General features: G+C 43.2%; 6 protein-coding genes and 2 pseudogenes across 21 annotated transcripts; 5 read left to right on the top strand and 3 right to left on the bottom strand.

Moving 5' to 3' along the window:
• Positions 1-2625: 2625 nt before the first annotated feature.
• Positions 2626-16352, bottom strand: RGS14 (regulator of G protein signaling 14). Of its 2 annotated transcripts, XR_013998661.1 has the most exons (16): positions 16138-16352; positions 8939-8960; positions 8573-8760; positions 8141-8233; positions 7914-8057; positions 7395-7535; positions 7168-7279; positions 6723-6835; positions 6064-6267; positions 4588-4664; positions 4233-4359; positions 3931-4012; positions 3776-3822; positions 3583-3697; positions 2978-3358; positions 2628-2745 (listed from the first exon to the last, which is right to left on the bottom strand). XR_013998661.1 is itself a non-coding variant. In XM_081135015.1 (15 exons), exons 1-15 carry the CDS (start codon positions 16180-16182, stop codon positions 3168-3170), a joined length of 1701 nt encoding a protein of 566 aa, XP_080991141.1. In that variant the 5' UTR covers positions 16183-16349; the 3' UTR covers positions 2626-3167. The 2 variants fall into 2 exon arrangements, 1 of the variants encoding a protein (XP_080991141.1); XM_081135015.1 differs by having other exon boundaries at positions 2626-3358; positions 16138-16349.
• LMAN2 (lectin, mannose binding 2) lies at positions 7912-35444 on the top strand. Of its 2 annotated transcripts, XM_081135016.1 has the most exons (9): positions 7912-8280; positions 19835-20765; positions 20928-21046; positions 29996-30113; positions 30766-30845; positions 31018-31179; positions 31288-31402; positions 32856-32975; positions 34759-35444. In XM_081135016.1, the coding sequence occupies exons 2-9, from the start codon at positions 20570-20572 to the stop codon at positions 34917-34919; spliced, it is 1071 nt and encodes a 356-aa protein (XP_080991142.1). In that variant the 5' UTR covers positions 7912-8280; positions 19835-20569; the 3' UTR covers positions 34920-35444. The 2 variants fall into 2 exon arrangements, with proteins under 2 accessions (XP_080991142.1, XP_080991143.1); XM_081135017.1 differs by lacking the exon at positions 7912-8280 and having other exon boundaries at positions 19816-20765.
• Positions 35445-63000: 27556 nt separating this feature from the next.
• MXD3 (MAX dimerization protein 3) lies at positions 63001-70407 on the top strand. 3 transcript variants are annotated; one of them, XM_081135012.1, is made up of 6 exons: positions 63011-63178; positions 63457-63562; positions 64206-64235; positions 64364-64478; positions 66484-66667; positions 70230-70407. In XM_081135012.1, exons 1-6 carry the CDS (start codon positions 63109-63111, stop codon positions 70337-70339), a joined length of 615 nt encoding a protein of 204 aa, XP_080991138.1. In that variant the 5' UTR covers positions 63011-63108; the 3' UTR covers positions 70340-70407. The 3 variants fall into 3 exon arrangements, with proteins under 3 accessions (XP_080991139.1, XP_080991138.1, XP_080991137.1); XM_081135011.1 differs by lacking the exon at positions 70230-70407 and adding an exon at positions 66740-67245; XM_081135013.1 differs by lacking the exon at positions 70230-70407 and having other exon boundaries at positions 63001-63178; positions 66484-66940.
• On the bottom strand, positions 67501-70989 carry PRELID1 (PRELI domain containing 1). Of its 2 annotated transcripts, XM_081135009.1 has the most exons (5): positions 70639-70989; positions 69836-70061; positions 68444-68557; positions 68252-68330; positions 67501-68029 (listed from the first exon to the last, which is right to left on the bottom strand). In XM_081135009.1, exons 1-5 carry the CDS (start codon positions 70728-70730, stop codon positions 67881-67883), a joined length of 660 nt encoding a protein of 219 aa, XP_080991135.1. In that variant the 5' UTR covers positions 70731-70989; the 3' UTR covers positions 67501-67880. The 2 variants fall into 2 exon arrangements, with proteins under 2 accessions (XP_080991135.1, XP_080991136.1); XM_081135010.1 differs by lacking the exon at positions 68444-68557 and having other exon boundaries at positions 70639-70919.
• Positions 70990-71320: 331 nt separating this feature from the next.
• Positions 71321-73158, top strand: RAB24 (RAB24, member RAS oncogene family; the record flags this gene model as incomplete). The annotated part of the gene is made up of 8 exons (XM_081135014.1): positions 71321-71437; positions 71521-71589; positions 71773-71851; positions 71958-72025; positions 72112-72211; positions 72435-72485; positions 72625-72687; positions 72806-73158. 8 exons carry the CDS (start codon positions 71321-71323, stop codon positions 72868-72870), a joined length of 612 nt encoding a protein of 203 aa, XP_080991140.1. The 3' UTR covers positions 72871-73158.
• Positions 73159-76878: 3720 nt separating this feature from the next.
• On the bottom strand, positions 76879-227879 carry NSD1 (nuclear receptor binding SET domain protein 1). 9 transcript variants are annotated; one of them, XM_081135007.1, is made up of 24 exons: positions 227569-227879; positions 225427-225540; positions 224597-224686; positions 166141-166276; positions 153653-153825; positions 148926-151494; positions 139935-140059; positions 136504-136774; positions 135191-135300; positions 130666-130741; positions 127597-127715; positions 126515-126658; positions 123738-123861; positions 115563-115763; positions 113599-113778; positions 105452-105608; positions 100796-101001; positions 97744-97856; positions 92031-92300; positions 90090-90206; positions 89001-89142; positions 85179-85285; positions 82843-83047; positions 76879-80732 (listed from the first exon to the last, which is right to left on the bottom strand). In XM_081135007.1, exons 2-24 carry the CDS (start codon positions 225454-225456, stop codon positions 79105-79107), a joined length of 7293 nt encoding a protein of 2430 aa, XP_080991133.1. In that variant the 5' UTR covers positions 225457-225540; positions 227569-227879; the 3' UTR covers positions 76879-79104. The 9 variants fall into 9 exon arrangements, with proteins under 9 accessions (XP_080991133.1, XP_080991132.1, XP_080991134.1 ...); XM_081135006.1 differs by lacking the exon at positions 227569-227879 and adding an exon at positions 226689-226919; XM_081135008.1 differs by lacking the exon at positions 227569-227879 and adding an exon at positions 226386-226464.
• Positions 198932-199248, top strand: LOC308556944 (transcription initiation factor IIA subunit 2 pseudogene; annotated as a pseudogene). The gene has a single exon. The product of its transcript is annotated as a transcription initiation factor IIA subunit 2 pseudogene (transcript).
• LOC308555583 (ferritin light chain pseudogene) lies at positions 214225-218580 on the top strand (annotated as a pseudogene). The gene is made up of 2 exons: positions 214225-214235; positions 218016-218580. The product of its transcript is annotated as a ferritin light chain pseudogene (transcript).
• Positions 227880-254662: the final 26783 nt, after the last annotated feature.

Raw genomic sequence — 254662 nt, 5'->3', positions numbered from 1 at the left:
GCTGGTCAAGTTCCTTGCAGAATCCTGGGCTGGTCACTTCCCCGCCTGCAGAGGTGGTTTCATACCCACCTGGCTGTTTCGTTATGAGAACTAAAATGAGAGAAAGAATGGAAAGTGCCTAACTTGGGGACCCTGGTAGATGTGAATTTCTCTCCCTGCAGGGGTCAACCTTTAGGGAGGCTCATCCACCTGACTCATGACCCCCTTTCTCATGAGGCAATCTCATTGGTTCCTAAGTGTGACAGGCATCATCACTCGCAGTTGGGAGGTCTGCAGAGGGTAGCCTTGCCTGCAGGACCTGCCAACTTTGAGAAGATACCCCATCTCTTACCTGGTGTTCCAACCTCTCTACCCTGGGGCACGAAGGGTGTCTCCTGCCACAGGGAGAAGCCTAGGGCTCAGGAAGTGTGAGGCGGTTCTATAGTTGATCAGGGAAGGAACATGGGCTGTCTCCCTACCCATATCTTCGGCCACAGACTGTGACCATGGTGCTAGGCAGCCCCCTTTCCAGGATCCCCACTGCACTGCTGTTCCTGCATCCTTTGCTGGGACTATCTGAGGCTGTGGCATCATTTGTCAGCCCACTAGGTCAAGGGGATACAGAGGTGACTAAGAGGGATGAGGTCCCTATATCATATTGTCAGCAAATGAGTATAAATAAGTGAGATTTACAGAGTGGGCTAAGTGCTGTGAAAGAAAAAAATGGTAGAATGGCAGAGAAGAACACTGGGGAGCACTTGGTGTACAATGTCTTCATCCATTTGGGCTGCTGGAACCAATATGCCAGAGGCTGGGTGGCTTGAAAACAACAGAAATGTATTTCTCACAGTTCTAAAGGCTGGAAGTCTGAGATCAGAGTGCCAGCGTAATTGGGGTCTGGTGAGAGCTCTCTTCAGGTTGCAGACAGCTGTCTTCTCGATGTGCCCCTCACGTGGTGGGAGAGGTGAAGCAGCTCTCTGTGGTCTCTTATAAGGGCACTGATCCACCCTCACATTAATCACCCCCCAACGGCCCCACCTCCAAGCACCATCACACTGGGGGGTTGGGACTTGAACATGTGAATGTGGGGGTACACACACATTTAGATCATAGTATGAGGTGACCAGGAAAGGCTCCTCTGAGGTGTTTAAGGCAAGATCTTCAACGAAGCAGGACTTTGTGGTTGCAGACCTTAGAAGCCTCATGCAGAATAAAAAGTATACATATACATGGAATCTAAAGAACTCAATAAACTGATGAACAGAAGAGATTCAGTGACATGGAGGCATGGATCAGACTGACGAATCTCAGAGGGATAGAGGAGGGCAGGTCGGTGGAGGGGAAGAGAGTAACCAAAGAATTTATATGCACATATGCACAACCCAAGGACACGGACAATGGTGGGGAGAGGGACTAGGAAGGGGGATGGGACAGGGTGGAATGGGTCATTGGGGAGAAAAGAGGACATCTGTAATATTTTAAACAAAAATAAACAACAACAACAACAAAAACAAGTATACATGAAAGAATGCATGGGCTCGCCTAAGGAGGAAGTCTAGAAGTGCATGCATGCATGAATTTAGGCGTTTAGATAATTTTATCAGGAATCTCCTTCCATCTCTCAGTCCTGGTCTCCTGTGTTGCCTTCATTCACAGGCAGGTTCTCTCTCTGCAGGTCCTTTCTGCAAATCCCCAGGAGATGATAGAAAATGACTAGGATTCGTATTCTGATTGGGTGAGAGAATCATCCCTGAACTAAACTGATTGGTCAGGCCTGAGTCATGAGCTCATGCCAACAGCTAGGGGTCAACACAGCCAAACAACATGGACTGAGGGGGCAAAGTGCTGAAGCCCCCTAAACAGGAAGGGTTGGTTTTGACTTCTGGAGAAAGGCACAGTGGCCAGTAATGCACACCCCTCCCCATCTCTTGCAGTTACATGATGGGGGGTGTGGTGGTGCTGGAGCTACTGGTGGAGGTGACAGCAGGTGCAAAGAGCTGGAGAGGTGATGAGAGTTCAACCTGTTGAGGTGGTCAGGAGGGCCCCTCACTCCCCAGATATCTTCTTGAGGCTCCTGTGTCCCCTTGCTTCCTGTGTCCCCTAGCTTCCTCTGTCACAGCACCAGGACTGAGTCTGGCTTCTCTGTCTACAAGCCAGGGCCCTCCTGGGAGGTCTTCCCTGCTCCCCTTCTCTGTATGGGGTTTCCCTGGCTGCCTGAGGATAAGGGAAGACCACCCAGCCAAAGCAGGCAAGGGGCAGAACCTGCCCCTGCAACAATTCCTAGTGTCCCCTATAAGGCCTTCAGTGCATCCAAAGAAATCACAGCCATGTCTGCAGGGACACACTCAGTCCCCTAAAGAAGTAGAGAATGACTAGACACTGTACTGAGATCAGAAGCCAAGGAATAGTAGTGTAACAGCTGGCAGAGACACAGCTGCCCAGAGGGGTCTTCCCCTCCCCCTTCCTCCCTCCTGTGTTCTCTCTCTCCTCTCTCTCACCCCCATACTCTGTGCAGTCAGGAAGAGTTCGGATAACAGGAAGTCAGGGGGTACATCCTAAGGTCTCCAAGAGCTTCCAGGCACTGTGACCTTGATGATGGATGCCAGGGGGGGGGGGCAGTGTACACAGTAAACAAGGAACACACCTCAAGACAGAATAATAATAATTATTATAATAACAATATTATACATTTAGGACAAACCCAGCTGCCCCAAGCCAAATGCAAAATCCATATGTCTAGTAGAGTCCAGTGGGTAGAGGGAGGGGCTGCCCACCTGTACCCCTCCCCCAGGCATTACTCATACCAGTTCCCTGAGGAGGGGCCTGCCCTTCCTCTTGATCCCGGATGAAGCTTGGCACAGGGTGGGGAGGCTGGCACTGCCAACACCACCCCTCTGTGGTGGGCATGCCTGCACGGGGTGGGGAAAGGAAGAAGGGGAGCCCCACCTCCCCCCAGTGGCCTGGCTACAAGGAATGGGTGGGCAAGCCTGTGAGGGACCAAGTGGTGGCAGCTGTGGGGTGTGGCTACTCTGAGCCCGTCTCCACCCCCTCCTGGCTCTTCCTTCAGGCCTGCCCATGGCAGGAAGGGGCCAGGGACACTCACAGCACAGACAGGGCATGCAGTGTGGGACCATGGCATGCTTGGCCCGCCAGTTGCCATGCAGCCAGCCTGGAGTGTTGGACAGCTGTCAGAGGGCAGAGTGGTCAGTAGAGTCCTTGGGCTGAGCTGATGATTCAGTCTGTTGTGGGGCTTCCTGGGATTTGGGCCCTTGGGCAGGCAGCTGCAGAAATTCTGGAAGCACCAGGTCCTCTTTGCGCAGAAGGCCCCTTTGGTCATGGGCCCCACTGCTTTGTATCCGGTTTAGCATATCCACCAGGCCTGAGGGTCACCACAGAGTCAGGGGGTCCACTCCCACATGCTATTCCACCATACTGTGACCACAGCACCAACGCCCCCTCCTGCCCCCTATCCCAGCCCTAATGGTCCTCCAACCCCAATGGCCCCCAGCCCTCCTGTTCCAGCTCCAATGACATCTCGCCCCCCAATGCGACTTCAATGGCCCCAACTCCTCTGGTCCCTAGCCCCCACCATCCCCAATGTACCTTCAATGTCACAGGTCTGTCGCTTCTCACAGACACTCCTGGGCGCCTCGGCCAGGGAGTTGAGCGGCAGTGGAGGGGGATGGGTGGCCCTGTCCTGGGTTCCAGGTGGAGCGCACTGTGAGGACGTGGAGTCAGAACCACAACCAGGAGGGAGGTGTGGTGGGCAAAAGAGGGCTGCCCACCTCTTGCTCACCTGGCTGTGGCAGGGAGATGTGTCACCAGTTTCAGAAATCTTCACACCTGCGGCAGAGAGCGCCACCTTTTGTATTTGTCTCACGCCTGGACCCCCTTACACCTGGATCGGAGTTGGCCAGCCCCGGGACCACGCCCGGGGCCAACATCGCCTACCTGGGAGAGTGTCCAAAACCAGTCTCTGGGCCGCCACCGAGCTCACTAGCTTCCCCAGATCCAGCGGCTGCTTCTCCCCTGGCTGAGGGGTCAGGTCAGCAGCCGCAAGACAAGCAGCCGGCTTCCCGCCGCCCCGCCCCGCCCCGCCCCGCCCCGCCCCGCCCCGCCCCGCCCCGCCCCTGCCCCAGCCCCGCCCCGCCCCTGCCCAGCCCCTGCCCAGCCCCGCCCCTGCCCCGCCCCTGCCCCAGCCCCGCCCCAGCCCCGCCCCGCCCCTGCCCCAGCCCCGCGGCCCCGCGGCTCACCCGGCGGAGCTCGACCTGCTGTGGGCTCAGGCGGTGCTTCGTTAGGATGGGCAGCAGCGCCTCCTGCAGCCGCTTGGTGGGTTTGGCCGACACCCGCACCACGCGCTGCAGCGCAGCCAGCTCGAGCCTGCGGGGGAACCTGCGGCTGCGGGAGGGCGGAGAGCGCGCCCCGCCCCGCCTCTCCTCCCAACCCACACCCGCCAGCCCGGGGAGGAGGCGGGGCCTGAACCCCGAGACCCGCCAGCTTGGGGGTGGGGACTTAGTCCAGGGGGAGGGGTTAGCACAAGGGGCGGGACCCGCAGGGAAGAACTGGAGCTTGAGCGCGGCCCCCGACCCCATCCTCGCGGGCACTCACTCGAAGATGATCCTGTTTTCCAGCCTCACTTCCTGGTCCGCCAGCACGGCGCAGTCCTGATCCAAGACCAGGGCTTTCTGCAGACGTCAGGCAGGGTCTGAGTCCCTCCCCCCCACCCCTAGTTATCCCCGCTGTCCGAGGGAACCACCTTTGCTTGTTCAGTGGCTGCTCTAAAGTTTAGAGGGAAGGGCGGATGGGCAGGTGAGCGATACAGATGCGGATGCATTAGAGACCAGGCTGGAGGAGGAGCCTGGCGTCGCCAAGGCCAGGGAGAAGGGTGGCAAGAATGCTGTACAGGCTTCCAAAAGGAGGGGGTTATGGGAAACCGGGGTTGGGGTGGACACAAAATGATAATAGGGTTGCTTGTGTAAGGGGCAGGCTTAGGTCCTGGATCATAGGGTACCTCTTCCTGGGCCAGACAGGATCTGCCTCATGGACGGCTGTCCCGTGTCCCTCAGGCATGTGAAACCCACCCAGACCAGCTGGATGCACTTCCCCCTTCACCACCCACCTTTGGGCAGCCACCCAGGTCTTGTCCCTTTTTGGACATTTGTCCACTTCTCTCCATCCCCACCTATTAAGGACACTTCTTGTCTCTTCACTGCAAAAAGGGCTCTTCCCCCAAGTCCACTGTGAGGACTGGAGGATGTGAAATGTCTGGGACAGTAGGTACATAAACAGCAGCTGTAGTAATTACTGCCCCCAGGGGCTCTGCTACCTGCACCAGCCCAGGGCAAGGAGGCAGCCTCTCCCCCACCATAGGCCTATGCTGTGCTGCAGAGACAGGTGGAGTGTGGGTGGTGAAGTTATATTTAGCAGACATAAAAGTCCATCTAGGCTGTGGAGGCTGATCAGGAGGCTTGAGAGAATGGACAGAGCTCTTCCTACTCCTGCCCTCACACTCCCACACTCTGGGCCCCTGAACATGCCCTGAATTTCTTACCACCTCCAGGCCTTTGCTCCCCCCCACAGCTCCTTCTCATCTTCATCAACTGTTGCCTCTTCCAGGAAGCCTTCCTGGGGCCAACCAGAATTGCCTACCTCACCCCCAGAAACCCTCTGGAGGTTCTACTCCTCCTCCCTGATCACATCCTGTCTGGCTCACCTCCAGCATAGAGGTTAGGCTCAGGTCCCTATGAAAATGTTCCTTTAGGTGCAAACTATCATAGCTTTAAAGAGGAGCCTAGGGGAAAACTCACTTTAAACTAAGCTATCCAATAAAGGGAATCTAAAGGAAGAACGCTGCATCACAGAAAACCTGTCAGGACTTCATTTACGCAGCAGATAAGCCTTAGGCCCTGCGGGGGGAGCGGGGTGGGGGGTGGGGGCTGGAGTTAGGAAGGGGGTGAGGATAGGAGATGGGATTGGAATTAGGGTTGTTCCAGGGGATTAGAAATGGAATTGGGGTTGAGGTCATAGCTGAGCAGACAGGAATGGGGTTGGGATCAGGATCAAAAAGGGAGTTAGAGTTTGCACCTGTTCATTGCCCACCAGGTAGACCTTAATGTCAGGTAGAGAGAGGCCTCGTTTCTCACAGATGCCTGCCAGCATGGCACGAATGGTGAGGCCAGGTCGGGCCAGGGCCAAGGAGGCTGTGCCATCAGGCAGGTACACACAGCAGTACTTCCCTGGCCGGCTTTCACTCTCACCTTCTGAGCTCCCAAGGCTCTTCCGATGGCTCTAATTCAGGGCAGGAGTGGTGGGGAGGTCATGTGTACACATTCAAGGACATGCAGACAGGTACACAGACAGATAAGCTCACTGGGGCACATACGTGCACACATGCACACACACCCAAGAGCACAGCTGTCCCCTTACAGGAACACATGTAATATATGCTCAACTAGGCATATAGGCACCCAGAGGCAGGTCCACCCACTGTCCCCCCACAAACACTGTGTACACCTGGACACTCACACGTGCACAAACATTGGCTGAAGAGGATGTGCACCCATGATATGCATGGGGCCTAATGGGGTGAGGGTAGGTAGAAAGTAAGAAGGTGGAGGGACTGGCTATGGGAAACAAGCAGGAAGATGGAAGTGGGGATGGTGACTGGGAATTATGGTGGCCACACAAAGGAACCTAAGTAGTGGCCCTACCCTGTACTTTGTCTCCCCCAGCAGTGGGCTCACCTCAGATTTGCTGCTGAGGAAGGCAAGGAAGCCGAGGTCCAGACTGGCGGAGGAGTTGAGAGAGCCCTGGGACTCTCGTCGCAAGGCCGAATTTGCAGTCGTGCCAGCCAGTTCTAGGGGAGATGGGAAAATGAGCAGGGCAGCCCCCTCCCCACCTCACCCCTCTGCTGAGGCCTCTCCCCAGGCGGTGGACCCCGTTGGAGCTCTCTTGCATGTGTCTAAGGTGGTTTGGATTCCTGCAAGCATCGCTACTGAGGGCGCTTCCCAGACTTCTGGGGTCTAGCCTGGGAACCAACCCACCAGGGGGAAGTGGTGGCCACAGGGACCTGCATTTATTTCGGTTTTCACAGACGTACAGACTGGGACAAGTAGGAGGAAGGGGGCGTTCTCAAGGCTTGCCTAAACTCCCGCCCCCACTCTTTTCCAAGGCTCCCTCCTGCCTCACCCCTGCGGAAGGACTTGCGGAGCGGACGGCCCCCAGGGCCCTCAGAGGGTGGCAGCTGCCCCAACTCCTCCACACCCACAGGCAGCGACTTCCCGGGCTTCAGTTTCGGCTTCTGTGGGTACAAGGAAGATGCTCGCACCGGGCCGGGCCCTAGCCCGCATGCAAACCCCGGGCAACCCCTCAGATCCGCACCGGGTCCCGGGTCCCCCATAGCTCCTCCTCCGCACCTTCCTGGTGGCGTCGGGGCTGCCGAGAGAGGAGCCAGGTTCCCGTAGGGGGCGCCCCTGGGCCTCCGCCAGGAGGCACTCGCGGTACAGCGGGGACTTCACGAAGCGCGCGTAGCTGTCGAACTTCATCAGGTTGAAGATCTACAGGGCGGGCGCGGCGACGGTGACCCGGGGGAGTCCCAGGCCGGGGCCCCGAGTTGGCCTGGTCCCTAACCAGGGGAGAGCCCCTAGCCCTTCCCACTACCCCCAGGGCCAGACCCTGCCCCTACTCTTCGCCCCACTCACCTCTCAACTAGGCTCCGCCCCTACCTTTGCTAGGTCCCGCCCCGGGCCCCTCCTTCACGGCAGCCTCTGGTACCTACCTCTGAGCAGCGCCCCGCCCCCGCGTTTATTTGTCCCCAAGCCCACAATCAAATTTGCCCCTTCCCCACTCCTCCCCACCCCACTGCTGCTCGGGCTCCGCCCCCGGATCTGGCCCCGCCTCCGCTCCACGTGCTCCCCCAGGCCACGCCCCCGCACCTGAAGCTGCTGTTCCCGGAACATGTCCGGTCGGGGCTCCGCCAGCACCTCCTCACCGAGCCAGGCCTGCCGGTCGATGTTCACCGGGCTCAGCGCCTGGCTGGACAGGAACTCCTGGTAGATGCTGCGGGCCTCCTGAGCTAGCTGGGGCAGGAGAGACCGAGGAAGGTCAGGGCCACCGCCCAGGCCCGGTCCCACCTCTCCGCCTCAGCTCCCCCTTCCCCCACCTGCTGGGTGTCGCTGGCGGGGATCTGTTGGAAGCGCTCGCAGGCCTTCCAGAAAGTCACGTTCTCCGCACTGAATTCCTTCTTCAGGAACTCCTGGGGCGGCACGGAGAAGAAGGCAGTCAAGAGTCACGGAGACCCAGGTAGGGGGTGTGGTCAAGAGACTGGGATAGAGACTCAGGGCTGGGAGGCCCAGCCAGACAGACAGTGCCAGACAAACAAATGGGGCCAGATCCAGAGGCACAGGGAGAAAATGAGAGGCAGAGACAAGGACAGAGAGAAGCAAAGTTCCCAGCTGGGAGAAGAGGAAAGGGTGCCAAAGAAAAGCTGTGGAAAAGGCAGCTGACAGAGGAGTCCCGCTGGCCAGCCTGAAGCTCTTATCCATGCTCCCACCCCCACCTGCCATTCGCCCTCCCTACCCTACCCAGGGCTTACAGTGAAGTAAGCCAGGCCCAGCGGGTCCTGTAACAATCGCTCAAAGGACACGCCCCAGCTGGCCACAGGCTGTTCCTCAGTGGGGAAGGAGCTGCTGGGGCCACTGGGGAGGCTGTGGACGCTGAGAGAACTGCCTCGGCCCTCGCCCTGGTCCTGGGGCTCTGCTGCTGCGGCGGTGCTGCTCAGCTCTGCAGGGGGATAGACAAGTGGAAGTGAGCTTTGCAGCCCTCCCCATCCCTAGGCCCAGCCCCATCTGCAGATACTTTCCTGGAAAAGAGAGCAAGTGGCAGGGGTATCCCCACCCTAATTTCACATACACCCCACCCCACCCCCATCCAGGCTTCCTCCACACGCCCTGTCACTTACCTCCATCTGAGACAGCCAAAACCTACAAGAGAACCGAGGTAGAAAATCAGAGTAGAGCCCAGGATGGGTTCTCAAAGGTCAGTTCTGGGCCCAGCCGCCTCTCCCCGCCCCCCCCCCCCGCCCCCCAAGATTGGAGCTGTGTTTTCCTCTCCCTGGAGGACCATGCTGGGCATTCCCAGCCAGGCCACTGCTTGTTCAAGGTTTTGCTTAGGTTGTCCTAGGCTCCCCTTCCATCATGTCCCAACCCCTGTGTACTGGAACTTCTGCCTGGTATCTTCCAGTCACCCCTGGCTCCCTCCTCCAGCACCTACTGGGTAAGCCCAGATATATAGCATGGTGGGTAGGAGCACAGACTTTGAATCCTGTCTCTGCCACTTACTAGCTGTATGACTCTGGACAAGTTGTTTGTCTCCATCTTTTAATAGGGAATGATGATAATAGTAACTTACTTTCTGGGGCTGTTGTGAGGACCAAGTCAGTTTAAAGTATTTGCAGTATCTGGAACAGTGGCCAGCATGTGGTAAGCACTATATCAATGTTTGCTGTTGTCTTTGAGGAAAGAGGGGTGCCTCTGTAGCTGATGATCTCCTTATAGCAACTGTTTCCTTTTGGGACCCAGGGTCTCTCTTGGGTCCCACCCCCTTGGGCAGGGCACAGGATGCTATTTTATAGTACAGAATAGTGGTTCGCCAACTTCAGTGTGCATTAGAAAAACTGAGAGGGGCCCACCTCTAGTAATTCAGGTTCAGTAGGCCCAGGATGGGGCCTGAGACTGTTGCTAACAAGCTCCTGGGTGATGCTGACACTGCTGGTCCATGGGCCACACTGTGAGCGATATTGCTTTCGAGGCTGTTTCCATTCTCCCTCCCCTCCACACACAGCTCTGACCTCTCTGGGAATCCCAACTATTAATGAAACAGAAAAGCCCTCCTTTCAAAATGACTCTTGCTTGGTCTTCCTACCTTCCTAGCAGCTCCTCCAGCATCCTTGTCATCTCCTACCCACGCAAAGTGTCCTCTCCCTCTCCCTGAATCTGTCCTGGGCCCTTTCTCCCACTCACATCTCCCCAGCTCCAAACACATAGCCAGCTTCCTGCTAACATCTCCACCCAAATGTCCCACACGCCCTTCAAATTCATCCAGTCCCCAATGGAAGCCACCTCTGCCACCACCACAGCGGGGCACCCAACCAGCTTCCCTGTATCCTGTCTTTCTTCTCATCACCTGAGCTCCCAACACCAGGGCTTGAGTCATCCCCAATTCCTCCCTCCCTCTCACCTCCTACATTTTCACTAGGCCCTGAAATGGGGACTTCCACCACCTGTCCCTTCTTTCCATCCCCACTGGAAACAGGTCTGCAAGCACCCTCCCCCCAGGAAGCCTCTCCTGCCCTCCTGGCAGCAGCCTCCCTCTCTGCTCCCCACTTGCAGCTGGGGCACTCAAGTCACATACAGGTGGGCTGGAGCTGGCCTGCAGATATATAGGATATTACTAACATCTTGGCCCTGAGAATGTTGTGTGTTTTTTTCTTTTTAAGTTTAAAGAGGTTTCCCATATTTAAAAATCAGTTTTACAGAAAACCCCAGCTTTCTGTCTCCCCTTTAAGACTGTAATGCCCCAGCTATCCTGAGCTTCTTGCAGCATGGCAACCTTGGCCGGCACTGAGCAGCAACCAGTGTCTAGAAGGGGCTCAGGCGCTCCTCAGAGGTCCCTGGGTCCAGTTTGATGCATTTGTGTTACTTATGGAAGCAGGTGCTGCCCCAGACTGTGTGAGATTAAATCTGTGCTGTGTGACCTTGGACAGGGTACTTCACCTCTCTGTGCCTCAGTTTCTTCCTCTATACAAATGAAGCAAATAATGGTCCTGACTTCAAAGGGTTGCTGTGGTTAAATAAATTAAATATATATAAAGAACTCAGGACACTACCTGGCATGTGCATATATTCAACAATATTATCATTGTGGTTGTATTAGTATTGGTGTCTGAACCTGCTCCCACTTTTGAGTTTGTGAGCCCTGCCATAGAGGAGAGAGAGCACAGGTATCAGGGTCTGTCAGACCAGGATTCAAATCCCAGCCCTGCCCTTTTCTAGTTTCAAACCGTGTTTTTTTTTTCCCTGAGTCTCCTTTCCCACCTGGAGCACAGGGATAAGACGTTGCCGAGGAAGAAGGAAAGTTTTCGCAGGGCATGGCTGGGCCTGGAATCGCTTCCCAGAGCATCCCACCCCAGCCCTCCCAGCCCTCACCCTCCTGCCTTTGCTCTCCCCCAGTTGCAGGAGAAAGTCCCAACTGCTGGGATGTGTGGGATGACAAGTCCCTTCCAGTCTGCTTTTTCCCTTCCTGGCACCTGCCTGCCCAGACTGCTCTGCAGCTGTTCCCAACCTCATTGCCACTGTCAGAGCCTTCCCTCCAGGTCTCTGGGAACCATCCTGACTCCCTTCCCCCCTCCCCGCTCCCTCTCCCTCCCCCTCTGAGGGTGCCAGTTAGTCCTGCCTCCTCCTGTACCCACCAGCCTCCCTCTGGCCTGCCTCCACCCTGGGCAGAGTCCCCATGACTGCTGGGGCAGGCCAGGACCCCAAAGAGGGCAAAGGTTCCCACACTGGAGGCAGCCCTCACTCCTATTTTGTTTTATTCTTCGCATCAGGTCGGATTGACTTTCTGTGTCTTTAGGTGGGGCCAGCTCCCAGATCCTCCCCAGACCCCACTCCCTGCCCTGGGAGGCCGAGCCAGTGCTGGGTTATAGTTGAAGCTCTGCCTGGCTCTAACTAACAAACCCTTCAGCCTCCCTCTTTCCCTCCTCCTCACCTCCACCCTACACTTTATCAAACTTTTCTGTTTTCCTTTCACCCCTGCATACTCCTGTTTCCTGCCTTGCTATTTCCTCTGCCTGGTATCTGCTCCTGCTCCCCTACCCAACAGCTCTCCAATCTCTGCCCATTGAGATCAGTCTTCCCTAAATACCAGCTGCCCGAATCCCCTGCCCACCAAGCTTCTACCCACCCATATCTGGGCCTCTCTCCCTTGTCAGTCTAGTAGTAGCTCCCGGAGGGCAGGCCTGGGTTGCAGGAGGGAACCAACCTGAACTCCATTCCAGGAAGCACCCTCTCCTTGCCCCAGCGCTCCCAAGTAGCCATCAGGGCCTTAAGCAGCCCTTCTCTGCCCTCCTAGATGGCCCCAGGACCCCCACCCCCACCAGGGATGCTCTACCTATGAACACCTCATCTCTGCAGCCTGCAGTTCACCTTCCTGAACCCCTATTGCCCCCATGGTTGTTGATCTGTGTGGTTGAAGTTGAGACAAGATAGGGACCAAGATCCAGATGTGGGAGGGGGCGGAGATGGAGTCCAGTTCCTGTTCCACTATTCTGGGACAAGTAACTTCCCTTCTCTGGGACTCAGTTTCCCCCTGGGTAGCACATCACTGAGCATTCCCAACCTGCTGGGGCTGCTGGGAAGGGCAAACAAGGCCCATATGTGAAAGCAGCAGGCATGTAGTGGTCAGGGGCTCTGCTGACCTCATGCTGACTGCTGGCCTGGCTCCAACCTGCCCACGCTCCCAGGCCTGGGGGCATTGTGCTGAGCAGGGCTTGCCTTGCCCCACCCGGCCTGTGTGAAGAGAAGTGGTGAGTGAATTGGGAGAAAAGGGGAAGAGAGGCTGAGGAAGGGCGTGGTGGCCAGTGGCATCCCAAACCATGGTTAGGCCTCAGTTTGCCACACTTTTTCTTAGGAGCTAGACCCTGGTGGAGCCGCTGTTCTCTGAGAATACTAAGGAGAGGGTGGCCCAGCATTTCCTGAACTCCAGTTGTGTGACAGGCACTCTCTGACAATACATATCCTTGTTCTCACTCCATTCTCACATCCTGATACTGTGCGGCAGCTATTATTACTCCCATCTCACCAGTGAGGAAACCTCGGCCCAAAGATGGCACGTAGCTGCCAAGCAGCCAAGCTGAAACTGGAACCCAAGTGTGCCTAACTCTGAAGCCTGAGGTCTTCCCTCCACTAAGCCACCTCCCAGGGTGGAAAGGAGACATCCCAGGGGAGCTGGGAGGCCCAGGGCCTCAGCCCTTGGGCCACAGGTGGGCAAGGTCATTGGGGGTAAAGGGTCCAGTGGATCCTCATGAACCCTGACCCCGGGAGGGGTCAGACCTCAAAAAGAGCGCCAATTTACTGAGTGTTTTCCATGCTGGGTGCTCTGCACCATCATATCATTTCATTCTAGCTTGGGGAAAGAGAGGCCCAGAAATACCCACAGAGAACCCTAGGAGCCTGGCCCCTTCAGTCTGAGCCAGCCCTGTGGAGCTGACCCCAGACTTGGCTCCTCTGTAAGGCCACCTCTCTCTCAGGGTCTGTCCCTGAGATGGATGGCACAGAGGTACAGTGGGATCTGCCTTGCAGGTCTCCTTGTGGGGTGGGGAAGATTAACCAGGCCTCTCGAGAGTGCCAGAACACAATAACCACCCCTCCTCAGTGTTTCCCACATCTGGGCCTTTCCCCATGCCATGCCCTCCTCCAGCTGGCACATCCTTTTAGGATATCTCCTGTGCCACAGTGCACCAAGTGAAAGAAAAGGTTACTTCTCCTTCCCCAGGCCCCCCTCAAGCTTTCTCTATACCTGACCAGTGGCTCTTATCCAAACACAAATTTTATTCTGGCATTTGTGCCCGTCTTTTGTGTCTTGCTGGGCTGGGAGCTACTTGAGGGCAGGGGACAGGATGATGGGCCCGGGTCTTGAGTGCCTGGGACAGGGCTGGCACAGAGCAGACGCTAAGGAGGGGTTGTTGAATGAATGAGTGAACAAGTAGCAGTTGGAGCTATGTGAAGCCATCCCTGGGAGGAGGGCTGGGAGTCATCTCTAAGTGACAGATTTCATTGCAACTGCATGACATGCTGAGTGGTAGAAAGACAAGGCTGACAAATAAAATTGCCTCTGCAGGGAATAACGGCGGGTGGGGTGGCAGCTGGAGGAGGTGGGGGAGGGCAGAGCCAGGCAGTTTGGGGAGGTGGAGGAGCTCTGGCATTGAGTCAGACTAGCCGGGTTCAAATGCAGGCCCCTCTATTCACTTGCAGCCCTCAGCAAGTTATTTATTCCTCTGAGCCTCTATCGCAGGGGTGGGGAATCTTTTTTCTGCCAAGAGCCCTTTGGATATTTATAACATCATTTGCGGGCCATAAAAAATAATCAACTTAAAAATTAGCTATGGCCCAGCCGGGCCTGGCTCAGCGGTTGAGCATCGACCTAGGATCTTGGAGATCGGGGTTTGATTCCCGGTCAGGGCCCGGTTGCGGGCTGCAGCCCATCCGTGACTCTCTCATCATCATTGATGTTTCTATCTTTCTCTCCCTCTCCCTTCCTCTCTCTGAAATCAATAAAGATATATTAAAAAGAAAATTAGTTATGAAAAAAGCTAGGTTTATTGAATTTCGAGTCCCGCTTGCAGTTGCCTTGGCAGGTCCAGACCAAATGATTCCCCACCCCTGCTCTGCCGGGAGGTAATTCATGGAAGGAGCCAGACACCTAGCTCACAGGTGCCTCCCTATGTTCATCCCTGCTGCAGAAGCCAATGCCTGTCTGTCTCTCCCCGCTTTAGCCGAGCATGGCCTCAGAAAGCTCTCAATGACCAGCAGGTGGCCGGCCTCGGGATTCCCAGAGGTAGCACAGAACATTCAGAACAGGCCCAGGAAGGGCAAAGATAAAGCTGTGTGTGCAGGTTGCTGAGAGGAAAGCCCATGGGCTTGCCGAGACCAGGGGCATAGCTTCAGTGCCCTTCATGATCTCAGTGACTTTGGGCAGAGCAGAGTTGTCTCTGGGCCCCTCAGCTGCCATCTGGGGTGGGCATGGTAGTGGACATGATCCCCCTTGGCCTGGACACCCAAGTGTCATGCCTCTGGGGTAGGAGTTTGAGGCCCATGGGTTCCTGAACTTTCAGTTAGGTTGATGGTAGAAACAGTGAGGTGGGTGACTGGGCTAACTTGGAAGGGTCTGCCTCTCTCCCACCCAGCTATCCTGAAGCTGGGCAATAAAAAGATGCTGGAAGGAGGAGAGGTGGAAACAGATCTTGAGAATTAGGAGGCAGGAGTGGGGCTGGGGGTGGCTCAGTTTCTTGGTGAGTCAGGGGATCCTTGAAGAGGGGGTGATAATGAAGCTAGGGATTGGGCTGACATCATGGAGCCCTCATAATGGGTCAGGGGCCTCATATTCATCATTCCACTTAATCATCTCAACAAGCCCTCTCCTCGTTTTACAGATGAAGAAACTGAGGGTCAGAGAGGAACCCCTAGTAAGGGAGAAGAGAGCTGAGACTGGAACCCAGGTCTCCCTAGACCCGTTGGCTTTACTCCACAATACCAGACTGGGGCATGATGGGAACTAGGACACAGTCTGGCCTTTCTGGAGTTGTTAGGAGGGACTAGGGACCTACCAAGTGGGCTGGTATTCTAGGGAGAGAAGGGAGGCCCAGCACAGCCTGCCCCATCTGTTGCATGAATAAAGAAGCTGGCCCTTCCAAGGGCAGCTCTGACCCAGAGGACAAGCAGCCAGGGAGAGGGTTTAGGGGGTGGGGCATCAGTAGCAACCAGGGACATCCTAGAGTCCAGCTACCCTTACCCTTCCTGGTAACCCAGAATAGAACACACAAGCTGCACCAACCTGGCCTAACCCTGCTGACCCATCCCGGGCTGCCCAAGGACTGCCAATTCCAGCAGGAAGCCTCTGGAGCAGCTGCAGGGCAGTGACCCAGTGAGGGCTGCCCCTTACTTGACTTTGGGCATCAGAACTTGGGGTGAGTAGGGGAGGGCTGAGGCTAAATGTGTGGGGGCTTGGGCTACCATGGGGGTATGCAAGGGGCAAGGGGCATGCCAGATATCCCTGCTACCCTAGGATGCAGGCAGCCCAGATGGTGCCGAAGTAGCAGGGGAGGGAGCAGTGAGGACTGGACCAGAAACCTGTGCCCACTGTGCTCTGGTCTGATCCCCAGGGTCACCCCAGGTCCCTAGCAGGCCAATCTGGAAGGTCCCAGGGTGAGGGCACCAGGTCCCACTGCCTGCTGTCTGTACCCAACTTCTTCCGCCCAGGAGCAGCCTGCAGGCTCTTCTAGCCCAGCCCAGCCCAGCCCAGCCCAGCTCTGCCTGGTGTGCTCCTGAGCTCCACCCTGGGTGTGCCCACCCCTCCCTATGGGCCTGGCCTGGAGCCTACACTCACCATGCGCCCGTTGGGGACGCCCAGGTGCTTGGGCTTCCCTGGCATGCCTCCGCTGTTCACCGGTCCCGGCCCCGGGGGATGCCCACCATGGGGACTGTGGGCAGTGCCGCAGGCCAGAGCTTGCAGGGAGGCAGGCAGGCAGCGGAGAGAGCCCAGCTCCACTCCTGTGGGCCCTCACATCCTGAAACACCAGCTCACTACCTCTTTTCTCTGCCACAGGAAGTGTCTCTATAGAAACGGAACCACAGAAAAAAGCAAGGTCTAAGAAAGCGAACGCCTCTTCCTACACACACACACACACACACACATTCACACACACACACACACACACACACACACGCCACCAACACAACCTTGCAGCGCCCCACACAGGCACCAGCACACAATAGAGGCCTGTGTGTGCCCAGAGAAGAGCTCAGCCTGGTCTGGTCTGGCCCTGCCCAGGGAGCTCCAAGGTCATGTCTAGGCACACAGAAGTGCACGTTCACACACCTAGGCAACTTTGGACACCCTGGCAGGGGCTTATGTGGACATGTGCACTGAGTATCCACATGTGGACTTTACTCAGCACACACCTATCTCACACCTGCTATGTGTTGGGCAGGTGCACACAAAGCACACCTCCTCCAGGCAGTTGTGCCCATGGAGTTACTACCTCTATTCCCAGACACTTCTCAGGCATGTGCCCAGGTGTGCAGACAGATGGACACCTTACATGCATGGCCATGCACATACCATTCAGGTGTGCATGTCATAAACTCACAGGCTCTCCCTCATAAGGACGACCTGATGTTCAGTTATATGGATGCGCAGTCCTGTGGATGGGTACATGTGACAGGAACACCTGCACACAGGCACATGTGTATGCCCACACTCGCCCATCTGGGCAGGGGCATGGATCAGGTGCATCTGTGCCCAAAGATACATGTGCATTCACACTCCCCTCACTTACATACAAATCCCACCTTGGTATAGCCCTGTCAACTGAAGAGTGCCACTCTACCCTCTCAGCCTGGCCCAGTTCCAGATGAACTTGGACCCTTTAGCCAGAGTCCTCAGTTTGCCTCTTTCTTAAACATGCACGTACTCACTACTTTAAGTATGGACTTAGAGCCCTTAAGTCACCCATCACTCCAGTTTGGGCCCCTTTCCACAGGGAAAGGTGACACTCCCTTTTCCATATTCTACCCTCAACACCCTGCCCCTTTTAGGGCTGCTACCTGAAACCTTCGGTGGCAGAAACTAAGTGATTCTTCACCACAAATTCATGTTCTTTTCTTCCTGGGCACATGGCTAATCTTTAATTTCCCAGGCTCCCTTGCAATCAGGTGTGGCCATGTGACTATCTCCCACCAATTGAATATGAGTGGAATGATGTGTGCTGTTTCTGGACCAAGGTTTTGAAGTAGTATGTCTCTCCACATTCTCTTTTCCCTTTAGCTGGCTGGGTGCAGATGATGAGGCTCTAGGGGATTGTGGAGCCATGAGAAGGAAGCCTGGGTCTCTGCATTAGTGCTCAAAGACAAGCCACTCATCAACTAGAAACAGCAGCCTTGGACTATTACATATGAGTGAGAAATAAACTTCAAGCCATTACACACATTAGGGTCTATTTGTTTCAGCAGCTAGCATTAACCTAGTTAAATCACCTCTTCATCCAGCCCTTACTCACCTCCTTTCCGACACCTTGCTCCAGGCCACCAAGACAGAGGGATTCACTCAGACTTGGTGTATGTATGGGGGGTTGTTTTTGGCCCTGGAACATTGCTCATGGTGGTTTTAATAAGGTGCATGACAGTGTGAATGTACCTGCGAGGGGGGTGTAGAGTGTGTGATGTAAGTGGAGACTGCCTGCCTGTCTGCTGTGCCATGGATCTGGGCCTGGGCTTCAAGAGGGGCTTTTACAATTTACAGGGTTTTCTCCCAACCTGATCTCATTTGATCCTCACAACCTCTTTGTGAGTGGTTCTCATTCTTCCCATTTTACAGATCAGGGAACTGAGACTCAGAGAGATGCAAGTTGCCCAAGGGTGCACATCAAGTTAGAGATCTGCTAAGCTGTGAATATGTGTGCTTGGGGTCCCAGGAGTTGGGCCTGGGCCATCATCAGCCCAAATGCCAACTGTTCATCTTCCTCCCCACAAAAGCCCAATCATAGGCTCTGCCTGTGACCCCTTCCTGAGGTCTTCCTCTCCTGCTACTGAAAGGTACCTCTCCCTACCTCTTCACCATGGATGCCAGTTGTAGCTCTGAGCACACCTTTATCCCAGAGACCCAGGCAACCCTGGGACTTCCCATCTCTTAGCCCTTATCTACCTTTCTCCACTCCATGGGTGTGGTGGGACACCTCCACTCCGCAGCATAGTGTTCTCAACTTCTCTCTCCCTGGCGCTCTAAAGGGGATCAGTTACTCATGTCCAGTTTTCTGTGGGAATTCTGATCCCTTTCCCTGTGGAGACCTCCCTAGTTCAGGCCTTGACCTCTCGCACCTGGCTCTAATGACCTCCTGTTTGATCTTCCTACCTGTTACCTGGCTCACTTCTTTTCCTCACCATAGCAAGAGAAATCCACACTGGCCACTACCATACTTAAAACCATCCCACTGCCTTCTGGAAAAAGTTCATGTTCCTTAGCTGGGAGTTAAAGGCCCTTTGAGTTCTGACCTCAGTCAAACTCTTGCCCACCACTCTTCAGCTGTTCCAAACTGCTTGCACTCCTTATACTTTCAGGCATCTCTCCCTGACTTTACATTTCCTGTTCCCTCTGCTGAAGATGCATTTCCCTTCTGGTAAACTACTTATTCTTCATGATCACCTCCTATATGCCAAGTACTGTTCTAGATGCTGGGGATTCAGCAGTGACCGTAGCTGACAAAAAATCCCTGCCCTCATGGAGGTCTAGTGGAATGCACATGTCCTTGTTTGTATGGATATAAATAAATCTCTGGAAGGGTATGCCCCTTGGGAGAGGAGTGGCAGAGGACCCTTGTTGTACACGTCTGTTTATATATATATATATATATAAAACTTTTTTTAAAATATATCTTTATTGATTTCAGAGAGAGAGGAAAGGAGAGGGAGAGAGAGATAGAAACATCAGTGATGAGAGAGTCACTGATCGAGCCCGCAACCCGGGCATGTGCCCCGACCAGGAATCGAACCCCAATAGCTCGACGCTCAACCACTGAGCCACGCCTGGCCGGGCTATATATGAAACTTTAATAATAAAAATCTCATTAAAAATACATACCCAGAAAAGATGTCTCATCACTTAATCCTGAACAAGTTCATTCATTCAAAAGGGAAGCTTCTTAAAATGAAATAAAGGAGCAACCAACCAAGGTCCCACATTGTAATCTATAACAGGGGTCATTAATTCAAATGTCTAGAGGGACCACACAGGTGGGGTAAATTAGTGGCCAGGGTGTAGACATGCTTAGAAGTGGAAAGCATTTGCAGGGGGGTAGTCCATGGGCTTAGCTTGGTTGGATTTCCCAATTTTTCCCGAGAAACCGGAAATTTGGATTTCTAATGTGAATTTAAGACTCCTGATTTAAATACATCGTAGTTAAATCATTTATTGGACTAACATTAGCAGGTTAAAACAAAGAGTTCTATTTGGCTGAGGGCCACCAGTTTTTGACCTTTGGTCCACTGCCAGTTTTCCTGCACCTTTCACGGACACTTCTCTGCACTAGGAAGGCACCACGACCGACCGTTTGGATCTGGATGTGTCCCATCCATCACTGGGGTCCCGGGCAGGGTCCATGTCTGCCGTCCCGCTTAAAGCCGACAGGGCCGAGGAGCTGGGCGTAGTGGATGCCTTCAAATCACTGGGAATTCTAAGTCTCCAAAGGCGTGAAGCTGGAGCAGGTGAAGCCAGGGCCAGCTAAGGCTCACCGGAGGTCACCCAGGGAGTCCCTGGCGGCACAGGAGTTGGAGTTTAGGCCTCCGTCTTCAAATTAGAGATCCTTTACCCTCGGAATGGGAAAGATTACTCCAGGGAAGCAATCAGTGGCCAGAGGCCGAGGGCGTTGTAGTCTTCGTTTGTCCAGCTCGCGCGGGGGGCCAACCAAAACTACAAGTTCCAGCATGCCGTGCTTCGCGGACGACCCTCGTTCTGCCCCGACTCAAACCATTCCTCTGCTCCCTATTTGCTCACAATCCTAACGTGCTGTTCCATGATTGGTTGTGACTCGTAAGAACTCGCTGCTGAGGCTGGGCGACAGGTGCGTTTGAGCGGCCAAGGATATGGAACTCCACTCGATCAGGATGGAGGCTGCTCAGCAAATAAAGCCGCTGCCCCTTTGGCTGAGAGGCTTTGCTTTTAACTCCTGGTGACACTAAGTTGAAAGGTTTCCGGCAGGAAGCCATTAGATGAGACACCCGGAAGGCGGAAGTCCTCGAACGGAAGTGGCGGCGAGAAACGGAGAATGGCGGCGGAAGGTTGGATTTGGCGCTGGGGCTGGGGCCGGCGATGCCCGGGGAGGCCTGGGCTTCCCGGCCCCGGCCCTGGCCCCACGACACCTTTATTTCTTCTTCTGCTGCTGGGGCCGGTGGCTGCGGATATAACTGACGGCAACAGCGAACACCTCAAACGGGAGCATTCGCTTATCAAACCCTACCAAGGTGAGGCCTGGGGCGGGAAATGAGTGCAGGGTGAGGGCCAGGCTGCACAAGGTTGGGAAATGGGGTGCCCTTTCTCCCGAGCAGGGCAGTTCTGTGGATTTCCTGCCTCTGTCCTGGCATGGCCTTTTACGCACCTGTCTGTGCCCGTCACTCTACCCACAGGTGTCGGTTCCAGCTCCATGCCCCTCTGGGACTTCCAAGGCAGCACTATACTCACGAGCCAGTACGTGCGTCTGACCCCTGATGAGCGCAGCAAGGAGGGCTCTATCTGGAACCACCAGGTGAGTGGTTCCCTAGAGACCAGGCATACCCTTAAGTAAGCCACTACTCCCAGCCTCCGCTGCAGCTCGGACGTCAGTTTGGTTTGAAGGCTTGCCCGCCCCTTCCTCACCTTGGTCACACCCACCAGTAATAACAGGTAATGGCTGTTGAAGTTGCTGTGTTGTCAGGAGCTGTGCTTGGCACTTTACACCCTTCTCACTTAATTCCTTCAAAACCCATGTGAAATAAGTGATGTTATTTCCATTTTACTGACGAAGAAGCTAAGACTCAATTAAGTTGGAGCTGTCAGGCTGTCTGGATTGAACCCTCTCAAATAGTGGGATAAATAGAAGGAATGGGATCTTTATTGGGTATTTTGCCGTGTGTTGTGCACTGATTTTAACATGCCTTATTGCATTTAATTCTCAAACAGGCTGCTTGAAATAGGTGGGCTATTGCGACTTTATGCAGAGCTAACACAGACAGTGAATAATTCAGCATAAACAGAGTTTAAGCTCTGATCTATCTGATCTCCAAGCTCAGCAATTCATTCACTACACTTGATTCCCTCCCTCCCCCTCGACCGTGAAGGAACCCCTTAGAAATACTTGCAGACTCAGTCCCTTTCCCCAGTGCTTGATTGAGGGTCTTGCCATTAGTGGTATGGAAGAGCAGTTTTATTTTCTGTGACTTTTGCTCCAGAGGTCAGGGAGCCTCAGATATCACTGGAATGTCATACATGAGCAGTGGCCAAGATCAGTTGCTATAAAGACTCCACACTGAGGAAATCTCGGTCAGGAAAGGGGTATAAGCTGAGTAATTTGGGGCTGGGTCACAGCCTGGGGCAGAACCTGCTCCTGCCTCAGCCTGTCTGACCCCAACCTTTCCTATGCCTCAGGTGTTGGTCATTGTCCTAGTTTTCTCCATCACCCTCCTCTTTGGTCCATTCTGGTTGACATCCCCATTTAGTTCTGGGAGCCCATACTGTCTTCATGTTGCCTCATCTGCCTATCCCCTCAGCTTCTCCTCTCCTTACTGCTAGGAGCATGTGGGGTAACTTTCCTCAGCTTTCAGCCTGATCCTTAGAGCCTAGGGTCTCCTGTGAAGGGACAAATATGCATTATGTGTACACATTTTGGCCTCTGGTGCCTGGCATCACCAGTCATTTGCTTTGTTAATTTTGTTCTAGCCTCTCTGGCTGCCTTCTTACCTCAGGACCTTTGCACTTGTTCCCTCTGTCTGGAACACTGCCTCCTGGCTGTCATGCCTGATTGGTTCCTTCTCATCCGTTAAGTCTTAGCTGAGTGCCACCCACTCAGAGAGTGTTTCAGTAACTTCCCTGAGTCACATTCTGTCACATAATTTTAAAAAATGATAATGTAGCCTTATATTTTCTATGGAAATGAGTTCAATATAGCATTCAGTTTTTTTTGTTTTTTTTTTAAGTAAGGTACAAATAGTGCTGGAACTGTTGGAAATTCAGTTCAGTCATAAGTAACTTAATTAAGCTTGTAGTAGCTTGGTGGTTGGTGGTGTCAACAGTGTGGCAATGTCACAGGGCTAATTGGATCCTGCACTTGCCTTCATCGAATTTTCAGTCTTCCTTTCCCCACCTTCCCATTCGGCTCCAGGGACCTCTGCTGTTTGGCCCTACAGATATTCCCAAAGGGTTGGAATGTTTTCTATAGTTTCTGAAAGAAATTACTTAGAAGTCTTAGAATTTTCTGCCCAGTGTTTCTCAAGAGCCAACTCTTCCTTTACTGGAGAGATGCTTTCTGGACTTTTCTCTTTTTTGTCCCCAGTTACTCCCTTTGGGAGGGGCAGCAAATTAGCAAACAGTACTGAGTACCTGCTGTCTTCTGAGAAAAGATAAGACAGAGTGCCTGCTGTGGTGTGGGGTGGACCGGTCTGGATGAAGGAGTGGCCCAGCAGTGGCTAGAACTGCACAAGTGCCTGATGGCTGGAGCACAAGACACAGGGAAGCCTGAGGGATTGGTCAGGACCATATTGAGGGGATCTTGTATGAAGGCTGCAGCATGGTCTTTAAGCTATTTTTGCTGTATATAGCCACCTTCACTTTTAAAAAGTTGATGTGGGTTTAAATATTTGCAAAGGCTCTAGTTTCCAGCATATTTTAACTAATGCCATTTTTAAGATAAAACTGTTCAGTACTCTTAAGTGTATTCAGTGGATTCTAAATATTGCAATTTGATATCTTTTTTAAAATATGCTTTTATTGATTTTAGAGAGAGAGGGAGGGGGAGAGAGAAACATCAATTGGTTGCCTCCCGCAAAAACCCCAACTGGGGATCAAACCTGCATCTTGGGCATATGCCCTGACCGGGAATCGAACTGGCGACCTTTCAGTGCACATCACAATGCTCAGTCGACTGAGCCACACCAGCCAGGGTGCCCTTTTTTTAAACACTACGAATAAGCCCAAGTTGTATGTCAGTTCTTTACTGAACTTGTGTTTTAATTTCATTTTCCAACACAGAATTTTATCCTAGTGTAGTATATTTAATGCTTGAAAATCTCTTATTGATTAGCCTAATATACTCTGTGACTAAAATAAGTGTACTAATTTAAACTTTTTAACTTTCTTGGGACCTTGAAATTAAGTTTTAATATTTTCTTTGGGATTATTATGCTACACAGCTCATTAAAATGAATGCATTACACGTTACACAATTTTTAAATACTTATTATAGAAAAGTGAAAATTTATTGAAATGCATCTCAATGAGCTATTTTCCCCCCACCCTGTCTGGATAAATATTATTGTCAGTATACAACGGCCCTCAGCCCCACTTCTGCTTTTTGTTTTTATAAATATGAATGCTGAGTCAGAGAGTTTTATTGTAGCAGGTCATTCAATACTTTGAACTTCTTTTGGTTTATAAACCCAAAATCCTGTGGTGATCTTTCATCAAAAATTTTAATAATATCAGCTGACTGTTGTATTAGCTCTTTTTTCCACTTTGTTGCAGGAAAGGCATGGAAACCACCTAAGTTTAAGATGCTCTGTGACTGCCAGGTGATTCAGATTTAGTTGGCCTAGGTAAGGGCCGAAATTAAGGTTTCTGAGCTCCCCAGTGGCTTGGTTGTGCAGCCAGGTGGAGAACCATGGCCACATCATGTTCTGCCCCCAAAAGCAGCTTCTGAATCAGTTCCAGCCTGTACTTAACTTGCTTAAAATCTTTCAGGAGCTTTATATTGTCTATATCATAATATTTCTATCTGCTGATCTGCAGTCTTCAATCTGCAGTATGAGGAGACTTTCTAAGACCTGGTTAGTCTTGAAGGAATCAGTTTCCAGGTCCTCAACTTCAGGGTGTACTCTTTCATGTAACTGATCTCCCTGCAAACATGCCAGGGACAGGAGGGTAGGTTTTCTTTCTCCACCTCCCCAGTCACAGTTGCCCTTCTGCTCAGAGGCAAGAGGCACACCTTGCACCAGCTTGAGGTCTTATATCAGTGTGCTGTTCTCAGGTGCGGAGAACTCCTGAGCACTAAAGAGACCATTTGAAATCTGGTTTCTGGGCTGACTTTTGCATATGTGAGAAATGTTTTCAACTTTTTAAATAATATATGAAGGATTTTCTAATAATCTTTTTTAAAGTTATTATTGTTTGTATCAAGTTTAATTTCATTATGGTCAAGGAACATACTTTATGATTTCAGTCCTTGGAGGCCTGTTGAGACTTGCAAATGGTCCCTCAAATGGTCAGGTTTTGTGAAAATGTTCTGTAAAGCATGTAGATGGTTTTTCAAATGGTCAGAATTTGTGAGAATGTCCTGTTTGTGCCTGTGAAGCATGTAGATTCTTGGCTGGTTGAGTCAGTGTGCTGTTTAAGTCCTTAGGTCAAATCTGCTGGTTGGGTTCAACTCTATAGCCTTCCTGACAATTTTGCTTGTTTTTTTCAGTTACTGAGAGAAATGTGTTAATATTTCTGTGTGTGGATTTGTCTTTTTTGTAGTTCTGGCAGTTTCTGCTTTATATATTTTGAGGCCAAAATTTTCCTGGTAAAAGGAATCTTTTGTCATTAAGAAGAGTCCCCTTGTAAACTTTGTTTTGGTATAGCTGCACAGAGTTTGCTTTTGGTTAGCGTTTGCATGCTGTATCTTTTTCTATCTTTTTTTACTTTCTTTTTTTCATTTCTTTATATTTTAGAGTTGTCTCTTGTAATCAGCATATAATTAGATTTTGGAGGGTGCTGTTTATTTTTATTGTGGTAAAATACATATAACAGAATTTACCATTTCAGCCTTTACTTTTATTGTTTTTTACTTTTTAAATTATTTAATTTATGAAGCCATTCTCTTCAGTAGAATACTCATTGGCATTGAAACAGTTTTTTGTTTTTGTTTTTTTAAATATATCTTTATTGATTTCAGAGAGAGGAAAGGAGAGGGAGAGAGAGAGAGAAACATCAATGATGAGAGAGTCATTGATCGGCTGCAGCCCACAACCCGGGCATGCGCCCTGACCGGGAATCGAACCCCGATCGCCTGGATCCTAGGTCGATGCTCAACTGCTGAGCCATGCCCGGCTGGGCAACATTGAAACAGTTTTTTAAAATATAATAGCCATCAATAAAAAATTAGTTTTGATTATTGTGTTTATGTTTCTACACATGAAAAAAATTCCTCAAACTTTTTTTTATTGTGGTAAAATATGTGCAACATAAAATTTACCATCTTAACCATTTTCGAGTGTACAGGTCAGGGGCATTAAGTGCATCATATTGTTGTGCAACCATCGCCACCATCCATCTCCAGAACTTTTTCATCCAAACTGAAACTCTGTGCCCATTAAACTTAACTTACCTATCTCCACAGCCCCTGGCAACTAGTATTCTACTTTCTGTCTCTGACTCTACTAGGTACCTCATATAAATGGAATCATACAGTACTTGTCTGAGTCCGGCTTATTTCATTTTGCATAATATCTTCAAGGTTCATCTGTGTTATAGCATGTGTCAGTATTCATTCCTTTTTATGGCGTGCGCGTGTGTGTGTGTGTGTGTATGTGTGTGTACGTACTAAATTTTGTTTAACCATTCATCTGTTGATGGATACTTGGGTTGTTTCCACCTTTTGTCTATTGTGAATAGTGCTGCTATCAACATGGGTGTACATGAGTGTCTGAGTTTCTGCTATCATTTCTTTTGGGTATCTACCTAGGAAGTAGAATTGTCTGGTCATATGGTAGTTCTGTGTTTAACGTTGAGGACCACCAAACTGTTTTCTATGGCTGCACCATTTTACATTCCTACCAGCCATGTATGAGGGTTCCAGTTTCTCCACATCCTCTCCAACACATTATTGTCTGTTTTTTATAGTAGCCATTCTAATGGGTGTGACATGATATCTTATGGTTGCAATTTGTATTTCTCTAATGACTAATGATGTTGAGCATCTTTTCATGTGCTTATTAGCCATTTGTATTTCTTCTTCAGAGAAATGTCTAGTCAAGTCCTTTTCCATTTAAAAATTTTTTTGTTGTTGTTGTTAATCCTCACCCGAGGATATTTTCCTCTGATTTTTAGAGAGAGTGGGAGGGAAGGAGGGAGAAGGAGAGAGTGGTGGGAAGGGAGGGAAAGAAACATTGATGTGAGAGAAACATGTTGATTGGTTGCCACGTGCACGTGCCCTGACCGAGCTGGGGATTGAATTTGCAACCCAGGCACACTCCCTTGACTGGGAATCAAACCTGTGACCCTTCTGTGTGGGCCAGTGCTCTAACCACAGAGCCACACTGGCCAGGGCGAGATCCTATATACACTTCACCAACATTTAGTTCATCTACATTTAGTAAAATTACTGATACATTTGGGTTTAATCTACTTACTACCTTACTATTTATCTTGTATTTATATCGCCTGTTCTCTGTCATTTTTCCCTTTTGGGTTGGTTAATTTTTATTCCATTTTTACTCTCTGTTAGCTTGAAAGTTTGTGTGCTTGTTTCCCAGTTTTTTAGTGGTTACTCTGGAGTTTAAAACATGTATCCATGTTTTAACAAAGTCTAGTAATAATATGTACTTTTACCTCCTTCCTGGACAATGCAAGGATCTTAGAACTTTAACTTCATTTACCTCATTGTTGTTATTTATTTTGATACTTTGCATTTTAAATCACACAAAACATTGTTTTATACAGTCAAATATTTATTTAGATTTTACCCTCAAATTTATTGTATTCATCGCTCTTCCTTTCTTCCTGAATCTCTGACTTTACATCTGGATCTTTTTCCTTCTTTCTAAAGAATGAAAGACAGTTTTAATATTTTTGTTTATCTGAAAATGTCTTAATTTCACATTCTTCATGAAGGATACATTTGCTAAGTATAGAATCTTATGTTGATTGTTACTTTCTTTCAACTCCAAATATATCAGTCTGTCATCTTCTTGCTCTTAGTGTTTCTGTTGAGAAGTCCGATTTTAGGCTAATTATAGCTCCTTTGATGGTAGTCTGTCTTTTCTTCCTTCTGGTTGCTTTCTTTGTTTTCTCCCTCCTTTTTTTCCTCCTCTCCTTTTTAATGTATCTAAATGTAGTTGTTTTTTATTGTCTCTTTTGGTTTGTAAGACTTAAGATTTGCAGCACAGTGTCTTGGAGTCGGTTTTAGTAGTTGTTTAGACATCTCTTTACATTTTCCTTTGCTCCACTGTTTTGCTCATCATTCTGAAACTCCAGTTTTACGTCTTATACTTTCTTACTCTTTCTTTTGCCTCTTGCCCAGTGTTTTGTATCTGCCATGCTTTTGTTCTCTCGGCTTTATTCTGGATATTTTTATCTGACTGGAATGGAATTTACTAATTCTCTATTCATCTGTTTTAAATCTCTTGTAAAACTTATCCTTTACATTGTTAATTTCAGTTATTGTATTTTTTCTGGAATTTTTTATAGTATGATTTTTAAAAATTTTAGTTATATACTAAAATTCTCAATCTTGTCTTTTATCTCCTTGAAAATAGTAGACTAGTTACTTTAAAGGCCAATATCTGGAATTCCTGTCAGCCTCCTTCCTCCCTCCCTTTCATCCTCCCTTTGGTTTTTGTTCATATCTTGTTTTTTCATGTGCCTGGTATTTTTTATTGTGTACCAGATATTGTATTTGTAAGATTTTTTGTTAAAAGAAATGTGAGGCGTAGATGTCTCTTTAGTCTAATTTCAGAGATTGAGGAGACTCAGCTGAGTTACAGTCCCTGGGAGGGCCTTTCTCATTAATTCTTATTTTTGGCTTACTGTCTTTGTGGTCCCAACCCAAAGCAAGGTTAGTTCACCAGAACTTCCACTCCCTCAGCAGGCTGTGGACTCAGATTCCTTGTCTGTCTGTCCTTGAGAGTTGGTTCTCATCACCTCTCATTTGCCTCTCCGGAATCTGCAGGTTTTCCCAGAGCCAGTGAACTGTCAGGAACAGGGAAGGCTGATTTCACATGAAGACTTTCGGTGCCTGCTGGCTCTGTGTCCTCAGGGGCCAGGGCTGGGTCCCATCTCCTGGGATTCTGGTGCCCAGAGCTGAAATACTGAGTTTGATGAATTTATGAATGTATAACCAGTTCACCCATGATGGGACGTAAAGGTCTTTATTTTTTATTTGAGGTTTTTTTCTGATTACATAGCTAATATATTCATTATACAAAATTCAAACATAGAAAGTAAGTGTTCTCTGTAGTTCCCCTCCCAAAGTCAACTGTTGCTAATGTTGGTTCATATTCCTTTCATTTTTTTCTTTCTTTACACATATACTAATTCCTTTCTTTTCCAAAAATGAGAACATAGCATTGATACTGTTTTGCAGCAGTACCTTTGATATCTTTAAATGTAAGTGCCATGGCTCTGCCGCATCCTGTTAAAAGACTGCAGCAGCCACATTGTGCCAGGCAGACGGGAGGAAGTGTTCACTTTCCCGGCTGAGTGTTTCTTTCTGTCCTCGGCCACGGGGTGTTAATGATCTTTTCAATAGTTGCCAATCTGATAGGTCAACAATACCTTGTTTTCATTTGCCTGTCTGATGGGTCTTTGTTTAATCACTTGCTCACACACCCATCTGCAGACTTCCCTTAAGTGGATTCTTGTCAAAGTATGTGCCACACTGTAGTTTTCATGAGCAACTTCCTAGTGTGTAAGGTCAGGCTGTTTCCCCTGCTGCAGCAGTAGCCAGCTCTGCACTTGGTATTGCTGGATGCCAGGGAGCATCTACCTTCCCTCAGATCACAGTAGCCCAGAGGCTCCAGGGCATGACCCTTCCAGCTTCCAGCCCTGCTGCTGTCACCACGCTAGTGCTGGGCTGGGCTGTAAGGGCCAGGAGGTATGCTGGCCAACAGGGGTTTGGAGGCAGCCAGACCTGGATTTGAGTCCCTCAGTTTGGAAGATCAGTTAGAAGGGAAGATAGTGGAGGTGGGAGGCTGGAAAGGACCTGATGCAGTTTGTGTTAAAGACCTGAAGGCCATGGGAGGTATAGATGACAGAGCACAGTCTCTGCATCAGACAGACCTGGATGTGATTCAAGACCATCCACTTTCCTGTTGTGGACAAGTTATTTTGTCTTTGAATGTGTTTTCTGTTTTGTAAAATGTGTGGCTCAAATAGAGATACTAATCATTTCATGAGATCCCAGGGCAAGAGCAGTGGGGATAGAGAGAAAACAGGGCTGACGGGTTTGGCTGGTTTTGAGGAAAGTGAATTAAAGTGGAGAAGACTGGTGCTGGGCTGGGTAGGGTCTGGGCCTCAGGCAGCCTTGGGACACTGTGGCTTTCCCCTTCTTACCTGGAAAGCCCAACAGCCCCCTTTCTTTCTGCTGAGAAAGCTGGAGGGTCTGTTGGTCAGTGGTACTTCTGACAGTGCTACCTGGCCCTGTGCCAAGGAGTGTCTAGTCTCAGTTGGGACATGGTCTGTGCCGGGTCACCTCCAGCTGGCAGGAAGGCCCAGATAACTAGAGCAACCCTCTCTACTCTCCCTCCAGCCTTGCTTCCTCAAAGACTGGGAGATGCACGTCCACTTCAAAGTCCATGGTTCTGGGAAGAAGAATCTCCATGGAGATGGCATTGCCTTGTGGTACACTCGGGATCGCCTGGTGCAAGGTAAGGCTGCACTCATGTTGTAGGGGCATCTGTGGCTTAGGACCCTCCACTCTGTATTCTGTTAGGGTGCTGCTGCTCTTCTTCAAGTAACCCTGGGACATTAGGTTGGCTCAGGGGGTGTCCCTTTGGGAAGAGGGGGGGCAGGATCCTGCAGCTCAGCTGTATATGCCATGGTGACCTGGTGTTGTACACCAGCTAAGAATGTTGTGGGTTTTTTTGTTTTGTTTTTTACCATTTTAAAAGGTTGTGTTTTTAAAAGCAAAAGCAAGGAAGACTGACCAAGACTGCATGTGGCCTGCAAAGCCCAAAATGTTTCCCCTCTGGACCTGGACAGAAAGTTGCTGACCCCTGGTTAGAGGATAGGGCTTCCTGCATAGCCATCGGTTTTTCACAGGCTGGGTACCTTCTTGTCACTTGACACCACAGAGCACATGGCCATGTGCTGTCCCCTCACAGTTCAGGCTTCCAACTTGAGTCCTGTCTGCCACATCCTTGAGACCACCCTCAGGACTTTTCTTTAGAAATCTCTTTTCTTAAATCCTGGGTGAATGACCAACAGGTTGCCACCTCTTGCCCCCACCCCCACTGGCACTGCTTTGTTCTTTAGGTTACGCAATATCCCCATGACTACAGCATCTCTTTCTCATTCCAGGGCCTGTGTTTGGAAGCAAAGACAAGTTCCACGGCTTAGCCATCTTCCTGGACACATATCCCAACGACGAGACCACGGAGGTAGGCCCCTAATCCCTCACAGAGCAGGACAGGAAGGGCTGGGAAGTTGGCTGGGGGCTGGAACTTCTCCCTGGTCCCTGCACAGAGGAGCCCCCAGGGATTGGGGTGGTGGGAGCCCCTGCTGCTTCCAAAGGCTGGGCTGGCTATAGAGTAATCAGTATCTTGGTCTTAGCGCGTGTTCCCGTACATCTCGGTGATGGTGAACAATGGCTCCCTGTCCTACGACCATAGCAAGGATGGCCGCTGGACTGAGCTGGCCGGCTGCACGGCCGACTTCCGCAACCGTGATCATGACACCTTTCTGGCTGTGCGCTACTCCCGGGGCCGTCTGACGGTGAGCAGGGCGTCCTGGTGGTGGGGTTGTCCTCTGCTTGTGCTGGCTCTGCAGGGGTAGGTGGGCAGTGTGAGCCTAGGGCGTGCTTCACCTGCTGGTTGGCCACAGGTGATGACTGACTTGGAGGACAAGAACGAGTGGAAGAATTGCATCGACATCACAGGAGTGCGTCTCCCCACCGGCTACTACTTTGGAGCCTCTGCTGGCACTGGTGACCTGTCTGGTGAGTGGGCTGCGAAGGGTGTTAAGACTTAGTTTTGACCTTCCCTGGTCTGTCAGGAGCTTGTGACACAGCTGATCACTTTCCTTCTTGAACTTCCTGCATTGGTTCCACACTCCCCTGGTTTCTTCCTCCTCTTTGCATCATCTCTCAGTTTTGGCATGCACAGGGCTTAGTCTGTGAGCGGTCCTCAGTGATCTTCCCCTCTCTTTAGGAGGATTTGTATCTGCAGCCCAGTGTTGCTCAACATCTCCACCCCGATGCCCAATAGGTGTCTCAGCCTTTACATGCCCACAACTGAAAACACATCTTGCTACCAAGACATAAATGACACCTCTGTTCTTCTAGTTGCTCAGACTAAAATCCTTATTGTCATTCTGAACATTCCTTTTCTTTCACATGCCACCTGTCATCCATCTGCAAGTCTTGCCAGCTTCATCTTCACAGTGCAGCAGATCACCTCTTGACCCTCCTTTACTACTTGGGGGCCCAGGCCACCATCATACCTCACTTGGACGACTGTAGCTGCCCCCAAATGGTCCTCTCCCTCTATGCCAGCCTCCGACAGTCTCTCCCAGCTCTGCAGCCAAAGTGATCACATTAAAGTTCACGCGAGATGTCACTGCTTCTCTGCTCAGAGCTCTCCAGTGGCTCCTGGCTCTCTGAGAGTCAAGGCCACCATTCATCCCAGCAGTGGCCTGCCAGGCCTTAGTGCTGGCACCTCCTCTGCCCCATCACCTCTCTGGTCTTTGTACTTGTGTCTCACTCTTATCTTCAAGTCTTGCTCAGATGTCACTTCCTCAGTGGGGCCTTCCCTGATTCCCTTGCTTAAAATTGTGTACACACACACCCCAGACACCTGTACACTCTGTAAAGTCATGCAATGTATGCTTAGGTAGCGGGTGGTTTCTTTCCCTTTTCACACAGCAGAGACCTTTGGAAATGTGAGCATTGAAGGAATTTCCCTACGTTTATACCCAGGAGATGAGAGCTCAGATGGGAACTGCAGTCTGACTTCAGAGTCAGTGTGTGTCGCTGGGCCTCTAGGGGTTGCACACACTGGCCTGTCGAGTGCCGCTTGGCTCTGCCCACCTGGCCACCAGGTCCTTGCTCTTTAGGCTCTCCCTTTTCCAGGCCTTTCCTTAGATTCCATTTGGTTAGCAGAGCTGATAGCTGGGACCCTCATCTTGGCTCTGAGCCTTAACCTTCCAATCTCAGAAATGGGGCAATCAGTTACTGTCGAGCAGAGGTTCTTTCCTGCCTGGACTGTTTGGATTGGGCCTTTCCCAAGTCTCCTCAGGTACAGTTGCTGACCGTGTATCAGGGTGAGTGCTCAGCCAGGCAGGAGCAGGGTTCTTTCCAGGGGACGTGGCCACTTTGTGTGGCTGGGAGAGGCATGGGCCATGGGCCCCACGATGGGCTCAGGCCCCTTACAAGCTAATATTTGGTCCTGCAGACAATCACGACATCATCTCCATGAAGCTGTTCCAGCTGATGGTAGAGCACACCCCTGATGAGGAGAACATCGACTGGACCAAGATCGAACCCAGCGTCAATTTCCTTAAGTCGCCCAAAGGTATGTGTTCGCGGCCCCTCCCATTCTGGGCCTGCACAGGGCTGGGGCTGGGCCAAAGCCAGCATTGGTGCCTGCCTGTGGTCCCTGTGCCTTTGCCGGGTCTGGCTGTGGTTGTGGCCTGGGCTCTTGGATCAGCAAGCCATGCTAATGAGCAGTGTGTGAGCACCTGGAGTCTGATCCCTCCTACACTTGGTGCTGGGATAATGGCAGATAAAGCCACAGGGGTCAGTTTGTTGGTGTAGGTGATGTGCTGGCACTGATAGTGCACGTGCATGACCTCAGTGAATGGCCTGCAAAGTAGTTCCTACCACTAACTGAAGGAACTGATCCTTCAGTTTTCCTCAGCTAGAAGGGGATAAAGGCAGGATTTGAACTTGAAGTTTTTTTTGGTTTTTTTTGAACTTGAGTTTTTGCAAAACCCTGAAGCCTGGGCCCTTCCTGTGGGGCTAATTAGCCATGACTTTGTCCTCACAGAATGAGGGTTCTGGTTGAAGAATCAAGGCCTCCGTGTGTGGAGAAATCCACCCCAAGAATCCTGAAGTCATGCCTGTGGGCCCAGCGGGGGATGGTGCACAGGCTGTGCCAGGGCCAGAGCACTGAGGGGCCTCTCAGGCTAGCCCAAGGTCACCATGCAGAATGTGAGCTGGAGTAGAACCAAGCATTTTTTTTTTTTTAAGGTGGTGAAAAAATGGTTTTTTAAAAGGTACAAAGGTTGTTTTTTTAAACATTGATTCTTTTTTGGGAGAGGGGACCAGCATTTATGTGACATCTCACTTTTTTAAGATTCAGGTTAAATTTAAATATTTTGAATCACATGAACCCTGCCATAGACCACTGTCTTACCACTTTGGTCAAAGGGTTTCTGGCTGCTGAGGGCTCAGAGAACTTGTCTGCTGTGACCCACCCAGTAACCCCATGTGGTTTGCCAGAAGGGGCTTAACTCATTTTCAGTCTTGTTGATCCATTTGTTTCTTCAGCAGATGATTCCAAAGCTTCTACTCTATCTAGCTGTGTGCTGGGCGCTGCCCCAGGGTTCAGTCTAGTGACTGAAGCGGGGGGTGGGATGGGGGTGTGTGTAGGATAGGGGGTGGGTTAGGGAGCCCTAGGAGTCCTGAGGCAGAGCCAACTGCAGGAAGTGCCCCTGCTTGGGAGCTCCTGGTTCAGTCAACAGCCATTACTGTCACTGTGCAGGGGTGGAAAGGGGCTGATGGTGGGACAGCAGGCCTGTCGGGTCTGGTCTTCCAGGAAGGGAGAATGTCAGTGGGCTCATGGCTGACATTCCAGGCCTGGCTAGGAGGAGCCATATCCCACGGTGGTGGGGAATCACAGGCCTGGCACTCATCAGAGTCATTGACAGGGTTACTGGGCAGGGGAGTGATGTGACCAGAGCAGAAGGACAGGATGGGGGCCTAGGACCCCCTAGGAGCCACCAAATGTATCCAGGTGTGAGTCAGGGCAGCGTTTGGCCAGGGTTGTGTTTCCGCAGTTGGGGACGTCAGACCACTGTACCGGGGGTGGGGGGGGTGGGGTTGTGATCCTGGGCAGACCGAGCTCCTGGGGAGTCCAGGAATCCAGTGTCCACCAGCTAAAAGGCACCCCAGGCCTCGATCTCTGGGGTCCTCGAGGTTGCCCCTCTGTCCACTCCGCTGCCCCTCACTGGTGCAGCTGTGTGCAGCCACCTAGGGGTGGGTATGGGGGCCTCACAGGGCCGCCCTGCTCCGTCCTGTTGGGAGCTGCCGGCCTCCCCAGTTTGCCATTTCAACTCCCCTTTCTTCTCCCTCAGACAACGTGGATGACCCGACGGGGAACTTCCGCAGCGGGCCCCTGACTGGGTGGCGGGTGTTCCTGCTGCTGCTGTGTGCGCTCCTGGGCATCATCGTGTGCGCCGTGGTGGGGGCCGTGGTGTTTCAGAAGCGGCAGGAGCGCAACAAGCGTTTCTACTGAGTGGCTGGCGCTCGGCTCGGGGAGGGCCTGGTATTGGCCCCCTGCACTAATGTGAACTTTTTTTTTACTGGGATTGTAAAAGAAAAACGACGACCTTATTTCTTAACAGTTTAAAAGAAATAATTAAAGTATTTTCATACATTTTGCTTCTTGCCCAGCAGGGACAGGCTGCAGGGCTGGGGAATAAGGATTTAGTGTCCCCACAGCTGGGGACAGAGGCCCTTGCCCATGACCAGCATCTCAGGAGCAGGGGCCTGTGTGCCTGGAGCTGGGTTGAGGCCCCAATAGGTGGCCGTTGAACACTGGAGGCCCCCCAACCACACGGGTGGGTGCCTGAGGACATGGACAGTGACTTGTTCTGCGTTGTGCTGCGTGTGTGGCAGAAGAGGAGGCCGAGTGTGGAACCTGGGCCTTCGTGTTTACCTCTGAAGCTTCCCAAGGCAGACCCTTGAGGGAGGCCAGAGGAGTAGTTTGGTGGGGCCCAGGGGGAGACTGTGTGCTAAATAAAGTGAAATAACAACCCTGTGTGACTGCCCTGAGGGGCTTTTCCTTTTCTTCGAATACCTTCCAGGTAGTGAGGCTTACTAGCTCTCAGCCTCATCCCCTCGGCTGGTGCTGTGCTCCCTGTTCCTGGGGGGAGACATGGCTCTCCGGTCAAGCAAAGCTTGCCCAATGTCGCATAGCATGGGGTCATGGGAGCAGGTGCTCTGTGTTCCTGTACCATCTCTCATGTGCTCTGGGCCTCTAGGTGAAAGGTTCTGGTGGGTGGAGGATTTGGGGTACCATGTAGAGGGTGTGACCTCAGCCCAAGGAAACCCAGGGGGCTCCAGGATGATCTGGAAGGAATTGGGTGCAGGGGGACAGGCTGGGGTCAGTAGTGGTATTCCGTTTGGGGTGTCTTGAGACAGAGATGGCACAGGGAATGGAAGAAAGCCAGCAGCTGACCAGCGCTGCCATCTGGCAGCTTCCATGGTTCTTTCCACCCAGGCCATGGCCTGCTGCTGTCCATCCTTCCCTACTTGCCTTGACCACCCCGACCTTGCCTTGGACCAGTGTCCCCGTCTAGTCTTCACATTCACGGTTCAATAGTATCTGAGTCTCCATCTTAAAAGTAAGAGCAACCCTAATTTCCTGTTGCAACCAGGCTTTTTGTAATTAACAGTCAATTTGATTCTCATTGTAAAAAATAGATAATATAGGAGTGGATGAAGAGTAAAAACTTATTTTTCCCTCTTTCAGTCTCACTCTCTAGAACTCTTCACTAGTTACTATTAACCGTCTCTTGTCCCTCTTCAGTGTTTCACAAATTAGATGTCCAGAGATTGTTCACAAGCTCATGGTGACTGAGAGGTCTGAGCTGTTTCCCTCACGGGTCTGGGCGCCTTTTCAGGAAGCCATGAGAGTAAACATGATCCTCATTATTGAAATATTTTATTGAGTACTTTCCCCAAAATGGTTTCTTTCCTTGAAAAGTAGCTAACTTTGAGTGCTTGCATATGCCAACCATGGTTCTGCGCGGTTGACGTGTATTAACTCATTTTGTTCCATGTGGACACTGGAAATCCACTAGGTCAGGCGGCTCTTGCCTCATTGACCTATCCTGGGGGAACGAGGTGTCCGCACTGACATGCACAGCAACTCCATGGCTGCTACAACTATGTCATTAGCACCACACTTGCTGTATTTGGCCTTTAATTTTTGGCTCTAGCTTGGCCTTCCTGAATTTCTGAATTATTAGGCAATCTGGCCACCTGTATGGCTCTCACATTCCCCACATATTCGAGTCACCTGGAGAATGAAAGCAAGCCTGCTTCATTCTATAAGTCTGGTATAAGATGCTGGTGGGGCCTGGGTAAGGGTGGTTTTGGCCAGTATACAGGCTTGAGAGCCACCAGCTGTTAGGCCAGTGACCATGGTCTGTGCTTGGCTGTCGGGGTCTTGTTTGCATCCCTTTCAAAGTTTATACCTAGCGGTGCTTCCCCAGAAGATCAGATGTTTTATTACATCTGCCTTTTCACACACGGATTGTGATGACATCATCTACGCTTTGCCATGTACATTTAAAAGGCTTTTTCTTGCTGTGGCCAGTGTGGCTCAGGTGGACGTTGTCTGTGCACTGAAAGGTTGCCTGTTTGCCCCTCAGTCAGGGCACATGCCTTGGTTGTGGGCTTGATCCCCGGTAGGGGGTGCAGAGGCAGCTGATTGATGTTTCACTTTCATATCAATGTTTCTCCCTCTCTTTAAAAAGCAATAAGATATATTAAAAAAAGAAAATAATAAAGAAAAAGTTATTTTCTCATATAAAAGTGAAATATAAATCTATCTTCCTGGATCTCAGTCTGAGAAATAAGCATTGACACACTTGCATCCCTCTGTCCTCTGCCCTAAATGGGTGCCCCTCCCTTTGGAGGTGATGGCTGCTGATTCTTTTTGTCTCTTAAAAATGTTAGCATGGAGGTATGTATCCCTCAATACATGCTATTGTTTTGCATCTTTAAAAATGATAAATGCTACACAGTATTCCTCAACTTTTAAAATTTGACATTGTGAGTCTGGTTACATGCAGCTCAAGATGTGGCGTGAGCGGACTCCAGTTTATCCATTCTGCATGGCCGGACATCAAGATGGCTTCTAGGCTTTTGATTTTAGACCCAGAGTTGCTCTAAACATTTGAGCACATCTTCATGCACAATGTATAGGAAATGCTGTTTCGTAGCTTACATGCATTCAGTTTTATTCAATGTCATATTGTTCTCCAAGGTGAGTTGTATCCAGTCTGCTTCCACCTTGGCTACTGAGATCCCCTCTGCCCACTTAGCATTTGATATTCTTGGAGTGCTTAAATTTTGACAGTCTGATGGGTGCCAGAGTTTTAATTTGTATTTCTCTGCTAGCAGGTCGAGGGCCCTTGGTATCCTCAAGGGTGCATTTGTATTTCCTGCATGGGGGGGTCATTTTGCCCCTTTTTCTTGTGTCAGATCCTCAGATTGTTGCTTTGCATCCCTCCTCCCAGCGTGCTTGTCTTTTTGCTTTTCTAACAGTGTGATATACAGTCTACGTTTTAATGCCACTCATATTTTCCAAAGATTTTCCCCCCAAAAGTTTAAATTTTGCTTTTCAAATTTAGCATTTAATTTTTTTGGAGTTAGTTTTTGTGTGGGGAGTGATGTTGGGGTCAGGTTGTCCCCTCCATGTCTAGCCCATTATGCCAGTATCTTTACTCACTCATTTCTCTGCACGAGCTGCAGAGCCACCTTGACGGGCTCAGCCCGTGTCAGCCCCATCCTGATACTGTTCCCTCACCTACCTTCTCTTCCATGGCCTGTCCTCAGCTGAACCTCCCAGGTCCTCCTCAGTGAGGACGGCCCTGTGAAAGCAGTGCCAGAGGAGATGCTAGAGGCAGTCAGCTGAGAAGGTTCTCAGGAACAGCATTAGACAGCAGCTGGTGTGGCTGGCTACCTGCCCCCCTCTTCCTGCTGGAATGTGACTGGAGGTGCAGAGGCCCCCTGTGACAACAGGGGCAGTAGCGAACATGGGAGCAGGATGGAGTACAGGTCCTTATGATGTGGCTGAGGTGCTGCTGCAGCCTGGACTGCCAACCACATGGCTTTTATGTGAAAAATCTGTATTTGTTCAAAACTACTGTGAGTCATGTTTTCTGTTGTTTGGGGCTAAAAACAGCTAGCCCTGTGCCTGTCCCCATGTCAAGTTTTCTAACACGTACATGTCTGCTCTGGACTGCAGCTAAGATTCACATGCCCACTGGGTGCCATGCACTGTTTTGGCCACTAGGACACAACAGTAACCAAAAGGGGCAGAAGTCTTTGGCCCCATGAAGCTTATAGTCTCGTGGAGGAATCGGGAAATAAGTAAGTAAAATATATGCTCTGTTAGTGTCTGTATTCATTTTGTTGAGTTGCCACAGCAAAGAACCACAAGCTGGCTGGCTTTAAACAAATTTATTGTCTCCCAGTTCTGGAGCTGGAAGTCTGAAATCACGGTGTTGCAGGGCTGTGGGAAGGAATCCTTCCTCGCTTCTTCTGAAATTCTGGTGATACTTGGAAATCCTTGGCGCTCCTTGGCTTATACACACATCACTTTAATCTCTGGCTCCATCATCGCGCACTGTCTTTATATCATCTGTCTGTCCAAATTTCCCATTTGTAAGGACAACACTCATATTGGATTATCCCCCCCTCCCCCCATGGCCTCACCTTAACTTGGTTGGATCTACATAGATCCTATTTACAAATAAAATCATTTCCTGAGGTATTGGGGATTGGGACTTCAACAGAGCTTCTTTGGGCAACACAGCTCAACCCACAACAGTGGTTAAGGAGAAGATTAAGGTCAAAGGAAATAAGAACAGTTGAGCTAATGGAGAAAGACCTGTGACTAACAATGGGCTAACCTGAAGGAAATGAGATGAAAATCAGAGCCATTCACCTAAGATTTGTGCACTTTTCTGTATGTGATATTTCAGTATATGTTAACTTAAAAATATATGCATTTTAGAAAGGCAGCTTTCTTGTAAGAATCTCATGATATTTAGCATTTCTTGATTTCTATCAACAATGTTCACAATGCATATTTGCGCTGAAATAATCTTCCCCATGGTTTTGTCATGATTCATTTAGTCTTCAATTTTCCAAGGCTAATTAATTCAGGAAATCTTTATCAGTGAACTCCCAGTATGAACTAGGCAGTAGGCAAGGGCTGCAGAGGTACCATACCGTTCCTGCCTCATGGAGGGCAAAGACTGGCTGAGAAGACATCATATAATTCAGGATCTAAGTCTGGAAAACACATTCCATCAAGTATTTCAAGCAGAGGGGGTTTAATATAGGGTGTTGATTACAGGGGTGCGAGAAGGCTGAATGAGCAAAAAGGGGCCCTGAGGTATCCCAGACATTCAGTGTAGGAAGCAGATACCTCCCAGAGGGAACAAAAGGAAGAGATGATATTACCAGAACCCCAGAGCTCCCGGTGCCCTGTGGTCAGTGCTCAGACCATTGGGAAGATGAAACTGAGCAGGAACTTGGACTTCCAAGGGAAGCGCAGCCCAGTGGGGAGGGAGCGTCGTACAGCTGGTGCTTATGCTGATGGGCAGGGCAGGGTCTGTGCCTCTGCCAGCTGGCTGCTGCTGCTGGCTTTGGACTTTTTCCAAGTCAATCTCTTTTCCCTTCTCCTTCCAATCTCCACCTAGTACCCGCCAGCAACAAGACCAAGATAGAGGCTGGCGGGCTAAGGAGCCTGGGAAACAGTTCTGAGTTCCAGACAACAGTAACGAAAGGTGGGTTTGCGACTGAGACGAGGGTGAATAATCTGTAGGCACACTGCCATCTGGAGGGTGGCAGCCAAGGTCCCTGGACAGGCCAGCACTGCAGAAGTGAGGGATAATGATGGGAGGGAGATTCCTTTATGTAGAAGGAAGGAAAGACATTAAATGGTTAAGTTGGTAAATTTAAGAGAAACTTCACAGGTCAGTGAGAATTAGGAGAGTCAGACTTTGAACCCTGCAAACCCTGGACTGACTTGCGTGAAGTCATGTGGTGGAGGTGACAGCGGGGGGGAGTCGTGGGCCATGCCATGGCACATCTTCACTTTCTCAGTTGACCCATTCCTCGGGCAACACTGCTCGGTTCAAAACCTGGAGCCCAGAACTGGGATTCTGTCAGGAATCTGTTGGGATTCGGTTTGGAGCCATCCTGGAAGGGGCAGAAAGTAAACAGAAATAATGTGGGACTTTGGTTTCCAAATTCTATTAACTTTAAAAATATGCAGTTATTTGCTTTCCTGATCTCTGCTTTCTGATTCCGTGTCCCATCCCTCCCTTTTGCATTTTTGGCTTTGTTTTGTGGTGCATTCCCTTTAGAAACTCTGATGGTTTGTGGATGTGATCATTCTGAATTCTCCGCCTGAGAATAGGTTTCACTTGCTCTTATCGTGTTTGTGTTGCCAACCATCTTCTGATTCTTGTTGCTTTTGGATAAATTGTTTTGTTTTTTTCCCCTGGAAGTTTTTAGGAATAGTTCTCTTTGCTGATCTGAAACATCATCAGGATGGGTCCAGGTCTGAATCTCTTCTCTTTTTTCTCCTCCATGGCACTGGGGGTCCTCTTTCAACTTGAAACTCATGTCTTCAGCTCTGGGAAATTTTCTTCTGTCATTACCGTTTTATCACTACTCTTTTGATAACCTACTGTGATGGCTTTATAACACTGCCCCAAATTCTTTGACGTTTCTCCCATCGAGAGGTAGAGTCCATGTCTCCTTCCCTCTCCCTGAGTTTGGGCGGGTTTGTGATTGCTTCCATCGGAGCAATGTGGCAGAAGTGACCTGCTGTGATTTCCGAGGTTAGGCCATAAAGGTCAGGCAGCTTTGCCTGGTTGGCTGGGACACTGGTCCTTGGAGTCTTGAGCCACTGTGTAAGAAGGCATGCCACCGAAGCCCCATGCTGGGGACCCCTGTGCAGGCCTCCATCTGGTGTCAATCCTCAGCCATCGTGGCCCAGACACCAGACATGCGAGGGAAGAAGCCACCTGGGCTCCTGCGTGAGATGTTCAGGTCATCCCAACAGAAGCCCAGGCATCACGGAGAAGAGCTCACCAAGCTCCTGTGCCCTTTTTTTTTTCTTTTAATTTATCTTAATTGTTGGAAGTATTACAGATGTCCACCCTTTTCCCCCATTGAGTCCCAACCCACAGAATCCATGTGCATAAGAAGTGGTGGTTGTTTTACCCACTAGGCTTAGGATGGGCTCTTATACAGCAATAGAGAATTGGACCAGCCCCTCCCCCCCTTCTTACTGTGTCCTGTTTCTGGCCTTCCGAGGGCCTGTTGATGTTGGAGGAGGGGAAAGGGCACTGAAGTGGTCTTGGCCTTGGTTATCCTGTGGGCTTGTGCTTTGGGTTATCTGATTGTTGGAAAACTGGTTTCACACTGCAGATGGGAGCCTATAGCCAACATCTCATGTTGACTCTGCAGTCCACATTCGGGACATTTGTACTAAGGGCACACTGCCCCCCCATTAACTAACCCTTGCAGACATGGCACCCACTCGCCTGCTTCCCCTTCTTACTGTGGCAGGCGGGGAAGGGCACTTCCTGCACATACAAGGCCAAAGGTTTGCAAAGTCAGGATAAGTGGCTACTGACCTATTTCACCTACTTTAATATACAGTTGACCCTTGAACAACACAGGCTTGAACTGTGCATGTCCACTTCTATGCAGATTTTTTTCAATAAATACCAGTACTGTTTTGTTTTGTTAATCTTCACTTGAGGATATTTTTTCCATTGATTTTTAGAGAGAGTGTAAGGGGCAGTGGGGGGGGGGGGGACATCGATGTGAGAGACACATCTAATGGTTGCCTCTTGCATGCACCTGATGGGGGTCAGACATGAACCTGCAACTCAGGTACGTGCCCTTGACTGGGAATCAAATTTGTGGCCTTTTGGTGTGCAGGCTGACGCTTTAACCACTGAACAACACCAGCCGGGCTTGGTACTGTTTTTTGATCCATGATTGGGAGTCTGCAGATGTGGAGGGCCAATTGTTTTATGCCACTTTATACAGAGGACTTGAGCATCCACAGATTTTGGTATCCTCAGGGGATCCTGGAACCAATCCCCAACAGATTCTCAGAGACATCTAAGGTTTTGGGGATTCAGAGTTATACTGGCAGCAGTGTTGGGGGCTGTGGGTGGGAAATGGCGGAGTACTTGGCCTCCACCTTGGGCAACCAGAAAGACAAATAAGTTAGAGCACGGAGGCTCCAGGTGGTGGGAGGGAGGGGCGCTTGGTTAAAAAAAAAAAGTTATACTCAATTTTCAACTGTGTAGGGGGAGGGGTCAGCACCCCAACCCCCATATTCAAGGGTCCACTGTGCAATAAACATGATGTGCAACTAATTAGCAGAGTTCTTCAGAGCATTGGCCGCCGAAGATCTGAAACAGAGTGGTCCCTGTTTCAGTCTTGGGAAGGTTAGATGCAGACATCCACATGATTGGCAGAAGTTGGACCACGGTTCGCAGGGTGGGCTCTGCGAGGCACCAGGCCTACTGAACCTAAGTGTTGGGGGTGGAGCCTGGAGCCTGCATTTTTAATAAGCCAGTTGAGGGGAGTGCTGCACACACCACAGGTTGGACCACCCTGGATCAGACGCTTTGTGTTCGTGTTAGCACTCTGTGGTGGCTTAGACAAACCACCACAAAGTGTAGTTGAAAACCTATGATAAAAATAAAACCACCCAATAAAAATGTTTTATCTGTTCTAAAATGAAACGGGAAATTTTAGTATTCATTCATCTTGGACACAAAAACTAGTCAGTAATGGTATTCCCTACTCTCCCAGAAAGCAGACAAGCACAGGATTGAAACTCCAGAGCGCCAAGCATTCACCTCCTCTGCCAGTCGCCCCTTCAAGCTGGGTGCTTGTGGCAAAGTGGGCAGAAACCCCAACAAGCGCCTCCTGGGAGCTCGTTTCTGCTGACTCTGCAGAGTCAAATTGGAATTATTTAATAAGAAAATTCCCGCCCCGCTGGGTGTGGCTCAGCGGTTGAGTGTCAACCTAGGATCCAGGCGATCTGGGTTCGATTCCCAGTCAGGGCACATGCCCGGGTTGCGGGCTCGATCAATGACTCTCTCATCATTGATGTTTCAGTCTCTTTGTCCCTCTCCCTTCCTCTCTCTGAAATCAATAAAGGCATATTTAAAAAAAAAAGAAAATTCCCAAACTTAGGATGGAATCCAGTTACAATTTTAATCTCATATTCTCTGTCTCAGAGACACTGTCATTTGGTTTCTAAGAGCATGGCCACCCTCAAAGGAAACCTCATCTGAGGGGCAGATTGCTGATTTTTCCTTGGCTGGTTTTTGAAGCCCCAAAGTTGTGGGTTAGAGCTAAATTTTAAACCAAGCCCTAGATCATTTTACCCCACTGTAGCTCTGAGCTATCTGATTCTAGATTTTGATAAGGAGCCCCTCCCTTAAATCTACTTATAGAAATTTAAATCTGGAATATAAAATTAAACATGTAGGTACAGTCTAATTCTCTTTTTTAATGACTTTTTAAAAAATTGATTTTAGAGGAGGAAAGAGAGAGAGAAACATCAACATGAGAGAGAAATACCGATTGGTTGCCTCCCACATGCACTCTAACTGGGGATTGAATCTGAAACCTGGGTCTGTGCCCTGATGGGAATCGAACCCGCCACCTTTTGTTGCACAGGACAACTCTCCAACCAACGGAGCCACACCAGCAAGGGCTGCAATCTAATTCTTAACATAATTACTTGAATGGGTTACGTTTCTGTGCATCCCTGCACATCACTTGAGATAAAATTTAATATCATGCAGAGTACACATGAATACAAGCTCCCCTCAGTAAGCCAGCTCCCCATTTAAGTGAGAGGGTTAGCCCCCAACAAACACGAATCATACCCTAGAAATGTTTATGACTCTGAGAAGGGATGAGATTCTCAAAGGAGAAACTTGTCATTACACAGGAATTGAATTTTCCACCAAGGAAAGACAAGAATTTGCTAAAAACAAATAATTGTATGGGTTAACTGAAATAATTTACAGGTAGTATCAATTTAGTTTCCTTTTTATTTAAAAACACATCAAATAATATATGCAATAATATAAAAGTCAAATATACCAAAAGCCCATAGCAATGAAAATGACCACGCTCCCTTGACCACTCTCCCTTGATCCAGGAGTGATGATTTCAACTCTTTTAGGTCTTTCTCATAGTAGTCACTTTTGTGTTTCTAAATCATATGCCTGTGTGGCTTTTGTCTTAAGTTTTCAGCATTATGTGTTTATTTCCTTGTATACTTTTACATCTCGCCTTCTTTCCAACCTCAGAATATATCTCTATTTTCATATCTCTATTTTTAGCTAAATAAATGATCGTTATCATTATGCAAATGTATTTCTCAGCCAGGTGGTGCGCCCCCATTACAGCTCCCTGGTTGTCCCTTTGAATGTTTCTTTGAGTTGACACCTGCCTCATTTTTTTTTAAATCCTCACCTGAGGACATGCTTAGAGAGAGGAAGGTTGGGGGGTGGGGGAAAAACATCGATGTGAGACAGAAGCATTGATCAGTTGCCCTCTGTACATGCCCTGACTGGGGATCAAACCTGACACCTGGGTATGTGCCCTGACCGGGAATCGAACCAGCAGCCCCTCGCTGCACAGGACGGTGCTCAACCACAGAGCCACTCCAGCCGGATGACACCCGCATCATAGATTTTCTTTTTGGTTAATCCTCACCTGAGGAATTTTTTCTTCCCATTTTTAGAGAGTGAAAGTGGGGGCGGGGGTGGAGAGAGAGAGAGAGACATCAATGTGAGAGACACATCGATTGATTGCCTCCCACATGTGCCCCAACCAGGGCCAGGGATTGACCTGCAGCCCAGGTACGTGCCCTTGACTGGGAATCAAACCTGCGAAACCTCTCTCCCTCTCTCCATCCCTGCCTCTGCTCTCTCTAAGGAAAAAAAAAATCAATGGAAAAAAATATCCTTGGGTGAGGATTAAATAAATAAATAAATAAATAAATAAATAAAGTTTAATTTCTGCCCCAGACAGAGCACTCACTGAGTGTTAGTTGTTACCTTTATTACAAATTTTTGTCATGATAATCCTTTCCATTTAGTAACACAGACCTTCCATATGTGTAAATTATTTTTGGTCCCTCACTAAAGTTTGCCATTTTCTGTCAAAAAATTTCTGAGTATGTGGAGGTCTAATGAACAAAATAAACCGATGAACAAAATAGATGCAGAGACACAGAAGCATGGAACAGACCGAGGGATCTCAGAGGGAAGGGAGGGGTGGGTGGGTGTGGAGAGATTAACCTAAAAACATATATATATAACCCATGGACACAGACAATAGTGTGGTGAAGGCCTTGGGGGAGGGTTGCAGGGTGGAGAGGATCAATGGGGGAAAAGGGGGGACATTTGTAATACTTTCAACAATAAAGATAAATTTAAAAAAAATTTTCTGAGTATTTCTCAGGACTTTATTCTAACTTTATTGTATGGTTAACTAAATCTAGTTTATTAAATCTCTGTTATATGTTCTGATTCCTCTTTTTTTTTTTTTTTTTTTTTACCACTAAAGATATTTATTATTTTACAAAACTATTAATGCATTGTTTTCAGGTATAAAATTTTTGTTTGGTCAACATGATTGAATACATATTTACAGTCTCTTAGAAAACTTGGTCTGTCTCTTTACCAATTTAAATATGCTCACAATATATCATAAACAAAACCTGCTCTAGTTCAAAGAATGTTCCATTATAAACATGTTCATGAAATAAGCAAATAAATCCCTTAGTGAAATCAAATTGTACAGCTGGGCTTTTTGCTCTAAACAAGGAAAGGTGTCACCTTAAGGAAAGAAATAAGATTCAGTCACCTCAACAAATCCCTGTGGCCTTAGCCACAGGCAGACAAGAAACACATACCAACATCTGAAGATAATCTAAATAATATATATTACCTAAAATATTATCAGACAAATGAAACTTCAGATTGTATACTCTAAACTAGATAGAGGGGAGGATAGATGCTATGTGATTAGTTATAATTTAAAATAGACAAGTACTATTTTAGAAAAAGACAAATTTGTACACTAAGACTGACAGTTGCTATAGTCAATGCTCTGGTTTGCAATCTTGGATGAATGTGGCATGGTTTTTTGTTAGCACATTTATTTGGTTTCTTTTTAATTTAATACTGCATTTGCTACATTAATTCAGATTCTGAATTTGAAAATGCCTTGAGAAACTAACTACATCTAAGACCCTTTAAATTTATGGTCTAGCCATGACTCTACCCAGCAAAGCTATCATTTAGAATCGAAGGACAGAGAAAGAGTTTCCCAGACAAGAAAAGCTAGAGGAATTCATCACCACCACACCAGTACTACACAAAATGTTAAAGGGTCTTCTTTAGAAAGAAGAAAAAATATGAATAATATGAAAATAAATAATAAAATGACAATAAATACAAATCTATCAATAATTACTTTAAATGCAAATGGATTAAATATCCCAATCCAAAGACATGCAGCAGCTGAAGAAATAACAAATAACAGTATCTCTGTTGACAAGATACTCGCTTCAGATTGAAAGTCACACACAGACTGAAAATAAAAGGGTGGAAAAATATACTTAATTAAAATGTAAACAAACAAAAAAGTTGGGGTAACAATACTTATACCAGATAAAATAGGCTTTAAAACAAAGGCTATATAACAAGAAACAAAGAAGGACCCAGCAATTCCACTTCTAGGTATTTGTCTGACAAAAGCCAGAATATTAAATTGAAAAGGTGTAATACATACACATGTTCATTGCAGCATTATTTACAATAGCCAAAATATGAAGCAACCTAAGTGTCTATCAGTAGATGAATGGATAAAAATTAGGAAAATTTATTTTGAATTAGTTGGAATTCAATGGCTTCCTTATTTTCTTATTTTTTTAAAAAATTGATTTTTTAAGAGAGAGAAAGGGGGAGGGAGGGAGAGAGAGAGAGAGAGGGAGAGAGAGAGAGAAACGTTAATGTAAGAAAGAAACATTGATCAGCTGCCTCCTGCACGCTCCTGACCAGGATCAAGCCCACAACCTGGACATGTGCCCCAACCAGGAATTGAACCAGCTACCTCTCAGTGCATGGGACAGTGCCCAACCAACTGAGCCAAGCTGGCCAGGGCCAGCTTCTTTACTTTCTAATAAGAGAAAATATATGAGCAATTGTAGCTGTAAGATTTTTTTTTAAAAAAAATTCACAGCACCTGCAAACAACAAAAGATTTTATCAAGGAAGGAAGGAAGGGAGGGAGGGAGGGAGGGAGGGAGGGAGGGAGGGAGGTAGGGAGGAAGGAAGGAAGGAAGGAAGGAAGGAAGGAAGGAAGGAAGGAAGGAAGGAAGGAAGGAAGGAAGGAAGGAGAGAAGAAAGAAAGAAAGAGAAAGAAGAAAGAAAGAAAGAAAGAAAGAAAGAAAGAAAGAAAGAAAGAAAGAAAGAAAGAAAGAAAGGAAAGAAAGAAAGAAAGAAAGAAAGAAAGAAAGAAAAGAAAGAAAGAAAGAAAGAAAGAAAGAAGAAAGAAAAAGAAAGAAAGAAAGAAAGAAAGAAAGAAAGAAAGAAAGAAAGAAAGGAGGGAGGGAGGGAGGGAGGGAGGGAGGGAGGGAGGGAGGGAGGGAGGGAGGGAGGGAGGGAGGAAGAAAAAATACAAGTCTCATATGTTCCCAATTGGGGAACTGCTAATTGTCTCCCTGATATGTAATAGCTCCCTCTTCCCTCCTATCAAAATCCAGATTTAATTTGAGGTGGCCTTTTCCAGCTTTCTTGCTGGTGATCGTTAGGAAGAAGTTAGTGGGATGCATCAGCAGAGTTTCTAGAATGTTCTTGAAGGAGCTGGCTCAACCAGATCACCCTTCTGCCCTGCCCCTTGTCCTTCCTAGGATGTCCAGCTGAGGTTTGGCAATGCAGTGGCCATCTCAGACCATGAGCTGAACTTCTGGACAGACATCCCATGCTAAGGATCCCACCTATGGCCTAGCAGAAGGGCAGATGGAGCTGCCAGGCTGTGCCATTGTACCAGCCCGCACACCTGATGTGAACATTCCCTTTAAGGGGAAGAAAAACCCCTGCTTGGTCAAGCCACAGGGTAGCCTTGTCTAACTGACTCATGGGAGACTAAAGTTATTCCATGAAAAGACCGCTTTCCCTAAATGCTGATTCTAGAGTCCCACTTAACTATGAAGCGTGGACCCTGAGAAAAAAATATACCTGGCCAGCATAGCCCAGTAGGTGAGCACCGACCCATAAACCAGGAGGTCAGTGTTCGATCCCCAGTGCAGGAAGCAGCCAATCAATGACTCTCATCATTGATATTTCTCTCTCTTCCTCTCCCTGAAATCAATAAAAACATATTTTAAAAAATACTCAGAAGGGCTCCTGGTGGCTAACTTGGCTCAAATTTTATTTTATTTTATTTTATTTTATTTTTAATTTTTATTTTTCATAAAATTTTTACTTGGAAAAAAAAAGTTTTACAAAATTCCATTCTTCCAACAAAGAAACTTTCGCACAGGCTACATGGGGCTTCCTGCTGTCAAGGTGACACAGCGGCAGTCACAGGGAGGGTTTTAAATAGCCACCTAGCTGCAAAACCTACAAGAAGTAGATTTTTTTAAAGTTTGGCTCAAATTTTAAAAAACAGAGCCTACCAACCATTCCTACACTGGGACCTCTCATACAAACTGCACTTCAGGGAGAAGCCTACATGGAACCATCTTCCTCTGCACTGTTTCTGCCACCTGAGCCAGCCCTTATAAAGAAGTTTCTGGAATCCTATTTCAACCAAAAGGGTGGAAGTTTCCCCATCCAATTGGAAATGTGCAGCTATTTCTACCCCCCCCCCCAATCAGCTTTTTCACAGACCAGTCAGAGTGGCTCTATTCTGACCAATCAGGACAGTGCCTTTTGGACCAAACTTTGAAGATTTGGCTGTCATATTTGCATGAGAATGGACCAATCAGGGACCAGAGGTGGGGACCTCGGTCTATATAGGTCAGTTCCTCTCTGGCTCCGGGAGCCAACTTGCCCTTTCCACCAAAGGTTGAGGATGGGGTGCCCCGCTGGGGCAGAGTGGCAAGGAGCAGAGCGGAGCTGCCAGCCAGAGAGGGGCCTGGCCTCAGGGCCCCCTCCCAGCCATGGTGTTTTCACAATGGAGCTGTTTTGCACTGAATAAAGTTTCTTCTTCACTGCACCCCAAATTGGGGATTCTTGTTGGAGTTCAATTGGCGCCAACTGACCTGCGGTTGACAGAAGTAATTTACATTCACCCAAGAATGTTCCTGGGACAGAATTCCTCTCAGAACTAAGCTCAAGCCGTATTTGAAAGAAGAAAAGGAATGGCTGATTTTCATGGAAAACATTTATAATCCTGCTGCTCTCTCTAGTGCACCTTGATTCTCTCCTAAACCCCACAGTGTGTTACTCAGCTGCTATGCTCGTCCTGTCTTCAGGACACCTGGGGGAGACAGGGCCCATCCCACAGGTCTGGGTGGTATTTTGGCAAAGGTTTTTGATGTTCTGACCTTTACTCCCCCCACCCCCTACCCCTAATGTTTGAGACCCAACTTACTCTGGTCTGTCCCAGGATCGGCTCACTATTTGTAGAGCAAGTGCCATGGCCACCTCCCCTGACGACAGAGATGAAAAGCAGCGTCTTGGTTATTTCTCCTTTTCTTGAGTGCTGTCTAGTGGAGTCACTTCCCATTTATTCTCCTGGGCTTTGTCCTTAACCTCTGAACAGTCTCATCCTGTGGGTTTTGGGGTTTGGGGTTTTTTTTCTGCTTAAGTTTTTCTTTCAATATGTACTCAGCATTTAGACATTTCTATCAAAATTGTGAGGGCTGGCAATACAATTTCTAGAAACCTCTCTCCAAACTGAGGGGGTGAACATCCCTATAGAAGCAAGAGAAAATAAATATAAAGAACCAACTAGCTGTCTCTGACGCATTATTGAAATCATGTAGTGTGTTACTAATAATAATGCGCCAAGCGGGTAAACTAAAGGAGAGACTTTACTTTTTCTTCTTTGGTTACAGAAAAAAGTTTTAATTTTTTTAAGCAAGCAAACAACAAAAGGAAAGGAGGAGACTTTCCTTAAGGTTACAAAGGCTATGTGAAAAAAACCTACAGTAAACATCATGCTTAACAAAGCCAGAATTCTCCTTTGTAGGCTGGAAATGAAAAAGGAGGCAGGTGTATCAGTGTTCAACCTGGTAACAGGAGTTCTGGCAACATGAGAAGACAAGAAAAATAAATAGTAAAAAACCGTATGGAAAGGGGAAGGACATAACTGTCATTATTTGCAAATGATATGATCAACAATATAGAGAACACAAAACAGTCATAGAATTGAGAGTTGCCAGATACAAGATGGATTTCTACAAATCAAAAGCATTTCTCCACACAAGCAATACTCGACTAGAAAAGACAACACAATAATAACAAAAAAATCAAAGCATCTAACAAAGAAAATGCACAAGAGCTTTGGAGCAAAATGTGTCACAACTTTTAAACTTTAAAAAAAAAAAAATCTTTATTGATTTCAGAGAGAGGAAGGGAGAGAGAGAGAGAGAGAGAAACATCGAGGATGAGAGAGAGTCATTGATCAGCTGCCTCCTGCACACCCCTGGCTGGGGATCGAGCCCAACCCGGGCATGTGCCCTGACCAGGAATCAAACCGCAGTCTCCTGGATCCTAGGTCGATGCTCAACTGCTGAGCCACACCCAGCTGGGCTAAACTTCTTTTAACCCTTTGCGGTCGTTTGTCTACTCTCAGCCACCAAAGCTTTTTTACCGTTCTGGGCGTATGTCTGCTCTCAGCCACCACAGCAAGGAACCGTACGAATCTTAACTCTATTCATTCATGTATTAGTTCATAATTTCTCTGAAAGCTCTTAATTCTGACCAGTACGACACCCATGTCCAAATTTAATACGACCGCAAAGGGTTAATATTGTTGAGGTTGGAGAGTCCAGTAAGTAATGCCCCTTTACACTGAGTTTGGAATCAATTGTGAGGTGGCCTCAAAACCAAAGAAATGGAGCTTAGTCCACAGAAGAGGCCAAAATATGGACTAAGCAAGGCTCAGAAGGAAAAGGGGACGTGGTTCATCGAGTGTCCTGGGAGAGTACCCCAGACACTAGGTGCTTTCTATAAGTCACTCAGCTGGCCCCACTGCTGGTCAGCGCTGCCTGAATCAGACTCGTGGGATGGCACCAGGACGGTACCCCTGGTCCTGGTGGTGAGGTGGTGAGGGTGTGGGCTCTTCATTGGTCGGGTTGAGTATGAAAGGTATGCTCAGGAAGACGGTTCACTGTCTCTAGGATTTGGATGAGAGGATGGGTTATGAGGCAGCACGGATTCCCGGAGGGCCGTGAGTTCACCACCCTATTGAATTACAGCTGTGCTGCCATCAGTTACTGGAGGCAAAATAATGGAATTTAGAGCCCTCGCCAGATTGGCTCAGTGGTTAGAGTGTCAGTCCCTGGACTGAAGGGTCCCGGATTCGATTCCAGCCAAGGGAATGTATCTCGGTTGCAGGCTTGATCCCTGGCCCCAGTCGGGGTGTGTGCAGGAGGAAACCAATCGACGTGTGTCTCTCACATCGATGTTTCTCTGTCTCTCTCCCTTCCACTCTCTGAAAATCAATGGGAAAAATATCCTCGAGTGAGGATTTAAAAAAAAAAAAAAAAAGAATGGAATTTAGGGATGACAGATTCAACTCCCGAGGAGGTGGTTCACTGATGCTCGTGGAAATGCAAAGTCATAAGAAGCCAGCAAAATGCACCATCCTGTGATGTCTGCTATTAGTAATAGCTCAAACAAAAGCAAAAGAGAGTGTTGGAGCAGACCCTGAGGTTGGGCCAAGCTTGGGCTATGGCTGGTCTGAGCTGCAGCCGCTAGTCGCTGGGCTGCTTGCATGGGAAAAGTGATGCTGAAACAACAAGCAGGGAAGACGAGGGAATGAGTCACAGGAGAACGGGGGAAACACAGGGAGGGTCCTGGGACTCCTTCCAGCAGCATGGAAATCTTTAAATAATTATTAAGAAATAGATGAATAAGGTGAACATTTATGAGGTTAAAGAGAGGTCATTATCCAGCACTCTCGGAAGTTCTGTGGACTGAGGGGAGCCCTCAGTGTTGAATGTCTCTAAGCAAGTCCACCTTATTCACCCTTCTTTGGAGGAACTTAAAAAACTGGAAGGCCCAGGTGGCTGCAAGAAATCGAGCCTCAATCACCTGGGACAGTGACCCTGCAGGACAAGGACGGACCCCCACTGGGGACCCACAGTCATATGAACTTGGTGGGTAAAATGGTCAGAGAATGAGAAAGAGACTTTCTGGGACTCCTGGATATGGGACCCCATGCACTGTGATTTGAAAACCTGTTTGTGAAGTCCTGCTGGGTGCCACAGGTGGATTGGGAGGGTGCAGGAATTCAGTGGTTGACAGAATTAAAGGCTAAAGTGTAGAAGGAAATTAGAAGGTTTGAACAGACTTTGTGACGTGGTTGTGTCTCTTTGATCTGAATGTTATCTTGGAGATGGACATTGTGTCTGATTGGGGGAAGCTTCATTGTAAAACAGAAAGCATGGAAATCGCCCACCAGTATCGACTGGGCATGCTCAATGAGAGCCAGTAACATTGCCCAAGCCCGAACAGCATGTTAATTTGCTGTGGTACAGCCTGGTGTGCAGCACAGACTGGAGCTTATGACAATTGCCTCTGAGTGTCACCTAGTGGCAAATGCTAGAATTTTGGACCAGAAAATTTCCATACGAGAGACAATTAACAACTAGTTTGCTTTGGACTTTCATTGAGATTGCCCCTATGACTGAAGGACATAAATAACCTTGAAACCTGAAATATCCACAATGCCTTGGGTGATGGAGAAATACTCTACTGGGAGGGCAATTCCCAGAAGTGTTCCATCACAAAACAGAAATGGATTCTTACAGGAACATGCCATCAGGGGAACGCTAGGAGAAACTCAGGAGCAGGGAACTTCTTTTCCCCTGCAACCATCTGAGGAGCTGCTAGATCCCATGGCCAGTGGGCCACCCGGGCAGTGCCCTATGAACAGCTCTCCCTAGTGACCAACAAAGAGCCGCATGGTTTGTGGACAAAAGTTCCATGGTGGATGCACAGCTCCAGTTTGGAAGGCCGCCACTTTGGTGGAAGAACAAGTCAACTCAGTGGGCCGAATTGTGTGCTGTTCGCCCCAGTGCTTGGGTTTTTACCAGCTCATGGGCAGTGACCAATGGCCTGGCCATGTGGTCAGGCAGAGAGCAGTGGAAAACTGGCCTGTTGATGGGATGCCCTGTGGGAATCACTGTGGGAATCTGAGGGGTGCTTAAAGCAGTGTAACAGTGAAATGCTTGAACTCTCTGAGGCCACCTTGTTCAAGCCTGCTTTGTTTGCATCGCCTTTAGGCTAATAGCTTCTTCTTAGTCTTACAGATAGACATGTCAATCATTAGAAAAACTCAGCTTGCAGCTTTACAGAAACAGCCCCTTACCACAGAGTGCCTCTCCTGAGGAGATAAGGAAAATATGTACAAAAATAATGATTGTTTATCAAAGATTTGCAGGAACCTCATGACCAGACTCACATCAATTCGAGTCAACAGCCTAAGAACAAAGAAGTTTCACAATCTTGCCCCTCAGTTACCTTTCATCCCTCCCATTTCTCCCTTCCTTTGACATAAAAAAAGACTGAATTCTATACTTTCTTAAGATGGTTCTGAGGGAGAAACAAGATGGCGGGTAGGTAACAGCTGCACCCGCCGCCTCCCGCAACCACATCAAAATTACAACTAAAACACAAAACCACCATCACTCAGAGATCTGGCTGCACAGAAGCCCCACAACCAGGGAACTGAGGAAGCACCGAGACCGGTAGGAGGGGCGGAGACGCGGGCGGATTGGGGCTGAATTGCGGAGACACGGCCGCAGGCCCACACCCGGTGCCGCGGTTTAAACCCAGGAGAACATCTCGGCAGCGGAGGTTTCCTGGAGGAGTGAGGGGTCCCAGCCCCACAGCAGGCGCCCAGCCCTGGGCTCCAGGGCCGGGAAGAGACGTCCCCACAGCTTCGGGCTGTGGAAACCAGCGGGGACTGTGGCTGAGGGTCGCGGAGGCTGCGGGAGCCCCAGCAGCTCCTCTAAAGGGCCCGCGCAGGACTCACTCGGACGCTCCCTCTGAGCCCAGCGCCGGGCGGCAGCCTGAAAGGACCTGGGACACTCGGGGAGGAACTAACCTGCCTGAAATCAGGGCGAGAGCTGGAGGGGCGGCTTCCTCCCAGGCAGAAAGGCTGGCAGAGGCCATGGCTCCTTTGGCGAGTCCTCCCCGCACACAGCCGGAAGGCAGGTGCCATATTTGAATCGCCAGCACCTGACTCTCACCTTTGGCCCCGCCCCGTGATTCCCGGAGGCCCCGCCCCTCCCCACCTGCAGCTCATCCAGGCCATTTCCAGGGGCTTTTCTATGCAAGTGGCCTCTCGAGCCTCATGCTTAGGACTTTCCTAAAATCTCTCAAACAAGCAGCAGCATCCCCCATACAGCTTGATAAGCGGCCCTAGGCCTGGCGCTAGCGGCAGCCTGCACTGGCTCATAGCTTGGCCTCTCCTGGACACCGCCGAGCCCAGCAAAAGTAGCAGCCAACTACGGTTTGCTGTGTAGCTCATGCTGGGTGGCCCTGGGCAAGGCACTGGCAGAGGCTGACTTTGCACCTCCCAGGAGGCGCCAGAGACAGTGCACCTGGGGTCAGACTTGACCACGCTGGATTACAACCCTACCACATCCATGAGTGACACACTCAAGGGGCACACTTGGTGAACACCAAAGCTCCACTGAAGTAAATCCTGCTCCATAGGGGTGTCTCCAGCACAGCAGCTCTTTGGCTGTAGTTGCAGCTGGTCCTCACAGCTGATTGGCCAGGGGGTCAATTCCTCCCAGTGACGCCAACAGCAACCAAGGATCAACTACAACAGGACAGAGCACACAACCCACACAGGGGAGCACCTAGAAGGCCCAGCTCAGGTGACTGGGGAGGCTGAGCCACTGGACCCTACAGGACACCTACTACACAAAGCCACTCTACAAATTCCAGGAGACATAGGAGCTCTACCTAATACATAGAAACAAACACCTGGAAGCAGCCAAAATGTGGAGGCAAAGAAACATGTCACAAAGGAGAGAACAGAAGAAATTTCTAGAAGAGGAACTAAACGAAATAGATCCAAGCAAGCTAACAGATACAGAGTTCAGAATTTTGTTTATAAGGACGTTTAAGCAGACTATTAGGGAAATAACTGAGAAAATTGATAACATAATAAAGTACCAATTTGAAATGAAGGCTACACAAACTGAAATGAAGAATAATTTACAGGAAGTCAACAGTAGAGTAGAGGACGCTGAGAATCAAATCAGCAATTTGGAACATGAGGAAACAAAAAACACCCAACCAGAAGAGCAAAAAGAAAAAAGAATCCAGAAATATGAAGATAGTATAAGGAGCCTCTGGGACAACTTCAAGAGGCCCAACATTCGTATTATTGGGGTGCCAGAAGGGGAACAAAGAGACCAAGAAATTGAAAACCTATTTGAAAAAATAATTACAGAAAACTTCCCCTACCTGGGAAAAGAAATAGACTCACAAGCCCAGGAATCACAGAGAGTCCCAAACAAGAGGAACCCAAAGAGGCCCACAGCAGGACACATCATAATTAAAATGCCAAAGGTTAAAGACAAAGAGAGAATCTTAAAAGCAGCAAGAGAAAAGCAGTTAGTTACCTACAAGGGAGCACCCAAACGACTGTCAGCTGATTTCTCAACAGAAACCTTGCAGGCCAGAAGGGAGTGGCAAGAAATATTCAAAGTGATGAAAAACAAGAACCTACAACCAAGATTGCTCTACCCAGCAAAGCTATCATTTAGAATTGAAGGTCAGATAAAGAGCTTCACAGATAAGAAAAAGCTAAAGGAGTTCATCACCACCAGACCAGCACTACAAGAAAAGTTGAAGGGTCTTCTTTAAGAAGCTAATGAACAGAAGAATCTGACAAACTAAATAGATCCAGAGACATTGATGCATGCAACAGACGATCATATTTCAGAGGAAAGAGGGAAGGAGGGGTGGAGGGTGGGAAGAGATTAACCAAGGAAGTTATATGCATAACCCATGGACACAGTCAATAACGGGGTGAAGGCTTGGGGAGGGGGTGGGAGCAAAGTGGAGGGGGTCAATTGGGGGGGAAAAATGAGACACCTGTGATACTCTCAACAATAAAGATTAAAAAAAAAAAAAAGATGGTTCTTTAGGACTTTAGTCTGCCGTCTTCTCGGCTTGCTGGCTTTTTGAATAAAGTTGTTTTCCTTGCCCCAACACCTTGTTGCACAACTTGTTGCTCAGTTGTGCGGTGAGTGGTATGAGCTTGAACTCAGTTACAGGAGGACATGATGCCCATCAGAAGAACCCCTTCCAGGAGTGGGAGGTGATTGGAGCCAGTGAGTGAATATTCTGGTATGTTCATTTGAGGTAGTAGTTGGGCCCATGAAATAAGTGGACATGGGGTTGGGGGGCTGTAGCAGTGTGGAGATGGGCTAGACATAGTCCTCTTGTATCCTCTGATGCACAAGATGCCAACAAGAACTGTCTGCCAGCAAGAGAGACAGAGACTGCGAATGGCTGCAGGAAGACTACTGGGGAAGGCCTCACACAGAGCTAGCAAGTCAGACTGACTCTGGTAGCCCTGGGGTGGGGGTGGGGGGGTACAAATGGATCCTGACAAGAACAGGCACTGACTCTGTGCTGGACTGAGTTTACCCTGTGGTAGATGCAAATGCTCAGGATACAATAAAAGGACTGGCACAAAAGATACTAGGTTGATTTGGATTGCCCAGTCACATATTTTCAGCCCAAGAACACATTTTACAGCCCATAGTGTTCATCCTCAGAGTGATGGTTTGATGGAGAGTTTAAACAGGCAATCAAAACTTTTTTTTTCGAAAATGGGGAGGTAAAGGCATGAAAGGCTGGCTTACACACTTTCATGAGTGTGTGTTAATGCATTCAACACGAGGGGGTCAAGGGAGGGTTCTTATTAGATAGATTCTTATGCTTTGGGGGTGGGATTTGGGGATGGGAGGGGGTGGGAAGGATGCTGGTACAACTCTACATTTTTTCTTTTCCCTCTACATCACCTCAACTTCTTTTGTCCTACCCAGTGCAGTGGTCCCAGGACCAGGGCTACAACTGCAGGTGCCGGAAGCAGCCGTGACCCCTCAGTAAGAAATTGTAACTGTACCTTCTTTACGCCATAATACCTGAGTCTGGCAAAACTGGGGCTGACAGTGAATGCAGCCCTACTGCTGAATGGTTGGGACAGCCTACTAGTTCTACAATTGAGTAACCTGGGTAACCCTACCCATGGGAATGGGAGTGGCCTGAGGGGGGGAGCACAGTCCAGACCCGCACAGTGGCCAAACCTGATACCAGTGGAAAGTCAGGGTATAAATGGAGAGAAGGATAAAGGAATGAATGAAAGGTTTATGCAATGAGAGAAATCCAGTACTACATTGGTGCCTTGAGAGAGACTCAGAGCAAGATGTTGCTGAAACCACTCCTGCTTTTGGAACCTAAAAAAACTGAATGAAAGTCTGCAAACCTGAATGGCATCACTCTGGAAGGCATTTTACTCATGCAGTGTGCTGATGGGCTGGACTGTCAGTGGCTGAATGGGACTCTGGTAAAGTGCCATAGCTCTTCAGGACACATCGACTGCCACACTGCAATAGGGTGTAACACTAGCCTTGTTATAATACTGAAATTGAGAGTCAAATGTACTGGGAATTTGAGCTAAAGCCTCCTCAGGAAGTAAAACAAACAGAAAATAACTGGCCTGAATAAGAACTAGATTTACCTAACCATCAGCTTCTTATTTATTTATTCAATATGAAGCTTTTATTGCATCTGTAAAATATTGCAAATAAGTGTGACAAATCATTCAGTGTCTTGCTATTTCTATAGCTGATCAACTCGTCTTTCTGAGCTTGAGACACTGAACAAGCAACACCTGACCTCATCCGAACTCTGAGGATGTATTTTTTTTGCCCAAGAAATTTCTGATTTCAACAAGAGAACCATTCTCCTGACTAATGACATTGGTGGGGAAGTGAGCATACACAGGCCTCCTCTTGTAACGGAAGCCCAGTGTAACACCCTTGATCATGTTCTGTACGTGACTGCAGATAGTGCGAACCGTGGCCAGTTCCTTTCTAATTCCCCAGCATTTGTCAACCCGGAGCCTCTTCTTTTTCTTTCCAAGGAGACTGAGTTCTACACTGATGTGGTTGAAGTCACTCCACAGGGTGCTTCTGGGGCCCTTCACAATAACTGTGTGTCCCTTCAGAGTGATGCCCACATGTTCTGGGATGTCGACAGTCTGATTGCTGAGAATGGTCTTCATCCTCACAGTAGGTGCAGCAAAGAGCCCATCAGCTAATTTCTATGCTAAACAGCTTTGCACACATTTATTAGAAGTGTGGGAAATGAATAATTAGTGGTATCAGTAGGCTGGTGTAAGATGAACTATGTGAGTGATCACAGTGCATTGGTTCTTTGGAAAGATTAATAAAGCTGATGAAATCCTAGTAAGATTTAGCAAGGAGAGAGAGGGAGAGGGGGAGGGGGAGGGGAGGGGGAGAGGGGGAGGGAGAGGGGGAGGGGGAGGGGAGGGGAGGGGAGGGGAGGGGAGGGGAGGGGAGGGGAGGGGAGGGGGAGAGAGGGAGGGAGAGAGAAACTACCTACATCAGGAATCAATAAGTGGCATAATTACAGGTCCTACAGAGGCCTTTCCCTGGTGGTCCCGCCTCCATCCCCAAGATAACTGGGACTGTCAGCCACTTCTGAGACGTAGACTAGCCAGGCCTCATGGTCTAGTCCCTTGCAATTTCAAGTGAGGTACTCCCTGGCTCTCCCTGACTCGGTTCATCGTTCTGCTGCACTGCCCCAGACAGCCTGGGGGTGGCATTCCAGCAGTGGCCTCCAAGTTGGGGGTCTGCTGACTGCTGCACCAGCAGTCTCCTGTGGGCATGGAGACCCAGGCCCATCCAGGTCCCCCATAACCTTTCTCAGCACTGGTTTCCTCTGTCACTGTGGTCGTAGTCAGGTGGAAGAGGCTGACCCTGAGGGACACAGGAACACTGCTGTTTTCCAAAAGATGTCTTGTTGAGGGAGGTCTGGGAACTTCCTGGAAGTGACACTTAAGCCAAGCAGGCAGAAGCAGGGAGATGGGCAAGGGCATGGTATGCCACCTGACATGGCAGGAGGAGGGGCGCAGCTTAGTTTGAACTTTGTCCTGAGGGCCAGGGGAGCCTGTGGGCTTTCAGCAGGGCCTGGCCTAGCTGGCTCCACGACTAAGGAATGCTACTCTTTGGGAAAAGGGGACGAGTGAGTGAAGTGGGAGAGACTGGGGCAGGGAGCCCAGGGAGGGGGCTGGGCAGGGGCACGGGGTCTGAACCAGGCTCCAGAGCCAATAATGCCAACCTCTGCCCTCCCCTCCCACCACTACTCTCACCTGCAGGGAAGAGGTAAAAGGCTTCTGTGGGGACAGCAGGACCCATCTCCTCAGACATCCTGTCCATAGGGTGGGAGAGGATGGTGAGCCTGGGGCTGAGGCTCCTGCAAGCTGCCCTCTTCAGGTGGTCCTGACTAGAGCAAAGCAGCAAGGTAGGCGACCCCTTCTCCCCTCCTCCCAGGGCACAGATGTAGGCTTTGTCCTTTAGCACCCAGACTGTGGGCAGGCAAAGCCAAGGGATGGGGAGCTGGCAGGGGGGCTACAGGGCTGCATTGTTCAGGCTAGACCCTGTCGGACCTGGGAGTCTGGGACAGAGATTCTAAGTCACTGCTGGTGGAGCAAGAGCACCAGAGGTCCTTTGCTCAGTCTTGTACCCAGAAGGCACTAGCACTAGCATTTTTCAGAGGGGCCCAGAAGGACATCCAAGGGCGTGGGGCAGGAGCTCCATCGTGCCCACCTGCCCTTCTGCCTGGGAGGTATTACTTCCTGCCCCCCTGACTCGCAGCCCTGAGCTATATTCATGGGAGGCCTGAGGCCAGGCTCCATGTTGCTCCCGAGCTCGAATCCTACCCACGGCTCCTAGGATGAAGCCCAGACCACTTAGTGTGGTCACTCCAGCCCCATGCAGCCCATCTCACTCCACAGCGTCCTGTGGGAGCAACTCCAGCTGTGGAAGCTGCCTCGCTCTTCCTCTGCCGGAGACTCCCCTCCTTCAGAATTCCTCCCTTTATCCTACCCCCACACCAGGCCATATGGGTCCCAGATGTCTGACCAGTGGGTTTGTGTCTACACTATGTGGGTGCTGACTTTAGTGAAAAAAAATTGGAAATTCATTTACAAGCCTTGTGACTCCTTTTATCAGACATAACTAATTGTGGGTGGAGATCTGGGGAAGCCATCAGCCTGTTCTGGGCCCTGTACCTGTTCTTTGCTCTCTCTATGCCAGCTAGCCACAGTGGTTGCCTTTCAGTGGGCATACATTCCTTTCAGCCTCAGGGCCCTTGCATCTGCTGTTCCTGTGTCTGAAATTTTCCTACATCCCTCCTATACATAGATAACTGTTCATCCATTTCCCCAGAAAAACCTTCTCTGACCTCCCTGTTTAGGTCAAATGCTCCTTAGGACATGCCCTCTCATTGTGTCTTTTCCCACGAGGATCTGTCAAAACTGTAACTCATGTGTGTTTACTATGTCCATTTCTCTCCCCCTCGCCCGTGAGCTCTGCAAAGGCAGGAACCCTGTCTGGTTTGGTCAATCATTCTATTCTCTGCCCCCCAGCACAGTGCCTGGGGTCCAGTAAGTGCTCAGCAAACTTTTGGTGAGTGAATGGATGGGTGAATGGCTCAGTTCTTGGCTGAGCATGTCACTGATTCCTCTGCGAGTGACTCGTAGAGAAATTCCAAGGAACTGAGGACTGACTTCCACGTGGTATGTGTTTACCTAGTGCCATGTCTTTATGAAGAATCTGGTCCCGCCCTAGCCAGTTTGGCTCAGTGGTTAGAGTGTGGGCACCTGACTGAAGGGTCCTGGGTTTGATTCCAGCCAAGGGCATGTACTTCAGTTGCAGGCTCAATCCCCTGTCCCCTGTCAGAGCTTGCAGGAAGCAACCAATTGCTGTGTCTCTATCACATCAACGTTTCTCTCTCTCCCTTCCGCTCTCTCTGAAAAGCAATGGAAAAAATATCCTTGGGTGAGGATTAAAAAAAGAAAAAAGAATCTGGTCCCTCTTCACCCCCTTCTCTATTGCCAAGTCACACACTGCCCCTCAGCAATGCTACACCCTGTAACGCCAGCTTTCATCTTCCTGCCTCCAGCCTTAGGCTTCACTGTGCCGGCAGGTGCAGCCACACCTGCTGGTGCTGCGGTTTAAGTCACTGTAGCTACTCCTTCGGGAGGCTAGGAAGTCACCAGGGGCTCGAGGAGAGCAAGAAGCCTGCACCTGGTGGCCCCTGCAGTAGAAATCAGCAGCTCCTACCTACTGGGCAAGGCACAGGCACGGGCTCTGGTCCTTCTACAACGCTGTTGCAGGGCTTCCCGAGCTTACAGGAGGGAGGTCACTGGCCGAGTCACAGAGCTGAGAAGCAGCGGTGACAGGAGAGGAACTCAACTCCGTCGCTCCAGGACCCAGGGCTGTCTAGCAAGCCAGTTCGCCCTACTTATGTTTTGTAGCGACAGTAGCTTCCCCGTAGGTGAGTGAGGACAAGTCGGGAGACTATTCCCATTTGCCACAGTAGGAAGCTGAAGCTCAGCGGGGCCCACGGGGACAGGGGGCGGGCAGCCCAGGGAACAGACCCCGGAGCGCAGAGCGGGGTTCCCAACCCCCTCCACTAGCGCCTGCGCACTGCGCTCCGTTCCCCTCTCAGTCCCGCCCCCACCGCCTGGGTTTTCAAATTTGAAACCTGCTCCTTTTCCCGCCCGAATGTGTTGACCAGCAGCGAGAGAGGGCGGGGTCGCGCGCAGCCAATCGTGCCTCAGAAGCTCCCTGGCCCCGCCCCGAAGGTGACGAACCCGAGCCGCCCGAGACGACCCACCAATGGGCGCAGGCACTCACCCGCCCTCCTCCGCGGCGCCCACGTGCAGTTGCTGGGCAGGGGGCTCCGGCGACTACAGGCCCCTAGAGGGCTGTTCTCTGTGCCCGGCCCTCGCCACCAGCACGTGCTGGAAACTGAGGCCCAGAGACGCCAAGTAGCCAGCGCTGGGTCGCTGAGCAAAGCGGGCAAGAGACCTCACCTCACAGCCTGGGGGTTTGCCCAAGGGCTGGGCCTGGAGGTGGCGCCCCTATGGGCACCTCAGGAGTCCAAGGGGGCGGACAACTCGCCGGGCGTGGGCTAGAGACTCGGGCGCGTTCCAGAGGGGCGGGGCCAATGGCTGGGCCGTCCCGCGGGCGGGGCGTCCAGGGGGCGGGCCGGGCGCCTGTGTTTGTTGCACCGTGTCAGTTACATTGTAACAAAAGTGGTCCTGCTGCTCCTCCGGCCTGCACCTCAGGCCCGCCCGCCGCCAGCTGTCGCCGACATGGAATCCGTGGCCAGCAACATCCAGGTCCTGCTGCAGGCGGCCGAGTTCCTGGAACGCCGCGAGAGAGGTGAGGCAGGACCCTTGGCCGGACTCCAGGCGGCGACCTTGCTGACACGGGCCTGGGCTGGACTTGGCTCCCAACTTGAAGGATGCATACACGGCTTTAAGGCAGTAGCCCCGGGGCTCCCCCATCTTCAACTGGAGAGGATTCCGCGGTCGGTCGGGCTGGTGGGACGTGTTGGGGACATGGCCCTGGCGCCAAAATCCTCTCCCTGACCGTGCAGTGCCAGGGACGCCCGCTGGGACCAGCTCCAGTCTAACGCGCACGGGGGCTCTCTCTGGCAGAGGCTGAGCACGGATACGCGTCCCTGTTCCCGCACCGAAGTCCGGGCCCCGCCTACAGAAAGAGGAAGGGATCCCTCCAAGCTCTTGGCGCGTTGGACAGTGGGCGGTGAGGAGGGCGAGGGGCGACGGGGAGGGGGGATGGGCGCTGTCCCTCTTCGGGCCCCTTCTCGGCCCACTCATTGTTGCTTGCATCTTCTGGGCCAGGTACCCTACTCTGGAGACATTCAGACCCCTCCTGCCATCTCCTCATCCCCCAAGCACACACCCTGTAGTCATTCAAAGACTATTTCTTGAGCACCCCTGACGTGAACAAGGCAGTTCTGGGTCTCGCTTCCACTCACACTCCTACCCTCCACATATCACATCACTTACTTTCCCCCACAGGCTTCCTCCTTTTCTCTCATCTCCACCCTTTCCACAAGCTGTTTCCTCCAGTTTGAGTGTCTCTCCCTCCACTACCTGCTTTGGGTAACCTGTGTTTCTGGCTCAGCTCAACTGTCACCTCTGTTTGGACTCCACAGCTACCCGCTCAGGCCTCTCTCAGCATTTGCCCCCTCTCTCCCCACCTCTCCATGAGTCTCTGCCTCCACCTGGCAATTAAGGTGCCCGAGGCCAGCACAAGGTCACCATACTGAGCTAGTTTGGGGGCAGAGATCTGCAGTGGATTTTGAGCCCCTGGGAGCCTGGGACTAAGGGTGTGGGCAGCAACTGATGGACGCCCCCTCACCCATCCTCCCTGGCATTGGCAGGTCTGTGCACAACGAGCTGGAGAAGCGCAGGTGAGTCCCAGCCATGCCCTGACAGCACTGGGTCCCAGAAACTGTCTCCCTCTGGCCTTCCCTCCCCTGTCAGCCCTCTGGCTAGCAAGGCTGGGCTGGCACTGCCCTCCAGACCCCTTCCCCTGCAGGAGGGCCCAGCTGAAGCGGTGCCTGGAGCAGCTGAAGCAGCAGATGCCCCTGGGTGCTGACTGTGCCCGATACACCACACTGAGCCTTCTGCGCCGGGCCAGGATGCACATCCAGGTAAGGCCCACCCCTGAGCCCTGGAGCCAGCTTACCAGGACATGTAGAGAGGTATAGGAGAGAAGGGCTGGGTGAAACTGGGGAGAGAGGCCCACTGTGCTTTTAGTTTCCAAATTTGTTAAATGAGAAGAAAAACAAAAAATAACTCAGGATTGTTCTGAGGCTTAAGCTTCAGCATTTGCCCAATAAATGTTCATTGTTGTTATTACAGATATTATTACTTCTATTTCAACTGTGAGGCCCTGAACCAGACACTTAACCTCTCTGGACTTCCTTCCCTCCTCTTATGGGAGGCATGACTGTTGAAGATAATGTAAGGGCCCTTAGACTGTAGAGGGCTGGTTCTTGCTCTTCCTCTCCCCCATCCTTCAAGGCCTCCTGTTCTGGGCAATCTGTCCTGAAGCCACTTTGGGAGGCAGCTCCAGAGGCCAGGAAATGCAAAGGACTGGGAGGATGGTGGTCACCATATTCCCAGGACCTTTTACTGCCCCCTGGTGGACATGAGTGAGGTGTGCTGACTCAAAGCCCCAGGCAGCCCTAGAGAGGGGATTAGGAGCGGCCATGGAAATAATAGAGGCCTTCCCTGTCCTGGTTCTTTTGACAGAGGAAGAAATGGAGACATAGCCAGGCTCATGAGAGGCAGACTTAGAACCCAGGCCCAGGTCCTCTGACTTGCATTCCTGCCTTCAAGAAATATTTGAGCACCTGCTCTGCCAGGCCATTCTAGGCACAGGGGGCTGTGACAGAGACAGATGGATATGCAAATAAATCACAGTGTGGGAACTGTTGCCCACACTGTCCCATAGGTGCCTGCATTCCCCTCATAATGGCTGAATAACAGGCCCCAGTTTCTCCCATGGGGCTTGCCTGGCCTGGGTCTTGGAGGGCTGGTATGCCCCTCAAGTGCTGACTGGCCTGTAGGCAGGAACCTGCAGATGGCTCCTTCACCCCTTTCCTGTACTCCCTGCTTCCTGTTTTGCTTCCACGAGGGTGTCCTCTGCCTTGCCTTGGGATGGTTTTTTGCAGCACATAGATCTGTCCAGGTCTCTCATGAAAACCTTCCATGGCTCCTGATAGGACAGTCTCAGTCCTTACTTCCTGTGAACTCAAGGCCCTTCACAACTCAGGCTTTGCCACTGGCCTGCTTTTTAAATCTAATCTCTTTCCTCTTCCCCACCAAAAAGCCGAATTATTGGTGCTCTTCCAGGTCTCCCTCTGCCTGGGTGCATCTCCTCCCCATCTTCCCCTAGGCAGCTGTCACTCATCCTTCTATACCCAGTCCCAATGTCCCTCCCTGTGCTTCCCTTCTTATTGACTACAGGCTCCTGCCCACCAAGGGCTCTGATGGGAGCACTCTTGGTCTTCTGGTCCCTGGTACTCAGGGCTGGCAGAGCTCTAGTGGGGGTAAGGGGAGCAGATTAATGCTGAAAAAGCCTTAGGGTTCCTAGGAGGGTCTTGACTATGAGTTACAAACTGGTTGCCTTTGTTTAGTCTGTAGTTTTCTAAAAGTTTAAGTTAGTTGGCAGCACATAAGAGGACATTTGATATGAAAAATCTGACTTTCCAGCTCTCTTAAAGACATTAAGAGATCTGGCTGCACTGGAGCTCTTTCCACGTGTCAGTGATTGGCTGAACGTGGAGGTGGCTGCCTCCTTCACTGGAGTTCACACTTGCCCACCATGGCACAGTCCACTCCCCCCATCCCTGTTGCTTGATACCAGTACTCAGCACTCCTTCACATCACCTGACTAAACCCTGAAGGTCTTTGAGACTGTGCTGCCCTCCCTCCCCCAGCCAGCTAAACAGAACTTACAGGCCATTTACACGGGACAGGAGGGCCCAGCTCCCTAGAGGATGTGGAGGCAACCCTTTGGAGCGGATTTAGTGAGCTCCTTTCTGGAGCAGGCAGTCACCAAGTGGCCATGGCCTGCTGCTGAGTTGTGTTAGAGTGAGGTCCGGCCCTCAGGCAGCTGACCACAGCCCTTTGTTCCCTTGGGATCTGCAGAAGCTGGAGGAGCAGGAGCAGCGGGCCCAGAGGCTAAAGGAGAAGCTGCGCAGCAAGCAGCAGAGCCTGCAGCAGCAGCTGGAGCAGCTCCGGGGGCCGGCAGGGGCAGGCGAGCGGGAGCGGCTGCGGGCAGACAGCCTGGACTCCTCAGGCCTCTCCTCTGAGCGATCCGACTCAGACCAAGGTGAGTGCCCTGAAGTGGAGGGGTGGGGTGGGCTAGTGGGCCAGTGTCCTGACTGGACCTGTCCCTGTGCAGAAGAGCTGGAGGTGGACGTGGAGAGCGTGGTGTTCGGGGGTGAGGCCGAGCTGCTACGGGGCTTCAGTGCAGGCCAGGAACACAGCTACTCACACAGCGGCGCCTGGTTATGACCCTCACCACCCCAGAGCGTGCCTCTGCCCTCAGACCATCCTCCGCTCCACTCTGCCAAGCAGGAGTCCTCCCCAAGCCTCAAGGGCTGCTCAGTCACCTCCTGTTGAAATGGACTAAAAGGACCTTGGTGTGGGAGCAGGTGCTCCCCCTGACCCACTGCTGCAGCCCCTCCTAGAGGAGGGGGCCTGGCTTCCCCTGAGCCCAGTAGGGCAGGCAGCTTGGGCCTGGGCCACCCTTCCAGGCATTTTTTTTTTGTAGCACTTGGCTCTGTTGTCCCATGGGGACAGTAAGCCTCTTGGGCCCACCCCCATGTTCCTTCCTAGACAAAGGCCCTCTGGCCTTTGCCCCATAGATACTGTACAGTGTTTTCATTAAAAGGCTTTCTTAACTTCCTGTCCTTGCTCTTGCCTGATGAAAATGGGGAAACTCCTAGCCACAAAATGGGAAAGAGGAAATGAGATCAGTAGTCACCACTAACATTGTTGACTGTGCCTGGAGATACTCCTTTAATCCTCACAGCTCAGAAGCTTTCCCTACTTTGCAGGTGGGACTGAGTCTGAGTGATAGGACTTGCCTGAGGCCCAAAGCCAGGATACAGTGGAGTTAAGATTCAAACCAAAGCTTTCTAACTCCACAGCTGGGGCTGATTGAATTCAACAAATATTTATTGAGTGCCTATTATGCGTTAGATATTGTTCCAGGTACTTGGGACACAGCAAAGAACAAAACAAAGGTCCCTGCCCTCATGGAGCTTACAGTCTAGTATTTATGACCACTTTGCCTGCACGCTGATTGTGACCCTGGGCAAATCTCTCCTTAGTTATTCGACGTGGGAAGAAGCAGGCCTGGCTCAGACATGGGTAACATGTCTGGTGCACTGTAGATGCCAAACAGATACCACCTCCAACCCACTATCCAGAAAGTAGAACAGGCTGGAAGTTGACTTTTAATAATAAAATACAAGGGGGGAGGGTAGAGGGAGTGCAGCTGGGTGTCTGGTGTGCTGTTGCACCAGGGTCTGGGCTGGCTACACAAACTGCTGCTGCTGCTGCTGCTTCTTGGTAGCTGCCTTGCTGGCAAGGTCCTTGGCCTTCTCTGTAGCTGCCAGTGCTGTCTCCTTTGCCTTCTCCTTGGCTTCCTTGGCTGTCTCAACAAGGGTTTTGGAAGGGGCCTCACCTGCAGCAAAGGGCAGGAGGCTGGCTTCAGAGGATGCAAAGAAGACGCACCTAATTGCTCCCCACAACATTCACCTCCTGGAAGCCAGGCCCCATTGGAAAGGTGGTATTTGCCCATGGTAGAGATAAGGAGTCCCAGGCTTAGAGAGGTGCAGTGACAGCCCCAGGCTCCACACCAGTCAAGCTAGGACTTGACCCCAGCCTGTGCCTGGGAGGTTCTCACCTTGCAGCTTGGCCAAGATGTATTCAAAACCCTTCATCGTCTTGGTCACATTGCTTTTGAACCTGGCGAGACCAAATTCCTGACAAAAGATGAGAAGAGGAAGGATTCTGAGCTGCCCACTGACCCCCAGCCCAGTCTCTAAGTCAAATGCCCTGGGCAATAGAGCCTCAGCACCCTGATTACACTGCTCACCTGGACAGCTCTGGAGACACCAAATAAGCTAGAGGAGACCCAAGCTTCCCGGTGGATTTCGGTCCAGCCGCTGTTATCAGAGTTCACACAGTAAACACATCGTTCCTCCACCACCTGTGCAGGGAGTCAGGCCAACTACAATTGTGTGGGAGTCTTTCATTTTGCCAACTTCACATAAATTTGATCTCCTGCCTCTTTTCACGAGGGAGAGCAATAAAATGAAAATCCATTTATTTTCCCTTACTGCATCCCAAGCTGCATTTACAGAAGAACAAGAATATAAGGTCATTTTGCTCTCTACAGTCTCTCCTCTGACTCTTTCAGCTAGAAGGCATATGTACTCTTGAGATCGACAGGACCTTCCAGCTCCACCCTGGCCCTGAATTTGGTTTTGTACCTTTATGTCTAGACCTTTTTATTTTTTAAAATATGTCTTTACTGATTTCAGAGAGAGGAAGGGAGAAGGAGAGAGATAGATAGATAGAAACATCAATGATGAGAGAGTCACTATCGGCTGCCTCCTGCAGGCCCCTTATTGGGGATCAAGCCCGAAACCTGGGCATGTGTCCTGACCGGGAATTGAGCCATGATCTCCTGGATCATACATAGGTCGATGCTCAACTACTGAGCCAAGCCGGCCGGGCTGTCTAGATGTTTTTAGCCTGTCTTCCATCTGTTGCAGCTCTTGAGCTCACTGGGAGTCCAAATAAAAACGGAAATCTGGCAATCATCACAGCTCTCATTATCAGAGAGGAAAAAGTGGACCAGTATTTCCAATAGCAACCCTTCAAAGACCTGTCTTATAGCTCGACTGAAAGACATTTCTCACAGCAGGATCGTTATCTTGGTTATATAGAAAACACAGAGGTAGTGCCCTCAGTATAGTCTGTTGTGAGGCCTTCAGATAACTCTGGGGCAGTGTATTTAGTTGCCAACTCATTCTGTGACCTTGTAGAACACTTCCTCTCTTTGAACCTAACTTTTCTCTTTGCACAAGAGAGAGTAATATCCCACTGCCAGGGTTATTGTGAAGATTAAGTGAGAAAGACAATAAAAGTTCTCTGAAAGCTTCAGGGTATTCATATGTGAGTAGCTATGAATGTTCTTTAAACCATAGGTTTTCAAGTTTTAAAGACAAGTGATCAAAGGTATATGAAACCCCCTTTCCCTAAACTCTTAGGCATAAATCCATTATGTAAGACACATAAGAGTGTTACTCTTCTAGTTCACATGGGATATGGGGCTCAGATCCTCTCTCTTCTGAGGCACACCCAAGGCACCCTCATGGCTTGATGGTTCCTGTTTGAAAACCACCACCTCCCTGTCTCGGCATCACTGGCTCCCTAGCCACATGTATCTGGAGCTCTACTGGGGAGGCCAAGGGAGTCTCACCATCAGCCGGGCGTGGTTGATGTTCCAGGTGAAGGTTGTCATGGTCTGGTTCTGTGGGTCCACAATAGAATCCTCCAGGATGTACACCGAGTGAGCAACATTGGCAGGAAATAGTCGCTCGGCCCAGCGGGGCATCCTGTTGGTCTTGGTCAGGAGTCTCCGGGACAGGAGCTTCTGGTCAGGAGTCACTTCCCGGTGCACTATGTCTTCCGTCAAGACATGTTTGCTGCAGGTGTCAGAGTGAAGGTGACCCTCAGGAGCCTGCCCCTGAGAGACTGCCTGTTGGGGCTCCCATCTGGAGCCTCCTGACCCAGAAAGGCCAGCCTTCCCCCAAACTTGCAGTGTTGTGTATTGCGGCTCAGGCCTGAAGTGGAGTCCCTTGAACCTATTCCAGGGCAAATTCCAACTCCCGCCCCTTCCCTGATCTGGATTCCTGCGCCTTCCAGTATGGCCGGCCTTCACGATTCATTGCACCAATGGACAGCGCCACAGGCAGAGGAGTAGGAGCGCCAGGAATTCCACCCCCAGGATCCCTCCCCATACCTGTGCTGCTGCCTCTTCCTGTCTGGCCACCCCGAGATGACAGAACCTTAGATTAGGGCCTCAAGTAAACCACCGCTCAGGCCTAACCTCCTTCCAGCACCTTGCAGGCCTGGCTACTTCCTTGATAGGGTCCTCTTGTACTAAAACGGCCACGGTTCCGGCAATCCCCTACCTCGGACTCGATGTCGAGTCCTTCCCGGCCCCACACTTCGATCTCCAAACAGCGAGGGGAGAGGGTTGCTCTTTCCCGGGCTACGTACCTATAGGGATTCGGGTACCGCTGCCAGAAGGCAGCGAACACTTGGTCCCAGGAACTCCGGAGCACGCTCTGGCCCAGGAAATACTTCACCATTGTCCCGGCCGGGGCGGGATCAGCACCCGCGCAGCATCAGGGGTGCAGAGCCCGGGGGGAGGGGCACGCGGAGGCCAGGCCGGGGCTCGGCGCCCGCCCGCCAGGCACGTAGATCAGTCTCCACTCCGCTGCGCCCCACCAGCTGCAGCCGCCATGAGGAGTTGTCGGGCCGCCCGCCACTTCCGGCGCAGACTCTGCACCCACCACTTCCGGCGCCTGTGCACGTGACCCGCGGTCCCTCCCTCTCGCCCTCTACCAGCTCCCCCTGCGGGAGTCGCCGAGCTGCGAGCGGAGCGGGGTTGGCGTGGACTCCGAGCTCGGTGAGGGATCCGAGCCGCGCGGCGGCGTGCGGCGCCGTTGAGGGCGCTGCCCCGCGCGCTCCCAGGCTGCCCGGGGCCCTGGGCTCTTGGGAGGAGGATCAGCGCCCGGGGCCGACGAGCGGGGGCAGGCGGGCGCTGCCGTAGCTCGAGCCCGACGTGGTGTATCGAGTCGCAGAGACTGAGGCTTGGGCGCTGCCTGCGCGAGCGGAGATCCGGTTTACCGAGCGCGGGGGCTCAGGACCCTGACGCGGGTGAGGCGGCCCCGAGAGCATGAGCGGGCAGCGCGTGGACGTCAAGGTGGTGATGTTGGGCAAGGAGTACGTGGGCAAGACGAGCCTTGTGGAGCGATACGTGCACGACCGCTTCCTGGTGGGGCCCTATCAGAACGTGAGTGCGCCTCGCGGGGCCGGGCACGGGTGGGAGAGGACTAGCCCGCCCCCGCGGTCCTCATCACAACCCCCTGGTTGCAGACCATCGGGGCCGCCTTCGTGGCCAAGGTGATGTCTGTTGGAGACCGGACGGTGACTTTGGGTATTTGGGTAAGTCCTCTGGGCAGTAGTCTTAGCCGTGCCTATTCGTGTCTGACTTGTGGCCTTATAGAGGCCATTTCTCTTCTCCAGATCCCCGTTTAAAAATGGGGGTCTGGAGGACGTATTAGTTTTCAGTCTTGGAGGAGTAGCTCAGTAACTCAGGCCAGGGCTGAGCCTCCCCCTGCCCTTCAGGACACAGCAGGCTCTGAGCGCTACGAGGCTATGAGCCGAATCTACTATCGGGGCGCCAAGGCTGCCATCGTCTGCTATGGTAAGGGAGGTTTTGGCCTGTTCCTCAAACAAGGAGTGGGTACCAGGCTGGTATTAGAGAATAGCCCCTGACCCTTGGTTGTGTTTCCTGGATGCCCGAAAACAAGACCTCACGGACAGCAGCAGCTTTGAGAGGGCAAAATTCTGGGTGAAGGAACTTCGCAACCTAGAGGAGGTAGGTGGTCAGACCTCGCCAGAGGACCAGGGGTTTGGGGCTCCAGTGATCTGTATGGGTTACTCTGACCATGTCTTCTGCTTCAGGGCTGTCAGATCTACCTGTGTGGCACCAAGAGTGACCTGCTGGAGGAGGACAGGCGGCGTCGACGTGTGGACTTCCACGATGTCCAGGACTACGCAGACAGTAGCTGCTCCTCAGCTCCCTGGGGATGGGGGAGGGAAGTGGCTGCTTGGGTGGGTCACAGAAAGTAGGGACTCCCTTGGCTGCCATGGAGAGATGCCCTGGGAAAGTTTTCTGGCCTCCCTAAACCTGTGGGGTCCAGAAGAGTCCCTAAACTGCTAGACTTTCCCTTTGTTTGTGATCACCTGATTCTCAGATATGAGGCTTTAGTCACTTTTCTTTACAGATATCAAAGCTCAGCTCTTTGAAACATCCAGCAAGACAGGCCAGAGCGTGGGTGAGTGCTGTCCTGGGCCTCACAGCAGGAATGGGCAGGGGCATCAGAGGAAGCAGAGAAGAGCCTAGAGGGCTGTGTCACTGGGTGATCCCAGGGCTACTGGCACTGGGCCTTTACTGATCGTCCTTTTTCTTGCCAGACGAGCTCTTCCAGAAAGTGGCAGAGGATTACGTCAGTGTGGCCGCCTTCCAGGTGATGACAGGTGTGTACTTCCCTAGCCTCTCTGGATTTCCTCTAGGCCCTCAGTATCTAACCCCCTTCATGTTTGTTACCTGATCCCCCAACTGATGGTGCTGAGCTGCCACCTCTCTTTTTGACAGAGGACAAGGGCGTGGACCTGGGCCAGAAGGCAAACCCCTACTTCTACAGCTGTTGTCATCACTGAAATCAGCACTCATTTGGCTTGGGGAATTAAAGGAATTCCCCAAGGGGCTGGACCTAGCTCTTGTCTGGGCTTGGGTGGTCAAATGTGTAAGCTACCCCAAGTCCCCATGGCAGCAGAGGTGGCACCTGCCTGTGCTGGCCCATGGAACAAACACAGCATTGAGCTGACTGATGGGCATCAGGAGGGTAAGGGCTGATCTGGACTCCAGGCTTCTGCCCTGGACAGCACTTGTGTCTGCAGACTACTTAAGTGGCTTCTGATTTGTAAATAAAATCAATGCACTGTGAATCACACTCAGCCCCTTTCTCAGGTCACCTGGCTGGCCTCACTTCCTATATTATGGCTCCTCCCAGTCCTAAGTTAACCTCACCCCAGGGTTGTAGCTGAGATAATGGAAAAACAAAAGGGCCCTTTCCTGTACTTTAGTAGGGTGAGAGGCTTGGGTTGGGACAGTGCAAAGCTCACAGTTCCTTCTTGGTGCTGAGAAGAGCAAGGCAGGTACTTAAGTGGTGTCCAGAGATCAAGGATCAAACACTTTTTCCTCAGCCTGACTGGTTCTACCACATCTGTCCCTGAGTCATGCCTGTAGCTCATATTCCTAAGCTTCCCATCAGTACCCTACAATGTTAATGGTAGAAAAGTCACAGGTTCTGCAAGACAGTTCTTTTGGGTCCAGATTGGGATCCAATTCAGATACTTAGAAAAGGGACTTACACTTGGCCTGAATTTATTTGTAAAATGAGGTAACCACTACCCAGTTCAGGACTGAAGATCGTGAATGAAAAGTAACTCTAGGACTAAAGGCTTATCTTCCCTGGAGGGCTTTTTGCTGAAGGCGCAGAAGTTCAGGACTAGGTCAGAAGGAGAGGCAGACTCCCAAACTTGCCTCAAAGTGTATTTTTGACCCTTGGAGGTCCAAATATTTCTGAAGGACCAGGTGTTAACTGTAAAACAGGGCTGACACTTCCTGTTTAACCAAAAGGAAGTATATGGCAGCCCTTTCCTGTATGGAGGCTTGGCCCCTTTGCCTCTGCTTTCCTGCCTAGACTGAGTCCTCTGAAGTGCCCACCACCTGCCTCTGAAGAACTGAAAACTTGGCCAAGATGGTCAGACTCATACTCAGGAAGTCATCTGGTTCTACTTCCTTTTTAAAAACCAATTCCTCAAAATACCCTTACTTCATGGGTGATGAAGGCTTCCTGTATGGGGACTGAAACTAACACCAGCCACTCCCAAAAGAAAGGCATTCTGGCACCTAATGACTACTGAGTGGACACACGACTCCCATGAGATGCTTGGAGGAAGGGCTCAGCTCCACTGTGTCCCACATGGGAACTAGTGCAGGGGCTGGCTTCTGCTCTCAACCCAAACCCATCCTCCCTCCTGTTGGGCTACATCTCCCCATGGACAACAAAACACAACACAGGGCAAGGGCCATAAGAGTAAAGTTAAACTTTACTTTACAGTAATTTTTTTCTATATACAAAGAATTACAGTACATGTTTATGGGGACTCCTAGCACAGGGCTCCCCTCTTTTCCACTGGGAGTTTCACTTACAGCTGACAATCTATGGGGGGGAAGGAGGAGCAAAAAAGGTGACGGACCTCAGCTGTTACCCCCACGCCCCTTTTCTTAAAAATATAAAGATAGATCTCTATTGTCAGCTTGTTTCTTTTCCAAGACTTTGAAATCTGCTCTTCCATGAGCTCCTGTGTGCTGCACTCACCCATTTCTACACACTCTCACCTACATGCACACATAGGCAGCACCCACCCCAGACCTGGAGACCACGTGTTCTCTGCCCCTACCCTGGAAGTCTAAAGTACCAGAACCATTCATTTCTGCTCCTACTCCCTGGGCTCTCCTCCTGTCCACAAAGCTTTGCTAGAATTCCATAGTGTTATACCTGAAGCCCCTCAATAGCTTGATGTTTGGAAAGTCATGGGAAAGCAGCTCTAGAGAAGGAACCACTTAAGAATTTAATGTGTGCTGTTTTTTGCTTATGTTGGTAGGAAACATTTCTTCCCAGGCTGTGGATTTCTAATTAAAATAAGCTTTCCACTTCCTTAAGAAATATTACCTTTAATCTTCATAAGCAATAGAGGTGTTCCCACAAGAGTGAAAGAGGTAGAGAGGGGTGGAAGGTAACCAAGGGAGACCCCGCACGTGGAGCTCTCTACCAACCTATTCTAGGCAGTGTGGAAGGAGGCTATGGACAAGGTGACTGACATCAGCCCTGAGAAACTCAATGGTCACCCTCACCTGGACACGGCATCTCTTCCATCTCTGGATTGTGCTGGACCACTCCAGGATCAGGTACAGGCTTCACTGAGGCTCTGCCCTCTCCTCTTAACAGAGCCTCAAAGAAACTGTTCTACATAAAATCTCTTCCTCCCAAATAGGAACTTGGGTTTCTCAAGTTGCCAGTTCCTCAACCCTTGGCAGTGCTTATTTATACCAGGAAATTAGCACCATCATTACATTTTTTGTGTGTGTACAAAGCAATTATCTATTTTTACTTCAATTTATACTACAGTAACCTCTGGCCCTAGGAAGCTCAGCTGAGAGCTAACTGGCCACAGCCAAGGAAAGTCTCATGCAGTAGCTACCTAGCTCTAAATGATCTGGAATGTCCAACACATGGAACAGCCCAAACATTATTCAGTAGGAAAGGGGCTTGTGGCAGCTCTTTCCTGCCACAATCTCAGAGAGGTTACAACACTGGGCCACTCTGACCTCCTGGTTGACAAACCCCAAGATGACAATATTCCCCAAAAAGCCTTAGGAGAAAAACTGCTTTGTAGGAGCTGAGGCCAAAATCTGTCCACGATTAGTGCTCTCCTAATTCCTCTCCACAGGGGAAGCTACCCGGACCAGACTTCCTTCCTGCCACTGTGCTTTCACAAGGCAACCTGGGAGTCCAGCACCAGCGAGTAGATGCTGCCAAACCTGTGAAAAAAATCACTGATGCACTTCATGCCCAGACCGTGGTGTGGGGTAGAAGATATGAAGAATACAATTATTTCCTTCAATGCCAAAGATGGAGATTTGGTAGTTGTTCAGAAGACGATCAACATAGTGATTTAAATCACCTCAAACTCAGTAACTTTAGGGGGAAGCAGACATTTAAAAACCTGGATACTTTTACAGCAGTGAGAACTATTTTGCTATTACAATGGGTTGGCTTCAGTAGAAGCAAATGAGGCTTTGAATTTAACAGTTACCATAATTTTTTTTTTTTTTCCTGACTTAACAGGGCTAGGAGAGGTATTTGTTTTCTAGCTACCTATGGAAGCTATGGCTTCCCCCTGGGAAAGGCTTCCTGGGGGAGTGGCTTAGAGGCCGACTCTCCTGAGATCCTGATTTCCAAGCACTTAGCTAAATATCAAAATACCATCTTGCATAAAGATCAAGAATTTCTAAGAGAAAAGATTACCTTTTAATTGCCAACTCACACTCCCTGGAGAAAAGGTCTTAGTATAGGCTCCAGGACAGTCCTCAAGGGCTGGCAAGGTCATTCTCTTCCCAGCATCACACAATTTCAGTTCTCAACAGTCCTGATTGTGCTTCTAATTGTACAGTGACTGCTTTCATGATGTTAAGATGTTAACAATCTAAAATCAGATGCTGCGATCAAGTGGGACTGACAGTTGAATTTCTAGGATCTGTTCAACCTGAGAGTCTTTCAGTGACCCCCAGGAAAGCCTGGTGCTCCATCCATTTAGATAAAGAACTGCCTCCTACCTCCTAAACCAAGAATAGCTCAGAAGTTGTTTCCCCAGGCAGGTCTGGAAGGAAGTTTTCAGTGAGTGGTAGAAAATGGAAAGGACCAAAACAAAACCATACAGTGGCCAATCATGGCCCACTTTTCCCTCCTTCCGGTCCTGTGAGACATATCTAGAGTGGCTGTCAAGTCAATTACCTACCAAAGCCTACTTCAGAGAAGCTACTTCAGGATCAAACTTCCCCACTTACAAATTTTTACATAGCCTGCACACACCCCCACCACGAAAAAAATTCACAGTTTATTTCATGAAACAAAGAACTACGGTAATTTAACACACAACATAGTGAAAGGAGATTCTGACAGTGCAGTGTGGATATTTTTTCTGATCGCAACTACAGATGACAGGAGAGAAAAGGGCATAGGACTGGCACCAAGCAAACCCTACTCATACAACCTAAGAGATTAGGGAAAAAGACCTACTAGCTGCAGTTATATACTTATTTTCACACATGATAAATACTTAATATAATGAACTTTAACGTTCTGGGTGGATTTCTTTAAAAATATCTTTTCCATGGTTTAAAATTTTTTTAAAAGAAAATAAGATGCTTTGTTTTCTCTTCCTTTTCAACAAAGAGCTTTTCCTCTCTGATGTGGGAAGAGAGATAGGATGAAAGTGGAGAACTAGGCAGGTGGAATTTACAGAGGAGATTCCGAGGTCTAAGTGAGATGCAAGGATAGGCCCCTAAACTCGGGGCAGCTCTGCCCAGTCATGTGCCTCTGCCTGAGTTCAAGTGTCTCAACCCCAGAGACCGACTTTGGGAAATAAAAGCAAATTCTTTTTAATCTTTATATAAAGCGCAAATGCTTCTATAACAACTATTGTTCCCTCCTTAAGAGTGACTGGAGTAACCTCTACAGGAACTTAGGAGGAAATTGGGACAAAATACAGACTCCTGTTCAGGGTGTAAAAGCCATTATTGAGACAGAATGGTCAGGAGACATTTGGGCCAGATGGCCTGGTTGGCTAAAGCTGCTGGCTAAGTTGGCAAAGCAGAGAGGTAAACACATTTGGTCTAGGGACAAAAGAGGCATGGGTAAATGGGAAGAAACTGGCCAAACAGCACTTCCTGTTGGCAGTCAAGTGAGCTGGGTGAATGGTAGGGCAGGGTAGCACCAACAGATTTCCCAGCCCTTGAGCCCCAGCTCAGGGCAGCAGTAACAGATAATCAGCAGTTATGAGGAGGCAACTCTTAAGACTGGACGTTTCTTTAAATGCCACATCTTGCCAGTCATAAAGGGTTATGGCTGCCTTTGAACTGAGTGAGCAGGCAGGTGCTCTCAACACAGAGCAAATTCTCAAGGAGAGGGTGGTAGAATCCACTAGTGAAGAAGAGGACTCCCTTCATTCAGGTAGGAGATCAAAGGATCAGTAGAGAATTAGTAATTTTGTGTCAGGATCTGGCACCCTCCCTGAGCTGGTGGTGGATCTAGCTCAGAGCTTGCCAGAGATTTCCTCAGTCCACTGCCTAAGACTCTGAAATCTGAAAGCACCTGAGTGTTTGGGGGGTGGGCATGGGGTGGGTTGATGTAAAAGGAGGAGAATTGGTAAAAAAAAAGAAAGGTAAGCTTGCCAATTGCCCTTTTACACCGTGGGAAAGCTATGTCCTTATAGAGCCCAGCCTCCCAACCAGCTGTTCTGCCAAGTATAGTTCTTCAGACTGCACAACCCAGACAGAAGTAGCAGCGGCTGCCCAGGCAACAGCCCTACTTGGCCTCTACAGCCCAACCCTGCCTATAGACATCTGAATGAGCATACATGCATGCACATGCACACATGCACACCTAGCCAGAAGAGCCTTACTCAACACAACCATTTCTGGGGCCACAAAGGACATTACAAAAAGAGTCTGGAGCCTCAGGGCCCCTCAGAACTTCATGTTATTTCCTGGTCAAAGGTTCTTGAAAACAGCCTGGAAACCCAGGCAGGCATGTTAGGCTCACAGGGATCAGGTCTTATTATCTCTGTATTTCCTATCAGTGACCAGCACCTGGCCTAGCACACATGAATGCTCAAGAAATCACCACTGATTTGAAAGGATATCAGTTCCTCCCAAGGGTTCATCAGGTGCCCTCAGTGGGGCTCTGTAGAGCTAGAGAAATAGCGTTGAAAGCCCCTCTACCTTCCAACTTGACCAGTGGAATTGAATCCCATGCTTGACTCCAGAGTGGACTTTTTATTTCAAGTTGACCATGTGTAAAGGTTGAGGGAAAGAGACCCAAGTCTGTCTGTCTCCTTGGCTGAGGCCCACTTGGATTTCCATACATGGTTCACACAACCACAAACCCCCACTGGCTAATGTCACAAGAGTTCTGAGTGTTGGGATATAAAGAAAGAATAACAGTGGAAAAGTATTGGGGTCTGTTTTATAAGGGGGGAAATAATGTTTCCCTCTCCCAAAAACCCTGGGGGGTAGCTGGTCTGGTCATGTGACATTTACTGGTATTATTTCTGTTCTGACTCTGCATACTTGTGACTGGAAGGAGCCTGGTTAAGAGCTGGAAATGTATTTTGCTCTGGTTTAGGGTCTTGGCCTCTTCCAAGAGACCAGCAAGTCTGTGCCAATGTCTGTGTGCTCCCAGAGGACCAGCAAGACTGCGCCAGTGTCTGTCCAGCCAGCATGGGCCAGAGCCCTGGCCCTGGTGAGGTCTTTCCCAGGGCCCAGGGACTCTGCTCTATGGTTGCCAACTTCTTCTCTTCAGTGGAGAAGGAGGATGTGGCCTTCCCAAGAGGCCTGAAGGACTGCCCACTCTTGGCACCAAGTCCAGGTAGTTGCTGGCCTCCAGACATCTGCTTCACCTGCTTTACCAGGCCCAGTGCTTGGCTGGGAGGCCCAGGGATCTGCTCAGCTCCTGCAGGTGCTCTTCCTGAGGCCTGAGTTGCTGGCTCATATAAAAAAGCCTTGGCAGGGGACTGAGAAAGAAGTCTGGCTTGGGTGAGTGATTTAACAGCTTGCCAGGGGTGCTCCAAGGGGGCCACGGCTTTTCCAGAAGGCTGAAGGATAGGATCTGACACACTGCCTCTCTCAACAGCTCGCGACATCTGCCCCAGACCTTTGCTGGCAGGCCATGAGCTGGACTCCAGCACTGGCATCTTCTCATCAGCTTGCGGTGTGGCCTCATGAGGAGAAGCTGCCTGCTCCTTCTGGCGGGAGGTCAGGTCTATGAGGTCCATCACCAACGTGGTTCTGTTTTTTGACTGAGTATTCTGGTCCACGGGCCTCAGTGCTTTTTCTTTAGCTACCAGGGTCTGGACCACAGCTGAGAGCACTTTGTCAGGAGGTGGGAATCTCTGGGACAAAGAAGCATGGGATTTGTCTGGAGACCTGTCTGAAGTCTGGGGTTTGGGGCTGCTGGTGACTAGCAGTCTGTCTGATGGTGGAAGTCTCAGGACAGTAGGGACTGGGGTTTTCTCCAGTGACTGGGGCCTTGGGCTGGCAGCACCTATGGATTTATCCAGCCTTGGGTCAGCTGTCCCTAGAGGTCTTTCCAGTGGTTGGGACCTGACTGAGGGTGAGGAGCTTGGGCCAGTCACTGGAGAGGGTTTGTCAGATAGTTGGGGTCTTGGTCCTCCCACTGCAGGTGGCTTGTCCAATAGCTTCTGGCTGGATACCAAGGATTGAGGTTTGGTCCCTGACCCAGCAAGGGCCCTGACCCTATCTATAGGCTGGGGCCTGGAGTCAGTTCTGTCAGGCCTTTCAGATAGTGGTAGCCTCTGACAAGTCCCTGTCAGAGCTTTTTTGGACAGCGACAACGTCTGGTTGGCTTCAGCAGGTGGCTTGTCCGAAATCTTGGGCCCCTGAGCAGTTATTCCTGATGATTGCTCTGCCAGGTGAGTGCTTGGGCCTGGAGTCAGTGCTACTGGGGGAGGCACATACTCACGGATCTCCCCAGGTTCCAGAGGGTTGGGCCCACAGGGGTCATGCTCAGTACAAGACAGACGCCCATCCAGTTTGGAGATGAAGAGCATCCCTTCCCGATGCTGCTTGCAAAAGGAGCTAGGACACATCTCACAGAAGGAGGCTGCTTCCTTCCCACAGATGTCACACTGATGCCAAGGACACTCCCATTTCCCTGAAAACACAGATGTGAAACAAGAGCTTAAGAAAACAAGAGGTACATATGAGCTGGGCCATGGCTCTGGAACCAGGTCAAAGGAAGATTTCAAACTGCCGTGTTCTGCAGAGAGCTCATGCTTCCCTAGCCCCAGGATCTCAGCTTCCTCTTCTACACAACCGCATATAAAAATAAAAACCAGTATCAAGTAGCAACTAAGAATCAACTAAATATACAGGCAGGAGTAATTCCTTATTTCTATTTCTAGCAAGGAAAAAAACCCCAAAGCTGCCCTTAGATAGACTATGAGGATATTACTTTCATATTTTTGCAAACTCCTTTGTCCTATACAGCCTTTAAGTATTCAACTCTAAGGGGGAAATCTCAGCTATTTAAACTCCCGCTTGTTTTGTTATAAGTAGGAAGAGGGAGCAAATATACAAATGCGGGGGAGGGGGGGAGGAAACAGATTTACCTTTGTTAAATTTTAAGTCTTGAAAGTAGCACACACTTGACCTGTGTTATCTACATAGAATCAGTGGAAAAGACCCAAAGCTAACTTCAGGTGCTATTTGACTCCATTTCATGATAGCTGAGATAGATAATGTTTCCACCCAGTTCCTTCCAAATAAACTATGCTAGACCTCACTCCTGGCTCATAGGCAAGATCAGTTCTACCACAGCCCATGCCAGCTATGGCCCTGAGTAACTGATTCCAAAACAATTTCCCATTTCCACCTCCTGGCACTGTTAGGTCAATGTTATGGCCTTGCCCTCACACTACCCAGTTTCTATTATTTCATTACCCTAGCAATCATATACTGAAGGAAAGCTAATTCAAGGAAAAATTCTTCTCACTCTCACCCCAAACCTGTTCTCTTTCTGTAATTCCAAGAAGCAGGCCACTAGTGATGTATAATATCCCTACCCAGAATGGCTTCCTACTGGTTTCTCACCTTTGTAATTACAAATAGATGGCAGGTGAAACACCAATCACAAAGAACTTATGCACCACTATGTTCATAGCAGCGCAATTTACAATAGCTAAGATCTGGAAACAGCTCAAGTGCCCATCAGTAGATGAGTGGATAAAACTGTGGGTCATTTACACTGTGGAATACTGTGCAGCTGTAAAAAAGGATCTTTTATCCTTTGGCACAGCATGGAAGGAACTAGAAAGTATTATGCTAAGTGAAATAAGCCAGTCAGAGAAAGACAAGTACCACATGATCTCGCTTACATGTGGAATGTAATAAACAAAATAAACTGATGAACAAAATGGATCCAGAGACATGGGAGCATGGAACAGACTGAGGGATCTCAGAGGAAAGATGGGTATGGGGGGGGGGGATTAATCAAACAACTTATATGTTTACAAGCATAACCCACGGACACAGACATTGGTCTGGGGAAGGCCTGGGGGTGGGGTGGATGAGGGGTGGAGGGGATCAATGGAGGTAAAAAGGGGACACCTGTAATATTTTCAACAATAAAAATAAAGAAACTTAAAAAGATAAAGAAACTTAAAAAAAAAAAAAAAAAAAAAAAAAAGGAAAAAAAGATGTCAGGTCCAAATCCCTAAAATCTTCTAACTCCAAATCACCACCCAAAGGTTACTGACTTTTCCAACCACAAATTCCTGGGTACCACATCTGCCTAAGCAGCTTTCTCATGTGTTAACTGAAACAGCTGGATCTCCTTCAGAGGGGAGTGTGCTGAAGGGGGTCTAAAAGGGTATAAGTCCATACCTCACTGACTAGAATGGCCTAAAGCTCCACTCTGTCTCAACTGCTCTTTCTTTAGAAAGGGAACATGATTTAGTGGCCTTGAGGTCAGAAAACCTGGCTTTCAATCCAGCTCCTCCATCAATATGCTCTAATGAGACAAATCATCTCACCAAACTCTATTCTCAGTTTCCTTATCTACATCATGGGAAGGTGAAGAGGCCTCATCTTTATGGGTTGCTAGGAGGATACAATAACATAACAGGAATGTAAATAAAATACTTGACACATAGCAAGTGAGTTTATGTTAAGGTTTTCACTTACTTCCAGAATGAGAACATGGGCCCACATCCCTTCAACACTCTGTGTGGGAAGACCAAAGGGCTCTGAGAATTGGCACCAACCTGCTGGTCGCTTGGTTAGATTGAGACAATCTGCATGGTAAACTTTTGGGCAGCCTGGCTTCTTACAGGAGACGAGCTGGCCAGCATCTCCACAGCTGAAACACTCATCCTCTCGCTCTTTTGTAATTTCACCCTGGCTCCTGCGCTTCCCCTGTTGCTTCTTCTTGAATTTCTTTGACTTTTCTTCCGTGGCAATGGGTTGATTCTAGAGGTCAGATATTGAGCAATCAGCATTCTGTTGACACATAAGTTGTATGATCTTGACCAGGTTAACTATTCACTCTGAGCCTCAGTCTCTCCTCTGGGAAGAGACAGTCCTCATAGAATGTTGTAAAGATAAGAGAAAATGTAGCCTGGCCAGTGTGGCTCAGCGGTTGAGCATTGACCCATGAACCTGGAAGTCACAGTTCTATTCCTGGTCAGGGCACATAACCGGGTTGGGGGCTCAAACCCCAGCAGCGAGCATACAGGAGGTAGCTGATCGAAGATTCTCTCTCATACTGGTGTTTCTATCTCTTTCTCCCTCTCCCAGAAATCAATAAAAACATGTTTAAAAAAAAGAGAGACAATGCATAGAAAGGCACCTAGCACATCACAGGTACCCAATAAATGGTTGTATTAATTGTTAACTTTTGTATCAACTACTGCCAACTGAATGAAATAAAAATGTTCTTTTTGTTGACACACAAGGCTGGTGTTAAAGGTCACCCCTTTCGTAAGTTTTATTAATTAATTAATTGATTTATTGTTAATCCTCACCTAAGGATATTTTTTCCATTGATTTTTTTAGAGGCTGGAGGAGGGGGGGGAGAGACAGAGAGACAAAAACATCGATGTGAGAGAGACACATAGATTGGTTGCCTCCCATATGCGCCCCAACTGGGGCCAGGGATGGAATCTGCAACCAAGATACTTGCCTTTGGCCGCAATTGAACATGCAACCCTTCTGCACATGGGCTGACATTCTAACCACTGAGCCAAACCGGCTAGGGGTCTTAAGTTTTATTTTTACCTTAATTTCATAACTAAGAAAGACTTCTCTGTGTGTTAGTGTGTACATACACATTTCTTAGCTTATTCAACAAACCTTCACTGAGCACTTAGTATGAGCCATGTGCTAGGAAGACACACAAAAACTAGTTCATGGTCTTTGACCTCAACAAGCTTTATCTCAGTCAAATTAGATTTGTGTCCACCACTCAAGAAAGACTCTGGTGCAACCAGTAGATCTCCTCTGTGCTACCAAACCCAGTGGTTTTCATAAGCTTCTGCTCTTGAATTTCTCTATCACTGATTCATATGTGAAATGCTACACAGACCCTAAAGATGCAGAAATGGACATCCCCAGGGCATGTAACACCATTAAACTCAGGTTAAACCCAGTTACTATTTTAATTTATAGGGAATTAGTCAATTGGACATCTGAAGGAACAAGACCACTTAACCAACCAACAAAACAAAAAACAAACAAAATCCAATATACTATAAAGATAAGTTTCCTTACTTAATAAGATAAAATTAGTGAGTACACTACATCTTCATGCATTACTGCTCAAAATGATTACCCTCTTTAGTTATGGGTTTCTATACTAATTTGCATTTTTCAGTTATTAATGTTGACTTCATAATCAAAAAACCATTATGGAAATATCCAACTAGTATCACTACATAATCTACTATGCATCAAAATTAAACTTCAATTTTCAGTCTGCTGGTAGTTATGAGAGAGATACCTGGAAGTAACCAGGTGTTCCTATATTATGGTCCATCCATTATATAACAGTCACTAAAAATAATGATTAAGAAGACTATGTAACAGCAAGAAAAGTTCTTCTATAACATTTAAGAAAAGCAGGATACAGACTTGTAGACAATTCTTAAGTTATAGATTATAATTCAGTTAACGAGCACACATAAAATACCAGGAAGACACAAAAATATTTATACTTTGTTACAATGATAAGATTAAGGATCCCATGGTTATTAACAGTGTTTATACTAAGTAGCTTATTAGGAATTATGAGTGAGATCAGCTGAGATCAATAGAAATGTGGTAAGTAAGCCACTTTACAGATTCCTACTTTACAGGTTTTTCGGCTAGAAAGGTATATCACCAGTTAGAGGTCAGATTGCTCAAAACACCCCAACAGCACTCAAAGATACTCTTTTGTGTCACCAAACTGATCATCAGAATGCTTACTTAGTAAATTGCTAGTGGCTCTGATAACTATTCAATGTCACTATTTCAAAGAGACATCTTCTTAAAGACTCAGCCCTGCATTCGTTAGGGCAGGAGGACCACCCCGCTATTCCCGATGCAAATATTTAGAAGGTACCTTTGGCCTTACACCCAAAAAGCCGCTGCAGTTTGGGGCTCCACATTTGCAAACGGTCTTTCCGTTTCCAAGACATTCTAAATTGTAGTTGAAAGTAAGTTCAGTGCCTGCATAAGAGACCGTGAAAATATTAATATCTGTGGTTTTACTTACATCATTTCTGTATTAATTACAAAGTATATTGACTTCTAAGAGAAAATATTAATTTTTAAAAGAATAAAACATCTGTTAATGCCAAATCCTACCATATTAATAAATTCTAATCCTGTAACATTATTAATCAGCTAATACAACTTAATAAGAGAAAAACTTAAATGGCTTAACAAGTAATATTTAAACTAACTTTTACTAATATCCCAAGTTGTTTTTTTGTTTTCTAAACATTCAGACCCAAAATATATTAATTCATTACCAAAAGCAAACGAATAACAATTTACAATGATGTGCCAGTCATTAGGAATGCAGGTATGAAGAAAACCTGTTTGTGCCAAGGTGAGCACCTGGCAGCACTTAAGGGAGAGACATCTTAATACAGAGTAATACTAGAGAACTCTAGATGACAGACCTAAAGCCCTGGCTTTACATTCCACTTACACCACAATCTGAGTGATTTGAGCCCTGAGTCCATCTGTTAAATGGAGAAATAACAATATCACATGTTTGTTGTGAGAATATGACGTAATGCACATAGCAGTAATTTGTATAAACTTTTAAGAAGAGATGTACAGATTTAAGGTAGAAAGGTCCTCTTTCTGTTATATATGTCATCAAAACCGAGAGCAAATAAAACCCATTCAAACTCAAAACACATTCGCAAAGGCCTAACAAATATAAGAATTTTATATAGGTATACAAAGGTTGTCTCTGGGCAGAGGTAATGGCTTAAATGACAGTCATTCAGTCAAAATGGTCAAATCTTAGATTTCCCATTTCAGATTGACTCATCTTCTACCAGTGAGACTAATTAATATTTAGTTTTTCATCTATATTTAGGGGTACAAAATGGTATGAACACTAAAATCACTCATGGCCTGCAGTAAGAGGCTCATACTGCAAGGAACCTGCAGGAACTGAGATTGACCAAGGTAAGAGCAGGGTAATTCTATCACACTATTCTTATTAAACAATTTAAAAGTATGTAACTGAATTTTCATAAATTTAATGTACTTATAATGCAACTCAACAATATACACAAGTATAAGATAGTAGGATACTTGAAGTAATCTGCTGCTCATTCAGCATCCACTATGTAAACATAACAACACAAGGGGGTAAATCAGAATGTATCAGTGCACTTTAAGGAAAGACTCAACATTCTAGAAAAGACTCTAACATACAGTAGTCCTCGAGAGGTCTGAACTCACTGGGGATGGCAAAGGGAGTATGTATGACACATGTGGGAGACAGAAAAAAAACCAGGCATGTGAAGAGCCCAGGAAGTTGGACGAGTAAGAAGAACAAACTGAAAAGTTCCAATTCCATTTGCCAAGGTTGCACGCAAATCCTACAGCACTCTGCATGGCACTCAGCACATTCTGTCTCATTTTCCCATCCCACCCACGCAGACCCGAAGTGAGGACAAGATGATCTGTGATTTCCCACACCATTCTGCCTGAGCTGATACAGGAGAAGACAAAGTTGTGGCTAGACATGGCAGAGGAGGCCATCCCCATGGACAGACTAAAGTACTGAGTACAAGTGTGGTACTGAAAGCAGGACAGATATAAGAACTAAACTCAGATGACTGAGTCACATCAGAGTAATTTACACAGGAGAACCGTACCTGCCCCAACCCCTGGGTGGTTAGAGAGAAAAATGAAGAAAAGAATAAGGAGCAAAAACCAAGAATCTAAATAATGTATGTATGATACTATATACATTTACAGCACTTTTGCAAGGATTAAATTAGATAACATGCTTGGAACAGTGTCTGGCACCTGATAAATGGTAGCCGTTATAGTGTTCACTTGATAATTCCTGTGCCAAAGTAGAAATTTACCCAATTTACTCTGATGCCATCCATTTAAAAAACTTGATACAAGTTACAATTTTAAAAATCAGCATCATTTAGTCCAGCAGTGCAGTGACGATCAACCACTGTTACCTTCATCATTCAATACTTTAAGTAGGCAACATAAGAGAAAAGAACTAGTGGCTGAATTTCTGAAATATGAAAATTGTCAGAACCTTTAAAATTCTGAAAGGCCTAAAGAACTCCTGGGCAGTATATTTAAATTGTAGAGAAAAGGATATTTGTGGGGTGGGGCTGGGGGAGAGGAGGATGTTTACAGATACATACTTTTTAAAAGCAATAGACTAAAAGCTGAACAAATTGTTAATTATTTTATCTTGATTAATGTTTCTTGAGGTAAACAATACTGGGCAAAAAGAACTTTGGTCTTCTTCCAGAATGTTCATATGGTATTTCTGCTTCAACAGTAACTAGACTGTACTATTATCAATTACAAACTACCTAGGCCAGTCCCATCTCAGCTTGAATGTAGGAGAGTGATTTTTAAATTTAAATGTTTTATTCCTGCCCCAGCAAAACTCATTTTGAAAAATTATGTACTTACTTATACATTCAAAATTCACACACTTTATACAAGTCTAAATATTTTTTAAATCATGCAATTTAGAGGGTGTCATATATGCACGTATATATGCTTAAAATAAATTTGTCAAAACTTCGATGCTACAAATTAATTTCCTTTAATTTATGGAAAATATCTGTCATATGACTTTACTTTCAAACTTCTCAGTCATATCAGATTTACTTTCAAACATCTAAGTACTGTCCTGGTTACAAACACCTCACTTCTAAACTCTTAATATTTAGAGACACAGGCACCGAGGCAGGCCACAAAAGAGCTGTGCATTCTCCAAATATCCAGTTCTTTGATATCTTAGAGGTAACAGTTTTTGTTTTTAAATAGCACTGGGCTCATGAACCATAAAATTCAGACGAGTAAGAGATGAATCTTTGGTTTATAAAGCAGGTCAAGGGCAACTGTGAAAGGGATGGTAACAAAGAAGCCATGGATTGCTAATGCTTTCTAAGGCAGACTAATTTTCATATAAAAGGTCTAGAAATTTATTTCTTTAAAATCATCCATACTCAAAGCTTGAAGATAGTATGGTAAGTGAAATGAGTCAGTCACAAAAGAACAAATCCTATATAATTCCCCTTATATGAGGTTCCTAGAACAATCAACTTCAGAGACAGAAAGTGGAATGGCGGTTGCCAGGGGTTGGGAGAGGAGAGAATGAGGAACTAGTGTTTAATGGGTATGGAGTTTCACCGGGAGAAAATCAAGGTATGAAGATGGATGGTGGTGATGGTTGCCCAACAATGTCAATGGGCTTAATTCCACAAAACTATCCACTTAAAAATGGTAAACTTAAGCCCAGCCGGGCGTGGCTCAGCTGTTGAGCATCGACCTAGGATCCAGGAGATCGGGGTTTGATTCCCGGTCAGGGCACATGCCCAGGTTGAGGGCTCGATCCCTGGTGGGGGTATGCAGTAGGCAGCTGATCAATGACTCTCTCATCACTGATGTTCCTATCTCTCTCTCCCTTCTTCCCTCTGAAATCAAGATATATTAAAAAAAAAAAAAAAAAAAGGGTAAACTTTATGTTATGTATATTTTACCACACCACTACCACCACCACAAAAACTCCACGCCAAGTACCACCTGGAAAGTTTTTTATATATCCTCAGGAGTCTGTAAACCTCATTTTAGATTATAGGACATATGGGATTTTAAGCTGATAAAATCTGAAATTTCGTTCTTAGCTCCAGAATTCTTAAGTGATTCTTACCTGCTTTAATGTCACTCAGGGCAAAAAGGCCAACACGGGTATCTCCATTCACAGACCACTTCTGTGTTTCACAGTTGGGCTGGCAGCAATGATTCATGAACCGAGCATAGTTTCCTTTGGGACCAGCATCAATGATCCGGTCCTAGAATTTCAACAGATCCTCTCATCACTTCCTGAGATTTCTAACATACTGGAGGTTCCTATTCATAGTTTGCATCTCCCAGAGGAGTGATTCTTAAAGTGTACTTGCTGGATCAGCACTAGCATAACCATCTGGGAACCTGCAGAATCTCTGAGGTGGGGCCCAGCAATCTGTACTATAACAAGCCTGCTAGGTGATTTTGACATATGCTGAAGTTTGAGGACCATGCCCTAAAAGAAGCTTGTTCCAAGCCACTAAATTAGGTAGTCCTGAACCCTGGCTACACATCAGATATCACCTAAGGAGATTTTAAAACTGATGCAGAGACCATTTCAAACAAAGATCAGAACACCTGGAGATGAGGATCTCACAAACCATAAGGGTACAACTTGAAAAAAATGTTCACAAAGTTTCACACCAGGAAAGCTAGCAGAACCTAACATTCTGGTAAAAAGAGGAAGCTCAGATACATGTAGAATAAAAACATTAGAATGCTACCATTAGGAACAAGTGCCAAATATAATCTAGGCACCAATGAAATGAAACTCATAAAAAAATTCCTATAACTGAAAAGCTGACTTGGGTTCATAAGGTGAGTTCTATACTCAGTTTATATAACCTCAATGCACTAATTAAATAGCAACAGTTTCTCAATCTGGAAAAGAGTAAAAGAATGATTATTTAACTTTTCTGGCTTCAAGTTTTAATCCTACAGGAAAAATACTGAAAGATACAGTCCCCAACTTACATTGCAAACTCAAAAAAAATTCTAAAAGCAGCATTGCCTTTGGTCACGGATGTATAGCCAGAAATGAGCAAACTTACCTAACTCAAGAACCCTGATCAAACCTGAACATGGGGAAAGACAGACACTATTTTGGGTAGTGTACGACATGCCTACAAACACTATGGCTGGGACAACACTAATTTCACAGTCCATTACTTACTTTGTCTAGGGTGAGCATATAGAAATTAGTGATATCGTGTTCTTGGGCGTAACGGATTCGAGCTCTGCACTCTTCTTCATCTATTAGCTCACCCACATACTCATTCACAAATTCACCCTAAAACAAGAAACAGCTCTTGACTTAATGGCAAAAAGCACAACTGTATTTACAAGTACACCTTACTTTTATTTATTTTTTTGTTAATCCTCACCTGAAGATATTTTCCATTGATTTTTTTTAAAAGAGAGTGGAAGTGAAGGAGGGAGGAGGAAAGAGAGACAGAAAGAGAGAGAAACATCAATGTGAGAGAGACACACTGATTGGTTGCCTCCACTCGTACCCTGACCGGGGCCAGGGATCAAACCCGCAACCCAGACAAATGCTCTTGACCAGGAATCAAACCCAAGACCCTTTGGTGCTTGGGCTGATGCTCTAACCACTTAGCAACATAGGCCAGAGCCAAGTGCAGATTCATTATCCTCCACAAATTCTCCAAAGCAGTTCATGTGTATGTAACTAGACACTTAACAAAGGCTTATTCAAGAAACTAACAAATATGATGCTTCAACTATTTGATAACGAAAACCACCTCCCCACACCTACCCCTGCCATTTGGAGAAAGATAGGAATATTCTGGACACTAAAGATCAACCAAAACGGAAGTAAATAAAACTAAGGCTCATTATAATAGTAAAATGGACAGTTAATTCCTTTACTTCTCCAAATACTTTAGCTAAGTCGGTTTCCCTAAAATAGGTAGGTTTTTTTTCCTTGGAACATGCCCTGCTGCCTCCCCATTTCACACCGTGTCCCCGACTCACCACACTACTGTCATACCCGCTTTCACTCATGCTGTTGCCTCTACACGCAATACTCAACTGACCTAAGCCTATAACTACTTATTTTCCAAGTCTCAAAGTATTTTCAAAGACAAGCAAGTTTCAGGCCCTTTGCCTCCAGAACCCCTTCTACTTCCACATTGGGCAATGACTTGACTTGTTCTATGTCTCTCTCCCTCTAGAATGTAAACTTTATGAAAGCATGGAACATGTTTCCTTTGTTGATCATTGCATCTTCAGCACATCTTAGCAAATGACTAAAGAGATCAAGATTCGCTTCCTTTCCTAGAAACAAATTTACTGAAATTCTTCAGAAAGTATAATCAGAATAAGGTTTATTTTATTAAAATGTCAAATAACCCCGGCCAGTGTGGCTCAGTGGTTGAGCATCAACCCATGAACCTGAAGGTCACGATTTGATTCCAGGTCAGGGCACATGCCTGGGTTGCGGGCTTGATCCCCAGTAGGGGGCATGCAGGAGGCAGCTGATCAATTACTCTCTCATCATTGATGTTTCTAGCTCTCTCTCTCCCTCTCCTTTTCTCTCTCTGAAATCAATAAAGATATATTTAAAGAAAAGACAAAAAAAGATTTATTCTACACAAAAACTATACAATATTATCTATTAAAAACTTGCAGGTCTTCCAAGTTTGAAGATGTTACTTTTCTTTAGAGAAGGTGTAACCATCTTATCCTTCGTGTTCTATGAACCCAAACCTATTTTCCCTCAGTAAAAATAGATTTAATTTTATTAGTCGGGGACTAAAACCTCTGAATGATATGTTCACTATCCTCTCTTAACTACAGCTGGTAGGGTTTTCACAAAAAAGCAAATAAGGCCATAGTATCTTTGAATTTCCCTTACTTTTTCATCGTCACACACAGTGAACATGATCAATACTAAGCACATTATAGATAAAGGAGAACACCTATTCCCAAGCCTCTAAACTCTAGAAGGACATGTATGGCAAGACACAATAACAAGGTTAATTCCTACACTATGTTACTTTCCTCTATCAATTTTCTCATATTCTTCAAGAATCACTTATTTAAGCAATTGCAAATAAGACAAAATCTGGAAATTAAGAAAAGTTTTCTTCACCTTTTTAATATCTGTTTTTGTTCGAAGACCCCAGCCCCTCTGTAATGTGCGAAAAATTTCCACCTCTGGGTACTGGCGCTTAGTAAAGCACTGGTTTTGGCAGCGCCCTCCGGCAGGGCATACTGTGGGGTGGCACTCATAGAGCAGCATGCGGTTGATGCACTCAGAGTCTATCCCACAGGGGTTCTCATCAGTAGCTTTACAGTTGCAACGGGGAATTTCAGACAAGTCTGCAGTGAAGATCTGTACTCGGCCAATAGGGCGGTTCACCTGGAAAAGAAACACATACTATATGTAGTATATCAGGCAAGTCGACACAAGACATTTCAGGACCTATGAAAGGGAGATTTCTTTTCCTTAAAGTTGCATGCCATATTTTATATGATTCTGAAGTATCAAGATTTAGCAGCATTATTCACAATAGCTAAAATGTGGAGGTAAACTAAGTGTCTATTGACAGACTAATGGATAAGCAAAATGTTGTACAAATAATGGAATATTATTCAGCCTAAAAAGGAGGAGAATTCTGAAACATGCTACAATATGGATGAACCTGGAGGACACTGTTACATGAAACAAGCCAGTCACAAAAAGACAAATACTGTATGATTCCACTTATATAATGTACTTTAATCAAAATTAGAGACAAAAAGAAGTGGTTGCTAAGGGCCAAGAGGAGAAAAGAAGAGTTATTGTTTAATGGGTATAGAGTTTCAGTTTTACAAGATAAAAAGAGTTCAAGAGATGAATGGGAGCAATGAGTACAAACATTATGAATGTGTTTAATACCGCTGAAGTCTTAAATATGGTTAAAATAGTGAATTTTGTTACCTGTATTTTATCAAAATAAAAAATTTGGAGGAAATATAGATTTAGGTAGTTTGACATAAAAAATAAAGCCTTACTTGACATACAAAATATGAATCCCACAAAAAATTTTAAAATCACTTTAAAAGAATCATTATTTCAAAGCTGATAGGTCAAGTAAATTGTAATTCGTTTCTACTATTGCCACATGGTAGTGCCACTTTAGCTGCTACATAATAAACCACCATTCTTAAGTGGCATGAAAATGTCTGGGTAATATTGAGGTTCCTGTATGTGAATATGTTCCTATATGTAAGTTGTGGTTCCTGTATGTGACTATTTTACTATTTACTATCATAATTTGAAACCTCTTTAATAGACTACAGCAATGCCATTCATGCATTTTATTCAGTACTGGTGCTAGTACTGAAAAATCCAGTGAAAATTCAGTGTGATAAAACATAAAGGTCAAATCACTGCTGTGACACTGAAGCCACTAGTTTTCACAAATACTAGCAACAATGGTAAGAAAAAAAATAGCCATTCCATAATAGAGATGGATTTGTACACTGTGAGAATGAGTCTCCCCTAGTTGGTATTATTTCACCTGGGAACACTAAAACTGCGAGTGTTCAGAAACCCATCCCATATATAAAATTTGACTATTCAGGAATTGCATGATTTTGATAAATTATTTTACTTGCAAGATAAAGCTTGGCAGACTTGTGAGAATAAGAAATATATGAAACCTGGCCGGAAAGTTCAGTAGGCTAGAGTGTTGTCCTGATATGCTAAGGTTACGGGTTTGATCCCCAGTCAGGGCACATATCAGAATCAACCAATAAATGCATGATGGGTGGAACAACAAATCGATGATTTCCTCTCTCTCTCCCTTCCCCTCTCTCTCAAATCAATCAATCAATAAAAAAATAAAAAAGAAATATATGTAAAGATTCTAATACAGAGCCTAGAAAACTTTAAACATGGTAGGTAACATAATTAAATTCTCTTTCTTTTAATGCCCCTTATAATTGTTTCTGTCACAGATATTCTACTTTACCAATTCTAATCAATCTAAAATTACTAGATTACCAGTTATTTCCATCCTCTAAATTCTCAAACCGTTTCATTTCCGACACTTTATTGTTTGCCTCTTATTCTTTAACAATATTATAAAACCTTACAATCTGTAGAAATATATTGTCCTCAACCCATTTCTCCATAAGAACTTAAAAGGACAAACATCTCACTGCCTCTCTTCCCAGGTTCTTCAAAATACTGGTAAAAACTGTAAACCTCTCGTTAATACTCTTACCATATGCAAGTGGAAACCACAAACTTACTAAAGTAAATTCTACTGGGATACAAGACAAAGATTGGGCTTAATAACCTGAGACTACAGGTCATACATAGGGCACTTAAACATTCACCCTGATTCAAGGAATATTGACCTGATACCCTTCCCCCAAAGTTTCACCCTATTCTAAAGTTACATGGTTTTTAAAAATGTATGTTTTTATTGATTTGAGAGAGAGGAAGAGAGACAGAAACATCAATGATGAGAGACAATCATTGAGTGGCTACCTCCTGCATGCCCCCTGGTAGGGCTCGAGCCAACAACCCAGGCATGTGCCCTGACCAGGAATCGAACCACGATCTCCTGGGTCATAGAGGTTGATGCTCAACCACTGAACCACTCTGGCTGGGCCAAAGTTATGTTGTGTGTGTTTTTTTAGCTTTTTTAAAAAATATATATCTTTATTGATTTCAGAGAGAGGAAGGGAGAGGGAGAGGGAGAGATAGAAACATCAATGATGAGAGAGTCATCGATTGGCTCCAGCCCGCAACCCGGGCATGTGCCCTGACTGGGAATCGAACCCTGATCGCCTGGATCTTAGGTCGACGCTCAACTGCTGAGCCACGCCCCACCGGGCAAAAGTTATGTTTTGATAATTCTTTCTTGCCATCTCATCTAACCTATTACTAATCCCAAGTAACTTTCCTGACTAACATAAAGCAAACAAAACAAAACAACAAATGACAACCAAAATCAAACAAAACACACACACATGGTTTTACATAAGAACATAGATATGTAATTGCAGGTAAACACTCTAGAAGAGGGATCAACATACTTTTTTTGTAAAGGACCAGACAGTAAATATTTTAGCATTTGCAGGCCCTATACCTCTGGTGAATTAGCTTAACTCTGCCATTATAGCACAAAAACAGTTAACAGACAATATGTAAATGAACAAACATGACTGTGTGCCAATAAAACTTTAGTTATGGATATTAATATTTGAATTTCATATCATCTTCATATGTTAGGAAATGCTTTATTTTATTGCCAACCATACTAGGCCAGATTTGGCCCATGGACATAGCTTGCCAAGCCCCCATTCTAAATCCTTTTCCTGGAAATACATTTGTTAGGTTAAAAAAAAAAAAATTAAGCCATAGCTAGTTTTGCTCAGTGGTTAGAGCCTCAACCCTTGGCCTCGGGTTTGAATCTGGCAAAGGGCATGTACCTCCATTGCAGGCTCAGTCCCTGGCCCAAGCCGGGGTGTGTGTGAGGCAACCAATTGATGTCCCTCCACCCCCCAGTCCGATCTCTCTGAAAAGCAATGGAAAAAATATCGAGTGAGGATTAAAAAAATAATAATAATAATAAATTAAGGCACTAGCCTCTAAATTCTGCGATTAGATTACTCAAGGGGAGCTGTTCCCTCAATAGCCAGGTTCAATATGGTTGACATGCTACTCTGAAATGTCTACCTTACTGTTATTTGACATTTATGACTGTTGAGAACCAGATTACTTTCCCTTTTTTGAGGCCGAACTACACTCAGTGTTATGTCTCCATGCACAGTAACTCCATTTAACTCTCAATATACCATCAGGGTCCAATCCACTTAGACCCAATTTTAGGTTTTGAGGGTTGTTTTCCCCAGCAGTTCTAACTATCTGCAAAGATTGATATTTTATGACTTTTATTCTTTCCCCAGTAGGGAGCGTGCAGGAGACAGTCAATCAATGACTTTCTTAGAAGTTTTCCTAAGATCAAAAGGAAAATTTACTTATTATAAAAGGAATAAGCCCTGGCTGGCATGGCTAAGTGGTTGTTAGACAGCTGGCCTGCGCACTAAAGGGTCTCGGGGTCGATTCCCAGTCACGGTCATGTACCTCGGTTGCAGGTTCACTCCCTACCCCAAGCTGAGTGTGTGCATGAGGCAACCAGTCAATGTGTCTCACATCAACGTTTCTCTCTCTCTCTCCCCCCCTCTCCTCTACTCTCTCTAAAAAGCAGTGGAAAAAATATCCTCAGGTGAGGATTAACAAAAAAACAACAAGTAAAACTCATTCTATCTTGCAACTACCATATAGGTCCATTAGACCCTTTAATAAATCTAAGTTATATTATGGAATTTTAGCGTTTACTTTTCCTATATCTTGTAATATTTTTTTTTTTAATTTCATTACTCATCAATGATTCCTAACAATGCTAAAAAGGACTAAAATAATAAGAAAGCAGCCCGGCCAGCATGGCTCAGTGGTTGAGTGTTGACCCACAAACCAGGAGATCGCTGTTCGATTCCTGGCCAGGGCACATGCCTGGGTTTTGGGCTCGATCCCCAGTAGGGAGCGTGCAGGAGACAGTCAATCAATGATTTTCTCATCATTGATGTTTCTATCTCTCCCTCCCTCTGCCTTCCTCTCTCTGAAATCAATACCAGAAAAAAAAATAAACTAAAATAAAATAAGGAAACAGAAGAATGAAATTACAAAAGCATGATGCAATAGTGACATAGTCACACTTTAGTTTTTGTACTGCTTTGCCCAAAGCACTATATGATCTTTCCAGAAAGTATAGAAGAGTAGACATAACATCTTTATAGTCTGCTTTTAGTAGGGTTGCTAGATTAAGCAAACAAAAATCCAGGACTTAATTATTTGAATTTCAGATAATCAACAAATAGTTTTTGAGTTTAAATGTGTCCCAAAGAATATGTGGGACATACTTAAACACACTAGACTCTAAAGATGGTGGTGAAATTGATTTCTGAGTGAAATCTCAGACTATAAGACTTCAGAAATTCAAAACCTATGAGTACAAAAACAATGCATTTCTAATGACAAAATATATGTATATGTATGGTATCCAGGAATGATATCATCACAAATGTTTTGCAAGAAGAACCTGGACAATCTCATTTTGTTAATAGTATTTCTCTCATGTTTTCTGATATTTGAGCACCAAAACTAACCTGATTAAAAGGTTTTTAAAAAGGTTTTGATGTAAATACTTACTAAAATATCTAATAAATTTGTCAATCACTATTCCTTTATCTCTAATTCCGTAAATTATTTATAAAATTTATTTTAAAATATAAAAAAATACAAAGAGTTCAACTGGGCCCAGATAACAAATAGCGATGATGCTTTTACCAGGTACACTAAGGGTTAGATACACCTAACACAAATTCTCCTGACCTTGGGGATCCTAGTCTTACTGGTCAACGGTTACCTAAATCTTTAATATGAGCCATTACCAAGAAGACTTACCCATGCATATATCCAGGGCCATTTTATTATTTTTTACCACAGCTCTTTGGTCCCTTTCAAACTGCAAGATGTTGACTGTGAACAGAATCTAATCCTATCTACTTCTATGAGAAGACTTTCCAAGGCAACAAAGACTATCAACGCACAACTGGTTTTATAAAATGCACACAATTGTTAGGAATGGTGCTCTGGCACATTTTTGTTATCTTCTTTCAAGCTCTTATCTCTACCTAAAAGCCACTGTGCTTGTGCTTCCAATTCTTGTCATGAATAGAGTGGGAGGAAGGCAGGCTATAAGGGTCTCTCCTTGAGATGGAGTCTCCTGAAGTCTTTTTCTCACCTTTATATGCTTATAAGGTGGTGGCTTCTTATCATTCTTTCGGTCTTCCTGCAGCTGTCTTAGCTCTTTTTGGGCCTTTAACTCCTCAAACCTTGCTGCAGCTTCTTGAAGAGCTAAGAAAACAAAACAGCACAAGTCATTTAATCTCTGGGTGGAACTGTTTACTTCACCTTTTTTTTCCCTTTTAAGTGGAGGAAAATTCACGTTTTAGACAAACATCACCAACACTACATGAAAAACTAAGAAGTATATATGACTTCTACTTTCAGGTAAGTTAACAGTCCCCAGGGTATTCAAATACAGCATTAAGACAAAACATTATCCATCACTAAGTGGCACAATGCAAACTACCAGCTTCAGAGGAAAACTTAAAACAAAAACAGTTTAATGATTTGAAAAAGCCCACATATATCATCACCTAAAAACAACTAGACTGCACCTGCTCAGCACAGTCACTGCCTTTAGATCTAATTCTTTCCTCAGTCCTGCACCTCCTGCTTCTAGAAACATTCTGCCTCCTAGGTGCACCAGGTAGCAGGCAGTGTTCCTTTGGAAAAAATCCAAAGTTGAAGTTTTCCTCTCCTTCTTGCCTGCTCTCTAGAGCACCTGTCCTATTCTTCTCCTAAGACTCGTTCTGCAAATATCAACTATTAGCTATAATAATACAAAGACAGCCCTTCATAGCTAATTTGCATTCAAGGCTTGTACTTTCACATGCTTACAAGACTACAATATCTGAAAAGTTCAACAAACTCTTAAGATTCTCATTCTTCTCCACTTGAATCAAAATTTTAATTCATTATTCCTGCTACAGGTTAAAAACTCTGAAAAGAATTTCAATTCTTCCCTCTTTCCTCTCTGTGGCTTTCCCCATGCTATCAATTCTTAAGAAAATCTCACTTCCGATCCATCCCTTTTTCTCCATTTCCGTCACCATCCAGCAGAGTTTGTTTTGCCTGGAGTTCTCTAAATTGTTCTAAAGTTCCTCTTTCCTTCATCCTAATATTAAGCATGTCCTGCCTAATCTATCTACTTAGTGTATATCCAGTATCCATCATCTTCCCATGGACACCTCCCTGCGACAGTCTTGTCATTCTCTGCCCAGAACTACTGAAACAGCTATCTCACTGACATACCTGGTGGCAGCTTCTCACCTTCTTTGGCCTTACACTCTGCTCAGACTGAGATTTGTAAAACTGCTCTGACCATATAAATATTTTCAGGCAAATAGCCCAGTGTTCCCCTGACCATGTGCTTAAACTATACCAAATACTCGGAGGTCACTAATGCAGCATGTTAGATTCAATGTGTGCTTTCACATGTGCTTTATTCTTATTACAACATTTTAAGTTAACTTCTGTACCATCGGTTAAAGGGTTAAGAAATTGGATTCTGGAGCCCAACTACTAGAGTTTGAAACCTTCCTCTCTATCACTTATCAGCACTAGGAAAATGGGCAAGTAATTTAACTTCTAATGCGTCTCAGTTTCTTCATCTTACAGATGAAGAATAATGACTAACTTATAGGATTGGCACAGGACTTAAAGAAGAAAACAAACTCTGAACAGGGCCTGGAAAACAACAAATGGTAACTATTACTATTACGGTTCATTGTTCAAAGCATCACTTAAGAAAGAAACCACACATGATTTCCAAACTTTGATCCTCCATGTAGTTATGGTTCCTCTTGGTCTGTTCCCACAGCATACCATGCACACTTCTGCCACAACACTCAATAAATGATATCTTGACTGCTGGTATCTGTGTTCAATTTCCGCATAAAACTATGTGCTCCTTTAAGGCACTCCTAGCCCGCCCAGGGTCAAGCCATAGAGAGAGCAGAATCCCAGAGCTTTAGCAGGCTCAGCTTTGCAATATTTCCTACACTCTATGATCTCCCCCAGGCTCAGTGGTGGCCAGTTCAGGCAAAGATATTGGTCACTTGGTCCCGGACCATCCGAGACTACAAAACTCAAGCTCCTATAGTATTAGTACTGATAGCCCTTTCTACATAGAAACCACTTGGCCAACAGATAAGTGAGGACCCACTGAAATAACATGAGGCAAATAGAACCTTTCTTAGTACATTTCTTCCCTATAGACATCTTTCTTATTCTCATCCAGGAAGTTTCACCTGCTTAATATTTTTTTGCACCTCACCAGTAAGTTTCGCTTGCTTAGAATCCCTCTTTATGACGCAGACAAAATCTTATACTTCAATATCCAAATATAGTCAAACAAGAGATATTTGCATTGCCTTTCAAAGGACAGCTAATGGAAGAAGGTAATTATCATTGACGTGATACCAATTATGTGCCCTGAAGGTTGATTTTTTTATTATCTAGAATTATCAGAGCAACCTTTATTCATTATACAGTAAGAGAAAAATGAAGCTCATAGTTGACTCTACCCCTCCTGGCCCCAAATGTCCCCACACTCCTTCATTGCTAGGTGAGCTTATATAAAAACGCTTTTTAACCCAGAATATGCATGGATTTTCACAATCTTATTTTGCTCCATCATTTTTTGTGAATTTTATTTCTTCCCAGCAAACTGAAAACAGAACTGATGAGACAAAAAACCTCCCTTAAGGAAATTCCAGTTAAGTAAAGGTTAGATTAAAAAATGAGTTATGCCCGGCCAGGTGTGGCTCAGTAGTTGAGTATCGACACAGGATCCAGGAGATCTCAGTTCAATTCTCAGTCAGGGTACATGCCTGGGTTGCAGGCTCGATCCCCAGTTGGGGGTGTGCAGGGGGCAGCCAATCAATGACTCTCTCATCATTGATATTTCTATCTTTTCCTCTCCCTCTCCCTTCCTCTCTCTGAAATCAATAAAGATATATTAAAAAAAAAAAAATTTATATTAAAAAAAAAAAGTTATGAGGGTCAGCAACCCCGCAAATCCTGTTAAATGCAGCCACATATGCCCCCAGAAGGTAGAACACAGTTGCTAATGGAACATATATGAATTCTAAGAAATAATTGTAACACAGAACAGATTCTTTGCCAGAGGTCTGTGTTGATCTGAGAAACAAAAAGGATACAGTTACCTTTTTTGTATGTCCCATCCACTCCTTTGCCCATCTTATCCTTGCTGCTCACATCCCCCTCCATGTAGGGAAAGACTCTGGCCTGGTGAGTCCACAGATAGTCATTAGACCCAAAGAAGAGCACAGGAAACTCGCCCACATCATGTCTCATCTTATCAATGTTGGAAGGTACAGCTCGAGGATGGCAGATCTCAGCTGGCCACCATCTGGGAAAGGTGAAAACAAAAAAGAAAAACTCTTAAAGACTGCAGGCACTAGGAAAAGAACCTACGTTTTAGGACAGGAATAAGGAATAGCAATGTCTATCTATCCACATTCAAATCTGACCTTGAGTATTTTTACAAAAGAACTAGAGAAAAAACAAGTAGTATGTGCAAAAGCCTGAGAACACCCATCCTCACACACATGCTTGCATACACAGACACACTCCCTTAGACTCAGTTATTCTGCTTCAAGGATTCTGTAACAGGCAATAATGAGAAATAAGAACAAAGCTTTACAGAAGTATTATCTAGAAGAATAAAAACCTGGAAACAACCTAAGGGAATGACAGAACTATGGAACACTATACAATGAAATACCATTTGGCCTTCAAAAAGGATAGAAAAATGACACCAAGAAATGCACACATACCGCCAACTCCAGCACATAAATAAAACCACTTTAGGAAGACAATTTGACATTAGCTCTTAAAGCTAGAAACCCCTATCACGCTATTCTATAATGAGAATGCCTTAGAAAAGTTCCTGTGCACATATACCAACACATTGATAAAATTTCATAACCCAAACAAGAGAATGGATAAGTAAACTACATAAACTACACTGTATCACTGTATTGTATGAAGGAACTAGAGTACTATGCTAACGACAATAAATCTCAAGAAAATAGTGAATGAAAAAAGCAATTTGCAGAAAAATAGAACAATCCCTTTATGTAGATCTAAAACATGAAAAACAAAGTATTATACATATGGCAAACCTATACAAGACAAAGCAATAAAGAACACAAAATTAGTATTGTGGTTATCTCTGTGGGTGGGGAGAGAATGAATTCAGACAGGGGCCTGGAGGAAGAATTAAAAGTACCAGTAATGCACTGTTTCTTTAACTGGGAGGTACATACACAGGTGTTCCTTTTGTTATTCTTTAAAATCATTTGTTACAATCCCTTTTGTACATTGCATGACCAATAAAAATAATTTTAAAAAGAAAAAGCAAGACACAAAAACTGAGCATAAACTATAAGGCCAATTACTTTGAGGGTGTATGTATTTGTGTGTCTGCAAGTAAATATGCCAAAATACTAGCAATCTATCTTCCATGTTTGTGAGGTTAGCAGGTTTGTTTTCATCAATGCATTTTCTATAGAAATATGAATTTATTCCAATGATCGAAACATATAGTCAGTTTTTGCTTTTATAATGGAAAGTTAATGGGGGGAAGGGGGCCTTGCTCAACCAGGGAGATCATTAAAAAATATTATGGCCCTGGCTGGTGTAACTAAGTAGGTTGGGCACCGTCCTGGCCACCAAGAGGTTGCCAGTTTGATTCCTGGTCAAGGGCACATGCCTGAGTTGCAGGTTCTTTCCCAGGTAGAGGGCATTTACGAGGAAGCCAATCCATGTTATGTTTTCACATCGGTGTTTCTCTTTCTCTCTCTCTAAAAATCAACCAACTATTAAAAAAACAAACAAAACCCAAACCCTACAGGAATGAATTCAAGAGAGTGAGAGAGAAATGGATTGGCAGTGGAGAGGAATGTGAGGAAGTTAAAAAACGTATCTATATTGATTGTTTAGAGATCAAAGATGGAGGCGAATTTAGTGGAAACTACACTAACACTATCCCAGGACCAAACTGGAATTACAACTAAAATATCTAAAATATATAAAAGCCATCCTGCATAATCAACTGCAACTGAAGAGCACCCTCACAACCAAGAACATAAAGTGGAGACCACCATAGAGACTGGTAGGTGTGTCGAGGCAAGAGAGGGCTGGCTGGGCTCCCACAGGCAGCAGGTGAAGGTCCGAAGGGATTTCTCAGCTGTTGGAGGATCCCTCTGAGAACTCTGGGATCTAAACCCCAAGCTGGGCTTCCCAGCGTAGAGCACCAGAACTGAGAAAGGTGCCCACATAACATCTGGCTGTGAAAAGCAGTGGGGTTTCTGTCTGCCAGGGAGAGATGGCTAGAAATGCAGGCACCCTCTTAAAGGGCCAATGCACAAAGTTGGTGTGCAGCCACTCACCTTTGGCTCTGGCAGAGGGAGGACAGAGTAGGCTAGAGAGCACTGTGAGGAGAATCCAGGGGGGCTGCCTGGGGGAGATCTCAGAGGGCACTCACCCAGACCCCAGTACTGTCATTCCCCCATACCGCAGAGGACATTTTCTCAGGCAAACATTTACCTTCTAAGCAGCTTTTGCCTGGGGGGAGCAATTGCCCCACCCATTGGAAAACCTCTGGCCCCAACCCATGAAGTTACTATAGCCTGAGGCTCCTTAAGAGACTGATAACAGCTTCTGTGTGCTTTGAGTCTTTGCCTGATTTGCTTCTGGACCAACGGCTTGGAAAAGCAGATCTTGGTGCACATCTTGGTCCTGTCCAAACACACCCAGCCCAAGCAGAGGAAACAAGAAGCTGTGGAGTATGGGAAACTTCAAACAGGGTACTCAAGGCCAGTCACAAACAGTGTTTGACATTGGCCTGCACCAGAGACCCTCCAAAAAGACTGGGAGTCCTAGTAGATCTACCTAATACATTAGAAACAAATCCAAACAGGGAGCCAAAATGGGCAGACAAAAAAACAAGCCCCAAATGAAAGAACAAAATAAGTCTCTAGAAGAAGAGACAAATGAAATGGAGATGAGCAACCTATCAGATATAGAGTTCAGAATACTGATCATAAGAATGCTCAACAGCATGAAAAGAGATAGAAACCATGAAGGAAATTAAGAATGACATAGAAGAAGTAAAAAAACATTGGAAGGAATGAACAGCAGACTAGGGGAAGGTGAGGACAGGATCAGCGAATTAGAAGACAGGGTAGAAAAAAAATCACTCAATCAGAGAACCAAAAGGAAAAAAATTAAAAAACAGGACAGTTTAAGGGAGCTGTGGAACAACATGAACCATAACAATATTCGCATCATAGGAATGCCAGAAGAGGTCGAAAGTAAGCAAGGGTTAGAGAACCTGTTTGAAGAAATAATGGCAGAAAATTCCCCTAACCTGGTCAAGGAAAAAGTCACACAAGTTCAGGAGGCACAGAGCGTCCCAAGCAAGAAGAATCCAAAGAGGCCCAGGCCCAGACACATAATTAAAATGCCAAAAATCCAAGACAAAGAGAATCTTAAAGGCAGCAAGGAAAAAGCAAGCTGTTACCTACAAAGGAGCTCCCATGAGGCTATCAGCTGATTTCTCATCAGAAACTCTACAGGCCAGAGGGAATGGCTTGAAGTATTCAAGGTAATGCAAAACAAGGATCTTAAACCAAGACTACTCTATCCAGCAAGGCTATCATTCAAAATAGATGGCAAATAAAGAGCTTTGCAGACAAAAAAAGGCTAAAGGAATTTACCACCACCAAATCAGCACTGCAAGAAATGTTAGTGACTGCTGTAATAAGAAGTTGAAATAGAATGAGAAACAGTCATAAAGAAATAAAATGGCAATAGATAAGTATCTATCAATAATAACCTTAAATATAAATGGAGTAAAGATCCCAATCAAAAGACATAGGGTAGCTGAATGGATAAGAAAACAAGACCCAAATATATGCTGTATATAGCAAACCCACCTCAGAACAAAAGACTCACACAGGCAGGAAAATAACCCCAAAAAACTGGAGGACTTTAAAGGAGAGATTGACAGTAATACAGTCATATAGGAAACTTTAACACCCCAATGACTTTACTGGATAGATCTTCCAGACAAAAAAATCAACAAGGAAACACTGACTCTAAATGACACACTAGATCAGATGGATTTAACTGACATTTACAGAACATTCTACCCCAAAGATGCAGAATATGCATTCTCCTCAAATGCACGAGACATTCTCAAAGACAGACCACATGTTAGAACACAAAACAAGTCTCTACAAGTTCAAGAAGATTGAAATCATATCAAGCATCTTCTCAGACATTTACATAATGGAATATTAAGCAGCTGTAAAAACGAGGATCCCTTACCCTTTGAGACAGCATGGTGGGACCTGAAGAGTATTATGCTAAGCGAAATAAGCCAGTCAGAGAAAGACAAGAGTCACATGATCTTATTCATATGTGGAAATCTAATGAACAAAATAAACTGATGAACAAAATAGATCCAGAGACATAGAACAATGGAACAGACTGATGAATCTCAGAGGGAAGACAGGGGTGTGTGGTTGGGTAGGGAGAGATTAACATAAGACTTTATATGCATATATGCACAGCCCATGGTCACAGACAATAGTGGGGTGAAGGCCTGGGGGGAGGGATACAGGATGGAGGGGATCAATGGAGGGAAAAGGGAACATCTGTAATACTTTCAACAATAAAGATAAATTTAAAATAAAAAATATCTATATCTTTATTAAGCACTGTATCTAAGAGATCCCAAGAAACAGAGGACAGTAAAGAAATGACTGGCTGTCTCTTGCATGCTTACTCACCTGTATCGTCCAACTTTTACCCAGACAATCTCCCTGTAATGTGGCTTTTTGCCTGCCTTACAGTCATTGCAATACCAATTTCCTTCAGGGATATCAATGTTCAGGCATTCCCGATGAAAAGCAGCAGGGCAAGAATCACAGCACAGAAGGCTGCCTCCTGTAGGATTAAAAAAATCTGGCACTCAGAATCACAAGGCTAAATATAAAGACCCAGATGAAATGAAATAGCTTTTGCTCAGCTCCTAATCAACTTTTTATCTCTCAGCCAAGGGCCTGGTAACTTAATTAGTTATTCAGAAAGAGTTCCTACAAGAGTGTTCCCTTTCCAATATTCCTGAACCACACCCCTAAAGATTTGTTAGGTCAACAGCAAATAAACATGAGATCTTATTGGCAAAATTAGGTTAGGGCAAACCTCTAAAAAGTCATGTATGTATATACATACATATATACATTTTTTCCTCTTCACTTATAGGCAACACACTAAAGAGAGTATCAATGACAATGACCAGTGTGTAAGGAGCACAAGCTTCAACTGATGTTAGATTTAAGATCATATGGCCTTAAGGAATTCATTTAAAAAAAAAAAAATGTTTTTATTGATTTCAGAGAGAGGAAGGGAGAGGGAGAGAGATAAACACCAATGATGAGAGTCATTGATTGGCGGCCTCCTGCACCCCCTGCACTGGGGATCAAGCCCACAACCTGGGCTTGATCCTGCCCTGACTGGGAATCGAACTGCAATCTCCTGGATTATAGGTCAATGCTCAACCGCTGAGCCATGCTGGCCAGGCTCTTTTCTTTTTGCCTTTCTCCTCCATTTTTATTAATGTATTGGGCTAACACCGGTTAACAAAACTACAAAGTTTCAGGTGCACAATTCCACAACACATCATCTGTACAATGTATTGTATGTTCACCATCCCAAGTCAAGTCTTCATCAGGAATTCACTTTTCTTGCTGAACTGTAATTCCTTCAGTGGTAAGGTGTTTTCTACAATGAACAATAAATAAGCACATCTGTTTGGGGGTTAAGCAAGTGATTAAACTGCCTAGTAGTGTCTGATACATAAGCAGTCATTCACTCCTTTAAAAGTGCTAACTTTTTAATCCTTTATGTTTGGTATTCTCATGACATCTATAGCCCCTTTTCAAAATAACATTTATAAATGCATAAATGTAATACATAAACTAAAAAGGACATATATTAAAATATAATGAATAAAAGCAAAAAACCCACAAAGAATAATATAATGATCAAAATGTTAAAATAAAAGATTAGTTATTTCTAATAACCCTAGTTTCTTTGTAATGCATACACAACAAGCCCTACCAATGGTAATGAAATACTGGTGACAAAAATCACAGGTACTAATGTAGTTAGTTGTAAACTTCACCTCCTCTCCATTCTCTGAAACTCATTTATACTTGTGCATTTTGTGGGTGAGTCAAACAATCTTAGCGAGGGACATTAAGAATGACACAGCTGCCTGAGCAGTGTGGCTCAGCGGTTGGGCATCAACCTATGATCCAGGAGATCACGGTTTGATGCCCAGTCAGGGCACAGGCCCGGGTTGTGGGCTCAGTAACCGGTGGGGGGGGGGGGCGTGCAGGAGGCAGCCAATCAATGACTGACATCATTGATTTTCTCTCTCTCTCCCTCTCTCTGAAATCAATAAAGATATATTTAAAAAAAAAAGTCACATAAGTTTAACTGTCCCAATAATGTGATACCTTCTACAACATTCCTACCTATGCTTAGTTATCTGCTGAGTCACAATATAATAGCAGAGTTTGCCAACTACACAGCCTTAATAGAAAAACCTTCCTTTTACTAATATGGTATTCACGACATATTAGAAATATTTCACACACGATATGGCATCTGAATTAGGCCTTCAAAGAAGGATATAACCTAAGACATCTGCACAAAAAGAATACCCAGTGAAAATAAAGCCAAGGGTCAGAGCTGAGAGGAACTAGTGGCAAGCACATCAGTTCTGCAGGAAGGATATAATGGAATATGAGCTGAGGGAGAATAAACGGAAAGAAATAAACAGGATTAGTTTGGGTAGATAGGTGGGAGGCAGGCAGGAGGGTCCGTGTTGACAATAAAAGATATGTATAGGAGAAAGACAGGAAGATAGAAGAGGGAAAACCTATGAACCATCAAAAGAAACCAAAAGATGAAAAAGTACCATTTGGTGAAAGAGGGCAAGAAAAAATAAAATTTAAACATTGCTGAATTCTAGTAATGGATTCCTTCCAATTCAGCAATTTACCATATTATTATCCTAATACTCTGGATAACCACCTTCAGTTTTTTCCTACACATGTGCAAAAAAAAAAAAAAGTCCTAAGACTATTCTCTCCTAGTGATCTAATAGCAAGATAATCTTAGATAGTGGGATCAGAAGTTCTCAGGCTTTTTGGCATAAGGACTTTATACTCAAAAAATAAGGGAGATTCCCAAAGGCTTTTGTTTGTGTGAGTTAAAAATATTGATATCTGCCAAACAGGAATTAAAATTATGGAAAAAAATTAATATTTATTAATTCATTTTAATAACAAACCTATTATGTTAACATAAATAACATTTTTATTTTTTAAAAACCTGTATTTTCCACCAGGCCAGCGTGGCTCAGCAGTTTACCTATGATCCAGGAGATCAGGGTTCAATTTCCGGTCCAGGCACATGCCCGGGTTGAGGGCTCCATCCCCAGTAGGGGGCGTGCAGGAGGCAGCCAAGCAATGACTCTCATCATTAATGTTTCTCTCTCCCTCTCCCTTCCTCTTTCTGAAATCAATAGACATATTAAAACAAACAAGAAAAAAATTACCTGTATTTTACAAAACAAATTATTATTAGTGAGCTCAGGGTTTTACATTTTTACAAATACTTTTAAATTAAATTTGTTGCAATATGTTGTTTGAATGATGCCTATGAAGAAAATGATCTCTTTCTTGCCAGGCTGGTGTGGCTTAGAGGTTGAGTGTTGCCCTAGGAACCAATTCCTGGTCAGGGCTCATGCCCAAGTTGTGGGCTTGGTCCCTAGGAGGGGGTGTGCAGAAGGCAGCCAATTGATGGTGTTTCTCTCTTGTCGATGATTCTATCTCTCTATTCCTCTCTCTAAAAATCAATAAAAATATATATATTTTTAAAAAGAAATAAAAGGAGAGAAAATGATGATCTCTTGCTCTGGCTGGATGGCTTGGTTGGTTGGAGCGTCATCCCACACACCGAAAAGGTTTTGGGTTCAAATCCCAGTCAGGACACAAACCTAGGTTGTATGTTGACCACAGGAGGCAACCAATCGATGTTTCTCTCTCTCCCTTTAAAAATCAATTTAAAACAAAAGTTTATTAAAAAGAAAAGAAAATGATCTCTCACAGATAAGAGTTGGAAAAAGGAGTACTTCAATAACTTGCTCAGTAACTATACATATTCCTTTTTTGGTAGCATACACTAAAACTTCACAGAATAGACTTTATTTGCAATGCCAAATCTGAAATCGTATCAATAAACTTTTAGTACTATTACATTAAAATTCATTGGTCTGTCTTGCACTTTGAATCAATCTTTTACATGTGCATGTTTTTTAACACCATGCATCGGTCATATGAAAACTTTTGGTTTGCTGAGTCAGGCAGATCTTTCCAAAGTGCTTCTATTTCATTGTATAATATTAAGATGTCACATTTGTTAATATCATCATGATTTCATCAGGAAATACTAAGAAGCTGTTAAGACGAGGGTAGTTTTCCAAAATTGTAATTTTCACTTAAGAGCTCAAATTTTATCAATGGCAACAATTTGTCAGTGTTTTCTTTTAATTGGCAGGCTTGCTTTCATCCATTTTCAAGAAAATATCTGACAAATAAATATGCAAGTATGAAGAGCCATAGTTTTTTAGTAATACAACTAAAAATGGTGTTCCATGAATAAGGCAGCTAGTTCAGATTGGCATTCTAATTGCATGACTGCTTTTACTTAAGATTATAAGTATAAAACAGAGCTACTTTATGTTTTTCCCATTTTATCACACAGAATATTAAAGCAATATTCACATAAAGGTTGAGATTTAATAAAATGAATAAATTTTACTTTTCATCAAGGACATTCTTTGAAACTTTCATGTGTTTTACTGTAAGGGTGTGGTAACAAAGAATACAATGAACACACAGTTGTACAGTTTTAGAGCGACCACCTTGGTTTGTGTTAAGGTGCCAGTTTTATCCACTATTAATTTTGTACCATCAGTACAAATGTCAACAAAGTAAAAAAGGCAAGTAATATCTTGGTATTACTATGAAAAGAGTTCAATCTCATGAAAGGGTCTCTAGGCCCTCCCCACTTCCCAGGGATACATGGATCACACTTTGAGAGCTGCTGCTGCAGCTACTAAGTTTTCTTGGGCACTCAGTTATCATCATGAGTAACCATTATGGAACTCAGTAGTTTTTCAGAATCCAACCTTTCCATAAGCTAGGACATGGGCACTTCTACTTTGAAACCATTTGACATTCATTTCATCCTACTCTGAAATTAAAAACAGTCTAGCCTGGGCTGGATGGCTCGGTTGGAGCCTCATCCCATACACCAAAAGGTTATGGGTTAGATTCTCAGTCAGGGCACATAGGTTGAAGGTTCGATCCCCGCTTGGGGCTTGTTCAGGAGGCAACCAATCAATGTTTCTCTTTCATATCGATGTTTCTCCCCACCCTTCATCTCTCTCTAAAAATCAACAAAAACATATCCTCAGGTGAGGATTAAAAAAAATTATTTTTTTAAGTCTAATGCAGAAACTATTACATCTTCCCATGTTTAAGAAACATGAAAAAGTTGGAGCCTGCACTTAAGCATCCCAGACACACATTTACATTCTAAGAGGAGAATTAAAGAATGTTATATTTAAATGCTACTAAATAGCAAAATTCTATCTTTAACTTTATTCTAAATAAAAGGAGCAGATATTATATCAACAAAAAAGAACATATGATTCAAAAAGCTTTATACAGGACAATAACAAAGCTAATAGAGTCCTCTTTGTGCATTAAAATATTTAATATTAAAATATAGTTCCACTTTCTACCCATATTAGCTGCACTTAATATTCTAATTTATTTGTTACATATTTACACCATCGTCGGAGGACACCAACTATATCCTGATGCAAAACCCTAATCAGTAGGTGGAGCTTTTCCTTAAATTGTCATGTCAGATAAATCTTGAGAGCAAAAGAAAAATTCCACTCCTTTACTGGTTTTAGCACCTTTTTAAAAAATCCTCACTCGAGGATACTTTTCCACTGTTTTTCAGAGAGAGAGGGGGAGAAGGAGACGGAGAGGGAGAAAGGAGAGAAAAATCAATGTGAGAGACACATCGATTGGCTGCTTCCTGCTCACATGCCGACTGGGCTGGGGATGGAGCCTGAAACTGAGGTACGTGCCCTTGGCCAGAATTGAACCCAGGGCCCTTCAGTCCCTGGGCCAACAACTCTAACCGAGCCAAATCAGCTAGGGCGCAAGGCTATTTTTTTCATTGCTTTTCAGAGAGAGTGGAAGGAAGGGAGGGAGGAAGGGAGGAGCATATAGAGAGAGGCACATCGATTGGTTGCCTCCAGGGTCAGGGAACAACCCTGCAACCTAAGTACGTGCCCTTGACCGGAAATCGAACCCGAGACCCTTTGGTGTGCAGGCAGACGCTCTAACCACTGACTCACACCGGCCAGGGCAGCACTATTCAGTATACCCAAATTTCTCAAAGGTGATGCTCATTAAACAACACATGTTCAGTCTTTTCTAAATTAGTCCCTCAAAATGTTCATAACCAGCCAAGTTTTCATAAAATTCAATCATCAATACGTAGATAATCAAAAAATAAAGTCAGAGAAATAGTTCCTAAAAACTTACTAATCAACAAAATTTAGTTGATTTAAAAAGAAATGAAAAAAAACTGGATAAGAAAACTGGTGCCACCCTCAACACCAGAAGACAGTGGAGCAATGTCCACACTAGTGTTAAAGAAAGAAAAAGAAAAAAAAAAAAGCATGTAGTCTAAACATTTATAATAAGCCAACATGTGCTTCTAGTACAGAGGTAAAGTAACTCAACATGTGCTTCTAGTACACAGGCAAACGCCAAACAGCCTCAAAAAGAGAATTATAGCACCTATGGGTGCTTCTTAGAAGTTCATACAACCAAGGGAAAAATTCAGAACAACAAGCATCACAGTAAATGGACCAGCAATGAATACCAAATCCTCCACTTAACTAGCAGAAATCAGGAAAGGAAAGAAATTGTGTAAGGATAATACTGACTCTGTTCTACAAGAGAAATATTTTTAAACTGAATATACATATGTATGTATATATGTGTGCATTGTATATATATATATATGTATCATATGTGTGTGTGTATATATGTAAAGATATAAAATTACTTTTCTTCCACTTCATAAGAGCTTTTAGTAACATATTAATATCCTTTATAATAAGGAAATTCATAAATTTCTTCACTTTCCTTTTGTTTCTTCCATTTAAATTCATGTAAATTTAAAACAAAAACCCAACAATTATACCATGATAACATCTTCTAGAATTGTTTCTATCTAGTCATACACAGATATCGGGAGTAATATAACTTTTAATATTAAGCATTAGGGTTTCTTTTTATAGTGAGACTTGGGTGATTTGGGGTTTGTTTGTTCTTTCTTTTTTTTCTTCATTTTCCAGCTTTATTGATATAGTTTACATATAACATTGTGTAAGTTTAAAGTGTACAACATAATGTCCTGATATATGTATATATTGTGAAATGATTACCACAATAAGACTAGGTAACATCCATCATATTAATTTTTTTTGGTTGGTGAGTTTTTTTTGGTGTTTTTTTTTTAAAAATATATCTTTATTGATTTCAGAGAGAGGAAAGGAGAGGGAGACAGACAGAAACGTCAATGATGAGAGTCATTGATCGGCTGCAGCCCACAACCCGGGCATGTGCCCTGACCGGGAATCGAACCCCGATCGCCTGGATCCTAGGTCTACGCGCAACCGCTGAGCCACGCCCGGCCGGGCTGGTTGGTGAGAACTTTTAAGATCTTCTCATTGCCCTAGCTGGTTTAGCTCAGTGGTTAAAGTGTCGGCCCTGAAGGGTCTCGAGTTCAATTCCAGTAAGGGCACATGCCTCGGTTGCAGGCTAGATCCCCAGCCCGGGTTGGGGCACATGCAGGAGGCAACCAATGATGTCTCTCTCTCCTTCTCCTTCCGCTCTCTCTGAAAAGCAATGGAAAATATATCCTCAGTGGGTATTAAAAAAAAAGACCTACTCAGCAACTTTCAAATATACAATACAGTACTGTTAACTATAGTCACTATGCTGTACATTATATACCCAAACTTACTGGTCTTATAACTGGAAGTTCATACTATTTGACCACATTACCTCATTTTCCAAGAGTGATTCTGTTTCCTTTTTCTTGCCTTTTATTGCTTCAATTTTTTAACATTTTCATAAAAATCAAGTCATTATTCAAAATAAAAATAAAACCTCTCCCTATTGGGGAACAAAACAGTTTGAAAGTTCTGCTATGTTATCATTAATTCAGGACATCAATTCCAATATTTCTTGTAATGGCAATGTGAAGAAAATTTTTGTTGCAATTAAAATACTGTATTGCCTGGCCAGGCGTGGCTCAGCGGTTGAGCGCTGACCTAGCATCCAGGCGATCAAGGTTCGATTCCCAGTCAGGGCACATGCCCCGGTTGCGGGCTCGATCAATGACTCTCTCATCATTGATGTTTCTATCTCTCTTTTCCTCTCCCTTCCTCTCTCTGATATCAGTAAAGATATATTTTTTAAATAAATAAATACATAAATAAATAAATAAATACAATACAATACAATACAATACTGTATTAATCTGCCCTGGCCAGGTGGTTCAGTTGGTTGGAGCATCATCCCCTACACCAAAAGGCTGTGGGTCTGAGTCCCAGTACTAGAGGCAACCAATGTGTTTCTCTCTCCTGCACCCTGCCCCTCTCTCTAAAATCAATGTAAACACATCCTGGGTTGAGGATTTAAATATATATGTATTGCATTAATCTCTTTTTAGACTATTTATACATCAAGAAGTTATGTCTTACCTTCTGAGCATACAAAACACCAGCTAACATTAACATGCTCATGATTTCGACAGCCCCGCCTGGGTGTAAAGTGATTAGGGCAGATAATACTATTAGATGCAAGGATTTTTGACCCAGCAGCCAGGCAAAAGTCATTGGCATGGTATGCCACAGGGCAGCGGACACAGCGCATCAGACGACCTAAAAACATGAGAAGCAGGAAAACCAGGGAGGAGCAAAAGAAAAACAGAGATTAAATATTTTAACTGTGAGTTATTCAAGTTATTTGCTAGTACTGAGAAAATGTCACAGATAGAATGAAGCACTACTAGAGCAGGTGCTCTTAAACACCCAATTCACTAAGAAAAGCTCAGGTGGTAGCTACGTGACTTCAAAATAAGGAGTTAGATCCCACAACTGTAAGTAAGCCTACCTCACCAAGGAAAGCCCTTCTCAAACCACTGCCCCGACTCCTAGGAAACCTGGAATCACCTGTAAACTAAGTGGGAGGTGGAGATGTGCACTATATCAGAATAAAAAGCCAGCTGGCAGGAAGACTATTGCTTGCTTTTGTTGCCTGGTGCTATGATTCTTGAATGAATTCCTCCACCCCTTCCTTATGAAATATATCCTCTAAATACTTCACTAAATAAAAACCATTACCAAACCACCTAAATGTAATCTACAATTACAACTGAAAACAGGAAGGTATCTGATGGTGAAACTGCAATTTTGATCAAGCAATTAAATTACTATACTTAAGACTAATGATATCTACAGGGCCTGGAAATCAACTTACCAAAAGTATTGCCAGGCTGATTAAAAGATTAATTTTTTGAGATGCATTAGACTGGAGAGGAGGGGGAGGGAGATGGGAGTTCTGTTCCTTGCCAGCCAGGCTCATGGGCTCCCTATCTTATCAACCAAGGTGAGCGAGCCCTTCTCAGGTGGCTTTATCTGCACGCCCACCTGTACTCAGGCCTTCTGAAGAGATTCATATTCCATTTAGCAAATAATATAAGAAGTTCAGAGATATTTCTAGCATACAAAAGCCAACCTAAAAGTCAAAGCCAATATATCAAAACCTGAGGGCTGATAACTTTAACTCTCGGCCTCGATGTTGAGGTTGTCACAACCAAAAGGATCTGTTAGGTAACTGATCCATTTTATGAAAGCAGCTAATACTTGATTGGTTTTACAATGAACCAAGCACTTTCGCATTGTCAAATGTTTCTCATAATCACATTGTAACCAATTTTATAAATTAAAAAACTGAGCAAGTTTAAAAAAAAAAAGTCACGACTGCTAAATTTTCCTGCTCAAACCCCTATGGGTGAAGTGGGGGTTCTTTAGGCACAGAACCATTTAACAATACAGACACAATATTTGGCTTTTAGAAAAATCGGTAAGATTCCCACTATGATTGAACAGAAAGAAATTCTTGTTTTCCCAGTAATAACAGATTTAAAAACTTGAGTTATCTGTATCCACCTACAGTTTTAGAAACCTCAGCTTTCCACCTATGAAGTGGAAAAAGCTTTCGAGATAGGCGTTTCCATTTTAAAAAAACAAACAAACAAATAAAAACAAATCAACACAAAACAAAAACCTCAATTCTGACCTACATGCATGTCTAAATGGTATTACATCTGACAACTGCAGATATAAAGGGTCCACAGGAGAAGAATACACTTTGGTCTAATGGAATTAGGTAGGGTGATGAAGACATGCAATAGAACATTTTTTCAAACTAAATCTCATCTAAAATCCAAATATTTAAAACAATTACATAAATGTTAGGACTCCATAGAATACAATGTGGTGACAACTAGTCCATTACTCTCTTCTCTCTCAGATAAAAATACTGGTATTCTGACAAAAACTAGAGAGGTAATGAAGAGACATGCCAGATCGCATCTGGAAACATCCATTGCCAATGAAACTGAGATTTTATAATTAGATTGGTTCACATGAGAAACCCATACCTTTAGATGCAGAAACATTGGCTGGATTAGCAGCATGGCAGGTTATACAGATGTGGAGGGAGCACCGAAAGCCTTTGTTCTGCATGACAGTGGGTGGGTATTTCTGGACACACTCTTCATGGTAAAACTTTCCACACAAGGGCAGAAGGCACCTTTTAACATCTTCCCCACTCTGTTTACATACAAAACAGGTATGGATTCCTAGGAAAGAGAAAGAAGGTAACAAATTAATACCAATCCAAGAATTCATCCAATGCTAAAGCATTAGATGAAAATTTAGTGAGTACAGAATTCCGCACCAAATTCCACCTCGGGGTGGGGGGCGCTGGGTGTAGGGTGTGTTCCCACTTCACCAGGCAATTCTGCAACACCAACCGGCTGTCCTATAATTCAACTTAATTCTACTATCTACATGTCCATGCCCCCCTTCAGACACCAATTGCCAAATTCAAGTTGTCACCTGTACTTCTGAACAACTAACTATAAATCAGAGGTTCCCATGATCCCCCTCTTAGGTTCAATTAATTTGCTAGAGAAGCTCATAGGACTCAGGGAAAACATGTTACTTACTGGGTGTGTCCGTTAAAGTCGAAAATCCGTATATAATAAAGTAGATTTTCCAAATGCGTATGTTAAGAAACTGACAAATTAGTTAGTTTACCCGTTTTTACTTATGTAGACACATTTGTGTAATTAAAATTAAGTATGTATGAAAAGTTTAATTTCACAGAAAAGTTTTCTATATGTATTACTGTAATTTTAAATTTATACTGAATAGGTCTAGTAAATGTGTGCATTCACAAGTCATTGCTAGTAAACAAATGCACAGGTCTGGGGCACAGCTTAGCTTTCCAGGAAACGATAGCTGGAGCATGGCTTAGCTCTCCTATGAACATTAGCCAGAAGGCAGGCATTAAAACTGCTGCAGAAAGTCATGCCACAGACTTTCTGCAATTGGACAACAGAACCAATTACCATGAGTGATGTGGTGTGATCACGTGCTAATCATTCCCCAAACATTGTTTACGAGGGGTGACTCTTGTAGATATGTAAAATTTATTTATTTCAGTGAAATTACTAGTGTTTTTTCCAACATATGGCCAATTCCCTAAAATTTATTAAAAATAACAGTAAGTTAATAAAAAAATAACCTGTTAATTTAAATTATAAGCAAATATTGGTTAAAAGTATTTTAGAATTCACCAGGTGTTAATTTTCATATATGAATATGGACTGGAAATTTTGTCCATTAAATCCAAAGTCTGTTAACTGGAGCATTTACTGTAACTCCGGAACAGTTAGATGGAAGAGTTGCATAGTGCAAGGTACGGGGAAAGGGCTCAGAGCTTCCATGTCCTCTCCAAACACGCCACTCTCCCAGAATCTCCACATGTTCACCAACCCAGAAGCTCTCTGAACCCCATCCTTTTGGGGTTTCTGTTTCTTTGTTTTAAATTTATTTTTGTTCCTTTTGGGTTTTGACAGAGGATTCATTACATAGGCATGATTGGAGACTGTTTCCTCCAGTCCATATCCCCTCCCTTAGGTCAGGAAGGTGGGACTGAAAATGCCAACCCTCTAGTCACAAGGTTGGGCTCTTTTTTAAAAAAAATGTTTATGGATTTTTTTGTAAAGAGAGGAAGGGAGAGGGAGAGAGAGATGGAAAAATAGATATGAGAGTGCAACAGGGATCGGCTGCCTCTTGCACGCCCCCTACAGAGGATGGAACCTGCATATGGGGCATGTGCCCTGACTGGGAAGTGAAGTCTTCCAATGCACCCAAGGTTGGATTTCCAACCAACTGAGCCACAACAGCCAGGGCAAGGTTGGTTCTATAGGCAACCAGCCCCCATCCTAAGATGGGTGCAAAGTCACCTCATTAACATAACGAAAGACATACAAAGGACATCTTTATCACTCCCACCACTTAGGAAATTCCAAGGGTTACAGGAGCTCTGTTCCAGAGACTAAACAAAGACAAAATGTGTATTTATTATAAATAACAATATCACAGTAAGGAACTTTATAACAGACTTAGCAGGCTCACAATATGACTAACTCAATCTTAGTATCACTATTACGTAGGAAACTCTGACAATACACGCTTGCTGACATAAATAGGAATAGGAAGTACACATCACATTGCGGAAAAAAACCCCAAAAACCTGACCTGAAACTAACCCAGTCTCTAGATCCAACTACAAGTTTCCAGGAAATATGGAGGAAAGAGAAACAAGTTAAAGGGACAAGCTCAAGGATGCAATCAATCAAATTTATACACATTGATTGGTTGCCTCCTGCATGGTCCCAGACTGTGGCCGGGGATGAACCTGTAACGCAGGTACGTGCCCTTGACCGGGAATAGAACCTTTTGGTGCACGGGCCGATGCTCTAACCACAGATCCACACTGGCCAGGGCTCTCATTGTAGTTTGGATTTGCATTTCCCTAATAGCTTTTCATATATCTGTTGGCCGTTCGTATGTCTTCTTGCTCACCCTATTTTTCCACCGTCATTTATTTGAGACAATGGTCATTCATTCTACTAACTTTTCCACATTCTCTCACATCGATGTTTCTCTTCCCCCCACACACATTCTCTCTCTAAAAATCAATGGAAAAAAATATCCTCATGTGAGGATTAACAAACAAAACAAAACAAAAGAACTTACAATGAGCTGTCACCTCACACCTGTTAGAATGGCTATTCTCAACAAGACAAGTAATAACAAGTGTTGGAGAGGTTGTGGAGAAATGGGAACCCTCACTCAGTGCTGGTGGGAATGTAGATTGGTACAGCCACTATGGAAAACAGTCTGGTGGTTCCTCAAAAAACTAAGAATAGAGTTAGCAAATTACCCAGCAATCTCCCTCCTGGGTACCTACCCGAAAAAACTGAAAACATGTATTTGCAAAGATATATGCACCCCTATGTTCAATGCAGCATTATTCACAGTGGCCAAGACATGGAGACAACCAAAGTGACCTTCGAGATAGAAGACTGGATACAGATGTGGTATATATACACAATGGCATACTACTCAGCCATTTGAGACAACGTGGATGGACCTTGAGATTATGGTAGCAAAATTAGTTAGAAAAAGCTAAGAACCATATAATTTCACTCATATGTGGGATATAAAACTGAAACTCACAGACATGGACAACAGTGTGGTGGCTGCCAGAGGGAAGGAGAGGGGAGGGGTGAAGGGAGCCTAATATATGGTGACAAGATGATTTGACTTTGGGTGGTGGGCACACAGAGCAATACACAGATCTTATAACATAGAAACTCACACCTGAAACCTATATGTTCATATTAACCACTGTTACCTCAATAAATTTAATTAAATAAAAATAAAACTCATGATGATGAAGGAAAAATAACAAGGAGAGAGGGACAGTAATCTTGTCAATTAAGAGACATATAAAAAATACAATATAGGGGTCTTATTTGGATCTTGATTGAAAACACCATAAAAAGACATCTTTGAGACAAGTGGGAAAATTTGAAAAATGGGGCTGGGTAGTAGATGACACATAAGAGTTACTGTATAATTTTGCCACACAATGGATATATGTATTTTTTAGAAGTTAACTGTTAAAGCTTTTGAAAAATAACCCAGAAATAAAGTTGATAACTACTGAAGCTAAGTGATAAATACATGGGGAATTCTTTACAACCGTTCTCTCTACTTTTGTATATGTCTAAGGATTTCTGTAATAAAAATAAAAAAAGAAAACACAAGCAATCTCTGTCTGAGAAACAATACAATGTAAGGGAAAGAACCCAGGCTTGAGAAACTGAACATCAATCTTGTCTCTGGCACTTAATGGAAATAGCAGCTCATTGAAATAACCTACCTCTCATCTATAAATAGTGAGATCAACCCAATTAATAACGATTTTAGGAAAAAATTAAAAATATATTTGGAAAGAAGAAAACTATTGCCTGATGCTGAATAACTGGCAGCCAATATTAATAAATGATGGTGTGGTCACCCTACTGCAGGAAAACAGGGTGAGCCATAGCAATAGGAAATGACTCCTTTATTCTCCTTTATTAAAACTAGGGTAAAATTTCCTACCCTCAAAAATAATAACCTCTTGCCTGGCCAGCATGGCTCAGCAGTTGAGCATCTACCTATGATCCAAGAGATCGTGGTCCAATTCCTGGTCAGGGCACATGCCGGGACTTCGGGCTCAATCCCCAGTAGGGGGTGTGCAGGAGGCAGCCAATCAATGACTCATAATTGATGTTTCTACCTCTCTCTTAAATCAATAAAAATGTTTTAAAAATATAATAACCTCTCTTTGCCTCACATCATATAAAAAATTAATTCAAATTAGATTATAGACCTAAACGTAAAACCTAAAATTATGAAGTTTTCAAAAGAAAATCTTTTTTTAAAAAAATATATCTTTATTGAGAGAGGAAGGGAGAGGGAGAGAGAGAGAGAGATAGAAACATCAATGATGAGAGAGTCATCACTGAACAGCTGCCTCCTGCACACCCCTGACTGGGAATTGAGCCAGCAACCCGGGCATGTGCCCTGAGAGGGAATCAAACAGAGATCTCCTGGATCCTAGGTCAATGCTCAGCCGCTGAGCCATGCCAGGCTGGGATCAAAAGAAAATCATTGTGACCACTGGGTTAAGCAATATGTCTTAGATATGACACCAAAGTAAAGTCACAAAAAGAACAAACTGATAAACTGGACTTTATCAAAATTAAATACTTCTGTTCTTCAAAGGACTCCATTAGAAAAGGAACCAGCCCTAGCTGGTTTGACTCAGGGGTTAGAACGTTGACCTGCAAAGGTCAGTTTGTTCTTTTTGTGACTTTACTTTGGTGTCATATCTAAGACATATTGCTTAACCCAGTGGTCACAATGATTTTCTTTTGATCCCAGCCTGGCATGGCTCAGCGGCTGAGCATTGACCTAGGATCCAGGAGATCCTGGGTCCAATTCCAGGTCCTGGGTTCAATTCCAGCCAAGGGCACATACCTCAGTTGCAGGCTCAATCTCTAGCCCTGGCTGGGGTGTATGTGGGAGGCAACCAATTGATGTCTCTCTCACATGGATGTTTCTTTCTCTCTCTCTCTTCCTCTTCTACTCTCTCTGAAAAGCAATGGAAAAAATACCCTTGGGTGAGGATAAAAAAAAAAAAAAGAAAGAAAGAAAAAAGAGAAAATGAAACAAGCCCTGGCCGGTGCGGCTCAGTTGATGGGGTAGCTTGTAGGGTTCCTGGTCAAGGCACATACACGGGTTGTGGGGCTTGATTCCCAGTAGGGGGAGTGCAGGAGCCAATCCATGTTTCACTTTCACAACAATGTTTCTCTCTCTCCCTCCCTTCCCTCTCTAAATATCAATTTTAAAAATCTTTTTTAAAAAAGAAAAAAAGAAAGGAAATAAAACAAGCCACAGATTGGGAGACTAATCTAAAAAGGGACTTGGATCTGATATGGGACTTGTATCCAGAATATATATAACAAACTCTTAAAACTCAACAGGTAAGAAAATAAGTGACCTGAATTTTAAAAAAAAATTTAAAAATTTAAGACTTAAAAAGACACTTCATCAAAGAGGATGGCAAATAAGCACATTAAGATGAGCAATATCATTCACCTTCAAGAAGATGCACTTTAAAACCACTATGAGATACCACCACACATCTATAAGAATGGCTAAAATTAAAAATACCAACAATACCAAGTGTTGAAGATGTGGAAGAACAGAAACTCTCATACATTACTGACAGGAATGAAAATAGCACAAATATTTTGGAAAACAATTTGGATGTTTCTTTAAAAATTAAACATATACCAACCTAGATGCAGCCATCTACTCTTAGGTATTTACACAAGCGAAAAAGACATGTCCATACAAAGAACTCAATGTTCACAGCTGCTTTATTTATATATAATAGCCCAACCTGAGAACAACCCAAATGTACATCAATAGATGAATAGATAAACAAACTGTGGTACATCCATACAATGAAATACTACTCCAACAATAAACAGGAATGAACTCTCAATAACTGCAACAATGTTGTTGAATCTCAAAATAACTAGGCTGAGTGGAAGTTTCACAGGTGTATGTAAACACACACACACATCAAAACTTATCAAATTGTACACTTTGTGAAGTTTCTTGTACAAATATACCTTAATAAGGCTGTTTTAAGAAAGAGAATGAATTACTGATATACACATCAACATAGATGAGTAAGACACAAAAAAAACACATATACTTTTATTCCAGTTATATGAAATACTAAAACAGAATAAATCTAATGTGAAAGCAGATCAATGTTTACCTGAATTGGGGAAGGGGGTTGGAGGTGAGGGTGGGTGGGGTGTGTAAGGGTTGACTGGGACCTTTCTAGAGTGATGACAATGTTCTAATCTTCCCTGTGATTATGGTTTACATGGGTGTATCAATTTTATCAAGATATACATTAAAATGGGGCTGCATTTATAGTAGGTAAATTATACTTCAATAAAGTTGATTTTTTAAAACATAGCTTCGCCTTAGATAACCTGTTCAGATAATATCACATCATAATAAAGACTAGCAAAATTGAATCACTGGCACAAAAGGCAAGAAGCTCTGTAAGATTTGACAAAGTAACTCCACAACTATCTTGTCCTCCAGCTTTTCCCCCCACAATGTTAAAGGTAGCAGCAGAATGATGAAATAATTCAATCTAACATGGTCACCTATTTACAGACACCAGTTAATTCTGTTTCCCACAGGGCCTACTTTAAACCTATACTCTTACCTTCCAGTTAGAAACACCTTTGCCCATCATCCTCACCAAGCCGAGAAAACTGCTTCAGCTTGCTTCTCCTGTCTCACAATTCTATGGTACATTCCCATTTTACCTTTTCATCTCCTATCTTCTCCTGTCTGTGACTATACTCTACCAATTATTCACTCTCCTGGTAAGGATATTTATTTCCCTACACAGTTCCTTACCTTCATCCTACAAACACTCAAGATGTTCTTCCTCTTGACCCTATAATATCCTTCCTTCAGCTACTGCCCTCTTTTCCACTGAAATCAAACTTCTGTAAGAAAGAATGTCTACTACTATGCATCACTCTCCTCCTGATTTAATGTGCATCTTCTGGCAAAAAGTCAACCATTTCTCACTGTCAAATACGACAGCTTCTATTCACTCTACAACCTCCTTGATCTTGTTTCTTTTCTTGATCTTCATCTTGTTTCTTTGCTACATCTGCCCCTCCCTATGACATCCTACTCCGATGGCTTCACAGGCATCCTTTGACTAGATCCTCCACACCCTCCTTTTAAGGGGATATCCCCAGGCACTGTCATTGGCCTTCTTCTCACTCTACAGATGCTGCCTCTTTGGGCAGTATTATCCATACTTACAGTTTTAATGACTTATGAGCATAAGACTCCACCTTTATTTCACTAAATGCTATACCATCCACATATAATACTGAAAAAAAAAAACAAAAAAAAAAACTCCTCGGCACAAATTGTAAAGTGCTTTACAGTCTGGTCTCATCTGACTATTCCTAGTTTCTGACCTATTCTGTGGAGTATAACTCTCCCAAAATATCACATTCTTTTCTTTTTTTTTTTTGGTAAACAGTTTTACTTATAAAGTACATACAACCTAAGTGTATTATTTACGAATAATTATGAAGTGAATATACTTATGTAATTACCACTCACATCAAGAAATATAAATCATCACCAGTAACCTAGCAGTATTCCTTATCACTAACCAATGCCTCTTCCCTAAAATATCTTAAACTCTAAAGGCACTAACCTACACTTCCCATTCCCCAAATATTCTCTACTTTCATTACTAGACCTTCTGTCCTTCCCATTGCTACATCAAATTCTATTTATCTCTTAAAGCCAAACTCAGGTATCTTCCTCTATGGCAATGGCTCATCTTTGTTCACACAGCATTTAAATGTATCTCCATTACAACACTTTTGCACTATATTATGCTATACTGTACATTCATTATTAATTTAGAAGCTCTTCTGAGGGCAAAGATGGTACAGCACCTATCTCTATGTCTGTAGCAACTAGCCCAGTATTAGAGCAAAACAGTGTCTCCTATAAATGAAAAACTTAAAACTCAAACCTTCTTTGGAGGAAGGCCCCTCTATACCTAACTTTACCTGTGCGACATTCATTGCAGATGAATTTTCCTCTGGGCATCTCAGTTAATCCAAGGCACTCGAGGTGGAAAGCCCCACAGCACTGAGCCTCACATAACAGCAGCTCACCCAGTTTCTCACAGTTCTGTTAAGAGAAAAAAAAACAGATTTGTCTATTCAGAAAGTTTTTTTAAAATCCAAAGAAGAAGGCCCTCATAAAAGCAAAGATTAGTAAGTAGCTTTGTCAGAAACAAAAAATCCCACCAACCATTCAGTCAATATTTAATGATTATCTCCTCTATGCCAGGTAGCACAACGTCACTGGCTCTCATGGTTCTTATACTCTAAGGATAGAAAATACAAGTAAAAACTTAAACAGGAAAGATAGGAGACAATGATAAGCATTAGGTAGAGAACTCAAATAGATACTTTGGATTGGGTGATTAGGAATGGCCTCTCAGACTGGCTCTGAATGACAAGTCAGCCCTGTGATCTGAAAGAAGGGCCAAGAAGGCCGCAGATACAGAAAGTCCACAAACAGGAAAAATCATGGCATGTCTAAGAATCACAAGGAATGCCAGTGTCACTGGACTACAGTGAACAAAAGTTGTAAGTGGTAGAAGATGAGGTATTACAGTGCCAAAGGCCTGATTATGTCACCTTACAGATTATGGTATAGAGTTTCAGATTTTAGGTGTTCCATTAAAGAGCTTTACCAAGGGAAGGCTAAAATCAGTTATTCATTTAAAAACAGATCCCTGTGACTGCTACATGGAAAATGAGTTTAAGAGTAAAAAGGTGGGAAAAGAAGCAGAGACGATCAAGAAGACTACTGTAAAGGTTCAAGCAAGAGATACTATCTAGCTGGACTTGGGTCACAACTGTTCTAACAGGGCTCCAATTAAGATCTGAACAACTCTTGAGATACGAGTCATCTCACAGGTATCATCTTTTTCAGATGATCTCATCTAAGACAGGTGTCACTTAAGATAGAGCTTTAGAAAATAAGGATCTATCTAGATCTGTCACTCTGAAAAATTGTAAGATTTATGAAAATTCTGCAAATTCCCAATATTTGTTACTCTAATATCCTGACTTGTTTCCCCATGTCTAAAAATGGGAAGAAAAAAAAAAGTTTTATACTTAATTCTGTAAGACAAGAGACAAGAAAAGGAACAGGTGGGTAGGTAAATCTAGTATCTTCAGGAAGCCAAAGAAATAGAACAGGCCTTGGCCACTTAATAGAAAATAAACAAGAAGAACTTTGGAAGGAAAGGGCCAGAGGCAGCAAGAGATTAAGAGGGAAACCCAAGATCTTAATCAACCTGTAGTCTGAACTAGTCTCACATATTTGGCTCTTCCATTATCCACTATTTTCATACATAAAAATTAACAAATGCCATAAGTGTTATATATTTTGTTCTGTATATTCAGAGTGCCAAGTGACATTAGCTTCAATGTACAATAAATTCACCTTCATCCCTAAAACAGGAAAACTTCAATTACAGTACATATTGAAGAATACATTTTTCAAATCAACCAAATGTATAGAATAACCCTTTAACTGTAATTCATCTTTCAAAGTGGGACACTTAAAAGTGAAAAGAGGTACTATTATTAAATTACATAAGGAAAACAGATTTAAACAAAGACTGATCTAAACAAGACAGGACCACTGAGTCTCCATAATTTTAATCACATTTTCTTAATAATCTTTGTGGGAATAACAGTCTCTGAGGACTAACCCTGTATTTGGGAACTGGTCTAAATATTAAATATGATCAACCTTCTTTGATCAAAATGTATGTGCGCACACAAAAAATGCATATAATAGTGAAAGAAACTGAGCTGAAATTACACTGACCATAATAACATTCTAGGCCTGGGTTAATTTTATTTTTTAGCTGTTTTAATGAGAAAAAGTACAAACAAACAAATATCTTCAACTTTTTTACAGGCCAGTTTTTAAGAATTTACAAAGGTAAATCAAGACCATAAAAAGAGAACCTAACCAAAAAATCCATTGAATTAATTGACTCTACTCCCAAGTGAAATAAAGGCTCTTCAACAATAAAGCAGAGTCACATCTCACAGAGGGGCAATATAACATAGTGATTTTATTAAGACTCTAAACCCAGACTGCCTGAGTTTATATCCGGCTTTACTATTTAACATCTCTGTGCCTATTTCCTCATCTATAAAATGAGGATAATGATGATAAGATTGTTATAATTAATCTACCTTATAAGATTGTTATAATTAATATGATATGATGTAATATTTATAGTGATTGGTACAATGCTTAAAACAGTAAATACTGTAGAAATGTTTATGAATTAATTAGAAAAACACAAGCAGTAGGTTCTCTAAAGTTATTATACAGATAGATGGGAGGTCCTCTAAAGTTACTACTTTAAAGCAAAAGAAAAAATTGTTTTAAATTTCAAAGCAAAAATTACCCTTGAAAAATCCGTTAGAAACCCCAATATCCTCACCCATGGAGAGGAACAGGAAAATGATCTCTGAGTGAGCAACCATAGATTCACCTCTCCCATCTCAGACTTGTTTCAGGAAATCTACTCATGGGCAACAAGGGGCAAGTGGTTCACCGACACTAAATAGTTCTCTTTCTCTTTTTGTGGGGAGGAAAAACTATTAAATCCTCCAAGGGAAGTGACTCTACTGTAATCATCCAATAAAATTATTATTCTAATAATGACTGGGCCATCAAGAAACGGAGAGGGCTTCTCTTAAAACATAAGCATGAAATCAAAAGGCAAGTTGGCAACATTTTTTACCTGACAAACATTCTCCTTGAGTGCAGCTCCTCCACCTCGTTCACCCTGCAGTTTTTTAGATGCGGGCATCCCGTGGTCGTTTTCTATGCCCTCTTCAACAGCCTCCTTGGGGCTTGCAGCCATCCTGTTTGTCATCAGTTCTCCCTTGCAGAGAAAAAATAATGTCCCACATCTGCATTATTGATGTCTCCTCCATCTGACCCCCTCCCTCTGGGCTGCTATTTGTCTAGCCATTAAGCACTTACAGATGTTCAGCCAATCACGCGGGCGGACTGCATGCAATGTTAGTTCTAACCCTGCTGTGATTGGGCGGGTAGTGGGCGCCTCATGCCTGCCACTAACTGCTCTGAGGCTGTTCCACTGGAACTTTTTGAGCTGTTCCATTTTAAGGTTTCACTAAGGGAGAGAAAACATTCTTAAGTTTATTTGGTTACTTATTTGTCCTTCCAAGATCAGTGTTTCCTAAATAATGCCCCTCTTGGGCATTCTATTCAAATTGTCCTGGAAAGAAATACTCTTTATCATGTGTGATGCCAGCCTGACTTGTTCTAAGGCTCTTTTAACCTTAGTTGTAAAAGTCAGACATAGCATCAATGGCTACACTGATACTCTATAAGGAAATTGTTTTAAATCTATCTCTGTTTCCTAAAAGCTGATGTTTACAAATATTATTTGAAAATTAAGCAGTTGATGGGTCTTAAAAAATAAGCAAGTGAGTGTTTCCCCTAACTGCAGCAGTCTCATCTTTTTTAAAGGGCAACATTTGGGTCATATGGTACTTGATATTGTGTTCTTTTGTTTTTAGAAAAAAGTTCACCTTCCTGATGAAGCATGAAATTTCATCTGACACCTAGAACATAGGATGTGATCTTATAAAAAGGTCATACCCACAGATGCCATATGTGCCTTGACGGATTTTTACTAGGATCAGCCTATCCTTTTTCTCCAGGATTCCTTATATCCACTAGCCATTTCAGTAGAATACTATTAAGTAAATTCAAGGGAAAGAGGGATGTGCCCTCTACTGTGAAAAGTAGCTTCACTTTGGATGGAAGATCAAAAGATTAGGAACTGAGTAATACCTCTGAGCCTGGAGTTTCTCTTGATGAGTCTTCATTTTTCATTCGTTTACAATGCACCTTAGCTACAGCATGCCTTTGTCGTTTTCGCCTCCTTGGTTTATCAAATATCTTGGTAGTGCCTATGACAGGAAAACAGGTGTTACCTGCTAGTAAATGATATTTATGTCCAAGAACTCCTACCCTCAACACTAAGGAAACTCATAAAATTATGGTATGTTAGAGTAAAAACTAACCTTAAATTTATGGTTTAATTCTCCAACTTTGAAAATGAGGAAAATGGGGAGAGGAAAAGAGGCTTACCCATGACTATATAAGTAACTGGGGAATTAGCTACTTATATATAAATTCTGTCTCATACAGATTAAATGATAAATGTATAAGTAGATTATTAAAGCTGATGTAGAATTTCATTCTACATCAGCGATTTTCAACCTTTTTCATCTCATGGCACATATAAACTAATTACTAAAATTCCGCAGCACAACAAAAAATATGTATTTTGCCGATCTGGGGGGAAAAAAGTATAATTTCGATTCATTTACACTGGATAGCTATTGTTGTGTTGGCTATTGTCATTTTTTTTTTCTTTTTTTGGCTGTTGTCATTTTTTGATTTGACAATCTAAGGGAAAAGAGGTCAGTGTTCCTGACTAAATAGGTATAGCATGTTTTAAAAATTCTTGTGGCCCAGCCGGGCATGGCTCAGCGGTTGAGCGTTGACCTAGGATCCAGGGGATCAGGGTTCGATTCCCGGTCAGGGCACATGCCCGGGTTGCGGGCTCGATCCCCAGTCAGGGGCATGCAGGAGGCAGCTGATCAATGACTCTCTCATCATTGATGCTTCTATCTCTCTCTCCCTATCCCTCTCCTTTCCTCTCTTTGAAATCAATAAAGATATATTAAAAAAAAAATTCTCGTGACACACTGGTTGAAAATCATTGTCCTACATGGTTGAAATAAAATACTTCCTAGTTCCTCAAAGGACTTTAATATCCTATAGATGAGGAGAAAATGCATTTACAGTCAGACAAGAATACTAAAACCTGGCTTCCAAGATTAAAGACAGTAAATTATATCACTGTATGATTTAAGGATTAAGATGAAAAGTTGAAATATATAAAACTTGGCTGAGAGAAAGGGGAAAAAATACCTCCCCCAATACATTTAGTGGCTTAAAGGATATTCATATATCCATACAGTGGCACTATAACCTTGAACATCCAACAATATAAAGTGAATGTGTGGTCTAATCCAGCATACTTAGAAAATGAAATTCCAGTTTCTCATTTTCTATTATACATATTTCAAATATTTGTTATAAAAACATCAAGAGGAATCTAAAGAGATATTTCATAAAATTTTCCAAGATAATTAAACTAGGTATCAACATAAAGGCTGGACTTTGGAAAATTGTCTTAGGGCTTTCTTGGACTGCCTAATGGAGATGAAGAAGCTTTGCTATCAAAGTTACTGATAGCCTGTGACTAAAGGAAGAGTTAATATAATGGCAGAATAAAGGTTCAAAATCCTCACAAGCAGAAAATTTTAGATGAAATATACAAAGAATAAAGTGCAAGTTGTAGGTTTTACAAAAAAAAATTAAGTACAAAAGTATAGAAAAGAGCTGATATTATTTTGTTAAGTAGTTGTTTTTTTAAAGCAAGCAAGCAGCCCCGGCCTGTGTGGCTCAGTGGTCGGAGCATCAGCCCACACACTGAAGGGTTGTGGGTTCGATTCCCAGTCAAGGGGGCATACCTGGGTTGCAGGTTCGATCCAGATCAGGACCCATGAAGGAGGCGGCCAATCGATGTCTCTCTCTCACCCAATGTTTTTCTCTCTCTCTCCTCCCTCTTCTTTCTCTCCCCCTTTTAGTTCTCTCCCCTTTTCCCTCCCTTCCACTCTCTCTAAAAATCAATGAATAAAATATCCTTGGTGATAAAAAAAAAAACACAACAACAAGCAAGCAAATTGATAAACCTAAGGAATTACAATTAGCACAAGGTTAAAATAAGCTAACATACTGCTAGGTTTACTTGCTAGAAAACTTAGTAATCATGCATCACATATGAAGAATGTGCATTTAAGACCACACAAACTGTAATCGTCCCATGATACCCTTTGTTGGAAGACCACGTCTGATGCAATGGGCTCATATCTGGGCTAATATCTCAAGAATGGTAATAATCAATAAATGTCACTGGCAGACAAATGATCAAAGTGGTCCAAAAAACTGACATGGAGAAAATCTGGGGTGAATAAAAACATAGTAGTGTGGCAATGAATTGAGTCAAGGCTGGATTTAGTTCTCTAATACTGCCACCTCTTTCATGTTCATATTTCTTCTATAAAAATATAGATAATATCCTAACTCTTTATAATGCTTTAGATGGACTAGCAGTAATGGCCCTATGCAAGGGACCTGGTAGAGTAAATGTTCCAACTATGATTATTATATCCATTATTGAATGAAGGGCTGCCCATTCCACCTGTGGGCTGAACCAAAATCACCAAGTAGAAGTTCCAAGAGTCAGATTCCAATTTAATCTAAAAGATTAAAAGCCCTTAAGAAGCAACCACAATGGACTAGATTCAAATGTAAGTTCTCTTTTTCAAGCATATGCTCACAGATTAAAGGTCGTAGACGTGGTAAAAAGAAACTAAGACTGTCAAAGACTGGCTTAGATGATATGTAATGTCCCTCTCGATTCAGAGTCCTTATTTTCTATCCTACAGAAACAAAAATAGGATCAAAACCAAAAAAATAATGATGTAGTCTGGAGAATTATCTAAAAAGAAAAGAAGAAGCTGAATTTTCTCTATTGTTCCTAACATTTCCTTACGCTTATATAATTCTAATTCCATTTAACTAATTTCAGCATAAATACGAAAATGATGATATAATTTTCTAGTGTCATGTATAGTTTTAGTATGTACATTTGGGGCAAACAAGTCTTAGAACTTACAACCTCATTGGTCTTGCTTATATACATAACAGCTTTTCTAGTTAACTGAAAAGGTGCTTCACACTCTTTTTTGCATTACATTTTTTTAAAACCTCATAAATACTCACCTCTACCAAACTCTTTAGAATGAGATGCAGCACATGATTCAGTAATGTTATTCTCCAAGTGACCAGCTTCATAGCACTACAAATAAGTAAAATTCAATATAAAAAAAACCCTTTACAGTATATGCCAAAAACTGAACGGCCCATTGCCATAGATACAGAATCCTGGCTGTTTTTTTAAATAATTAAAAGTATGTTAATAGTAAGGGATTTAACAGAAACTTCATAGGGAAAAGCATCAGATTTTTTTTAAATGCTCCAAAAGCAGATACAGAATACAGCTATGAAGTGTGAGGAGAAAGAGAAGGGTTATGTACAGAGAGACTCACCTCATCAGTTCTATTCCACCCTGTATTTAAAATCTACCTTCTTAAAACTGTATTTACAATTAGATTTTATACATTTACTTGATAAACTGTGAATATTAAAAAAACTCTGCATAATGGAATGTCTTTCTAATTAATATAAATTAAAGCAACATTAAAACAAAACAGACATCAAGAGTAATTCACAACACATTTTATTCTCCTACTACTAATGCTTGTATGAATTAATTCCATTACAAGAAAATGTCTTCTCCCACAAGAATAATATTCTTCATAACTGTAAAACAAAATTTAGTGGCCACAAAAAGTCAACATAATGGATGCTATTCTTGCTATAAAGTTCCCAAAGTTTGAGGTCAAAATAAGATAAAATACAGCTGTGAATTTCCAAATGCTCACTACATACATTAATAAAGCTTAATACTACTACTTTCCTCATGTTCAATGTAGATCAGAATCTTACAAAGTCAAACAAAATGAAGGAGCAAATGTTAGGTATCCAGTTAAATGGAACAAAAGACTCGAAGGCGAACGATCTGGATAATTTAAAGAAAAACACGATCTACTAATTATTCAGATAACCAGTTTATAGTTCTTCATTTAACATTCACCCAAAAGCTGTGGAGCAAAAACAATTAGAATATTCCCAAACCTACAGTCAGAGAACAATGCAGAAAATATTCTCATTTCCAACCTGATCGACTTATTTTGTAAGTTAAAATAGATATAACAGGACAAAAACAAACAAACAAACAAACCCACACACTACATTACATGAACAAAAAACCATCTACTCTTCGTAGAATGAAAATGATCACAGAACTCTATTAGTGCTTTGGAGGACATGACTAAGATGTCAATAACTTACTTTACACATACTCTGGTGTGAATATACATTAAGCCAGTACACCTTTAAGTTACCATTACCTCAAAAGACAGACCCTCTTTCTCTAACCCACTGATTGATCCATCTACAGACAGGGGGACTCATGGTGTAGTCCCAAGATGGAAATGAATCATGACTTGAACCTGACGACAAAATATACCTCAGAATAACCATGACCTCATGATCAGATCAGAATGGAAGGACTAACTCCTAAAACAGAAAAAAGGTCACTCTCTCCAGAGCCTGGTGCTAGCCATCACCAATAATGGTGGTTTTTCTCCTGTTCTAGTGCCAAGTATAATGCCCATCTTCCTACCAAAAAAGCTAAAATTCAACAGTGAGTTATTAATTATATCTAATGCTTAAAAAGAGACCAAAAATATGAGAGACAGAGAATTCTACAGATATGAGATTTTTAACAAATGCTGCACAAATAATAGGACATCCATGTGGGGGGTAAAAATACCTTCAAAACTCCACCTCAAAAAAAACAAAGATGGAACAAAGCTCCGTACATAAAATCCAGAATAAAAATCCTAAAAGAAAACACAGGAAGAACACCTTTCTATCCATGGGGTAGGCAAAGATTTCTTGAAATAAACACAAGAAGAAAAAATTACATTAAAAAACTTCTTCTCGTGAAAGACAACTAAGAAAATAAATAGGCAAGCCCCAGACTGGGAAAAATTATTTATAGTACATAAATCTAACAAAGAACTTATATCCCAAAATAAAAAGCACTCCTAGATAACCACCATAAAAAAGATAAATATCCCAACCAAAAATGTATGTATGCTTTAACAGTCACTTTACAAAGATAGAGGAATGATAAATACTAAGAAGCTCAACATCATTAATCATTAGGGAAACATAAATTAAAACCATAGTTAGATATCCCTTAATACCCACCAAAATGGCTAAATTTAAAATGACTGACATTTTAGATGTGGAGCAAACGAACTCTCATATATTCCCGGTGGAGTGTGAAGTTGTTCAACCACTTTGGAGAACTGTATGGTAGGTTCTTTAAAAAGTAAACATCTATTAACCAATTATCCACTGCAAAGTGTTTACACCAAGAGAAATGAAAATATTTGTCCACAAAAAGATTCAGAGTAGAAAGTTCACATCAGTATTAGGATTAATAGCCTCAAAATGAAAAATTCCAATGTGCATCAACAGGAGAAAGAGTAAGCAAGTTGTACTTGGGATGCTACTCAGCAACAAAAGGGAATAAACGATTGAATGTACTTCAATAACAAATGTTGAATAACAGAAGCCAGATTAACAAAAATAAACTATATATATGACATTCAAGGACAAGAAAAACTAACCTATGGTGAAAGAAGTAAGAAAGCATTGCCTCTGGAGAAGATAAGAATGGGGAATTGACTAAAAAGGGTACAAGAGAACTTTCGGGGGTGACGGATATAGGACACACCTAAGTTAGGGGGTACTTACATGGTATATGCAACTATCTATCACATAGAACATTAAGGTTTACACATTTTATTCATGTAAATTATATCACAATTAAAAAATGGAAAGTGTTCTGGGATACAGTTGCCTACATAAATTTAAATTAAGTATATAAACTAAATCATGATTTTTATCCCCTTAGAGGGTGGAAAAAATCATCCTCGAACATGGCAAGTCACATTTTAGACTAAAAACCTCCATCTGACAGAGCAAGATTATACAAATTAACACTATTTTTTAAGTAATCAAGTCTCAAAAGCATTGAGGATTCATCTTATTCCTTTGAATCATTCACTTTTATATATCAAATATATCTTAAAAAAACTGGGGGGAGGGAAAAATAATTCACTTAACTGGCCTCAATTCTTTCCTCCTTTGAAATTTGTCATCCCCCCACCTCTAGCAGTAACAAACAGTCTTGAATAACACTACTAAATTTATCATCTGATTGCAAATATCACTCCATTCTCAAAATATTAAACTGAATTCCAATTTCCCTGGCCCTTGCCATCTACCTCTTCCAGGATCTTGCAAAATAGCTAAGATTTGACTAAGACAAAACCAGGAGACAAAGCACTGCAGGAGATTATCATACCCTTACTAGAGTGCAAGGTACAAAGAGAATACGGTGAGTTGTAGACATGATGTCACGGAAGGTTATACAAACTGCAGAGAAAGTTTCGAGGGCAGGAGATGAGCATAAGAGTAATTGAAAAGTCCATGTCATAACACTGATTTGAGAAGAATAAAAGAATTAAAGGATGGAATGTAATTACTAAAATAAGGAATAAAAACACAAATAAATTAAAATTTACATTAACACGCTAATCTAGATGGGTGAATACCTAACAAAAGCAAAAGCTTAAGAGGCCTTAATGTAGAATTTAAAAATAAGAATTTGTTATAGCTAAAGAAAGAAGTCCACCCTAGTGGGTGTTTCTCAGTGGTTAGAGCATTGACCCAAGCACCAAAGGGACTTGGGTTTAATTCCCAGTCAAGGGCACATACCTGGGTTTCAGGTTCGATACCCACCCCTGGTCAGGGTGCATGAGGAAGGCAACCAGTCCGTGTGTCACTCTCACATCAATGTTTTTCTCTCTCTCTCTTCCTCCCTTCCTCCCTCCCTCTCTCTCTGTCTCTCTCTCTCCCCCCTTTTCTTCCTCTCTCCGAAAAGCAATGGAAAAAATATCTTCAGATGAAGATTTTTTTTAAAAGAGAAAGAAGTACAAAAACTCAAATTATTCTGTTACAATCTGTAAGTTTTCTTTAAAAAAAAAATTAATAGGGAATCTATGCATCCTATAACTGAAATTCCAACACTTACCATGAGTTACTCCTCACACTTGAGGGGCACAAGGTGTTTCCTAAGGAATCAGTATCAGGCTGTTATCCATTATAAAATGAGAAAATAATTTTCTATTTCCACCTACTATTCAACGATGCCTTCTTGGCTAATGAAAACCAAGTTTGCAAACTCAAAAACTTAAGTTCAAATGTTTCTGCCTGGATTACAGATGAGCTGTGTCTTTTCTGAAGTGTTATACAGACAGGATAATGGGATGTGAGTAGGTCAGTGCCTTGTAGGAACAGAAGTGAAACAGAAATCTAGTAAGAGCTTTTGAGTCCATGAAAGAAATTACAACTAACACAAGCTTTACTCAATCTTAAAAGCTTTTTTCATTTTCATTTGTAAAGAAAACCTAAAACCAAATGACACACATGTAAAAAATGCAAAACAGCCTCTTAATATAGGATCTCTCAAACCGACCAAGTGTATGCTGACATTCTGTAATTTCCATGTATATGAGCATCATTTAGATTGACTAAATTAACATACCTTTTTAGAAAGGCCAAGATCCCCTTTCTTGGGCATAAATCCAGGGTCTAAATCATTTGATTCCAGAAGTTTCTTAGTTGGTTTTCTCTGACGCTTACTTTCATAATTACCTGAAACACATGTATCTTTTCATTAGATTATGTAGAAACTGGGCTACACAATCTAATTTTTAAAAAAATGTATATACCACACAAAAATCAGTCACCATATTTTTAAATGTTTTTCTCATTATCTTGTGGGGAGGGACAAGGTAGGAATTTATTTGTTCTAAAATGTTAGCATAAAACAAGAACATAGTTTTCAATATAGACAAACTAATGTGAGGGTGTGTGTGTAAATGACAAAAGAACACAGGAAGACATTAAAAAGGGCAGAACTGCTTTTAGAGCAATTCAATGGTGGTAAGGACAAAAGGAGAAGATGTTAGGTGAAGTAAAGCCTGAATTCTGGGCATAAATGAACCAAGATTAGAATTTTTGTTCTGCTCCAAAATAAATAAAAGGCATTTATTTACATTGTAGGATTGCTGTTAAAAGATTAATAACAGAGTTTGGCACATAACAGGTAACTATTATTCTATTTAAAGTCTTTTTTTATTCTGCCTAACTTGATTAAACATAATTGGTATACTTTTTAAAAATATGTATCATTACAAGGTATTACTGGGAATGTAAAAAGTTACAACAAAAATTTTCCTTGGCTGACCACAATATTCAACAGTCAGAAGATGAATTAGACACAGTATGTTTAATTAGATCCAACTCTCATCAGGTGACACATATATAAAGAATAACAAAGTGAAAATAAATTAGTAATTCACTTCAAGAGAATATTTACACTTACTTAGCTGCTTACTATGTGTCAGGTAAGTTACATTATACATTATTACATTATTATAATCTCCATTTTATACATGAGGAAACAAGTTCAGAGGTTAAACAACTTCCCAAGTAACACAAGGATTGGTGAGCCATTATCTGAAGCCTAAGTTTCATGTGATTACTCCACAGTGTCCAGTGCCTCTCCTCAAAAACCCTGTTATCCTGGGTGCTGACTCACATGGTAGCTGATCAACAATCATGAACAGCAACAACAAAGTAAGAAGAGTAGTTTTTAAAAATGTCTTCTTAACAGTGCACCATCAATTTATGGTCATTATATCCATTCAGCCAGTACTTCAGGGACTTTTCAGGACAAAGTTGGTAGTTTTGTTGTACGGAGATACACCACTGGCTTTTCATCAAAACATACTAAAATCTCCTGCTTTCTCTAGTCATATCCACTTTTATACTGAGACTCCAGCCACATCTTACCTGGTGTTTTAACTAGCAATTCCTCAGACTTAAGGGCAGGCCGTGGAGAGACTTCCAGAGCCACAGGCACAGACAATGTCAACTGTGGCAACTCAGCATGTCCACCTCCAAGTTCTGACTGAGCCAAGGGCCCTTCCAAAAATGGAGCCTCCCTTTCAAGAACTGGAGGCTCTTCTTTGGTTGAAATCAAAGAATTCTCATCCACCTGCTTGTTCTGAGCATTAGATCGACTTCGTACTAAAAGGTTTTCCTCTTCACAGCGGGAACTTACCTAAGAGCAAAAAATAAAAATAGAATCCATAGGCCAGTAATTTGACTGTCAAAAAAAATAATGGACTGCCTGACCAGTGTGGCTCAGTGGTTGAGCGACTACCCATGAACCAGGAGATCACAGTTCGATTCCCAGTCAGGGAACATGCCCAGATTGTAGGCTTGATCCCCAGTAGAGGGCGTGCAGGAGGCAGCCTTTTGATGACTGACTCATCATTGATGTTTCTATCTCTCCCTTTCCCTTCCACTCTCTGAAATGAATAAAAACATATTTTAAAAATAAATAGATAAATAATAAAAACATTTTTTAAAAAAGAATAATGCACTTAAAAAGAAATAAAATTCTGACACATGTGACAATGTGAATGAACCTTGAAGGCATTACTCTAAGTAAAATCAGCTAGTCACAATCAAATAAATATTGTAAAGCTCCACTTCTTTAAGTACCTAAATAGTAAAATTCATAGAGACAGCAAACAGAATGGTGGTTGCCAGGGGTTGGGAGAGGGATTAATAGGAAGTTTTTAAATAGTAAGCACAGAGTTTCAGTTTGGGAAGATGAAAAAGTTCTGGAGATGATGAATGGTGGTGATGATTGCAAAACAATGTGAATGTACTTAATGCCATAGAACTGTACACCTCAAAATGGTTACAATTGTAAATTTTATGTTATACAGAAGTATATCCACCGGGGATATGTTCTAAGACCCCCAGTGGATGTTTGAAACCCTGGGTAGTACTATACCCTATATATTCTATGTTTTTTCCTACATATCTATGATAAAGTTTATTTTATAAATTAGGCACAGTAAGAGATTAACAATAATTAATAACAAAACAGAACAATTATAACAATGCACTGTAATAAAAGTTACGGGAATGTGGTCTTTCTCTCTCAAAGTATATTATTATATTGTACTCTTCTTGTGATAATATGAGATGATAAAAATGCCAAATCTATTCCTGAATTTGTGTAACCATCCCTCACTTGCAGTAAATCGCCTGGTGTCATCATTTCAGGGGATCCCTTACTGAAGTCTTCATATAGGCTCAATGCTTTCCGGCACAACACATTGCCATCAAGTGGAACACGTTTCTGTTCATGTCTTCCACCCATAAATTTAGTGCCTTTTCCATCTTAAATAAGTACTTATCACTCACTGGGGCTATAGCTTTTGCATGAGGTGCAACAGCAAAACTAGCAAAAATTTCCTTTTCCTTCTTCACAATTTCAAGGATAGAAGACTCGTTCTTACTGTACATCTTAGGGATCTCAGCCTACAATTATTTTTTCTTTCCTTATTAAATCAAGAACTTTCACTTAAAGGAAGCACTTTATAGCTTCTCTTTGGCATATCTGAATTGTCAGCCTCACTATTCTTGCACTTTGGAATAATTATTAAATAAGAGTGACTTGAACATAAGCACTGAGATACGATAGTTACTGTGATAACCAAAAGGGCTACTAAGTGACTAAGGGCTAAATAAAGGGATGACTCCTATCCCAGGAGGGGCAGAACAGGGCCGCTCGAGATTTCATGATGCCACTCAGAATGGTGTAGAATTTAAAACTTATGAATTGTTCATTTCTGAAATTTTCCATTTAGTATTTTCTGATCATGGTAACTAAAACAGTAGAAATGGGGCAACTGCTGTATATGTTTTACTTTAAATTTTTAAAGGGTGAAAAATGCAGTTGATTGAGATACACTATAGCTGTAAAAATTCATTAAGGCCATAGCAATAATCCCCCAAAAAGAAAAAAGATTACCTAATATGTCACCAATTAAAGCAGCTAATAATAAATTCCTAATGTTAAGTTGGTAAATAAACGGAAAAGAAGCATTTAATCTGCCTTTCATGTATTTCAGAATAAAAGGATTCAGTTAAAAGGAGATATTGAGAGAGAGTGCCAGCTAATAAAAATAGAAGAAATAATAAGATATGAATCATTTTTTAAAACTCCTAATGAAACCGATATAGGAGTATCGGTTTGATATTTAAAAAGTTATCAGGGAATGGCTGATCCGTACTGCTCCTTCAGCAAGAGGTAAAATCTAACTTAAAAGGGAGGAATCAGTTATTCATCAGTATGAATAATTAACTCGATGTTAAATGCCTTTTAATGTCATGCAATATGTAACAGTATCAACTATGATATAATCTAGCTAAAAATGTTTAACTTTAATCTATCAAATTGTTAGATTTGATACCTTCCACTTAACAGGGAACACAGGGGATAGAGAAACAAAGCAATCACACACAATTGGGTTAGAAGGTGGATAATCCAAATACGGTACTTGTATGGCTTAGATAGAGAGGGTCAAGAAAAAAGGGACTTTTCTGGATTTAAAGAGAGTTGAGAAATATAACAACTAGATATATGTATTCTTAGACTGGATCCTGATTTGGATAAGCCAAATGTAAAGATTAGGGGACAATTGTAGAAATCTGAATATGGACTTGTTATTAAACTGATCTTATTAGATGTGATAATGCTAAATTAAGTCAGTTATGAAAAAAATGTTCTATTTTTTAGAGGTGCATATTGTTTAGGGACAGAAGGTCAAAATGTCTCTAATTTACTTTAAAATACTTTACTTTAAAGAAACTGAATTTAGCCCAGCTGGGCGTGGCTCAGCGGTTGAGCATCGACCTAGGATCCAGGCGATCAGGGTTAGATTCCCGGTCAGGGCATGTGCCCGGGTTGCGGGCTGCAGCCGATCAATGACTCTCTCATCATTGATGTTTCTATCTCTCTCTATCTCTTCCTCTCCCTTCCTCTCTCTGAAATAAATAAAGATATATTTTTAAAAAAAGAAAAAAAGAAACAATTTAAGAATAAATCAAGGTATCATAACATTTGTTTAAAAAATTAGGATCATACTACCTATTTTTAATAACCTGTTTTTTACTAAACATTTATTCATAAATCACTAAAAACACTTTGAAAGTAAAGGGAGAAATACACACACAGACAGAGACTCATTTATACATTTCCTGTATAACTAGTATATGGTAAGTATTGTGCCAGAAGCTGGAGGTAAAAAAACTTAAAAGATCCCAGAGTTAAGGAAATTGTCTCATAAAGACAAAATATGACAATGAAAGGCAAAATTGCAGCATCCTAAAAGGACTACTAAAAGATCGTTGGAACATACCTTGTGTACCTGTTCCTGTACCTTTTTTTGTTTTTTCTTAGGAGCGAATATCTGATCATACTCTTCTGTATATTCCAGAAGCCACTTGCTTGGCTTCCTAAGTCGTTTTTTCTCTGACCGCACAGCTAAAAGAGGAGAAACAAATTCAGTATTAACTAAAAAGTTAGAGGAAACCCCATTTTTTTCATATAGCCATCTCTGTACTCCCAAAGGTACAGAGATAGGAAACTCTCAAAAACACTCTGGCTTAAGCTCCAAGAGACTAAAAATGATTTGCTATGGTTTATCACATGCAAAAATTGGGAGTGGAAAGACTTTAGTTGCTCTGTAGACACACGCACGCACGCACGCACACACACACACACACACACACACACACACACACACACACACAGCCTATCCGATCTTACCAAAGAGATTAACTTGAAACTAGTGTCCTATAATGACAGATACAACTAACTTTCAAACAGAGATTCTAAGTCAGATAAAATTCCTCATGAATTATTTTAAATAACATCTCTCTGGATTATGAAAATATTGTATGGATATTCAGACAGAGTATTTATTAATCAGTACTATCACATGAATTTCAAAAGCATTCTACACATACTTCATTATCTTGCTTGCAGTCAGTTTCACATTAGAAAACAAATACTTCTAAAGAGAATAATCAAAAATATATAATTAAATGGATACCATTACCTCAATGGCATAAAAAATGTACACCATGTATGTCAAAGTCAGAAAATATAGATGGGTACTTGCTTTAAAAAAAAACAAAACACTTCTTGTCATGTTTTGTAGTCAGAATATCATACCACTTTTCTTTGAATTAATGGTGAAACAACTATTATAATTTCCCTACAAAACTTTATTTAATACAATTAACATGTTTCAGTTATTTGACTATACTGTAAGCTCTTTGGGAGCAGAAGGTAATGCTTACAGAATGCAGGATACAATCTACTCAAAAGGTAAGAGGGATTTCATGATATGATGATCTCAGAGGAAGCTGTTCCTGCCTCAGTTGAATGCTGATGTTCTTTCAATAAAACGAACAAAAAAGTTGAGGCCAAAAAGAGAAAGTCACAGGCAAGCCTGGCAAAGGCTCTTATTCCTTAGACAGTATACAAGGAAACAAGCTATAAAACTTCAGTGTAATAAAAAATGTGGAAAATAATTTCTTAACATTAATTCAAACTGCTGTAATTTCACAGTAGTAATATCCCATTTAGTTTATTAAAAGATAATGTATTTTTTACTTTTTATTTATTTTTGTTATCCTCACCCGAGGATATTTTTTCCATTGATTTTTATAGAGAGTGGAAAGGGGAGAGAGAAAAATCAAGGTGAGAGATATGCATCAACTGGTTGCCTCCGTCATGCACCCCGACCTGGGGCAGGGAGTGAACCCACAACCCAGGTATGTGCCCTTGACCAGGAATTGAACCAGTGACCTTTGGTGCACAGTCCAATGCTATAACCACTGGGACACATGGGCCAGGGCTTAGATAATGGTGGTTTTTTAAAATATCTTCACCTGAATATATTTTTTCTGTAGCTTTTCAGAGAGAGTGGAAGGGAGAGAGAGAGACAAACACACATTTCAACTGATTGCCTCCCAAATGCGCCCCTACGGGGCAGGGGATAGTGCCTGCAACTGAGATGTATGCCCTTGACCAGAATCGAACCTGGGACTCTTCAGTCCTCAGGCTGACGCTCTAACCATTGAGCAAAACTGTCTAGGTCTAGATAAGGTATTTTTTTAAATGTTTTGTTGATTTTAGAGAGAAAAGAAGGGAGGGGGAGAGATAGGAAACTTGATGAGAGAGAAATATCGATCAGATGCCTCCTGCATACCCCCCACTGGGGATGGAGCCTGCAACCCAGGCATGTGCTCTGACTGGAAATCGCACTGGTGACCTCTTGGTGCATGGGATGACGCTCAATCCACTGAGCAACACCAGCCAGGCTGAAGATAACATAAAAGGAGTTGAAACATACATGGATTTTTACAGCAGCTTTATTCCTAATTGTGAAAACTTGGCAACAACCAAGATGTGAGTGAATAGATAAACAAACTGGTATATCCAGACAATGGAATATTATTCAGCACTAAAAGGAAATGAGCTATTGAGCCATGAAAAGACACAAAAGAAACTTTTAAAAGCATTTTACCAAGTGGGGGAAAAAGCCAAGCTGAAAAGGCTACATATTACATGATTGGCAAAACTATGGAGACTAAAAAGCAGTTGCCAAAGGGAGGGTGAGGGGGGTTGTTAAATAGGCAGAGCATAGAGGATTTTCAGGGTAGTGAAAATATCTGTATGATACCACACTGGTGGATAGATGTCACTATACATTTATCTGAATGTACGACACCAAGAATGAACCCCAAGGTAGACTGTGGACTTTGGGTGATTATGATGTGTCAGTGTAGGTTCATCAATTTTAACAATGTACCACTCTGGTGGGAAATTTTGACTCACAGACACAGAGAAAAAAAAATGATGGAAAGGGAAGTTGGGGGAACTAGGTAGAAAAGGTGAACGGATTAAGAAGTATAGATTGGCAGTTACAAAACAGTCACCAGGATGTAAAGCACAGCTTGGGGAATCTACTTAATAATATTCTAAGAACTATGTATGGTGCCAGGGGGGTACTAGACTTATCACGAGGATCACCTCGTAAGTTATAGAAATGTCTAACCACTATGCTATAAACTTGAAACTAATATAATATTAAATGTCAACTATAACTCAAAAATTTAAAAACTTTTTAAATTAAAAAACACACACTGGGCCCGGCCAGGTGTGGCTCAGCGGTTGAGAGTCGACCTAGGATCCAGGCGATCGGGGTTCGATTCCCTGTCAGGGCACATGCCCGGGTTGTGGGCTCGATCAATGACTCTCTCATCATTAATGTTTCTATCTCTCTCTCTCCCTCTCCTTTCCTCTCTCTGAACTCAATAAAGATATATTTAAAAAACAAAAACAAAAAAACACACACTGGATTTAAAAAATAAGATGCAACTATATCCTCTCTACAAGATATATTACCTTAGATATAGACACATATAGGCTGAAATTGAAAGGTTAAAAACAGATACACACAAATGAGAGCAGAGGTGGCCCTATTTAGAAAAAATAAAACTGAGTTAAAACTAGCACAAGAACAAACAATAAAAAGGTCAATTTACTAGGAAGATAAACAATTTCAGGCATATTTTAGAAGATAATAATTATAAATATATATGCACATAACATCAGAGCACCAAAATCTATCAAGCAAACACTGACAGAACTGATAAGAAACAGACAGTAAAACAATACTATAGTATACTACCAAGCTTTCAATAATAAATAGAACTACCACAGAAGATTAATATGAAAACAGAACTTGAGCATTATTAGAGACCACCTGAACTTAACAGACATATACAGAAACACATTGTTCTCAAGTACACATAAAACATTCTCCAAGACAGATCACATGATAGTCCATAAAACAATGAGAAGACTGAAATCATACAAAGTATCTTTCCCAATCACAATGGAATGAAACTAGAAATCAATGGCAGTTGGAAAACTGGAAAATTTAGATACATAGAAAATAACGGACTCTTAAAACAACCAATGGGTCAGAGAAGAAATTCCATTAAAAATTAGAAAATATCCTGAGACAAACTAAAATAAAAACACAATATGCCAAAACTTATTGGGTGCAGCAAAGGAAGTACCAACGGGAAAGTTCATAGCAGAAAGTGCCTAGATTAAGAAAAAAGAAACATCCCAAATAAAAAAACCTAACTTTACACCTCTAAGAATGAGAAAAAGAACAAACTAAACCCAGTGTTAGTAGAAGGAAATAGGTAATAAATATTAGAGCAGAAATAAACAAAAGAGAATAAAAATAGTATCAACAAAACTAAGGTATCTTTTTCTGTAAAGATAAACAAAACTGACAACCCCTTAGCTAGATTAACTAAAAAAAAAAAAAAAGAGAGAGAGAAAAGACACAAATAACTAAAACCACAAATTAAAGAGGAACTACAGACAATTCTATGCCAGCAAACTGTATTACCTAGAAGAAATGGGTACATTTCTAAAAACAATTTACCAAGACTCAACCATGAATAGAAAAATCTGAACTAAAAAGATGATTAAACCAGTCATCAAAAGCCAGTCACCAAGAAAGAAAAGCCCAGGACCAAATGGCTTTACTGGAGAAATCTATGCATTTAAAAAAGCATTAACGCCAAACTTTACCAAAAATTTAAGAGGAGAAAACATTTGCAAACTCATTTTATGAAACAAACATTACTCTGATAAAAAAGCCAGACTGAAAAAAAAGTCTTATCCCTTATAAACACTGATGCAAAAAATCCTCAACAAATACTAGCAAACTGAATGCAAAAGCAGCACATTAAAAGGATTATAGCCCTGGCTTATGTAACTCGGTTGGTTAGGTATCGTCCAGTGCACCAAGAGGTTGCTGGTTGATTCCAGGTCAGATCACATGCCTAGATTTCAATCTGCATCCCCGGCAGGGAGCATGCAGGAGACAAATGATTGATGTTTCGCTCTAACATCGATGTTTCCTTCTCTCTCCCTCTCCTTTCCTCTCTCTAAAAAATAAAATCTTTTAAAATAAATAAATAAATAAAAGGATTATACACCATGACCAAGTAGGATTCATCCCTTAGGTGGAAGGACAATTCAATATACAAAAATCAATAAACATAATACAACAAACACATTAACAGGATGAAGAAAATCACATGATCATCTAAACTGATGCAGAAAAGGCTTTACAAAATTCAACACTTTTGCCTGATAAAAACACTCAAACAAACTAAAGAGAAGTAAATTATCTAAACATAATAAAGGTCATATATGAAAATTCCTCAGCTAACATGATATTCTATGGTAAAAACTGAAAGCTTATTCTCTAAGCTCAGGAACAAGGTTAGGATGACCACTATTTCTACTTCTATTTTACAGTAGTAGAAGTCCAGGCCACAGTAATCAGGCAAGAATTAGAAATAAAAGATATCCAAATTGGAAAGGAAAAAATAAAAGTATCTGTTCATAGAGGACATGATGTTATACGTAGAAAACCCTAAAGATTACACACACACAAACCAATCCTATAAGAATAAACGGATTCAGTACAGCAGCAGGATACAAAAATCACCACTCAAAAATCAGTTGTGTTTCTATACACTAATAATGAACATACAAAAAGAAAAGTCAGTAAATAACACCATTTACAATAGCATAAAAAATAAAATACTTAGGAATAAACCTTACCAAGGATGTGAGAGTTGGGCACTGAAAACTACAAAACATTGCTGAAAGAAATTAAAGACACAAATAAATGGAAAGGCATCCTGCGTTCATGCACTGGAAGACTCTGTGGTGTCAAAATGCCTATCCTGCCCAAAAGCAATCTTCAGATTCACTGCTATCCTTATCAAAATCCTAATGGTATTTTTTGCAGAAATAGAAAAAAAACCCACCCTAAAATTAACATGGAAGCTCAAAGGACACAAAATAACCAAAATAATCTTGACAATGAAAAACAATGAAGGCCTCACACATTCTGTTTTCAAAACATATTACAAAGTGACAGTAATAAAAATAGGAAAAAGGAAAACTTCTGGAGAACTTTAAAGGAGAGAACGACAGCAATACTGTCACTGTAGGGGATTTTAACACCCCAATGACTTTACTGGATAGATCTTCCAGACAAAAAAATCAATAAGGAAAGTGATTCTAAATGACACACTAGATCTAATGGATATTTAATTGACATTTTCAGAACATTTCACCCTAAAGCTGCAGAATATGCATCCTCCTCAAGTGCACATGGGACATTCCCAAAGATAGACTACATGTTAGGACACAAAACAAGTCTCTACAAGTTCAAGACTGAAATCATATCAAGCATCTTCTCAAACATTTACACAATGGAGCTGTAAAATGCAGCTGTAAAAACAAAGGATCCCTTACCCTTTGAGACAAGATGGTGGGACCTGGAAAGTATTATGCTAAGTGAAATAAGCCAGTCAGAGAAAGACAAGTATCACATGATCTTACTCATATGTGAAAATCTAATGAACAAAATAAACCGATGAACAAAACAGATCCAAAGACACAGAAGCATGGAACAGACTGACAAATCTCAGAGGGAAGGTGGGGGTGGGTGGGGAGAGATTTACCTAAGAACTTATATGCATATATGCATAACCCATGGGCACAGACAAGAGTTCGGTGAAGGCCTGGGGTGAGGGGGGCAGGGTAGAGGAGATCAATGGAGTTCGGGAAAGGGGACATTTGTAATACTTTCAACAATAAAGATAAATTTTTAAAAAGTTTTTTTTAAATATTATGAGTTTGCCATCAAGAGAGACATATAGATCAATGGAACAGAATAGAGACCAGAAATAAACCCTTACATGTATGATCAAATTATCACTGACGGGGTGCTAAGACTACACAATGGAGATAGAGAAAAAGATTCATGACATTGGAATAAGCAATGGTTTCTTTGATATGACACCAAAAGCACAGATAACAAAAGCAAAAATAGACAAATTGTACTACATCGAACTTAAAAATTTCTGCACAGCAAAGGCAACAATTTAACAGAGTGAAAAAACCTGTAGAATGTAAGAAAATATTTGCAAACCTTATATTGGTAAGAGGTGATTATGCAGAATAAACAACTCCTAAAACTCAACAACAAACAAGGCCCTAGCCGTTTTTGCTCAGTGGTTAGAGAATTGGCCCGAGGACTGAAGGGTCCCGGGTTCGATTCTGGCCAAGGGCATGTACTACAGTTGCAGGCTTGTCCCCGGCCCTGGTCAGGGTGCGTGCAGGAGGCAACCAGTTGATGTATCTCTCTCACATCGATGTTTCTCTCTTTCTCTTTCTCTCCCTTCCACTCTCTCTGAAAAGCAATGGAAAAAAATATCCTTAGGTGCTGATTTTTAAAAAAAAGGGGGGGCGAATATCTGTATTATCAAAGATATACAAATGGCCCAAAAGCATTATGAAAAATGCTCATCACTAATAATCAGGAACTGCAAATCAAAACCACAATGCGACCCAGCCAGGCATGGCTCAGCGTTTGAGAGCATCGACCCAGGCTCCAGGAGACCCCGGTTTGATTCCTGTTCAGGGCACATGCCTGGGCTGCAGGCTTGATCCCCAGTTGGGGGTGTGCAGGAGGCAGCTGATGACTCTCTCATCATTGATGTTTCTATCTCTCTCTCTCTCCCTTCCTCCCTCTGAAATCAATAAAAGATACAGTAAAAAAACAAAAACAAAAATCACAATGCGATACCACACCTGTTAAGATGACCATTATAAAAATTAAATTAAAATAAAGTGTTGGCAAGGATGTGGAGAGACTGGAACCCTAGAGCACTGTTGAAGCCACAATGGATAAACAGTATGATGATTCCTCAAAAAAATTATAAATAGAATTATCGTATAATTATCATATTATCATATAATTATCATATAATTATCATATAATTATGACCCAGCAATCCCACTTCTGGGTATACATCTAAAAGAACTGAAAACACAATCTCATGTTCAATGCATGTTTACTGCGGCATTACTCGCAATAGCCAAGATATAGAAACAGCCTAAATGTCCAATCCTAAATGTCTATTGACAGATGAGATCAAGAAAATGTGGTATATAAATATAATAGGCTTTTATTTATTCAGCCTCAAAAAAGAGCGGAAGCCCAGCTGGCGTGGCTCAGTGGTTGAACATCAACCTAGGACCCAGGAGATCTCAGTTTGATTCCTGGTCAGGGCACATGTCAGGGTCACGGGCTCAATTCCCAGCAGGAGTGTGCAGGAGGCAACCAATCAATGACTCTCATCTCTAATCATTGATATTTCTATCTCTCTCTCCCTCTCCTTTCCTCTCTCTGAAATAAATAAAGATATATCTTAAAAAAAGATGGGAAACCTGGCTGGTGTGGCTCAGTAGTTAGACTGGTGTCCCACACACCGAAGCGCCATGGGTTCAATTCCCAGTCAAGGGCATGTGCCTTGGTTGCAGGTTTGATCCCTGGCCCTGGGATAAAGCATTGATACATGCTAAGTAAAAGAACTAAACACTGAAGTACCACATATTGAATGATTGCATTTATATGAAATGTACAGAATAGGCAAATGTATAGATTGGTGAGAAATAAAGAAAGATTGATAAAAGGTACAAGGTTTCTTTCTGGAATGATGCAAATGTTCCAAAATTGATCATGTTGAGGGTTGTACTGGTCTGTGAACATATGTAAATTATATCTCAATAAAGCTGTTAGAAAACAGAATCTAGTATCATAAACAACTCTAAGAAATCAGTTTTATTCTCAATAACTAAAGTATATTTATAAGTACCTTGAAAGACTTGTTTTCCTACTGCTGCTAAGGTAGGATACCTTGGCACTACATTCTCAAACCTTATTCCAAAAGTGATATAAGACATCTAGGGCCTTCAAATAAGTACTAAAGAACACTTCCATTTTTTCAATGCACGTGTCCCTTCTATGTACCTAACAGGTGAACCTTCCTTAAATTGTAGTCAAAGAAAGCTTAACATTCAATAAAACCTATTTGATTTCTGTGAACTAACAACTGGATTTAACTCTTGGGCTCAGAGCCTCTTAATTACCTACAATATCAGATTAAATCTGAAAAAGTTCATAGATTTTAAAAAAGTAAAAAACACAACAAAATGTTCTTGAAATTTACTAAAAGCAAGAGAGAGAAAAAAGCTTCTAATAAAGCTTAATTTCTGAAAGCATATGGCTGGTTTCTCAAAGCTCAGGCCCTTCTGCAAAAAGCCCTTTTTTCAAGTGATAATCCTTCCCTTCCAATTTACACTTAGCCCTTCCATTAAGAATTTCAGAGGGGAACGTTGTCATCACTTCCTTTCATCCTTTTCTATGACAGTCAGGAATCCTTACCTGGTTCAGGAAGCTCAGGCTGGGGGGTCAAAGTGGGAATTCCTGGCTCCTTGTCCATCTCCTCAGTGTTGGCACTGGATTTATCACAAACATTCAGCCGCGGCCCAAATGAATCTAAGCGGCCGGTGTGATTTGGATCTGTCAGCACATCCTCCAATATGTTCGTCGGAGGAGGTCTATGATCTGGGAGCTCATCCCCCTTCTTTATAGGGTCAGAAGAAAGTGAGACCCCAAAGGAACCCTCAGAGTTTTCTTTCTCCCTAAATCTGTTAGTGCGCTTACGAGGTTTAGTGCGCCTTTGGTTTAAACGCTGCCACCGCTTTTTAGGTACCACTTGATTAACACCATTGGTTTCATCAGTCTCACTGTTCATTTCAGAGTCCAGCTCTGGGCCTTTTCTGTTTTCAAAGGTGGGGCCTTTTTCAGGAAATTTATCAGGGTCAGACTGGTTGACTTTGTTGTCAAAATGAACATCAGAAAAATGGGCACCATCTTCGCTTGTTAAGTGGCCCATTAATTGAAGGGGTTTTTCTTTAGCAGGGTCTTCTGCCCCACCTCTCAAGGAGCCATTCTCTGAACCACCACTCTGTCTGTCTCCTGGCAGTGCAGCCTCTGGAATCACAGCTGGAAGCCGGTTCAGTTTTCTTTTACGGTCTGTCTTTAAGGCTTTACGGTTCACTGTGTTCTTTCCCATTTGGCCTGAAAAACTATCTTGCAATTTGGATGATGGCTTTGATCGCCCACAGTTGCGCCTAGTAATACAGTTTGAACGACTTTTGCCAGAAGCAGGGAGATCTCTTCTGTTGGACACTAAGCCAGGTATAGAAGCAGGCAAATTTCCAGACAGTGCAGAGTCACCTCCACTAGGGCTAGGATGGACTGGATCTTGAATGCCATCTCCATTTTTTTCTGAATTGTGATTGGAGGCTCCTGAAACCAAGACCTTAGAAGTCCCTAGAGGACTACTGGTAGAACAGTCCCCAAGACCAGGGCTCCGATAGGAGACCAAGTTTTGAGCAGTCATTAACCGTTGCTCCTTGGTCTTACTATCGTGCATATCTTTCAACATCATTAGCAATGTACTGAATTTGTAGTCTGGTTCAATAGGTATATGATTCTGACTAGAAGCAGAAGAAAAAAGTAATGGTTTTGATGGCTTTGATGTTCCAGATTCACTGACATCTTCACTTAAGGATCTATAAGAGAGTTCCTTCAACTCAGACAGAACATGTTTCACCACTGCTGTTTCTATGTCATTTGAATCCCTGGTTTTTTCATGCATGTTGCTCAGTAGTTTTAGCCCATCCCCTTTCCCACTTTTGGAAATGCTGGCCAAAGGAGAGCCTTTGGTATCAGAAGAACAGCATTTCAAACTGCAGTCCTCATATGTAATTGGAGGTTCTACTACAACTGGATTTTCTTTATGTTTGCACTTTATACTTCGGATCTTAGGCTGTTTACTTTTCGAATGGAACAGAGCTTGATTTGTAGCCCTACCCTTTATTAGTGAGTTCTCACTGCAAATGCTTGATGAGGTGTTGAATTTTGTAGAGAAACCATCATTTCTAAAATCCGATTGGGGTTTGCGGACAAGAGTGGACACTTTAAAATCAGACAGATTAACCTGAGATGTCTCAGTTCCAGACTCTGCTGTCTTAGTATAATCTGTTAAGTGGTCTGTAAGTGAGTTAGTAATGAGGGACTTCTGCTTTGCTTTTACCTTAGTGTTTGTGGCAGTATACCTGGAATACTTTAACTTTTCATCTTTCTGCATGGACAACATGTTCTCTGTTCTATCAAAAGCATCTGTAATTTCAAGGACACTGCTATCAGACTCTGAACTGTGATCTATGGGATCCAGATCACTGCTTCCATCATCAGAAGTGGTACAGATACTAATGGAATCACTCCGTTTTTCTTCATCGCCTGCTCCAATATAGCAGAGCTGTACTTTTGAACTACACACCAAACCTCGTTGAAGTTTCTTCTTCTCCCCAGAACGTTTAGAAATCAAGGCACCCTCAGACAAGCCCAGTAAAGAGTCACAATTTGAAGTTTCAAATTCTTTCTTTGCAGGATTTTTTGCACAAGAGGAAAACAGAAAACTTCCTGGGGCAGTGCTGGCCCCTGTGAGGCTGTTTGCTATCCTGGAAAGTTCATTAGAGGCCTGCTTATCAGATACATCCCCAGAAATAAAGTTTATGCCAAGGTTCTCTGGAATCTTTCCCCTCCGTTCTTCCTTATGTGCTTCAAATTGCATGTGGCCCTTTTTCACACAAGTCCTTTTCGGATTATCAGTGCTCTTTCTGGCTCGAGACTTAGCACAAGGCTTTTCCTTCTCATCTGCAGAATGTTCAGAGTCAAAAGCCAGAGATTTCAAGCAGCCATTAAGCAACAGGTCATGTTCTGATTCAGGATCATTTGTACAGTCCTCAAATGGCATATCCTCCTCACTGTCCAATTTGATCGAGCTGCTGACACATTTTCGGTTCTTCGACCCTTTGGGAACATCATACTGTTCAGCAAGACCAACACTGGCTTCCCATTTACTCAAAATTTTCTGAGGAACCTTAAATTCAAAGGAGAAAAAGTTATCACATATCAAAGAAATGGAAGAGGAAAACAAATGATCAGTGAGCACCTCACAAATTAGCTTCTCAAAGTCTTGTTGCAGTTCTTTAAGACCCTTTTATGGGACCAGTCAGGTGGTCAGGATCCATAGCTCACCCAGAGCTTAACTAATGGGGAGTCCTCACCACTACATTACCACTAAGATGTATTATTATAGGAAAGATTGATTTCATAAACCCTCCATTCTCCCTGCCTTTGTAAGCAGAAAGGAGTGGACCATAACTTGGACTACAACATTACATTACTAATCAACATAACATTACTAAATCAAGGAATAACCATACCCTTCCTACTTACCCCTCCACACCTTAAATAAGGATATAGTTTCTTTCTGACTTATTAAGGACAAGCACTTGCTCAGCTGCATAAAAGAGAAAATAAAAGGCTAAAGAAGATAAATATGAAAAAACGAGAACAAGAGAAACAAGTAGATCAGACCTGCCCTAGGCCTGAAATTTGAACCTCTGGTTATCAGTAGGCCCTTGGCTAATCAAGATTCTTCCATACATGTTACATACAATCTGGATTATAATCAAGCAATCTCCTGGGCTTAATCGTGTAGTCCAGAGACACCAAAACACCCGGGGTATAACAAATTACACATGCTCTTTTCTTGATTACTCAACAGAATGAGGACACTGACACTCTGTGAAATATACCCAATTTTCCAAACTCTTACTTCCCACCCTGATTTCATATAATAGATATTAGTCAAGGTTGTAACCATCACTTAGTGTTCACAAATTACTTTAATACTTGTGAAAGGGATGTTCTGCTGAGCATGTAAAAATTCAGGTCACCAGACAGGTAGCCTCCACTTATAAAGCAATAAACTGATCACTGGGTTTATTTTACATACAAACACACACCCATTAATTCTCATAAATGTTACCAGAGTGAATTTTCCAGAACCTGAAAGCTCTAATGAACTCCTCAGTAAAGGGAGTTGTTTAATCTACATAACTAAAGGCTTGACACAAAAACTGACACCTCCCAAACACCAACCACCCAAAGTATTAGCAAGGATATATTTATTAGCCTCCTTCATTCTAACAGCAGCACATGCTAGCTGTTTTAGAGTATCAACCTTATGAAATATTATTTACAATTACTTCTAATACACACAACAGTTGTACAAGAACATATGATTACACTAGTTTTTGAGTTGAAGACATTAGTCCTCAAATAACTCAAATTAAAAATAGCAGAGTCTCCATATTGATTCTAAATTACCCTATCTACGATTTTTATAAAATAGTCTAAAAAGTATTTATACACAGAGAAGTATGAAACACCAATCTAACAGAAACTATGTAGAATTGACTACAAAGAAATATTAAAAGAAATAAGCTGAAATTTACTTGACCAACTTTAACACAAAACATGAAGCAAACAAAACAAAAGCATAATGTTCTTTATTAAAATATAACCAGGTAGCCCAGCCGGGCATGGCTCAGCGGTTCAACATCAACCTAGGATCCAGGAGATCAGGGTTCGATTCCCGGTCAGGGCACATGCCTGGGTTGCAGGCTCCATCCCCAGTCGGGGGCATGCAGGAGGCAGCCGATCAATGACTCTCTCATCATTGATGTTTCTATCTCTCTCTTTCTCTCTCCCTTCCTCTCTCTGAAATCAATAAAAATATATTTTAAAAAAATACAAAAACATAACCAGGTAGGAACTGCAACCTTAAGCACTAACAACTGTACACAAAAACCAAAAGAAACAAAACAAAAATGTTTAAAGCTTTATCTTTCCCACTTTAAAAGAAATAATCCAGAGAGTGAGAAGTAGAATGTTTCAGTTTCTTTTTACATCAAATATAACCAAAAAAGATTGGTTTTGCCATTTTGTATTGTGATATCTAAGTGACATGGCAAAAACTAGCATTCTCAAAAATTAAGTATAAATATTTGGAAGGCTATCCCCATCTCATCTCTGCGAAAAACCTTGCTGTCTACCTATTTTCTCACAAATATCCATCTACCAAAGGGAATAACTTATATTTCAAAGATACAATACTTCTTCCTGCCTCCTCCCTGCCCACCCTCAAGAAGATAATTTGAGGGGCTTTTGTTCTTTTGCTTATTCTTTACCTTATGCCTATATCCTTTTTCTTTCTGCTTCCCTCTTCTCCTAAGGACAGGTAGCTCTTCAAATTGATGTCTGCCTTCGAACATGACAATTGCTTTTCCAGCCACCCAGGCTCTCTCAGAAGGGTCTCCGAAAGCTTCCACGTAGTACTGTCGATAGGGCCTCCGGTTGGAAACTAGATAAGGATACAATAACAAGTGTCATTACTTTAAAAAGATGACTGTTCATCATCAAGATAACATCCACACCACTGTCACCGAAGAAGCCTCTGTTTACCCACCCTCTCCCACCCAAAAATCAACAAGCTAAAATCTCCAGAACAAGAAACTCTGATAGAATGAACATTTTAAATGTTCAATTTATGTGGCAAGAAAATGCTTGAGTTTACGAAAAAACTCAATAGTTTGGTGTAGTGATAAGCTATATATTCCAACCAGTGAGAGGTTGATTAGCTAATCACAGAACAAATTAATATAGCAACAAACTAAAAGTTCCTTCTACCATCAGTCTATTAAGTCTTATACCCTCATTACTGGCAAATACAAAGGACATATAATAAGCTGCAGCACCACAAATATAATAATCAACAAGAACTAACTACCACACAAACTTCAAAAACACTACGCTAAAATATGAGAAAGAAATGTTTTAGCACCATACCATGTGCATAATATGCTAACATTTATGGAGTAGCTACTCTGGGCCACGCACTCATTACACTAAGTGCATTGCATGGATTCTTCTAAACAATCAACTCTAAGAAATAAGAAGTATGACCTCCATTTTATAGACACAGTAGTCCAATGACATCAGAGAGGTGGGCAAGATCAGAGTAAAATGTTGGTTTTGCAGAGAAAGTGTCACTTGGTATTTCAAAATAGAGAGATTAAAAAAAAAAAAAAAAAAAAGGAAGGAAATCTCAACATGAATAAAAGCAAAAAGACATCCAGTTATTCTACAGTTTCTTAGTTGTCCAAAGTACTATGCATACAATAATCAAAAATAAAAATTGCATCCAGAAAAGATTATAATCAACTTTATCTAGTATATGTATCTCCCATATACTTAGCATTTTTCACACCAGTAAAAAATGTCACAAAAGAAATACAGTCAGGGCTACAAAAGGTTTAATGATTTGTCTCTTTCTGGAAAAGAAAATTGTCTTATTTAAAAGTTCACTTGAACCCACATCTAATTCCCTTACATCATACTGTTTCAAAACATAAAAAAGAATCTAAACATCTCTTTGAAAAAACAGGAAAAGCCTACTTCCTTCAGAGTGGAGGGAGAAAAAAGGAAAGAAAAAGAAAAGGTAGGAGAGATTTATAAAATAACCTTAGAGCACGTATAAAGAAAGAGCTGTGAACTTTCAAAACTCCTGTTTTCACATGCAGTAACTGGAAAAATAGCCAAAATGTCAAGTAAACTTCAACGGAAGCTTCTTTATACATGCTAATTTCAAAGCTATAAAACCAAAGAATGAAAAGTACCTATGAGCAGCTCTCATAAACTTTAGTTGAAATGGTTTTTCTGTAAAAATGTGATTAATAATAAAATTACAAGCTGGTTAAATTTTCTGTTTAGTCCATTTTAAAAACAAGTTGTGAATAAACTGAACTCCTTAGACTCTATCTACTAAATTAAATCCTTCCATAGAGCCCGGCCGGCACGGCTCAGGGGTTGAGCATCAACCTGTGATACAGGAGATCATGGGTTAAACTCAAGGTCAGGGCACATGCCTGGGTTGCAGGCTTAATCCCAGCGAGGGGGGGGGGGAGCGGTGCAGGGGGGAGGGGTGCAGGAGGCAGCCGATCAAGGACTCTCTCATCATTGATGCTTCTATCTCTCTCTCCCTACTCCCTCTCTCTGAAATCAATAAAGATATATATTTTTTAAAATCTTTCTTTAGAAACCAACTATAATGAGGGATTAAAATTGGTATATATGCCTATACAGAGGCTCTTAAATCTTAAAGTTCATTTGAGAAGTAAATCATTCTCCCACAAATAAGTAAATTTACCTAACACAGAGTGAACAGTTTTGATGTGCGAGCAGTATAGAGAGGACAGAAAGGAACTCACTGATTGATAGGTAAGAGATAAATAAATAGACTATAGTAAAATCATAATTCCAATAACAAACATTCACTTTCAAAAAATAACACTAAAGTCCTGGCCATCATGGCTCAGTGATTAGAGCGTTAGCCTGAACACCAAAGGGTCTCGGGTTCGATTCCCAGTCAAGGGCTTGTACTTGGGTTGCAGGTTTGATGCCCAGCTGCAGTAAGGGCGCATGCAAGAGGCAATCAATTGATGTGTCTCTCTCACATCGATGTTTCTCTCCCCCACTCCTTCCACTTTCTCTAAAAATCAATGGAAAAAATATCCTTGGGTGAAGATTAACATAAAAAAACAAAAACAAAACCCACTAAAATACTAGAAAACATTAACTGGAGGACAAATGGGACACCTGAGCAGAATTTTTTTTTTAAATCCTTACCCTAGGATATATTTATATTGATTTTTATTTTACTTATTACTTATTTTAAATATGTTTTTATTGATTTTAGAGAAAGAGGGAGAGGGAGAAATAGGAAAATCAATGCAAAAAACATTGATCGGTTGCCTCCTGAACGCCCCCCACCAGGGACTGAGCTTGAAACCCAGGCATATGCCCTGACTGTGAATCGAACAGGTGACCTCTTGGTTCATGGGTTGACGCTCAACCACTGAGACACACCGGCTGGGCATGATTTTATTGATTTTTAGAAAGGAAGGAAGAGAGAGAAAAAACACACACATTGATATGCTACAACCGGGGATCAAACCTGCAACCTAGGTATATACCCTGACCGGAAATCGAACCGGCAGCCCTTTGATGTATGGGACAACACTCCAGTCAACTGAGCCACCCATCCAAGGCCTTAGCAGAATTTTTAAAGGTAAACTGCTTATAAAGGGGAGAACTCAGTATGAGAGCCCAGACCCTCAAATGCATGAATGAGTAAAACAAACAAAACAGCTAGAACTACAAGTAGTTCAGAACACTAAATCATAAAGTGGGAGGAAAGGGAAACTAAGCAGGTATTCAGTGGTCAGGCCTGAAATAGTTTGGATGCTATGTTAAGCTTGACCATTATAATATTAGCAATGAGGAACCTCGTATAAACTGTGTAACCACAGGCTCAATTTTGCATCTTAGGAAGATGAATCTTCTTGGCCTCTGAATAATACATTTAAGAGGATTTTACTATATTCCTTCTTCTAATGATGATAAAATGCCTATGTGATAAGATAATGTGAGGTGAATGATATAGGCACTGTGACACAGCATTAAGCTATTATTGACCTACATCAGGAGATTACTATTGACTTACATCAGGAGGAGGATCATCTGCTTCAGTGATCCTCCAACACTGATTCATGATGATGTCAATGATTGGATGTCAGGAACAGGCTATGCCAATGGTTGGGGAAATTTAATATTTTTGGACTGTGGTTGACCATGGGTAACTAAAACCACAGAAAGAAGATAAGGAAATGCATATATACAATGGAATTATACTCAGTCTTAAAAATCAATAAAATACTGATACATAATACAACACGGATAAAGCTTAAAGACATTATGCTAAGTTATAAGCCAGACACAAATGGACAAAGACTGTAAAAGTCTTTTTTAAACTTACATAATGTTAAAGTGAAAATCTTTAAAGGTAAAGAATGCAGACCAAAAGCTCAAATTTAGTTTTCTTCCCCTCTGAAATCCCACTAAAAAAACCCCAGTAAAAGCAGTTTTTAAAAGGAATAATACAAAAGACAAAGTATAGAAAGAGAAACAACAATATACATTTGGGAAAGTTGGAAGGTGGTGAGAGTTAAACCAAAGAGAGCTGAATGATAAAGCCAGCCTTGAGAAATTAAAAGCAATCTGATTTATCCCCAGCCTAGACGTAGAGTACAGAAAGGTCTAAAAACAAGATTGGCTGGAAGTCTGTACAAGATGAAATTAAGAGTATTTCCAGGTCAAGCTGTATTAATCCCCAATAAAGCTACAGTAAAGAGAGTATAAGTCCATCTAAGGACAAGAGAACAAGAAAGGACAGCTAAGTATAAATTAGTGTAGCTACGCAAGCATGCTATGCTATACAGTTTTAGAAGTTGGAAAGCACATGGATAAGTACTATAGCTAGAAACAATGGATCCTAGTGTGCCAAATCCTAAGTTATTATTGAGAAAAGCCAAGAACCAACTGTATCTACACCATGCTTCCTTCTACTAATGGACCAGGAACTGGCAACACCTAGTGCCTCTGCAGTTTAGGAGGATAAAATACAGAGGACTGGCTGAAAGTTATCAAGCAGCCTTGGGATAACTAAACTTCCTCCTCCACAGCACACCACCAGATCACTGCCTCTACCCCTCCCCAGAGGTTTTTCTACTAGATGGAGTAAAACAGAAGGTCTCTAGACCAAGTAACACCAAGCACAGTCCAGGAGTACAACTGTACCAAAAACAGAGGGAATAAGTGAACTAAATGCTAAAACCACCCAGTTGTCTTCTGCTCACTGAGCTCCCAGAACACAAGAAGCCAGATTCATATTCTCTAGGAAGGAGAATACTCTTCTCTGAAAATGGTACTGACAAGGGGCTGGGAGGGGAAAGAGGTCACCCTACCCTTGTAGGCTGACAACATCCACACATTCAGAAGTGCCCATATGGCCCGGCCGGGCATGGCTCAACAGTTGAGAGCCAACCTAGGATCCAGGAGATAACGGTTCAATTCCCGGTCAGGGTACATACCCAGGTTTTGGGCTCGATCCCCAGTTGGGGGCGTGCAGAAGTCAGCCGATCAATGACAACTCTCTCATCATTGATGTTTCTATCTCTCTCTCTCTCCCTCCCTTCCTCTCTCTGAAATCAATAAAGATATACTTATTTAAAAAAAAAAAAAATGCCCATATGCTCTTCACTCTTCAACAGAGATCTGAGGAAAGCCTCAAAACAAAAAATAGAGAACAAAGGAACAAATAGCAAAGAAAAAAAAGGAACTTGAAACAGATGAAGTACAGTAGAAAACTTTACAAAAGCTATTATTAATATCCTCAGAAATAAAAAGGATACTGCATTAATGAAATAAGATGCAGGGAACAAAAAGGAATTCTTAAAAATTAAAAACATAACAGCAGAAACATAAAACTCAAAAAAGGTTAAAGACAAAGTTGAGGACATTTCCTATAAAGTAGGTAGAGCAAAATGAAAATACAAAAAAATCATGAGGTCCAAAGCAAGAGAGTCAACATCTGATTAAGAGGTAAAGAAAGAGCCCGGCCGGCATGGCTCAGCAGTTGAACATCAACCTAGGATCCAGGAGATCGTGGTTTGATTTCCAGTCAGGGCATATGCCTAGGTTGCAGGCTAAATCCCCAGTGGGGGGCGTGCCAGGAGGCAGCCAATCAATGACTCTCTCATCATTGATGTTTCTATCTCTCCCTCTCCCTTCCTCTCTCTGAAATCAATAAAAATGTATTTAAAAAAAAAAAAAAAAGGAAAAAAGAAAAATGTCCCAGAACTAAAGAAACTAAATTTGTAGATCAAAAGGGCCCCGCTAATTACCCACAACAATGGATGAAAACAGATTGGCAAGCAAGGTATAGCCCTGTGAACTACATGAAAAAAGTGAAGAGTCTACAAGCTTTTAGAGGGAGAGGGACAAAAATCACATACAAAAGATCAAAAATCAAAATATCACATTTGCCCTAGCCAGTTTGGCTCAGTGGTTAGAGCGCCAGCCCACAGACTGAAGGGTCCCGAGTTGGATTCCAGTCAAGGGAGCATACCTCGGCTGCAGGCTCAATCCCCGGCCCCCTGTTGAGGCACATGTGGGAGGCAACCAATTGATGTGTCTCTCTCACATCAATCTTTCTCTCTTTTTCTCTCTCTCTCCCCTCCACTGCCTCTGAAATGCAATGGGAAAAAAATCCTCTAGTGAGGACTAAAAAATAATAAATTTTAAAAATAAGTAAATAAAATACTATCAGATGTAATAGCAACTCTGGAAGCTACAAGACAATGCCTTTCAAAAGTCTGAGAAAAAATGATTTCCATTCCAGTATTTAGTATCAGCAAAATTATAAAGTAAGTGTAAGAAAAGAATAAAAATATTTTCAGATAATGCAAGGTCTCAAAAAACCTACATACCACACTCTCTTTCTCAGGAAACTATTGAAGGACTTGCTACACATTCAAAATGAGTAAGTAAACCAAAAACAAGGAAGACATGAAATCCAACACAAGAGTGAGTTGAAGGGAATCCCCAAGATGACAGCTGTACACCAGGTTACTGTAGATTAAAGAAATATATAACGCTCCAGATGAAACTTATTTAAAATGATAAAAATGACAAATTATCAATGTATCAGATCATGTGGAAAAAATAAAAACTAGGAGAGTTTTACTATAAATTAGTAATAAATACAGAGAATACTAAAAACCCTCTCCCTCACCAAAACACACACACATACAGATAACTGCAGGGAAAACAAAAGGTTGTGAGGACAAAGCAAGCTCAGAACACTACATGGTTAAGTAAGCTATGTATACTGTTAACATAATAACGCACACACTGAATTCCTAACCAAAATTATAATAGGAAAGATAAGAGAATGCCGAAGGTGGGGTGAAAAGGTGGAAACCAATGCAAGGATGAAAAATAACGAATCCATAATTTTTATGACTAGAAGTAAAAAATAATCCAGAAGAATGGAATTTTGAGATACAAAAGTAACTATCAAAAGATCCAGCTAAAGCTCTGGCTGGTGTTTCTCAGTGGTTAGAGCACTGTTCTTTACACTGAAGGTTATGGGTTTGATTCCTTGTCAGGGCACATACCCAAGTTATGGCTGGTCGGGGCATGTACAGGAGAGGCAGCCGATCAATGTTTCTTTCTCACAATGCTGTTTCTGTCTCTCTTTCTTTCTCTCTCTCTCCCTCCACCCCCCTCTCTCCCCCCCACCGCCCGTCTCTCTTCCTTCCTCTCTCTAGAATTAATGAAAATAATAATAAATAAATGAACAAATACATAAATGACCCAGCTTAATTCAATAAAGGGAAGGGGGATACCCAGTTAAAAGAGTTAAAGGTCCCCATTTATGGTACTATCCATTTCATTTGATAGAGTGAAAATAAAATCAAAGAATCTATAAAAAAAAAAAAAAGAGTTAAGGGTGCTGAGATGGAGCTGTACAGTAACAGCAGACTGTTTTCCTAACAAGACTTGTAGACTTTACCTCTTGACTTTTTAAATTATATGCATTGTATATAATAAAAGTAAGTAGTGACTTAAAAAAGTACAAACAAAAATAATTTTATAAAACTTTTGAGTTTTCTAATACCATTTGGGATATTAGCTTCACTAAGAAAACAATAAACATGAATGATCACAATAATATGAACACTGCACTACAATTTTTAATTTTTACACTGATAACTTACACTGCTACAAGAGTTAGACATTAATAATGGTCATCGTTTGCCCAGCCGGTGTGGCTCAGTGGTTGAGGGTCAACCTAGGATACAGGATATCACAGTCTGATTCCCGATCAGGGCACATGCCTGGGTTGTGGGCTCAATCCCCAGTGGGGGACGTGCAGGAGGCAGCCGATCAATGACTCTCTCATCATTGATGTTTCTCTCTCTCTCTCCCGCTCCCTTCCTCTCTGAAATCAATAAAGATATATATATATTTTTAATTAAAAAGTAAATAATAATAATAATGGTCATACTTTCAGTTGGTGGGGAGCTGGATTACTTTCAGAGAAGTCTATCCAAAATTTCTCCTATTGGGCATTACCAACAGCAATACTAGTAGATGATTCTACCAGGTTTGTGCTATGAAGGAGATAAAGAAAAAAAGGAGCGCATTCAAAGAAAAATGGAGAGTTAACTACTAAGAGTGTTAGTTAAGCTTTCCAGAACTTGGCTGACCACACCTTGCCATAAACTAGAGGGGAAGGGGAACAAAAAACCAAAAATGCAAAATGCAGAGAGAAAAATGGAAAAAGTGAGTAATATGAAATAAGTAGCTTTAAGGTTAAATAGATCCATTTTAACATGCTTTATCATTTCTCCAGTAAGAAGCTATATGAATTCAGCCTTTCTGGGAAGCTCTCTTGAATTTAAGAGTTTTAAACTTTTATAGCTCCACCACCATTACCACGACGGTATGGTATCTTCCTGCCAGTAAGGGCATTTGCTCTCTGGGGTGATCATATTCTTGACACAGAGAAACAGGCCAGGTAGGAGTCCTCAAGTATACCTTACCAGTCACAGCACCCTCAACCACCCTTGATGTTAACACTACAAGGGTGTTGCTCCTCCTCCCATTAACGCCAATTCCTCACTGTGATGTGAATCCCATCTACCTCCTTCCTTCTCAGAAAGCCTATGTTATGATCACATCTTTGATACCTTACTACTACTGTCTTCAAGCTTCTCCCCATCTCTAGAGTTCTTCTCATCAGCATGAACTGCATAATCATCCCCATATATCTCTCTTGCTATAGCAATGCCCACTTTTCTGCCATTGTCTCAATTTCCTTAAATCAGTCTAATCCAACTTCAGCCACAATGGTACCACCAAAAAAAGATTACCAATGATCTCCACCTTCTTACACCTAATGGACATTGTATTTGATCTCTAGGCAATGTTCATCCAAACTGACCACACCTTCCTTCCTTAAAACTCTCTAGTCACCAATACCACATTCTTCTGATTTTCCTCTTGCATCTGTATCTGATTCTTTCCCAATTCTTTTGCAAGCTCAGTCTCTTACATACAGACTGTAAATGTTGGCTTCCTCAAAGCCACCTTTTTTCTCACCGTATATTTTGTCATAAGGCCATCTCATCCATGCCCTGCACATGGCTTCAATTAATATCAACAAGTAGATGTCACCCCCAAGTAATAGACATTCCAGTGCTCTCAGTAAACAGCAACACTATTTATGCCCTGGTGAAACTAAACTCTTGGGGCTATCCTGAGATAGAGAAATCTAGGAGCTAGAAACCTCAGGACTTCACTTCTTCCTTATTCCTCATTATCATTCATTCATTACCAAATCATACAGATTTTATTTCCTATTTTCACCACCTTTGAGGCTGTTTAGTAAGAAACTAGGAAAATTCCCTGGCAAGTGGAATGACAAAACCAAGACAAATAGCTGAACAATCTGCCGAGCAGTTCACAGCAAGCTGATAAATCACAAGACTATCCTCCCTAACTGAAGATATCTAAGAGTAGGTGGTTTAAATCACCTTAGGTAGATAGATAACAAACAAAAACAACTAGAGCCAGACTAATCCAAGATAAAGGTAAAACTAACCAGAAAATGACCCCAGATGCCATTATATGCTCATTTTAATACATCAGCATACTAAACAACACACCAGGAAATCTAACAAATATTCTATTGAGATCTACCCCTAGGACCTCCCCTAAAATTCCCACCTATAGAAAATAGATAAAACCCTCAGGACAAAGGAGGCCTGCGCCCCCTTTTCCTCAGGTGTGCACTTTGCTTCTTCTATCCTGAGTTCTTAAGGGTCCCAAGGAGACTTGCACCCAGGGGAGCAGTGGGCATCAACAGCTCATTCAGGCTTACCCCCTGGATCCTGTCTCCAGGGGCCCTTCCTCTGCCTCATTGTCCCAACATTTAATTAACTTACTCTCAACTTTCACTTGGACTCGAACCTTGAAATTTTTCCTGCATGAGTCAAGATCCTGGAAGTTGCCTGACAAGTGAAAGCGTCAGACCATGCCAGGGCAGGGCCAGACCCTTTCACGGAAGTGGTCCAATAAAAATTTCATTTCACCATAATCACGATAAGGACCCTTTTAAACTATCTCTTCTGATTTACTTGTGCCCCCCCCCATCCACTTTCCATATCGCAGAGTGAACTTCAAAAAACACAGATCTGATCATAGCACCCTCTGCTTATAGCCCATTAATGGTATCCCATTGTTCCTAGGAAAAAAAACCAAACTTTTAAATGAAGTCTAGCCCGGCCGGGCGTGGCTCAGTGGATGAGCGTCGACCTAGGATCCAGGTGATCAGGGTTCGATTCCCGGTCAGGGCACATGCCTGGGGTTGCGGGCTTGATCAATGACTCTCTCATCGTTGATGTTTCTCTCTCTCTCTGTTTCTCTCTCTCTCTCTCTCTCTCTCTCTCCTTTCCTCTCTCTGAAATCAATAAAGATATATTTTTTAAAAATAAATAAATGAAGTCTAAAAGATGCTACATGATTTGACTCATATCTATTTCCCAAGCCTCATAATATACAACCTTCCAATACTCTGTGGGCTGCAGCATTGTCAGGGGTAGAGCAAATACTATATTCTGTGCCTGGAACCACCTTCCCCTTTTTTCCCTAGTTAATTCCTACTCATCCTCTCAGGTCTCAGATCAAAGAATTTTACTAGCAAAACTGATCCTGAATACTCCTGCACCAAGTCCAGGGTTAAGTAGCCCTGCTGTATTACTGAATGGAAACCAGTATCTTTCCTTGGACTCATGTCTCAATTAAGTAATGATCTATTTGTGTGATTATTTGCTGATGTGACGTCTCTTTAATTGAACTCTAATTATACGCAAGGTCAAAAAAAACTTGTTTTGCTCAATACTGGGCCCAATACCTAGCATAGTACCTATATAATATACTTAGTATTTGTTAAATAAATGGCATGGACGTAATTAGTGTGAATAAAGAACACTACCATGATGCCCAGCTGGGCGTGGCTCAGCGGTTGAGCATCGACCTAGGATCCAGGAGACCGCGGTTCGATTCCGGATCAGGGCACATGCCTGGGATGCAGGCTTGATCCCCAGTCGGGGACGTGCAGGAGGCAGCCAATCAATGACAACTCTCTTATCACACTGATGTTTCTATCTTTCTCTCTCCCTCTCCCTTCCTCTCTGAAATCAATAAAAATATGTTTTTTAAAATAATAATAATAATTTTTTAAAAAGAACACTACCGTAAGAAGCCAGCAGTCCCACAGGAATAGGAAGGGTAGAGGACTAAAAGAACTTTCTAAATTTAAATGTTCAAACAGGCCACAAAGGATAAGATACCTTTTTTTAAAAAAAATCTTCACCCAAGGATATGTTTTTACTGATTTTAGAGAGAGAGAGACATATTCATCAGCTGCCTCCCATACTCGCCCCAATCAGGATAGAACCCACAACCTAGGTATATGCCCAGAAGGGAAATCAAACCTGCAACCTTCTGGTGTACAGGGCGACCCTCCAACCAACCGAGCCACCTAGCCGGGTCAAGATACTACTTTTTAAAAACAGTGAGCTATAAAGGTCTTTGGACAACTTAATACTCAATATTCAAAGTATAAAATCAAATCCACCAATCCCACTTTTGGTAAATCATCCTACAGATAAATGGACATGTACATATGAACCACACCGTTTTCTTTATAGCATTACTTGTGTGTACACACAAACACATGTATGTACATACATATACACATGTATATATGCACATGTGTGTATCATCTTTACAACACAAGATTAGAAACAAGCTAATATCCATCAACAACAGGGGAACTGGTTACATAAAGTACAGCATATTCAAAAAGTGAAAACTATGTAGCTGTAAAAAGAAAAGAGAAGGACGTTTTCAATGTACTAATATGCAACTGTAGAACAAAAAAAGCAACTGTAGAACAAACATACAACATGCTACTTTTATGTTAAAATAAAAAGGGTAGGGATATGAGAATATATGTATAGATTCATAGAAAGAAACACTCATAACTGAAAGGGTTTGAAAGGGAGGGTAAAGAATGAGGCAGATCAGAGAAAAGGAGGGAGTAAACTGATTTTTTTAATCTTGTGCATATATAACCTATTCAAAAACTAAAATACATATATAGAATCTACAGTAAAATCACAAACCATCTTAATAGAAAAAAGGGAGCTCAAGATCATTTTTAGCCCCTATCTTATAGCATTTTAATGATAAATCACCTGAGATTTCAAACAGAACAAGTCATACAACAGTAATTAATGATAATACTCTAAATCAAATTTTTAAAATTCAGAATAGCTTATAGGTATTTTTATAATTGCTTTAGTTTTAAAACTAACGAAAACAATACAAAACCTGAACATTAAAGTAAAAAAATAAATATGCTGAAAAGGATTCTAGACAATGTAAACTTTGGATAATAAGCCTAACATTTTCCTGGCATCTACAGATAGAATAACTGAAAATTTTTAAATTATAGAGTAAAATAAAACAAACATATAAAAAATCCAAAAAGGTAAAATAAATTAATAACAACTCATTCACAAAATGCTCAAAGGTAAAAACGGATTACTACTAAAGGCAACAAAAACTGGGTTATACTAAAGGCAACTACAAGTTTATAATTCCAAACTGTATTTTATCATGTGAGATCAATTGCAAATATTACCTTTCATTTTTGAGTGTGTGTTAATCAATGGATCAGAACAAATCCTGCAGGGCCACCATGGGCGTCTCTTGAATTTTGCCCAGATGAGATCTCCAACTTCATACTTCAGTGGTGTTGACTTTTTCTTGGGTTGACACTGTAGACAGACAAAACATGGGACAATCAAAAGTTGTGAAACGGTATATCATCTTCCCATTAGCCTTCTAAGAAAGCAATGCCTAAAAAAATTCTAGATAAAAACACTCCAGCTTAACAATTACAACTAAAATACTTTGTCTTAATTATTCATAACATAGCCCCTTATACAGTAGCTCTCAACTTATATCTGTTTTATATAAGTAATCTACCCACATTCTGGGAAAATAAATCAGCTATTTTGATTTATAAAGAACTAAAAACTGAAGTAGATAAATAGAATTATCCCAAGGAAAAGATTATCTTTGCCTTAGTCCTTGGATCATAACACAACATCGGGGGGGGGGAGAGAGAAAATTATAAAAAGAAATTTTAAAAATGTCAAGAGACTGTGATCCCAGTAGTGTTATTTATCAATTATATCTCAATAAAACTAGGGTGGGAGGGAGACTGTGGTCCCTTTTGTAGGTAATATTCTATATCCTTCCCAAACAACACAGGCATCCTATTTATTAATAAACAATAATGGCTCTAATGAAATAATCTTGAAAGCTACAGGCTAAATTCTAGCAATGTCAATAAAACTGACTTGGTTATTTCCCAGACATGCAGGAGAGGCTGCACCCAGAACAGTGCACTGCCCAACTCCAAGGGGCAACATTCATGCAGAATACAATGTGTATCAAACTCCTTGGACTTGTCCAATGCAGAAACCATGGCTGAATCTTTTCTCCAAAAATAATATCTAATTGATCTGCAATCCAAATGCCTCCATTTTTGGCTCTAAATCCATATCCATGCCTTTAACAAACACCTCCCTTCCTCCCTCAGACTCAATCTCCCTCTTCAATGCCGAAAACAGCATCCACCTGGCACAGATTAAGTATTCAAAAAAAGCTGAATGAACTAATATAATTTAAATAAAAATAATAATGGCTGAGGCTCAAGGATATCAAAGAACTGGGCTCAATTTAATGATTCATAAGTTACCATTCACGTTTTAAGACTCTGTATTCACACAGAACTAATTTAAACCTCACAGAATGCCCTTACTGAAAATACTGTGATTACTTCATGTATATAGTTACCAGGAAATGAGACAAACTACATCTTATTATATATATATATTTTTAAAGCTTAACAGGGTGTTTTTGCCTGGTATCAGTTTGCGAGTTATCAGAATAAAACATGACTTCAAGGCCAGGTGGCTTTGGAACTTTAAAACCAAGATACCAAGACAGATGGAAAAACAAATCTTTTACTTTCCTCTCCTAAAAACAACAATTTGAGGTTTCCCATAAATTGCTGATATAATTTTATTTGTGATCAATTTATTTATTTGTCAATCATTGCTAAATATGAAATTTGCTTGTTTATTCAAGTCCTAAATTATAGTACTTTAAATAAATTAACATTTACTTGGTGTTTGCTATGTGTCAGGCACTGTTCCTCCTTTAATCCTCTTAAGGTAGATACTATGTTATTATTCCTATTTTACCATATGCCTTTAGTCATGTAATACTTATTTAGTTAAGTGGCAGAGCCAGGATTCAAACCTGGGCAGTCCAGCTCTGGATCCCAAACTCTCAACCACTACACCTTATTATCCAATAACAATAAAACTCCATTATTATGACACGCTTTATGACAAATTCAGCCATAATCAATCTATGACATGATGTTGGTTCTGTCTTCCCCTCATATCACTACTACAATTATATTATCAGGAAGTATAACTATAAAACACATACAAAACTCAACAAGGGACGCGAGAATAACTCGAGGATGAATTCCTGATCCCAAAACACTTAGGGAATAACTGAGAAGACCAGAGTGAAGAAACGTCATCTGAGCTTACAGAAATAATAGCAGAAATTGGCTAAGAATTCACCACAATTTACCAGTCACTAATCCACTGATTCTGTCAAGGAGGTGAACAAGTCCTGAGAACAAACAAACAGAAATCCATACTAGACACATCAAAATATTACAAATAAAACCAAACAACGCCCTCCCCCTGACAAAAGATGAAAATCTTTAAACACAACCAGAGTAAAAAGGACACATTACCCTTAAAGGCAGGAGATTTCTAATTCACAACTACTGACCTCACCAGCAACAAAAGGAGTCAGAAAGACAGAGTGGAATGGTATTTTCAATATGCCATAAGAAAACACCTGCTAATCTAGAAATCGTTGCCCAGCAAAAATATCTTTCAAGAAGGAGGGCTAAAGCCCAGGCCGGTGTGGCTCAGTTGGTTGGGCATAGACCCCTGCACCAAAAAGGTTGCCAGTTCAATTCCTGGTCAAGGTACATGCCCCGGTTGAGGAGCTACCTGGTAGGGGCGAGTAAGAAGCAGCAGATTGATGTTTCACTCTCACATCATTGATACCTCTCTCTCTCCCCCTCTCCCTTCTTCTCAATTTAAAAATCTTAAAAAAAGAAAAAGAAAAAGAGCTAAATAAAATTTCAGTCAAACTGAAACTGGAAGAGTTAACTACCAGCAAGCAGACCTTCGGGAAGGAAAATTCTAAAAGATATATTTCAGACAAAAGGAAATAACCTCAGGTCTGAGATGTGAAAAACGAAAGAAGGGGTAAATGTGCAAAATGAACAGTGACTATTAAAAACAACAATGTCGAATGAAGCTTAAAAGAAAAACAAAAATGAATTAAAATTTACAACAACACTCCCTGTTGAAAAGGGGTAATGAGGTTAAAGTGTTAAGGTTTACGTATTATTAGGGAGAAATAAAGTGTTTTAAACTCTATGTACTATCAGAGAGGAAGGTAATGAAAATTTTAAGTACGGAAAAGTTAGGGAGGCCTCTTGTAATTTCTGGGGTAACCTCTAAATGAAGAGAAATCGAGTATGTAACTTCCAAACTTGAATGGGGGGACATAAAAGGAACAATAAAAAAAGCTTTAAGTCCAAAAGAAGGCAGGGAAGCCCTGGCCGCTGTAGTTCAGTTCCCTGGCCATCACACCATGCACCAAAAGGATGCTGGTTCGATTCCCGACCAGGGGCATGCGGGAGGCAGCCATTCGATGCTTCTTTCTCTCTGCCCACCCCTCTCTCAAAATCAATAAAAATATTTTAAAACAACAACAACAAAAAGGAAGACAGGGAAGGGGAATAAAGAAAAATAAGACATAAATCACAAAATAACATGGAAATTTAAACCCAACTACAGTGCTAATTAAAGTGGACTAAATAATAGTTCATTTAACCAGAAAGATACTTTTTAACACTTTATGACTCTAATAATATAGCCTCAAAATATAGAAAGCAAAAATTGGCAGAACTATATGAAAAAATAAATTTTAATCATAGTGGAAATAAGCCTCTCTTAGTAATTAAAAAATAAGGAAAAAAAAAAAAATCACAAAGGGTTTGAAAATTTCAGCATAATGAACAAACTTGACCTAATGAATACATACAAATTCCTACACTCCAATTGTGGAATATATATTTTTTTCCAAGCACAGGGAATATTTATAAATATTTACCATGTACTGGGCCATAGAGTACTACTCTCAACCAATTTGAAAGGACTGGAATAATTTGGAACACATTATCTATCCCTATGTAATTAAGTTAGCAGCTAAGTATAAAAACAGGACTAGAATATGTCTATGTTAGGAAATTAACAAGTATACTGTCAACTAATCCTTCAAAGAATAAATCATAATAAAAATTAGAAAATATATATATATTTTTTTTAAGTTTTGTTTTTTTTTTTTATATCTTTATTGATTTCAGAGAGAGAGAGATAGAAACATCAATGATGACAGAGTCATTGATCGAGCCCGCAACCCAGGCATGTGCCCTGACTGGGAATCGAACCCCGATCGCCTGGATCCTAGGTGGAGGCTCAACCGCTGAGCCACGCCCGGCCGGGCTAGAAAATATTTTTAATTGAAATGATAGAATATTGCAAAGATCGTGAGGAAGGAACATATTTTCTAGCATTTTTTAAAGAGCAGTCAGAAAGTCAATGTGGCTAGAACAAGTGAGCAAGTGAAAGAATAGGAAGAAATGAAGTCAGAGAAATGACTGAGGGACAGGAAAACATATGCTTTATTATGCCCTTTTACACCTGTTGAGACAGACATCTTTGAAGGGTTGATGTTTTAAAAGGACCACTCTTAGTGCCATACTTAAAACAGCCTCAGGGAATTGGGGGGGAAGCATAGAAACCTACTTAGAATGTTACTGCAATAATAATCCAGGTGAGATATAACAATTATGTGAACCAATCTGGGATTGGTGGAAGGGTTGAGAAGTAGAAAGAACCAATGAAATTTACTAATGGAGTGGTTATGGGTGCTACAGAAAGAGAGAACTCAAGGATCACTCTAAGGGTTTATGTCTTAAATACAAGAAAGATGGAGTTGCCATTTACTAAAAATGGAATGGTCCTCCATTATCTGCAGTTTCCCTTCCACAGTTTCAGTTGCCCTCTATCAACTGAGTTCTGAACTATTAAGTGGAAAATTCCAGAAATAAACAATTTATAAGTTTTAGAATGAATGCTGTTCTGAGTAGCATGATAAAATCTCAAGCAGTCCCACTCAGTCCCAATCCACACAGGGCATGAATCATCCCTTTGTCCATCATATACACACTGTATATGCTACCTGACCATTAGTCACTTAGTGGCCCTCAAGGTTAACAACAGATAAAGGGTCGAGATATTTCAGTGTGTTCAATTAACCCTTATTTTACTCAGTGACGGCCCTAAAACACAACAGTAGTGATGTTTATAATTCAAATATGCCAAAGAAAAGCTAGAAGGTGATTGTTACACATCAGAAAGTCAGTAGCAGCCTAACACTATGTCACAATGCCTACATCCTTCACCAAATGTCATCTCATCACATGGACATTGTATCATCGCACATCATCAAAAGAAGGGTGAGTGCAGTACAGTAAGATATTTTGAGGCCAGCCAGCATGGTCCAGCAGATGAGCACTGACCTATGAACCAGGAGATCGCGGTTCGATTCCTGGTCAGGGCACATGCCCGGGTTGCAGGCTGGATCCCTGGCAGGGGGCATGCAGGAGGCAGCCGATCAATGATTCTATTTTATCATTGATGTTTTTCTCTCTCCCTCTCCCTTCCTCTCTCTGAAATCAATAAAATATTTTTTTAAAAAGATATTTTAGAGACCATATTCACATAACTTTTGTTACGGTATATTGTCATAATCGTTCTATTTTACTAGTTACTGTTGTTCTGTGTTTTTAAAAAATATTTATTGATTTTTAGAGAGGGAGAGAAACACTGACTGGCTGCCTCCCACAGGCACACTCACCAGGGATCAAACCCACAATGCTGCAACCAACTGAGCCACACCAGCCAGGGCACCTAAGAAAATAATCCAAAAGAAGGAGAAAGACTAGAATGTAACACTTTCTCTGTATCTTTAACTGTAAATAACAAAAGTGAAGAACAACAAACTAATTGAAGCCAAAAGGTAGCTAAACAAATTTAGAGTAATTTGCTGCTTTATTAGGCAGTCATTAAAAATTACCATGGGAAGCCAAAAAAACTATTAAAAAGAAAAAATACAAAACCTTTGAAGATGTTATCACCACTATGAAAAATTTATGTGAATAAAGAACTTCTCAAATTTTAATTGTTATGTATAGACTCTGGTAGGGTTATTTTTAAACTTCCTTTAATAATGTAACTGTTCTATGCAATTTGGGTTAAAAAGATATAAGTAAAACTTGCCAAACAGGTTTTTAAAAATTTCTCCCACTGCTCCTCTAGTTATTTGAGGATATATTGTTTTAATAATACAAAAAACCTTAGGTCATTTGATAGAGACTATTGTCTTATCTCTGTCTTCCTAGGTGTCACATAGTAGTTGATGCTCAGATAATGTTCGCTGAGTTAACCTTAGTTTAAGTAATTCAAGTCAAATCATTCATTCACGTATTTACCATATTTGGAAACTAGTGAACAGGAATTATTTCTACACAGTGAAAATTATGGAAGACTTTCTCTCTTTTTTTAAAGTACACACTCATTTTCAAGAAAAATATTTCTTCATATTGAAGCATTTTATAAATATTTGGGTTGCTTATAACTGGAATACAGGCATGAAATAAGTCCTCTAGGAGCTCACAGTCTCTTTGGAAGACTGGAATTAGCAAAATAAAATACTACAGCTGATAAAGTGAGGGATGGGGTGCAGAGGGGTCTAGGGGAAGGAACTAGCTTTATTATTAGTAAGTTTCTCAAAACAAACTTCAAGAGATAAAAACAGTCAAGGTAAGACAGGCTGGCTACTTCTTTTTTTTTTTTTTTAATATATCTTTATTGATTTCAGAGAGAGGAAAGGAGAGGGAGAGAGAGAGATAGAAACATCAATGATGAGAGAGTCATTGATCGAGCCCACAACCCGGGCATGTGCCCTGACTGGGAATCGAACCCCGATCGCCTGGATCCTAGGTCGATGCTCAACTGCTGAGCCACTCCAGGCAGGGCAGGCTGGCTACTTCTTAAGAAGTAAGGATAGGGCCTAGGTCCTTCTTGTTTTCTATCTCTTATTTCACTATTCCCCTTTTAGATCATGTTCCTTATCATTCCATTTCCTCTCTCCTTGGAATTCCTTGCTTTCTCCTAGGTCCCTTTAGGCAGCATTCCTCCCATTACCTCCTATCCCTTGGCTGAGGCCAGTTCCTCTCCATTATAACTATGTGTCCCTTAGCTGATCATTATATTGTGCTTCCAGTTTATGTTTATCTATTCCACCAGTCTCTAAACTTAATGAGGACAAGGTGTTATTCACTTTTGTATTCCTATATCTGGAGCAAAATGCACGCTCAACAAAATAAAAGCACTTTAAATGAATCAAAATAGGCTGCAATGAGCCATTTCTAAGCAGCAAAATTAGGTGCCTTATTGTGTCAACTTCATCACCTGTCAAAACTTGAGTCAAGGTAAGTCAAACATTTTACAATAAAGACAAATTAAAAAAAAAAAGTCAGACAGCCCTGGCTGGTTTGGCTAAGTGGTTAGAGCATCAGCCCTCAGACTGAAGGGTCTCTGGTTCGATTCCAGCCAAGGGCACGTACCTCAGATGCAGGCTCAGCCGCAGGTGAGGCGCATGTGGGAGGCAACCAATGGATGTGTGTCTCTCTCACATCGATGTTTCTCTCTCTCCTTCTCCCTCTCTCTGGAAAGAAATGGAAAAAATATCCTTGGGTAAGGATTTTTTTTTTTTTTAAAGTTAGACAGGTGTAGCTCAGTTGGTTGGAGCACCGTCCCATACACCAAAGGGTGGTAGGTTCAATTCCCAATATGAGCACATACCCAAGTTGCAGGTTCAATACCCAGTTGGGGTGCATCGGGGTGCATGTGGGAGGCAGCCAATCAATGTTTCTCTCTACATCAATGTTTCTCTCCCTTCCTCTTTCTCAAATCAATAAAAGATAAAGTTAGAGAAAGACAAATACTGTATATCATTTATATGTGAAATCTAAAAAAAGTTAAATCTGTAAAAAACAGAGTAAAATGGTGGTTACCAGGGAATGAGGCATGGTGTGGATAACAGTGATGGTGGTATTTAAGGGTACAAATTTATAATGAGAGGTAAATATGCCATAGAGATCTGAATAGAGATCTGATACAGAGTATAATAGATAATAATATTGTACTATAATTATGTAATGTGATAAATACTACTACATTAGCACTCATATTACAATATGTAAATGTATCAAAGTAACATGTTGTACATCTTAAAACTACTCAATGTCACACAGTAAGATTATTCACTTAAAAAAAAAAATTTAGCCCTGGACATTATGGCTCAGTTTGGTTGGAGCATCATCCCGTACACCAAAGGTGGCAGGTTCGATTCCCAGTCAGGACAACATATACTCAAGTTGCCAGTTCAATCTCCAGTCAGGGTGCATGTGGGAGGCAACCCATTAATGTTTCTCTCTCATATTGATGTTTCCTTCTTTCTCTCTCTCTCTCTAAAATCAACTTAAAAAACAAAAACAAAAAAAAGCCCAGCCAGGCGTGGCTCAGCGGTTAAGGGTCAACCTAGGATCCAGGCGATCAGGGTTCGATTCCCGGTCAGGGCACATGCCCGGGTTGCGGGCTGCAGCCGATCAATGACTCTCTCATCACTGATGTTTCTCTCTCTCTCTCTCCCTCTCCTTTTCTCTCTCTGAAGTCAATAAAGATATATTTTAAAAAAACAAAAACAAAAAAACTCATTGGTTTCAAAATGGGCACTACTACTAAATTTGGGACATGGGTAGCACATCACAGTTTAGTCAAACTATTAAATTTTGAAACTACAGTTCTCTAAGTAACCTTCAGATTACCAATTGCCTGGCGAGTGTGGCTCAATGGCTGAGTGTCGACCCATGAACCTGGACGTCACAGTTCCATACTCAATCAGGGCACATGCCCAGTTGTGGGTCCAATCCCCAGTAAGGGGTGTGCAGGAGGCAGCCGATTAATGATTCTCTCTCATCACTGATGTTTCTAGCTCTCTCTCCCTCTACCTATCTCTCTCTGAAATCAATAAAGATACCTTCTTTAAAAAACACAAAAAAAAACATATTTTGAAGGGAAAAAAGGGATCAGTGGCAGGGGAGGAACACATTTCTAATACTTTCAAAAATTAAGATAAATTTTTTTTTTAAATTACACAATTAGCCTCCCACATAATCAGATTTTGGAAAGGGAGTACTCTGGCTATTCAAAACAAATATTCTAATAAAATAGGAGTATCTCTTTCCCCAACATTTCTTCACCATGGGGACTTAAACTGCACTTAAATCTACTCAGACATTGGATACACTAACAAATTTGGTTTTCTGCAAAACTTTGGAGTAACCTTAGATTTTGGGAAGGGTCACAAATCAACCTGCCTCTAAAAGTGAAAATAGAAATCCACTTCTAATGTTTTGTTAGAACCAGCCCAGATATTTTTAATCTAAGCACTCATTAATCATGTGTGAGTATTCAAAATCATTTGAAGGACCCCAGCTCTCTTCAAAGATAGACCAAAAAAACCCAACCAAACAAACAAAAAAACTCCAGCCCAGTCTCCCAACTACAGTTCATTCAAGTCAGAAGTGAAAAAAGATTAAAGTACATCTCGCCCGGCCGGGCGTGGCTCAGCGGTTGAGCGTCGACCTAGGATTCAGGCGATTGGGGTTCGATTCCCGGTCAGGGCACATGCCCGGGTTGTGGGCTCAATCAATGACTCTCTCATCATTGATGTTTCCATCTCTCTCTCTCCCTCTCCTTTCCTCTCTCTGAAATCAATAAAGATATATTTAAAAAATAAAATAAAGTACATCTCAACTATATCACACATTGAGCAATTGCAAAGTAAAACAACTATACTAAGAATAGTGATCTAGTTACATTTGGGCACAGTAAGAATCAGGCAGCCCTGGCTAATCTGGCTCAGTTGGTTGGAATGTCGTCCCTTATACCAGAAGGTGGTGAATTTCATTTCTGGTCAGGGCACATACCCAGGTTTCAAGTTTGATCCCCAGTTGGGCACATAAAGAAAGCAACCAACAGATGTTTCTCTCTCAGTGTTTCTCCCTCTCCCTCTCTCACTTCCCCTCTCTCTCTCAAATCAATAAAAACAATATCCTCGGGTAAGGATTAAAAAAAAAAAGAAAAAGTTGCTGAATCTCTCTGTCCCTCAGTTTAAAATAAAAGATTCAGACACTGTACTGAACACTTAACACTTAATTATCTCATGACCTCACAGTAGCTTCTCAGGATAGGCTAGGAGGGTATTTTTCTCCATATATAATGGATAAGAAAATAGAGGCAGAAATTAAGCCATTTGCCCAGGCTCACAAAACTAGTACCAAAATAGCAACAGAGGTATTTAAACCTGACTCTAGTAAAACTTTTTCCACTACACCAGTCTAATTCCTAGAAAATAAATCAGAATTTTCGTTATACAGGATTCTACATTTACAAATGAATTTTCCATGGTATTTAAATAAAACTCTCATTCCCTCCAACATTTTGGAAATTCAAATATCCCCTGGTCAAGAACAACTAACTTTAAAAAGTCTATTCACATAAGCAAAGCCACTGAAGCTGTTCTGAAGCTGTGAACACATTTTTTGGTTTGCAAACAGTCTTTTCTTGAGCCAAGGAAGGCACTAACTAAAATCTGACAAACGATCTGAGACAACAATGCACAGTTTTGTTTTGTTTTTGGGTTTTTGTAATGTCTTTATTGATTTCAGAGAGAAGAAGGGAAAGGGAGGGGGAGAGATAGAAAGAAACATCAATGATGAGTGAGTCATTGATCAGCTGCCTCCTGCACTCCCCCTAGAGGGAGATCAAGCCCACAACCCACCCATGTGCCCTTACCAGGAAATCGAACCACGATCTCCTGGATCATAGGTTCATGTTCGACCACTTAGCCACACCGGCCGAGCACAATGCATAGGTTTAAAAAGCAATACTTAAAATGTGTTTTATTCTCATCACTTTTTAAATGGCTAAGAAGTGGAAATAATCTAGATGTCGAACAGGGACTCAGCTAAATAAATTATAGGAATCTAAATACATTGGAATGCTATATAAAAATTTTATACACACACATATATATTAAGTGTGGAGGGACTTAGAAAAAGGAATGTATAAAATTATCTCCAATTTTATTAAAAAACAACATTTTCATATGCAAATATACATGGGAAAGGTCTACATGGATGGAGGTCAGAATAAATGAATCGCTGGATATGCCAAGTGATTTTTTTGGGCTTATCTACATTTTCTAATTCTTGTATACTGAACATGTATTACACACATAGCTTTCTAGGTTGACTTTTTTAAAATTGAGATAAAATTCACATATCATAAAAATCACCATTAAACCATTTTAAAGTGTCTGGTTTTTAGTATATAGTCCATAATATTTATTTTTAAACATGTTTTTATTGATTTCAGAGACAGGGAGGGAGAGGAAGGGGGGAAGGGAGAGAGAGATTGAGAGAGAGAGAGAGAGAGAAATATTGATGCAAGAGAGAAACATCAATAGGCTGCCTCCTGCACGGTATAAAAGATATTAAGGCTGGAAAGACAACATGGCTTTAGGAAAAGGCACTAGAATAGGTCAGATGCTCTAGTCTTTTCATTTTCTTAAGGAAATCACTTAGGTGTGTCAGAGAACATCATTTTGTTTTTTAAAAGTACATGTAAAGTTTAGGTTAATATAACTAAAAACTTCTCTTTTTTAATTGCAAAAGATTGTATACAGATTGTTTTATTATGTTTTCTAAAAGCATCTTCTGCTTTTGAAAACATTTTCATTGATTTTTTTTTAGAGGAAGGGAGAGGGAGAGAGGGAAACATCAATGAGAGAGAGAACCATCTATAGGTTGCCTCCTGCACGCCCCCTGTTGGGGATTGAGCCCGAAACCCAGGCATGTGTCCTGACCGGGAATCAAACGGGCAACCTCCTGATGCATGGGATGACACCCAACTGAGCCACAGCAGCTGGGCTCTTCCATAATTTGTTATTGTTTTTTGTTATTCCTCACCTGAGGATATTTTCCCATTGATTTTTAGAAAGAGTGGAAGGGAGGAAAGGGGGGAGAGAGAGAAACAATGTGAGAGAGACCATCAATTGGTTGCCTCCCCCATGTACCCCGACCAGGGCCACGAACAAACCTGCAACCCAGGTATGTGCCCTTGATCAGGAATGGAAGCCAAGACCCTTCAGTGTGCAGGCCTATGCTCTATATTAAGTAAATTTTAATACACATCTCATCTGTAGGGCAAAATAAAATGTAGAGAAATGCAACAGCAATAGTGAGAGAAAATTTGCTAGCAATAGTGAGAAAAATTTCCCAAGGAAATCAGCATTATCCTTCTCTGAACTGTCTTTAAAGAATCTGAAAGTGTTTGTCTCTGAGCCTCATTTGAATCATCTGTAAAATGGGGACAATAATAGTACCTACTTCTTAGGGTTACTGGAAGCCAATATATAAACACTTTAATATGAAAAATGTCAGTAGCTGTTAGTGTATAAGCACTGTAGGTGTTAGCTTATAGTGTTTCAAAACCTTGAAATTAGAAGACTTGTTCTTCTTCTTCTATCCAGGCCTGATTCTACCCTAAGTAGCAACACTCAAGGGTTCTCTTTATTTTTTACCTTAATTATTAGTATGAAACTATTTTGAGAGAGTATAGCATAATAGTTAAAAGCATGGGCTCTCTGGAGTCATACTGCACAAAGTTGTTATAAAGTGCCTGTCACATAGTAACAAATGAAAAGACAGTTGCTATAATATTATTCACTGTATTTCTTTGCATAGATACATTACTTCAAATACTTTTGCTGAGAAGAGAATGGGACCTAGGACCCAGGCAAACAAATCTAGCAAGGAGTAGTTAGATAGGTGATTTCAGGCAGCATTACAATTGTAGCCTGCAGCAATCTAAGGCAAAAGACTAAAGATTATTGTGTAAAAGTTAATTGTTACTGAGAAAAAAACCCTTGCTTATTAGACAGATCCCAGGAACAATAGATCAAAGAGAAAGCGTGGACAATAGATCAAAGGGAATCACTGAAGTCTTGGAAAAGGACAGAGTAAAAGCAGGGAATTGGTCCAATGAAAGCAGGAAAGCAAAGGTAGGTTGGTCAGGTCATGGAAACTGGTATATTTAGAACCTCCTGGTAAGTTTGGGGCTATGAGATTATCAGCAGAAGCCCAGCCTGAAGCAGCTGGGCCAGGAGCACTAAAGCTGCTTGGAGAGAGCAGCCTGCTAAAGAGGTAGAACAGAAACCTGCAAGCCAAGGTATTCCTGCTAGCCCAGGCCTTTGGTTTAAGCCTTGTTAATCCTCACACCTACAATAAAAGAGGTTTAATGACAGTGCAGAAGACAGGCCTGGAGATTCAAAGGAGGAAGGAGAGCTATACTCTCTGACCTAAGGCAACAAAATAAACTATTGTAGCAGTTACTCCTATGTTATAGGAACTGAATGATTCTATCATTAGTTCAGGGCCTTCCATGGTTTCTTTCTTTTTTTTTTTTTTTTAAATATATATTTATTGATTTCAGAGAGAGGAGGGGAGAGGGAGAGAGAGATAGAAACATCAATGATGAGAGAGTCATTGATCGGCTGCAGCCCGCAACCCAGGCATGTGCCCTGACCGGGAATCGAACCCTGATCGCCTGGATCCTAGGTCGACGCTCAACTGCTGAGCCACGCCCGGCTGGGCATTCCATGGTTTCTTAATCTAAAGAATTTCATAACACTGACCACAGGCATTTTCCCTACAATAGAAATCTAGGGACAGACCATTCTGACATAAATCAATTTTATTCTGTGTACTCCTTCTGCCTATAATTTTTCTTTCAATGTCTGAGAACATACTATGCACCCAGCAATTCTCATTTTCATCATGTAACTGTTGGTTATGACATGGGATTTATTTCTCTTTTGACTTTTGCTTTAGTCTGTGCCTTTTAGGGATTTGTTTCTGAGTGCTAGAGGCAGCAGATCAATGGTTCTCAGCCCTGGCTGCTCATCAGAATCACCTAAGGTTTTATAAAATAACACAGCCCCACCCCACCCCATCCCACAGGCCTGGAGATTCTTGACTCAGTACATCAGGGGTGAGGCTCTTGGTATCTAATTTTTTTAATTAGGTAATTCTGATAAACAGTCATGGTTAGAAACAAATGCATCATATAGCTAGTTAGTATTTGATTATAATTACAGGCTTAAGTGAGTTTGTCTTTATGGAGGGAGAAGGGGTAAGACAAGATAATCTCAAAACAGTTATGAATGTGAAATAAGCAAGAGGTAACTGATTATACAATTCCAGTGTTGTCTAATTCACAAGGGAAAAATTAAATATTTATAGTAAGTCCTCACTTAATGTCGTCAATAGGTTCTGGAGCTTTAAGCAAAATAACACATAATAAAACCAATTTTACCACTGATATAAATAAGAGTTAATTAAGTTCCTAGGCATCTCATCAACATTTTAATGAAACATTAATCACATTAATAGAGAACCTGCTGTAATGTATTAAAGATAACCAAGTACCTGAAACTGCTAAGAACATTCATATATTTTCTCTTTCAAACCTCATAGTGACAATCAGGCAGATATTAATTACTACCTCATTATATAGGTATAGAATCTAAGGCTCAGAAATGGGAAATGAGCTAGCCAAATGCCAAACAGAGCCATGTCTGTTCTGTTCAATTTTCTGTATTCTTTCCACTAGGTCACTATACAGAAAGACAAATAAAAACATCAGTATGTTTCAGCCTTTAGTACCAGTAACTGTACTTAACATAATTAGTGACATAACTCTCATTCAATAAGGAAATAATGCTCATAAAACTTTCACTGGGCAAATGTTCCTCACAACTATGATTCTTACACTATGTTCCTTACACTATGATTCAACTAAAAGAAGATGCCCCTGTTCACTTCAAAACGGACACATCATATACATTTGTGTTCCTTACTATACTTCTTTAACCTGCACCTAAACCAATCAATGTTGTCAAAAAGCAAGTCACCAATGGGTAACACTAAACTTGAGCCTAGAGTTAGCTTATGTTTAGAACAAAGATGCTGCCCTGTTCGGGTGGCTCAGTTTGTTGAGTGTCATCCCATGCACTAAGAGGTCGCCAGTTTGATGCCAGGTCAGGGCACATGCCCGGGTTTTGGGCTCACTACCCAGTAGGGGGTGTACAGGAGGCAGCCAATGGATGTTTCTCTCTCTCACTGATGTTTCTTTCATTCTCCCTCTCCCTTCCTCTCTCTAAAAAAACAATGAAAATATTTTCAAAAATAGAAGATGCCTTCAGAAAACGTAATAAAACAATCTGTATACAGCCTTTTGCAATTAAAAACAGAGAACTTTTAGTCATATTAACCTAAACTTTACATGTACTTTTAAAAAACAAAATGATGTTCTCTGACACACCTAAGTGATTTCCTTAAGAAAATGAAAAGACTAGAGCATCTGACCTACTATTCTAGTCCCTTTTCCCTAAAACCATGCTGTCTTTCCAGCCTTAATACCCCTTTCATACCATGGAAGGACCCAGGACACAAGAATTTTAGCACAGGTTTTTATGCTCTACTAGGAATGGAACCTGCCTGTAAATTCAGACAAGTTACTTAACTGCTCTGAACCTCAAGTCCTTCGTTTGTAAAATGGGGATATGTAATCAGAAATAAATGTCTACAGAGGATCTGGCACAATTCCAGTACAAAATAGGCACTCGATAAAGAGTGACATATACTGCCCGGCTGGGTGTGGCTCAGCAGTTGAGCATCGACCTAGGATCCAGGAGATCAGGGTTCGATTCCCGGGCAGGGCACATGCCCGGGTTGCGGGCTCGATCAGTGACTCTCTCATCATTGATGTTTCTATCTCTCTCTCCCCCTCCTTTCCTCTCTCTGAAGTCAATAAAGATATATTTTAAAAAAAAAAGAATGGATTCATAAAAATACTAAAAAAAAAAAAAAAAGAGTGACATATACTACTTTTGAAATTCACCCACAGCTTATGATTCAAATAACTGATAACCTTAAGTCAAAGGTAAGGTTTGGTCATCTAGACCAGTGATTTTTCAACCTTTTTCATCTCATGGCACACAAAAACTAATTACTAACCTACTGCAACACACAAAAAATTATGGTTTTTGCCTATCTAACAACCCAAAAAAGGTATAAATTTTGATTCATTCACACCAGGCTGCTATTTTGTTGCCTGTTGTCATTTTGTTTATTTGATAATCTAAAGGGAAATATGTCAGTGCCCATGACTAAAGTCAGGTATTGCATGTTTTAAAAATTCTTGCCATACACAAGTTAAAAATAGCTAATCTAGACAGTTATGCCACTTCAGGGTCTCTGTGACGCATCTCTGTCAGGTCTCTTAAGTCCCTCTATAGCTATTCCAAATCAGTTACTACCCCAACAGGGAGAATACAAGAGAAGAAGATGACTCACGGGCAAGAATGTGAGTACTTTTGTACAATTTTTTTTTTTTAGTAAGTCCTTTTATGAAACTAACCTATAATAAACCTGTAAAATATTACTTTCATTCACTCAACAAGTATTTACTGACCACCAAGCTAGGCTAGGCCCTGGTCTACAGAAAAGATTGACATAATTTCTCAATCAAATAAGTCTAGGCTCAAGGTTTGAATCTGTTCTCTAACTATACAATAATATACCAGCCTTAATTCTAGAGGGATGCTCAACCTTCAAATAATCAGGATGATAGTCCAGGTCTTATAAAAGCTCTACAACAGAGTTCATCCCTAGACACAGATATATATATCTTGTACAGTTCATTCCTTCAAGCTCTTCTATAAAATGGATATAATAACAACTTGATATTGGTTCCTGGATAATTAGTGTAAGAAGTATTATAAGTTATCAAATATATATAGACTGTAGCACTTTAATAAAAATGCCAGTCACAGCTCTGGCCGGTGTGGCTCACTTGGTTGGGCGTCTCCTATGTACCAAAAGGTTGTTAGTTCCATTCCCCATCAGGGCACAATGCCTGGGTTTCAGGTTTGATCTCCAGTAGGGGGCATGCAGGAGGCTGAAAGATATTTCACTCTCACATGGATGTTTCTCTTCTCTCCCCGTCTCTCCAAAAAAAAAAAAAATCATAACTTTGTTTTATAAATTTCTGAGCTCTTTGCTTAAAAAAAAAAAAAGCCAGTCACATTAAGCCAGTATCAGAAGAAACCTTTCTAATTAAAGAAAACCAATTGGTTCAGTGGTTAGAGCATCAGCCCACACACTGAAGGATTGAGGGTCTGATTCCCAGGGTTGCAGGTTTGATCCCTGGCCCCAGTTTGGAAGTGTACAGAAGGCAATCAATGAATGTTTCTCTCCCTCCCTCTTTCTCTCCCCCTCCCTTCTCCCTCCTTTCTACTCTCTCTAAAAATCAATGGAAAAAATATCCTCCAGTGAGGATTAACAACAAAACAAACAAACAAGAAACCAATTCCAAAGCAACCCAAACTTAAATAATCTGTTTACGCTTGATTACTAATGCAGCTTATAACTGACAAGAGAAATTAAATTGTCAGTCACCAGAAGATATTTTTAAAAATCACAATTACTTATATTCTTCCTCATAATTACTCATAAAAATGGCTTATTTGAAAAAGCATAATCAGGTATAACACTATACCTGGATATTTAAATAGCTAAAAAAGAGCATAAAAATAAAAACTTCCTTCAAAGAAAAACACTAGAAAAATGATAGGGCATTTTTGCATAATTTGAAATTAATTTTTAAAAACATTTAAAAATGCATCTCTCAACCTTGCAGGGTGGTGGCTCAGTTGGCTGGAGTACTGTCCCGTACATCAAAATGTTGCGGGTTCCATCCCCAGTTGGGGTGTGTACAGGAGGCAACAAAAGATGTTTCTCCCTCACATCAGTGTCTATCTCTTTTTCCATTCCTCTCTCTAAAAATCAATAAAAACATTTCCTTGGGTGAAAATTTTAAAAAAAGAAAAAAACATATCTCAGTCTAAGCACTGTATTTATTTTCTAATTCATAATGATCAACCAGTAAAATAAAAGTAATGTTTATACTTAGTCTAAAAAAAATCATTCACAGAACTTTCTAAAAATTTTTTATAAAAAATGTTAAATTTATACAAAAGGAAAAATAGTACAATGAATTCCTTGGCAACCATTACTCACTTTCAACAAATATACATTCATGCCCACTTTCTTCTTTTATAACACCCCCTTACCAGGAATTATTTTGAAGCAAATTTCCAGATATATCATTTCATTCATATTATTTCAACATTTATCTCTAACAGGATACTTTTTAAAATTAATGTTAATCATCTCTTAACAGACTAAAGAACAGAAGTAACAATTTTAGAACAGCCCCAATATATGTGATTTGCTTCCTTCTGCCTTGCCTCACACCCAGTTACTGCCACATCTAACAACATACACTAAGTGGTACAGTAAGCGGAGAGGTTCTGCAACTTTAAGTGAAACAATGAATGTACAGCAACTGTGGTATAAGGAAACCAATTTTACCAGAGGCTACCTGAAACAGGTTGAGGGGAGGAACTGCTATATTTTATATTTAGTGGTTTTGGTGACTTCTCCCCCTCTGGGCTTCTCCAGAGCCTTCCCTTGAAACTTCATTCCAGAGGTAGTTTCAATTGTGTTCCTAGAAGACAGTGGTCTGGAGAGTCCCTCAGGGGCTGCCCAAAAGATCGGAGAAAACCTGCCTGCTTATCTCTACCCCAAATCAAAGCAGCTCCATCCTTTTGTTTTATACAGTGTTCTATATGAGATTTCATTTGAAGCTAAAATGTAAAAAACACAAAGTTTAAGTTTTTAGACTGACAAATAAAACCCTTCCTGACCGGACCCCTACTTACTCATCCAATTTCAGGGCCCATCACCACATGCACCACAAAATTTATACTTTGCAGTTACACCAAAATCTCATGCTATTACACCTCCAGGCCCTCGATCTGCTTTTCCATCTATCAAAAGTATGCTTCTTTTCCCCTTCTGGCTAATATCTACTCACACTTCCAGATCTGGCTCTAAGAAGTTTCTCCTTGAGCAAGGCAAATGTTCTCCTTGGGCCCACTTTACCCCTACTTAAGGCTCTGCATTCCCCTGTGTATACCTCTCATTACTGCACTTCACACATTACAATGATATTAATTTCAGATTCTAAGTCTCAAGGACAGGGACAGTATCTAATTTTTTTATTCATTTTTTTTGGTCTTGCTCATTTTTAAACTCCAACACTTACTAAGTACTCAAAAAAAGTCTGCTCAACCAAACACTATCATCAGCAAAACTTAAGACAATGCAGGTGCTCAATAAGTATTTGTTAAAACAATTTATCCTGTAGGTATACACATGCTCAATTACGAAATGAGGTACAAAGTCAATGGGTAAGGCACTATTTGTAATAGCAAAAGATCAAAAAAAAAAACTAAACATCCATCACTAAGGAACAAAATTATGGTATATCACACAATAATCATTCTGCAGCCATAAAAATGAATTAAGCTGTTCTTTGTACAATGGTACCTCGGTTTTCGAACGTCTCTGTTGACGAACATTTCGGTTTATGAATGCCGTAACCTGGAAGCAAATGCTTCGGTTTTCTAGAACATCTCAGAAGTTGAACATGCCACACGGCTTCCACTGAGGGCAAGATCCTGAGGCCTAGCTGTTGGCTGTTGATCCCTTGGTTTTCAAATGTTTCAGAACTCAAACGGTCTTCCGGAACAGATTACATTTGAAAACCAAGGCACCACTGTATACAGATATAGAATGACCTATGAGATATAATTGGTTAAAAACACACACACACACAAAACAAAGGTGCATAAAGTAGTATAGTGTGCTACTATTGTTAAAAAAAGAAAAAAATTGCCCCGGCCAGGTAGCTCAAATGATTATAGCATCATCCCGATACACCAAGGTTGCACGTTTGATCTCCAGTCAGGACACGTATAAGGATCAACCAATGAATTTATGCATAAATAAGTGGAACAACAAATCGATGTTTCTCTCTTTCTCTTCCTTTCTCTCTAAAATCAATAAATAAAATTTTGTAAATGCCTGAAATGGAGATTATATGCATTTGCTTACACATGCATAAAATATCTGAAAAGACAACATACAAGAAACTGATAACTGATTGCCAGGGAGGAAAATTAGGTGATTTTAAAACTTTTCACTATAAATCCTTTTAAATTTAAAGCATATCAAATATTATGAATTTAACAAATGATGCCTTTTTCAAGAAGGAAACTAACCAAAAAGTGGTTCTAGAATCTTAACTGAAATAAGTATTTCTTTAAAAGGCACCTTGACAGAGACACTAATTAGAGCAGAAAGAAAAATTGGCACTGATTGGTATGAAGAGTTTCTTCTCACCCACACTTGTGTGAACACACAATCTAATACTGAATTTTAAATAAAAGAAACCTGAATTACAGACCCTCAGGATACCCAGGATCCAACCATAAGCTCACACTGCCTTTGCAAAATTACTAAAAATACTCTGGCTTCCTTTCGCCTTTACTCAAGCTGGTCCTTCTGCCTAAAATGCTCTTTTAATTTCTTTCTCCTGCTCTCACTCCCTCTCTCCCAGTCACTTTTATGTTCAAGTTAATTCATACTCAATCCATGGAACTCAATTTCCATGTCACTTTCCTAGGAAAGCCTCCCAGAGCCCCAAACTAGATCAAGTCTCCCTGGGATGCATGCTCAAAGTTCCTTACATTTCCCCTCTTCCTAGTCCTCAGTTTAACTGCAATGATATATCTATTGTGGGATTTCTTGCTTAAGGTTTGTCTTCCCCCGATGCCATCCCTGACTGAAAGACCCCTGAGGGTACACCTATGTGTTTTTGCTCATCGGTTGTATTCCCAGCCGTTACAACAGTGCCTGGCACACTGTCAGTGTTCAGTGATTGTTGAATGATGAATGAATAAATGAAAGAAAAAAATAACAATAAAATACTGTAAATGTGAAAGTTTTTTATCTTCCACTTCAGACCTTGGAACATAACACAACTTTAATACATGCAGGTGGGGAAACAGAGCATGAAATGCAAAGGGGAGGCTTGAAAACACAAATCTGCAAAGCATCTGTTGAAGTGTCACACACATTTAAAACCAAAGCCAATGGGCACTTTGTCCTTCAGCTGCCAAAAGTCTACTAGAAATATTCCAGAAATTGAACTAGTCTTCTTCAGTGGTATAAAGTTTGATTCCCACAAAGAGGTAGGGATGACATAAGTACAAAGAACAGCTGAGAAAAGAAAGCTATTGCATGTGCTAAGAGGCTTGTGATACAAATATGAAGAAACTAGGAAAACAAAACAAAACAGTGTAATCCACAATTTATCCACATTTAGATTCTCAAAACTAAACCTGATGGATTTATGGAAATTCTGTATCCAAAGTTTCTGGTGAACAAATAAGATCAAATATGAACCTGATGACTATAAGAGCCAACCAGTCTAAATCTACTCGGTCAAGTAAGTATGTTAAGCTGATCAGCAACATGTATAATTTAAAAGCCCAATGTTGCCCGGCCGGGCATGGCTCAGCAGTTGAGCATCGACCTAGGATCCAGGAGATCGGGGTTCGATTCCCGGTCAGGGCACATGCCCGGGTTGCGGGCTCGATCCCCAGTCGGGGGCATGCAGGAGGCAGCCGATCAATGAATCTCTCATCATTGATGTTTCTCTCCCCCTCCCCCCTCTCTTTCCTTTCCTCTCTCTGAAATCAATAAAAAGCCCGGCCGGGCGTGGCTCAGTGGTTGAGTGTCGACCTGGGATCCAGGCGATCAGGGTTCGATTCCCGGTCAGGGCACATACCCGGTTGTGGGCTTGATCCATGACTCTCTCATCATTGATGTTTCTGTCTCTCTCTCTCCCTCTCCTTTCCTCTCTCTGAAATCAATAAAGATATATTTAAAAAATAAAAAAATAAAAAATTATAAAAATAAAATGAAATCAATAAAGATATATTAAAAAAAAAAGGCAGGAAAAGAAATAAATAAATAAAAGCCCAATGTTTGGGGGCCAATGTTTAAATTTTTAAAGAAAAATCTTGACATTTTAAAAAACATGAAACAAGGTGAACCTTAGGCTAAGAGGAGAAATACATTTCTGAGAACTTTCCATATGTGCCAAGCCCTTTTGCATGTAATATTAACAGAATAACAAAAACCCTAGAAGGTGGATATAACCTCCATTTACTATTAAGAAACCCAAAACAGAAAACTTCCAAGGAGACATCATTAATTGTTGAGCCCAATTTTGACTGACCCCCAAAGGCTGGGTGTCTGCCATCTTGCTCTATCCAAAAACTGGGACCTGGGCTCTGGACTGTTCTGGAGTTAAAGAATCCTGAGGTTACCACCAAAGGATTTTTTGCAAAATACCAAATAGAAAGTTGTTAAAAGCTCTTCCAACATGATGTGTACCTTGTAAAAATGAAATCTGCTAGATTTTTAATGTACTAATCAGGAAAAGTAATGCAAATGCCAATTTAAAATGTTTTAGGTAAATGCACAGTATACTGGATACACAATCATAAAAACTAACAGAGCCCCAGCCAGGTAGCTCAGTTGGTTGGAGCATCCTCCAGTACACCACAAGGTTTCACATTCAATCCCCTAGTCAGAGCAAGTAAAGGAGGTAAACAATTGATGTTTCTCTCTCTCTCTCTCTCCCTTTCTCTCTCTCAGGAAATCACTAAAACATATCCTCTGGTGAAGATTAAAAAACAAAGAACTTTAGTTTTCAACCCCTCAATTTCAAAATGAGTTTGAAGTCATGGAAATGAAGAAAAGGTAGTGGTTTTTTTGTCTGAATGTTCGCATCACAAATAAGCTTTGCTGCCTGGCTAGTGTGGCTATGTAGCTGAGCATCGCCCTATGCACCACGAGGTCACAGTCCCATTCCCAGTCAGGGTACATGCCTGGGTTTCGGGCTCGATCCCCAGCATGGGGTGGGCAGGAGGCAGCCAATCAATGTTGATGCATTGTTGTTACTATCTCTCCCTTTCCATTCCTCTCTCTAAAATCAATAAAAACATATAAAAAAACAAGAAACAAATAAGCTTTCCTGTAAATACAGATAGGATATGATTTGCCATTCTGGAGATTAATTTTTTAAACATTATCCGGCATGTTGATATTTTATTTTATATATTTTTTAAATTTTTATTTATTGATTTAAGGGAGAGGGAGAGAGAAATATTGATTTGTTGTTCCACTTATTTATGCATTCACAGGTTGATTCTTGTATGTACTCTGACTAGGGATTGAATCCACAACCTTGGCGTATTGGGACTGTGCTCTAACCAACTGAGCTGTCCGGACAGAGCTATATGTATTATTTTAAATGACATACAAAGTACCCTTTTACCGTGTGATTTAAATGATATAACACTAGTGAAAGTATTTTGTTTGTTGTTCTTTGTTAATCCTCACCTGAGGATATTTTTTTCCACTGATTTTTAGAGAGAGTGGGAGGGAGGGAGAAAGGGGAGAGAGAGAGGTGAGATCTCTGAGACAGAAACAGAGAGAGAGAGAGAAACATCAATGTGAGAGACACACATCAACTGGTTGCCTCCCGCACGCACTCCCAGCAGGGCTGGGGATCAAACCTGCAACCCAGGTATCTGCCGCTGCCTGGGAATCAAACTCTCTAACCCTTTGGTGCATGGGCAAACGCTTTAACCACTGTGCCACGCTGGCCAAGGCTATAATTAAAGTTTTAACAAAACTTGTCCTTCCAATAACCACTAAACAACAATTTCAAAATACTATTACTTTCTGTAACTTATATAAGCATTTAAATTATCTTTCTACCCACCACAGAAATTAATTACAGGAAATTAACCCTTATCTTTTGTCACATTTGTGATAATACAGGCCAAAAACAAAAATCAATGAAATAATATATATATTTATAAGCTATACTTTGATGAGTTAAAAGGCAGATAACTATTTTGGACAATGGTACCTTGAATATATAATAATTTTCTCCAACTGGTCAATCTCTAGCAAGCCCCAGCTTATTTTTTTTTACATATAAAAAAATATAATCTAGCTTTCCTTTCTCCAAGAAGACCAAGATGAGAAATGAATCAGATACTTATCTCATGGAATATTCATTCAACATTCCTCCTGCAAATATTTGTTGCTTATCTACTTACTAGAAACTGTGATAGCGCTCAAAGATGCAAAATAAAGACAACAAAATCACAAGCGTGAAGTTGTTGGGGTACATAGGACACAAAAGTAATCAAAATATATTATGAAAAATGTTATAACAGCATTGGGAACATGGAAGAATGTTTTTCCCTCTTTTCTAAAAACCAAGAGACGCTGGCCAAAATGATAATATGTATAAGACTACCTATAAACATCCTTCCCATTAAACAGCAAGTTGTATATATAGTTAATTTAACTACCAATTACTGTTTCCATTCATTAAAACTTAAAATATTAGCCCTAGCCTGTTTGGCCCAGTGGTTAGAGGGTCGTGAGCAAATGGACTGAAGGGTCCCAGGTTCGATTGCAGCCAAGAGCACGTACCTAGGTTATAGGTTCGATCCCAGTTGAGTTGAGGCATATGCAAGAGGCAACCAATCATGTGTCTCTCTTACACTGATGTTTCTCTCCCCACCCCCCACCCCCCCTCTCTCTGAAAAGCAATGGGAAAATTTCCTCGGGTGAGGAATAATAAATAAATAAATAAATGAAATATTAGATGTGCTTATGAACAAAATAATACTTGGACAACACATCAGAACTGGTATAAATAAGTATTATCCTTATAAAACCATTTAATAACTCTTGGGATAACAAACACAAGAGGTTGATAAACTCTTTCTGTTAAAGGCCAGATAGTAAATAACTTAGACTCTGTAAGACATAGCTTCTTTTTCCCAACTACACAACTCTCCCATCATAACACAAAAGTAGCCATAGACAACATGTAAAAATGCCATGTTCCAAAAGAACTTTATATGTGGATGCTGAAATTTGAATTTCACATAATTTTAACATGTTACAAAATATATTTCTTTTGATTTTCGCTTACCCATTCCAAAATGTAAAACAATTCGTGGCTCTGCTAGTGACCCGATTTGGTAGTGTTTGCCAAACACGACCACTAAAAGTAGAATCCACTATCACATTATAAAAATCATTCATGCTAATTTCAAGTCACACTTAGAACCTAAACAGTTATCTTCAAATTCAATCTTTACTTGATTGTAACCTCATAAAAGCAGCAAGGCCTGAGGACAATTACAAAATAGTTTGAACAAAAACAGCCAACAGTCAAAATGTCTAAACCAGTATCAGAAGAAATAGGAGAATAGGGAAAATCAGTAGCCAGTCCCTCCAAAAAAACATAAATAGCAGGAAAACTATCATAAGCAAATATCAGAACTGGGAAACATCTAAAGGTTTACGGAAACCAAACAAATATTTAATCAAGAAAAGGGCTGGGGGGGATTCCAAGATGGCGGCAGATTGAATGGAAGCTACACTGACACTCTCCCAGGATAAAACCAGAAACACAACTAAAATATAGAAAAACGATCTTGAATAATCAACTGAAGACTAGCTGCAGAGCACCCTCATAACCCAGACCAAAAGCGGTGACTGCACAGAGACTGGTAGGAAGTGCGGAGGAACGAGAGGGCTGGCTGGGCTTCCACAGGCAGCAGCTGAAGGTCTGAGAGGGATATTTCAGCTGTGGTGGGTTGCCACTGAGAACTCTGGGGTCTAAACCCCAAGCTGGGCTCCTGAGCCCAGAACATGAGAACTAAGAAAGGTGCCCACATAACATCTGGCTGTGAAAAGCAGCAGGGTTTGTGTCTGCCAGGAAGAGGCAGCTGAAAATGCAGGCATCCTCTTAAAGGGCCAACGCACAAAGTTTGGTGTGCAGCCATTCACCTTGGGCTCTGGTGGAGGGAGGGCAGAGTGGGCTAGAGCAGTGTGAGAATTCAGAGTTGCGGGCTTGGGAGATAGAGCTCAGAGGGCAGCCATCTGGATTCCAGTGCTGAGTCATTCCCCCATACTGCAGAGGACATCTTTTTCAGGCAGACCCTTGCCAGCCAGGCAGCTTCTGCCTGGGGAGGAAGCAATTGCCCCACCCACTGGAAAACCTCTTGTCCCACCCTGTGGAGTTTGCGCCTTGCTTTGGTCTACACCTAACGCTCATTAAGAGAATCAGATTAATCAGCCTGCAGGTGGAGGTGAACCTCAGAGTGCTTTCAGTTTGCCTGATCTGCTTCTGGAACCAGACCTTGGAAAAGCAAACTTTGGTGTGCAATCTGGTCCTGTCCAAACACACTCAGCCCCAGCAGAGGGAAGCACAAGCCATGGGTTGTTGATAACTCCAAACAGGGTACTCAAGGCCATACACAAACAGTGTCTGATACTGGACTGCACCAGAGACCATCCAAAAGAACTGAGAGTCTGGCCAGGCGTGGCTCAGCAGGTGAGCATCGACCTAGTATCCAGGAGATCAGGGTTCGATTCCCAGTCAGGGCACATGCCCCGGTTGCGGGCTAGGCAGCCAATCAATGCCTCTCATTATTGATGTTTCTATCTCTCTCTCTCCCCCTCCTTTCCTCTCTCTGAAATCAATAAAGATATGTTTAAAAAAAAAAAAGGACTGAGAGTCTTAGCAGATCTACCCAATACATAGAAACAAACCCAAACAGGCGGCCAAAATGGGGAGACAAAAAAGCAAGCCCCAAATGAAAAAAACACAAGAGAAGTCTTCAGAAGAAGAGCTAAGTGAAATGGAGATAAGCAATCTAAAAGATATACGGAACAGAATATTGATTGTAAGGATGATGAGAAAAGATAGAGAAACTATGAAGGAAATTAAGAATGACATAGCAGAAAAAGAATACATTGGAAGAAATAAACAGCAGATTACAGGAAGCTGAGGATCAGATCAACGAATTAGAAGACAGGGTAGAAAAAAATCACTCAATCAGAGATCCAAAAAGAAAAAGCAATTAAAAGACAGGACAGTTTACGGGAGTTGTGGTACAACATGAAACATAACAATATTTGCATCATAGGAGTGCCAGAAGGGGGAGAGAATAAGCAAGGGACAGAGAATTTATTTGAAGAAATAATAGCAGAGAACTTCCCTAACCTGGTCAAGGAAAAAGTCACACAAGTTCAGGAGGCACAGAGAGTCCCAAGCAAGAAGAACCCAAAGAGGCCCACACCCAGACACATCACAATTAATATGCCAAAAGTCAAGACAAAAAGAGAATCCTAAAGGCAGCAAGAGAAAAGCAAGCTGTTACTTACAAAGGAGCTCCCATAAGGCTGTCAGCTGATTTCTCATCAGAAACTCTACAGGCCAGAGGAAATGGCTTGCAGTATTCAAGATAATGAAAAGCAAGGACCTGAAACCAAGACTACTCTATCCAGCAAGGCTATTGTTCAAAATAGATGGTGAAATAAAGAGCTTCCCAGACAAAAAAAGGCTAAAGGAGTTTACCACCACCAAACCAGCACTGGAAGAAATGTTAAAGGGACTACTGTATTAAGAAGTAGAAACAGAAAGAAAAAAAATAGGCATATAGAATTAAAGTGGCGCCCGGCCGGGCGTGGCTCAGTGGTTGAGCGTCAACCTAGGATCCAGGCGAATTGGGGTTCGATTCCCGGTCAGCGCACATGCCTGGGTTGCGGGCTGCAGCCAATCAATGACTCTCATCATTGATGTTTCTACATCTCTCTCTCCATCTCCTTTCCTCTCTCTGAAATATAAAGATATATTTAAAAAAAAAAAAAAAAGAATTAAAGTGGCAATAGATAAGTACCTATCAATAATAACCTTAAATATAAATGGATTAAATGTCCCAATCAAAAGACATAGGGTAGCTGAATGGATAAGAAAACAAGACCCAAGATGCTGTCTACAAGAGATCCACCTCAGAAAAAGACTCACACAGGATGAGCATAAAGGAATGGAAAAATAATTTCCATGCAAATGGAAATGAAAAAAGGCTGGGGTAGCAATACTCTTATCTGACAAAATAGACTTCAAAATGAAGACCATAACGAGAGACAAAAAAGGTCAATACATAATACTAAAGGGATCAATCCAACAAGAGGATATCACCCTGATAAACATATATGCACCCAATATAGGAGAACCTATATAAAAAAAACTTCTGGAGGATTTTAAAGGAGAGATTGACAGCAATACAGTAATACTAAGGAATTCTAACACCCCACTGACTTCACTGGATAAGTCTTCCAGACAAAAAATCAACAAGGAAACAGTGACCCTAAATGACAGACTAGATCAGATGAATTTAATTAATATTTACAGAACATTCTACCCCAAAGATACAGAATATACATTCTTTTCAAGTGCACACAGGACATTCTCAAGGATAGACTGCATGTTAGAACACAAAACAAGTCTCTACAAGTTCAAGAAGACGGAAATCATATCAAGCATCTTCTCGGATCACAATAGTATGAAATTAGAAATCAACTACAATAAAAACACTAAAAAACATTCAAAAACATTGAGGCTAAATAGCATGTTTTTAAACAATGAATGGGTTACCAAAGAGATCAAGGAAGGAACCAAAAACTTCCTGGAAACAAATGAAAATGAATACACAACAACTGAAAATCTATGGGACACAATGAAAACAGTCCTGAAAGGGAAGTTCATAGCACTACAGGCCTACCTCAAAAAACAAGAAAAACTTCTAATAAAGTATCTAACCCTACAACTTAGATTTAGAAAGAGAACAACAAGAAGAGCCCAGAGTAAGTAGAAGAAGGAAATAATAAAGATCAGAGTGGAAATGAATGACATAGAGACTAAAAAAACAATACAAAAGATCAATGAAACCAAGAGCTGGTTCTCTGAAAAGATAAAACAAGATTGATGAACCTTCAGTCAGACTCATCAAGAAACAGAGAGAGAGGACCCAAATAAACAAAATCAGAAATGAAAGAGGTAAAGTAACAACTGGCCCAACAGTAAGTACTGCAAGACAATACTATGAACAACTATATGCCACCAAGCTGGACCACTTAGATAAAATGAACAAATGCCTAGAAAAATGTAACCTTCCAAAACTCAATCAGGAAGAGTCAAGAAAACCTGAATAGACTGATAACTGCTGATGAAGTTGAAGCAGTAATCAAAAAACTCCCAGGACACAAAAGCCCTGGTCTGGACGGCTTCACATGGGGAGTTTTACCAAACACTCAAAGAAGAACTAACACCTATCCTCCTCAAACTATTCCAAAAAATCCAAGAGGAAGGAACACTTCCAAGTTCTTTTAATAAGGCCAGCATTAGCCTAATTCCAAAACCAGATAAAGACACTACAAAGAAAGAATTACAGGCCAATATTCCTGATGAACACAGATGCTAAAATTGTCAACAAAATATTAGCAAATGAGATCCAGCAATATATTAAAAAGATCATACATCATGACTAGGTGGGACTTATTCCAGGGATGCAAGGCTGGTACAATATTCACAAATCAATAAACATGATATATCACATAAACAAACTGAAAGACAAAAATCACATGATCATATCAACAGATGCAGAAAAAGCATTTGACAAAACCTGACACCCATTGTTGATAAAAACTCTCAGCAAAGTGGGAATAGAAGGATCATACCTCAACATAATAAAGGCCATATATAACAAACCTACAGCCAACATCATACTCAATGGGCAAAAACTAAAACCATTTCCCCTAAGAACAGGAACAATACAGGGGTATCCACTTTCACCACTCTTATTCAACATAGTACTGGAAGTCCTAGCCACAACAATTAGACAAGAAAACATAAAAGGCATCTAAATTAGAAAGGAAATAAAACTGTCATTTGCAGGTGACATGATACTGTACATAGAAAATCCTAAAGTCTCCACCCAAAAACTACTAGATTTAATAAATGAATTCAGCAAGGTAGGATACAAAATTAACACCCAGAAATCAATGGCATTTTTATACACCAATAATGTACTCAGAAAGAGAAACTAAGAAAACAATCCCATTTACCACTGCAACAAAAAAATTAAGATATTTAGGAATAAACATAACCAAGGAGGTAAAAGACCTGTACTCGGAAAACTATAGGACACTGAAAAAACAAATGGAGGAAGACACAAACAAGTGGAAAAATATACCATGTTCATGGATTGGAAGAATCAACATCATTAAAATGTTCATACTACCGAAAGGAATCTATAAATTCAATGCAATACCTATTAAAAAAGACCAATGGCATATTTCACAGATCTAGAAGAAACACTTCAAAAATTTATATGGAACCAAAAAAGACCTCGAAGAGCCATGGCAATCTTGAGAAATAATAATAAAGTTGGGAGGACCAGAATACCAGATATCAAGTTATACTACAAAGCCACTGTAATCAAAATAACCTGGTACTGGCACAAGAACAGACATACAGATCAGTGGAATAGAATAGAGAACCCAGAAATTGACCGAAGCCATTATGCTCAATTAATATTTGACAAAGGAGGCAAGAACATACAATGAAGACAGTCTCTTCAATAAATGGTGTCAGGAAAATTGGGCAGGTACATGCAAAAAAATGAAACTAGACCAATAACTTACACCATACACAAAATAAACTCAAAATGGATAAAAGACTTAAATGAAACCATAAAAATCCTAGAAGAAACCAGAGGCAGCAAAATCTCAGACATCTCTCATAGGGCAAGAGATGTTTGCCGATACATCTCCTAGGGCCAGAGAAACAAAGCAGAAAATAAACAAATGGGACCACATCAAAATAAAAAACTTCTGCACAGCAAAAGAAACCATCAACAAAATGAAAGAGCCCACTATATAAAAGAACATATCTGCCAATGATACATCTGATAAAGGATTAATATCCATAATATATAAGGGAACTCACACAACGTAACAAAAGGAAGACAAACAATCCAATTAAAAAGTGGGCAAAGGATCTAAATGGACACTTCTCCAAAGACAACATACAAATGGCCAAGAGACATGAAAAAATGCTCAAAGTCAGTAATCATCAGAGAGATGCAAATTAAAATGACAATGAGATATCACCTCACACCTATCAGAATGGCTTTGCAGTCACAGTGGAAAACAGTGTGAAGATTCCTCAAAAAATTAAAAATGGAATTGTCATTTGACCCAATGATCCCACTTCTAGGAATATATCCTAAGAAATCTGAAGCACCAATCAGAAAGAATATATGCACCTCTATGTTCACAGCAGTGCAATTACAATAGCTAAGATCTGGAAATAGCTCAAGTGTCCATCAATAGATGATTGGATAAAAAGGCTGTTACATTTACACCATGGAATACTATGCAGCTGTAAAAAAGAAGGATCTCCTACCATTTGGGACAGCATGGATGGAACTGGAGAATATTATGCTAAGCAAAATAAGTCAGTCAGAGAAAGCTAAGTATCACATGATCTTACTCATATGTAGAATATAAAGAAAAAAATAAAGTGATGAACAAAACAGATCCAGAGACATCGAAGCATGGAACAGACTAAGGAATCTCAGAGGGAAGGTATGGGTGGGGGAATGGGTGAGGAGAGATTAATCAAAGAATCTATATGCATAAAAGCATAACCCACAAACACAGACAATAGTATGGGGAAGGCCTGGGGGTAGAGTGGATGTGGTATGGAGGGGATCAATGGGGGAGAAAAAAGGGGAACATCTGTAATACGTTTGACAATAAAGATAAATTTTTTTTAAAAAGGGAATTAACTTGGAAAATGCAGGCCCTAAACTGCCAGAATTTTTAAACTACCCACCAGATGATAAAATATTAAAAATTATGTTTGTCATCATTTATACAGCATTATAAATCTTCTCTTCAGGGAAACAATAGTATATTATTTTTGTCTCCTACCTACACTACTTGAGTGACTTAATGTGTCTAGTATTTGGAAACTGCCTTGATATTAAGTAAAAATTTCAAATACAATTTCTGAAGGCATATAGATTCTGTTCAATTTAGCCTTTAAGTCCTCATAAGATCAGACTGAAATGTCAAGTGCCTCTTATTCTTGTCAATATCAAGGCTCTAGTTGCCATCAAAATAGAATAAGGTTAAATGGAAAGATGTTTTCACTCTTTAAAAACCACGACAATGCATTATCACCTCAAGTCTGTTAGGATGGCTATTATCAAAGGATAAAGGGTCAACAAGAACATCTGTAATACTTTCAGAAATAAAGATAAATTTTAAAATAAAATAAAAGGCAATTTTAAAAAGAGAATAAAGATAACATTGTTGGTAAGAATGTGAAAAAAGGGGAACCCCTTAGCTATTTTACACTGTTGGTGGGAATATAAATTGGTACCAGGGAAATCAGTAAGAAGGTTCCTCAAAAAATTAAAAACATAACTATGCTATGATCCAGAAATCTCACTTCTGAGAATTGAAATACCCAAAAGAACTGAAATCAGGACCTCAGAGATAACTTCCATTTTCACTGTAAAATTGTTTATAATAGCAAAGACCTAGAAACAACCTGTCTACCAATAGATAAATGGAAAAAGAAAATATGGTATTACATGTACAATGGAGTATTATTCAGCGTTCTTTTTAAGAAAGAAGTCCTACCACTTGCTATAACATGGATGAACACAGAGGACATTATGCTAAGGGAAATAAGCCAGACACAAAAGAACAAATTCTACGTAATTGCACTTATGTAAGGAATCCAAACTACTCGAATTCATAGAAGAAAGTAGACTGGTGGTTTACCAGGGGCTCTGGAGAGAAGGGATCGATAATGTGTTATTAGTCAAAGGATACAGTTTCACTTATGCAGGATGTGAGGTCCTAGAGATGTACAGTATAGCATAGTGCTTATAGTTAACAATACTGTGTAATGGGGTTTTCTGCCGCAGCATAAAGTAAGGGGGGGGAGAGGTGGTATGTACCTCCTGCTGGGCTCCTGGCAATGCTGCTTCTATCTGCTCCTTGGTGGGAAGTGCCTTCCCCATAGGACATCAACTGAATAAGAAAATCAGTTTCTTTCTCCTAAGCCATGGCATATCAGTTATACAGAAATACCACTTTGAGAAACAGTCTTCAGGAAAGCCTTGTTGAGCTCATACATTCTCAAGAGATCACCCCCCAACTTACCCTTCCAGTTCTACTTCAGTTTGATAAGGCTACAAATTCAAGCATTGGCTCAGAGAGTCAGGAACAGCATCAACTTCAGGGGCTCTCTAAATACGTAATGTATGGAGTTTTGTATTGAATGATGTTGAATTCAGAGAGGTGACGGAAATTATTAAATTGGATAAAATGAAAATTATAGACTGTAATGGTAAAAATACTTGCTCCAATATTACAGAATGAATAGAAAAATGACTCTTTTATGCAACCTTCTGTTGTTACTCATCACTTTTTAAAGAGAGGCACAGAAGAGACTTTATTTATTCTACACTGCAGAAATGACTACACTGTGCTATACTATCAGAGAATCCAGTAGAAAAAAGCTTGTAACTCTGTAGCCTCTTACATTACCTTTAGTACACAGCATGAAGAAACAGAATTTTTTTAAATGACAAATCAAACCTTGTTGCCTTCCTAATAATATTCTTTAATAAACTCATTTTAAAACTAAAAATATATATGTTAAGAGAATAAATCTTATGTTTAATGTTCTTAAAAAGAGAGAGGGTGTGCCCTGGGTGGTGGTGCCCAATGGTTAGTGCGTCAGCCTGCACACCAGAGGATCACAGGTTCAATTCCCAGGCACATACCTGGATTGCAGGCTTGATCCCTGCCCCTGGATGGGGGTGGAGCAACCAACTGATGTGTTTCTCTCTCACATCCATGTTTTTCTCTCTCTCTTCCCCCCCTTCCACTCTCTCTAAAAATCAATGGAAAAAATATCCTCTCCCCTTGGGTGAGGATTAAAAAAAGAAAGAGGGAGGAAGAAACTTTTAGAGGTTATGATTAAACATATGGCATAATACATGGTGACAGTTTCACAGGTGTGTACTTATCTTAAAAATCATCAAGATGTATACATTAAGTATGTATGGCTTTTTGTACGTCAATCATACCTCAATAACAAAAAATTTAAAAAAGGGGGAAAATGTTCAACAAAATTCCCATATGGCCCAGAGGAATTCCACTTATGGGTATATATCCAAGAGATTTAAAAAACAAGTGTTTTTAAATAAAAATAAAAACAAAACCACCTAGCCAGTGTGGCTCAGTTGGTTGAGCATCGGCCCATGCACCAGGTCTCAGGTTCAATGCCTGGTTAGGGCACATGCCTGGGCTTCAGGCTCAATCTCCAGTAGGGGGCATGCAGGAGGCAACTGACAGATGTTTCTCTCATCGTTGGTGTGTTTCTATCTCTCTCTCTCTCCCTCTCCCTTCCTCTCTCTGAAATAAATTTTAAAAAATATTTTAAAAACACGTATCTAAAAAAATGCTAAAAAAATAAAAACTTGTATACAACTACTATAGCAGCATCACTTATGATACCCAAAAAGTAGAAACAAACCAAATGTTCATCAACTGCTAAAAAGATAAATAAAATGTGGTATATCCACACTGTAGAATATTATTCAGCCACAAAAAGAAATGAAGTATTGGTATATGCTGCAATATGGATGTACCTTGAAAACACGATGCTAAGAGAAATAAACCAGACAAAAAAGGCCACATACTTTGATTTCATTTGTATGAAATGTCTAGTAAATGCATATCCATAAAGACAAAAATATTAGTGGCTGCCCAGGGCTGAAGGGAAGGGAGAATGGAAAGAGACTGCTTAATGAATAATGAGTTTTCTTTTGGGGTGATGAAAATGTTCTGAAATTAGATAGTAGTAATGACTGCATAACATTGTACATATACGAAATGCCACTAACATATACTTTCAAATAATATAATTTAAGTTACATAAATTTTACCTCAAATTTAAAAACAAGTAACTATTTTCAAATGAAATATATCTGGTATGAGATACAAACATTTCGTTACTTTATAGTTATATGTACACTGTGGTTATTTATTAGTAAAAAATATAACTGATATAACTCAAAAGTAAGACAAAAAATTAAATCCTCATCCTAGATAGAAGTTAACACTTGCCTTTGAAGTACAAGACAGATTTGCAGATGACGCTTGTCTTTCTATTCATGTTTTTAGGCCAAATTGACATGTAGACTTGAGAAAAACTAATAATCAAATTTCTACCTTTCATTTTAATTTCCCATTTACAAGACAAGAGTCCATTAAAAGTACATTATGTAATGAACAGTGCTCTTAGTCCTTTGCAACAGAGCACGCAGCATAGCAGAGACAAAATGCTCTGAAGTCAGATGGCCGTGACTGGAATACCACCAGCATCATCACTTGAGGAACCACTACTCTTTAAGCTTCCATTTCCTAATGTGTAAACCTAAATAAATGGCTATGCCTAGCAACTGATGGGGTTGGTCTGAGGGTTAAATGAGATAATATTTATGAAGTGTTTAGTACAAAACACGGCTACCTGGCATACTTAACACAATATATGTTAAGTATGATAATTAACAAGAGAAGCAAATACTATATGCCATGCGCTGTGCTAGGAGTTCACTTAGTTTCTTAATCTATAAAATGTTTTGAAAATTAACTCCTAAGGTTGAGATGTCATTTGTCTAATCAAGGCAAACACAGGAGTCAGTGTGGTCTCAAATGGAGATCTGTCCAACTCCAAAGTCCACATTCTCTCTATAATCACAAGCTGCCTTTCTATAAAAGACACTTCATTCATCTTTATCACTTTGTCACACTTCTCAACTGAAGGGGAAATTAAATAACTTCACATTTACTACAGAAAAGTACAAACACATTAAAGTTAAATACAATACTAATAAGTGCTATTTTTAAGATTGTATTTATTGATTTTTAGAGAGAAAGGAAGGGAGAGAGATATAGAAACATCGATAAGAGAGAAACATCCATTGGCTGCCTCCTGCACACCCCCTACCGGGGATCAAGCCCAGAACCTGGACATGTGCCCTGACCCGGAATTGAACCAGCAACCTCTTGGTGTATGGCACATTGCTCAACCACCTGAGACACAATGACCAGGCTGATAATTTTTTTAAACTGTAACAATTTTGCCCGGCCGGGCATGGCTCAGTGGTTGAGCATCGGCCTAGGATCCAGGAAATCACAGGTTGATTCCTGGTCAGGGCACATGCCTGGGTTGTGGGCTCGATCCCCAGTCGGGGGCGTGCAGGGGGCAGCCGATCAATGACTCCTTCATCACTGATGTTTCTCTCTCTCTCTCTCCCTTCCTCTCTCTGAAATCAATAAAGATATATTTTTTTAAAAAAACAATTATGACTTACATTTATGATTTTACCTAGTGAATAGCAGCCAAAATTAAACAGAAACAGGTAAATACTAGATAGAAAACTCAGAGTTTCCAATCAACTACAAGTGGAAAAATATATATGATTTTAATCATTTAAACAATAAGTAGGAGAACTCAGGAAAAAGACCTTGACTACACCCTCCAATATCAGCCTGTCCTGCCTGACCCACCCAGCCTCATGATGCCATATGGAACTCCTTCTTCTCCCAAAGCACCAGATATTTCAGTCCTTGGGATCCTAAGTCATACTCCTCTCAGCCTAGCACACATTGCCCTGTCCCATCTTCCACCATATTCCCATCTTAAGAATGCCTGGCACATAAAAAATAACTGAGTGATATATGAATGAATGTACTGTCTCAGTTAATGTTAGCAATTTTCAAAATGCAAAATTACAATTAAATGTACCTGGTAAAGTCATTTTTAATTGAAAATTTAGAAAGTAAACTCCTATTACAAAACTCATCACATAAAAATGAAGTGAAACTCATTCCATTAAGACAGTAATATCCTGATACCAAGACAGAGACACCACAAGAAAACAACAGACTAGCATCCCTTATATATAAAGACAGAAATCCTCAAGAAACTAACAGCAACCCAAACACAATAACATATAAAAAATATTATATACCATGAACAAGTAGAATTTATTCCCGGAATGCAGGGCTGGTTTAACATATCAAAACCAACCAACCAACCAATGTAATATACCGTATCAAAAGAATGAGGCATATAGGGGGGAGGCACAGGACACACATGATCATCTCAATAGATGAAAAAGATATTTGCGCCCCAGCTGGGTAGCTAATTGGCTAGACTATCATCCTGATACACCAAGATTGCAGGTTCAATCTCTGGTCAGGGCACATAAAAGAAAGCAACCAATGAATACATAAATAAGTGGAACAACAAATTGATGCTCCTCTTTCTCTCATCAATAAATTAAAAAAAAAAAAAAAAAAAAATTCTGAAAACAGCCCCGGCCAGGTAGTTCAGTTGGTTAGAGCATCGTCCTTATACGCCAAGGTTGCAGGTTTGATCCCCACTCCGGGCACATACAAGAATCAACCAATGAATGCATAAATAAGTGGAACAACAAACTGATCTCTCTCTCTCTCCCCCCTCTCTCCCTTCTTCTGTCTCTCTAAAATAAATATATAAATTTTTTTTTAAAAAGAAAAGACATCTGACAAAACCTAATACCTTTCCATGGTAAAAAACATTCAACAATCTGATAAAGGGCACATAGTAAAAACGCACAGACAAAATCATACTTAATGGTGAAAAACTGAATGTGTTCCCCCTAGGATCAATAATAATAGAAGGATGTCAACTTTCACTATTCAACATCATACTGAAGTTCTAGGCAGGAAAAGTAGACAAGAAACAGAAATAAAACATTAGGATTAAAAAGAAAAAACTAAAACTGTATTTGCAGATGTCATGATCTTGTATATAGAAAACCCTAAAAATTAAAAAATAATAAAAATAAATGAGGTCAGCAAGATTACAAGATCAATATACAAAAACCCACTACATTTTATATACTAACATGAACCAACCAAAAACAAGTGGCTTAGTTGCTTGAGCATCATCCCATGCACCAGAAGGTTGCTGGTTCGATTCCTGGTCAGGGCACATGCCTAGGGTTCAGGTCTGATGCTCAGTAAGGAAGCAGTAGGCAGCCGATCAATATTTCTCTCACGTCAATGTCTCTCTCGCTCTCGCTCTCTCACACACACACTCTCCCACTCCCTTCCTCTCTCTGAAATCAATAAAGGCAATAAAATAAAAAAAAAGAAAACTTACTACAAAGCTACATCCATCAAAATGTGAGGCGCTACCCTAGCCAGTTTGCTCAGTGGTTAGAGTGTAAGCCCTCAGACTGAAGGGCCTCAGGTTCCATTCAGGTCAAGGACACATACCTCGATTGCAGGCTTAATCCCTGGCCCCAGCTGAGGCACAGGTGGGGGGAAGCAACCAGTCGATGTCTCTCTCTCTCTCTCTCTCTTCCACTCTGTCTGAAAAGCAATGGAAAAAAATAGCCTTGGGTGAGGATTAAAAAACATTTTTTTTAAAGCAGATATATGAATCCAGCTGTTTTAAAAAAAAAAAAAAAAGTATAGCACTAGCATAAGGATAGAATCAATGGAAAAACAGAAATGAGAGTCTAGAAATAAATCCATACATACAAGTAGTCCCCCCCATCTACAGTTTCACTCTTTGGTTTCAGTTATCTGCTGTAAACCATGGTCTGAAAATATTAAATGGAAAATTCCAGACATAAACAATGTATGTTTTACTTTATTTTATTTTATTTTATTTTATTTTATTTTATTTTTATTTTGTTTGTTTGTTTAACCCTCACCCGGGGATTTTTTTTCCATTTATTTTCAGAGAGAGTGGGAGAGAGGGTTGAGGAGAAGGAGAGACAGAAATAGAGAGATGGAGACATGGATGTGAGAGACATATAGATTGGTTACCTCCCACCCCCACCCCCACCAAGGCTGGGGAACAAACCTGCAACCCAGGTACGTGCACCTGACCAGGAATAAACCCACAACTTTTCGGTGTGTGGGCCAATGTTCCAACCACGGAGCCATACCAACCAGGGCTGAAATATGCTGGGGGGTTTTTTTGCATGTTTTTATTGATTTCAGAGAGAGGAAGGGAGAGGGAGAGAGAGATAGAAACATCAGTGATGAGAGAGAATAGAGAGAATCATTGATCGTCTGCCTCCTGCACACACCCCTGCTGGGGATCGAGCCCACAACCTGCACATGTGCCCTGACTGGGAATCAAACAGCGATCTTCTGGATCATAGGCTGATGTTCAAATGCTAAGCCACGCCGGATAGGGCCTGATATATGTTTTAAATTGTGTACCATTCTGAGTAGTGTGATGAAAGCTTGAACCATCCTGTTTCGGCCCTCCCAGAACATGAAATCATCCCTTTGTCCAGCATATCTACACTGTACACCCTACCTACCCGTTAGTGACTTGGTAGTCATCTACGTTATATCGGTTATGGGAAAGAGAAAGAGAGGCAGGTCACATTCACATAACTTTTATGACAGTGCACTGTTATAACTATTCTATTTTATTATTAGTTATTGTTGTTAATTTACAAATTAAACTTTATCATGTGTGCCCATCCAGTGTGGCTCAGCGGTTGAGCACTGACTTATGATCCAGATCGCAGTTCGATTCCCAGTCAGGGCACATGCCAGGTTTTGGCCTCAATCCCCAGTGGGGGGGGGTGCAGAAGGCAGCCAATCAATGACACTCTCAATACTGATGTTTCTCTTTCTCTCCTCCTCTCCCTTCCTCTCTCTGAAGTCAATAAAGATATATTTTAAAAAAACACCAGAAACTTTATCATTTGTATGTATAAGAAAAAATACAGTATGTATAGGGTTTGGTACTATCCAAGGTTTCAGGCATCCACTGTGGTCTTGCAATGTATCCCCTAAGGATAATGGAGGACTACTGTATTTTCATCAATGATGCCAAGACCATTCAATAAGGAAAGAATAGTCTTTTCAACAAAAGGTGTCAGGACAACTAGATCCACACACATAGTAAGTTGGGCCCCTACCTCACACCACACAAAAATTCAAAATGGATCAAAGACCAAAATGTAAGAGAGCTAAAAACGTAACTTTTAGGAAAAAGGATAGGAGTAAATCTTCCTGATCTTGGATGAGGCAATGGTTTCTTGGATAGAGTAACAAAAACACAAGCAAAGGGGAAAAAAACAGATTAACTGGACTTCATTAAAATTAAAAACCTTTGTGCTTCAAGAAAATGAAAAAGCCCTCCATCCAGTGTGGCACAGTTGGTCCCATGCGCCAAGAGATCACCAATTCAATTCCTGATCAGGGCACAATTCCAGGTTGTGGGCTCAATTCCCAGTAGGGGGCATGTAAGAGGCAGCAGATCAATGTTTTTATCTCTCTCCCTCTCTCTCTCTAAAATCAATAAAAACATATTTAATTTAAAAAACAGAAAATGATGAAACCCCACAGAAGAAAATATTTGCAAATCATAGCTGATAAAGGAATTACATCCTTATATCCAGAATACATGAGAAACTACTATAACTCAACAATAAAAAGTAACCCAATTTTTTGTGTTAATCCTCAGCAGAGGATATTTTTTCCATTGATTTTTAAAGAGAGTAGAAGAGGGAGGCGGGGAAGAGAGAGAGGGAAAGGAACATCGATGTGAGAGCAACAGATATGGGAGAGATACACAGACTGGTTGCCTCCCACATGCACCCCATCAGGGGCCAGGGAATACATCTGCAACCCAGGTATGTGCCATGCCCTTGATGGGGAATTGAACCTGAGACCTTCGGTATACGGGCTGACACTCTAACCACTGAGCCACACAGGTCAGGGAAAAAGTAACCCAATTTTTTATTTTTTTATTTTTATTTTTAAATATATCTTTATTGATTTCAGGGAGAGGAAGGGAGAGGGAGAGAGAGATAGAAACATCAATGATGAGAGAGTCATTGATCAGCTGCCTCGAGCCCACAACCCAGGCATGTGCCCTGACCAGGAATCGAACACCGATAGCCTGGATCCTAGGTCGACGCTCAACCACTGAGCCACACCCAGCTGGGCAATAACCCAATTTTTTAAAATAGGCCAAGGATTTACATAGAATCTCCAAAGAAGCTGTAGAAATGGTCAATAAGCACATGAAAGGATGGATGTTTGACATCATTAGTCATCAGGGTAATGTAAATCAAAACCACAATGAGATACAGGTACACTTAATACTCTAATAGAGCCCTGGCCAGGATGAGTTGTGCTTTTTAAGAGGGTGAATTTTCCAATATGTGAGTTATACATTGATTTTTTTAAATGTTGTTACTAGGCTTTTAAAATTTGTAATTATGTAAGTAATATATATTCAAAGTTGAAATACTAAAGAACTTCTTATGTAAAATGATATAAATGTAGGATGTTAGTTTGATTTTTAAAAGTCCATGCTTTAAAACAAAAAATAACTTAGAAAACAACAAAAAAAGAGAGAGAAGCCCTGCCAGGCGTGGCTCAGCGGTTGACCCAGGATCCAGAAGATCGTGGTTCGATTCCCAGTCAGGGCACATGCCTAGACTGCTGGCTTGATCCCCAATCAGGGGCCTGCAGGAGGCAGCTTATCAATGTCTCTCTCATCATTGATGTTTCTACCTCTCCCTCTCTCTCTCTGAAATCAATAAAGATATATTTTTTTTTTTTAAAAAGGAAAAAGTATAGAACATCCAAACTCTAGGTTATTTATTTACCAAACAAATGCTCATTTTTCCTTTCCCCCTTAGATCAAGAAGTATCTTCATTAAGAACCCCCTCTGAATCTCAAAGAGAGATTGATACACCCATGTTCATATCAGCATTACTGACAATAGCCAAAAGGTGTCCACTGACTAATGAACAGATAAAGAAAACGTGGTACTACTTACAATGGGATATCTTTAAAAGAGGAAGAAAATTCTAACACATGCTACAACACAGGTAAACTCTCTGAGGACATTACACTAAAAAAGCCAGTCACAAAAAGATAAATACTGTATGATTCCACTTATATGAAACACTGAAATTCAGAGGCAGAAAGTAGAATGGTGGTTGTCAGGGGCTAGGTAGAGGGAGAAGTAGGAAGTTGTTTAACAGGTAGTTTCAGTTTTGCAAAATGGGAAGAGTTCTAGAGAACAGTTGCACAAAAATGTGAACATTCTGAACATTATTGAACTGCACAGTTACAATTGGTTAGAAGAGTAAATTATATGCTGTATTTTACCACAACTAAAAATAACAAATAACAAAAGAATCCCCACTAAAACAGGCACATTCATGCATTGCTAACTGGGGAATTTGGCAATATCTTTCAATATTACAAACATTTTTAAAAATATGTTTTTATTGATTCCAGAGAGAGGAACGGAGGGAGAGAGAGAAACATCAATAATGGGTCACTGATCGGCTGCCTTCTATACACCCACTACTGAGGATCAAGCCCACAACCCAGGCATGTGCCCTGACCGGGAATCGAACCATGACCTCCTTACTGGTTCACAGATCAACATTCAACCACTGACCAACCACTAAGCCACACCGGGTGTGCACAAAAATTTTTTTTTTTTTTAATGTATCTTTATTGATTTCAGAAAGAGGAAGGGACAGGGAGAGATAGAAACATCAATGATGAGAGAGTTGTCATTGATTGGCTGCCTCTGGCACACCCCCAACTGGAGATCGAGCCCACAACCCGGGCATGAGCCCTGACTGGGAATCGAACTGTGATTTTCTGGATCCTAGGTCAATGCCCAACTACCAAGCCATACCCGGCCAGGCACAAACAAACATTTTTAACTTTGATCCACACTTCCAGTTCTGGAGATTTACCCTATAGTTGTATTTGCATACATTCAAAACTGCTTATATAGTGCTTGCTTCAGCAGCACGTATACTAAAATTTGAAAGATTCAAAGAAGATTAGTATGCCCCCTGCAGAAGGATGACATGTAAATTCGTAAAGCATTACATATTTTAAAAAAAAACACCAATTCCAGCTGGAATGGCTTAATAGTTGAGCATTGACCCAAGAACCAGGAGATCACTCGTGTTGCAAGATCGATTCCCAGTAGGCGGTGTGCTGGAGGCAGCCCATCAATGATTCTCTCTCATCGCTGATGTTTCTATCTCTTTCTCCCTCTCTCTTCCTCTCTCTGAAATCATTAAAAACATATTAAAAAAAATAAAAATAAAAATAAAAATGTGGGAGGCGGCCACAGAAACTGAAGATGTTAACTGAGCAGATATGATACAAGGGTACTTCGCTGGTTACTTTTTAATATTTTTTAATCACATACCTATTAAAAAATTCAATTTGAAAAAATAAGGCAATTAATTCAGCTTAAAAGTGAAAGTAGCCCTGGCCCAGTGTGGCTCACTTGGTTGAGCATCATCCCGTGCACCAAAAAGTCACCAGTTTGATTCCTGGTCAGGGCATATATGCAGAATGTAGATTCAATCCCTGGTCAGGGTTCATTTGGGAGGCAGCCAATATGTTTCTCTCTTGCATCAATGTTTCTCTCTCTCTCTCTAAAAAAATCAATAAAAATTTTTAAAAACTAAGTTAAAGTACATCATCACTGTCTATTTTATATCCTTAAGCTTTCTCCTCTAATTAAACATCATTTCTTGTTGAGTGGGTATGGTAATCAGGCCCCTAGATGACCCCCAATGATTCCTACCTCATGGTTATGTGTGCCTTGTGTATTCCCCCCTACACTGCATCCCCTTGTATCTTCATGCTTGGTCTCTTCTCATCTCTTGAATCACTCACTCTGGAGGAAGCTAGCAATGTACGCTGTACCCTATACTGTAAGCAGCCCTATGCACAGGTTCACATGGCAAGGAACTGAGGCCGCCTACAAACAGCCAGCAGCCATATGAGTGAGCCATCTTGGACAGGGATCCTACAGCCTTCAAATGACAGTAGCCCTGGCAACATCTTGCTTGCAATCTCATTAGAGACTCTGAGTCAGAACCACCCAGCTAAGCCACTCCCTGATTCCTAATCCTCTGTGACATAAATGTTTACTGTTTTAGGCTGCAAAATTTGAAGGTCATTTGTTAGGCAGAATAGATAATAAACTAAAAAATTAACTAAAATAAAAAACAGATCGAGAATATTTATATCCAATGAGATAAAAGGTTAATAGCTATAAAATATTAAAATCAAACAGATTTTGTGGTAGTATTATATATCCACTTAATAAAAACTTAAAGCATCAATGCTATAAAAATTGACTTTACTTTTATCAAAGTGTGGCAAATGCTAGACTCATAAACTATTTAGACCTGTGCAAAATGGTACAATCTTTTGGAATGCCATGCAGAAGTGGATACATCAAGAGGCGCAAAAAATTTGCCCTGGCTGGGTGGCTCAGTTACTTGGAGTATCGACCCTTTTTTCTTTCTTTTTTTTAAAATATATCTTTATTAATTTCAGAGAGAGGAAGGGAGAGAGGAGATAGAAAGATCAATGAAGAGAGAGTCATTAATCGGCTAAAGCCCGCAACCCGGGCATGCGCCCTGGCCGGGAATCGAACCCTGATCTCCTAGATCCTAGGTCGACGCTTAACCACTGAGCCACGCCCAGCCGGGTTGGAGTATCAGCCCTTATACCAATAGGTTGCAGGTTCAATTCCCAGTCAGGGTACATGCCTAGACTGTGGGTTCGTTCCCTGGTTAGGGCAAGTATGGGAGGCAACCGATCAATGTTTCTCTCTCACATCGCTGTTTCCCTCTCACTCTAAAAATCAATGAAAATATATCCTCAGGTGAACATTAAAAACAAAGAGAAACACAAAAAATTTAATCCATTACCCTAATTCCACTATTAGTTATCCTTAGGAAATAATTCCACAGACATTAATCAGTAAGGTACCTATCAAGATTTCACTTGTAACTCTAATATCTACTCCATCAAAGAACTAATTTCAGTAGTTTCATTACCTGCAATACTATTAACACTTATGCCCCAAAGCTCTATTATGTTAAAAAAGCACTTTATTATTAAGTTTTACTTATTTGTTGATTTTAGAGAGAGGAAGGGAGAGAGACAAACATGGACTCGCTGTTCCACCCACCCATGCACTCTTTGGTTGCCTCTTGTATGTGCCCTAACCAGAGATCAAACCTGCAATCTTGGTGCATCCAGAGGATGCTCCAACCAGCTGAGCTACATGGCCAGGGCTAAAAAAATACTTTAAATGAAAACTTTATTACTTCTCAACAACTGCTCTGTAATTATTTACATCATGGTATGGTGGAAATACTGTTTTTTGGCATAATAATAATTATAAAAATAGATTCAATACACTGTCAATTGAATCAACTGCAATGTTAAAAGGTATGCCTTTGAATGTAAAATTATGAAGACAATTAGCATGACATTAATAATGTGTGTTATTTTAACTGGTTATAGTTATAACTTGCACATCACCTACTTTCACCAGAGATCCCCCAGAAGCTCCAATTACAGCATCAAAAGAAATTAGAAATGACAAGGGGAATACACCCTCATAACTCACAAAGAAAGGCTATCTTTCAGACTCTTCCTGGTATATAAAGGGATATCATATAGCCAGTAATTATTTTTAATTTAATCCAAAATGGACTGTATCCTCCCAGCAATCCTTAAAAGAATATCATGGTATTTTATATAAGGTCATTGGAGATACAGAATTTTAGAAGCCTTAATAAAGAAATTTCACCTAATACAGGCAACAAACACTAAAATCTGTTCTAATTTATTAAGGGGAAACCACAAGTATGTATGATTTTATTGCTTCCCTAATAAGTTATCTCAAAGTAGAATTAATTTTTAAAAATTATTGTTTGTATACAGCTATTATAAAGAATGTAGATCATTGAGAATATATATAGGGTGTCCCAAAAAATTGCATACACACATTAATAGCTGATAGCTCAATTTTGAAAATGAAATGGATTTTAATAAACACTGCCTCTATAATTACTCAACATGTGTGTATACATTTCTTGGGACATCCTATATAAAGCACTCTCAAAACTCAACAGTTTAAAAAACCAAACAATCCAATTAGAAAATGGGCAAAATATTTGAATATATTTCATCAAAGAGGACACATAGATAGCGAATAAGCACGCAAGAAGATGTTCAAATCATTACCTATCAGGGAAATAAAAATGAAAGTGATGAGGACTGCCCTAGCTGGTTTAACTCAGTGGTTAGAGCATCAGCCTTCTGACTGAAGGGTCCCAGGTTCAATTCTGACCAAGGGCACGTACCTCAGTTGCAGGGTCAATCCCCAGCCCTGATCAGGGCACATGCACGAGGCAACCAACTGATGTCTCTGTCTCACACTGATGTTTTTTTCTCTCTCTCTTCCACTTGCTCTGAAAAGCAATGGAAAAAATATCCTCCATTGAGGATTAAAAAAAAAAAAGATGAGGACCTGGCCAGTGTTGCTCAATGGTTAGAGCATTGGTCCCGCAAACTGAAAGGTCTCAGGTTTGATTCCCAGTCAAGGGCACATATGTGGGTTGCAGGTTCGATCCTGGCCCCAATTCGGGTGTGTGTGGGAGGCAACCAATGAATGTCTCTGTCTCTCACATCGATGTTTCTCTCCCTCCACCTTTCTCTCTCTCTAAAGCCAATAAAAACATATCCTCAGGTGAGGAGTCAAAAAAAAAAAAAAATAACGACATATCATTACATAACTATCAAAATGGCCAAAATAAATAGTGACAACACCAAATGATAGTGAGGGTACAGAGAAACTAGATCACTCATACACTGCTAGTTGTACATGGCACTCACTGTGGAAATCAGCTTGATAGTTTCTCATAAGACTAAACATTACCATACAATTCAGCAATTGTACCATTGGGCATTTATCATAGAGAAATGAAAACTCATGTTCACACACAAAAACCTATACATGAATGTTCATAGCATTTTCACTTCTAACATCCAAAAACTAGAATAAGCTCAGATGTCTTTCAACAAGTGAATAAACAAACTGTGGTGTGTAAACACAATGGGGTACTATTTAGTAATAGTAAAAAATGAATAAAACATAGATATACTCAACAACTTGGATGAATCTCCAGAGAATTATACCAAGTAAAAAAAAAATCCCAAAAGGCTACATACTATATGATTCCATTAACATAACATTTTAGAAATGACAAAATTTTAGCCCTGGCTGGAGCTCAGTTGGTTAGAACATCGTTCTGATATGCCAAGGTTGAGGGGTTGAGGGTTCAATCCCAGGTCAGGGCACATACAAGAATCAACCAATGAATACATAGGTAAGTGGAACAAATCAATGTCTCTTCCCCCCACCCCTCTTTCATTCTCTTAAAAAAAAGAAAGAAAAATAACAAAATTTTAGATTAATACTTGAAAAAGGTTGGAGGAGGAGCAACCAGAAGGGAGATGGGTATGGTATAAAAGGGCCACAGGAGAGATCCTCATGGTGTTGGAACCATTCAGCATCTTGACTGTGGTGATGTGTATAGGAACCTATACAGGTGATAAATATGTAGAGACCTTAATACACACACACACAAATGAGTACAAATAAAACTTGGGACATCTGGAATCTGTCCTTATAGAAATACAGAATTTTCGCCCGGCCAGGCGTGGCTCAGCGGTTAAGCATCGACCTAGGATCCAGGCGATCAGGGTTCAATTCCTGGTCAGGGCACATGCCCGGGTTGCGGGCTAGGCAGCCAATCAATGACTCTCTCATCATTGATGTTTCTATCTCTCCCTCTCCTTTCCTCTCTCTGAAATCAATAAAGATATATTTAAAAAAGAAAAAAGAAATACAGAATTTTCTTTCTTTTTTTAAAAATATGTTTTTATTGATTTTTAGAGAGAGAAAGAGAAAACATCGCTATGAGAAAGAAACATCAACTGGCTACCTCCTGTTAGACTGGGGGGGCAGGGGATTAAGCCCACAACCTAGGCATGTGCCGTGACTGGGAACTGAACCGGTGACCTCTTGGCGCATGGAACAACACTCAACCAACTGAGCGACAATGGCCAGGGCAGACTTTTCTTTTGAAAACAAAAAGTATGAAAAACAAACAGTGAGAAAGCCTGAGTAAGATTGGTGAACTATATTAACACCAAATCAATATCCTGGCTGAGATATTAGATGTTTTAGCAAAATGTCACCATTGCAAAAGCAGGTAAAATTTACAAGGGATCTCTCCATATTCTTTTTTTTGTTAATCCTCACCTGAGGATACTTTTTTCCACTAATTTTTTAGAGAGTGGAGAGGGAGGGAAGGAGAGGAAGAGAGAAACTTTCCATGTAACAGAGACACAGCGATTGGTTGCCTCCCACAAGCACACGGACTGGATCGAACATGCAACCTAGGTACGTGCCCTTGACCAGCAATCAAACCCACAACCTTTCTGTTCAAGGGCAGCGCTCTAACCACTGAACCACATTGGCCAGGGATATATTCCATTTTTAAGTCTAACTTTCTTTTACCGTGAATATTTATTACTTTTCTAACTAAAAAGATTCATAATGATTTCCTCAAAAGGCTACATATGTATCATTTTTAAAAGTTTCAGAAACCATTCTACAATGAAAACCACACCCTGAAAACCAGAAGGTGAAAATGAAACATTTATATCCATGACAAAAGACAAGTGACAAAAAGCAACAACGTAATAAAAAGCAACAAGGTAATAAAGTTACACCACTTAATAGTTGGGGTACAAAGAGATACTGATCCTATTGCACAAATTAAATTCTCCTGATTACCAAACAAAAATGGATCAAATTCCTGATTATTAAACAAAAATAGAAACTGTCAACAGTAGTAAATGTCCTTATCAATTAAGCAAGAAAAGAGTTTTGGAAGAATAGAGACAAAAGCAAAAGTATAAAGATATGTTTCTCAAAATTCACAGCTAACCCTTTCAAATTGCATTTGACTCTTGGTATGTAATAGGCATCACTTTCTGAGCACTACTTCAGAACTAGGTGCTTCAAATAAATTGTCTTTTGCACCCTCTCAAACAACCCTGCAAGTAAGATAGTAGCTCTAACATAGAGATGAGTAACTGGGCCTCAGAAAGATTAAAAGGACTTCTCCAACTAAACAGGTAGTACAATACACACTCATAGAGATTGGTCCAACATAAAGCCATGATTTAATATCCTTAATTAGGGGATTGAAAGTAAGAAGGAAGAGAAAAATGACTGCTTGAGAGATGTTAGGAAGTTCAAATTCAAAGGCCTTAGAAACTGAGTATACAAGGAGATGAAGGCAAAAAATCTCTTAAATTTTAAAATTTGGTACATTGAGGACAAGAAATGAGATTCCACTCATCACCTTCCTAAAATTTATTCCTCTCTCCAACTTGTATTTCTGTAATAGCACCATTCATTCTTTTACTCAATAAATATGAGTAATACAAAGAAGGCACCATGCTACACAGTTAAGATGCAAAGATGAATCAAACCAGGAAGATAAAGGCATGAGCGAAGGGACAGTGAACAGTAGGGCACCACTAACAATTCAGTTTGGCTTAACCCAGGATGCCCTGGGTATAGCATGAGATTTGGAATGGTCAGGATGAGGGGCCCTATCAAAGAGGACACTGAATTTGGGCTTTATTTGGTAGGCAAATGGGAGAGAGTAAGGCACCAAAGATAAATCTTTAACCAGAGACTTAGTATTTCTCATTTCAGAGGTCAAAGGTGACTATGTATAAGAAAAATAGATTGGAAAGAAAACTATATGAAGACCAGTGATAAAGACCTCCTAGTAGAATGAGAATGAAGAAATGAAAAGACTGCCCAAACAGGCGTGGCTCAGTGGTTGAGTGTCGACCTAGGATCCGGGCGATCGGGGTTCGATTCCCGGTCAGGGCACATGCCTGGGTTGCGGGCTCAATCAATGACTCTCTCATTATTGATGTTTCTATCTCTCTCTCTCTCTCTCCTTTCCTCTCTCTGAAATCAATAAAGATATATTTAAAAAAAAAAAAAGAAAGAAAGAAAGAAATGAAAAGACTGAAGGAGTATGTATAATTTAGAAATAACATAAAAATTCAACTCTATAGACTGGCACACAAGGCCTATCTTTATAATTTATCTCCTGACAACCCCATTCCTCCCAGATTCCTATCACATACTTTCTTTTCTTTGTTTAGTATGTTTTTATTGATTTGAGAGAGAGAGGAAGGGAGAGGGACAGAGAGACTGAAACATTGATGAGAGAGACACATCATCGATCAGCTGTCTCCTGCACACCCTCTACTGGTTATCGAGCCCGAAACCTGGGCATGTGCCCTGACTAGGAATTGAACCGGTGACCTCTTGGTTCATGAATCAACACTCAACCACTTAGGAACACCAGCTGGGCTCAAATAATTTCTTGACACTTGCCTATGCTATTCCATTACACATGGGCATGTCTCTGTTCATATTATATATAACCCCTGTGAAGTTCTTCCTGATTACTCCAGGCATATCTCTGCCACACACCCACAGTACTGCATCTATAACACCTATAAGACCACTAAGTATTCTGTATTGTCATTGTTTACACTTGTCTTCCCCACACAGTCAAGTTCCTTAAAAACACAGACTAAGTCTTTCCTTTCTTTTATACTAGCAATGGCTAGCAAGGAGGAGGCACTCAAATGTGTTTTGACCATTTAAATAAATGACTCCAAGGTTTCCAGCCTTGAAATGAAAAGGAGGAGGATGCCATCATTAAATTGAAAGACACATTTGGCAATAAAAAAGCTTGGTTGGTAATTAGATTTCTTGGTCTGAAGCTCAGAAGTCAAGTTGATAGTTTTCACAGCAGAATAACAGTAAAGTGAATCAATGAAAGTGGATAATACTGCAGAGAATTAAGGAAAGAGGATGAGAGCAAGCAGGTAAAAAAAACTGTTTAAAGGGATGGTGGTGAAAATGCTGCAAATCTAATAAGATAAATATGGAAGTATCATTTGTAACTTACAAAGAACAGCTTCAGTAGAGTGGAGGATACAGAAGCCAAACACGAGGGCTTTAAGGAAAGGTAAAGTACACAGCTCTTCCAAGAAATGCACCAGTAACGTGGAAAGATAATTGAAGGGTTACAGGACAGAAGGTGTCATCCTGTTTTTAGGCAGAAAAAGTGATGCAGTGGAGAGCTAGAGAACAAAGATCCCAGAGGGAAAGAAAAAAGAGTAATGAATAGCCCAGCTGGCGTGGCTCAGCGGTTGAACATCTACCTATGATCCAGGAGATCGCAGTTCGATTCCCAGTCAGGGCACAAGCCCTGGTTGCAGGCTCAAGTCCCAGTAGGGGGCGCGCAGGAGGCAGCAGAGCAATGACTCTCTCTCACCGTTGGTGTTTCTCTCTCCCCCTCGCTTCCTCTGTCTGAAATCAATAAAAATATATTTTTTTAAAAAAAAGAGTAATAAATAAAATAAGGTCCTCCAGCAAGGACAGTCAGAGAGCAGAACCTAAGAGGTGTGAAGAAAGGATCAATTTTCTTCTCAGAAACCAAGGGAGGAAGCAGAGAATTGCTGGGATGAAGAAAGAACCCCTGAGGAATCTTTTATTTGGCTCAGGCACCAACATGACAAGCCTTGGACATCATCTACACCCATCCCTCTCCCTCATTCTTCAAATCCACGCTCCACTTTTCCACAATCCAGGCAACCCCAAAAGGGATGTCAATTTCACTCTTTGAAATAATCTTAATGGAGCAGTGCCCTTGGCACTCCTGATCTGTCTCTTGCTTCAACAGTGTTTGGATAGAACAGATCCAGAGAAGCCCCCCCTTCTCCCAGCCTCCAACCACCCTCCAATGTCTTTTCCAGTTACCACCTTCCCAACCACCTCAGTTGTCGTCAGCCTCTGAGACCAGCCAACACTGGGTTTGTTTCTTTTTTTAAAAAAAATATATCTTTATTGATTTCAGAGAGAGGGAGAAAGATAGAAACATCAATGATGAGAGAGTAATTGATTGGCTGCCTCCTGCACGCCCTCCACTGGGGAACGAGCCCGCAACCCAGGCATGTGCCCTGACCGGGAATCAAACCGCGATCTCCTGGATCCTAGGTTGATGCTCAACTGCTGAGCCACGCCAGCCCAACACTGTCTTTTGACTGTAACTCCCTATTGCTACGCAACCACGAGCTCCCAAATTTGTCAGAATTACGCCACCAAGGTGGAGGCTGCCATCAACCGCCTGGCCAACCTGCATTTGCAGGCCTCCTATACCTACCTCTCTCTGGGCTTCTATTTGGAACATGACGATAATGCTCAGGAGGACATCAGCCACTTCTTCTGAGAGTTGGTGGAGAAGTGTGAGGGCACTGAGCATCTCTTAAAGATGCAAAACCAGTGAGGTGGTCGCATTATCTTCCAGGACATGCTGAAGCCTTCCCAGAGTGACTGGGGCAAAACCCAGGACCTCATGGAAGCCACTATGGCCTTGGAGAGGAACCTGAACCAGCCTTTTTGGATTTGCACACCATGGGTTCTACCCACGCAGACCCTCATCTCTGTGACTTCCTGGAGAACCATTTCCTGGATGAGGAGGTGAAACTCATCAAGATGGGGAACCACCTGACTCACTCCTCAGGCTGGCCAGCCCCTAGGCTGGGCTGGGCGAGTATCTCTTCGAAAGGCTCACCCTCAAGCAAAACCAGGGGCCTTTGGAACCCAGAGGCCATTGAGGGGCCCCTCTGCATTCCCCTGAGTCTGGCTTTTACCTGAGCCTCTCCCCCAAATCCCTAGCCATTCTTTTAACCACCCTGGAGCCCTCTCCCATGAACTGGACCAAATGGAAACAATAAAGCTTTTTACAGCAAAAAAAGAGAATATTACTGGATTTACGCTTTCTTTCTACTGCTGACTCCGCTCAAGTTTTAAGTTTTAATTACTACTGCGGCCCTGGCTGAGCAGCCCAGTTGGTTGGAGCTCCATCCCAACACGCCAAGATTGTAGGTTCAATCCCCGGTCAGGGCACATGCAAGAATCAATCAGTGAATGCATGAATAAATGGAAAAACAGATTGACCCCTGTCTGTCTATATCTCTCTCCCCTTTCCTCTCCTCTCTAAAAATCAATCAGTAAATTTTTTTAAATTACTATCGCAACAGACTCCTACATCCTAATCTTGCCTCTACTCTCCCCCAGCCAAAGTTTCCCAAACACAGATTTCGTATCACTTCTTAACTAAAATCCTTAGCTGGCTCCCAGTTCCTATCACATTAATATCAAATGCCACAGTCTGAATTTCTATGCCCTATTACCTGACTACCTCCAACCTACCCAACCAATATCCAGCAAGCACCTTCTAAAAATACTATGTTTATTTAATTCTCCACATCCAAAGTACTCTCCTAAACCAAACCCAACCAAGAGCAGATGAAGCCAATTCAAGTTCCATTTCTTCCTTAAAGCCTTGACTGCTCTAGATTTCATATCTCTACACTCATCTTCCTTAACCACTTAAACATCAATAGCACAGACTTAATACAGGGACTGGTTTGTGATTATTTTCTATATCCCCAAGACTGGTACTGGGCAAATATTGTTAAAACACCAAAATACCTATTTTTATTTTTTTATATGTATTTTTAACTGATTTTAGAGAGAGGAAGGGAGATGAAATAGAAACATCAATGAAGAAAGAGAATCAATGATCAGCTGCCTCCTGCACACCCCCTACCAGGGATCGAGACCAAAACCCAGGCATGTTCCTGACTGGGAATTGAACCGTGATCTCTAGTTCATGAGTCAGTACCCAACCACTGAGCCATGCTGGCTGGGCAAAACACCAAAATACCTATTTTTAATTTTTTTTTTTAATCCTCACTAGAGGATATTTTTCCATTGCTTTTCTTTTTTCTTTTAATATATCTTTATTGATTTCAGAGAGGAAGGGAGAGGGAGAGAGAGAGAGAAACATCAATGATGAGTCATTGATCGGCTGCCTCCTGCATGCCCCCGACTGGGGATCAAACTGGCAACCCGGGCATGTGCCCTGACCAGGAATCGAACCCGGATCACCTGGATCCTAAGTTGACGCTCAACCGCTGAGTCACACCTGGCTGGGCTTTCCATTGCTTTTCAGAGAGAGTGGAAGGGGGAGAGAGAAACGTCATTGTGAGAGAAACACATCGATTGGTTGCCTCCCGCTCACACACCGACCTGGGCCAGGGATTGAGCCTGCAATTGAGGTATGTGCCCTTGGCCTCAACTGAACCTGGGACCCTTTAGTCCGTGGGCTGACACTCTAACCACTCAGCCAAACCAGCTCAGGTTGCTGTGTTTCTTTAAGTCAATGTAAATAATAAAGAAGAGCCCTGGCCAGGTAGCTCAACTGGTTACTGTGTCATCCTGATACGCCAAGGTTTCTGGTTCAATCCCCAGTCCAGGCACATACAGGGAATCAACCAATGAATGCATAATAAATAAGTAGAACAAATCGATGTTTCTCTCTTTCTATTTCTCCCTCTCTCTCTCCCCCTTCCTCTCTCTAAAACAATTTAAAAATAATAATAATAACAATATTAATAATATAATAAAGAACAACTTTGCCCTGGCCAGTGTGGCTTAGTTGGTTGAAGAATTGTCCTATACACTGGAAGGTTGTGGGTTCAATTCCTGGTCAGAGCACATACCTAGGTTGCAGGTTCTATCCCCAGTCTGCAGGCCTGTCAGGAGGCAACCAATCGATATTTCTCTCTCACATCCATGTTTTCTCTCTCTCCGCCCTCCTCTCTGTAAAGTCGATTTAAAAAAAAGTACTACTCCAATTACAGGCAAGGAAAAGATGATCTAGATCAACCAGTAAACAAGTGACAAGGATAACAGTACAGGAGGTTCAAAAGAGTGTTGAGCCCCTGCCAGTGGCTCAGTTAATTGGAGCATCATACCATACACCAAAAAGGTTGCAGGTTTGAGTCCCAGTCAGGGCACATACCTAGGTTGCAGGTTCTTCCCCCAGTCAGGCACTTAAGGAAGGCAACCAATCAATGTTTCTCTCACATCGCTGCTGCTCTCTCTCTCCCCTCCTCTCTCTAAAACCAATAAAACATATCCTCTGGTGAGAACTTAAAAAAATAAATAAAAGAATGTTATGAGTATCTAAGGATTAAGAAATGCTACTGAATGACAAAATGGAAGATAAAACAAGACTGGAAAAATAGTAATTTTTTAAAAAATTGATTTTAGAGAGAGGAAGGGAGGAGGAGGGGAGACAGAGAGAGAAAAGGAGGGAGAGGGAAAGGAAGAGAGAAACATCCATCGGTTGCCTCCCACATGCACCCCAACCGGGGATTGAACCCTCAACCTGGGTACGTGCCCTGACCAGGAATCGGACCCACAACCCTCTGATGTATGGGACAACTCTCCAACCAACTGCACCACAGCAGCTAGGGCAGTAATTCTTGAAGCTGGGTGAGGAGTACATAGGCATTTCTACTATTCTCTTCTTTGGTATATGCTTGAAATTTTCCATAGTAAACACTTTTAAAAAGAGAACCCCACTAAAACTGATTAAGTCCTTAAATTTTTAAAAAAAAATATATCTTTACTGATTTGAGAGGAAGGGAGAGGGAGAGAGATAAAAATATCAATGATGAGAGAGTCGCCTCCTTCACGCCCTCGACTGGGGATCAAGCCCACAACATGGGCATGTGCCCTGACTGGGAATCGAATCGTGATCTCCTGGATCCTAGGTTGATGCTCAACCGCTAAGCCACGCCCAGCTGGGCCTTAAATATTTTTATAAGAATTTATTTTCCTTATGATCATGATGAGAAAGTGAAGAAAATTAAAGTACGTATGTCATCTCCTTAATGTACAATTTCGCTGGACAAAACTTTTTAAAATCTTTTGATTCTCCCCTTGTAACAAACAGTTGTCATCATAACTAAAATTTTGGTAAAGGTTTAAAAACTTATTTTTACAGTTCTGAATTTTACTTTTCAATATGAAATCCTAAATAATCCTTTTTCTCCCTGTTTACTTATAAGATGTTAGTCCCCACTATAAGTGGATTCATTTTTAGTGGTCCTCTTCTTTCGACAGAGGATCACCAGTACATGTCCATCAGACCATCCTGGAACTATCTACATCCTAAGAACTTTGAGGATCCCCAAATTCATGAATACCGTCATAGTATAAAATATCGGAGCAAAGAGTAGAAGACAAACAACTTCGCCAGAAGTTACTTCAGGTCCAGGCAGGTATCAGAGACCTTCAAAAGTCACTAAAGAAAGCCAAGAGTACTCAGATAATTCTATGGCTTCAAGGGTTTCAGTATTGTCTCTGATAACCTCAAGTGCCTTGTAGGTTAACCTATGTCTTCTATGACATCGCTTTTTTACTAAAAGGCTATGAAGACCCAATGAGACAATAGAGACCAAAGCACTTAATAAACTAAAGTACTGCCTGTTTAAACTTGGAGGTCTGGAGATCAATCTTCCTTCAAGATTTTATCCAAGCTTTGGCCAGGTAACTCAGTTGGTTAAGGAATTGTGCCAATATGCCAAGGTTGCAGGTTCAATCCCCAGTCAGGGCACATACAAGAATCAACCAATGACTGCATGAATAAGTGGAACAACAAATCAATGGTTCTCCCTTTCTCTCTCTCAAATCAATCAATAAATAAAATGTTTTAAAAGATTTTATTCTTTTCCTACAATGTACAAAGCTGCTTATGTACAAAGTACATGTATACTGGCAGGAATTAGAAGATAGCAACCCAATTAAATATAAAAGCACCAGGTCAGGATTATTAACTATAATGACATTTATGACAGGAGGCAAGCAGTCTGCTTATAGTTAGATATACAAAACAACAGACAATATGATCTTGAATTATGTGTCTTTATCTAATTCAGGCAGGGTTTACAGTCCTAATAACTACTATTACTTTTGCCAAGAGAATCTTATTCTATCACAATATTACAGTCAGAATTAAAGACAAACAGCATTTGCTAAGAATTCTCAAAAATTTCCAGCCCTGAGTAAGAGTAATACAGAGTAAGTATTACACAGTAATACAGAGTAAGTGCCCTATATTGGCTGCATCAATGAATCAACTGTGAATAGCCTGAATACATTATACCTTTCCTAAGCTGTATTGTTCAACTAAATTTGCATTGAGACTGACTTCACTTTTTTAAATCCTCAGTTAAAAAATATCAAAGTTGAAAATCAAAGCAACAGATTTCAAACACAATCCTGAATCAAATAAATTAAACCCCTGGCCGGGTAGCTCACTCGGTCAGCTCCTCATCCAGATATACCAAGCTAGGGGTTCAATCCCCCGGTCAGGGCACATTAAAAAAATCAACCAATGAATGCATAAACAAGTGAAACAACAAAATGATGTTTCTCTCCCTCCCTCCCTCTAAAATAAATAAATTTTTTTAAAAAATAAAAAATTAAGCCTTAGAGCAATTCAGATTTTTCTGCCTGAAAAAATTTTTCTACGTTTACGCAAGTTTGCAAACTTCCATTTTAGATGAGTAACACACTGTCTATAGGCTCCAATATTTTCAGTTGTTTTTAATAGAACCAATGCTCCACTGGTATCTCTTAATGAGAACCAACAATGAGATTTCTACTTCTATTTGTACGCTTCTAGAGAAAAATCTATCTCCACCGTTAGATCTAGGGTCTTATGTAAATACAATTGCAAAACTATATGCAAGGTGTGGCAAAAGTAGGTTTACAGCTGCTCGTATAGAAAGTAATAATAACAATACAAGAATAAACTGTTTCTTGTACTCACAACTGTAAACCTACTTTTGCCCCACTCTGTATGTATTTGTGTGTGTGTGTGTGTGTGTGTGTGTGTGTGTGTGTGTGTATATATATATATATATATATATATATATATATATAATAAATGTCAATGTGAACCCAAGAAAAAGGATTTGTCTGAGCTGCCAATAGGCTGCCAACACAGCCTATAGACTCTAAAAAATATCTAGGACAATACAGACTCAAGATAACTACCAAAACAAAAATTTTACATCTATAAGTGCCAAGTTAAGAAACCAAGAAGTACAAAAGCATATTTAAGATATGAATCAATAAAAACAAAAGTGACACACCCACATTCTCCTTTTCTAACTTTAAAGAACAGCAGGGCTACACGGTAAACTGAATTACTTAATGCACTCAAAACAATCACCACATGCCGTAAAATTTCAGTTACATCCTGACATAGTATGTTAGAGACATTTGTTAGGGGGAAAATTTGACTGATGTCTAAAAAGTCCGACTCATCTTAGCTACCTTTAATTTGTGCACAAAATGCACTTCAGCCTGCAACAAGAGTACCCCTTCAACTAAGAAAATAAGCCATGCCCTATGGGGAAACAGGACTCCAGGTAATTAATTGGTTCACCTGTAACTCACAATGCCAGCAAGCCAAAGTACTTAAAAAAAAAAACCTAAACAAATGTATACCTCCATATTGATAAAGTAAATCTAAACTAAATCAAATGCCCTTGAAAGTTTAACTCTTAATCAGCCCTCAAAGAAGAGTTAATTGGAAAACTCTAAAGAACCAAACTCATACAATATAAATTTAAAAATCAAAGTAAAATTTCCCCAAAAAGCTTATCATTAGCAATTGACTTTGAGCTGTGAATTGATAAGCAACCAAAAACCAATTAGTTATGTTTCCATTTAAGTTGCCTGTATATATACATTAATGTATATATTTAAGTTGTACCAAAACTGCTTACAAATGGCAATTCCTGGGAAGTAGATGATGATGAAGTTCCAGGTAATTCTAGCATGTTTCCTAATGTACTGGTACTGGAGTCTGGATCATCCTGAAAAGATAAATTTATTGAGTTTAATTGCTCTTCTATGGTAATGTTTGTATCTCCTAGTGAAAAGGGGGCTGGGAGAAGGGCTGCTTTTTCATTGCTGCCGTCCACTTCATTTCTTTGCTTATTTTTCTGTGTTTCAGTTTGAGGAGCTAATGGCAAGAATGGCGATTTGACTGCACCGTGTCTACTCTCTGGTGTGCTGTCTTGTTCATTTCCCATGGCCACGTCTACACCATTCTCTGATTTAGGCTCATAATTGCAGGTGGCATTGGTCTGAGTTTCCTCAAAGATTTCCTCTATACTCTCATCCTCTGTGACTGGCTGTTCTGGGTCCATTTCAGAATCTACATCTGCATCGTCCACACAAGTAAAATTCTCAAAGTGCAAAAAGCCATTCTTGACAGTCTTTGTTACTTTTACCTGGAGTTCAGGGGAGTTATTACAAGAGAGTTCCTGTTTCATAGCAAGTGCTGTTGGACCACCAGGACTCAAGGAAGTGCAAACAATTGGCGACTGAGCTCTTGAATCACTTTTTTCAGGGTCTTGAAAGGATTCTGATCCATCAGCAGACCCATTTAAATACTCTACATTGATCATGGAGGCCAAATCCTGTAGTCTCCGCAGTGGAATGTAACAAGATGGAGAATCTTGTCCATAAGCATTTTGGGATGTTCCACTGGCAGTCGACAACTGCATAGTACACCCATTAAGTGGCTCAGAAAAATTGGATTGACCATTACCGAAAGGGCTGTCCTTGTCTTCAGGGGCATCTAAATTGACTGGATTGGAAAAGGGCAGCAGGCAATTTCTTCTAGGTAGTTCACAGGTCTGATCCATCCTGCGCCAGCATCAACCTGGAATCCAAAAACACAGCAATTAATCTGAGTTAAAAGGTCATTTGACTTATCTTCAAAATGGCAGCCACTTCTCAAGGCCTAGTGGCCTCGATGTCTTTCAGATGCACTTCCATGGGCAGAAAAGTTCTCCAGCTGACGACGGAAAAATGGCCTCGGTGAGCCTCCATAAACTCCATCTTTCTGGAGCTGGGCAGATCTTGCCACATGGAAACAGCCCGTCCCTTTTTCCTGCACTGCAGACTGGTGGACAGTAGGGTTGAACTACGATTAAAATCCCTTTGGCAGTAGAAATACCCAAATCACAAATAGGAATCGTCTTCCCCCTCCCTCGCTGAGGATATAGCAACCGGATTTCCCGAAAGGAGGGGAATGTGGGGTTCGAGAGGGGGGTTCCAGACGCTGCACAAAAAGGTTACCCTCCCTCCTTCCAGGCTCCCTCGGCTCAGTGGTCACAATAGCGCTGCTCCCTGCGCCCAGCCGGCGCCGGAGCCTTTGCAGCGGCCGTACCCAGGTCGCAGGCCAGTCGGCCGAAGGGGGTGCACCCCGAAGCTCGCCTTCCTGACTACAGGCCAGCTCGATCCACAGCTGCAGGTCCCAGAGGCTGGGACACTGCAGGGGTCGAAACGGAGGCAGCCGGTGAAGCCAAGTCAGGGCAGCAGCAGCTGCTGCTATAGCTTGACAAACATGGCTGCTGCCGACGCCGCCGCCGCCTGCCCGGGCCGCGCTCCTTCCCGCAGCCGCGGTAGCACCTCCCGGCCGAGCCGATCGCCCTCATCAATATTCAGCAGCAAGCAAAGTTTATTGCGGGAGGGCAGCGGGCCCCGTGCCCCCCAGCCGGCTACCTGAGGGGCGGCAGAGGCTGAGGTGCGCGCGAGAGGCCGGCGGGACACGGGCCGTGCCGGGAGGAAGTTCGCGGCAGCCCGGCCGGCTAGGCCTGAGCCCGGCTGGTAGTGATGGAGGGGGAGGGGGCCCGAGGCTGCAACGCAGCCGGCCACCAACCCCGCGCCGCGCCCGGCCCTCCCCCGCGCCCCTCACCTCACCCTCACCACCACCACCACCACCACCACCACCACCACCATCTTCCCCGCCCGGCCGCCTCCTCCCTCCTCGCGCCAGCCCGCCGCCCACCCCAATGTACTAGTTACCGTGCCCCGTGCCCCCTCCCGGGCCGGCTGGGGGGAGGGGGTGACCCTCATTACACTGGGGCGCGAGGGGAGCGGTGGGGAGAGAGCGGAGCCGCTCGCCGCACCCCCCTCCCCCCCCGCGTCTCTCTTCAGGGGAGAAGGCAGCGAGCGCGACCTGCCCCGGCCTAGTCTGCTGCCGCGGCCACCTCCTCCTCCTCCTCCTCCTCCTCCTCCACCACCTCCTCCTCCTCCTCCTCCTCCACCACCTCCTCCTCCTCCTCCTCCTCCTCCTCACACCCCCACCGCGCGCGCCCCCGTGGCGGCGCGTGCGACCGAGCGCCTCGCGCCCGCCCGCGTGCGGCTGGGGCCCCGAGTGCGCGCGCACCCCTGCCCCCACCGCGCGCGCGCCCCCTTGCCTCACTCTTCGGGGTTCAGGGCGGGTGAAGTCGGGCTCACGAGCGTGCCGTCCAATCAGAGGAGCCGCCGCTGCCGCCCCCTCCCCTCCCCCTGCGCGACCGCTCGCAGCCCAGGCCTACGGGCGGGCCGGGCTGCCCGGGCGGGGCCTGAGGCGGGCTCCCCAGGAGCCTCGCGCGCCTCCTGGGAGAGTCAGGGCCTACGGGCGTCGTGGGTGGTACTCCGGTCCCCTCACCTACCTCGGGGCGCTGAGCTGGCCCCAGACTGCACACAGCTCCAACACCCGACCCGTCTCGAGTCCCAACCCCGGCGGTACCTGGCCCGACTGAGGCCTGTCTGACCGCCCCGCCAGCCCTACTCGGGCCCGCGTCAGTCCCGGCCTCCATCTTAGGTTATAGCCCGGGCTCCCCATCCACTGGGCACCTGCCTTCAGCCCGCTCGGCTCGGCCCGAGGCCAAGGCACCCCCCCTCCCACCGCGGGGCTCACCTGGGGGCTGGGGCTGGGGTCTTCGAGGCCTCAGGCCCCGAGCAGGCGCGGCCGCAGGTGAACCCCGTGCCCGGCCGCACCCCAAACCCACACCACCACCACAGACCAAGCTGAGCAGGAAACAAAATGGAGTCAGCAGCTCGGGTCTGCCTCCCCGAGCCAAGCCCGTGCAGCCCCAGGGCTCCCTTCTGCCGCAGGCCCGACGCCCAGGAGGCAGGGGGCTGGCTCGTCCCGGGCGCCGCGAGCAGCTGCCGTAGAGCTACGCAGACAGGCCGGGGACTCGGCCCTGCGGGCCCCACGGCTCCTCACCCACCACCCCTTCCCTTCCCCCTCCCCCCTATTCCTCTCCCTCCCCCTGCCCCTGCCCGGCCTTGAGGGGTGAGCGGCTACCGGGAGCCGGGTCGGGTCGGGTTACCCGCCTGGGCACTGCCCGCCCTGCCGTGGCCTCGGCTGGGAGGTACGGCCGAGCGACCCCCGCGCTGAGCCCACCCCTCGCACCCGAGCGGGGAGCAGCCTGACAGCGCGCCCGCACCTCGCGGTGCGGCCCCCGCCCAGTGAGGCCGAGTCCCCGGTTCGGGCACTGCCGGGACGAAGTTCCCTCGCCACCCCCGGGCCCAGGGGTCCTCGCCGCCTCGGGCGGGGCGAGGGGAGCGCTGGGGGAGGGGTCCGCTAATCCCTGCACCGCCTCCCGCGCCTAGCCTGGGTCTCGGCCTGGCACCGGGACTCCGGCCGCGGGCGCGGGCAGGCGTCGGTCGGTGCGGGCGCGCGGGACAGGGGATGTGGATGCGGGCCCGGGGCCGGAGGGGCCGCGCCTCGCACCGCGGGCGCTGCAGTTCTCTGCACCCAGGCAGATGGCCCTCTCGTGCCACTTGAGCCGGGCGCAGACCGCCTGCTCCTCAGCCTGGCTCCCCGAGGAGCGCTCGCCTTGCCCCTTGGGGCTGGGCACCGGGACCCCGGTGGAACTGCGCTGGAGGGTGGACCGCCGGGCTGGCCCCGACAAGTCCGCTGACCTGATCCCCGTTTTGGGGCGCTCTGGACCTCGAGGCCTGCACCCGGCGCTCGCCGCCCCGCTGCAACGGGCAAGGGCGGCCACGGTGCGTTCGGCCATCCAAGAAAGCACAAGGGCGGGTCGGGGAACTCAAGCCTAGGTTGACCTCTCGACTCCAGCTCCCCAGGTCCTTCCCCCAGCCCGGTCTGACCCCCTAGGCTTGTTCTCCAGCAAAAAGCTCACCTCGGGAACTAGCTGGTCCCTAGAGGGCTAAGTGCATCCTCACTGTTTAGAAAGAACCACAATCAGCCACCGTAAAAAATTCCACCTCCTCCAGAAAGCCTTCAGTGATTCGGGTTAACTCCAACTAAAAAGCTGAGAGCACCGCCCTCGACAGCCACGTGACTACCATTTCTCCCGGACTTAGTAAACATACATAATTATTGTATGTGGAGCCCTTACCCACAGCCCTTCCCTTAACTCAGAGCCCGCCTGGGAAAGCCCTTTTGGTGTTGTCCGGCACAGCATCTGCTGTGGAGCTCTCTAAACTCCATCCTTCAGCCTTCCCAATCTTCACCGGACCAGGCTTGGAACTCAGGGTGCCCCTAGCCTCCTGCTCTCCATAGCCCTCTGTCCAGCGGTGAAGATGCAGGCCCTTCCAAGACTGCAAGCAGGCTTTCTCAAAGGAAAGGTGTTCCCTGGAACCAGAGCGGTGAGGGGCACACTGTTCCCCCAGGGTGCCTCCTTCTGTTGAAGACAGTGAAGTACCCTGAAGGTTCCTATGTGCAAAGGCAGGTTGGCAGCGTTCTGTGCTAGGACCAGCCAGAGAACACCTGGGTCTACGCCCCAGGGTCCAGCTCTCAGGATCCACCAGACTTTTGTTCTGCTAAGAAGTTACATCCACTAACCTCTTCTGGGCACTTCAGTGGAGAAGCTCTGACTGGTTCCTTCTTCACACCTACTAATCTGAGTAAATCATTTCTGACTGACAATTACCCACTGCCAATTGCCCCAATTCGTCAAGATTCCTCTCAGCCCTTCACTTTCCCATGGACCATCCTGAGAGCCTAGGAGCTGCCACTGTATGTCCTTGAACCAGTCATTTAACAGCCCCAAACTTCAGTTTCCTCACACGTGGCAGGTAAGGTAAGGTACAGACTATGCACTTAATGAATGCTTCATTTAGCAACCATTTCCTGCATTCCAGGCAGTATGCTGGGTACTGGGGAAACAAAGGATGAGATGCCTGCCTCAGGAAGCCCCAGGTCTCAGAAAAAGTTAAGTTAAATAAAGTTGTTAAGGTGTGAAGAGGGGCTGGGACAATGGTGTCAGAGCTAACCTCTGGACATCACTGCCCTATAGAAACCCCTCATTCCAACTTTCCAGGCCCCATGGAAGAGGAGTTGGGGCTATAGAGGGACAGGCAGATGGGGATGAACAGGTTACTGATGAGTCTCAGGGAGAAGACTGGAACCTAGAGAAAAATTCTTAGATTTCCCTGGGGTGACCTCAGCAGGCCCTTCCTGCCTCTTAAAGTAGAACTTGGCTGCAGAAGTCTCAACCATAGCAGCCTCCGCTGGAGCCTCCCCACCAAGCAGGCCCTGGCTAGGAACCTCACATGTGCCTGGACTGGGTTGAGGGGACTCACAGGGCCACATACTCTCACAAGAACAGCTGGCTCCTGAAGTGAGGGAATAAGGGATAGGACTCTGTCCTACCCTCCTTATCTCAGCAGGGAACTTTTCTGGGCCTCCCATCCTTAAAACAGAGATTAGAATCAGTAAATACTTGTGCATCTGTTGTGTACTGGACATTGTGCTGGGCACTTGACATTCATTACTTCCTTTAACCCTTTAATGGCCCTGTGAAGAACTGAAGTCCAAAAGATTAAGCCCTTGTGCAAGGTCTCCGAGCCCTAATTGCCACCTGGTGTGATTGGCCTAACATTTCTTACTCTTAACCAGCATACCTTCCAATACTGCCTATGAGAAGGCCCAGCACAGGGTCTTACCCACAGGGTGCTCAGGAATTTGAGTGCCAGGCAAAGTGAGATTACCTTAGCCTCAGTTACCTCATCTTTAAATATGGTTACTGAGAATTCCTACCCTGATGACATAGATACCTGTCGAGACATTTGGCCAGTGTACAGTGACCCCTTTTTTCCTTTCTTTTTAAAAATTTATTATTATTATTATTATATTTGTAATCCTTACCCAAGGATATGCTTTCATTGATTTTAGAGGGAGAGGAAGGAAGGCAGGGGGAGACATTGATCAGTTGCTTCCCTTATGCATCCCTATCGGGGATCAAACCTGCAACCCGGGCACATGTCCTGACGAGAATTGAACCCTTGACCTTTCAGTGCACAGGACAACACTCCAACCAACTGAGCCACACTGGCCAGGGTCAGTGACCCCTTTTTTCTTAGAACTGCCCCCCTTTCATTCATTAAGTCAGTAGATGCTTATTGAGCTCCTCCTCACAGCCTTGTGGGAAAGACATAAGTAATAACAAGGTAGAGAGTTAAGCACTGAAAGAGAAGCCAGAGGTGCTGGGGGAACTGGGGAGGCCTCAGGGGCAGTCAGGGAAGACCTCCCAGAAGTGGCATCCAGAGGGAGTCCTGAATCATAGGCAGGAATAGCCAGAAAAAGAGGGGACAAAGTAGAGCTTCCAGCAGAAGAGCCCAAAGAAATACCAGGCTTTGGAGGAACTAACCACACTTCAGTGGGGCCAGAATCTAGTGTGGGGGGAGTCAGGGGGTCAGTAATAGGCCTCAGGCAAGGATGGAGAAGGCCACAGGAGACTGTCCATGCAGGGCCTTGTTGGTCAAATTAAAGAATTTAGACTTTATCTGGAGGGCAGTAGGGAGCCATGAAAAGTTAAGGAGCAAGTTCCAGCTTGTATCTGTGCAGTAGAAAGCTCACCCCAGCAGTGTCCAGAAGAGATTGATCCTACCTTTGGAAACAACCTGACCCGGGCCTGGCCTTGAGTTATGCTAGGATTGGGGCTTCTCCTCTGTGCCAGCTACTCTCCAGGACACCCTCTGATTTAACTCTGAGATGGGCATTATTACTATCCCTATATTCCAGAGAGGAAGCATCACTCAGAGCCAAACTCCCAACCCAACCCCAGTGTTAGTTCTTCATCTCCACTGGGCAGGAGCAGCATCTGTTTTCTGACTAAACAACCAGGTCTTAGGAGAGACAGGAAAGCCTTTGGTAATCAGTCCCAAATGCTGATGAATAGTACGACCATCCCTTCTGATGGGTCCAATAACTGTTTCCCTCCCCATCCCCCGCACCCCCCTCCAAGGGTTTCCCCAGAACTGGATCAGGCTTTGACTTAAAATCAAGGAAGGCCTGGCCACATCTGAAGCCATATGGCTCTCCAGCTTGGCCCTCCATGCCAACCTGACCATATGGCCCCAGCCCCAGCCCTAAAGACTCAGGTTTCTACTTTCAAGTGTTTTCTCAGACATTCTCTTTTGAAAGCCCTGTGTGTGGTGTTCACTATTTCTACCCTCCTTTCCTCCTCAATTTCCTGGTTGTCCAGTGTATCCACAGGCTGCATTTCCAGCCTTGTGCTCACGCTGGTCCCTTTGACTTTTCCCGTAACTGTTCTGCAAACTTCTACTCATCCATCAAGGCCCAGGTTGGAAGACTTATCCTCCTGGAAGTTTTCCCTGATCCTACCCCTGCAGAAGTCATTTTTCCCTAAACGAGCCTCTGCAGTAACTATTGGCTTCCAAAATCTGGTCCCAGCCAGCTGGTGAGCCCATTACAAGACTCATGGCATATGCTTCTCTGACCTCCAGTGACCAAGCCCAGGACCTAGAGGCTCAGAGTAAGTGTTGGGGAAACATTTTCTTTTCTTTATTGATTTGAGAGAGAAACATCAATTTGATGCTCCACCCACTCGTGCATTCATTGGTTGCTTCTTGTATGTGCCCTGACTGGAAATCAAACCCTCAACCTTGAGGTATCAGGACAATGCTCTAACCAACTGAGCTACTGGGCCAGAGCTTGGGGAAACATTTTCTGATGCCTCATCTATCCCCTCCCCTCCTCTCCTACAGACAGAAGAGTTGTGGTTCGAATTATGGACCAAATGGGTTGTGCAGAACTTAAATGCTCCCTAAAAGGATTCTAGGGTGTTTAGGAAACATACAGGCCTCTGTGTCAGGCAACATATTCAGAAAGTGTAAGAGAACCTGTAGGATCTTGGAGTCCGATAGATGCAGGTTCGAATCACAGAGAGGCCACTTACCAGGCAGGTCCCTCCCTCGTCCTCACAAATTGGGTGACTCTGCAGATTAATATGTGAATGTGGGCAGGGCCTAGTGCCCTGCCCAGAGCAGCTGCCCATTCGACATCTCCTTCAGTAACACACTGGGCTCCTCTACCCAACATGTCAATCTTCCCTCCCCCACACCCAACCTGCTTTTTCTCTGGATGCCTGATTTTTTTAGATGCACTCTCAGCTTCCAGACAAGCACTTCTAAATGTATTGATTCCAAGGGGAGGAGGGGGAAGTGGGAGAATGCTGGGCTCTGATGGGATGTGTTAAAGAAAGGGGGAGATCTGCAGCCTGTGGCCAGGAGAGTGGCTGTATCTTCCTCCTGCAGATGGGTTACATTCACCAACTCATTGTCTCCCTGTCAGGAGGATATTATCCTATTTTACAGATGAAAACAGAGGCTGAGAAAGAAGCTTGTAAAAGGTTCCCCTCTGGTAAGTGGTGAAGTGGCACAGAGTTTACACCCAGTAGTTACTCAATAAATACTAAAAGGAGGTCAGGTAAGATAAAGGCAGAGGTGAAACACTGGGGTAAGGGCTTAAGGAAGTGGATGGTCTTCCAATTTTTTGATCAAGTCCCCCTTTTGAGAATTTTAAGATAGTATGTATATAACCCACTCACACTTGAAAGTTGACATCTAATTTTATTTTTTTAAAGTCATGTATTACAAATAGAATTTTTTGTATACTGCATGTGCACTTTAAATAAATCTTAATCAAAACCTATAGGGCTATAGATTCAGCTCTATCGATTTTATAGAGAATGTCCCCATGTGTCTAAAATGTCAAAGCCAGCCCTGGTAAGTGTGGCTCAGTTGGTTGGGCTCTGTTTCATGCACCAGGTTCAATTCACTGGTGAAGGGCACATGCCCAAGTTGCAGGCTCAATCCCCGGTGGGGATGTGCAGGAGGCAGCCAATCAATGTTGCACTCACACATTGATGTTTCTCTCTCCCTCTCCCTTCCTCTTTCTCTCTAAAAATCAGTAAACTATTCTATAAAAAATAAAGTAAAACAAAATAAAAGAAAATAAAATGGCAAAGCCAATGCCCATCACCAAATCCCTCAGCCAACTGTCAGTCAGAAAAGATCTGACTCCACTTCTCAATTACAACCAGCATGTTCAAATGCATCTCCATGACAACCATCTCCTTGCTGGGTTCTAATTCTAGGACAGACTGACAAGGCCAGAGCCTTGCCCTGAAACTGTGGGGAGGTATGTCCTTGAGAAGCTCTCCCAGCACCCTCTCTCCTGAGGTGCCCCACCAGGGAAATTCATTTGGTGACACGTGGCTTTTCTCTTATGAATGGGAAACAGTCTGAAAGGAGACCAGTAGAGAGAGGTACTTTCTCAGGCAGACCAAGAATTTCGTATGAAAGTTAAAGGTCTGGGAAGTTGTTTCCTTATACTCAGAATAATTTAGAAAATCTTTACATCCCCCAGGTAAAGACCTTAAGCAAAAGCCATGATTGAAAAACCTATGGCTGTGTGAAACAGAAGGCAGCATTTGTCAGAGAGGGTCTAGGCAGGGAGGGCTTTTTCTAAAGGCAGAAGAGGCTTAAACCATTTCACCTACAGCCTGTGTTTGTTGTTCCTTCTGCCAGGCAGGTTCCCCTCCCAGCTTGCCCAGGACTCGTTCTATCAGTTCAAATGTTGCTCTCTTCCAACAGGCCGACCTGGCTCTTCCCTCACCTTTGATCTCAGGCCCCTCTATTACATATTCCTGTTCAAGTGACTTATAGCGATTACCATTCTCTGAAATTATTTTCTTCTTACTTACAGAATCCATATACCATAAAATCACACACCCTTTTTAAAGTGTATAATCCAGCCCAGCTAGTGTGGCTCAGCAGTTGAGCATCAACCTATGATCCAGGAGATCAAGGTTCGATTCTGGTCAGGGGACATGCCCAGGTTGCCAGCTGGATCCCCACCAAGGGGCCTGCAGGAGGCAGCCGATCAATGACTCATCATTGATGTTTCTATCTCTTTCTCTCTCTGAAATCAATAAAAGTATATATATATATATTTTTAAATATCTTTATTGATTTCAGAGAGAGGAAAGGAGAGAGAGAGAGAGAAATATCAATGATGAAAGAGTCATTGATCGGCTGCCTCCTACATGCCCCCAACTGGGGATGGAGCCCGCAACCCCGGGCATGTGCCCTGACCGGGAATTGAACCCCGATCACCTGGATCCTAGGTCGACGCTCAGCCACTGAGCCACGCCAGGCCGGGCAATAAAAGTGTGTATATATATATATATATATATATATATATATATATTTTTTTTTTTTTTTTTTTAAATATATCTTTATTGATTTCAGAGAGAGGAAGGGAGAGGGAGAGACAGAGATAGAAACATCAATGATAGAGTCACTGATCGAGCCCGCAACCTGGGCATGTGCCCTGACCGGGAATCGAACCCCGATCGCCTGGATCCTAGGTCGAGGCTCAACCGCTGAGCCACACCCGGCCGGGCTAAAAGTATATTTTTAAAAAATAAATAAAGTGTGTAATCCAGTGGTTTTTAATATACTCACAAAGTTATGCAACGTTCACCACTACCTAATTCCAGAGCATTTTTGTAGTCAGTCCCCTTTCCCTCCCTCCCCATAGGCCCTGAAAACCACTAATCTGCTGTTTGTCTCTATGGATGTGCCTGTTTTGGACATGTCATATAAAGAGAATCATATAATATGTGATCTTTTATGCCTGGCTTCTTTCACTGAGCATAATGGTTTTCAGGTTCATCCATGTTGTAACATACATTAGTACTGCATTCCTTTTTATGGCTGAATAATATTCCATTGGATGGATAGATCACACTGTTTTGTTTTTCATTTTTAGTCTTGAGACCACACTGTTTATCAGTTGATGTCCATCAGTTCATGGATATTTGGGTTGCTTCCATTTTGAGGCTATAATGAACAATGTTGCTATGAATGAATATTCATGTACAAATTTTTGTGAGGACATATGTTTCATTTCTCTTGGACATATATGTAGGAGTGGAATTGTTGGGTTATATATGAACTTTTTGAGAAACTTTTTTTTAATACGTCTTTATTGATTTCAGAGAGAAGAAGGGAGAGGGGGAGAGAGATAGAAACATCAGTGATGAGAGTCATTGACTGCCTCCTGCACACCCCCCAGTGGGGATCCAGCCCGAAACCTGGGATGTGCACTAATCAGGAATCGAACTCCGATCTCCTGGATCCTAAGTCGATGCTCAACCGCAGAGCCATGCTAGCTGAGCTTGAGAAACTTTTTGAGGAATGTTACCAAAGTGACCGCAGCATTTTATAGTCCCACCAGCAATGTCTGACGATTTCAGTTTCTCCATATATTCACCAACACATTATTATTTGCCTTTTTAAAAAAATATATCTTTATTGATTTCAGAGAGAGGAAAGGAGGGGGAGAGAGAGAGAGATAGAAACATCAATGATGAGAGAGTCATTGATCGGCTGCCTAGCCTGCAACCCGGGCATGTGCCCTGACCGGGAATCGAACCCCGATCTCCTGGATCCTAGGTCGATGCTCAACCACTGAGCCATGTCCGGCCAGGCTTATTTGCCTTTTTGATACAGTCATTTCAATGGGTGTGAAATGGTATCTCACTGTGGTTTTAATTTGCATTCCCCTAATGAATAATCATGTTGCACACCTTTTCTTGTATTTATTGGCCATTTGTAAATCTTCTTGGAGAAATGTAAATTCAGATTCTTTGCCCATTTTACAAATTGAGCAATTTGTCTTTTGTTGTTGTTGAATTGTAAGAGTTCTTTGTGTACCCTGGATACAAGTTCTTTATCAGATATAAAATTTACAAATATTTTCTCCAATTGTGTGGGTTGGGTTGTCTTCACTTTCCTGACGTATCCTTTGAAATATAAAAAGATTTTTTAAATGTTTTTATTGATTTTAGAGAGAGAGGAAGAGAGAGGGCAAGAGAAACATCGATGTGAAAGTGAAACATAGATCAGCCGCCTCCTGCATGCCCCCTACTGGGGATCTAACCCCCAACCTGGGTATGTGCCCTGATCAAGAATCGAACTGGTGACCCTTCGGTGCATGGGACAACACTCAACCAACTGAGCCACACTGGCCAGGGCCACAAGTTTTAATTTTGAAGTCCAGTTTACCTATTTTTTTCTTTTGTTGCTGTGCTTTTGGTAATATCTAAGAAACCATCGCCTAATCACAGCTCTCTTAAACTGTCCTCCAGTTTTTTAATTGTTTTTTCTTTTTGGATCTCTGAGTGAGTGATTTTTTTCTATCCTGTCTTCTAATTCACTGATCTGATCCTCAGCTTCCTCTCATCTGCTGTTTATTCCTTCCAATGTATTCTTTATTTCTGCTATGTCATTCTTCATTTCCTTCATAGTTTGCATATCTTTTTTCATGCTGTTGAGCATCCTTACAATCAGTATTCTGAACTCTATATCTGATAGATTGCTTATCTCCATTTCACTTAGCTCTTCTTCTGAAGACTTCTCTTGTGTTTTTTTTCATTTAGGGCTTGCTTTTTTGTCTCCCCATTTTGGCTGCCTGTTTGGGTTTGTTTCTGTGTATTAGGTAGATCTGCTAGAACTCTCAGTCTTTTTGGAGGGTCTCTGGTGCAGGCCAATGTGCAACGCAGTTTATGACTAGCCTAGTACCCTGTTCGAAGCTATCAACAACCCTCAGTTTGAGGTCTCCTCTGCTGGGGCTGGGTGCAGTTGGACAGGACCAAGATGCACACCAAAGTCTGCTTTTCCAAGGCCTGGGTCCCAAAGCAGATCAGGCAAAGACTCAAAGCACTGAGGCCTGCCTCTGCCTGCAGGCTGATTAATCTGATTCTCTTAATGAGCCTCAGGCTATAGAAACGCCTTAGCATAGGGCAAAAGCTTTTCCAACAGGATGGGGCAATTGCTCCCCACTCCAGGCAAAAGCAGCAAATTGTCTGCCTGGGAAAGATGTCCTCTGCATTATGAGGGAGTGACTTGGCACAGGAATCCAGATGGATGCCTTCTGATCTCTATCCCCAGAGCCCACAACCCTAGATTCTCCTCCACTCTGCCCTCCCTCTGCCGGAGCCCAAGGTGAGTGGCTGCACAGAAAACTTTGTGCCTTGGCCCTCTAAGAGGGCGCCTGCATTTCCAGCTGTCTCTCTCTGGCAGACACAAACCCTGCTGCTTTTCACAGCCAGATGTTATGTGGGCACCTTTCTCAGTTCTGGTGCTCTGGGCTGGGAAGCCCAGCCTGGGGTTTAGGCCCCAGAGTCCTCAGTGGGAACCCCCACAGCTGAGCTGTCTGTCCAGACCTTCAGCTGCTGCCTGTGGGGGCCCAGCCAGCCCTCTGGCACCTCTGCACTTCCTACCAGTCTCTATGTGGTCTCCGCTTTTCCTCCTTGGTTATGAGGGTGCTCTGCAGCTCGTCTTCAGTTGCAGTTGATTACTCAGGATGGTTTTTCTATATTTTAGTTGTAATTCCAGTTTGGTCCCTGGGGAGTGTCAGAGTAGTTTCCACTCAGTCCACTGGCATCTTTAATCTCTCCTCATTGGTTGATTCTTTTTCTGTTTTTTCTTTTTATCCTCACCTGAGGATACTTTTTCCATTGTTTTTTCAGAGAGAGTGGAAGGGAGGGGGAGAGAGAAACATCAATGTGAGAGAGACACATCCATCGATTGGTTGCCTCCCTCACTTGCCTGGACTGGGGCCAGGGATTGACCCTGCAACCAAGGTATGTGCCCTTGGCTGGAATCGAACCTGGCACCCTTCAGTCCATAGGCCAACACTCTAACCACTAAGCCAAACTGGCCAGGGATCATTGGCTGATTCTTGTATGTGCCCTAACTGGGGATCAAACCTGCAACATTGGCTTATCCTTGGCATATTGGGACAAAGCTCTAACCAACTCAGCTACCTGGCCAGGGCTATTGTGACATTTTTGTAAACATACAGAAAAAGAAAAAAGAAAAATATAACCAACACACCTAGATTCAATATATGTTAACACTTTGCTACATTTGTTTAATTGATAAAAAGATTTTTTTCTGAACCATTTCAAAGTGAATTACAGACAGTTTGATACATCTCACCTAAACACTTAGCAAACTTCTCCAAATCATGAGGACAATCTCTTACATAACCACAATACCACCCAATAATAATTTTCTAATATTTAGTGCTCATTCCATGTTCAAATTTCCCCAAAATGTCTTTGGCAGATGGTTTTTTCCCTGAACTATAATCTAATCAAGGATCATATATTACATTGGTTCTTGTATTTCTTCAGTATCTTACAATGTTCCCACCTCATGTTTTCCATGATTTTTTTTCTTTTTCTTTTTTTTTTTAAGAAAAACAGACTGAAAAAACAAATAAATAAATAAAAGGCTGTCTTCCATGACTTTTGACTTTTGTAATGACTAAGCCAGTAATCCTAAGAAGGTCCCATGGCTGATGCTTCCTCATGATGATGTTTAACCTGTTCCTCTGCCCCTGCATTTCCTGTAAACTGAACCTTAGGTCAGAATCTTGATTAGATTTGGGTTAACATTTTTGGGAAGAATGCTTTGAAGTAAGATAGCTGCTGGCATTCTGGCATGTTAGGTTTAGAGAGCCTGAAGGTCATCAGGGGCTGATGTCATTTAGCAGTTGAACATATATGTGGTTGGAAGATGTGGAGGAAGAATCAGGTGAGAGAGAGTAACTGGAGGGTCATCATAGAAGAGATGAAACCTGAAGCCTTTAATTGGGGTGGGAGTGGTGATGAGATATCCCAGGAAATCTATGGAGGAGACTCCCCCCCGGGGTTTTTCCAGAGGAGTTGGTGATAAGAAAGAACCAATGAGATTATCACCTGAGGCCAACAAAAACCCTGCCCTGCCCCTCCCTCCGAAAAAATCCTGGGCCCTTGCCTGGAGAGTCAATTGATGTGTCTAGAATTGAAAATAAGCCCCTCTTAGCGAGAGTTGCAAGGCCTTACATGATGGGGCATTCCCAAAATCAAAACTGGAAGCACAGGGCTAGGATAGCCAATGGCACAATGGAAGTGATTTCAGAAGGCTTAATTTGTCATATTAATGTGCTTAAGGCAAGGGATGAGACCAGAAAGGAGCAAGTGGGGTGGGGTGGGATGGGGTGGGGCTCAAAGTCAAGGAATCTCCATCCCTGGCCAGGGAGCCCTGGGGCAACCAAGGGATTTAGGACTATGTTGGGCCCTGGGTCTCCAGGCTGGGCAGCGGCAAAAGCTAAACCAATGTAAGAGAGAGGCCCCTGCTGCCTTTTGCATCCCGAGCCTGTGGCAGTGAGGGGTCAGAAACACCCTCAGAACACCCAGTCACACACGTCCCCTGTGCTGACACCAGGTCCTTCTTCACTGTGGACTAGGACACCTTGCCAGATGTGGTCCTACCTGCAAGTCCAGGCTCATCATCTGTCCTGTTCCTCTCCCTCTCCAGCCTTCAGCCACTGGCCTCCTTGGGTTCCTAGATGCAGAAGACCTTGCTCTGTTCCTGCTAGCCCTCCAGAGTTCTGTGTACCAGCTGCCTGTGCTGCTGTTTGGGAGGCAGCACACTGTGAAGTTATGAACATAGACTCTGACCAAGAGGCCTGGTTTGAACCCCCAGCTCTGACACTAAATAGCTGTGTGACCTTAGGCAAGTTACAAAACCTCTCTCTGTTTGCATGTCCTTTTTGTAAAAGTGGGTTCTTGAGAGTTAATGTTGCCAAACTCAAGGGGTTCACTGCATGGGGTATTATTCTATTCAAGAATGAGACGTGGCTGCTGTTAGGCAGTTTTATTTACTTGCAGCAAATAGAGGAGACGGGATTCACATCCAAAGCTCTGTTTTTGGGAAGGGAGGCTTAGCCATTACTTATGTACACTATTTGGTTAATGGCATGTTGATTTCTTCTTTGCAGTTGGCTACTTTTATCAGATTTGGTTCCCTCAAGCTCATCTGGTTACGGCTGCTTCTGTAAAATACATTTTAACATTTAGCAAGAACAGCATTTAGTAAGAACCACACAGACCTTGAGACCCTTGTCATATCTAACATTAATATGAGCTTCAAAAAGTGCCTGGCACCTGGTGAGTCCTAGAATTGTTCTAGTCATGATTATTATTCTCATGAGGCTCAGAGAGTTCAGGATCTGCCTGAGCTCACAGAGCTGGTATGTGGCAGCCTTCTAAGATGTTTTTCCAGTACACCCCTGTTGCATTATAAATATCACCACCTAACTGCAGAGATTTTCTACGCTATAAATCCCATGATTTTGTATACTACTGTTTCTGTAGGTTAAATTCACCCTTATGAGACCAAGTGAAGGGATTGTGGAGCTGGAAAACTAAAAAGGCATAGGGGCCTATCCCTACTGACAAGCAGTTTACATTCTAGTAAAAGAGGAAGAAAAACTAGCCTTAACACGAGGCTGTGTGTGATGAGGATTGTGAGTTCCTAAAGGGTAGGCGATTCAATAACAATAAAAAATATAACCAAGGCTCCCTGGCCAGTGTGGCTCATTTGCTTGGGCTTTGACCTGTGCACCAAAAGGTTGCTGGCTCAATTCCAGGTCAGGGAACATTCTGGGGTTGCAGGCTCGATCCCTGGCGGGGGCCCTGTAGGAGGCAGCTGACCAACGTTTTGTTCACATCAGTGTTTTTCTCTCTCTCTTCCTTTACCTTCCTCTTGAAAAATTAATTAAAAAATCTTAAAATATGTGAATATATATGTATATATATAACCAATGTTTTTGGGAGCTCACCATGTACAAAAACACCTAGTACATATTTAACAGTCTCATTTTACAAATGAGGAACCTGAGGCTCAACAATGTTAAACACCTGTATAGGTCACATGATGAGTGGCTTGAACTTGGTTCTGTCTTCCTCACAATCACCACTTTAAACCAGTCCTGACAAAAGGGACTTGCCTGGGCACACCCGGGATGAGCTGCAGAAGCTGGCTAGAGAGAAGACAGGCATTTAGCAAAAGGACACAGGGTCATGGCAAGTCGGGTCTGCAGGAACTGGGCAGGGTTGCTGGAAGGCCCATCCTCAGCCCAGGAGTTCCACAAGGGTCCCAGCTGTCCCGTAGGACAGCCCCACCACAGCTCCAGCTTCCACTTGGGCCACACTTGAGGCAGCATTTCTGGGAGAGCGCCTCTGATTGGCCGGTTGGGTCGGGTGGTGCCCGCAGACCAATAACCCCAGGTCAGGCGCTGGACCCTGCCATCTGCCCTACCAGTGATCCATGACCGCAGGGCCATGCCCAGAAAAGGCCTCCAATACCTAGTCATGTCTGGGATGCCCCAAATCCAGCTAGCGACTCCACTGGCACGTAACTCCTATTTATCCCAATTCACCTCCAGCTCTGCCCCAGGGCTCTGAGAAAGAGCAGAGATAGGAGAGGCCTGGGCTGGCCCTCCTGGTGGGCTCTGGGTCCCACCCTAATGCTTCATCTGCCTTTTTTTGTTGTTGTTGTTTAAATTTTATTTATTGATTTTTTAGAGAGAGAGAGAAAGAGAGAAGGGGAGAGAGGGAGGAAAGGGGTGGGGGAGAGAAGGATTTGTTGTTGCGCTTATTCATTCATTCATTAGTTGTTCCTTATGTATGCCCTGACCAGGGGTCAAACAGGGCAACCTTGGCATATCAAGATGATGCTGTAGCCCACCCGGCGTGGCTTAGCCGTTGAGCATCCACCTAGGATCCAGGAGACGGCAGTTCCATTCAGGGCCAGGGCACATGCCTGGGTTGTGGGCTCCACCCCCAGTAGGGGGCGTACAGGAGGCAGCTGATCAATAAAGATATAAAAAAATAAAATAAAAAGATGATGCTGTAACCAACAGAGCTACTGGGCCAGGAATTTCTCTGTCTTTTGTGCACCTTTCTCCTCTTGCTTTTCTGGAGCTCCAGCCCTTCCTGTTGCTCCAAGCTGGCAGACCACAAATGGCGTAATCTCTCCTGCCTTTTAAGAGAAAAATCCCAATGCCCCTCCAGCCAGGCTCTGCTCCTCCCCTATACTGCTGTTGGGCTCCTCTCCTCTTCTCCTTTCTCACCCCAGGCAGTCTGGCTGGTCACTAACAGTCCCACTCATGGCCAAATCTGGTGGCATTTCAGAATCTTTGCTGTTCACTTCAGGCAACATTTGACTCTGTTGACCCTTGGAACTAAGAAGGTTTCCAGGGACTTCTACTCTTGCCTGGTTCTGTTCTCCTATCTCTTTTACAAGCCCTTCGCCATGCCCCATGTCACGGGCTTGCCTCCCCTTTCCTCTTTTTCCTGTCTGGCAAACAGGCTCACTTTGCTGGTCCTTTACCCAGTCTCCCTGAGGGACCAGTCTACTCTGTCACTGGCATCCCCTAAATGCCAGCAAAGCCTGAACCTCGATCTCTAGCCTAGATTTGTTACAAGGCTCCAAACTCACTACCTGTATGTCTCAGGGGTGCCTAAGGCTCAAGGAAGGTCACTCATTCACTAAATATTTATTGAGTGCTCATTTAAAACATAAATGTATTTTTAATTATATCTTTCTATATAAAATAAGTATATAAATATTTCTTTATTGCTGTGTGCCAAAAGCTTGGGGTTACCGTGTCTCCTGTGACCAGCACAAGGTGAGTGCTTCCTTACTGTGTGCCGAGTCCGTGTCATGAGTGTCTGGCATAGTGTCTGGCACAGAGGAGGTGCTCAATCAATATTAGTTGCCTCATCATTCAGTCGGACTTCTCTCTGCTTCGGGGAAGGGGACTGTCCCATCATGCCACTCCCAATGCAAAAGCTGAGTAAGTGAGCCAGACTTAAGAGAAATATATTCCACAGCCAAGCCTGACTTGTCTGTCAGCCCAGCAAAGGCAGCACTGCCCAGTGCTGGAGGCAGGAGCCAGAACTACACTCTCATCCTAGGATAGGCAGCTACTGCAGCCAGACTGGGAGATACACGGATCAGGGTTCAGATTCTGGCTGGATGATCTTATGGTATTGGACTTCTCGGAGTCCTCCTTTCCACCTGGAAGTTGGGAATATGAATAGACTCCGTCTCACAGAGATGATGCAAGAATTCTCCCTAGGGTTCTTGGAGGCACCTAGAAGGCCTTGGGCCTGCGCTATCGGTACTTGGCTGAAAGACTTGGCGGAAAACCAGGACTTTTGTGGTGAACTATCGCCACCGTGTGACTAGCTGGGGAATTACACAGGGGAGGTGGTCCAGCCTGGGAAGGGCTGGCTTCCTGGACACTCTGGCATTCTCTGAAGACTGAGAAAATGCTCCCCGCTGTCAGCGCTCTCTTCTGCCGTTCAGGCCCCCTTGGGCCTCCAAAGCCCGTGCTGGCATCTGTGGAGGGGAAAGTATCCCACCCCTGGGTTGAGGGCAGTTGTTGTGCCTTCTCTGACTCCAGAACTTTTGTGGGGTTTTTTTGGCGGCTCTCCAGGGTAGCTCTCAAGGCCCTTCAGAGCCGGTGCCCTTGACACCTGCTCTGTGCTTGGAGCTCAGGGCGATTTAGCTGCGGACCTACCCCAAGATGCTCCCTCTGCTTTCTCCTCCCTTCCCAGCCCTCCTGGAGCTCCCTTTGCCCTCCTCCTGATCCGGAAGCCTGAAGCGCATTCCCCAGTGAGCATGTAAAGTTCCCGGCACCTACTGTGTGCCTGGTACTGTGCAGGGCCCTTATGGGCATTTATTCTGTATGCTCTTCAAAAACCCCATAGAACATGTTACTAGGATTGCTCCCATTTTGTAGAAGAGGACACTGAGGCAGAGGAAGATGACATGATCCATCTGAAGTCACACAGCCATCAAGTGACAGAGCCCTGCCTGTAACTGCTGGGCCACCTAGTATGGTGGGCGAGGCAGACAAATCCCATCTCTGTCACTCACTACCAACTTAACAACTTCGAACCTGAACATGCTGTCCTTTTCTAAATTGAGGTGGCCGCTCCCACTCCCACAAGGAGCAAGTGCTGGCTTCGAGGGGCAGGCAGTGATTGGGGACCTAACACCCCCTGGAACAGAAGTGGGGAGGGTGTGGAGTACACTGGAGTAAGCTGAGGTCCCCTAGGGAGGCTAGAGCCCGGGCTCAGGGGCCCAAGTCCCCGTCATCTCTCACCTATGTAACCCATGCCTGTTCTCCCCACGCCCACCCCAGCCTCTTCAGGGCCTTTCTCACTTGGCAACCTCTTATGGGACTTTCCAAGCACACGTCTGATCATGTCCTTTGGTGCAGAAAATGTTGTTCGTCACTGGGAACTCGCCCTTCACAAGAGCCCATGAGCCGTGCGGGTCTGCTGCTGCAGCCCTGAAGTTCTATCAACCTCTCTGGTCTCTGGTCTCATCCCATCTCCTTGAAGGCATCTTAGGCCTTTGCACATGCTGTTTTCACTGCCTGAAGCACTCCTCTCTTTGCCTAGGGAATTTGAGACTTGAAAGAGGAGCAGGAGTTTGGAAAACCAACAGGGAGTGCTCGCTTCGGCAGCACATACACTAAAATTGGAACAACACAGAGAAGATTAGCATGACCCCTGAGCAAGGATGACACACAAATTCATGAAGCGTTCTACAGTTTTGCTAAGTGAAATAAGCCAGTCAGAGAAAGGTAAGTACCAAATGATCTCACTCGTATATGGAATCTAAGGAACAGAATAGATTGACAAACAAGATAGGGCCCCCAGGCATGAAAGCATGGAACAGACTGACAGATCTCAGAGGGAAGGTGGGAAGGAAGAGATTAACCAAAGAACTTATAAGCAAATGTGCACAGCTCATGGACCCGGGCAATGAACAGGCCGGGGCCTGGGAGGGGCCTGAGTGGAGGGCGGTAAAGAGGAGTCATACTCTCAACAATTAAAAAGAAGAAAGAAAGAAAGAAGAAAACCAACAGGGAGTGGGTGTGTTCCAAGAGGAGAGAGAGCAATCAGTGCAAAAGGATGGGGGAGGGGGGAAGGTGAAGGGAAGGATTGGAACTAAGGAGAACGAGGTGTGCCTAAGGCTAGGGCTAAATTCTAACGTGTGTTAAGGAGTTTGGACCCAATCCTGAGGGCTGTGGGAGGGTTTTGAGCAGGGGTAATTACAGTAGTTTTGCCCATCAACTATTCTGCTGGGTAGGGTGGAGAAGAGCTTATCAGCATCACTCTGAAAAATAGAGCACCCAGAACTGAACAGTCCTTCAGGAATGATCCGATCAGCACCAGCAGGGCAAGACATCTCTTCACAGGCTCCCCATCTGAAACCTCTGTGGGTACAGCCCAAGGTCCCCCACCCCCACTTCACACGTGGCTCAAGTGGGATGCTGCACTCCTTGTGGCTGCCAGTAGGTGGCCCCATCACCCCAGTGTGTCCCCTCGGCTCAGCTTCCCTTGCTGGAGACCCTTCCCAGGGCACATTTCTGCACAGGAAAGAGAGAGGAAAGGAGAGGCGGAGGCCAAGGGATGGGATTGGGGGTGGTTTGGATGCTAGGTATAAGGATGGGGAGTTAGGGTGGTGGGGGTGTCGGGATCAAGCAGAGCTCATCTGACTTAAATTTTCGCCACCATCTCCCCTGGCCACCTCCACGGACCATTCCTCTGGTCCCTGAAGCATTCACGTGGACTCCACCTGGCCCCTTCTCGCCTGCAAGTTCTTGACCACCTTCCTCTCCTGCCTACCACCATTACTGTGAGTGCTGTCCCAGTTCCCAGCTCTGTCTCTAACCCGACACTGCAACAATCTTCTTGCCTGTCTCCCTACATCTGCACTAGCAGCCCCCACTCTCTGGTGTCTTGACACCCCTAGAAGATGAAATCCTGCAGCCTGTAAGGTTCACTGTGCTGTGGCTTCATCTGGCACCATGGTCTCCCTTATGCTGTACTGTATGTGCACTGTCCACGTGGCCAGATTGGAGTGCCGCAAATTCTCCCCACTCTTGCTTGCCTCCAGACCTTTGCAGAATCTGTTCCATCTGCCTGAAATGCTTTTCCTCCCACTCATCACAAGGGCAAGCACTCCCCTCCTTCAACTCAAATATCACTTCCTCATGAAACCCTTTGCTGATCCAGGTCAGGGATCAGGCCCCATTGTAGACACAGCTGCAGCCAACTGACCTTCAGAGCCTGTGTTTAATTCTAGTCAGCAGTTTCCTGGGCATTTATTATTTTTTTTTAATTTTTCATTTATTAATTTGGAAGGGAAAGAGAGAAACATCAATTTATTGTTCCACTTATTTATGCATTCATTGGTTGGTTCTTTTTTAAAAATATGTCTTTATTGATTTCAGAGAGAGAGAGGGAGAGGGAGAGGGAGAGAGAGGAACATCAATGATGAGAGAGTCATTGATCCACTGCCTTCTGCACGCCTTCCACTGGGGATCAAACCCACAACCCAGGCATGTGCCTTGACCCGGAATTAAACCACGACCTCCTGGTTCATAGGTCGACGCTCAACCACTGAGCCATGCTGGCCAGGCTTATTGGTTGATTCTTATATGTGCTCAGCCCAGGGATTGAACCCACAACCTTGGCGTATTGGTATGATGCTCTAACCAACTGAGTTACCTGGGCAGGGCCTGTCTTCATCACAGGGTAAATCAATGACTAGATGGCACCAGGCCAACAGTAGGTGCTCAATAAATATTTGTTTACTGTGCCTTCTGGCCCTCAACATTCACACACACACACGCACACACACACACACACCCCCCTTATTCTCTCTGGCTAGCTCTTCCTTCTTCCTCAACATAGGCACCTGGGTCACCTCCTCCAGGAAGCATCACTGACCCCTCCCCTGGGCTCCTGCTGCTCCTGGACCTCATTCCTGTGTTTTGATTTTTTTTTTAAATGTTTTTATTGATTTTTAGGGACACAAGAAGGGAGAGGGAGAGAGCGATAGAAACATCGATGAGAAGGGAACATCAACATTGATCTGCTGCCTCCTGCATGCCCCCCTGCTGGAGATAGAGCCAGCAACTTGGGCATGTGCCCTGACCCTGAATCGAATCAGCAACCTCCTGGTGCATATGTCGATGCTCAACTATTGAGCCACACTGGCCAGGCCTGTGTTTGTTTTTTAATTCCCTTTAGTCTTCATTCCCCACTCTGTCATCCTACCTCCCAGACAATCTTGCTGACTGTTCTTGTAAGCTATGTTTTCTGTCATCATTTCTTTTTTAAAATATGTTTTATTGATTTTAGAGAGAGAGAAACATCGAGGAAAGAGAAACATCAGTTGGCTGTCTCCTGCATGCCCCCTACTGGGGATTGAGCCTGAAACCTGGACATGTGCCCTGACTTGGCATGGAACTGGCAGCCTCTTGGTGCAACCAACTGAGCCACACCAGCCAGGGCTGTCACCATTTCTTTCATGCAGATGACTTTGTGCTTTAGAGCTCATTCTATTTCTTACGCTTTCCACTCAACCCTTGGAGTCTGAGGTCCCTCCATGTAGCTATATGCTATTTGCCCAATGGCCCTCTACACATGTTATCCATCCACCACTCAGTGGACTCCTGATTGCCTCCAACCCCTCCTCCAACTTTCCCCACCTGGTCATATGTGAGGATTTGGGGTATATATTCAGGGCAAAATTGCTAGATCATAGGGCATGTGTTTATATACAAAGCTCCCAGACGGCTCCGGGATGGCTGTGCCCGCAGTCCAGGAAGGCCTCCCATAGCCCTGTGACTCCTGTCGTGTGTTCTCTAGCTTTCTAACTTTTGCCAGTCTGATAGGTGCAAAGTGAGAGCATCTCTCGCATTATTTTTGAATCTCCCCATGTGCTTGTTAACCTCTAGGTTTCCTTGTCGGTCAATCACCGCATCGTATCCTCTCTGTATTGTTCGGAGGTGGCTGTCTCTTTCTTATGGATTTGCTGGCCTTCCTTAGATATTGGCCCTTGTGCCCACGCTGCCTTTGACACAGTGTGGGGGAGTGCTATTTACAAGCAGACACCCCAAGCCTGACGGTACTTCAAGGACAGTGACAGTCCTGAGCCCTCTCTGGGTTCTCAGCTCCCCATCAGGACTAGGCCCCAGGTCAGGAGATGAGAGGGGTTGACTGTCCCTCTGTGGACACTGCAGGGTTCATTAAATACACTGTCGTATGTTTGGAGGGCACCGTTCCAGTTCCTAAACGGTGTGGGGATCCTCTTTGAGATCAGCTCGCCAGCCTGGGATTTGAACTTTGAATTTGGGAAATTCACTCAACATACATTCATTCCGTGAGCATCTGTGGAGCACATTCAAGGTACACTGTGGACAGGACAGCCCCCCGGCCTCTCAGAGCTTACCTTCCAGGGAGATGGCAGCCGGTAAAGAGTGAGCAAATAAGGTAATGACAGGAGAAAACAAACAAGGGGCTAAAATATGGAATAACAGAGAGGGGACTTTAGCCGGGGTGGTCAGGAGGGGCTACTCCGAGGAGGTGACCTTTGTTCTGACAGGCTCTAGGTATTTGCACAATAAGCATCTTTGCTGTAAACATACATCTTTGCCACACACATTTTTGCTGTACAACTAATTGCCCATGAGGCAATCTTTCTGTAAAAGATAAAATAGCAAAAAGAGAGAGACATTAAAAAGGACATGATGAAATATGAAAAATTCATCACAAAATTGAAAAGACTTTATGGCAAAAAGTGAAAATACATCGTCGTTGAAGTCTCTCATTCATAGTGTTATATATTTTTTTCTCTGCTTGTCGATTTGTCTTCCTTCAGGAGGACTGTAGCACTTTTCCTTTTTTGCTACTTTTCCTTTTTTGTTTCGTCTTTTGTTAAGCAGAGTGTCAGTTTCCAACTAAAGAATCGATAATGAACACTCCCTGAAGACTGTAGTCACCTTTTGCAGTTGCATAGCTGGGTTGAGTGTTTAGGGTGGGAGGGATGACTCTGCTGACCTAAGGGTTTGTAAACTGGTATGTCATTAGTTTCGAGTAGAGTGTTCACTCCGGCTTGACCAGGAGCTTTGCAATCCTGCATTATTCTTAGTCCTTAATATTCACTATTTTAAGACCATCAGGTCTACTCATCGCTGTAAAGACCATTATGGGGGCTAAGATTTATGTAATATAAAAATGGAAGTGGTGGCAAGAACTTTGTCCATGGAGAAGGAAACCAAACTGACAACGGCCTTCAATACCTTGTCTGCCAAATGTGAACCAAACTGTCAACCAGTTGTTAAGGCCAGTTGGTTGTGGGGCTAAAATGCTTGTGGTGGAGCCCAGCCGGCGTGGCTCAGTGGTTGAGTGTCGACCTATGAACAAGGATCACAGTTCCATTCCCGTTTAGCCCAGATTTCGGGCTCGATCCCCAGTAGGGGGTATGTGGGACACAGCTGATCAATGGCTCTCTCATTGATGTTTCTATCTATCTCTCCCTCTCCCTGAAATCAATTAAAAAAATATTTAAAAATAAATAAAATGCTTGTGGTGAAAATGCTTGCAGCAAAGATGTTCACAGCAAACATATTTATGCTTATGGCAAAAATACAGGACACAGTTCTGACACCCAGCCAGAAGAACCAGGGGACTAGCATTCCAGGCAGGCAGGGACCTGCAAGTGCTAAGGCCCTGAGGTTTGCCTGAGCTCAGGGTGGTGGAAAAACAGGAAGGTCACTGGGGCTGGAGACTAGATGGAGGAGGGGTGTGCAGGGGGTTTTGGGAGTGAGCAGGGGTCAGCTCAGGCTTAGCCTGGTGGGCCTGGCTTCCAGTTTGGGTTGGTGTATGAAGCGGGCAGGAGGACAGTGTGGCTGTGCAGAGGGTGCTTGGCCTCAGAGGCTCCAAAGCTAGCTCTGGGGCAACCTGAGATTTTGGGGCCAGGAAGCTTTGGAAGCTGGTGTGTATTCAGAGGGAATAATTTTCTTCTGTGGTATTTTTTTGGAAAAAGATTTTCAATTTTTGTATATAAGTAATGCATGTCAAAAGAAATAAAGGTCCCCTTCTTCTCTGACCCCAGCCACCTAGTTCTCCCCAGAAGCAACCATTGTGACCATCTGCCCAAGTGATTGCATCCCTACGTCCTTGGGCACAAATTTGACATGGGTGAGAGTGCACTATGCACACTGCTTGTACCTCAAAATTTCCCCTCAGTGGTATGAGTTGGAGATTCCCCCCACCAGTGCACCCAGAGCAGTCCCTTTGTGAAGGCTCTAGAGTTGTCCTGTCAATACACAGCTCTTTAAGTTAATATTTAAATTAATTACAATAATCAATTCCTCAGTTGCACAAGCCACATTTCAAGTGCTCTGTAGCCACATGTGGCTAGTGGCTACTGTCTTGGACAGCAAGATATAGAACATTATTATCATTGGAGAAAGTTCTATTGGATAGTGCTGCTCTAGAAAATTCCAGGCCAAAAAGAAAAGAGAGAATTCCAGGCCATCCATCATTTAGGTCTTCAAGGGGTGCTTGGGAGGGGACAAACACTCAGCTCTGTTGGTAAAGCCCTCAGCACATGCAGTGGGTCCTCCAGCAATAATAATAATCTCTGTTCCCCCCCAGAATCTGAGAGCTACCCCTCTTCGAAGGTTCTAGAGTTGTTGTACAATATGGGTCTTTTTTTTTTTTTTTTTAATATATCTTTATTGATTTCAGAGAGAGGAACGGAGAGGGAGAGTTGAAACATCAATGATGAGAGAGTCGTCACTGATTGGCTGCCTCCTGCATACCCCCAACCGGGGATCAGAGCCCACAACCTGGGCATGTGCCCCAACAAGGAATCGAACCTCCATCTCCTGGATCCTAGGTCCACGCTCAACCGCTGATCCACGCCCGGCCAGGCCCAATATGGGTCTTGATGTTTCAGCCCTGCCAGCCAACTCTCTGTTTCTGGGACCTGATTTCAGCTGTGGAAGGAAAGGGAGCCTCATCATCTCCCTTACCACGTCACTCAGTCATTTGACAAGCTTTAGTGTGGCCCCATCTGTACTCGCTGGGCCTGCATTCTTAGAGATGGAGCCTAAGAGATCCCAAGAGTCCCCTGCCCTTGGTGGGACAGGGAGACATAACTGGGTCCTTCCAGTCATGCATGGAGGTGGAATGCCTGCGCTGTGCCTCCAGGTCAGACTGGCCTTCCTGGAGGGGCACTAATTGAGCTGAGACCTGAAGGGTACAGGTGTGGCCTGGAGAGCTGTAAGGAGCCCACAGTCATACCCTAAGGGTCAGCTGGTGAGATCAGTAGGGCCCGGTCAGGCTGGGCCCAAAGTGCCAGCACAAGACCTTGCACCTGGCACTGGGGGGCCGGAAGGGGCTGGCGCTGTGGAATGTGAGTAGCCACCGATTTGGAGAGGATATTGGGGGAAGGCTGGGTGAGTTCAGCTGTTGGTGATTTCACGCCTCCTCCTCAGTCACTTCTTGGGGACAGGCCCCAGCCGTGGAGCCCAGGTGCCAAGGAAGGTCAGATTTCTGCAGCAAGAGAATAAAAAGAGATTTCCTCCGGAGGGGAGCCCTCTCCCCCAGAGAGAGCTGCAGCTGCCTCCCTCTGGGATTAGGCTAAATCCTACAGCAGGTGGAGGGGAGGGAGGTGTCTCCCATCCCAATTTGAGTCTTGAGTGTGGGAAGGGGCAGGCAGTGTGGCTGAGTGTGCACACCTGAGTGTGTCTGAACCTGGGAATGGGTCTCCTTCGTCCCTTTATTCAACACTTTACTGCCCATCAGTTCTGCCAGATGCAGCCTGGGTGGGAGTTTAGGGAACAAGGACAGTAGCCATTAAACTGGATCAAGGGCTATGAAGCTGGGGGAGGGGGAGCATGCAGGAAGACTCAGAAAATGGGGACAGTTGGCCTTGGGAAGCTGAGAGAGTGGGCGCTGGGGGGTTGCTTTTCACTGGAAACCTCTTATGCCATTGGAGTTTTTGTTGAGTTGTTTCAACCTTGAACATGTAACACCTCTTTAAAAATCCTGGTTCCTGAAGTGTGGCCCCCAGACCAGCAGCTGTACTCCCTGGGAACATGTTAGAAATGCAAGTTTCCAGGCTCTGCCTCAGACCTACCCCATAGGAGATTCTAGGGTGGGAGCCAGTAGTCCAGGGCCTCCAGGTAAATGTGGAAATATGCTGAGGTTTCAGGACTGATTGAAAATCCATCCTAGCAGTGCTGGCTTTCTGGTGCTCTCTTTGCAGGAAGGAGACTGAGAGCATCCCCTTCTACAATGCTGAGCGCCTCTGAATAGGGGTCTCAGCCTGAAGGGAGACCCAACCTGGCAGGGACCTGGGGAAGGCCACCCCAAGAAATGAGGTTTGAATGACATATGAAGGGTGAGGAGGGCTTGGCCAGGCGAGGGGAGAGAAGTGTTCCCCAGGAAGGAACAGCCCGTGTGAGGGCCTTTAGGTGGCAGGAACCAAAGGCCATGGGCTGGAGCCCAAAATGCTGGGCTTCCTGAATGTCCATTCACCCCTTTGTGTGGACACTCCATCAACAAACGTCCCCGCTTCTGCAAACCCAGAGCCTCCCCTGGTCCTTGGAAAGCTGGGCTACTGGGACTGTGGGAATGAGCTCTGCAGTGGGACAGGGCACCTGGTCACAGGCACTGACTCTCCCACTTGCTCTTGTGTGACCTCGGCCTGGTCACTTACTCCTTCTGAGTCTCAGTTGTCCTTATCTGGGCAACAGGACAAGGATGCCTTTCTGTCACGGCTGCCTTGAGGAGGGAGTAGGATCCTGGCAGCCTGGCCCTGGGGCCATTCTCTGCTAATCCCAGTTGTTGACAGAGCACTTAAAACCACTCTCCAGGCGTGGCAGCATTCCTGTTTCAGGCTCAGAGGGTAACTTCGGTCATAGCAGCCCCTGTCCTGTGCTGTGGACCACCTGACCCTTGCTCCCAGCAGCCTCCTGTCCCTGGGCTCTGGCTCCCAGATCCCAGTGGCTGTCTATCTGTTGCCCTCACCAGAATCTTGACTGATAAATTCAGTCAGCAAGAGGCAGAGTCTGGAGGTGACCAATGCTTTTTCTACAGGCTCCTATGGCTGGTGTCACAGGCTAGGCCACTCAGGACCCAGGCTCCAGCTGCTGCTGTGCTGCCCAGAGCAGGCTTGGGGAGGGGAGGTGGGGCAGCCCAGCTTGCACGGGAATTAGCAGCATCTGTCTCCCTCTTACATGCGACACCAGGAATGTGGAAGGGCCCCAGCAAGCGTGTGCCTGCCAGGGAGGTGGGCAGGGAGGGGGCACAGAGTTGGCAGCTGAGCCCCTCCTGACCCCTGGGACCTACCAGGCAGCACCTGCCCCTGTCACTCTGAGTGACCTGGCTCAGGTCTCCCATGTGCACAGGACCCACTGGGAACCTGGGGTGGGGTGGGGTGTCAACTCACCTCCTTCTTTGGAGCACCATCCTTGTGACCCTGGACTGTGACATCCCTGTTTCTCTACCATCAACTGGGAAGCATAATCTTTATCTGGTGAGGCTGTGGTAAGGGAAAGCGGTGGGTGGCTGAGCTTGACAAGGCAGTGGGTTCACGGTGGGGAAGTGGGAAATGGGGACTCTCCCCCCTCGCCCCCTAGTCTTTACACGCTATTCCAACCGACTCTTTCCTTCCCCAGGGGGCTCAAAGGGACCTGCCTCTCCTGTGATTGGCTGGGTTGAAGGACATAGTCACTGACCAGTGACAGTCAGGGGAAGACTTCAGTTTGGAGGCGGGGCTCAGTCAGAAAGTTTAGGGGCTCCAAGAAGCCAGTTTGGGTTTTCAAATGAAGGAGGTGCATAAGCCAAGAATTGCTTTAGGAAGCTGCCACTGGAGCCACTTGTAGGGGAATCTGAGTGAAGGGGACCTTGGGCTGCAAAGGGGACCTCAGGCTGCTGCAAAGCCCAAGCACTAGTTCTCAGTGAAACACTCCGTATAACCCGTGTGAACTCTGCCTGGCGTCTTCC

Source organism: Miniopterus schreibersii, assembly GCF_964146895.1.
Source record: "Miniopterus schreibersii genome assembly, chromosome: 4".
Classification (NCBI taxonomy): domain Eukaryota; kingdom Metazoa; phylum Chordata; class Mammalia; order Chiroptera; family Miniopteridae; genus Miniopterus; species Miniopterus schreibersii.
Note: the sequence above shows the minus strand (reverse complement) of the source record. Positions and strands in the feature narration are given on the sequence as shown.

Coding starts and splice junctions, on each gene's coding strand:
- RGS14 (XM_081135015.1), bottom strand. CDS start 16,182: ATGCCAGGGAAGCCCAAGCACCTGGGCGTCCCCAACGGGCGCATG. Junction 8,761..8,938: donor TTTGGCTGTCTCAGATGGAG/GTAAGTGACAGG, acceptor ATCCCCCTGCAG/AGCTGAGCAGCACCGCCGCA. Junction 4,013..4,232: donor AGCAGGTCGAGCTCCGCCGG/GTGAGCCGCGGG, acceptor CTGACCCCTCAG/CCAGGGGAGAAGCAGCCGCT.
- LMAN2 (XM_081135016.1), top strand. CDS start 20,570: ATGGCGGCGGAAGGTTGGATTTGGCGCTGGGGCTGGGGCCGGCGATGC. Junction 20,766..20,927: donor GCTTATCAAACCCTACCAAG/GTGAGGCCTGGG, acceptor CTCTACCCACAG/GTGTCGGTTCCAGCTCCATG. Junction 30,846..31,017: donor CCAACGACGAGACCACGGAG/GTAGGCCCCTAA, acceptor TCTTGGTCTTAG/CGCGTGTTCCCGTACATCTC.
- MXD3 (XM_081135013.1), top strand. CDS start 63,109: ATGGAATCCGTGGCCAGCAACATCCAGGTCCTGCTGCAGGCGGCCGAG. Junction 63,563..64,205: donor GGCGCGTTGGACAGTGGGCG/GTGAGGAGGGCG, acceptor TGGCATTGGCAG/GTCTGTGCACAACGAGCTGG. Junction 64,236..64,363: donor AACGAGCTGGAGAAGCGCAG/GTGAGTCCCAGC, acceptor CTTCCCCTGCAG/GAGGGCCCAGCTGAAGCGGT.
- PRELID1 (XM_081135009.1), bottom strand. CDS start 70,730: ATGGTGAAGTATTTCCTGGGCCAGAGCGTGCTCCGGAGTTCCTGGGAC. Junction 70,062..70,638: donor CGGTACCCGAATCCCTATAG/GTACGTAGCCCG, acceptor TGACACCTGCAG/CAAACATGTCTTGACGGAAG. Junction 68,331..68,443: donor GTGTCTCCAGAGCTGTCCAG/GTGAGCAGTGTA, acceptor ATCTTTTGTCAG/GAATTTGGTCTCGCCAGGTT.
- NSD1 (XM_081135002.1), bottom strand. CDS start 225,523: ATGGATCAGACCTGTGAACTACCTAGAAGAAATTGCCTGCTGCCCTTT. Junction 126,659..127,596: donor GAGAAACTCCAGGCTCAGAG/GTATTACTCAGT, acceptor TTTCTCTGCAAG/GGAGAACTGATGACAAACAG. Junction 92,301..97,743: donor CACCTTATAAGCATATAAAG/GTGAGAAAAAGA, acceptor TTTCTTTTCCAG/GTGAACCGCCCTATTGGCCG.